The following is a 287676-nucleotide window of genomic DNA, read 5'->3' on the forward strand; positions in this document are numbered from 1 at the left end:
GCTAACAGCCACTTGTTCTTTTCACTCAGGAATACACTGTTTGTTGAATTTACAAGCAGGTCCATATCTTGTGTGGGAGGCCTAGCAGAAAACATAGCTTTACAAAATACACATTTGTTCTTAGCATGAACTGGGAGACAGCCAACTGGTATCTGTCTAATAAATATGATCTAAACTAGTCGAGTGCTGCCCCTTTAATCTCAATCACATGTTCCAGTCTCTGTAACAGTGAGGTCCAGCAGAACCTGCATAGAAATCAGTCCATTGTCTGAAGCTATAAGAAGATCAGTAGTACAAGTGCAGTTTCTGTGCTGCGGTGATCTCTAAAGCCGGACCGAAACATCTCAAACAGGCTGTTCCTCTGCAGGTGCTCCAGTAACTGAGTCAACACCACCAGCTGTGATGATTAAAGTTGACTATTTTGGATGAATATATGACGAGTCATAGTTAGAACATTATTATTACACACACAGGGCCATAATTGTTTAGCATTGAGTATTTTAATGCTTCAGAAGGACCTTGGCAAGTGGTCTTGTGCAACATTTTGTGTCCTCACACCTGGTTTAATGTACCTTTTCAGTAGTAGCACGATGAATGGAGAGCTAAAGCTAAAGGGGGAAAGTCTAGCAGTCACAGAAAGGTGAGTATGCAGTTAATCACAGAGGGATGGGACTCTACGGTAGAGCAATCGTCACTCTCCCGGATCATGTTGGAGATTCATCTACGCTATACAGTAATCATAAAACTGCATATGGATGTGGAGCCGCTTTAGAGATGAAAGGACTACATGACCAACATCATGTGTGAATAGACTTCATGACTTCATGAGGATTGCAAGAGATGGGAAACCCATTGATAAACATCTGCCCCTCATCTGTAACCAGAAGTGGTCTGGATTAACAACCCCTCCTTTTATGACCTCTTTGGTCTTTATGACCTTTAGGACCTCAGGGTCAAAAATCACTTCCACCACTTGCAGGGTCCTAAATCATTTTTGACAGAAGGTGTAGACTTATACTCGCTGCTGAACATGACCTCTATGATCTGTCTTCTGTAATCTCAACTGGTCTACACAGCTCTGACATTTAACAGTCACATAGTAACATCTACTGACCCGACAGAACAGAATCCAACCCTTTAATTAAACTTTTTATCTAGCTATAAGTGTAATTTGGGACTATTATTATTTTATTACTATTCTTATTGTCTATATAACTAAATTTCCCACTTTATTTCACAGGATGAACCCAGTTAGGCAAGATTCAGAGTTTCCTCTTTCTCAGTCTCCTGGTCCTTTATTGAGCTCCTGAGCTTTTGCTGGACCTTCTAGCTGGAGGCAGCATGGTTCTCTGACCCAGAGAGCTGCCTGTGCATGCACATCAGAGGTGTTTCACTCAGGCTCTTTGGGAGTCAAAACTATTCAATATTCATTTTATAAATCTTCACAAGGATATCTGAGAGTAGCTTCTTCATGTTAGTCCATGTGCTGCAGGATCTGAGCCAGGGCTTCTCCTGTCCAACGACGCCTTTTCTGTCTCAATGACATTGCTGAGGGTCATTTCCAGCCACAGAAGTTTGCAGACTTCAGTCTGTAGTGTAGTTCTTGACACTTATGGATTCAGAATAAACACACTGAATATGGAAAAATGTGCATTTTTGTAAGTTTATTAGACACATAAATGATGACATGTGAAATAAAAGTCGAGAGGGACGTGGAGGGAGTTACTCTGGGTTGAAGTTTAGCCTCCACTTTCAAAATGTCTTCTTATTCTTCTTGTTCTGCTGCTCAATGATGGTGGAAACAAAAAGAGTTTAGATATCACATCTGATCATGTGAAAGAACTCTTCACCGCAGAAGAAGCTAACCTAGCTGGATGTTCTCTTCCTTGAGACATTGCAGCTCCTGCTGTTCCTGGGTCTCCTGTTGCTTCCAGAAATGTTCTTTCTCCTGGAGCATCTCCTCCAGCTCTCTCTGCTTGTCAACACACTGTTGCTCTCTTTCCTCCAGGTGGTCAGAGAGCTCAGACAGCTCAATGTTTTACAAGCCCCGCATCTCCAGATTAGCCTCTGGTCTGCTTCAGCTCAATGCCGTCTGTTCTCCCACGCCCAGGTTTTCTCCTTCATCTTTCTTTCTGCTGCCGTTCCTTCCTGACTTCTCCACACTCATCACAATCTGGGTGTTATTCATGCCAGCTATTCCTTTAAAGGCAAGATGCAACTCAGAGGCTGATCATGTCGGTGCACGAATGCTACATCCACAAATGCTACATCAAAGACACTGCTGACACAAAGGCTGATAAAGCCTTCATGTCTGCAAATGCTACAAACAAAACTCAAGTTTGTGTATTCAAACTTATCCAGCAGAAAGAGGAAAAAGCAAGTCCAAAACAGCAGCAAAAATATGGGAGCATTTACAAACAAAGTTGATGTCCACCAGTCCAGAAAAGACGGCTGTAATTTACTAGGAAAGCAACGCCGTGTGGTCGAGTTTCTAGGGGAAGGAAGTTTTGGTCAAGTTTTAAAATGTAGCAACTTTGAAACAGGAACCATGGAGGCCGTGAAGGTAATGAAGAGCTGCACTGATGTCATTGAAATTGCAAAGCATGAGATCCAAATCCTGAAGCGGCTGCGGCGCCTGGATCCCAACACCAGTCACGTGGTCAGATTTAACAGCTTTTTCTTCAACATGGAAGACATCTGTCTAAGCTTTGAGTTCCTGGACGTGGACCTAGACACCTACATTTCTGAGATGAGTCCATGTAAAACGGGTCTCCCTCTACCAGAGGTCAGACACATTACAGAACAACTCGTTACGGCTCTTCACCATTTAAAAACCATCGGGCTTATACATATGGACATTAAACCAGAAAATGTCATGATTGTGGACCGCCATGAAAAACCACTGCAAGTAAAGTTAGTGGACTTTGGTGGGGCCCAGATGTCCGGTAATATTGACTTTGAGACCTTAATGTTCACCAAGATGTACAGCGGTACTCCTGGAGTCTGAAATGAATGAGGCTTTGGACATGTGGTCTTTGGGGGTTACTGCTTTCAAACTGGCTGTCGGAACTGATCTGTTTCCATACAGTAGGCGGTACAGTATAATAAATTCTGTGGTCCAAATTTTGGGACAGCCACCAGACCATGTACTGGACAAGGGCCAGCAAACTGAAGAATTCTTCAATAGAAGAACAAATGATCATTCAAGATGGACAATTAAGACAGCAGAAGAGTACGGGATCAGTGAAAAAGAGGAGGACTTCAACTGTTTTGATGATGTTGTGGGGATGCTATCAGTTCAGCAAGAACATGCAACTGGTCTGGATCTATTTATGGATCTCATCAAAAACATGCTGCAAGTCGACCCCAACCAGCGAATTACGCCCGTGGAGGCTCTACAGCATCCGTTCTTCAACGTAAAAGAGGAAGCTACTTCAAAGAAACCATGTCTGGAGAACATTAAGCTGACAAACTATGCAGTGGACCAGCTGGAAAAACCTGAACTTGTCCCACCAGAGACAGTTGTCTCTCAGGAGAACCCTGCAGAGGTCCAGCCAGCCAACTCTGCAGAAGACCAGCTGAATGATGGGTTCCAGACAGGGGACAACACCTTGAATTATACCTGCTTTGTCAATACCCTAAGGACGGTTGGAGATGCATTGGCCCTTCCTAAAAGGACAGAAAAGTTTGACTGGTTTGGCTGGTTTTAAAATCTGCCCTGAAAATTTCAATTGAGTTGGCACCACAAACCAGGATGGCCGCAAAAATAAAAGCCCTGATGCCTGTGGGTAGATCAACTTGATGCCTTTTTTTTACTAATATAAAAACATTCAATACTTTTATTTTTTGTCATCTGGTTATTTATTTATATCTGGTTAATTGATGACTATATTTCTTTTGTTTAAAAAAAGAGCTGGTTAGTGCAACAAAGGTTCTGCAAATTAACAGTAAAACATTAACAGTAAAACAAACACTTTATTACAAAGTGTAATAAAGTGTGAAGAAAGTGTTTTCCAAAGAATGAAATTTGGACATAGCATTTATTTGTTTTAAAGTTCATAACAACTTCTGGATAACATAACATGAATTTAAAAAAAAAAAAAAAGGTCAAGAGAAAAAAAAAGTACCGTATTTTCACGACTATAAGGCGTAACTAAAACACTGAGATTTTCTCAAAAATTGACGGTGCGCCTTATAATTTGGAGCGCCTTGTGTGTGGACTGACTTCCAAAATCTGCTGTGCGTCTTTGGTGGGTGCACTATGGTAAACGCTCCGCCAAATCGATTAGCGGCACACCTACACGTAAGGATCCCCTAAAATGGCGCCAGTCAAGCGAGACGCGTATGAATGAGGCTTACTTTAAACTGCAGGCCATCTAATATGCGGCTGAAAATGGCAATTGAACAATCTTAGTGTTTTCGCTTTATGAGGAGGCAGCATCTCTCCATACACGCAAGGACAACTGCCCGCGGATTACCAGGAGAGGGTGGCCATCTTCCGCACCTACTGCCGCGACAAGATAACCGCGCCCAGCCACATCACCAACATGGATGAGATCCCTCTGACTTTTGACATCCCTTTGACCCACAAAGTGGAGAAAAAGGGACCAGCACGATGGCGATATGCACAACGGGGCACGAGAAGTCGTCGTTCACCGAGGTTCTCAGCTGCCACGGAAACGGACAGAGCGCTGGATGACGGAAGGCGAACACTCCTTCACAAAGACTATGAGGCAGCGGTGGGCAAGTTATGCCACTATATGCGGGTGGATTGTAGACGTATGGGCTATGATACCGTCTTCATGTATTGTAAAAGCTTTCACAAAATCAACGGTGAACCGGAACCGGTTGGTGAGTCTGATTCAGATGATGAAGAAGAGGAATTCAGGATGTTGGAAATTGAAATAGTGCAGCTGTTTAATTCAGATACTGAGGATGAAAACTTTGATGGTTTTGTGGCGGAAGAATGAATATTTTGTTCAATAAATGTGTCGAAACTCACGATTTTACTTCCGTTGTCATTTTTTACTGTATGTTTCAGCATGCGCCTAATAATACGGTGCACCTTGTGTATGTTTTAAATACAGAAATAGCACCCATAACTGAGACTGCGCCTTTTAATACAGTGCGCCTCATGGTCGTGAAAATACGGTAATGGCACCCCAGATTAACAAAATTGCAATCCAAAAAGCAGTCTTGGAAAAATAAAGATAAGTAAATCACAGGACAATGTTTCATCCTGTTTTTGAAACAGCTCTTGCAGACATATAGTACATCAGGAGTCCGTCCACCTGACATGGAGAGGAAACCGGATAGACATCAACAATGTTCCACCTGTGTGAAGAATGAGTCAGTTTTATAACATGGTTTACTAAGTAGCCAGGATTCCATTAAAAAAAAAAAACTTTTGTAACATTCCCTATCACTTGACTACCTATATGAGTTCCGATGTATTTCCCAGAGATTTGATAAATCTACATATCAATGGGCGGCACGGTGGTGTGGTGGTTCGATCCCTGGTTGGGACTGAGGCTGGGGACTTTCTGTGTGGAGTTTGCATGTTCTCCCTGTGCCTGCGTGGGTTCTCTCCGGGTACTCCGGCTTCCTCCCACAGTCCAAAGATATGCATGATTGGGGATTAGGCTAATTGGAAACTCTAAATTGCCCGTAGGTGTGAGTGTGAGAGAGAATGGTTGTTTGTCTATATGTGTTAGCCCTGCGATTGACTGGCGTCCAGTCCAGGGTGTACCCTGCCTCCGCCCATTGTGCTGGGATAGGCTCCAGTCCCCCCGCGACTCTCAGTGGAGGAACAAGCGGTAGAAAGTGAGTGAGAGTGAGTGAGTAAATAAAATTGAAAACTCTGGAAATTCTAGTTACTCGATAACAACAAGGAGAAATAATTCATATTAAAATAAATAGAGGACTCCGCCGATTTGACCGATCACTAGCACTAGCATGGCCTCACCATCTGTTTCACCCTGTGTCTGTTCAGTGTGTGAAATGTTTAGTTACTCTTCTGCCTCCTTTAGTAAAGGGAATAGGTGCAGAAAGTGTAGTTTATTAATGGCTCTGGAGGTGAGACAGCGAGCTTGAGACATTTTTCCGCAGCTTGGAGTTGTCTGGAGTTGCATCAGGTAGCCAGGAGAAGGTAGCTGCCTAGGGTAACTACAGCTAGCTGTATCCCAGCAGCAGCCGAGCAGCCGGCTAGCCAGGGCGGCTGGATGACGGTTCGCAGGAAGCATAGCCCAAACCAGAGGCCCACAGTGCACCACCAACTGCTTCCCGTGGTTAACCATTTTTCCCCACTCAGCAAGACACCTGCTGAGAATCCAACTCTGGTAATTGACGACTCTGTTTTGCGCTATGTGAAGGCGGTTCTAGTGACCATAGTTAAGTGCATTCCTGGGGCCAGAGCAGGCGACATAGAAGCCAATCTAAAGCTTCTGGCTAGAAGAAAACATAAATTCGGTAAAGTTATTATTCACGTCGGAGCCAACAACACCCGGCTTTGTCAGTCCGAGGTCACCAATATTAACAGAGTCGTGCAATTATGCAAAAACGATGACGGACTCCGGAGCATTCTCTGGTCCCCTCCCCAATCTGTTTAGTCGCATGTCGTCGCTTCGTCGCTGGCTGTCACGGGGGTGCCCTGAAAACCAGGTGTCCTTTGTAAACAATTGGAACAGTTTTTGGGTAAAAGTTGGTCTGATTAGGAGAGACGGTGTCCATCCCACACGGGATGGTGCCTCTCTCATTTCTAGTAACTTGGCAAGGTACTGGAGAGGAGGGTCCGTCGGATAGTCGAACCTCGGATTCAGGAGGAGCAATGTGGTTTTCGTCCTGGGCGTGGAACAGTGGAGCAGCTCTACACCCTCAGCAGGGTCTTCGAGGGTGCATGGGAGTTTGCCCAACCAGTCCACATGTGTTTTGTGGACTTGGAGAAGGCATTCGACCGTGTCCCTCGGGGGGTCCTGTGGGGGGTTCTCCGAGAGTATGGGGTGTCGGGCCCGCTGATACGGGCCGTCCGCTCCCTGTACAATCGGTGCCAGAGTTTGGTCCGAATTGCTGGCAGTAAGTGGAACTCGTTTCCGGTGAGGGTTGGTCTCCGCCAGGGCTGCCCTTTGTCACCGATTCTGTTCATAATTTTTATGGACAGAATTTCTAGGTGCAGTCATGGTGTTGAGGGGATCCGGTTTGGTGACCTCAGGATCGGGTCTCTGCTTTTTGCGGATGATGTGGTCCTGTTGGCGTCATCAGGCCGTGACCGCCAACTAACACTGGATCGGTTCGCCGCCGCATGTGAAGCGGCTGGGATGAAAACCAGCACCTCCAAATCCGAGGCCATGGTTCTCAACCGGAAAAAGGTGGAATGCCTTCTCCGGGTCAAAGAGGAGATTGTGCCCCAAGTGGAGGAGTTCAAGTACCTCGGGGTCTTGTTCACGAGTGAGGGAAAAATGGAGCGGGAGATCGACAGGCGGATCAGTGCGGCGTCCGTAGTAATGCGGACTCTGCACGGGTCCGTAGTGGTGAAGAGAGAGCTGAGCCGAAAGGCGAAGCTCTTGATTTACCGGTCGATCTTCGTTCCTACCCTCACCTATGGTCATGAGCTTTTGGTAATGACCGAAAGAACAAGATCACGGGTACAAGCGGCTGAAATGAGCTTTCTCCGTAGGGTGGCTGGGCTCTCCCTTAGAGATAGGGTGAAAAGCTCTGCCATCCGGGAGGAGCTCGGAGTAGAGTCGCTGCTCCTCCGCATTGAGAGGAGCCAGATGAGGTGGCTTGGGCATCTAGTTAGGATGCCCCCTGGACGCCTCCCTGGTGAGGTGTTCAGGGCATGTCCCTCCGGTAGGAGACCCCCGGGAAGACCCAGGACACGTTGGAGAGACTATGTCTCTCGACTGGTCTGGGAACGCCTGTGGATCCCTCCAGATGAGCTAGAGCAAGTAGCTGAGGTGAGGGAAGTCTGGGCTTCTCTCCTTAGGCTGCTGCCCCCGCGACCCGACCCCCGATAAGCGGTAGAGAATGGATGGATGGATGGAGTTTTTTAATGCTTCAGAAGGACCTTGGCAAGTGTTCTTGTGCAAGATTTCATGTCCTCACACTTGGTTCAACGTACCTTTGCAGTAGCAGCAGTACGAATGGAGAGCTAAAGCTAAAGGAGGAAAGTCTGGCAGTCACAGAAAGGTGAGTATGCAGTTAATCACAGAGGGATGGGACTCTACGATGGAGCAATCGTCACTCTCCCGGATCATGTTGGAGATTCATCTACGCTATACAGTAATCATAAAACTGCATATGGTTGTGGAGCCGCTTTAGAAATGAAAGGACTACATGATAAACTTCAAAACTATTCAATATTCATTTTATAAATCTTCACAAGGAGATCTGAGAGTAGCTTCTTCATGTTAGTCCATGTGCTGCAGGATCTGAGCCAGGGCTTCTCCTGTCCAACGACGCCTTTTCTGTCTCCATCACATTGCTGAGGGTCATTTCCAGCCACAGAAGTTTGCAGACTTCAGTCTGTAGTGTAGTTCTTGACACTTATGGATTCAGAATAAACACACTAAATATGGAAAAATGTGGAATTTTGTAAGGTTATTAGACACACAAATGATGACATGTGAAATAAAAGTCTAGAGGGATGTGGAGGGAGTTACTCTGGGTTGAAGTTTAGCCTCCACTTTCAAAATGTCTTCTTATTCTTCTTGTTCTGCTGCTCAATGATGGTGGAAACAAAAAGAGTTTAGATATCACATCTGATCATGTGAAAGAACTCTTCACCGCAGAAGAAGCTAACCTAGCTGGATGTTCTCTTCCTTGAGACATTGCAGCTCCTGCTGTTCCTGGGTCTCCTGTTGCTTCCAGAAATGTTCTTTCTCCTGGAGCATCTCCTCCAGCTCTCTCTGCTTGTCAACACACTGTTGCTCTCTTTCCTCCAGGTGGTCAGAGAGCTCAGACAGCTCAATGTTTTACAAGCCCCCAATCTCCAGATTAGCCTCTGGTCTGCTTCAGCTCAATGCCGTCTGTTCTCCCACGCCCAGGTTTTCTCCTTCATCTTTCTTTCTGCTGCCGTTCCTTCCTGACTTCTCCACACTCATCACAATCTGGGTGTTATTCATGCCAGCTATTCCTTTAAAGGCATGATGCAACTCAGAGGCTGATCATGTCGGTGCACGAATGCTACATCCACAAATGCTACATCAAAGACACTGCTGATCAAAGGCTGATAAAGCCTTCATGTCTGCAAATGCTACAAACAAAACTCAAGTTTGTGTATTCAAACTTATCCAGCAGAAAGAGGAAAAAGCAAGCCCAAAACAGCAGCAAAAATATGGGAGCATTTACAAACAAAGTTGATGTCCACCAGTCCAGAAAAGACGGCTGTAATTTACTAGGAAAGCAACGCCGTGTGGTCGAGTTTCTAGGGGAAGGAAGTTTTGGTCAAGTTTTAAAATGTAGCAACTTTGAAACAGGAACCATGGAGGCCGTGAAGGTAATGAAGAGCTGCACTGATGTCATTGAAATTGCAAAGCATGAAATCCAAATCCTGAAGCGGCTGCGGCACCTGGATCCCAACACCAGTCACGTGGTCAGATTTAACAGCTTTTTCTTCAACATGGAAGACATCTGTCTAAGCTTTGAGTTCCTGGACGTGGACCTAGACACCTACATTTCTGAGATGAGTCCATGTAAAACGGGTCTCCCTCTACCAGAGGTCAGACACATTACAGAACAACTCGTTACGGCTCTTCACCATTTAAAAACCATCGGGCTTATACATATGGACATTAAACCAGAAAATGTCATGATTGTGGACCGCCATGAAAAACCACTGCAAGTAAAGTTAGTGGACTTTGGTGGGGCCCAGATGTCCGGTAATATTGACTTTGAGACCTTAATGTTCACCAAGATGTACAGCTCTCCAGAGGTACTCCTGGAGTCTGAAATGAATGAGGCTTTGGACATGTGGTCTTTGGGGGTTACTGCTTTCAAACTGGCTGTCGGAACTGATCTGTTTCCATACAGTAGGCGGTACAGTATAATAAATTCTGTGGTCAAAATTTTGGGACAGCCACCAGACCATGTACTGGACAAGGGCCAGCAAACTGAAGAATTCTTCAATAGAAGAACAAATGATCATTCAAGATGGACAATTAAGACAGCAGAAGAGTACGGGATCAGTGAAAAAGAGGAGGACTTCAACTGCTTTGATGATGTTGTGGGGATGCTATCAGTTCAGCAAGAACATGCAACTGGTCTGGATCTATTTATGGATCTCATCAAAAACATGCTGCAAGTCGACCCCAACCAGCGAATTACGCCCGTGGAGGCTCTACAGCATCCGTTCTTCAATGTGAAAGAGGAAGCTGCTTCAAAGAAACCATGTCTGGAGAACATTAAGCTGACAAACTATGCAGTGGACCAGCTGGAAAAACCTGAACTTGTCCCACCAGAGACAGTTGTCTCTCAGGAGAACCCTGCAGAGGTCCAGCCAGACAACTCTGGAGAAGACCAGCTGAATGATGGGTTCCAGACAGGGGACAACACCTTGAATTATACCTGCTTTGTCAATACCCTAAGGACGGTTGGAGATGCATTGGCCCTTCCTAAAAGGACAGAAAAGTTTGACTGGTTTGGCTGGTTTTAAAATCTGCCCTGAAAATTTCAATTGAGTTGGCACCACAAACCAGGATGGCCGCAAAAATAAAAGCCCTGACGCCTGTGGGTAGATCAACTTGATGCCTTTTTTTACTAATATAAAAACATTCAATACTTTTATTTTTTGTCATCTGGTTATTTATTCATATCTGGTTAATTGATGACTATATTTCTTTTGTTTAAAAAAAGAGCTGGTTAGTGCAACAAAGGTTCTGCAAATTAACAGTAAAACATTAACAGTAAAACAAACACTTTATTACAAAGTGTAATAAAGTGTGAAGAAAGTGTTTTCCAAAGAATGAAATTTGGACATAGCATTTATTTGTTTTAAAGTTTATAACAACTTCTGGATAACATAACATGAATTTAAAAAAAAAAAAAGGTCAAGAGAAAAAAAAAGTACCGTATTTTCACGACTATTAGGCGCAACTAAAACACTGAGATTTTCTCAAAAATCGACGGTGCGCCTTATAATATGGAGCGCCTTGTGTGTGGACTGACTTCCAAAATCTGCTGTGCGTCTTTGGTGGGTGCACTATGGTAAAGGCTCCGCCAAATCGATTAGCGGCACACCTACACGTAAGGATCACCTAAAAAGGCGCCGGTCAAGCGAGACGCGTATGAATGAGGCTTACTTTAAACTGCAGGCCATCTAATATGCGGCTGAAAATGGCAGTCGAGCAATCTTAGTGTTTTCGCTTTATGAGGAGGCAGCATCTCTCCATACACGCAAGGACAACTGTTGCGCAGCGGCTGCCCGCGGATTACCAGGAGAGGGTGGCCATCTTCCGCACCTACTGCCGCGACAAGATAACCGCGCCCAGCCACATCACCAACATGGATGAGATCCCTCTGACTTTTGACATCCCTTTGACCCACAAAGTGGAGAAAAAGGGACCAGCACGATGGCGATACGCACAACGGGGCACGAGAAGTCGTCGTTCACCGAGGTTCTCAGCTGCCACGGAAACGGACAGAGCGCTGGATGACGGAAGGCGAACACTCCTTCACAAAGACTATGAGGCAGCGGCGGGCAAGTTATGCCACCATATGCGGGTGGATTGTAGACGTATGGGCTATGATACCGTCTTCGTGTATTGTAAAAGCTTTCACAAAATCAACGGTGAACCGGAACCGGTCGGTGAGTCTGATTCAGATGATGAAGAAGAGGAATTCAGGATGTTGGAAATTGAAATAGTGCAGCGGTTTAATTCAGATACTGAGGATGAAAACTTTGATGGTTTTGTGGCGGAAGAATGAATATTTTGTTCAATAAATGTGTCGAAACTCACGGTTTTACTTCCGTTGTCATTTTTTACTGTATGTTTCAGCATGCGCCTAATAATACGGTGCGCCTTGTGTATGTTTTAAATACAGAAATAGCACCCATAACTGAGACTGCGCCTTTTAATACAGTGCGCTTTATGGTCGTGAAAATACGGTAATGGCACCCCAGATTAACAAAATTGCAATCCAAAAAGCAGTCTTGGAAAAATAAAGATAAGTAAATCACAGGACAATGTTTCATCCTGTTTTTGAAACAGCTCTTGCAGACATATAGTACATCAGGAGTCCGTGCACCTGACATGGAGAGGAAACCGGATAGACATCAACAATGTTCCACCTGTGTGAAGAATGAGTCAGTTTTATAACATGGTTTACTAAGTAGCCAGGATTCCATTAAAAAAAACAAACTTTTGTAACATTCCCTATCACTTGACTACCTATATGAGTTCCGATGTATTTCCCAGAGATTTGATAAATCTACATATCAATGGAAGCATAGCCCAAACCAGAGGCCCACAGTGCACCACCAACTGCTTCCCGTGGTTAACCATTTTTCCCCACTCAGCAAGACACCTGCTGAGAATCCAACTCTGGTAATTGACGACTCTGTTTTGCGCTATGTGACGGCGGTTCTAGTGACCATAGTTAAGTGCATTTCTGGGGCCAGAGCAGGCGACATAGAAGCCAATCTAAAGCTTCTGGCTAGAAAAAAACATAAATTTGCAAGAGTTATTATTCACGTCGGAGCAAACAACACCCGGCTTCGTCAGTCTGAGGTCACCAAAATTAACAGAGTCGTGCAATTATGCAAAAACGATGTCGGACTCCGTAGCATTCTCTGGTCCCCTCCCCAATCTGGCCAGTAATAACCCTCATCCACCAACAATAATATATTTAACACTATAGAGGTAGTCTCTGTCTCACGGTTAAAAGTCACCAAGCACAGAGCAGGGGAGCGGTCAATCACCATAATCTTATTAAAATTAATACCAAAGCACAAGTTGGAGAAACTAATATCACAATTAAATGTGGATTGTTGAATATTAGATCTCTTTTGTGTAAATCCCTGTTAGTGCACAATCTGAGAGCGGATCATCACATTGATTTATTTTGTCTAACTGAGACCTGGCTTCAGGAGGAGGAGTAAGTTAGCTTAAACGAATCTACTCCTCCTGCGCATCTTAATTATCATATTCCTCATGCTACTGGTCGAGGATTGGGAGTGGCAGCAATCTATCACTCCAAGTTAGTAATTAATTCTAGACCAAAACATGGCTCCAGTTCATTTGAAAGCCTGACTCTTGTCATCACCCATCTGAACTGGAAGACTCAACTCATAGCTTCAACCACACCCTAGATCTTTTCCTGACTTATGGTGTTGAGGTAGAACATGTGTCAGTGTTCCCTCAGAACCCACTACTGTCAGACCATTCTTTAATCACTTTTACATTTATGATTAAGGATTCTTCTATGCAAAGAACTCAGTCTTACTACAGTATAGCAGATGTCTTTCAGATAATGCTGTAGCTAAATTTAAGGAAGCAATCCCTGTGCTAATCCCAAGACCACCGTGTTCTTCTCCAGGGACCAATCATTATATTCTGATCCCTGTAGAGGTTGACTCTATTGATGAAGGTGCAGTAGCCTCACTGAGAATCACGCTTGATTCTGTTGCCCCACTGAAAAAGAAAATAGTAAATCAGAGGAGGTGTGCCCCCTGGTATAATTCACATATCAGGACCCTCAAGCAGAAAGTGCGAAGACTAGAAAAGAAGTGGTGTTCTTGTAAAATAGATAGCTATCGTGGAGCCTGGAAAGACTGTCTATTAGTTTACAAAAAGGCCCTCCGTAAGGCTAGAACAGCTTATTTTTATTCTTTAATTGAAGAAAACAAGAACAACTCCAGGTTCCTTTTCAGCACTGTGGCCAAATTAACTAAGAGTCACAGTGTTTTAGATCCACATATCCCCTCTTCCCTTAGTGGTTAAGATGAGCTTCTTCACTGATGAAGTTCTAGCTATCAGAGAAAAGGCTAACCAGGCCATCCCAACAACTGGACCATCACCAGATGTGCTGACTGTGGGAACATACAGGGTCTCCAACGAGCCCTTAAACTCCTTCAGCCCTATATATTTTTCTGAGGCGTCTTCGCTAATTCAGAAATCCAAGTCCACCACGTGTCTTTTAGATCCCATCCCAACACACATGTTGAAGGATGTTTTACCATTGATAGGCAGTTCTATCCTGGACCAGGTCAAAGTTTTTTTAGTGACGATGGGTTATGTACCCCGGTCCTACAAGGTGGCAGTGATTAAGCTATTGCTTAAAAAAAATCACTGGATCCGGACGTACTAGCAAATTAAAGGCCAATATCCAACCTTCCTAAAGTTACTAATAATCTTCTTATAGCTTCAGATCATGGACTGGTTTCTAAGCTGGTTCTGCTGGACCTCAGTGCTGCTTTTCATGCAGTTGATCACAGCACCCTGTTACAGAGACTGGAACATGTGATTGGGATTAAAGGGATAGCACTAGACTGGTTTAGATCATATTAATCTGATAGATAGCTGTTTGCTCAGGTTTATGGCTTTCCCTCTTTATACAGTTGGGTTATTCATGGAGTTCCACAAGGTTCTGTACTTGGACCAATCCTTTTCACCTTGTACATGCTTCCCTTAGGGAATATTATTCAGCAGCATGAGATAAATTTTCATTGTTATGCTGATGACACTCAGCTTTATTTATCCATGAAACCAGAGGAGATAGAGCAGTTAGTGAAGCTTCAGACCTGTCTTAAAGACATAAAGTCCTGGATGTCTTCAAATTTCCTCGTCCTTAAGTCAGAAAAAAACTGAGGTCATGGTGTTTGGTCCTGAACCTCTCAGGGATAGATTAGATCACATGATCACTCGCGATGGTATCTCATTAACATCTAGTCTCTCTGTGAGGAATCTTGGAGTAACTTTTGACCAAAATCTGTCCTTCAACCCACACATTAAAACAGTTTCTAGAAGTGCCTTTTTTCACCTGGGGAACATCACAAAGATCAGGAAACTACTGAAGCAGCCTGATGCTGAAAAGTTAGTCCATGCATTTGTTACTTCCAGGCTGGACTATTGTAATTCTTTATTATCAGGGTGTCCAAGCAACTCTTTAAGAAGCCTCCAGGTGATCCAAAATGCTGCAGCCAGAGTTCTGACAGGTATTGACAAAAGAGATCACATAACTACTGTACTGGCGTCTCTTCATTGGCTGCCCATTAAATTCAGAATAATTTTTAAAACCCTTCTTTTGACCTGAAAGGACCTCAGAGGCCTAGCTCCCTCCTACCTGGATGAGCTAGTGACACCTTACCAGCCCAATAGACCACTCTGCTCTCAGAATGCTGGTCTACTTGTGGATCCCAGAGTCTCTAGGAGTAGAATGGGCGGCCGAGCATTTAGCTACCAGGCCCCCCTGCTATGGAACCAGCTCCCTGTCCAGGTATGTGAGGCTGACTGATCTCTACTTTTAAAATTAGGCTTAAAACCTACATCTTTGAAAAAGCTTATTGTTACTAATTCTGTAGTTCCAGTTACTATCATAGACAGGCAAATTATCATACTTAGGGGGTCGTCTAATCATTAGGTTAACATCTTAGCTATGCTGTTATAGGCCGAGGCTGCCGGGGCCCAGAAACATGATCACCTGACAGGCCTCTGTCACCCCACTGGGTCATGGTTTCCTCTCCTCTCCTCTCCTCTCCTCTCCTCTCCTCTCCTCTCCTCTCCTCTCCTCTCCTCTCCTCTCCTCTCCTCCCTATTTTATCCTCTAACTACATGAGCCTGGTCCTGCTCAAGGTTTCTTCCTGTTAAAGGGGAGTTTTTCCTTGCCACTGTTGCTTGTCTGGGGTCAGGCTCTGGGATTCTGGAAAGCGCCTTGAAACAATTTTGATTGTTTAAGTGATTGTTTAATGAAGACTTTAAGAAGAAAAAGGGCAATTTCAAAATGTATTTAGCAAATATGATCAATGCAAGATACAAATATAATTCTAACAGAAAACAGAATATATTTATCAATAAAAAATTTAATAATACTTCTTGCATCTTTTCTAATTGTGCTGAATCTTTACCTGTAATCTTTCCTGTTTCCACTTCCTCAAAACCTTCTTCTGACTTTCTAACTATTGCATAGGCAGCTTTCAGCCCCTCCTGTGGGTGTCTGAAACAACAGCCATGTGTGAATAGTATTTCATCTGGATCCTAATGGCTCTGCCCCGAGATCATTCTGATTTTTCATCTTTCTTCACTTTCTCCCCACATCTATGTGGTTCTTTCAATAACTTCCTTTGCTGTTCTATTTTTCTCTTTCATAGCTGCTCTCAACTTCTGTCCCTAAAGGGGTCAAGTTCAGGTGTATCAAAAGTGTAATAAAAAGAAAAAGAAAAATTCAGTAATTTATAAACTACTAGGCTCCTTCAAAAAAATACAAAATGTATAATTCTTGCACATAATGATTAATTATCAACAGAGATTTAATTAATGTGTTATTATCATTGTTTTTACTGAACTATAACAATTATCATTATTAAGCAATCATTTGATAATGAACAATAGTCAGCCAAGTCAATAAACCTGTTTAATTTATACTCCAACATTTTCTCATCCTAAAATTCTGACTCAAATTAAACAATTCATCACTGTTCTAAGAAGGAGAGAGCAAAGGAGTGTTTTGTCTCTTCTTCTGATCTCTTCTTCTTAGAAAAGTGAGCTGGCATTGAATGAGGAGGGACTCTCTGCCTCACCCCTCGGGGAAGCCAACTAGCTCCACCTCCTGAAGTCGAGAACCACTTCCTGTTCACTTCTGATAGTCTGAACATCCGTTCTTACTACTCCGAGCTGGCCGCTGATTGCAGGCCCAATGTATAAATGTATAGTGTGAGCCGCACCCAAAGACCCAAAGGTCCAAAATTAGTCAACAACGGATGAAAATATTTTCCTCAAAATCGATTTAAATAAAGTTCTCCAAAGATATGACATAAATGTAAACCTGAAATGAGAAAATTTAATATTTCTAGGCCTTTCTTTGTTCACCACCACTCCAGCATACATACACGTGTGTGTGTGTGTGTGTTTGTGTTTGTGTGCGTGTGTATGCTTCAGCAGCGCGAAGCTCGAATTAAGTTTTTTACTCTGTTTGGGTTGCCATGTGTGGTACAGGGGACAAAGATCCTGTTCCCAATCTGCAATCTCGAAGCTCATTAGGCATTTCTTATTCCGTGAGCAGTGTTTTCCATCCTGTAGGAAGAGGCATGCTGGAGCACTGACAGCAGACTTTAACGTCTGTGTTGAAGAAGTACTGCAGTGTTACAAGAGCGAAGGGTCCAGCATTCATCTTCTTTGCTCTCTTGGGTGCATTCAACTGAACTGGTGTTTGGGCCACGATGTGAATGTTCCTTTAAAGGTGGAAAAAATTACGCTAGTTCCTCCTCTAAAAGATTAAATTTGCATAGTGCGGTTTCTCAGGCATGGGAAGCTTTCTGTTCCTCCCATGATGACATGAAGCAGCAGCAGGACCACAAATCAGTGTTGTGACAGTTTCATCCATGCGATTGTGTTTTTTTTAGAGTTTATCTGCCAGTTTTACAGGACAAACTAGGACAAATTATCAGTCATTCTACCTTCACAGTGCAGCGTCCACTGTGACAGTGTGGTTATCCCTAGAGATATTTAGTCAGATCTAAAATTATTATGGCAACAGGAAAAATATAACTTTTGCCAAAATAGCAAAGTAGAAAGGAATATAAAACAGACATTTGGAGCCACTCAAACATCATGAGGGGCTGTACCACTGAGAGGGGCTATTCTGTTAACATCATTAAACAAACTCTTGTCAGAAACCTATTCTAGAAATGGAACCCATGCTCAAAAATGTGACTAAACACCCCCCTCTTTTTGCCCGCAGAAGGGCCCCCACCTTCCGAGATAAGCTGGTTACCTCTGATGCCTTCAGGTATAGAACAAGTAATAGCCTCTAGAGGGCGCAATGTCCCCAGGTTCCCCTCTCAAAGTGAGCTGGAGATTGGACCATTTATGATGTCACCATCCTACTTTAACACTAAAGCATTAATGATGGATATTAATATGATGTTTAGATGCACATTGGCGGAAATCTCGACAGAGCTCTGCACAACTCACATCACGTGATTCTATTCATCTTTATGTGTGGTCTCTAACAGATAAAAAGAAATATTTTAAGATTAAAAAGAACCCCCCACCCCAATGAAACCGCATTAATACCAGCATGGATTAGAGTGACCTACAGCGCCACCTGCTGTTGTACTTGTTGGATTACTCTTGTTACTTTGGTCTTGTCATCTGTGTAAAAAATGGGGGTTTTTTGTACATTTTTGTACTTATTAGAGATGCTATATTTGTTTTTCAAGCATTTTTGATAGGACTGTTTTGATTGTGATGAACCAAACATGTTTTTCGATGGCGTGTGGTTATTCCTAAATCATGAGGCATTTGTCAAACACTGATTTTGCTTGTTAAGATTTAACACAAATTTAGCTCTGGGGAGTGAACAAAAATTGAATTTGCACATTGTCTGAAACCTGAAAGCAAAGACAGGTAAGCCTAACCACAGATCCACCCACTTCGCTGGTTCCTTCTGAGAACATGCGGCCTAACAACTCCAACAGGTTTAGCATAATCTGGTAAACATTAGCACACCATTTGGAAATGGTCTGAACACTGCTCTCTATATTCTACGGTAAATGATAGGACCACACATTTGCCATGTGTGTAACAAGAAATACTGCGGCAAAACAAAGCAAATGAAAAGGACTTCCCTTCCTACTCAGTAATTAATATAAATAGAATGAGGAAGTCAAGGATGGAACAACAAATGATTTTAGAGTTATTCTGCTGCTGTTGGGGAACAAAGCTACGCAAGAATGAGGAAGACTTTTGAGTAGGTACAAACATGAATCACTCTCTTACAGTCAGACAGGTACAGAGTTCAGACTCCTCCACTCAGATTGTGGAAAAGTAGCACGTCCTATGGTAAGATTTTTATCAAATTTGCAAACTGATTTCCTTGATCCTCTTAGAGAAAGACCTTATTTTCATGATCCCAACTTTCTGAAACCAAACATTTGTGAAAATCTTGACATTTTAATGTTACTTCTTTTGTTCTGAAAAACCTTGCTCTCTCCAGTCTGCCATGTTCACTCAAAGCAGGACTGAGAAGAACCTGAAGTTTATCTGCCAGTTTCACACTAGCAACTGGGACACATTATCAGTCATTCTGCCTTCACAGTGCAGCGTCCACCAACTGCGGCTATGCATCTCTATGCAGGTAGGTACCAAAAAAACATCTGCCCTATTACCTGTCAATGATTAATAAATAACTTCATGCCTCTTGTTCATTTGCAACCTTCTAATTATGGCCAGTTATTAGCAACTTTACAGAGATGTGAGCTATTCTGATTACAACAAAATAAACAGTTAAATAAAGAAACCCAAGGAGGGAACAACAGCACACTTTGTAAAAAATATTGCTGCACTTGGTCTTTGGTCTTTGTCCAAAGTTAATGTGCTTCCTCAGAGCATATAGCATGTGTAGATATACAGAGGAGCATTTCATTTTCACAGAAATAATAATGGTTATCCCTAGAGATATTTAGTCAGATCTCACATTATCATGGCAACAGGGAAAATATAACTTTTGATAAATAGTGAATTTTAAAAGGAAAATACAACAGAGATCACCGCCTCTGTTGTGTGTTATTTGTTCTATACTACAAAATGAAGGGAAGCTGGCAACCCCTAATTTGCTTCAATGGAGTGACAATATTTCATCTGTTACATCTGTTTTCTATAACTTCTGGCTAATTATGATTTCCATGGGTTCGAGAATAGTTACATCATGGAAAGTGATGGAGTTGTAGCTTTTAGCTAACCATACAGAAGAAACTGCTCATCACTACTGGAGTTTAATAGCCACTCAAACATCATGAGGGGCTGTTCCACTGAGAGGGGCTATTCTGTTAACATCATTAAACAAACTCTTGTCAGAAACCAACAAACCCCCAGAAACAACCATTTACAGAACCAAAAATGAGAAAACACCAAGATCATGCTTTATCACAGACTACATTTAAGATGTCATCATCCTACTTTAACACTACAGCATTAATGATGGATATTAATATGACGTTTAGATGCACATTGGCGGAAATCTCGACAGAGCTCTGCACAACTCACATCACGTGATCTTTTTCATCTTTATGTGTGGTCTCTAACGGATAAAAAAGAAATCTCTTGAGCAAAGAGAACCCCCCATCCCAATCAAACCGCATTAATACCAGCATGGATTAGAGTGACCTACAGCGCCACCTGCTGTTGTACTTGTGGAATTACTCTTGTTACTTTGGTCTTGTCATCTGTGTAAAAAATGTTTCTTTTTGTACATTTTTGTACTTATTAGAGATGGTATATTTGTTTTTCAAGCATTTTTGATAGGATTGTTTTGACTGTGATGAACCAAACATGTTTTTCGATGGCATGTGGTTATTCCTAAATCATGAGGCATTTGTCAAACACTGATTTTGCTTGTCAAGATTTAACACAAATTTAGCTCTGGTGAGTGAACAAAAATTGAATTTGCACATGCTCAAAAATGACTAAACACCCCCCTCTTTTTGCGCCCAAAAAGGCCCACACCTTCCGAGATTAACTGATTCCCTCTGATGCCTTCAGGTATAGAACAACTAATAGCCTTTAGAGGGCGCAATCTCCCCAGCTTCCCCTCCCAAAGGTAGCTGTAGATTCGACTGGCCAGCTGAACACAGGACTGGCCAGCTGAACACAGGACTAAATGATGTCTTTTCATTTAAACCTTTCTTATGATCTTTAGGGTATTTAGTCAACAGTTTGTTTTGTATTTTCCTTTCTACTATTATGGCAAAGGTTATTTTTCACTGTTGCTAAAATACTGTGACATTCGACTAAATTCCTCTAGGAATAACCTTCTTATGTCTGTGTATTTGAAATGTACCTCTTTATATCGACAAATGCATGTACTATCTAGATGTTTTGCATCTGCTAATTTGGGTACCTCCCCCCTCCACCAGTGGGGATGATGATGAATAGTTAACAAGATGCTTCGGAATCTTATTACTTATAAAAAGAGGTCTTCAAATAGTTGTGGTATATGCTATAAGGAAGGCCTTCTGGGTGAAAATTGGATTAAGATCTGAGCCTAAGACAACCTATTTTTTTTTTATAAAGTGTGCCGCTATTCCCTCCTTGGCACACTTTATCCTCACATGCAGCAAAGCACCTTTCAAGACCACAGAAATTGCCCCCACTGCTTGAAAACAGTTACTTTTTGGCATATAATTGAACAACTTCAGTGTTCTGAATATACATTCAGTTTACTGATATTTTGAACTTGAATAAACCTCATCATATAACAGAAATCACATATAAAGGACACTGGGTAAGAATAATTTATAAAATATTGGTGGACCATTTGATAAGAATGTTGTAATAAATAATAAATCTACTTCCTCAACATTTACTTTCTTTGTCTCTGTGACCTCAGGCTCAAGAACAAAACTGCCACCCAGACCCACTCTCAATATTGGACCCAGAGAAATACACTTTACTGTACACCAAAAGTGAAGACTGGTATGAAGTCTATGATGACCACCAGGTTATCAGGACATTGGACGTTCCGTGGACACGTGAGGACACGGGGATTCTGTCAGCACAAATTGTGGTAAAACCAGCGGCCGTAGAGTCGGCAGAAAGAAAGATGCAGGAACAGTGTCTGAACTACCTGATTGGATACAACCTTGACAATGAGGCCTCAGACAGACTTGATGAGCTCACGTTCACTCGTCGAAAATTAACCTCTCCCAGAAGACAAGAGCTAAAGAATCGGAACGACAAGTTATACACCACAGAGCCATGGATAACATCTTCCCCTGTTCCAAATGACTGCCAGGACCAGATAAAAAGAAACCACCCAATAACTCTACATTACATGGACAAAATAAGCTTCAGTATAGACGTCAACCTCAGTGCATGTCCAAAGGTCCTGCTTCAGTACTTTGCAAAGGTCATGGCAGACCAGGGTCTTGAATATGATACTGATAATGATCTGGTTTTGAAAGTCTTTGGGAGGGAGGAGTTTATTTCAGGAGACTATGCTCTGAGCAGTTTTCTCTGGCTTCGGCATTGCTTGAAAACCAATCAAGACATCCACCTTTCAGTGGTGTCTGTGTCACAGCTCGAGGAGGAGACTGTCAAATTTGTGGACTGGCCCCTCATCGAAGACTCCAGCAATCAGTTCAGCTCTCATCATAATCTTTGCCTTGAGAGAGATCATTTGGATATTGTCATGATATCCTTATGGGACTGCCACAGATATCTCCGGGTCAAACTGCTTGGCTTTGACATCCCTAAACTTCCAGACAAATGCCCTCAGACCATTTATGTAAAAGCCTCAGTCCTCTTTGGTAGTAAGGTTCTCTCATCAGTTTGTTCTTCTCCCAAGGCTTTTGCAGAAGAAGTTCTTTGGAATGAGTGGCTCGAATTTGATGTCCTGCTACAGGATCTTCAACGTGGCACTAAACTCGGCTTCACTATAAATGAAATCCCCCCAGTGGGTAAAGACATGGTGCCAGAGCAAAATAAAGGGAAAGAAAAATTGCTATATTTTGTCAACCTTAATATCATTGATCACAGGTGAGTTTTTATTATTAATATAAAGATGCCTTTACCAAGATTATCCTTGTGAATGTCAAATCAAGTGCAATTTTGGATCAATCAATCAATCAATCAATCAATCAATCAATCAATCAATCTTTATTTATATAGCGTCTGTTACAATCAGAATTGTTTCTAGGCGCTTTCCAGAATCCCAGAGCCTAACCCCAGACAAGCAACAGTGGCAAGGAAAAACTCCCCTTTAACAGGAAGAAACCTTGAGCAGGACCAGGCTCATGTAGGGGGACCCTCCTGCTGATGACTGGCTGGGTAGAGAGAGAGGAGAAGGGGGAGGACCGGTAGAGGAGAGAATAGGTAGAACATAGAAATACATTATATTAATTAAAATAAGCTGCCGGTAGAGTCGGGTTGGGTGGGTCAGTGGGGTCGGAGGTCAGTAGGTCAGTATACAGCTTATGAAGGCGGCGATACCTTGAATATGAATATAGAAGGGGGGGCAGAAAAACTACAAGAAATAACGTCACTGGTCTACTTGTTGAGGAGGAGAGGAGAGGAGAGGAGAGGAGAGGAGAGGAGAGGAGAGGAGAGGAGAGGAGAGGAGAGGAGAGGAGAGGAGACCATGACCCAGTGGGGTGACAGAGGCCTGTCAGGTGATCATGTTTCTGGCCTTTAGCAGCATAACTAAGATGTTAGCCTAATAATTAGACAACCCCCTAAGTATGATAATTTGTCTGTCTAGGATAGTAACTAGAACTACAGAATTTGTGAAATTAGGATCATCTTTATTAATTAAACAAATCATTAACATACAGTATGTGTAGATATACAGAGGGGCATTTAATTTTCACAGAAATAATAATGGTTATCCCTAGAGATATTTAGTCAGATCTAACAGGGAAAATATAACTTTTGCCAAAATAGCAAATTTGAAAGGAAAATACAACAGTGATTACTCTTTCTCTCTCTCTCTCTCTCACACACACACACACATAGTGTAGTACAGTATATTCTAGTATAGTATAGTTTTTAAAATTATATTCGATATATTTATCAGAGATCTATCTCTGTTGACAGGCAGGAACATAAAGGTCATGTAGTTATCTAGAGGGACGACACAAAACACCTATCACATCTCAGGCGAGCGCATCCACTCATTTACCAGGTCGATTGCAGGGCTGCCACAACCCTTTAACAGACTTTAAAATGACTCCAAACTGAATCACTGTTACTGGCTCCCACAGGTCTCTTCTCACCCAGGGCCCTAATACCCTGCACATGTGGTCATACCTTAATGTGGAAGAGGGAGCAATCACCTACCAGGCAGACAAGTTGTCAACAGCCACTAACCCGGACAAGGCAGAATCTGTGGCTATTACCTTCCTTCTAGATAGTTACAGCTTTCCTGTTGTACTCCCTGACAGCCTTCCCCTTTCAAACAACTCTGAACCCCCATCCTCAGCCACTGCGCAGAGCAAATCTAGAACCATCTCATTGTCACAGTCACAGTCTTCACCCACTATTGCCCCACCTGTCATCAGCTCTACCTTTTCTCATATGAATCCTGTTGAAGCTCCTCTTAGAAACTATGCTCCTCCTGGATTCCTGTCTCCAGAACTCAACCTCAACAGAGACTGCCTCAAAAGGTTTCGGGAAGAGAGTATCCTCTATTGCTCGGTTTTACCCCACTACCTTTCCACTCTTGATTGGATGAACCGCAAAATAGTTCAAGATGTACATTGGTTATTGGGAAACTGTAATCCTGAGGAATTAGATGTTATAGTTGCGCTGGAGCTGCTTGGCATTGACTTTCCTGACATGATGGTACGGAGACTAGCCGTCCAGAGGTTGGAGAGCCTATCAAATGATGATGTGCTGAAGTATTTGCTGCAGCTGGTACAGGTATGTACAATAATAACTAAGGAGTCTTGGAACACACTTTTACCACCTGCTGGTTTTCCAACAAACAGGGTTGGTGTGTAATGAGTCTCACTGGGGTCACTTTGCAAACAGTTACATATCCTTATACTAATAGCATGCTGCAGGCACCTTATTTTTGCGCTTACAAGAGCTGTAGAATGATTACCGTATAATTCCAGTGACTTGTGTGACTTGTGTCCAGCGACAAATGTGTTTAACTATCAGTCATCCCCCAGACAACCTGGCTCCACAACCCCACTGTTAGCCCACCTATAGTGATCATGAGGTAACTGAGGCAGCAATGTAGAGAACAAAATTTGGTTTGCAGTTCCAGTAATCTCTGTTAGGTTGTTTACTTACATTAAACCAATCCAGTTTAAACTGACTGTGGACCCGCATTGTAATCATGTGTCCAGATATGTTAGTGAAATAACCTCTTTTCTGTAAAAGTAAAAATTTACAGGAAAAAATAATGTCCTTTCCCCCAACCACTTGATTCATATAGACCCTAAAAGTGGAGCCCTACCATGACAGTTTCCTCGCTCGTTACCTCGTCCGAAGAGCTCTGAGGGTGAGTCTTGCAACATCTTAAGTGCACATAAGTCTGCTGCTTGGAATTATAGACATGTAATAAATAATAACAAATAATAAATTATATACAATTATATACATTTGGTGGTATTACATTTTTTCAAGCATTTGTTGTCTTGGTTTGAAAAAATGTCTTTTTTGCAAGCAGTTGGCTACAGTGTTACCTAATATGTTACTCGGAAAATACATCTGCACAACACCTCACAGATAAGTTCAAAATTGAATAAATAAACAAATAAGAAAAGGATTTATGGGTGGTGGTTGCTGTAGGGGAACTGGCCTGAGAAGTGAAAAGTTCTTTGTTCAAGCCCCCCTTGCAGACTAAACTTGGGAGGTGTCCCTGCAGCAGGGGGAGGTACCAGGATATTAAGAGCACTTCAGAGGTACCCTTGAGCAAGGTACCAAACCCCCAAATGCTCTCATAGGGGCCCTGCAATGAGTTGTTGGCTTATTCAGGGGTGTATCCTGCCTTCGCCCAAATGCAGCTGGGATAGTCTCCACCACACTTCCCAGGATCCAAGGGGATGAAGAAAAGACTGTCTGATATTAATGAGTCTTTGTACTGCACCGTTCTGTCCTATATGACTTCATTTCATTCTGACTCCAGAGCAAGAGAGTTGGACATTTTTTCTTCTGGTACACTCGCAGTGAGGTCACGGGATGTCCATACTTTCGACAGCGCATGGCAGTGATTCTGGAGGCCTACCTTCTGGGCTGTGGCCAGGCCATGCTTGACAGTTTCATCCAGCAGGTCAAAGCTGTTGAGGTTTTGCACAAGGTGGCTAAAACAACAAAAAGTCTTTTTCCAGACAAGACTGACCTTCCCATTTCAGGTGAAACACAATTTGTCAGATCTATTGTAATACTATTGCTACTAAAATTGGAACATGTGTCAAATATGTGATTATTTACTTGTGTACAGGACTGACAAATATCTATCATTTTTATTTGACCTCCAGAAGGATCTAGCAAGAAAATGGTTTCCATCTACACAAAATAGTAAAGCAAGGATTATTAGTTACAGTGTGGAACACTAATATGTATGACTATGAAACATGGATAGTGGATACTCCAAAGTAACTATATTTTAATATAAAACATTGACAAAATTTAAAAAAAGACAATTTCAAGTCTGCCCTGTTTAATAATAGGATTAATCAAACATTGACAAAACAAACAGTCCTTCTTGATGTAAATGGATAATGTGCAGCATCTTCACTCATTAAATCTCATTACAAAATTCAATCTACAATGATTTGAGCAAATGCAGACTTGTCTTTTGCCATTTGTATATTGACAAAACAATTGCCGCTGGGTTTGGGGATGGCTGACGCATGGGTGGACAAGGCTAAACAGGAACAAAGAGGAATGGTGAACTGCAGCACACAGAACAGGGGTGAGGCAGACAAAACCACAGAAAAATGACGAGCAACAGTGATGTTTCAAAAATCCCAAAATGAGCGAAATGTTACCATAGTGGGGTCTAGAATGAACTGCTGAATAATGGAAGAATGAGTCAATTTTTTAAATTGCACCAAAGGTGGAATGAATGAGCCAAGATGAAATGCAGGTGAGGAAGTAGGTTTGCCCTGCCCACCTAAGAAGAAAGGAAAAAACAAATAAATCTCATCTTACCAAATGCTTTTCAATCTGAACTCACAAAAGAGCCTTAAGCGTGCCGGTCTCACAGAGGTTTAAACTAAAGTAAAGATTTGATTTCCTTTTCTTTTCTCTTTTTTTAATTTCAATATTATTTTACTTCATAGCTCCTCTCAGACTGCAAGAACTTCTTAGAAACAGTCAACTTCCACATGAATTCCTGTTGCCGTTTGACCCTCGAGTCAAAGCTGGAAGAATCTTGGTAAGCTGTGTTTATGTCCAAAGTTGGTATTTAAAACAATGCTGTGCTACCATGTTAGTGTAAAGATAATTTAGGTCATTAGAAATACACCAAGGTAGTGAATTCTTAGTACATTCACAGAACAACTGTGCTCCTATCATCTTTCTTCCCCACAAAAGTATTTTAGAAAGAAGCATTAAAAAGTAGAATTACAATTATTTTCATGTAACTTTTTATTATCTCTTAGTTAACATGTTTTCCTGAAATATGTGAAACTGTACATTACTTCATGCCTGGAACACCTCAATAGGGTAGCAACAATGGGGCTTCCGGAACAGAGGCTAAAACCATCTCAGCTGACTCCTCTCAATGAGAAGGAGCAGCGGCTCCTCTCTGAGCTCCTACCATGAGACTAATGAAAATGAGGGTTTCATCCCAGTCAGGAAACAGTGGACCAGCTTTAGACCCTCCTTGAGGGTTCAAGGGTTTGTCCAACCAGTCAACTTGTGTTTTCTTGATCTGGAAAAGGCATTTATCTTTAAGCATTGCGGTATCCTTTGGGAGTGCTCCACGAGTATATGGGCTCTGTTAAGGGTTGTACAGCCCCTGTATGATCAGCGCAGGAGCTTGGTTCCCATTGCTGGCAGTAAGTCAGATCTGGTCGGTTGCATGTTGGACTCTGGCAGGGCTACCCTTCAGTTCCATTTGTAATTTTGTATACAGAATTTCTAGGTGTAGCCAGAAGGTGTCTGGGGTTAGAGGGTGTCTGGTTTGGGGGCCACATCTCTTGCACTGTGGGCTTGATCAAACCAGGACTGTCAGCATGTATTGGGGTGGTTTTCAGCTGAGTTTGAAGCGGGTAGGATGAGAATCAGCCACTCTCCAGTGGTTTGTCCTCTACAGGTTGGTGGAGAGGTCCTTCCTCAAGTGCAAGAGCTGAAGTATCTTGGGGTCTTGTTCACAAAGGATTTTGATTTCCATTCTTTTTAAACCAGTTGTGCTTAAAGTTTACATACTGTGAAGGCTATTTTAATAATCAATGATCCGGTGAACAGAGGTAGTTGACACTCTCGATATAGTGGAGTGTGTTTAAAATTAAACAAAATTAAACATGTAACTCTAAAATACCAGTCTTTAGAGGTAGATATAAAAACTGCATATTATCTGCAACACCCTGCTCAGAGGAGCAATTTAAATATTCTGGTCAGAACTCTGAGTGAGCATTGCACAATGTGTAATCCTATCTGTTTTTAAGCTGGACAAATGCAAAGTAATGGCTTCCAAGAAGAAACCATTGTGGCTGGAGTTCTGTCCTATGCCCTCACCCATCACTGCTGCCCCTGTTGGAATAATCTTCAAAGAAGGGGATGACCTCAGACAGGACATGCTTGTCATACAGGTTATTGCTAGCTCAGGCTCAGCTGCTTCAAAATCTTTAGACATATGTTCATCAGTATGTTCTGTCTTCACTTAAACATACAAATGACGATTACGTGTTCTTGTTTAGACACTGATGGTGATGGACTCGATTTGGCAAGAGAGATCTCTTGATCTTAATCTTGTCCCTTATGGCTGCATCTCCACTGGACACAATATAGGTGAGACCAAAAGCTGAATTTCCCTCACAAACCATTAGCAGCTTTCTTTGGAGAAAGCAGTCAAAAAGCTCCAGTTATCCAGTTATCTTACACACATGCAAAAATCCCAAATTCCACAATAACACCCTCAGAGAGCTTGCTTGTGAATGGACTTACAGTAGCATATAAATGCTGGCCTATGTGATCGCTGCATGTCTTACATTTTGCTTATTTGTATTTAGGCTCCATACTCAGAAAACATGGCCATTTTTTCCACTGTTATGCTGACAGTCAAACTTATTTCCCCACATAGAAAGAATGACAAGTCCTCCATCAAGATGTGACCTGGATGGCTATTAACCTTTTAAACTTTGATGACAAAACAACAGAAATGATAGTTTTTGGTGGCAACACTGGGAACTCCTCTGTAGATCTGGGTTTGTTGGTCCAGAATGCAAAAGTAACCACATCATAAACCTAGTGGTGAATATAGGTTCTGACCTACATCTTGACAGTCAAATTAGAGCTATTGTTAAGTCAAGCGTTTGTCCAGTTAAGGCAACTGGCTAAAATAAAGCCTTTATGATGTTTTTAAAATTGTATGTCATTTTTTAACATTTTCATTTTAACATTATTTGTGTTTTTATCTCTTTTTTTAAATATTTTTTCTGCGTGTTGTTTTCAATGTGCTATTTAAATAAACTTGGATTTAATTGGATTGGATTGTTCGAGCTAAAAGATAGCTTTTCATATCAAGTATACCCTTTTTCAGATATGTTTCTTTACTGCTCACTGGGGTGAAGTTTAATGAGATTCCTCGTCCTCCTCTTCAGGTATGATTGAAATAGTGAGGAATGCAGTAACCATTGCTGCAATCCAGAGGAGTGTTGGGGGAACGACAGGAGCCTTCAGAAATGATGCTTTGTACGAGTGGCTCAGGTCCAAAGGTCCGCCTGAAGAAATAGTGAGTTGAAACTGCAGGTGTGGCGTTTGTTCAAAGAACTGCTAAAGCTGATCTGTCATTTTTGTTAAAGGGGTGATAAGTAAAGGCTGCCCGAAGATTGACACGCATTTGATGTTTTATGCAGATGCTTCATTATAGATCAATTGTCTTCTGTATAAGAGCAGAAATTGAGGTGCCGTGGATTTACTAATGAAACTAGATGACTAAAATAGTACTCTTAACTGGTTGCAGCACCACACAACTGTGGAGAGATTTGTCAAGTCCTGTGCTGGTTACTGTGTGGCCACATATGTGCTGGGAATAGGAGATCGGCATAATGACAACATCATGGTCACAAATGATGGTAAACACAAATCTATGCTTTCTGTTTACACGTATTTACCATATCGCAAACCAAGATGGCTTGCTTGTACGTGCATTTGTACAAGCATTTGTGCACGTACAAGCAACACAGGCATTAATGAATGATGTAGATTATGTAAATCTCCAGAAGAAGAGTGAAATGCCTTTGTTTCCCGGACCTTGCAGGGAACCTGTTCCACATTGACTTTGGGCACATCCTGGGCAACACAAAGCACTTTTTGGGCATGAACAGAGAGCATGTACCGTTTGTCCTTACCCCTGACTTCCTGTATGTCATGGGCGGAGCCAAAGGACGCAGCAGCCTTTGGATCCAGGCATTCAGGGTGTGAAGACCCCATTGTTTAATTTGTGGAATTATTCTTTGTGTCCCTGATGTTTGCTTTATTTATCACCTCACCACAATATGATTTTCACAAATTAAGAATTACATATATATTTACCTTATCTTATTCTTTTCAGGATACTTGCACCAGAGCATACCTGTCCCTACGCTCACACTCTCAGCTGCTCATCACTCTTTTCTCCCTTATGCTCTTGACCGGAATCCCAGAGCTTAGCACCTCAGAAGATATGCGCTATCTGCGGAAAGCACTGCAGGAGGAACAGAGTGAAACAGAAGCTAAAGAACACTTCCTTCAACAAATTGCTGAATGTGAGAAGATGGGTTGGACTGTACAGGCCAACTGGTGGATCCACATGCTTGCAGGCATCAAGTAGATCCTTTTACAGGGTGGCATGAATTTACATTTATTCTGAATTTACATGACCTTTGCCAGTCATTCCATATATGAATTAGGTTGCATAAACTATTGATTAAAAAAAGACAATTTTAGCCTCTAGTTTTACATTGAGCCGTTGTTCACTATTTTGAGTAGATGTGGTGAATAAGTTGTTGGTTATTCAGAGCAATTGTGCACCCTGATAAGTTTGTATTTTTTATTTTTTTTTAAATTCTTGATACATATGTATAATTTGAAACAACAAATATGAAGTGACGTTTTTTTTATTATTTTCCCATTTAAAAACTGTGGCTTCAATAACATAAAAGGTGACATCTATTGCGCACATCATTGGAAATGATTAATTAAGTCCAAAATTGATCCATTCATCAAAATAAACAAACAATTAAATCATATCAGGTAGAAAGTGTGGAAAGGAGTTAAAAAGGAATCAAACGGACATGAAAACAAACCTGCTCAAATGAGAAGAGAGGGATAAGTATGGTTGGAGATTGTTCATTTATCCTTTTGGAATATGTGTTAATCAGGAAAATGAGTCTGCGCATCTCTTCCAGGTGTTTCCTTGTTGACAGGACAAATTACAACTTGTGTTCCAGACACTCTGTTGAGACAACAGACAGCTCAGCCAAATACAGCTTATCACTGCAGACAGCAACAATGCACAGATTTAACAGAGAAGTGAATGTGTGCTGACAAGTCCACACAAAAGATGTACCGCATATACACAAGTATGACAAGTATGAGATGGGGGGGGAGACAAGTACATGTTTGTTTGATTGGAATCTCAATGCGATGGCAGCTCAGTCTGTACAGTAGGTCTGGGAAGAGAAGCGGAGGGGTCTCAGTTAATGGACAAAACAATGGAAGGTGGTGTTCTGGACAAATTCAGAGCACTGCCAAGGTACTCCTGAAGCAAGGTACATACCCCTAATTGCGCCCATGGGGCCCTGCAAGAGCTGGTGACTTATTTAGGGTTTACTGTGCATTTTCACAAATCCAGAAACCTCCCTGTTACCCTGAAAGGGATCTAGTGGTCAAAAAGGAAAACAACCTAAATAATGTACTGTCTTTCCTTCCTTTACTGTCTGTGCTATTGATTTTAAATGTTATATATGCAGCTACAATAGGAATTAAGTTTATTTGAATTGTTTTGGGAATCCTGAACATTGCTTTTACAATGAAAAGATGCTATTGTTGTTTTGTTCTTCCACAGAATAATTGACCAATGTCCTCTGGTTGACTTTTATTTTAATATAATGTGCAGTGCGCCATTTACGTCTTGCTGTATATATCCATGTGTCTACAGGGAAATACTGCCTCACACAATGATCATAAAGTATCATTCTGTCATTCCTTCAAACTACACAAGATGTAGAAACTCCTTATATCATGATGCAGTGATACTTGTTTTTCTCATACTATTGCTAATGTTTCCATTTGATCAACATTCACATGTTAATTTAATGTTGGAATCTTCTTATTGTAGTTAATATCTATCTATCTATCTATCTATCTATCTATCTATCTATCTATCTATCTATCTATCTATCTATCTATCTATCTATCTATCTATCTATCTATCTACAGATACCTACAATAAAATATTTGGGAATTGTCATATATCTAGGAAGAGAAAAGGTATTCTTTTTCGCATCTTGTGTCTCTAATAAACAGGCCGTCTTCACCTCAACAACAGTGGGCATGCTCTTTACTTTGGGAGGGGCTTTCCGCGCTCCTGTTGGCCATTGAAGCTGGCTGGACACTGACTCCTCCCACCTGCCAGGCTGAATTCTCCACTGCACCACGACAGAGCGAGGGACAACCCTTTCCAGGTGAAAGTTTGCGCTTGTCTAAAAACTGAAAAAGCCACAGAAGAGTCCAGAGTAAGTTAACATCTTTTCTATGGTCTCTCCACCTTTCTCAATATATGAGACGCAATTTGCTATGAAAGGCTCTAGTGTGGGTTTACTGCGGTGGCTGGGAAGTTCATAACTAATACACTTTTGGATTTGTAAGCCCCCCCCCACACAAATATTTTACATTAGTGTTGTAGGTAGGCAAACTACATTCTGGTGGCCCATCAGACTTTTGCATAAATCAAGCAAAGTAGCATTTGGAAATGATCCGTGTCTTATAAAATCAAATGTATTTTAATGTATTTCTTTCATTTATTGTGTTGAAAACTTTAAATCTAGACCATTTTACACAAATAGTGCACATACATATACATTTTTTGGCATTTCTTAACTTTGTAAAGGTTTAAACAAGAAATTACATGTATATAGTGACAAATTGAAATTTGATTGTGAGTATTTTGTAGATTATTTATACAACAGTGATTTATTTTATGTTATGTTGTTAGAAAGACAAAATAGGCATTTGGGGTGGAATGGACTGATCAATAACTGATTAGCATTAAAAAAAATGAGATTAATCAAATTTTAGGGGAAATTTAACCACTTGTCCTATTGATTTTCTTGGGAAACAACACTAGCATTTAGTGGCATTACATTAAATTCGGAGCGATCTGGTTTTGGAATGAAAGTTGCCTTATATACACTAACCTGGTTTCTCAATCACACAAATTTGTTTACTTGGGATGACTAAAAAGTAGATTTGCGACACTGGTTCAGATGATCCTACCAGAATAAGAAGCGCGGCTCTCCTTTACAATCTGAAGTGGAGTGAAGGACATCGACTATATCTGCTGCAGATGAAGGACAATACCTTTCACTGACACGCAGCTTAAGAAGGAAATACTTTCTGGAGTGCAATCCACAAACAGCTTTGTCATTGTCCAGTTTTGTCAACAAGCAAAAGTTTAGGCTTGTTCATATCTTGTCAAGGACATTATATCTTTGTTGGGGACCTGTTCTCATGGTCCTTGTCCTTGGATCAATGACACGAACCCTTAAAATAAAGAGGAGCCGATCACAACTAATCACAACTTTGACAACTATCATCACCGTTAAACAGCAGTTTCTGCTCTCCAAACTTAGTGATGGGGTGACCTTTGGATTGTGATTACCTCTGAATGACAGCACACAGTATTCTTTTTAAATATATAAGTCAGCTGGCTAAAGAAGAACGCTGGGGAATCTGAGACTTTCAGGCCACACATCATAGATTTTATTTGTCTGTGTGAGCTCTACATTTCTACTGATCACATAGAACATTTCCTTTTGTTAAAATTGAATATTGTCTTCAATGATGGAAGCGTAAAGAGGGAGGCTAACAAGACTACATATAAGATTCCTTTTGAATCCATCAAAGGTGATTCCTTATCCACTCAAGATAAATAGTTTTTGTAATGTCAACTCTCACCTATGGTCCATCACTCCTAGACGTCTCTGCTCAACATTAATGAAGACAACAATTTTTAGTGTTACAAACTCCTCAGCATATAAGAAATATATTCCAGACAGCAACATTTACTGGAAATTTAAATTGAACTACACATATTAGATTCAACAAGTTACCCAATTAAAGTGTTTGTTGCCTTTTGTACAGAGTAATAAAGTATTTGAATACTACTTCACTAAAGTAGTAATTTTGTTTTATGTAATTTGGGTCGCTCAAGTGGTACTGTGGTTAAAAAATTGCTGGATGGATTCCAGATTTCTGCACATTTGATGTTGACACATTGTTGAGCAGGACACTGAAACCCAAAGTACCCACTGTTGTGTCTTCCATGTATGAACATGGAATTCTGTCAAAGATTTTGCCAGGAGCAAAATGTTGCAAAAGCAAACATTCTACTTCCTCCATTAACTAACCGGAATGATCTGAGTTGATTTACTAGCCCACCTAGCCCAACAACAGTTTCCCATGGGGTCTCAGATTGTAGTCTGTTGGTTGAAAACACTGTAAAACTTTCTTTGATGTGCACATAAAATTCGAAGTCTGGGTAATCGTGTTTTTCAGATCACAGATATGGGAACTGAAGAATGTTAGAGTGCTTGGCTTTATCTGAGCTAACACTGAAGTGGCATTGAACTCCCTCTTAGTTTACTGCTCAACATGTTTGGATAATGTCCTTCTATTGTTCTCTCTCTCTCTGATCATGTTGGTATGCATTAAAGAGAAAAGACAGAAACCTTCAATATATATGGACATATATAAAATGGCTAAAAGAAATACGCTGAGATATGCATGTTTTCTGTTTCTTGACTGCTATATCCGCTCTGGGTGCTGGAGGGTGCTGGAGCCTATCCCAGGCAGGGAACGTCCCTGAATGAGTCACTTTTGGAGGGGTTCATTTCAGGGTTTTGGATGAGCATTTGGAGATTCAATACCTTGCTCAAGGGTTCCTTGACAGTGCTCTTTAGGTGTCCTGACACCTCTGCCTTCTACTAGAACACCTTCCATGTTTTGACCGCACCAAGGCTTGAACTTTTGGTATGTTTAATTAAAAATTCAGGTGAATTTATTTAACACTATTATTTAATACTTTCCCTGTCCATTCCTGCAAACAATTTCCTTCAAGAACGTGTACCATACATAATTAACACAATACCACATAGGAATCCTTTGTCAGCACAATCTTCCATAATTTGCAGTGACCAATTGATCCTGTAAGGTATGCCTCTCCCTCGGTGTTGGAGTTCAAAGGTCCGAGAGCAGTGGTTATAAAGATTCCTTTGTTCTCTCCTACAGTTTATCTGTACCAGATTATATATTTGACAGAGGTTGGAGGGCTGCTGCTCAGGTGGTAGAGTGGTCCATCCAATGGAATCAGGGTTATTAGTTCTATTCTGGGCCCCTGCTGGTCTTCAGGGTATGAGACTGACAGGATGGTTTTTTGCTCTTTATAAGTAGGAGATACCAACATGTCAGTGGGGAAATGCAGATGAATGAGAAGGAGACACAGTACAATAGATCAAAGACATGCTTCTATTATGGACATAATAGATGATGTCATTATGTTTTTCATAGATAGGCAGTCAAAATTATGAAAGTCGACACTGTACACAACTCACAGTTTCCCTGCCCATTTTATAATTGATCAGTTATTCTAAATTATAATTGATCATTAATAATGTATTCAAAATGTTACTGATCATTTTAAAGCAGATCTGGGTTTGGCAACAAGCTATGCAACTGTAAAGTTCATGCCAGCATGCCCCATAACTTTCTGTTTCTGTTTCTCTCTCCCCCCTCCCTCTCCCCCTCTCTCTCCCTCCTTCTCTCTCCCCTTCTCTCCCCTTTTCTCTCCCCCTCTCTCTCCCCCTTCTCTCTTTCTCTGCCTCCCCCTCCCTCCCCCCTCTCCCTCCCCCTCTCTCTCCCCCCTCTCTCTCCCCTTCTCTCTTTCTCTGCCTCACTCACTCTCTCCCCCCTCTCTCCCCCTCCCCCTCCCTCGCTCCTTTCCCCTCTCCCTCTCTCCCTCCCGCTCTCTCACTCTGACCTCCTCTGCCTCTTAAATACTTTACTTTTCACCAGAAAAAAACATAGGGGTGGTGCATTCCAAAGCCCTGGAGACTATTTTCCTCTTTCAGGCAGTGGCAGTGACAGAGGAATTAGAATAAGAATAGCTTTCCATTCAGCCCAGTCACAAGCTGGGGAGAGTGAAATGGAGGGAATGATAGGGAGGCTAGAAACTAAGGGATGGGTGCCCCCACACAGTACACGATCCCATTGGCTGGCTGCATTTCCTCTTTTTTTCACATCGTTCCCATCAGTTTCAAGTTTGTTTTACACATTCTGGGGCATATAAGCCAGACAAGTGCATGCACGCGTAAATATACACTCTGCAGCCTGAACACTTGCACACTTGAATATAGTTATTGACTCGCACACATGTACAAGGAGTAACTTGTCTTCAGAATAAGAGGGACAGCTGTGAGAGAGAAGATTAAGGTGACCTGTGGTTGCGTAAGTAAAGAACTAGGTTTGCTTGTCACTAATGCTTAACTTCTGATGAGTAGAAGACTGTTTAGTTTGACATTTGATGATTAACAAAGCAGGAGAAGCTTGATCTACATATGGATTCTTTGGGAGTTACAGCTCACAATAAAATTAGACCTTGAGATTTTTTTGGGGTTTGTTTGGTCTCTCACAATCTAAAATTGACAATTGTTTAAAAGTTTTCCCAGTTTCTTTGTTGACACTGTATCATGATCCCAGGAATCATTCTGCTATATCAGCCTCTGGTGTGTGTGTGTGTGTGTGTGTGTGTGTGTGTATATACATATACAGCAAGAATGAGAGAAGAGAGAGAAGAGTGAGAGAAGCATTTTCACAGCCTATATAAGTGTTTTATTGATTAATTGTGTCTCTTTCAGCAGGACAGACCCGTATCCATGCAGCCTATTATGGCTGTTTATCTGAGCCTAATGCTGGGTGAGTAGAAACTGCAAATCAAATTATTTACAAATGCATATTTAATATTATAAGTCAACATCACGTTATGCCCGAGACATATATCATTACACTTTTTGGTTGTATCAAAATAACCTGTGAATCTTATGACATGCATTTAGCATGTGTCTATTAATAATGCATCTCCAAAAATTCAAATATCATCAAAAGATTGATTCATTTCAGTAGTTGCAAAAGTGGAACTCATTTATCCTACAGATTTATTACTCACTTTGGAGTCTGATGATTACGTTCTACAGCTAATGAAAACCCTAAAGTCAGCATTTGAGAAGACTGGAATAATATGTAAGAACAGCAGACTCAAAAGTATTGAATATGCCTCAATACTTGGTTCAGGCTCTGCATGAATGACAGCAGCAATGTAGTATGGAGGTGATCGGTCTGTGGCACTGCTGAGGTGTTGTGGAAGCCCAGGGAGCTCTGATTGGTGTCCCATATCCTATATTGGTGTCCCATATCCTCCTCTTCATAGTTGCACAGAGATTCTTTATGAGATTTAGGTTAGACGAGTTTGCACAGCAACTTCACGGTCCTCAAACCAGGTATTTATCATTTTGACTATGGGGACAGGTGTCACGTTCAGCTGGACAATGAAGTCAGTTTCTGCATGAAGCTGATCAGCAGAATGAGGTATGAAGTGCTCAATAACCTCCAGATAGATGGCTACACTGGCCTTGAACCTGATAAAGCATAGAGCTCCACTTTCAAATAGCATCGCTCCCAAACATCACTAACTTTACACTGGAGCTCCAGCGGCTGGGATTTTGAGCATCTCAATTCTGCCTCTAGACTCTGAGACCTTAAATGAAATGAAAATAGTTTCCCCTGAAAAGAGGACTTTAAATAATTGAGCAACAGTTCCGTCCTTTTCAGATTTAGTCAAGGTTAGATTTCAGTTGAAAAGAGGCTCAACACAAGAAGTGAGACACTTGTATTCCATGTTCTTGATGCATCTGTGCATGGTGGCTCTTGAAGCTCCGACACTGGCGGCAGTGTGTAAAGCCCCCACATGTTCTTGGACGGGCACAGAATGGACCAGCATGAGGGATATGTCATGGAGAGGCAGATTTTGGTGGGGATGGCTCGGTATGCTAATCCTAGCCTCAGCGACATTTTCTTAAAAACCTAAACAGAGTGTCTGTCAAATGTACACGATATTTCCATAACCTCTAAAGGAGTGTTTGAGATCATAACAACAGGTGATTATTAATATGGGCATTTTGACCATTATTCTTGCTTTCTCTGCCTCTAATTTTAGCTGCCGTTGTTCTTGGGCAAATGGAGCCATCAGGCCTTCACGGCTGTGCAGAAGGAGGTTGTTATCCTGCCACCGGAAACCTTTTGATTGGACGAGCTGCCAACCTATCTACCACTTCCACCTGTGGCCTACATGGGCCAGAACAGTACTGTATTGTCAGTCACCTCCAGGTAGGGACTCCAATGAGTAGGTAGATATATATGTTTTATGTTGACATGCCATCTATTTCTATCCCAACCACTTTGTCCTCTGCCTTGGCAGGAGTCAGACAAGTGTTTCGAGTGTAATTCTCAGCACGGCTATGACCCTTATAATCACCGAAACAGCCACCGCATAGACAACGTGATCTACCTCATGGACAGCAATGAAGATGAAACCTGGTGGCAATCTGTCAATGGTAGGTCTGTGAATCAACCAAATGATGAATATCACCTGTTTTTGGATTCTATTTCTTTATCTGTAGAAAATATCTTTTATCTGCTGTCATGTATGGCTGAGTGTGTTTTGTCACTCTTAAATTTGGATGGTATATGTGTTTCACCTTATTTCTACCACAGGACAAGAGAATGTCAGCATTAGACTAAACCTGGAGGCTGAATTCCACTTTACACATCTAATAATCAAGTTTAAGGTATTTACATGTGTGTGTGTGTGTGTGTGTGTGATTAGACCCAAATGATAATGACAAATTTCATTAGTCACTCAGTTGCGTTAACAGCAGGTGAGCTGGCAGCACACAGGCTGAGTAAACAGGAAGCTGGCAGATAGTGGCTGCGGCCCACCAAAGGCTCTGAGAATAGGGTGTGATGACAGGGGGGACAAAGCAGCCATGGACAGATGGGAATCAAGACTGCAACAGGCAAATTTGGCAGTCGTGGCAGCTGCTTTGTTCAACTGGAAAGAAACAAGGGGAGGATGTTAAAGCTGAGTCCAAACCACAAAAGCATGTCAGCAGGAAAGTCTGGCAAAGAGGGAATGAATCAAGGCTGCATTTATGCAGGCGGGGTCTTCACGAGAGGTGTAACAGGCTGAGAAGCAGGTGTGACTGGGGTTGAGTAAAACATTCTAGGCAGGTGCAGCATTATATTGATGTGCCCAAACATCACAGACAACTGCAGTGGACCGAGTCATGTGTTTAAACCCCTTTTTCTCCAGACTTTCCGGCCTGCAGCAATGATCATCGAGCGCTCAGCTGATTTTGGTCGCACATGGCGTCCCTACCGCTATTTTGCCTCAAACTGCACCAGAACTTTTCCTGGCATCCCTGCAAATTCTCTGCGCCACATCAGTGACATCATTTGTGAAGAGCGCTACTCTGATATTGAACCCTCCACCAACGGAGAGGTAAGAAATAAGATGCTGGGGAAAAATAGTGCAGCAATATACATTTTGCAATGCCATTAACAAGGCAACTAATAGATGGTGCTAAATTAGCACTATCCTTTTCTGTATGTTACGAAACAGGGTTAAACAGAACCCGAATGCAGGCCAGGACACAGTGGTAAAATGGTCAACAGGTTTTATTTACAGGAGGGGGGGGGGGGCACACAAAGAACACGAGGGCAGCCCTCCAGGACTGCATAGCACCAAGGGAACAGGGAACAGACGCGGCCCAATAGGAAACAGGGAGCAGGAGCGGCCCTCCAGGAAACAGGGAGCAGGAGCGGCCCTCCAGGAAACAGGGAACAGGAGCGGCCTTCCAGGAAACAGGGAACAGGAGCGGCCCTCCAGGAAACAGGGAACAGGAGCGGCCCTCCAGGAAACAGGGAGCAGGAGCGGCCCTCCAGGAAACAGGAAACAGGAGCGGCCTTCCAGGAAACAGGGAACAGGAGCGGCCCTCCAGGAAACAGGGAGCAGGAGCAGCCCTCCAGGAAACAGGGAACAGGGGCGGCCCTCCAGGAAACGCAGAACACCAACACATGACAAGGAAGATGAACAAACAACCTCACAAGACAAACAGACACCCTGGCACTGACAGGCAGGCACAACCTGCTTAAATAGGCAACAAGATGTAATTTGCCTACAGGTGCGCATGCCTGCAGTGCTAGCTGCACCCACTTGTGCTCCATTCCACCCCCTGCAGGACAAAGACAGACACAACCTAGAACCCCAACACTGTAGCTCCTGCTTTGAATGGTTTCTTTTACTTCAAAAATTGAAAAAGATTGTTCATTATACCCCTTTGTGTATTGTCATACGCAGTAAATAATAGTAGCTAATGTTGCTTGTGTACCATAAGCAGATCTTTTCATGTGACGTTTCATTTTTCCGTGTTACAATAGGAAACTTAAGGTTTTATGCTTTATTTTAAAGAATGTATTAAATTGGGCCAGAGATCTTTGGGGTTTTTTGTTTTGTTTTTCTCTGAAAGAAATGTGTCATTTTGTTGATAGTCACTGTTGGACAAAGACAATTTGGGGCATAGAGAACCCATGTTCCATGTGTTCTGGGATGTCCTTTGGTTAACCCATTCAAATCGAATCTTTCTGCCTTCTCTTTCTCCCATTTCATGTATTCTAAGGTCATTTATAAGGTGTTAGATCCAGCCATTCAGGTGAAAGACCCTTACAGCTTGGACATCCAAGGTTGGTACACTAGTTTCACTAGGTATGCATTTAAGAGACAGGGCTGGGAAGTCTCTTTGACTCACTGGCCACAGTACATGACAGTGCCCACTCTTATGTCCTGAGATGTTGCCAAAGCCTTATATTATGATTTTGACTTCAAATTGAGATCTGATGTGTTCCTTTAATTTTTCTTGGCAGTGCAGGTTTGTGATGAATGTCTAATTTTCCCCTTTGTGTGTGTGTGTGTGTGTGTGTGTGTGTGTGTGTTAACAGAACTGCTGCGTATCACCAACTTGCGTATTAACTTTACCAAGCTCAACACCCTTGGAGATGACCTCCTGGATCGACGCTCAGATGTCCTGCAGAAATATTACTATGCCATTTTTGAGCTGGTAGTCAGAGGAAGCTGCTTTTGCTATGGACATGCTTCAGAATGTGCTCCAGTTCCAGGAGTGGATGCCCGAGAGAGTGGCATGGTGAGCTGGCGCCAGCTACAATAATACTTTTGAGGTCTTATCATTAGACGATGTCTTATTAAATTGCCGAGTCAGCTTTTCTATGCTAACATCACCACCTGGTTCTAATTGGCTAGATCCATGGACGCTGTCAGTGTAAGCATAATACAGAAGGTCTGAATTGTGAACGCTGCAAAGATTTCCATAATGACCTGCCCTGGAGACCAGCTGAGTCAGAGAACCCACACACCTGCAAAGGTGGGGCTGTGACTTTGATTGATATGATTTTTTAAAACCTCTGTTTATTTCTGTATTAACAGTTTGCATTCATTATTCTGCTATGAGCCAAGATTTCTTTATGGTATCATGTACTGATGGACTCAGTTGTAAAAGTAGATTTAGATGAACTAAACAATCCACATGACCGATCAAGGTTACTTCATAAAGCCAAAAGTCACCTTGGAATCTCTGGCACCACAACACACATAATTACACTACAGTCGGTGATCCAAAGCTCTCCTGTCGGTGACCGTGCGGACTAAATGCAGCTTGATTTAGCACGATGTCAATAACATCAAGGATGACTGACCTATGGGTTAGTGAGGGCTCTGTGTGCTGTGTTTGTGCAGGCAATGCAGCAAGAATTATTCACATTTTTCGTGCTGCATACTTTAAAAATTCTAAAATTAGGGTAAATGTGAATACAGTGAAATGTTTCATTGATTATTTTTTGCCTTTTGTTCAGAATGCAACTGCAATGGCCACTCAAAGAAGTGTCGCTTTGACATGGCATTATACTTGGCGACAGCGAACAGCAGCGGAGGCGTGTGTGAAGACTGCTTGCACAACACTATGGGACGCAACTGTGAAATGTGTAAACCTTTCTATTACCAGGATCCTAACAGGGATGTCAGGGACCCACAAGTGTGTGTCGGTGAGTTGGGAATAATTGCACGTTGCATCTCCTTGTGCAGTTTAAGAAATGTTGCTTTAAAATTAAGCACTATTCTCCTTGACACCCTTGTCGTTGCACCTCAAGCTTGCGACTGTGACCCTGTGGGCTCGTTGGAGGGGGGTGTGTGTGACAGCCACACTGATCTGAGTTTAGGAATGATTGCTGGGCAGTGTCGCTGCAAAGTCAATGTCAGAGGCATGCGCTGCGATGACTGCAAGGAAGGTTATTATGGGCTGAGCCAAAACAACCCCCGTGGTTGTGAATGTATGTATGACTCAATTTCTTACTACTTTTCTTACAACTTTTGGACAATAATGAAAGAGGCTAACTTGTATCTCGCATTTGGAATATAAATGTACATCATCTGCATGTGTGTGTGTGTGAATCTAGCTTGCAATTGTGACCCTCATGGGATCATTGTGATGGGAACTCCATGCGATCAGATAAGTGGGGACTGTTCCTGCAAACGATACGTGACTGGCCGCTACTGCAACCAATGCCTGGTCAGCAACTCTTAAAAGACAAGTCTTTTTAAAAATTTCTTATTACATTTTTACAGACATAGCTATTAATTAGCGTGCACACACAGCCTGATCTACTAAAATCCCAAATAACAAGTGTTCACTGCATGAGTAAACTAAAAAGTAAATGAGACTTTGCGTGTGCTACCGCAGGTCACTATGGAGGCACACAAAAAAGATATGGCTGCTTTTTGGGACTCCAAATCTGTCTCCAGATTAGCTCTGAGGTCATCCAGCGGCTCAAGCTTTGCTGCATAGACAATATGGCTCTATTATCCGTTTTTGTGACATTCTAAATATGTTCACACACACACACACACACACACACACACAGATTATCTTGTCGTCTGTCATTGCACCTGTGCCTCCTTTGCCATAACAGCCATTTGTGCTTCACATGGTGCCAGTTAGCAGCTGCTTTAAATGGGCTAAACGTGCAGAAACAGCAACCACAGTCAGTTTCATGTCTGATGAATCACATCATGTTACTAAATGAAATTGCGCTGCTATTTTTACTCAGTTGACGGACGCGATCTTCAGTGTTAACAGATCAGCTCGCATGCGTTATCAAGTTTGCATGTTTTTCGATACATGCAGACCTATGGTAGATCGGGGTGTTTATTGTGGCAAAAACAAAAGTCAAGAAAAACTGTCGACATGAAATTAATGACATGGGTGATGCTACCATCAGGACTTTCAATATTTGTTAAAATTTATACAATCTGAGAAGTATGGTGCATTACTTAAAAAGACAATTTGTCTCTATTATATGTACTGAATTCTCAGTCATTCATCACTTTCTTATTTAAATATGATCTTTTATATTTTGTGAAATGTTAACAAATAGTTAGCTCCACTAGAATATCATACGAAAACGAAAGCCTCACTCGTGTGCTGTGCGTCCCTGCAGCCTGAATACTGGGGCCTCAGCACTGATTTGGCTGGCTGCAGACCGTGTGACTGTGATTTTGGTGGAGCCGTCAATAACAGGTATATCCATCCAATGACAGGACAATAGACAATAGCATAAGAAAAAATAAGATAATAAGAAGAAGAAATAATAACAATAAAACATGCTAATCTGATTTGAAGGTGCATGATGGAGAATGGCCAGTGTGACTGCAGGAAGCATCTGACTGGCCGACAGTGTTCAACGGTCCAGTCTGGTTTTTTCTGTGCCCCCTTGGATTACTATAAATACGAGGCTGAAGACGCTATTGGACATTCCCCTGGAGACCACACACTACCGGTGAGCGCAGTACTGTTGCTTGCACACTCAGCGTATCACATTTTTTTGTTACAATACTAATTCCAACTATTTTCTTCCTCTATGCACCCGTTTAATGGATGTGAAAAACCATGAAAAACTAACACATGTTCAAAACCCTTTAGAACAGACTCAACTCCACTTACATGGGGAGGTAGAGTCTGGGTGAGGCTGGGCTGCGCCACTCGGTGCTCTCCAAAACACTGGTGCCACATTAATAGTTTGGTTGAAGGATCAAGCTAACCTTTGGAAGGAAAGCTAGCAAGTGTGGTAGTCCCAAAGTCACATCTGAAACCTTTTCTGTTACTTTCCGGCATGAAACAAGCAGATTTTGATTCAGCAGCACCTTTTTAATTAACCATAATGACACCAGATTAGCTGCCACATTCACGTATTTTGTTGTGGGGTTTTTGTATGCTACTTTATTGGAGACGGGTTGTGCTTTACGCATACTGTTACCCACAATGGGCTGTGACGCACTTCCACTTTCTTGCCTATTGACCAAGTAACTAAAGAGCAGCTATGCCTGCAACCCACATTTCGGAATACTGCAGTTATCAGCTAATCGTTTTGTGGACATTAAATAGTAGAACGTATAAATTAAATGATATGTAATCCTGAATGAGAGATTGGTGATTTGCAAAACACAGCTGAGTGCATTAAATTGCAGCGTGGGTTCTTTTTTCCAGCCTGGTGACACTCCCAAAACACATTTGAAGTGACCAAAATGGCTAATTCTTGTTGTCATGAGCCTAAACTATGGTAGCCCACAAGTATTAAGAAAAATAAAACGCTCTGGGCAACGACTCATGCGGGTGCATGAGGTGGGCCGCAGGTGGGCCTGGGCTGCACAAACACCAAGCTTTGATATCAAGTAGGGGGCAACAAAATATTGTTCCAGGGACCGCAATTGGCCCCCGGGCCGCAAGTTTCAGACTCTTGCTGTAGAATTACCTGTACTTACGTTGCACAGTGCAGTTGGGAAGTTTCTAGACTCTGTTTCTTGGATATATTTTGGATTGGAAATGTTGCCTCTTCACGCTAATAGATACATTTTTCCTAGCATCTAATGTGTTAGCGCATCTGATGGATCTGATGATGGAAAATGATTACAGTAGCGTGTAGTAGTTTGGGCCTCAAAAGACCAACTCTTTGTAATGTAACTACAATGCAACATATTGTCTTTCTAAGAAGAACTTGATCCCTATAGTTTACATGACCTATAAAAATGGCGGACAATAGCAGGGAGAAAAAACTGTCACAACCAATTCATGATACACGGGGAGTGAGACAGGGCATATCGCTCTGGTAGTTTTCAGTATATTGTGATTTTTTTCTGCTCTGATTCACTTCACTTCACACTCAGAACCCTCATTTAGATGTTCTGTGTCAAGCATGAACCTTCCTCTCTTGTCCACACAGGGAAAAGTTCGTCCTCAAGCGGAGACAGACTGTGTTCAGCACCTTAGCAACCAGCTAAGGAGACACCGTTACCACAGACACATAACCAGCTTGCGGCAACAGCGAGTGGCACTGAGACGTATTCGCCAGCTTCAACAGACAGTACTATACATTAAATATTATCCTGTCTACACTATCATAATAACAGTATTAATAATGTCATTTATTGTTGTTCCTTCTAAAACTGCTGATTCCTAATAATAATAATAACAATAATTGTTTTTAATCCATTTACTACCCTTCTCCATTAGCCAGTTGCCGGAATGATTTTTATTGTTGTCATTATTTTTTGTTTGTTTGTTTTGTTGGATAACAAACATCCGCTTTTGTCCATGTAGCCCGATGTAACAACCGTTCACAGAGAACGCAGCTTAGGCCGCATGGTGTCCTGGACAGGACCTGGATTTGCCCGGGTCAAAGATGGCGCCGGCTTAGTTTTCACAATTGAAAACATTCCCTATGCAATGGAGTATGACATCATGATCCGCTATGAACCTGAGGTGGGTGATTTTCAGGTGTTTTTGATTTGCTATGATCTTTCAGAATAAACTTTCCATATTTGCGTGTGTGTGTGTGTAGTCTACAGAGGACTGGGAGGCTGTGGTAAGTGTTACGTCTGTATTGTTGCCCTCCAGTCTCCGGTGTGGAAACCTTCTCCCAACAGAACAGCTCTACACTGCGGCCCTGCCACACCATCAAAGGTACATAAAGCTAGTAGGGTGTACACACAGCTGTGTGGAATCCTATCTTAACATCCTCTAAAATGTTTGTTTAACGTTTCCAGTGTAGATATGACAAAAGATTACAGAGCACAAAAGCTGCCCCTGCCTGTCTGCTCAACAGGGCTCTCTTGTCGTCACACTCCCCGACCTCTTGTGGTATTTTATTTGTTTTTGAACCAATGATTTGGTGATAGGAGTTCTAACGTTCTGAAGAGTCACAGCAGATTTGAAGTCAGACCAAAAACCAAAATTGAAGCAACTATCACTATATGGTTTTCTTTTCTTTTTGGATACCATTTTTGTTTCATGCTAGAGCAGGAAAGCAGTAAGACGAAGGCTAGCTGCTAGCTTTCTGATGTGATGAGACTGACTGAAGTTTCAATAGCAATAGCATAGAAAGATTTGGACCACAAATATGTTTTAACTTAGCTTATAAGGAATTTCCAATTGTGTGTTATTGGGACTTTTTGACTATAATAGTCACAAATTATAATTTAATATAACCTCACAACCCCAGAACAGACAAAGCTCTGGCGCACCTGCTAGGATATCTGGCGCCCCCGTGAGGGGGGACTGCAGTTTGGGAACTGCTGAGTCAGATAATAGCCTTCCTTTCACCTGGAGATTTGGAAATTTACCTTACTTGTCTGGTGTCCTGAACCTAGGGAACCTTAATGAATGGGTAAATAATGTATACAATTATTATATAAAAATTCAGCAATCACATAAAATAATACTAAGAATTATATTGAATTACTCTCAAATACAAATTAGGTTGTCGATCTTTTTTTTACTAAAATTGATTTGAAAATGATTTGAGGTAGAACAGTGATGGTTGTACTTTAGAGCTACACTGCCCCTTAAATCCTGGTAGTTTTCATTCACCTTCATGTTTTCTGTGTTTTTCTGATATCGGCTTCTGTAGATTTGTGCAGATGCCCAGACCTTTCTGTTTCGAGCCCAGCAATCGCTATGTGGTTGTTATCAGGTTCCAGCGCCATGGCGTCTCATACAGACACCTCACTGCCTTTATTCTAATTGACTCGGTGAGATAATACTATTATTGCCTAAAATCCATCTTATTCGGGTTTATAATCGCTATCGAAAATGCAAGGCTCTAGAAAGCAAGGAAATCCAACAGGAAATTATGGCTGTTGGATTTGGTTGAGATTTTAAATCAAGTACTAAATTAGAATGTTGTTTGGGATGGAGGCGATCCATCTGCTGGGGAGTTGTGAAAGCCCAGGTTGCTCTCACATCTACCTCTTTGCATTAACATATTGATTATCTAATACCAATATATTATGCAGATTGGGTAGTACAATTAAACTTCTTCATGCTTTTTTCATTGACATAATGATGATTTTGAAAGATTAGTGACTACATTGATGCTACTGTTTGTCAGTAATAGAGCTTTCAGTGCTTCAGGATTTATGGTTTATACAGCATTAAAAGGTTTTATTTAAAACTTTGTTTCTTTGCCCCGATAGTTGGTTCTCATTCCCAAATACACGGAGCTTCCAGGTTTCCATGGTTATGAGCCTGAGGCAGAGCAGCGGCGTCAGGAAATGATTCATTACATGTGTATGGATTCCTTCCTGGTCACACCAATGCCTGCTCTGGCAGAGATGTGCTCCAAACTCATCTGCAGTATTTCCTCCATCATACATGGTGGTGCCCTGCGTAAGTGGACTGTGAATGCTGAAGCCATACAGAGTTTGACTTTTTGACCTTTCATATAATTGTATTGTGTTGTCCTGGCTCTGTTTGCAGCCTGCCATTGTAATCCTCAAGGCTCCCTCAGTAGTGAGTGCAGTAAAGTGGGAGGCCAGTGTCATTGTAAACCCTATGTAATCGGCCAGCACTGCGACCAATGTGCCCCAGGAAGTTATGGGTTTGGAGTGAATGGCTGCATTGGTGAGTTTGGAAAGTATTTTGGATATTTGTATATTTTGTACTGTAACTTATCTCAAGAAAAGATAAATCTACCATTTATATCTAAACAATCTAGTATACAATTGTGTTTCTCTGCAAACAGCAGCCTAAATTTACAAAAAAAAATTATTATTGTAGGGATTGACTGTATTTAGAAAAACAATATACTCCATTTTCTGGAATTCTTTCGAAAACATTTTTTTTAAGCATTACATTTTGTCCAAAGTAAAACATAAGGGTTGGAGCAAGCATAGCAGCAGATGATTCTATGTTTGATTGTGAGTTTTTATGCTGTCCTCAGGCTTACAGCACCTGGGTTTTCTCTGGGGACTTTGGTACTGTCCACAAATAGCCACATTAATAGTTTGGTTGAAGGATCAAGCTAACCTTTGGAAGGAAAGCTAGCTAGTGTGGTAGTCCCAAAGTCACATCTGAAACCTTTTCTGTTACTTTCCGGCATGAAACAAGCAGATTTTGATTCAGCAGCACCTTTTTAATTAACCATAATGACACCAGATTAGCTGCCACATTCACGTATTTTGTTGTGGGGTTTTTGTATGCTACTTTATTGGAGACGGGTTGTGCTTTACGCATACTGTTACCCACAATGGGCTGTGACGCACTTCCACTTTCTTGCCTATTGACCAAGTAACTAAAGAGCAGCTACGCCTGCAACCCACATTTCGGAATACTGCAGTTATCAGCTAATCGTTTTGTGGACATTAAATAGTAGAACGTATAAATTAAATGATATGTAATCCTGAATGAGAGATTGGTGATTTGCAAAACACAGCTGAGTGCATTAAATTGCTGCGTGGGTTCTTTTTTCCAGCCTGTGACTGCCACCCAGAGGGTTCTGTGAACCAACACTGTGACTCAGTTACGGGCAAGTGCCAGTGCAAACAGGGAGCCGTGGGTCGGCAGTGCTCAAACTGCCAGCCCGGCCAGTGGGGCTTCCCCAGCTGTAGCCCCTGTCAGTGTAATGGCCATGCAGATCTGTGTGACCCCCACACTGGAGAATGTAGAGACTGCAGGGACAACACTGCAGGACACCTGTGTGAACGGTAAGAAGGGCTCTCTTGTCGTCAACGCTTCTTTCACCATCTTGATTTATTCCCATTGTCTCATTGATTCTCAGTTGTGTGGAAGGATTCTTTGGAAATCCAGTGCTTGGGTCAGGTGACCATTGTCGGCCTTGTCCCTGCCCTGGTAACCCGAGCTCGGGTCACTTCAATGCACACTCTTGTCAAGCTGACCACACCTCTAACCAGATCATCTGTAACTGCAGAGAAGGCTACAGTGGTAAATCCTAATTTTAGAGCATTCCATGTTGCTGTGACCTTTTTACTCATGCATGAAATTTCAGGGCCCCGCTGTGACCAGTGTGCTCCTGGTTACTATGGCAACCCTGAACAAGCCAGTGGTCAATGCCTGGCTTGTCAGTGCAACGACAATATTGACAGCTCGGACCCAGAGTCATGTGACCACAGAACTGGCCAGTGTCTCAAGTGCCGCGACCACACCGATGGCCCGTCTTGTGCTCAGTGTCAACTGGGATACTACGGGAACGCTTTGGCACATGACTGCAGGCGTGAGTGAAAACAGCATACACACATCTGATTTAAAAACAAATTGGTTTTCACACTGCGTGTATGTGTGTATGTGTTAAGGCTGTGCATGTGTGATATCTGGGACTAACCAGTCAGAGTGCAGTGATGGACACTGCCACTGTGATGGGCAGACAGGAGCCTGTCCTTGTAGGGAGAATGTTGCAGGTCACAACTGTGATCAGTGTGCTCCGAACCACTGGAATTACGGTCAGGAGAGAGGGTGTGACCCCTGTGACTGTAACCCAGATCACTCCATGGGAAGCAACTGCAACATGGTAGCACTTGCATCATGATATTTGATGCCAAAATGAACCTATGGAGGATGTTTTTTGGTGGGTTTATGATTTTCTCTGCCTGTCCGCTGCAGTTCACCGGCCAGTGTCACTGTCATCAAGGCTTCGGGGGAAGGCAGTGCACTGAATGTGAGCAGCTTCACTGGGGGGACCCACGTGTGCAGTGTCAAGGTACCTCAGCTTGTGGAAAAGTTCAGGATACTCTTATCAGGTTTCCCTCCAACGACACTGAGAATGGGTTATCATAAATTGATGTGGGGATTTCAACTGTTAATGTTTTCAGATGCTCTTTATTGAAAACAAAGGAACATTTTTTTTAATTTCCAAAGACGTCGACTAACACTAATCTCTATCAGCAACATAGATCTGTTATAAAGGTCAAACAGGGGATAAATGATGGAAAGACTACAATAGGTGATAAATGACTAAACATACCTATATCTTAAAAAGCAAAGCAGAGATAAGTTGCCATATGTCACAGGCAAACCAAGTTTTGAAATGTAAAGCACTGCAAAATGAGCAGATGCTTTTTTCTTGTTACATCGTCCATTCCTTCATCCTGCTCCTCTTCTCTCCTCATACATTTAGAATGTAACTGCCATCCACTGGGCTCAGAGATGGCCCAGTGTGACAGAGTAACTGGGAAATGTGAATGCAAGGAAGGAATGGAGGGGAAGCAGTGTGACGAATGTGCTCAAGGTTTCATGGGCATTTTCCCCACATGTGTCCACTGTCACCCCTGCTTCCAGCTGTGGGATGACACAGTCTGCCAGCTCAGACGGGACCTGGACCACATAGAGGACATGGTGGGGAATATAATGAAGAGTTCAGTGGTGCCAGGAGTTGGGCACAAGCACATCAAAAAACTGGAGATGATGCTGGAACAAATTAGGAACCTGCTCCACTTAGGTGAGAGTCAGCAGATCAATCAACTAATTGGAGAGAGAATTAAGGACCTCAGGTAATTATTAGATATCCTTTAGAGGTTCTGTGTTGGTAGAAAAATAATAATTAGATATTTTTTATATCCTTTTTCATGTGTACCCAGGACTGAAATTGCCCTTACAAATGTGCATCTGATGGGTGTGGCCACAGAGCTCAACACCACAGGAGAAATGGACAGGACACTAAGGGAGACGTTGACCCTAATGGAGAGAGAACTGAGGGACATCAACGCCACTGTGGCTCACAAACAACAGCTGATTAATGAGTACCACCATTCCGGTTTAGCAGGTAGCATCTACACTCTCCTTATTTTAGGTTTATCACAATAGAAAATATTTAACGTTGCAATTAGGAAAGGAAACATCTTACTGTAACTTTAAATCAACATGATTTTATCTGAAATGTGGCAATGGTAATCTGATAGTATAAAAAATATGAAGGTTTAAATGGAGAAAAATTGGAAAACTATGTTAAAAAAAGAGTGGGATTGCAAAAAAGGTTAGTTTGTAAATATTCTCATTTTAAAAATCTAAAAAATGTAGAAAAATTGAGCTTCTTCATTGAAGAAATAGTTCAGGAGTGAAAAAAAAGATTTTAACTTTTAACAGAGGCCAAAGGCCACAACTGTTGCAGCGGGGTTCAGATCAAGAGGGTGAACCCAGTTTTAGTCAATATTTTTATCTTCGTAAAAAACTGCCACTTGTCTCATTTTCTAGTTATAGTATACATTATGATTTCATAGAAAACCATTTAAGTCATGATTTAATCCAAAATTCCAAAATGTGACTTCTTCATAAAAATATTTATTCACAACATAAACAACAACAACAATAATAATAATGTCCTCCAGAGATACAATGAGCAGATAGGAGAACATTACCGAGGGTGCATCAGTTTGGGCATTATAACCATGACACCATGTGAAAAATTGGGTCTGAAACCTCTCTGACTCCACTGTGTCAGTGAATATTGATTTTAACTATATGATCTGCCTTGTCAACTGATAGATCAGTTCCAGAAGGTTAAGAAATACCATGAAGAGTCTCTGAAGGCTGAGGAGAAATGCAACACCACTGTGTCAGGGGCACAAAGTCCTGTTGAAGAATCCAAAAAAACCAACACTCTCATTAAAGACCTGCTGGAGGCCAGCCAGGACAAATTTCTTCAGGATCTAGCAGCTCATAACAAATCAATACAAGATTTGCAGGTTAAGGCCCAGGACCTGGACCAAAAGGTTCATCAACTGGCCCATAAGGTCAGTTTAAGCTTTTCAAATCAATACATTGTTCCTTTGTTGAGTATTATGTTGCCCTAGTATTTAAAGTCATGCAGAGATATTGTGTTCTGGAGACAGACACACAAAAATAAAATCATCTGAAAGTCTAAAAATAGAAAATGTGTTTTCTCATGGAAGATTGTTAATTATCTATAATTAATATGCTCCCTAAAGGTATGTGGTGCTCCTGACAACAGCAGTGTTGGTATTTGCTTAGACAGCCAGTGTGGTGGTAAGGGATGCAATGGAACAGTGAGTTTGTCTACCGCAGCTCTGAAAAATGCCAAGAATGTCACTGATCATCTGACCAAGGTCGATGAGGATCTACAGGGTGTGGCCAGAAAGGTGCCTTCCAATTCTATGAAATCTAGTGATGGATTAGTTAGATACACCCTTCCGCCGGGCCGCTATTGATCTTGTTTTCTGTGCACAGTTCAAGAATATAGCCTCTCTGACACTGGATGTGAAAAACCAGGTGATGTATACGCTGGAGAAAGCACAGAAAAAGAAGACACACTTTGAGACCAGCAACAAGAAGCTCAAAGATTTCATCAAGAAGATCAGAGATTTCCTGATGGGTATATTAATGGCTCGTAATTCTTGATTTACTAACCCTTAGCTGACGAGATGGCAGATATTACTCTCCAGTTTTCTCTTTTGTCCCTTAAATGTTTTGTCCAGAGGAGGGAGCAGACCCAGGTAGCATTGAGAAGGTGGCTTTACATGTCTTGTCCATCAAATTGCCGGTGCCCAGGACCACTTTGGAGAAAATGCTCACGCAGATAAAGGACAGTCTTTCCAACCTCACAAACATTGAGGGGATTATGAACCACAGTTTACAACACATCAACAAGGCCAAGGAGCTGCTTGCCCAAGCTAAAGATGCAAAGTATGGGATAAATGTTACTTTGAAACTTCTCAACCTTCTCTCCATTATGCAGGATTTGACTGAGATTCCCCTGATCAATGTGGTCATCAAACATCAAGCACATACTAATCATAGGACTTCCCGTTTACAACAAAAGAAGTCCAACAGCTGTTGAAATATGTGTTGCTGGGTATTTTAATAGTGAAATGTATTCAGTGTGACGTCATTAAAAATGTTTTTTTAACCATAGTTTAATTGAAGACCTCACCATAAAGTAAATTAGACATATAAAAGTAACACGTAAATAAGTGTATTATGTGTTTCAAAATGTCTAAATTCTACTAGTATAATCTCACACAAGGAAGGATACATACCTGGATGAGTTAGCCAATTAATCCAACGCCCTAGGTGAGCATTTGTGGATTTGATGCCTTGCTCAATGGTACCTCAGCAATGCTCTGACGGTTCCCAAATATATGTCTGTAAAAGCAATAGAAAAAAGATAATATCCAAAAGGACAATTTTTCTTTTTAACTTTGCAGCATTGTATAGTAAAAGGTCTGTGGTTTCTCAAAGATCAGCAAATCAGCTCCAGGTTAAGTAGACCTTCTATTTAGCTTCTTTTACTGCTCCTTTTTTGAGTTCCTTTTACTGCTTATTAGCATTTTTGATATTTGAAATATTTGTTTATTTGTACTTTTTAGTTAGTTGAACAATTTTCTGCACTGTACAGCTGACATTCTCCTGTTTTGATGGCTGAATTCTGGCGGTGTTCTGTAGGGCCCGAGCAGAGGTAGTAAAGGACAGAGCCAATGACACCATGCAGACACTAGACATGTCTGAGGAGGCAGCGAAAAAAGCAAGAACAGCTCTTCATAATGTCTACATTAACCTCAACGCCACCAGGATTGCTGAGGTAATGCATGCTATCAAGGGTTGTGAATATTTGACGGCTATTGAGCTTTTCACAATTTCTTCCTGACCCATTTTTGGATCATTATAAAAATAACATTGTGGACTAAATATTTATTCTTTTTTTTTGTGATTTTTAGATGTATGAAAGTCTGACACAACTGGAAGATAAGCAGATGGATATTATGATACGTTTAAACAATCTCTCCATAGCGACAGGAGCTCTGAGGAACAAGACAGGGAGGAATAGAGAAATGGCAAAGGAGGCTAAAACCCAGGCTAACAATGCTACAGAGCAAGCATCCTCATTGGAAAAGGTAAGTATTTCAACTGTGTTTGGGCTTTTATAGAAAAAAAAGGATTTCTCTTTTAGAATAGAAAAAAATCCATTTTGGAACATGAGAAGATATTCTGTCTTCTCCCAGGGCCTCAATGACACTGAAAAAAGGTATCAGGAGCTGCAGAAGAAGGTTGGCTCTCTTGCAGGGGAGTCTGGGAACCTGACAAACATCAACAAGAAGGTCCTGGATATGAAAAATGAGGCTGAAGAGCTCCTCAACGAAGCCATCAAGAAAAGAGAGCAACTGAGGAGTGAGTTCACCAAGCCCAGGCAGACGTTAGCTAGACTTTAACTCAGACCAGTAGGTGGTACCAGTGCTGGAGGGAAAGATGATCACTCCAGTATGTTGCTCCTTCAGCTGGTGATCCTGGTGGGGGAGCCAAGCTGGGAAAAGTTGCAATCCCAGTTTAGAAAGGTGGTAAAGTTTCCTTTGAGGTGATTTGCTTGGTCCTGGTGAGATCAATGGCTCCTGTTGCTGAGAAGATTAACCTGCAAACCTTGTTTGGTGGCTGATTGAACTTGTCTTGCAGTATCTGGCTGAATCCTCTGCAGGCTCTTGTTCATCTGTGGAGGGGAAGGAGACCACAGTTGCTTTGGTTAGCAGGCTGCCTGAGACAGCTAGCTGCAGCTCCACAGCTGGAGAGAGGACTAGAGAATAGATGTAGAAGCTAAGAGAGATGAGAAAGGCTGAGCAGAGCCTTTATATGACTTCAGAGTCGCATGCACAGTCAACCAGTGGCTTCTGCTGGATAAGGTATTCGCACCTGGAGGATTGTGGGATTTTTGGGGCTCCAGTGCTTCCATTTGTCTTTAAAACAAATAAAGCTATGTGGTCAACTTGGTTACACATAATGAGCCTTCATTGCTCACCTACAGGCCCAGATCCCAAAAGGGGCAAGAAAGTTTCATTGGCTATATATAATAAATGCTGCATCACAACAGGATACGGACACTAGTAGTTATCTAGGAGAGATTCACATTACCCAGGAAGCTATTTGCAGGCCAGATGGGTCTCAGTGGCTTGTTGTTGGGTCAGTAAACCATTGGGGATTGAGGGGGAAGAGAGCCAAAGCAAGGTTGCATGGGCTCACAACTCAATCAATCTTTATTTATATAATGTCTGTTACAATCAAAATTGTTTCTAGGCACTTTACAGAATCCCAGGGCCTGACCCCAAATAAGCAACAGTGGCAAGGAAAAACTCCCCTTTAACAGGAAGAAACCTTGAGCAGGACCAGGCTCATGTAGGGGGACCCTCCTGCTGATGGCTGCTGGGTAGAGAGAGAGGAGAAGGGGGAGGACAGGTAGAGGATAGAATAGGTAGGAGAGGAGAGGAGAGGAGAGGAGAGGAGAGGAGAGGAGAGGAGAGGAGAGGAGAGGAGAGGAGAGGAGAGGAGAGGAGAGAGGAGAGGAGAGGAGAGGATAAGAGATATTAGATAGGGCATATAAAAACATACAGAAATACATAAAAAGTAAAGTAAGTAAAATAAGCTGCCGGTAGAATCGAGTTGTGTGGGTCAGTGGGGTCGGAGGTCAGTAGGTCAGCATGCTCTGAAGGCGGCAATACCTGTAGATGAATACAGAAGGGGGGGCAGAAAAACTCCACAAGAAATAACATTACTAGTCTACTTGGTGAGGAGGAGAGGAGAGGAGAGGAGAGGAGTGGAGGGGAGAGGAGAGGAGAGGAGAGGAGAGGAGAGGAGAGGAGAGGAGAGGAGAGGAGAGGAGAGGAGAGGAGAGGAGAGGAGAGGAGAGGAGGAAAGGGGAGGGGAGGGGAGACCATTTCCCAGTGGGGTGACAGAGGCCTGTCAGGTGATCATGTTTCTGGACCCCGGCAGCCTCGGCCTATAGCAGCATAGCTATATGCTCCCTCTAATCCCAATCACATGTTCCAGTCTCTGTAACAGGATGCTGTGATCAACTGTATCTAAAGCAGCACTGAGGTCCAGCAGAACCAGCATAGAGACCAGTCCACGATCTGAAGCTATAAGAAGATCATTACTAACTTTAATAAGTGCTGTTTCTGTGCTGTGATGAGCTCTTAATATGCTCCCTAAAGGTATGTGGTGCTCCTGACAACAGCAGTGTTGGCATTTGCTTAGACAGCCAGTGTGGTGGTAAGGGATGCAATGGAACAGTGAGTTTGTCTACTGCAGCTCTGAAAAATGCCAAGAATGTCACTGACCATCTGACCAAGGTCGATGAGGATCTACAGGGTGTGGCCAGGAAGGTGCCTTCCAATTCTATGAAATCTAGTGATGGATTAGTTAGATACACCCTTCCGCCTGACTGAAACATCTCAAACAACTGACTCTGATTTGGGGGCAGACAATGACCTGAAAATAAACACATACATACACACACACACACATAGATCAGGTGCCACTTATGGCCCCCACTTAATTCACACTTGGTAATTTTATTACTATGATAAAATAAAGCAAAATCTAGATTCGACTACATTTTTGACAAATTTTATAATTGTTATTTGAATTCTTACTGATTTTTTTGTTGTTTGTTTTGTAGGACTGGAAAAAAAGTTAAAAAATAATGAGCAGCAGATGCAGAAGCAGCGCCTGGAACTGGACGAGCTAAAGGAAAATGTTACTGTGGTGCGGGATGAGATTCGTGAGCAAGTACGGAAGTATAGCAACTGTCTGTGAGGGCATGTTTACTGCTGTAATGCTGGTCAATCTGGTGGGGAAATATGATGTACTGTCGCTCAATTTATGATCATTCTTATGACAAATTTGACAAATATTTCTCTATCCATGTACTGTCAATTTTCTATAATTAATTTCATCGTAATTTGCTATGTTCAACTTGGCACTCAAAAAAATATGGAGGGGCAAAGAGGCTTTAAATTCTCTCTCAATCTAATTCTTTCCATTTTTATATTCTAAACGAAACAGCATTCACTGACAGTTTTAATGACATGTTCAATAAACACAAAATTTGCATTAAATTCGTTGTCTCACAGACCAGCTCCATCTGTATTTTCTCATGCCACCAAGTACCTTGTTGAGGGACCATGCTGTTGGGTCTGGGTCATCATTTAATTCACAGATATCTAAATACAATCACATGGCTGCTTTCTCCTGAGACGCACCTGCCCCCCTATTCTGGTGGTCAGAACTTTCATGGTCAGGCATGTGGCAGTACATGGCAGGCGGAACAGCCACCAACCTGGTACCAGCCCGCTCCCCTAGCCTTGTCAGAGTGACGTCACCTCCAGCTGCGTTCACCAGCTGCACCTGCGTCTGAAGGAATATCGCCTGTGAAATGACGTTTGCTAGATCACTTTTCAGATTTCCTAAACAGGCCTTGTCTTCTTAAATAAGACCGTCTCCTCCCAAACCCAAAGCAGAAAATTGCGCAAAATATCTGCAATATTTCAAATTATCTTGTAGATCAATTTATAGAAAAGCTAAAATATAGTCATTCTACATTACAAGTAATTGAAGCAACTGAGAGCAAAAAGGCAAACTATTCATATCCCAAAAAGAGACTGCAAGTACTTATCAACACTGTTAAAAAAAGACTGTCGTTTTTACAGGAAAACGCTGGCAGCTGGGGTTACCAGAGAATTCCTGTAAAAAAACCAACAAGACAGTAGATAAATTTACAAAGAAAATATGTAAATGGTTTTACAGTGAATGCCAAGGCTGAACTGTTAATTCTACAAAAATAATCTATCAATTTTATGGATCATTGTTGTATATAAATAGATCATTTCCTGTATTTTTTACATGTAACTACTTATTGTGCGTCAATAAATTGTAAAATTAACGTGGAACTATCAGTCAAAAAACTATTTAAACTGGTAGAACAGTAAAACTTTGCATGTTAAATGGAGCTTTTCTGTATATTATACATACAAGCTACTCATTATATGCTGGAGTTGTATGTTTTAATCAGTTTAAAATGATTAGAACTACACCAAATGCAAAAATACATCATGATAAAAGACAATAGAATATCACTTTTAGGAAATTTATTGAACAGCCATTGTGATTAGTTGCAAACAATTAGATTCACTTTTTCAAAATATAGAGCATGTAAAGACGTTGGGGTCCAGGGTTGTGTTGCTGGTTTCTTCCTGCAGTGGCGTGGAGGAGCCACTCATCAGCCACGGCTGGTGCCACAGGCAGACGCACCTACGGGCTCTCTTCAATCTACTGTGCTATTTAAGGACAGAACTCCTGTGTTGTGGCTTTGATGCTTTGTTCTGCCTGTTTCCCTTGCGTCTTCCCTGCTTGTTCGAGGTCTCCGTGTCATCTGCTGGACCTGTGAACGTGCAGAATCGGACTCCTGAGATTCCTGCAATCCAGGAGGACTGCCTTTGTGTCCTTTGTGTCTCCCCGGCACGGTTGAGGACTCCATGCTGTCCGCTGGAACTTTAAAGCATTGGCTCTTTTTAACTGCTGAACAGACCAAGTTACAGGTCATACTTTATCTGTGTTTTTTTGCTAAAACATATTCTATTTGAGTAATTGAAGATAGACAAGATTTTTACAATACTGTGGAACATTGTTGGATAACAAGGACAACAAGCAGGTGGCAGACCCTCTTCACAGAAAGTTACAAAATGCACCTTTAAAACAAAACTTGCCCTCCAGGGCAACAGGAACACAGGAACAGGAGCCAACACCAAGGAACCCAACCAAGCTCCCACACTAGACCAACAAACACACTCCCTACACGAACAGACACCCCGGCACTGACAGGCAGGCACAACCTGCTTAAATAGGCAGCAAGATGTAAATTGCCTACAGGTGTGCCCACCTGCAGTGCCAGCTGCACCCAATTGTGCTCAACACCACACCCTGCAGGCCAAAGACAGACACAAACCAGAAATCCCAACATTACCTCCCCCTCAACGGGCACCTCCTGGCGCCCAACAAGGACCATCAAGGTGAGCACAGCAGAGGCGACAGGTTACTGTCAAGGGAGGGGAGGGGAAGGGAGGGGAGGGGAAGGGAGGGGTTGTGTCCTTAGCTCCACCATCCTGACCCACCAGGTCCACACTGGCCGGGGTGTTCTGTTACGATACATGGTGGTAGCGGACCCGAACGCAGGCCAGGACAGTGGTGGAGAGGTCAAAGGCTTTATTTACAGGGAAGGGGAGCACACATTAACAGAAACAGTCCTCCTGGACCGCAGGGGGATCGGGAGGCAGCGTCCGCCCGTCCCAGGTCCATTGGCGAGTCCCCAAACCACTCGGGAGTCCAGCGCAACGCGCTCGCCTCACGAACGTGTCCCGAGACACTGAGGGCAGAGGCAGTCCTCCTAGACTGCAAGGGGAGCAGGAGCGGTCCTCCAGGAGACACGGAACAGGAACAGGAGCGGCCCTCCAGGAAAACCGGGAGCACGGGAATAGGAGCAGCCCTCCAGGGCAACAGGAACACAGGAACAGGAGCCAACACCAAGGAACCCAAACAAACTCCCACACAAGACCAACAAACACACTCCCTACACGAACAGACACCCCAGCACTGACAGGCAGGCACAACCTGCTTAAATAGGCAGCAAGATGTAAATTGCCTACAGGTGCGTCCGCCTGCAGTGCCAGCTGCACCCAATTGTGCTCAACACCACACCCTGCAGGCCAAAGACAGACACAAACCAGAAATCCCAACTCTACTCACAAAAACTGCAATACAACAAGATAATCAAGAAAATAAATTAAAAGAAAGAAAGATAAAGACAATAATAATAACAACTAGAAAGCACTCGGAGAGCGCAGACCTCCGCCAAGCGCAACAATTCCTGGCATATTGTGATTTCCACCATAAATATTAGTCCCACATATACTTTGACTACATATTTAGATTCATTGACCATAAAAACATACCGTTAGCCATTGGAATCATAACAATATATGTCTTAGTTCAATAGTTATTCACAAAAAAAAATTCACGCTTTGAAACAATTTGTCCGGCGCGAGCGCCTCAGCGGCGGCTACGAGGCACTCCTTCACGAACTCTCCTTCGGCGTGAGGTTTCAGCTTTGTGGCTATTAATTCACTCACCACAAAACTTGCACGCGTAATATTCTCTCTGTCGGTACATGGTCGTGTGAAAGCTGCTTGTTGAGCCTCCAAACGCCGACGAAGAGCGTTAATTTTATCCAAACGCATCTGTCCTTTCAACTCGTCGAGTTTAGCGTGTTTCGCTATGCATTTTTCGTCCGTGTCAATCAGTCCAGCCCATTACGTACATCACATGCTGTGTTCACTGACCCTGACCTTGACTCGGACATAACATAACCGTCTGTTTTATCAAAGAAAAGGGGAAAATATTCCCTCTTGTTACAAAAGAAATTTCAGGATACGAAAGGCAAAAATACACTACCGCTGCGAACGGTCCCATTGTATAAGTGCACATATAAAATATAAAAATCTTATTGCGTTGCGGGCCGGTAGAAATGGTCTCGTAGGCCGTATACGGCCCGGAGGCCGGGGGTTCCCCACCCCTGGGGTAGACGAAGCTTCCACAGATGATGGTGAGCTTTTTCTCAGGAGTTAGGTCTTTAGGGCAAGTTTCCCTGTACATGTCAGCAATGCCATCATGGGAGCATTCTTTATGATTCCTACACATGTGAGAAGTAAATGTGGATTTTTTTTGTAAAAATGTGCTTACAACCATTTACTGGACATGACACAGACCTGCCTTCGCCAATGTGATCCTTTAAGTATGACACCAGCTCTTTCACTGTTTGAAAATGGCGGACACACAATGAAACCGCACATTTTAAATCCACAACAGGAACAGCTTGTGGCTCAAGTATATTGTGCACACGGTAAAAATGGCCCTTGAAAGCCGAGTAAGTAGTAAAGGTTTTACTACAGTTGGCGACAACACACAGCGTGGCTCATTCCTATGCACTCTGCAATGTTGCACATAGCATCGTAACGTAACCAATTTCTTTTTACAAAAGACACAGGTGATCATTTTTAAAATTTCAAGTGTTTGTCTGTCTCTTTCTGCTTAATAATTACGAACTGATATACTTTTTTAAATATGGAGAATTGCTAACTTATGCCATTTGCTATTAGCACACATTTTTTGCTAGGTCTCCCAAAGAAAGTAAGAAAACTTACCGTGCAAACTTTAGATTTTCCAATTGCGCAGTCACTCCAGACCCTGCAAAATCTTGCATGTAGTATGTCGATTTTTTGTAAAATCTTTTGAAATGAAAAAGTGATCCAACGATTTCTGCTCTGTTCCGACCCGTTCGCGAGTGGTGTCAGTTGTGTCCGTCAACGAGGAGCTCGCGCCTTTCCATGTCTTTCCATCATTATCCAATCAGCGACGAGCTTAACCCGCGCAATTTTAAACTCAAAAAAATAAGTATCGGAAGGAGGCGGCTTTATTGCACAGGTATCAGCCTCTGGAGAGAGGCGCTGTTAGGTTGAGCCAGTGATGACGATGAACTGCCCATTATGAGTATTATGAATATTGTACCAGTACTGGCTTTCTATTAGAATTATTCTATAAATAAATACAATAATAATAATTATTATATTATTATTAATAATAATAACATCAATAATAATAATAATGGGCTGTAATGCATTAAAATTTAAAGACAAAAAATATATAAAGCAAGGGTTAAGATTGAACAGTACAATAGGCTACTAAAAACAATGTCATTATAAGTTTATATTTGAAAAAATATAAATAGATAGGCAGTAAACGGATTCACGTTACAATGAACTTTTGTGTGAAATCACATTTGGTTGACCTCAATTAACATAATTTCATCAATGTTAAAAGGAATAATTTTGGTAAAAGGACAGACTTGTAAAGGAAATAACATATAGTTTGTGTATTTTTTTAAAAAACAGACTAAAACAATAGTTTTTGCAATATTTGCATGTCAATTTATCAAAGTTGCTTTGTTATGAGTATTACAGTATTTCCTGGTTTCTTTTGCCAATATTTGTAATTTTAACAAATAAATTCCATTTAAATCACATATTGTTGTAAATCTAACAAAAAATTCTGTTTAATAGTTTACAAAATTTCACAGCGATTTAAACAAAAAATATATGTATTTGGATTTTTTGTAGGGATTTTACCATGTTTTTATGTACATTTCACAGTAATTTTTTACTGTGAAGAGATTGCCACAGATGCGCACTGTCATACACAAGCAAGCATTTGGGTCAACACAGCTCAGCCCTAAGTTAATCAAAGTTCTGATAGAGGTTATGGATACTGTAACTTTAATTGGACCCGACCCATAAAAGCGCGACTCACACTTTGTGAGGAGATGGAAGCTGATTATATTCTTTTCACAGCGAATCACAGTGGCTCTCCAGGGAAAAGGTGTTGCCATGCATCTTTGAGCTGAGAGTATAGATTTAGGTCTTTTTGGAACAGGAGCACATGTATGAGGCTGCAGGAAAATTTGAGCAATTTCTCTTGAAGCTGGCCTATTTCAGGGATGTGTTTTGCAAGCTGAATGAATTAAATCTCCAGCATCAAAGCAAAGACATGCACATATACATGCACCTGGCAGACTAGATTACTGCATCCTCTGGAAATCTGGAGGCATGCACCATGCGCTTTGATCAACAAAACAGATTTTAGAGAACCTGAGTGAAGGTGCTGAAACCACTGCTTCTGGAGCCACCCCTGTGATCCCATTTATTCATCTTTTCCCTGAGAAAAAGTATTTCAATGATACTTCCCAAACCACAGTGTACCTTGGTTATGGATCCATTCACTGTAGCAGGTTGGTTTTCATTTTATTCATCATAATCATATATTGTACTGGACAGACCTTTCATTTAAATGTTATATTTATGAACTGTAAAATATTCTTGTTCAACATGTTCATTTGTACTTATTTGTATTTAGAGCACCCACTGGGTTTAGCTCTGCTGAAGAGGGCCAGTTTATTGAAATGACATCAGACTCCATCCCGAGGCTGAGGATTACAACCCTGACTCAGTAAATTCTGGGTTAGAGTGGAGAAGGAGTATCCACTCATTGGTCAGATGGCTATGCATTCTTTCACCTTTGACCAGGGTTGGGTTTCTCAGCTCTTGTTTCTTTGAAAACAAAACCCAGATCCAAGCTCCACATTGAGCAACATTTGAGAAGGGCAGTGTCAAGCTTGTTCTCTCGTTGTGAAAAAGTAAAAAACAGGCTCATTTGAGCCACTAATGCAGGAAAAAAATATCACTTGCACACTTGTTTTGTGCTATTTGGTGCAGAGATTGGAAATGAGTGAAATGTTATTTAATCATTTTACCTACTTTTGTCAACTGCAGTTTTCATTTTGGTTTTGTTATAAAGTGATGGCACAACTGCACTTCTACTGTCACTTTTTGAACCAGTGTTATTTGATGTTATTGATTTGCCATTGTTGTGGTTCTGTTTTTGGCTGTCACTGAGACTTCTCACCTCCCTCTCTACCTGCAAGAGTGGCATTTAGGGGCGGGCTGATCTCTAGGAGCGCTGAGCCTCTGGCACACCTGCAGCTTGTTCTGCCTAATTGGCTGCCTACTTAAGCTCTCCCCTATTGCTCTCCAGTGTCGGGTTGTTCCACTTGAGTTTTCTACCAAGTAAAGCCCACAACATACCTTTAGGCCCAATTCCCACAGCATTTTCAAAAATGTATAGATTCTTTGAGGAACAGTTGTTGTACATGGTGATTTGAGTATCTTTGTTACGAGCGGTTGTACCAGGACCCAAAAGCAGGCAGCACACAGTGGCGGATCGTCTTTCGAGAAGTTTTATTGAAAATCACAGGAGTGTATGCAAATCAAAGGGCGTGTAGACCACGACTAAGTTCTTAATCCAAACCAGAAACGAAAACTCGCAGCGGGGTCAAAAGTAGTCCGTGAAGAAAAATACAAACGATAATCCAGGAAACGGGCTCCAAACTAATCCACGAAGGAAAAGGTCACAATGAATATCCAGATGAGTGTAGTCGGGGTTTCGGTAGTGATGAGAATTGTCTTTATCTTGTTGTATGTGTTTTACCATATGTTCCTGTCTTCTCTTAGAAGTTAGGCATGGTAGACCCATTAGCAAATGTAACAAAGATTAGAGACATTCCTTTCACAGGATTGTTGTTTGTTGTTCCATTGTAATCTCAGGAGCCAGTCAGGCAGGGGGTGTTAAACACCCATTATAAACGGGACATCAAGGTGGGGTTGATGATCTTATTTGCATGAAGAATGGGAACTTTGATCTGGCCACCTGGGAAGATAATGGAAAAGAAGGACTGTATCAACACCAAAGGAGACTGGAAGAAGAGGATGAGGTCATCCCAGCAGAGGAACTGGATTGGATTGTATGAACATTGTGAATTTGCATGAGTGTTGCTATAAAAGACTGGTCCAAGGGATAGTTAGGTTGTCAGACTTCATGCCCTGGCAATGGACTCTGTTATTGTAGGGTTATGAACTGGCCCGGAGCTCTGTAATATTTGTATCTTGACTTGGTTCTATTGTTAAATACATTTTGAAATTGGCATTTTCCTTCTTTAAGTCTTCATTCAAAGAGCACGCGGATTAGCAGCTACATACGAGAGGTATTGCGATCCAACAGTAGCAGACAAAACATGCCAACGCTGGCAAACCGTGAGTACAGTCCATAAATAGGTGGCTTGATTACCGATAGTCTGCAGGTGCGCCAGTCCCCGACGCCAGCTGTGGCTGGGGCATGGCTCCACCACGCCCCCTGCAGGAAGAACCCCGCAATAGAGTTCCCCGAAACTGGGAATCTGACAATCTTTCCTTGATCTTACAAAACGGCAGCAGCAAAGTCTGGCAAGTTTTTTTTTGAGCAGTCCATATGAGTCAGTCTTTTGAGGCCTATTCTGTATTTCAACATGTTTTCAGGACATTCTTCTCCTTTATGTCCCATGTTGGCAGAAGATACCACTGGCCAAGTGATATCTAATATTACTCCACCATTAAAGCAGGCTGTGTGTCTCCGACTGAAAGAGTACAGGATACCTTCTGTATTTACATACAGCTTGTGTCTCTTCCTTACTCAGGCCTGGATGTCATTACACCTGTCTCTTCCTCCCAGTTGATATCACTGTCCTGAAATGACGCACTCTCTTTCCCTTTGACAATAAGTGGATCATCATCTTGTGCTTTGTGTACATTCTCAATGGGGATCTGCTACTGAAGTAATTAATGCTGGGTTCACACTGGACGCAGAAGCGCAAGAGGGCTCTCGTGTGTTGGTGTGCCACTCCATGTTGAGTGGTATCTGTGACAGCATCTCCCTTTTTTTCCCCAGCATGATATTCTGCCAATTCAGTGACCCATCTGTGTGTTGGGGCATTCAGCTTTAGTGTTGATCAAACACATGTCACAGAATTATTATCCATGTAGACCACAAAGGCAGAGGTGTTCAGATACTCTCAAACCCTTTCCCAGATTTCTCATTTAATAGCTAAAAACTTCCAGAGTGAAGATGGTTCGTTTCTGAAGCAGTTGGTGTTCTTGATCCATAGCTGATGACAGCCCACTTTTTTCGCACTGCTCCGAGCCCCACAATGTACTTCCTGATTTTAATCTGTCCGGGTGACTGACTGCCTGGAGGGTTTGATCATCCGCTGCCCTTTTCGCACCTAGTCATTGGACTCCACAATCTGGTGTTTCCAGTGGACAGCAGGCAGTAAAATGGTTTGGCTATGTTTGTAAAGTGTGGTCGGTAGTAGGAATCCCAACACTTTAGTCTGGGTGCCCACAGTTTTAGGCTTATGGTCTGTCAGTGCCTGTACTGGTGTCATTTCATTTGGGTCCATGCAGTAGCTATCTTTTGATAGAATCTTCCTTAAGAACCTCACCTCGCCTTTGAGTACCTCACAATGTTTAGATGACACTTAGTTTTTCTTCATGTACTTTGTACCCACACAACTTCTCTCTCAGGTCTCCAACATGGTCATCAAATGTCTTGCTCTGGACAAGATTATCATCCAAATATGGCTGATTTCTCTGAGGCATTCTTCCATGCTGTGCAAGGACTCTGCGGCAGCCAAGGACAAGCCAGAGGGGATCATGATCCACTCATATAAACCTCAGGGTGTAAGAAAGGTTGTGACCAGTCAGCTACTCTTATTCAGGAATTGATGGTGGTATGCCTTACTCTGATCCAGTACAGAGGACCATGTACAGCCCCTCAAGCTGTAAGGCATATCTTGGACTCAGGGTTATAGATGATTATCTGGATTTTTGTTTCATTCTGTTGTGCATTCATATTATTTGCAAAGTAGTATGTAATATTTATGGATTTAATTTGCACGCATCTAACAACTTGCCTTATTTAAGAATATTAAAGTAACTTATCCAATTATTACTTAAATCTTGACCTTATGTGCCAATTTCAATTACTGCCTCACTGTCACATGGCACTTTTTTTTATGCCTGGGGGAGGGGGATCACATGCTTTAATAGTGGGTTGATCTTAAATTCCACTTTCCTCCTGTCTTTAATTTGTTAAAGAGGTTAAACAAGTTTCTCATTTTCCTACCCAAGTTTTGACAAGTATGAGGATTTGGGAATTAAAGAACTCTCTTCTGGATGAAGCCTCATTAAAAAGGTCTGTAATGACAGACATTTTTCTTAATGGCCTTAAGACTAAGCTTATTGAGTATTTCAAGTTTAATGTCAGATCTGATGCCCTTAAACTATCCAAAGAGCTGAAAAAATGATTTTGAATTAATTGAAAAACTTGAGAAACTGTTGTCTGTAGTCTTCTTAACCTCTTTATGCCTTTCAGGGTCACGGGGAGGAGACACATATGGGTGAAGGCAGGTCCACCCCCGGATGTGTTGCGATATCATCGCAGGGCCCTATATGAGCACTTGTGGCTTTGGTACCTTGCTCAAGGGTACCTCAGCATTGCTCTGAAGGTCTTCTGGCACCCCCTAAAATTCCAGAAGAAGAGCATTGGCCAGCCATAAGATCACAGAAGTTTGACTGAACAGTTCTAATGGTGGCCCATTTGAAAGTATGGTCAAATCAACGGCGATCGTTCATGGTCAGTATGTAAGGAAGGTTTTCAGAACTTCTGGTGCCTGGGATCCCCTCAAGTGCTTGTGATCTGGAGTCCTTGTACACCTCTTCTCCTTGCCACTTTATCCTTCCACACACTCAGAGCACCACTTCATCGCCATGTTGTACATCCAGTTCTCCCTCAGGACAAGAGTCTTCCTGAAGAGCCTTTATCTCGGTTATCAGTTGACCACCACTCCTGTGCGCGGAGCTATTTCATGTGCTGACTTGAAGTTGTTGTTGGAGACATCTGGAATTTTCAGCTATGCTGCAGAATGGTTCTGCATTGATCTCCAGTTATTGGATGGTCCTGCAGGGCTACGTTCCTAAGGGAGCCCTATGCTTGAATGTGAAGAACAGTTTTTGAGTGGGCCTGGCCAGGAAACCATTGCCTTAAAGACTCGAACCCTTCAAGCCACGAGCTTTTCTGCCTTGCACATCATACCAAAATGTTCCTGAAGAATTTTGATCTTAAAATAGTTAAGTCCACCAATCTCCTTGGGAATATTGCACAATTCCAGACAATGATTTGAACAGTGACACAGACATTCAGGAAAAAGTGGTGCAGGCATGCTGCTCTTCCACCCAACATTAGTGATGCTCCAGCACACACAAATGCCACAAAACCCTCATCCAAGAAGTGGTTATTGAAGCCGTTTTAATGAACTGATAGCAGATTCTCCTGGTCAGACCCAACTCTAGTGGGTCAAAAAAACATTGTGTCTGGCTCTGTGTTGGCAATAACTAACCACAAACACACTACCCACACTTTCCACTGATTGCAGTGGAGTGACACACAATCAACACAATATTTTCTTCTGTTCCTGACATCAGTTGTCATCTGTTACTTTTTTTTCCTTCATCTGTATTGAAACATGAAAGATGACTCAGAATTCATGTTGACTCTGCTCATCTGCTGCTATCGCACATCAACCAGAATATCTAGAAATGGACATCCATACTGACCATATTTGTATGCTGTTCAGAACACGATGCATACTCAGTGTTGGGCATATCCTGAAAGTGTTTTTGTATTTCATTGTGTGATGACTTTTTCTATCTCTGATGCTTTTATGTATGGCTTAGAATTGCTGTATTCTTTAATCTTCTCATACAAAGAAATTGTTGTCTTCACAGCTTAAAATGCAGAGATGAAACATCCACTTATTTGACAACCTAAATCCCTGATGCATTTGGGTACCAAGTGAGTTACCTTTGCTACAAACCTTGCACCCAAACCTTTTGTCCCTACATTTAAGCCGTGCATTCTGTGGGCAAAAATACCTTATATGGACCTTTTGACCAACATTCTTGGGCTGTGTTGCTCAAAGTGCAGGCTGAAAGGATTAAAATTTTCACATAAAAAAAATGGCATGAATATTTTTATGCTATTTTACTTCATAGGAATTAATAGAGGCCCAAATTTAGGTCTTTAGGTTCCTTTCTTAATTCTGGGGTGCTATTTGACAGAGCAAGAGCTATTTCAGTAGTAGACAAAGGTGGGGCCATAATAAAATTGAGATAAAACGTCTTTATCAGCAGTGCAACCTCAACATTACACTAGAACAGCTGAACCATGAAGGACCCGGAGCTGTATATGGTGGAACGAGAAAGACGAGGAGTGAATCCACAGGAGATTGGGAATAGATTGAGTCAAATCAAATCAATCTTTATTTATCTAGTGTCTTTTGTCCAGGGCCTAACCCCAGACAAGCAACAGTGGCAAGGAAAAACTCCCCTTTAACAGGAAGAAACCTTGAGCTGGACCAGGCTCATGAAGGGGGACCCTCCTGCTGATGGCCGGCTGGGTAGAGAGAGAGGAGAGGGGGGAGGACAGGTAGAGGATAGAATGGAGAGCTAAGCTGTTAACCTAATAATTAGACGACCCCCTAAGTATGATAATTTGCCTGTCTATGATAGTAACTGGAACTACAGAATTAGTAACAATAAGCTTTTTCAAAGAGGTTGGTTTTAAGTCTGATCTTAAAAGTAGAGATGGAGTCAGCCTCCCGTACCTGGACAGGGAGCTGGTTCCATAGCAGGGGGGCCTGTTAGCTAAATGCTCAGCCCCCCATTCTACTCCTAGAGACTCTGGGGACCACAAATAGACCAGCATTCTGAGAGCGGAGCGGTCTATTGAGCTGGTAAGGTATCACTAGCTCCTCCAGGTAGGATGGAGCTAGGCCTCTGAGGACCTTGTAGGTGAAAAGAAGGGTTTTAAAAATTATTCTAAATTTAACGGGCAGCCAATGAAGAGACGCCAGTACAGGAGTTATGTGATCTCTTTTGTCAATACCTGTCAGAACTCTGGCTGCAGTATTTTGGATGAGCTGGAGGCTTCTTAAAGAGTTGTTTGGACACCCTGATAATAAAGAATTACAATAGTCCAGCCTAGAAGTAACAAAAGCATGAATTAACTTTTCAACATCATGCCGCGTCAGTAGCTTCCTGATCTTTGTGATGTTCCTCAGGTGAAAAAAGGCACTTCTAGAGACTAATTTAATGTGTGAGTTGAAGGAGAGATTTTGGTCAAAGGTTACTCCTAGATTCCTCACAGAGAGACTAGATGTTAATGAGATACCATCTAGAGTGATCATATGATCTAATCTATCCCTGAGAGGTTCAGGACCAAACACCATGACCTCAGTTTTTCCTGACTTAAGGACGAGGAAATTTGAAGACATCCAGGACTTTATGTCTTTAAGACAGGTCTGGAGCTTCACTAACTTCTCTGTCTCCTCTGGTTTCATGGATAAATAAAGCTGAGTTTCATCAGCATAACAATAAAAATGTATCCCATGCTGCTGAATAATGTTTCCTAAGGGAAGCATGTACAAGGTGAAGAGGATTGGTCCAAGTACAGAACCTTGAGGAACTCCATGGCTAACCCTACTGTATGAGGAGGGAACACCATGGACATGAGCAAACTGGTATCTATCAGATAAATATGATCTAAACCAGTCTAGTGCTGTCCCTTTAATCCCAATCACATGTTCCAGTCTATGTAACAGGATGCTGTGATCAACTGTATCAAAAGCAGCACTGAGATCCAGCAGAACCAGCATAGAGACCAGTCCATGATCTGAAGCTATAAGAAGATCATTAGTAACTTTAATAAGTGCTGTTTCTGTGCTGTGATGAGCTCTTAATATGCTCCCTATAGGTATGTGGTGCTCCTGACAACAGCAGTGTTGGCATTTGCTTAGACAGCCAATGTGGAGGTAAGGGATGCAATGGAACAGTGAGTTTGTCTACCGCAGCTCTGAAAAATGCCAAGAATTTCACTGACCACTGTTAGGTTCCAGTTTTAATCAAAGTTCAAAGGTCCTGCTGATTTAAACATTCTGACAGATATGAACTGGAGCTGCCTCATTGACTGAAGCCCAACAAAGACTGAGCCAGACAATGCAAAAATCTATGATTTCAGGTCAAGGAGAATTTATTTGCATCTGTTCTGATCAGAAGACCTGATAAGTAAACTGCATAAAACAATTACACAAGGCCAGACTGTCAAAGTGACACCCTTCTGAAAAAAATGTTCATACAAATTTTAGATATCAAATATATAAAGCACTACATGTGTCAATGATTTTACAAAAACACAATCATTGAAAAGTTCATATTAAACTATCCTGGTGTACACTTTAGTTAAGAGCCTGCACTCTGCATTTCCTGAAGGTGTGTTTAGACAAATTTATTTAAAAAAATGATGATTAAAAAAAACAAGCCAAAAACCCACTCGAACTTTTTAGTGAAAATAGTGTCAGTCAATCAGGACATCTAAGGACATATCACAAAGTAGAAACAGAAAGCCTGGTAAACACAATCATATTTTTCAATTTCACATCATTTTTTCACGTTAGATAAAGAAGAACCAATAACAGAATTGCTACAGTCAGCGATAAATAGCACTGTGCTTGTGGAAACTGGTAAAACACCTGTTGAACAAGCCTGCCGCCATCCCAATATTGAACCTGAATGAACTCCATCCACTGGGGCGCGTTTTCTAGATCCCGTCCACACGGACGAGGGCTGGTCGGAAAACAGGCGATCAGCTGAAGGAGCATCTTAAATAAAAACGCCTAAAACTCCAAAACGGAGCCCCTGGAACAGGTGGCGGACCCGTTTCTGTGTGATGTCATAATCCATTCCGGGGTTTCCGTCTCACCAACGCGAGACTTCCAAAACGCGGCTCAGCCTCGCATCTGTGCGGTGGTTCCAGAGGAGCACCAACACAGGAAGGCTACGAACCGACCCATACTGGACATTTAGACCTGAAACTAAGCGGTGAGCGCGTCTTTCCGTCAGAATAATTGAATCCATTAGTTAGATTATAGAATAGAAAAAAAAACCCAAAACATTCTTAGAACTTTTAAAAAATAATTTAGGAAGATATTTAGTCCTGCTGGAAAGGGGCAGCGCAAAGTTGGCGTTTTTTTGTGCATATTTTCAACATTCTGCATCTTTTGGTGTGTCCGATTTGTGCTGGTCTCAGTTTAATGGGATTTGCACCACAGGTTGTCCTCAGCTCGGCTGCTCGATGTGCGCCTAGAGATGCCAAACTCGCTGTTTCTGCTCCTGTGCGGTGAGTGAACTTCAGAGGCCAATCCGCGCTTTATGCACCCCAACAAACCCTCAGAAGTGATCCAGTCAACTGGTATCTAATGGCTGTCTACAGGTCACCAGGATCATTTCGATTAGCCCCTGAAGTATGGAGCTTATAACTTATTGTGAAGTTGAAGATTCCTCCATTTCTTTCTTGAGCTTTGAAAAAACTGATTCAAGAATAAAAATAGTAATACTTCCACATGAGCGTAGAAGCCATTTTTTATGTTAAATGTGTCACTTGTGCACGAGTGTGCCTCAAATGTAATGAAGTGGTTCTTTTTCAGACAACTTGCAGTGTATTTTGACTTGATAAGTCAGGGTGGCTCGCTGGGGTCTTCCCCAGTTGTCTATGAGTCCGCTGACCTCTGTCTCAGAGTGGTATCAGTGCTCAAAGTTGTCTTTAACTCTACAGCAGAGTCTGAAAATAGCGACGCCCACCTCACACTTCCCGAAGCTTTTCTGATTATATTAGTTTTGCTTTTATTTTATACTTTATTCATTTTCCTTCACTGGCAGGATGAAATGTGCAGACATGACCTGGAGTGGATTACTGTATTCCTTAAGATTTATCCAGAGGTTTTTACATGTGATAACAGCAAATAGCATTCCTTTTTCCATAGTTTGTGTGTACATGTGTGTTTGTTTTAAGCGAAATAACCATCATTATGTAACAGTTGGTCAGTTAACTCTCATTTTGTAAGGGCTGGCAGTGGAAGTAAAATACCACATTCCCCAAGGCCCCCGTAGGCAACAGTATCTGGAAATGTGCAGATACCAGAACAATGGTGCTGTGAAACTTCCAGCAACGAACAGCAAAAGGGGAAGCTGGAAGAGCTTGTGGGGAGGAGGGAAGAGAGGGAGGGAAAGCCTTTAGGTAGGAGGGGTGGGAGTTAGAACACATAGAACCAGCTTCAATTTCTATGACAAATGAGCTGGTCTTTGTAATTATATATGCAGCTTGGTTAGAAGCTTGGTGTAAAACAGTAAAATGAAGCAAACCATCAATTCTAGGGTGTTAAAATATGGATACACCTAAATATTTTTGAGCAGAAGGGATTGGAAACTGTAGTAGAGCTCCAACTGACTAGCTTCAACTCTGACTGGACATCTCTGAAGTTCAACATTTGTTCTCAGAATCAATAATAATAGTAAATCTTATTATTGTCAGATTTATGACAAATATAGGCTTTCATTTGATTTTAAGATTGATTCAGGATTATCAACTTTTTTGAATCTCAAAATCCAAATCCAAAACTCAAAATTTGTGTTGACTTGTACAGGAGACCAATATTTTAAAAGAACCACTTTGATTAGATACAACGGAATCGAGGATAACTTGTGCATTCAAAGAAATATTTTACCAAACAAAACCCCTAAAAACATAATTATATTGATATCCAGGCAAGATGCTACAAATAATAGGGAATATGGTTCTGGAGGGACTCAATTATGCAACCAAATACACAATGTTTCCAGAAAACCAGCAAGAGATTTAGTTTCCAATAACCTGGAGAGCCTTGGTATCAAAGGGCCAGTCATTGGAAACCATCTTGTTTTTGTTCATTACTTTCAAGAGCTTTCATGCTTCATAAAAACATAATTCCCTTTACAGTACTGATATTTAAGGAACATGTCATCGCCTGGTAAAAGGTAAAAGCTACCACATTCACCCCTTTAGTAAAGAATGTTTCCTGTAATAGATAAATTGGATTGTAAATGGATTCTTTATTTTATTTTTGGGACAGCCACTACATTGTTACATTTGTCTTACGTTCCATCCTGGGATAAAGCTATCTTTACATCAGGAAGAAGGAAGACAGATTTCTAAATGACATCTTTTTCCTCATTATTTAAAAGCAACCCTCTTCTGCATTCTGCATGATGCACTCAGGCTTTGCTTTAAAAGAAATACAGATGGATGGTGTCAGAAAACAAGATTTTGTAAATTTTGGCATAGACCTGATGATGACAGTAGGCCAGAAACACAAGCCAGACTCATGGCTCAACTGCTGCAACCTCCCACATGTTCCCTTGATTCCTCTGAAGGTTGCCTGGAAGTGTAGCCACATTTCTTGTCTGCTACGCTCTGATTAGCAACTACAGGTCACACCGCTCACATAGGTCACTGGTAAAACAAAATGGCACTGTTCTCATTTAATTTATAATAACATTATGGGGATCCAGGAGCCAGGGAAAGATCAGATCTGAGGGAGGCTGAGCCTCACGGGAGGCTGTCTGTCAGTGTTATCTGGAGCTGCTACTGTGCAAGACAACACTGGTTGCTGTGGAAATTCTGCCTCACCACTGAGGAGACCTGCTTCCTCTATGTAGCTTCATAGCTTTCCCTTTTCCACATGTTCCCTCAATCATGTAAGGATTCAGATGTCTTCATAAAGGCGCTGGAATGTGACCGTCACCTCCAGTAGGAGCAACTGACTGTAACATGATGATCTAAAAGATAAAAATACTATTGTCAGTGTCTGGTCTTTCAGAGACTGGAAGGCCGTTAATTATAAACCCCCAGCTGGACAAAAGAATTGTTATAATAAGTGTTGCCTGGAGGAAGGGGCTAGCTAGGACTCTGCTTGATTTGATAGATTTGGAAATTACTAGCTTTGTTTACCACTCTCTTGGTCCTCATCTAAGCAGCCACAACAGAGTAAAATACACAGCTACAGCAGTAGCATCTGAAAATGTTACTGATGTGTTTACAGCAGTCTGGAGAGTCTCAGTTATTAAGGTAACCTTGCTCAAAGTTCCGTGTAGGCAATCAGCTAATATAAACAAGGCCCTACACATTCATTAGGGGACGGAAGGGAGGGTAAGTGGTGTGAGGGAGGTGAAAGTCAGGGCAGGGGGGTGGGGTGGAGAACAATTATGATACAATACACATTTAAAGGGAAGCTAAGCTAACGGCAGACGCTGAGTAATCAGGTTCTGAGGAAGAGAACGATCGGTGGTGTGAGCTGATCATCCATAAACCGACAAACATTCAAAATAAATAAGGGATGAAGAAGGAGGAGGAGATTCTAAACCTCCAGAAGGGACAATTAAGCTTAGTAACTGTTTTATTTAAGTATCTGGTAGAAGACATTGCAAAGCTGATAAAACAACCAGAGAGCCTATAATAGTTTTCACAGTATTTCAGTTACACTCTCATCTCGCTGGTAAAGATCCAACCTTTAAATGTGATAGATAGCATCTTTATTGAACACAAAGAGCTCTGTTTGAGACAGCCTGATAGTCACTGTTGTTGCATTTCCAGCTTTGATTCCAAATCATGAACTATCCATTCTTACACAGCAATCGGGACATCTGTGTTGTGGTTTTGCCTTTTCAGGTTCACCCTTTCCTTTGCTTTATTGTCTTCATAGTTTTGGTTTAAATCTGTCTTATTAGCAAATTCCCAGTGTTATTTTTCAGTTTGGTGTTATAGGGCACCTGCATTTTCTCAGTCCTGTCATCCTCACCTGAGGAGAGGGGGCGGTGCTCGCTTCTATCGTAAGAATGAAACTCAGAGTTTACTAGTATTCTGTTTTTGACAGTGGTGATGCATCTCAGGAAAAGCCTGTTGGTTTCATTAACCATAAGGATAATGTTGGTGGAGACACACACACACACACACACACGCATGTGTGCGTGCCCCCTCTGTTCGTACAGCTGTCATTCTGCATTCCTTTGGACCTTTCCATTTATGGCTGCAGAAGAAAGCCAGAAAAGGGATAATGTTTCACTCTATTATGGTGGTGCTCAACACTGCTACATTACATTTTAAAGGTAGGGTTTGAGTTGTGCATGTCAGGCTTAATATGTCTTCTCCGTTGGATAACATTTGTTTTCAAAGAGAGGACATGCTCTCCAAGAATTATCTGTTCAATTCCAAACTTTTTATAATTCTGGAGATAATTCAGTTTCAAGTTGCACTTTCCCTCACAGGCTGCATCTTACCAGCAGGGATGTTTTATTGATTTAAATCTGAATTATTAAATGTGTTAAGTGTCATGAAATATGCATGGATTAACCCCCACAGGTTCACCATGTTATTGTCATGACGGAAATGAACATATCGTAGATTTTTTTTAAAAGGTGCCAGGATCCAGAATTGAATCTGTTTATTTTTCCGGATTTACTTTTGCCTTTCTTGTGGTTTGTGTGTCACCTGTGTGGTTGCATCTCTTCCCTGTATATCTGCCTCCTCACCTGGCCCCACCTAGGCCTGGTATCTGGTGTCTCCCCGTACCTCGTGTAGATAAACTCTTTGTTCAACTGTCAGATTTCACCTGCCTATTATCCTGCTGTTTCCTTTATGTTTAAACTGTATCAGTTCTAAATCTTTATTTTGTTGGGGATATTTGATCTTAAATCTAATTTTGGCAGATTTGATTTGTTAGTGCTACAACCAGCATTGTTCCCCACCTTAAACAAAGCCTGTGCACTCACACCAGGGCCCTCAGTGGCTCAGCGCTCCCTTGCTAGCAGTCAAATCTAGCAACATTACTATGAAAATGATTGTATTGTTAATATGTAATTCTATTGAACTTACCACGTTCCTGCAGAAGTGTGATGTCAGCTCGAAAGACAGTATTTTCCTGCCTCATCAGAGTTAATGATGGCAATTATATCAGACAACATAATAAATGTGATATAACAGTTTGTAACGCCACAGGAAACAAATCTCAAAGCTGTTTTGTGCTGCCATTCAACTTCGACACTGCTTTTGAATTAACCATCATTGTCCTCAGTAGTCCCATCATTGTCTATTTTTGGGTCTTTGTGTCCATGGTGATTTTGTAATATTCCCAGCATGACCTCTGTCTAATCCTGGCCCCAGCAGTGAAGTTCAATCTGTAGTATTCCTCCATCTGTCTATTTATATGAGTGAACATTCAATTGACTAGACTTGTCCAACAACCTCTTTTAAAAAGAAAAAAAAAAAACATAGAATCAACAACTCTGTGGCTGCAATGTGGTCCGTATGTTTGCTGTGTAGTGAGATGAAAAATTGACCGCAGAATCCATTTTCTCTTTACTCCTTGCTCCAGTTTCCCAGGAACCACCAAGTCTCAGTGGTATGTAGGCGGAAAAAAGCACAGCAAGCTTTTGAGTAGAATGTTGACTTCTGCTGCTCATCCTGAACGTTTAGAGGGCTAATTTGAACTCCCACGCAGCATTCTACAACATTGATGCCACAGATACTGATTAATAGTCAGAAAAGAGACTAAAAACAGATAAGTGCGATCTAACTCATCATTTTGGTGCGCATTGAATTTCCAGTCTGAGAGCCCAATTCGCGGTGCACTAATATTATTTGGTCATTTGGATTGTTAGGATGATCATTTTTATTGTTCGACTCCAAGAATCATAGACTTTATTGTGGATTTGTCCTTCCAGGGAACTACTGTATTTAAATTTACAACCCATTTTGGACACTCAGCTGGAAGGCAGTGGTTTTCCCACAGCTCTCAAAATATACTAATCTAGTCTGTAAGACAGGCAGACAGACAGACAGACATGTGCACGCCCATGTTCTGATAATGATTTCCAGTTTGGCTTTGGCAGTTGTGGCTGCTGCTCTTGGCCAGGAGCCTGACCCCAGTCACGTTTGCGCCCATGGCAGCTGCTACCCAGCAACAGGAGATCTGCTTGTTGGTCGAGAGAAAAACCTGAAGGCCTCATCCACCTGTGGGCTGAGGAGGAAAGAGCGCTACTGCATCGTCAGTCATCTGCAGGTCGGGCTTTGTGAACGCGTGTTTACGTTTCAAATTTAGGTTTTAAACCAGTTTTCCACTGTTTCTCATCCTACTGCAGGATGAAAAGAAATGTTTTGATTGCGATTCGCGACGGCCATATGATCCGGTGTATAACACCATCAATCATCGGATAGAGAATGTCATCACCACCTTTAAACCTCACCGTAAAAACTCCTGGTGGCAGTCTGAAAATGGTAGGGATGCAATGACTAAACAGAGTCTACACCAACACACACACACACACACACACACACACACACACACAAAATAATCCCCCATCTATTGTCTATGTGTCTCACCGTCGGTCTCCGGTTGCCTTACCAGAGAAAATGGGGGATCCCATCCAGTATCTTATTTGCTTGGCTTTCTCTTGTTTCTTGTTCTCCTTGATGTTTCTATTGCTCAGGATTTCCATGTCTGTCCCTCCAGCCCTCTTCTGCACTTTGTGTACCCTCAGAATGTCCAGGTAGAATGTCCTCCCATGGATATCCCATGGATAGCGAAACAGTTCTAGTCCAAGGTGTACACTTTACTCAGGAAAACCAGGAATCAGCCATGTTTTGAAAAGAGCTTCCTTGTCTCTATATAATTTCTCTTTCTACTCCTTTGGCTAGTTTATTAATACCACTGGGATATGTGATGACGGACAGGGCTAAGCAACATGAAGCTAGTCTACCTGTATAAACCACCTTGTGGTTGCAGTGTTAATAAAGACTCAAAAAAGTAGTTAAGAATCGGTTTCGTCCATTCTTTTGTCCATTAATAAGTAATTTAACTGTATGTAAAAGTCAGTGTGATTTTAAAAACAATCAGAATGTAAAGCAGTCAGATAAAAAAGCTTTTATGCACAAAAAGTACAGAAAAATGGCTTTTATATCCAAACAAGAAAAAGTCCTAATTTATTTTATGATGTAGAGAAGTCCTTGGCGCGAAGTGTCATTTTGCCATAATTAAGGAGATGTTGTGTTTTCATACATGACAATCTGTGCTTATCTTTGCTAAGGCTGACTCCCTTTTCCGTGGAGGTATCAAATTCCAAGCCCAGCGGGATCGCTTGCCACATCACACGCAGCTGTTTTTAAAAATCACGATTGTGTCAGCGTTCATTTTCTCAAACATATCAGATATCTGCCTCATTTCTGCGGAACAGACAGCAGCATAACTTTCTTTCTGTGTTGTTGATTTCTCCCCCAGGAAAGTCGGAGGTTTTTATCCAGCTGAATCTGGATGCTGAGTTTCATTTTACTCACTTGATAATGACTTTCAAGGTGGGTGGATGATGTAGACCTACCAACTAACCAACACAAGTGATATACGACTGTTATATTTAAGTTTTTGCACCATTTGAACTAAAATCTTCCCTTGCAGACTTTCCGTCCAGCAGCTATGCTGATTGAACGTTCAGCAGATTTCGGCCGAACTTGGCAAATCTACCGTTACTTTTCCCATGACTGTTCCAGTAACTTTCCTGGAGTGTCCCAAGGTCCTTTGCGCAAAATAAATGATATCATCTGTGAGTCGCGCTACTCTGATATCGAACCATCAACAGAGGGAGAGGTGAGATATTGATTCAAGGTCATCCAGGTCAATATTCCAGTGTGCTCACTTTTATTCTGGACAGACTTATAATCATATGCACCAGTTATATTGGTATATTGGTGAAATAATTTCTAATTACAGTCCTGAGAATAATTAAAATTCCATTGCCAAAAATGATGTTGACCTAATTTTGGCTTTTTGCCACATGGCTTCACAATAAATCCTGTTATTTTATTATCGTAATGTATTTACTTTTGAAATTGTCTCCATATATAGTTAATTTACAAAGTCTTGGATCCGTCCATCACGATTAAAGATCCTTACAGCCCGACCATCCAAAGTAAGTTACAGTTAAAATCCAAAAAATAATAATTGTGACTCTGTATGTAGCAATTGGTTTTTACATAGATAGTTAGCTAAATGATATCTAATTAATGACCATGTATGGATACATTTCCATTCATACATTTTCTGTGCAACCTGACTCATGACACTAATATCTCGCCTACAGACCTGCTAAAGATCACCAACTTGAGGGTGAACTTCACAAGGCTTCACACACTGGGAGACAATTTACTTGACCCCAGACCAGAAATTAAAGAAAAGTATTATTATGCTATCTATGAGCTGGTTGTGCGTGGCAACTGCTTCTGCTATGGCCACGCCTCTGAGTGTGCTCCCATCAATGGCATCAGAGATGATATAGATGGAATGGTGAGTGGCAAGTCCAGCATCTCCACTGCCACTCTTTGATTTGTTTGAATCTTTGCCTTTCTTATTTTGGTTTTATCTATGCGAAGGTCCATGGCAGGTGTGTGTGCAACCATAACACCAAGGGTTTAAACTGTGAACAATGTGATGACTTCTACAATGACCTGCCCTGGATGCCAGCTGAAGGACACAATACTAATGCCTGCAGGAGTGAGTCCAGAGGAGGAAGTCCACAAGATTTTCCATGCCCTTCCACTTGTAGTTATTGAAGCAAAAATCAAACATCACAGTAATCTTTTGATTGTGTGATATGAGATCCATGCTTCCATTTTCAGATATTTTTATACAATTTATAAAACTTCAGATTTTTAAAGCACAATTAATCTTCTCCTTGATTGCAAATACCCCTAAATTGAGCAGTTTGAGTAATATGTATGCAGTGATTGGTGAGTTTATGTCGTGTTGGGGGTGAGTCTAATAGAAATCTGTGCTTTATACCAGAGTGTAACTGTAATGGCCACTCCAACATTTGCCACTTTGATATGGCTGTGTATTTGGCCTCTGGAAATATCAGTGGAGGAGTGTGTGACGACTGCCAGCACAACACCATGGGCTACCAGTGTGACATGTGCAAACCGTTCTACTATAAAGACCCTGCGAAGGATATCAGAGACCCTCACGTGTGCGTAGGTGAGCCTGCGCTTAGTTTTCCATTGATTTATTGTTTTTTCTGATGCATTTTTTTTATTTCTCTGCACTTCTGTTATTTAATGTTAAAGTTCATTTTAAACTTTTTAAACATTTTCAAAGACTGCGTAGTAATTGATAGCTGTTTGGACTGTAGAAGCACGACTCACAGCTACAATATGACACCCAGCTCTTAAATGATGGTCCTGAACAAGCTGCTTTAGGTCGTTATTTCTGCTAGCATGACCATTCAGGCAAAGCACATCTCGTTCCTGAAGACCTCCAGCTTTGCTCTTCTGGTGCCTCCATCACCCTCTGAAAAGGTGGTCTTAGCCTTGATGCCCACGGTGCCTTATCTGTGATCAGATGCCATTTGGTGCCCTGGTGTACTAGAGGATTCACAGCCTGGCACCGAAGCGGAAATACTCTGTGCTCAGGTCTTGAGCCAAACCGTTAAGCTAACAGCTGACCTTAGGGGACCTAACAGGACATGTGCTTTCTGTGTTTACATGTGGATTTTGGATATTTTATTTGTTGGTCTTCTGCTGTGTTTCCTATGTTGCTGGCTCTGTCCTGTCGCTGTTTGTCACCACCTGTGATTGGATTTAGGTCCAAACTCTCTTCCGATCCATAACATTGGCCTTAATCCTAAAATCAAAAATGAACACATTTTTGAAAGGACAAACATTCATGTCTTACCATAGCACACATCATAATGGGAGGTCATTGTTTTCAGGAACTCAACTCTTCTATACATTCGTGTCTTATAGCCTGTGACTGTGACCCCGATGGTTCCCAGAACGGAGGTATGTGCGACAGCCATACCGACACATCTCTGGGCTTGGTGGGTGGCCAATGCCGCTGCAAAGTTAATGTTGATGGACCACGCTGTGACAAGTGTAAGACGGGCTTTTTTGGTCTAAGTGCAGACAACCCCCAGGGCTGCCAACGTGAGTACCCAGGTTTACACCAAAGATAGGCTTGGTAGTTTCGACAAATTAATGCAATTAATGCCGATGACTCATAATGCCACATTTTCTGCACTGTTTTAATGTTGTATACCTAAGATCAAATCACTGAAAATGTAGCGGAGCTGTTTCTGTGTCTTTCCCGTGTCATGGTTCATCTAGATGTAGGCAAATTTTACAGGTTACATAAATATAGAAATGGAAGGGAAAAATGTGCCTTTGTGCTTTAATGAGTGAAAGTGACTTGAAATTTTGATCAAGCAGTCTTAGTATAGAGACAAACATAAGGGGAACAGTTAGAATTATCATAGTCTGCTCCGCTGTAACCTGTCATTCTCCCATAAGCCCAATTTCAGCCCCCTCCCCGATATTTAAGCCTCAGAGTGCATTTATTACTGATTGTTTCAGCCTCATGCCTAACTTTTCAGCATGATTTCTTAGATTAATTCCTCCAGCCCCGGCCTGTCTCACCCAAACCCTGTAAATTACTCTCTGCCTTCTCCTTGCCTGGTTCTTGTTTGCCTGATTCCCCTTTCTCAGGACTGTTTTTCCCTTTGGCTTAACAAGTAAGGATTACTCATCATTTAATCCCGATTGTGGATTTTGTTTATTTGGAATTTACTTCAACTCTCTGCTGCAAACCTACATGCAGTGCATTTTGGAACATTGTTCGATCAATTTTTCTATCAACAATGCAATTTGGCCCAACAATGCAATTGGGTCCAATTGGCGCATGCTGTGTACACAACTGGAAACCATCCATCTGGAAACCATCTATCTATTGGGTCCAGGTCTGTGTCATTCTGCCATCCACACCGCCTTTAGGTGTCCCAGTTGGACGCGAGTCCTAGGCACGTCACCACCAAAAGGCTGTACTCCCCATTTGCCCTAGAGAGAATGTCTGTGAAAACATACGTACTGTATATTAATGAGTCTTTGGCTACAGGGATCATTCATCATTTGCTAAGTCAGCAAATGGCATTGAGGTCAAAAGTGCTAAAACAGGCCCTTTCTTCGAAATTGACTTGATACCAATGGGTTCAATTAACTCGATGTGTCCTCTTCCAATGCTATTGTTGGCCCACTCTGGAGAAAGGCACCTGGGAGTTTGTCATGACCCCTTCTGTCTGTTGCCCACACAAACCATCCTATCAGGCTCCGTCAGCTCCTTTCTGTCCCTGTTCACCCATGATCCCATATCTCCCGGGACTGTGTTACTGGCTTTCCTCTTTCCAGTTACAAAACCTTCATCTTGGGTGTGGTGGACCATTTCACTAAGATGGCCCACTTCGTGTCCTTGCCTAAGCTCCCTACCACCAAAGTGACCGGACAGCTGGTCTTCTTTTGAGTGTTTCCCTCAATGGACTTTTGGTACATGTGGTCTCTGTCTGGGGACTTCAGTTCGCATCATTATTTTGGAAGGAGTGGCCAGTGGCTAGCAGTGGCCTGATCCGGTTTCCCCCCACAGTCCAACAGTATCCTTCTTCCTGGTCACAACAGCTGCTGTGGTAGAATGCTCAAACCATCATAACCAGTTTTGCCACAGACCTTTCGCCTTTCCAGTGTAAAATCCCGGGTCCTGGCTGCTCCGCCGCCTCGCCTGGTTCAGCTTACACCAGCAGGGAAGGGCATTCCAGTATCTGCTGGACTGAGACAGCTATGAGTGGGAGGAAAGGTCCTGGGTACCAGCTCGTCACATCTTTGACCCAGCTCTCAATGCCAAGTTTGAGCAGGGACATCCTGATCAGTCTGTAGAGGTCAAATCTGCGAGATTGGATATGCCTCGTGCCCAATCGTCCAGCACTATTTTTCAGATTGATCCTTTCTTCTTGCCCCTGCCTGCTACTCTTCCTGCCAGTCTTGCCCCAGCCCTGATATATTACTTTATTACTTCTGTTCCAACTAGTTTTGCCTGCATCTTGCCTGGTTCATGCCTGCTTAATGACCTTTCACCAGGACTGTTTTTCCCTTTGGATTTAGAAGTAGGGATTACTGTACCACCGCTTGCTCCCACTGTGGATTTTATGCTTTTGAGCATCTTCACTGTCTCCTGCGGACCTGCTGACTGTACAATAGTTTTCTGTCAAGTACCTGTGTTGTTTGCATGTTGCAATTGGCTCCGGTTTCGACTTGTTATAGTAATAACAATGTATTAAATAATTTGAAAATTGGGCTAAATGTGGCTTTAAACATATTGTGCACATCTTTGTTTGCAACTGGTCCTTTGCTTAGTTAGATTTCTATTAATAACTGTAAAAATCAAATATAAATCTTAGTTTACAATTACCTATATGTATTTATGAACCCTGAATTCTGCCTTGTGTTGCCAGCTTGTCAGTGTGACCGAATGGGAACTGTGCTGGGTAATTCCCAGTGTGACCCAGTCAGCGGAGACTGCTTCTGCAAGCGCCTTGTCACTGGACGCAGTTGCGACAAGTGTTTGGTAAGGTCAGGTGGAAATGCTCATCTTTGGTCAAAGAATTCCTGGTGTTTTCCCGTTCACTCAAATTATCTGCAATGATTGACATGCCTGCTTCTATCATATTATTGCCTGTCACTATTATTCCATTTAACCTTTACATTTAACCTTTTGCTTTGTAATTTCATCCAAGTTTATTCATTCCTGTTTTGGTTTTTTGCTCAGCTGTTTCCAACTCGAAAGGAATGAGCTTGTGGTAAAACTTAGTCTGCTACAAATAGTAGGAATGTGAACTCCTGCCTGGGCCCTGGGCCTAAATTTAACTCAGCAATTTAAGACTTATCCAGTTGGTGTGGATTACACCACACCTAAAATGGTCAGGGCCTGGACTTTGTCCAAAGTGGATCCATGAGGTCCCATAGAGCCTTATTTTAGTAATTATAATGTGATTTCATTCTTAAATGGATTTAAGCTAACTAGCGTACTCATACAGACTGCTGCATGAGCTTTGTCTTGAGTCTTGAGCATAGATTAGTTCTTTTGTGTTTATTATTCTTCCTTTCCTGTTCACTTCTGCATTTCTAGCCAGAACACTGGGCGCTGAGTCATGATCTGAATGGCTGCAGAGCCTGTGACTGTGACGTCGGAGGAGCATTGGACAACCTGTAAGTGCAACCTAAAATTACAAAATGATTTTTAATAAATGACACTCAGACTTGTCGCTAATACATCAACCCCCCATTTGAAGCTTTGGCATTTGAGCTTTGACCAAGAAGATGCAGTGAGCAAGTCTAGAGAGATGAATAGTTAACATAGACATGTTTAGAAAAGGGGTATTACTTAAGATTCCCAACCTGCAACATGAAAAAGAAAATAAACAGGATCAAGCGCAACTAAAGGTAGAGTTAAAAGAAATAAAAGGACCGTTTATTCTCAATGATATATGAACATGTATATCAAATGCAGTAAGATCACACACTAAAACAGCTGCAAAAAAGAACAAATAAACCATATTTATAATAATAAGGTCACATCTCCAGAGTCCACAGTTTGGACATCCATGAGATGCCCTAAAACTTCCTATCAGATAGTTTGTAATGAGTAAGACATCAAATTAGGTTTATAATCCAGAAACCAAGTACAGTATTTACAAATACGTTTGACATGGCACCTTATCAAACTACAGTGAATTAGCCTTATATAGGCTTTGATAGGTTTAGTTTGTGCCTTTAATGTTCACCTGTTCATCTTCTAAGATAACCACTCCTGTTAAAGACTTGCTTTATCTATGTTCATTGTGCGAATATTGATATCTATTATTGCGTAAGCTGTTATTGTTTAGCTTGGTAAATGAGACAGATCGGTGATTCCGTTCTTTCCCTTTATTGCCGTCAAATGAACAATTTTAAAACTTGCTCTTCTCTTTTTATTAAAAAATGGAAACCTATTCAAGAATAAAAGTGAAATGATATGATAGAGAGGGTAACATTGGGTTAATAAAACTGTTTTGTCTTGTAGTTGCTCAAAGGAGACTGGGCAGTGTCGCTGCCGCAGTCACATGACTGGACGTCAGTGTTCACAGGTAGATTCAGGATATTTCTTCATGGCCCTGGATTACTTTCTTTACGAGGCTGAGCTGGCCAAAATGGGCCAGGTAAGTTTGAATTCTTATTGGTACTTTATCAATACTTTATTCGAGTAATACATCCAATAACTTAAAAATAGTAATAAACATTTTTTCTGTTCTTTTCAGAGCTGTACAGTGGAGACGAGGGAGCACCAGGCAGGTCGTCTTGCCACGTGGACAGGTGTCGGGTTTGCTCGGGTGCCCGAAGGCGGAACCCTGGACTTTCACATCTCTAACATTCCCTACTCCATGGAATATGACCTACTGATCCGCTATGAGTCACAGGTCTGTATAGTGGATGCGTATGTTCATGTTCTCATCAAGCAGTTAAATAAACCATTGACATTTTTAGAAATGAAGTCGTCTGTGTAGCAGCAGCAGCAGCGTTCATGACTTGACTTGACAGTGTTCTTGTCCTTTGATGAAACTGTTACAATGAACAAGGTCTAAAAGTTCAGTTTGAAAAGTTTGAGTTGATTCTTCACAGATGCCGCGAGACTGGGAAGAAGTGAGGATCACAGTGATCCGGCCAGGGCCGATTCCTACCAGCAGCCCCTGTGGAAACACCATCCCAGATGATGACAGACTCACTGTCCTTTTGCCTTCTGGAACCAGGTTAGTAGCTCAAGCAAGTCCTGACGATATGCTCGTTGAATGATAAATGGTATTGAATGTTGCTGTTGGTGTACTCGGTCCAGGTTTATGGTCCCCTCTCACCCAGTATGTCTTGAGAGGGGTGTGACTTACACCCTTCGCTTTGAGTTCACACGCTATCAGGATGTGAACAGCGTTCTCAACGGAGCAGCCAATGCTATCCTATTTGTGGACTCTGTAAGATCAATTCATTCTGTCAGGAAATGCCCACCTCCGTTCTCACAGAGATCATCCTCTGCAATAAATTTCTCTCTTTTTTTCTCCTAATTTCTCCCACATTGATCTGTTCAGATTTCCTTGATACCACGACACTCCAGCATGGAGATGTTCAATGCAGGGGATCCAACAGCTAACAGCAGAAAGCAGAACTATGAGCGCTATCGCTGCCATGACAGTGCAAAGACTGTGAGCCGCAACCTGATGAGCAACACCTGCAGCAAGCTGATCAGCAGCATGTCCGCTATCATCCATGATGGGGCACTGCGTGAGTGTCTTTGACTGGCATTTAGTTGAACTAATTGCAGGGTTACGTGACCTTGCATTCTTCATTAGTATGAATCAGCAAGAACTGTCATTAAATGGTACCAGTGGGGGATGCAATTCAATCTTTATTAAGGCCGTCTCACAACATCTTCCGTATTAACCCATTACCTGCTGAGCAATTCTAGCTGGAACACATATTTGACTGTAGATATTCACCACTGGCTACACAAAATGTACATTGAAAGATATGTGCTTATTTCAGAGGCCTCGTGTGTGCTTTTTATTGCAGCTTGTAACTGCGACCCACAAGGATCGAGCAGCTCTGTGTGCGATGTTCGTGGGGGCCAGTGTCACTGCAGACCCAACGTGATTGGCCGACGCTGTGACCAGTGCGCCTGGGGAACTTATGGCTTTGGACCGTCAGGCTGTACAGGTGAACAACCTAGTCTTTATATCTTACCTAAAATCCACCCTGATGAATGAAATTATAATTTTTGCTGAGCTGATCTATACTAAAGGATAGAGGACACAACTGTCCTCACAGGTATTTAATGGTTAGTTATTTAAATGGAAAATTGACATAACTTTAGTTAGCATGTTTCCATTGTCTATGCTGCTATGCCACCCAGACCAAATCCAGTATAAACCCTTGTTAACTCACTTTATTACATCCTTGTGCACTATAGTTCTGTATATTATTTTAATATGTTCTTGCCTTTTTTCCTTTATCTGGCGTCCAGCCTGTGGCTGCAGCTTGGAAGGATCCGTGACTCGACTTTGTGACAGGTACACAGGCCAGTGCCAGTGTCATCCAGGAGCATTTGGCAGGTATTGTGATGCATGCAAGGCAGGTCACTGGGGTTTCCCTACCTGCCGTCCATGCCAATGTAATGGACACACTGATGAGTGTGACCAGAGGACCGGAGCCTGTATCAGGTGCAGGGACAACACTGGAGGGGACAAGTGTGAAAGGTGATATTTGAAGCTTAGGACAAATAATTCAGATTCAAGCATTTTTTTAAAGTCCCAGAGATGTTGCCTGTATTAGAAAATAAACAAGAAAAATCTAAACTATGATCAATCTTTCTTTAGGTGTGCTGATGGCTACTATGGAAATCCAGCTTCTGGACTTTGCCATCCATGTCCTTGTCCCGATGGGCCCAACAGTGGACGTCACTTTGCTGCAACTTGTTACCAGGACATCCAAAGCAGACAAATCATCTGCAACTGCAATCAGGGTTACATAGGTGCACTTTTATGTTTGTCCTTATTTTTGGGGAATTTTGAAATCCCTTATTCATAATAATGAGACTAATGAAATTGCATTTAGGTTTGTTTTTAAAGAGAATTCTACAGTGATTTTGAGAACACATCTAAGAGCTACATTTTAAAGCACAAATACAAGAACAAAACTGGAAGATCTGCTAATTTGATAATATTTTTGGACGTTCATTCACTACGCAGACCATGACATGGTTTATGGTTTATAACCCATGTCGTGGTTTATAAAGGCATGTGTTGCCGAGACATACTGAAGGAAGGCAAAGCAGGAGGAGAAGGTGGGAAGTGTTCAGGACGAGTGATGAGAACATACATGTTAAGGCTGAGTGAACAAAAACAAATGATGAAATGAAACAAAAACAGATTCATAATCACAAGCCAGGAATCCATAAAAGGTTTTATTCAAGGCTTTTTAAAGATACAGAACATTGGAATCATTATGAAACCACAGGTGGAACACCAAACTGGCCAAGCATGGGACAGTAAACCGAAGTTTAATACCGCAGGAGCTTAAAGAGATGCAGGAGTGGGAGTGGAGCTGGTAGCCTGCCCAGCCCGCACAGACAGGGAAGCTAGACAATAAACGAAAGGGCAGGGAAATGCAAGCAAAAACAAAAGGGTTAAAGACAAACATTGAGGAAGACTAAAAAAGCTCCCTGGACATTCTCAATTTGAAATGGCGCTGAGTGGGTATTAACGTTGTACTTAAACAAAAAGCAGTACTTAGTAGCGATAATGGGCCTTGAGACATAATCAAAAAACATCGCTGGTTAAAAGCAATCTTTCCCGGATTTATTTGAAATAAAACCCTTACCGTAAGATGTGGCAATCATAAATTTGTGTATTTCTACCTGCTTTAGGGGCTCGATGTGGGGGATGTGCTCCAGGTTACCATGGTAACCCATCTCAGCCTTCTGGGCGCTGCCAACCATGCCAGTGCAATAATAACATCGACATGACCGACATGGCTGCTTGTGACAGACGCACTGGCGAGTGCAGGAAGTGCCTGTACAACAGCGAAGGCCCCACATGCGGCATCTGCAAGAGCGGCTATTTTGGAGATGCTTCCCAACGCAATTGCAGGAGTAAGAAACGTGCTCAAACACGCAAACGAAATACAAAACCTAATATAAATATATATATTTTTTGGTTCATTTTATCCCCTTCAGAGTGCGTTTGTAATTTTTTGGGTACCGACCGCAGCCAATGTATGGACAACGAGGACTGTGTGTGCCAACGTGCCACAGGGCAATGCCAGTGTCTACAAAATGTCATAGGTCTGACATGTGACCACTGTGCCCCTAACCACTGGAACCTGGCCGGTGGCAGGGGCTGTGAGCCCTGTGGCTGTGATCCAAACAACTCAGTCTCGTCCTCATGTAATGAGGTAAGCATCGTTTACTGTGGCCCCGGAGCTTTAAACACACCTTCCTTCACATAGACATGAAAAGAAATACCGGTAAAGTGTATTTTGCCTCAGTTTGGTGTCTCCTATGGTGCAGTTCACTGGGCAGTGTCAATGTCGTAGTGGCTTTGGAGGAAAGACCTGCACTGACTGTGAGGAAAACTACTGGGGAGACCCAAGGACACAGTGTAGAGGTAAAACAAAACCAAAAGTCACTATCTGAGAAGAAGAGGGGATAGTTGTCAGGATCACCTTACTGCTTTCACAAATGCATATACATTTTTATATGGCATGTGAATCTTGTTTTAAAAAGGCGTTATATCAAAAAGGCCTCAAATGTGTTGTTGAGCTGTTGTCAATCATCTGACCATATTCCTACCGTTCGTACCTCTTCTCCTTGCAGCCTGTGACTGTGACCCGCGGGGCATCGACACCACACAGTGCAACCGCGTGACCGGCCACTGTGTTTGCCTGCAAGGGGTGTCAGGTGTCCGTTGTGACCAGTGTGCCAGAGGGTTCTCTGGCCATTTTCCCAACTGTCAACCCTGTCACCAATGTTTCGGGGACTGGGATCGCATTGTACAGGTGTACTTTTGTTTGAGTTACAAAGTCCTCCAAATTTAGATCAAGTGTTAGCCACTAAATATCATCATGTTGTGTCATCACCAGGACTTAGCAGGGCGTACCAAGGCTCTAGCACAGCGTGCTCATGAGATTCAGAACACTGGACTCACTGGGGCCTATGAGAAGTTTTTCAGAAATCTAGAAGACAAATTAGCACAGGCTCAGGGCATTGTGAATGTGCGCAATGCCACTGCTTCAGCTGTTGCTATTCTAATGGAACTTATTGAAGATCTTAGGTACAAATGCATTTACTAATGGAATCTCTAAATTTATACTTAATGCTTCATTTTATTTTTTCATCTGCTTTCTCTTGCACAAGTTATCTGTATAGAAATGCTCATATTCTTATTAAAAAAAAACAGCTTGGACATTTAGGACTGCAAACCACACGATCAAGTAGATATAAAGTCAAATTGGATTGAATGCAATTGACATTTCATCAAAATTATGATTTATATTGTCTGAAATCTCCTCTTTTTTACACTCTAGAGCACAAATTAGTGAGGCAACTGACACCCTGAACCATCTGGAAGGAGACCTGACTATGGTCCAAGACAGTAACTCTGAGGCAAGCAAAGAGCTGAGCGCTCTGGAGAGAGAGGCCAGAGAACTCAATCTAACATCTGAACAGCTACATTCCCAACTGGATATCCTCAAAAATTCTAACTTCCTTGGTGAGGATGGATCAAATTTTTGCCATTTCGAATAGCGTCCTTTGTTTCAGAACATGTTTTTAACGGGTTTTATGTAGGCTGTGTAATACATGAAAGTATTCTTTCTACAGGTGCGTTTGACAGCATACTTAGCTCCTATAACCGGTCGCGTGATGCGGAGAGGTGCGCTAATGAATCAGTAATCACTAAGTCCAGCATAGTGGTCCAGTCCGCAAACACTCGGTATCGCACCCAGCGGCTTATGACCCTGAAGAAGGATGACTTCAATCAAAAGAATGCCGCAAACAAGCGCACACTGGGAGACTTCAGAAACAGACTGCAGGGCCTGGACATGAAGAAAGTCAATGAAAAAGTTGGTCCCTCTTTAAACTCTGTAACCCATTAGTTTGAATACAGTTCAAAAAACATTGTCCACATGTTAAAAGAATAGCCTGAAAATAGCTAATTTACCCATGTGGTTTAGTTAAGTTTAATTACTCTATGGAGAAAGAGTGGTTGTGTTCAAAATTACCCAAATCACCTGACCTGTAATGAATTTTACTACTAAATGACTAAAATAAATCTAGTTGAATAAACTTGAAGGCAGGTGTATGTCCAAATGAACATATTTCTATTAATATCTATTATATATGTATATAATATATATGTGTATATGAAATTTTCCTGTTATTTTGACAACACATTCAACAATCATCCATTTCATGACAAAACCCACGTGATCTATATTTACAATTTAACTGAGCTAGTGACACATATACGACTACAGAGACTGTTTTTGTCTGATATATATATATATATATATCATGTGTGTGCGTATATATATGTGTATGTATGTGTATATACTGTATGTGTGTGTATATATGTGTATGTACGCATATATGTATATATATGCGTGTGTGTGTGTGTGTGTGTGTATGTAGAATTTATGGAAATGATACTGTAATTGTCCCACAGATTTGTGGCACTCCAAATGATGCTCCCTGTGGGGAGAGTCCGTGTGGAGGTGCCGGTTGCCGTGATGATGATGGAAACCCTCATTGTGGAGGCCTAAATTGTAATGGCGCCGTAGCAGCGGCAGACAATGCCTTGGAGAGAGGAAAACATGCCGAGAAGGAACTTAACAAAGCCATGCGAGAGGTTGAAGGACTCTATATCAAGGTATGGATGAATATTATTACATTTTAGAATTTTGAGGAGAGATCCTTCTTTGACTTAACATAGAGCTAGTTTAGTTGTTCGATCTGGGTGATCAGGCATTCGATGACCTGTTCTGAAGACATGGTCAACATGTAAAGAAACAGAATGAGAAATTTCTGGAATATCTGTCTGTGTGCCTTATTATATGATCTATCTATGATGCAGAAGATTATCCTTCTTTCAGTTATTTTGCTTCTGATTCTTAATTTGTATGAATTTTCTCAGGTGGTGGAAGTCAAGAGCAAGGCAGAGGAAGCCAAGGGCAAAGCTCAAGCAGCGCTGGACAAAGCCACTGCAACCAAGAAAAACATCGAGCGCTCCAACAAAGACCTGAGAGATTTGATCAAACAAATCAGGGATTTTCTCACCCGTGAGTCGTAAAATTTTAAATATATAATCTGTAACACTTGCTTTGTGTGTTTGAGTTTACAGGTTACATCCACAGGTCACATCCTGGGTGTTGAGGACCTGCTGGAGGTTATAGCAGATGAGTCACCTCAGCAAATCTAATCTGAGCCCCGAAGGGAGAGCTCAGAAATTTTGCAGGGAATCTATTTGTTTCAGTCACTTGTATCCAAGCTATTTTTAGTCACTGCCCGCAGGCCAGGACCAAAGGTTAGGATGGGGATGTAGATCGGCTGGTAAATTCAGAGCTTTGCCTTCCGGCTCTTCTTTACCATGAGAGACTGGTGCCGCCTCCTGCCCTGTCCGAGACATGCGCCTATAAGATTAATGACACGATCACAACGTTGATCATCAAACTGCCAGCTAGCTTGCCCTGATGCCAGGTGCACAGTACCTTTAGGCAATGGTAACATAGGCAGGAATATTCATTCATGATCTTAATAAATTGAATATTTTGCTGTTGATTTTTCTATTCTGCAGAAGAGGAGGCAGATCCAGACAGTATTGAAGTAGTAGCAAACCGTGTGTTGGAGCTCTCCATACCTGCCTCCTCCCTTCAGATCAAACATCTTGCAGATGAAATCAAGGGAAAAGTCCAGAGCCTTTCCAACGTGGATGCTATCTTACAGAAGACAAAGGATGACGTCCGCAAGGCAGAACAACTCTTACTGAATGCCAAGACTGTAAGGTAGATACCACAGACAAGTGACACTGTATATGAAGCTATTTCTTATACAAATATGTATGTACTTTTTTCACGCATATATACCAGATGCCCAAACAGCCTCACCTGATAAGCTCTATTTTAAATTCCTCTCAGATGTCTGAATTCCTTGGCCTATCTCAAAGGCTGAGGAAACCTACTCTGGCGGCCTCTATCTGCGGTCTTGATCATTTGGTCATTACCCAAAGCTAATAAGCATATATGAGAGTAGCTTAATTGAACACACAGCCTCACTTTACACCACAGTTGTCTCCTCACCAGAACAGACCAGGCCACCATCAGCAGAAGTAAATACTGCCCTCGCTCGTGAACAAGTTCCTGACCCCTAAAATACAGCGGATGTGGTTGTGGTGCATCTCCCTGCTGAAGCAACGGTGGAGCTGATTCGTTTCCATTCAAATCAATACATGTGTGTGTACACCAGCTATCTTCCAATCCAACTCCAGCCCACCTCCTCTGCTCTGAAGCCCTCCAAAACACATTTTGCCAGGTAGCGGAGCATATCGCAGGAAACTGGCGTAGAGCCGGACGTGCGGGACAGGAAGTCGGGATTGAAGACAGCCTAAAACATCTGGAAATTTTTCAAAATAAAAAACCCGCATTTAGAGTGGATATTTTCAACGGTGCTAAAATGATCCACACTCATGATATTAACACTCATTAGATATAAACGTCATTCGGACCAGTAACTCCTCTCCAACAGAGTGGACAGCCTTTCAAACTGTCTTTTAAAGTTCTTTGCTGCTATTAATTCTAATTTGCTGTCTAGGCATCACGCTGAGAAAGTGAAGGCCACAACAGAGGCGGTGAAAGAGGCCTTGTTGAATTGTAAGACTGCCCAAGCATCAGCAGAAAAGGCCATTCTAACAGCAAAAGTTGACATTATGGACACTGAAACCCGACTAGCACAAGTAAGCTTTTGCTAGAAAAAGAAATATATTTTAGAATAAAATTGAAGGTCATCCTTCAGTCAAAAATACAATTTAATGTTGTACTTTGATCATGAGAAAATGAGTTTTTCTTGTGTTTTTGTGTCTGCCTTCTTTTGAAATTAACCCATATGGTAGATTTTCAGTTATGTAAGAGGAGTTATAAGTTAAGAGCAGTTTCTTTTCTACTAAATTTTAAGGTTTTCAATGTTAATTTCCTTGAACAAAAACTAGCTATATTAAAGTTATCACTAATTAATGACAACAAAACGAATTATTACTTAAAAATAAAGGTAAAGAGTTCATTTGTTTCTGAGGATATGCAACAACAGAGCAATTAACATGAACATGAACAGCTGTGATTAAAGTCAAATACTAATGAAATAAAATGGTTAAATCATTAAAAATAAGTGAAAGTACAGCAACAGCTGTTGATAGCTATCGGATCTCCAGATTTAGTTCAAATATTTTGGAAGTTGTGCTTTTCCAATCATGCCTTCAGGTCATGTTCAGTGTAAGGCCATGTGGTCGCAGCCTCGAGACCTGATTGACTATTACAACCGACCATGTCAGTTCACTTACAGTACACATTTACAAATGCATAAAAAGAAAAATTAGTTTTCTGAGTATGTTTAGGCCAGCAGAGACGGCCTAGCTGGTCCTGATGGACCACTGCTGGTGTATTGTTTCTGTAGCTGTAGATCTTAAACAGGTTGTGCAGGTTATGACAAGGTGGATTATAATTTAGTGCTCAGATTACTGAATCAGATTTAGACATCAATTTCCCTTCACTGAATAAAAGAAGTCGGTTTGCAAGTCCAATTTTAAGACTCTGGCACCTGTCATATTGAATACCTTTAATTTAGCAAAGTTAAACCTTTTCCATAATAATCCCAAATTCTTTGCCCGATTCGTTTATTTTTCAGATTGAGTCAGCGACCTCAAACAGTGAGAACGATCTAAATGTTGCCATTCGCCATCTGGAAACACTGGGGAGAGACATTAATGCCCTGAAGACCAAATGTGCCAACAACAGCATGGCAGCAGCGCGAGCTGAGGAAACGGCCACAATGGCACGAGACAAGGCTAACGAAGCCAAGCAGGTACATACCTGAACTGCAGATGCATATACAGATATTTCTGAGGTAAATAGATACAGAACTATTTGGTAAGGCATATCCTGTGTTTTGATGATTAGATTCTAGATGGGCAGCTGACAGATAAGTACCATGAGGTACAGCAGCGAGTTGGTACAAAGGTGAAAGCGCTAATGGATGCTAAGAAGAGGGCAGAGAGTCTCAGAAATGAGGCTACAAACCTGCTCAAAGACGCCCAGCATAAGCTCCAGATGCTGACAGGTTTGTATAGTACTATTTAATGTATTTGGTTTTATTGTGTGTCCACTGTCGTGGAATTTTAGCCGTTTGGAGACGTAAACGATGAATCTAAGTTACTGCGTAGGAGATGGTTTATTCAGTCAGTCGGTCAGGATACATGCGCGGATGCATGCAGAGAGATCTCTCCTAAGCGTACACAGTTCTGATCTTATATAGCTGTGTATATAGCTATACCTGTACCCATATACCCTAACCCTAACCCTATACCTAAATTTCCATTCCAACCCTTCCTTTTGCACTCAATTTATATTTCACAATCAAATTCCATTTCACCACCATAGGAACTTTTTTCATGAACAGATGACTCCAAATTTTTGATTAAAAAAGCACCTAATGGGAGGACTGTTGATATTCCCTGGACTTTTTGAGGGCCAGGGCTGTTTGTGAAGACCGCAGATTGGTATTTTGAAACTTTGCTTTCAAAATAAAAGTATTTATGACAAGAAGACAAATGATGAGGTCCAGACTGTTGTGTCTTAGTGGAAGAAGAAAATAATTATGGAAGAATAGCTCAATAAAGTGGAGGAGCTCTAAGAAATTTGTGAAAAGCTGAAGAATCTTCCAAATATAAACTTGATTTGAATAATCTACTATTCTAAAATACTAATGGATCAATTTCTGCTTACATCCCCCCATCCCCCCCCCCCACAACCCCCCCACCCCCCCTATATAATGCACTAATTAGGAATTTTGCAAAGGTCAAGTGAGGATCACTATCCTGTGTTTTGTGCCCGCAATGAACCAAGCAAATATATCATCATCCTTTTGCGGCTGCACATAGGAATCTAGACATAATATTACTTAATCATGAATCATGAAATTAATTATTATGGGCATAACATCGCTGAATCAGCACCAAATTTAATTAATTATTCATCAATATAATGCCATTTAAAACATGTTGTCTTTGTACCTGGAGGCACCTTTGAAGAGTCCAGACCGCACTCCCAATACAGTTAGTGGGGATTAGTTAGCGGCAGCTCCAGACTTGTACAAATGATCTGCATAGCACTTTGGTTGGAAACAATTCCTGCTCCAGATAATGCACCTGGATTTCACCCTGGGGGACCCTGGGTGAAAGCATTGTCTACCTGTAAGATAGGAAACCTCAGCAGCTCTGGACACCTCTGCATGAGGTCACTTAGCATTGTGAAACTATTTTGAACTATTTTGAAATATTTGGCCCATACAGAACTGGAGAAGAGCTATGAGGAAAACCAGAGGAAGATGGAGGGGAAAGCTCATCAGCTGGATGGCTTGGAGGACAAGATGAAGTCCATCCTCAATGACATCAACAAACAAATCCAGATCTACAATACATGCCAGTAACTCGTCACTTTTTGTCAAAAGAATGTAGGCTAACCATTGTTTTGATAAGCAAAGTAACTCTTATGTAACTTATTAAACTGGAAATTACTCTTTAAAAGGTAAAATTTCTATTTGGAACATCTGTCATAAACATATTTTGATAAATCATTGGATGGCCTTTTAATAAACGTAAGGACTTTCAATTATTATTACTATTACTGGATTATTGTTATCAGCTCTGAGTGTTAAGGTAAACCCAAAAGTTCTGTTATCACTATAGTCAAAATATGTAAGAAGGTGATCTTCAGCCATGTGTGCTGTGCAGTTTTACTGTTTGTATTCAATATGATGATGTCATTTACAAATTCAAACTCAGCATGGGAACTTTTCTGGGAAAAATAAACAACTTTACACTTTGATTTTATTTTCTGTGGTTTTGATACTAAATTAATACTATTTAGGGAAAGGGGGGGGAGTATTTTGAAGCTGATGGATGTATGAATGTTGGATGGATGGATGATGGATGGATGGATCATTGTTTGATCATGTTCACAGGGTGAGTCAGGGCCCATCTCAGGAGTTATGGGCTGTAGCTGGATCCTGCCTTATTCCAAATCCTTTGCTTATCACTACAGTTTAGAAAGGTATGAATCTTTTGCATTGCAGGAACATTATATTCACTCAGGTGTGGGGATTTACAGAAAATCCCAGATCCACTTGATCATCTACATCAAAATATAGCCTTCTGATATTCACTGACTTTACTAGCAATGAAAGCCAAAACTGGTAATATAAAGATTATATCACTAAGCTCACGTTAACCAGAGCACCTTAGGTGTTCTCATATGGATGCGCTGTTAGTGGCGCTGCCAGTTCTGGTGAGAGACCTCTGATTGAAGTATGTAGATCATGCGCAGTCATCAACCAATGAACCGTGTCAAACATTGGATCCAGCCCTCCCTCACACTGAGGTGTGTCTGAGAAGGAAAAATGAGATCGAGAAAGAAGACAGCCTCACATTTGGCAAAATGAAGGAAATAAGTATTTTATTATTTTCCACATTTTAAACATCCCAGGTCATATTTATGCTTTGCCATCTTGGGTCTTCCTGACACAAAGTGAGTGTCAAATGGCCAGCGCCTCAGAGGCTGCACACGTCTAATCCTCACCTTTAAAGTAAGTTCATCCATCCATCCATTCTCTACCGCTTATCCGGGTCGGGTCGCGGGGGCAGCAGCCTAAGGAGAGAAGCCCAGACTTCCCTCTCCCCAGCCACCTCCTCCAGCTCATCCGGAGGGATCCCCAGGCGTTCCCAGGCCAGCCGAGAGACATAGTCTCTCCAACGTGTCCTGGGTCTTCCCGGGGGTCTCCTACCGGAGGGACATGCCCTGAACACCTCACCAGGGAGGCGTCCAGGGGAGTAAGTTATTTTTCATAAAATAAGACATGTCCATCATCAAATGCACATTAAATATTATTTACTTTTTTTGACCAGCTATTTATGACCCATTCAGAACGGGTCCACAAACCACTTTTGTGTCACGACCGACCAGTTGAGAACCACTGTCCTTGGGGATAAAGGGGATATCATACAGTATTAACCTATACTTCTTGACTGTAACACAACAGCTACTGTTCAAAGCAGGATTGTTGTACACACATCCATAGAGTTTAGAGGGGATGTCAGTTAAATTTTGCAATGAATTCTCCATGTTTTCACTGTAGGGGAAGCAGAGATGTATGGCAGGTGAGGGGTTTTGTTCCTTTTCAGTGTCATCATTAACAGCTACATGAAGATGTTCCTGTTTTGTCAATGATAATAAAAATGGTCCTGATCAAGTTTTGATTGACACTGGCACAGACATCATTTCAGTCCCTGAGGGCCCTTTTAGATATGTGTCTGAGTCAGTATGATTACAGGGACAGTTTTATTGGTAGGGGTTTCATTTCATTCGGCACAATCAGCTGACCTGAGATTGTTACACACTTTGAACCATGTGGGAGCTGAACTGAAGAACAGTTGGAAAGTCAATAAAAATATTATTGTAAATGTTATATATATCTTGTTTTATTCAGTAGAAATTTCAATCCATCCATCCGTCCATCCATCCATCCATCCATCCATCCATCCATCCATCCATCCATCCATCCATCCATCCATCCATCCATCCATCCATCCATCCATCCTCTACCGCTTATCCGGGGTCAGGTCGCAAGGGCAGCAGCCTAAGAAGAGAAGCCCAGACTTCCCTCTCCTCAGCTACTTCTTCCAGCTCATCCGGGAGGGATCCCCAGGCGTTCCCAGACCAGTCAAGAGACGATGTCTCTCCAACGTGTCCTGGATCTTCCCGGGGGCCTCCTACCGAAGGGACATGCCCTGAACACTTCACCAGGGAGGCGTCCAGGGGGCATCCTAACTAGATGCCCAAGCCACCTCATCTGGCTCCTCTCAACGCGGAGGAGCAGCGGCTCTACTCCGAGCTCCTCCCGGATGGCAGAGCTTCTCACCCTATCTCTAAGGGAGAGCCCAGCCACCCTACGGAGGAAGCTCTTTCGGCCGCTTGTACCAGTGATCTTGTTCTTTTGGTCATTACCCAACGCTCATGACCATAGGTGAGGGTAGGAACGAAGATCGATCGGTAAATCGAGAGCTTTGCCTTTCGGCTCAGCTCTCTCTTCACCAAAACGGACCGGTGCAGAGTCCGAATGACTGCGGACGCCGCACCGATCCACCTGTTAATCTCCTGCTCCAATCTTCCCTCACTCGTGAACAAAACCTCAAGGTATTTGAACTCCTCCACTTGGGGCAGGATCTCCTCCTTGACCCGGAGAAGGCACGCCAGCTTTTTCCAGTTGAGAACCATGACCTCAGATTTGGAGGTGCTGATTTTCATCCCAGCTGCTTCACATGCGGCGGCGAACCGATCCAGTGATCGTTGGAGGTCACGGGCTGATGACGCCAACAGGACCACATCATCTGCAAAGAGCAGAGACCCGATCCTGAGGTCACCAAACCGGACCCCCTCAACACCATGACTGCACCTAGAAATTCTGTCCATAAAAGTTGAATCGGTGACAAAGGGCAGCCCTGGCGGAGACCAACCCTCACTGGAAACGAGTTCGACTTACTGCCAGCAATGCGGACCAAACTCTGACACTGATCGTACAGGGAGCGGACGGCCCGTATCAGCGGGCCCAACACCCCATACTCTCGGAGGACCCCCCCACAGGATCCCCTGAGGGACACGGTCGAATGCCTTCTCCAAGTCCACAAAAGACATGTGGACTGTTTGGGCAAACTCCCATGAACCCTCGAGGACCCTGCTGAGGGTGTAGAGCTGGTCCACCGTTCTACGCCCAGGACGAAAACCACATTGCTCCTCCTGAAGCCGAGGTTCGACTATCCGGATAGTCAGTAGAAATTTACATTCAAATTACTAAGACATTTTTTTCCAAAATAAATACATTTTGCAACCAGACCTGTGACCCTAACTTGTGATGTAAATTATAATGCTAATGCTAACCCTAACCCTAACCCTAAGTATATGTAATTGTCACATTATGTTGACAAGTACACTGAATGCAGGAGCAAGAAGACCCAGAGCAGGATGTACTTCCTGAGGAGACTCAGATCCTTCAACATCTGCAGGAAACTCCTCTGGATGTTCTACCAGTCTGTGGTCGCCAGCGTCCTGTCCTACGCTGTGGTGTGCTGGGGGGGGAGTGTGACAAAAGCGGACCTCTCCAGGCTGGGGAAGCTGATCAGGCGGGCCAGCTCGGTGGTGGGGATGAAGCTGAAACCTCTGGCGACAGTGGCAGAGAGGAGAACTATTGACAAACTGCGGAGCATCGTGGACAATGTCCGCCACCCTCTGCACACTGTCATCCACAGCCAGAGAAGCCTGATCAGCCAGAGGCTGCGCCTCCCCAAGTTCAGGACAAACAGACTGGGGAACTCATTCATCCCCCGAGCCATCAGACTGTTCAACTCCTCACTGGGGGGAGAAGGGCCAACAGAAGGACTGGAACAACACTGGAATAACATAATACTGTGACATCCATTCATTCAGTTCATTCATCCATCTATTCATTTATTTACATTTTTATAGTTTTATATTTTATATTTATATTCTATTTTTAATTTATTCTATTTTATTTCTTATTTTATTCTATTTAATTGGTTTAATGGTGTGTAATGGTGGAGGGGTAATTTTGTACAGTGCTGTACGTTTTTTTGGAGATGCTAATTTCCCTGATGAACACCCCCTAAAGGGATCAATCAATCAATCAAATTCATTTTTCAGTCGTGTTCCTTGCCAGGATGGCCTGTGTATTCCTTGTGGCTCTGGCCCTGTATAAAAGTGAGCTTATTCTAGATACATCTACAAACAAGAATATAGAAATTCTCATAAAACTCATCAGCTTTGTGATAAGAAAGTGTGCTGGTGAGCCACTGCAGCATCAATTCTGGCAGATGTAAGTGTATCTTTACAAGAAATCAATACGTGGGATTTTGACCACTAAACAGCCAGTTCATCGCCGTTCCGTCTATAATATAGACTCTCTATATATGGACTCTACAGTATATATTGATCACGTCAAATTCAGTAGGCGGTGCTCAACTGCTCGTGTTGACCACGCCCCAACCACCGAGCCCCGCCCATATGTATGATGACGTACAGACCACAGCCAGCAGGTTGACTCCCAACAGCTCTAGATGTGAGAGGATGGCGATTCTGAAGAAGTCTATTCTGAATCACCCACAACAGCTCTTTACTAAAGGAACTCCAGCGGCGCTTCTCCTGTTTTTGCTGTTTCACTGTCTCTGCTTGCTGCAAGACCTTCTGTACATCTCCATTGCGCCGGAGAAATTCGGGGGAAAGATGGAGAAAGACCAACAATATATGGTTATTAAACGCATTTTTACGAGTTGGTTTTTGAAGGGGATGGTTTTCTTTGTTCGTGGTGTTACATTAGGTGCACTAAAAGGTAAAACAACTAATTCGGCATCACTTTTTTTCATAATAAAGTAGTATTCGAGCGAGAGGAGAGAAAGCGTGCACGCGCGAGCTCGGATGTTGTTTATGCCTGTGCTGCTCACTTCCGGTTTGTCCGGCAGCGGCGAAAACAGTTCCAAACTAAGTGACGTAGCGGCTCAAGCCACAGAGGTCGAAGATCGAAGTAACGTTTGCTTGAGCGGCTTTACATAGTTTTTTTGAATCTTGAATTTCAAAATCTTTTCGGTTTCAATCGCACCAGAAATGGGTCCTGGATAAATTGCAGCATACTAAAGACAAGCTGGTTTGGAGGGCAGGGAAGAGTGGTGCGGCCCAGTCCCACAGTCGTGAAGGAGTGTAGCAGCTTCTGTGTCAGGAACGCTAACGAGTCTCGTCGAAACCTCGTAAGTGCTCTATTATAGTTTAAATAATAACTTGAAAAGTTGACAACCGACACCAGCATTGTGACATGATATATAAGATGTTGCACCGTGCGTAATGCTAGCGTTGTGTACAATTTCATATAAACAAGCATTAGCTTAATGTGGCTAATGCCGTTAGCTTTATAATAACTGCTGTCAAGCGCACCGTGGCCTTTAAACGTCTTCCTTGGGTTGTATGGTCCACAATAAAGCCATTTCCTTTGATCATTTTATTACTGACCTATCAGGCATAAGTGACAATGCAGTGTTTTAGACTTTAGTTGTCACTGTGATATGTTATTAGCAACTACTGCTCTGCCATTTCGAATGAATTGACAAGGATTAATATGTAAAGCGTCACCTAAACCTGAGAAAGTTATGTATCACATCACAGTTTTGAAGTCTTTATTACTTAGTATATAACCTCTGCATTTAGGTTAACAAAGCGCTGGAAACGATAATCTAACTTGCTACTTATCGAACTAGCTTGTGAGCTAGCACAACATTAAAGAGCGCGACCCTTATTTAAGTAAATAGCACGCATGGTCTTTTTTTATGCTGTTTTTTCATTTATTATATCCAAGTTTGCAACCGGTGCTGTTGATCCAGCGTCCAATCTAGGTTTATAGCGTTATTATTCTTTTTTAAAGTTATTTTTATTTTCCAAGTTGAATTTACCAAAGCTAATTAGAATAAGGCCACCTGAATCATACCATACTATCCTCTACGGAGTCGGGTCGTGGGGGCAGCAGCCTAAGCAGAGAGGCCCAGACTTCCCTCTCCCCTGCTACTTCTTCCAGCTGGTCCGGGGGATGTAGTTGAATCATATAGTTTAAAAATCCTTTGTTTCTGATTACGTCAGACCTTTACGCACCACTTTGATAGCAAAGTTACCATGTTTTCTTCTAACTTCAGCATTTAATCATTCGGTGACATTTCAGGTACCCATTCTCTTGTGGCTTTCCTGATTCTGTCCTGGGAGCATTCAGATCAGCATCATCGCCAAAATAGCTGGGCCAGGCAGAAAGAGACATAACTCTGATCCAGACCCCAGCAGTGGTAGTGATTCTGGTGACGGGCAGCCCGTTAGTGCCAAGTGCCTGAAGATGTCCAGCAATGGTGGTAATGGTGCTATGGGCCGCCATGGTGGGTCACACCAGAGACGAGGCAATGGCAGGGAGGCGGGCTCCGATCTGTCCTCCTGTACCAGTAAAAAGAAGCAGAAAGACCGGGCTAATCAGGAGAGCAGAGAGGCCAAGCGGACGGTTGCCGTGGTGGATGGAGTAACTGCAGAGATCAAAAAAGGTAATATAACCTGACTTTTTCACACGTGCGTGTGTCAGTCTGTCTGGCTTGTGCACGCTGAAAAATGACACGTGCTTTTTGTTTTTTTTTTACATGTACAGATATTTCTTGCTATACTTTCTCCAATTCATCTGTCTAAAGGCCTGTTCATAGCTGGAGGTTATTCTGAGAAGTAACTTGATCTTGAAACTATTTTGTGGCCATATTTATAGATTAGATGGGAAGTATATCCATGATCCACTCTGAAGGCTGGCTATTGTCATGAACTTTGTTCAATTCATTTTTTTGTCTGGGACTGGATGATTTCTAAGTTCATCAAGAGGGGGAAAATCACTTTTGTGCATAAACCATGCAATTTATTGCAGTTTGTTAGTGGAAAAGGATAATAGCGTGGCGAAATGTATACCTGTTCATTATATACAGTGGGACCTCTACTTACGAATTATAATTTGTTCCAGAAGTTGTGTCGTAACCTGAAAATTACATAATTAGAGATGTGTTTTCCATGTAAATGCCCTAATCTGTTCCAAGCCCCCAAAAATTCGGGCATAATTTTTTTTATAAATCATAAAAATGCATCAAAACATGTAACAAATACATGTTACAATTAGATAACCGCACAATAAATGTAGGAATTCAGTGCAAGGCTTCTCCAGGAACTAAATGAACTTTGTTACAGGCTAATCTTACATTAGCCGTCATTACTAGCAACACTGGGATATACACAAACATGTACAGACTGACGTCCCTCCTAGCCAATGGGATGACAGGAAAATGCTAGCCGATAGCCAATGGCAGAGCAACTATAACCAAGTTTGTGTTTGCTAAACTCTGTGAGCTGCGAGTAGCAAACCTAGTAGTAGTAACCTAAGAATTTCGCATGTAGAGACGTTCGTAAGTAGGGGTCCCACTGTATGTATTTTTAATTTTTATGCACAGTGAAATTCTCCATCTAAAACCATTGTTTTGTTTTCATTTTTTCAACTGCATTCTGAACTGAGGACACGGTTACCTGAAAACACTTGCTATCTTGTTGCAGCCTTTTGCTTTGTGAAGGTCAATAACGTTCATGTTCAAAGTGCTTGGAATTTCTCTTTTTTGCTCAGAGTCAAATATGTTAACTTTGAATTTTTTACCTGCATCTACCTACTGCTCCTAAAGATTGATAATTGCCTCGTCTTCTTCACTGCTTTTTCCCTTTCGGGATCAAGGGGAGGGTCCACAATGGGTGAAGGCAGGTCCACTCTGGATGGGTCGCAGTTCATCACACAGCCCTTTATGAGTATTTATGGGTTTGGTACCTTGCTCAAGAGTACCTTGGCAAGGCTCTGAAGGTGTTCTGGCACCTTCCCTTACACCGTTCATGCTTTGTCTGCTCTGGGGCTCGATCCCTTCGCTTCTCAGCCTAGTTCCCAACAGACTGAGCTATCACCGTCCCAAATCATATTATCATATTCATATCTAAATAAATTATTTTTTGTGCTGTAACAAAGAACCTATTTCTTATGTAACACATTCAGCCATTGATGATAGCTCCATATTGGTCTGATCTTTGGCCAGCAGGGGTCCAAAGTAAGCCTGCTCGGTGGTGGTATCAAGGCCCTTCCATACGGGGATTGTCCTCCCATACCAGGTGTTATATTTAGGGACAGGTTTCGTGATCTCTAGTGAGAAATAAATCAAAACAGTCAGCTCATCTCTGGCACAGGTGGATCCACTTGCCCAGTGGACTGCTCCATTTTTTACCTCAATGTATCATAACAGCTATGAAAGACATTTGTCTTTTATAGGTGTAGGTGTTTTATTGTGAAAAATGTTGGAGATGCTTGTTCATTTATAACTGTAAATTTTCCCCTCCTTTTCTTTTTGAATTCCCCTGTCTCATACATTTACTCAGGCTGTCTTTTGTCTCAAAAAACAGTTCTCCAGCATTTGCTTAAGTGGTTCACGTTTGACTTTTTCCCCTCGGTACATCAGTGCCATAACAAGAAACATGTGATTTCTTCATGCGGCTCTATTTTTTTCCAGTTTAAATTGTATTTTCTTTCAGAAAATTTGAATAGGACAATATCTATATGTACTTTCTGTAGGCAGTCGTGTGACACAACATTTAAGTTCTTTCCTGATTTAATTTTTATCACTATTTAATTGTGTTTTTCAGACGTCTTTGTGGATTGGAAGCAGAATGTCAATGAAGTCACTGTCAGGTTGCGCTGTGGGGATGGAATCCAGAGAAAAGAGGATGTTGACACAAGTTTCACTGATAAAAGCTGCCATGTGTCTTTCCCAGGTAAGAATAGTGCGTAGAGTTTGAGAAGCCTAAACAGTTTAATATTAGAAAAATGCTCCAGATGGCAAATTAGGTATCTCAGCCTTGTTTCTGTTTGTATTTCGTTAATAGTTTTAATCTGTTCATGTTTTAGATGGACGCCACTGGAGTTGCCTGCTGCAGGAGGAAATAGAGGCCTCCTGTAGTAGAGTTCTGTACAAAGAGAAGGGAGGTTTCCTTCATGTCATCATGCAGAAGAAGATTCCTTTTCACATTTGGCCCTCACTTAAGGTGAATCACCTAATGCTGTCCACAAACACGTCAACGAATATTGAACCAGGCCATCAGGAAATGTTCTTGCTATGGGCTGAACTGGACTTCTGAATCACGTTCTAAATTTGTTTTGAAAGGTGTATGAATAAATGTGTAGCTCTTAATAAATGTAATTGGGATGTAAAACCCACTCTCCTTTTCTAAAATGTCTTGTCTTCTATGTTCTGTTTAGTCAAACAAGAAGAAGGAGGCTGTAAGCACAGAGAACAAAAGCAACAAAGAAGTAGAGAAATCGGTCTCTGCGGAATTGATGGAGAAAGCCAGCATATCCTCCTCACAGCCTCAACCTCCATCCTCTCACAAACATAGTGAGTCTAGACAGAGCTTTGCTAAAGATGGCACAGTTAGCAAGTGCAGCTTGAACAAAGCCTCTACAAAGTCTGTACACAAAACAGAAGATGGATCAGACACCGTGAAGACAGTTATTGTCCGAAAAGATGAGCAGAAGCCTCATGAGCCCAGCACCACATGTACGGTCGTACAGCCAGCCAAAAACAAGCAGACTGTGAATGATGAAGAAACACCCCTTGGTGGTAAAGGTGACCACACCCACCTGATTTCTGGTAAAGGCCCAGAGGTGCAGCAAAAAAATGAAGATGTGATCTTGGGCAGTGGCCAGAAGCAGATCCCTGGAGTCACCTTTGATGTTGCAAGTCACAAACCTGAGGTGAGAAATGGTTTCCTACTTGAATCACTTCAACACTCCAATAGTCTTGATTTTATTTAGACTTTTGGAAATTGTTTGAGATAAGCTTTTAATCGTGCTGTCAGCACCACCGTTAATGGGTGTTTACACACCGGGTGGTAATGCTAGACGCCATCATCGAACAGGCCTGATATCTGTCTGACCCACAGGGTCACTGTGAGGTTGAGTGTCAAAATTGACCTTATGATGATCAGGTTGACAGACAAAATTAACGTATTAATTAATGCTTTAATTAATGGGGTTCTCAACTGGTCTCACTCTGGGATCCACATTTTCCCTTGGTCATTAAGTGTTGACCCACTTTGGGGTGTCTGTCCCTTATTGTCCTCATTGAACCAAAATCCACATTTGAAATACCCCGGGTCATATTTACGCTTCGCCATCTTAGCGCCTAGCAACACAAACTTGATTTGAGCATCAATCACATTGTAGTTAATCTGGTTATCACTGAAGTGGCTGCACGTGTCTAATGCATGTCTTTCAAAATACGTTATTTTTAAAAATCAAAGGCATGTCCAGCTTTAGATGCCTATTGAATACTATTTACTTTTTTGACCAGCTGTCCCACTGACCCACCTTTGAGTCATGACCCACCAGTTCAGAACCAGTACTTTAAATCACACATTCACTCAAACAAATGATGGTAAAAAGGGTGAAGCAGCTTGATTTCCAAAATCTAGAAAGAACTGAGTGGTGAGTCTTCAGAAACATCCATAAATAAGCGTGAGTCACGGAGAGAGGGAGAGGGCTTGTACCAAAGCAAATCAGTGAACGCATATTTAAAATTTCTGGTTCAACTGATGTTCTTATGACTCCAGTTAAACTGAATAAATTCAATAGTGCAATACCGGATACCTGCATAAACTGTGAAACAATTTTCCAATGGTTGTGACAGAGTTGTTAAATAAAAAATCCAGGAAGAAATAAATGGTGTATTGATTAACCAAAACGTTCTTTGTTGCCTAGCTACCCAGCTAACTAGCAAAGGGAAGGACCGTGGATTGTTGTTAGATATAGGCCTGCTGCTGATCACATATACAAACAGGAGTAAGCAACCAATTTTTGATCTGGGGCCCCTTTTAGAAATTTTCTTGCACATCAGTAAGGGAAGCCCTATTTTTAGGATGCAGTGGGACATCCTTGTGATGTAGAGGGGTTGAGTGTCAACAGTAAACGTCATTGAGGGAGGGAAAGATGCATCGGTGACATCCTCACTCGCTCTACTCTCAATGGTGCCTTTGATAAAAGTGCATATATTAAGGGCATATATTAAGCTTTAACTCTTCTAAACTTGCGGAGAAGGCAGAGGCACTGGTTGCAAATGCTGTTGCAGAAGATGGAAATCTCCCCAAAGTTGATAAAGATTGCATTATTCTTCTCACAACCTTGAGGAATAAATTTCTTTTGTGTTTGTCCTCTTCAGAGAAAAGAGACACAAAACCAATCTTCGAGTGGATCTCAAGAAAACCAGTCTTCAAAAGAATCTCGAGCAGCACCTCATCAGAGCGACGGCCACTCTGCTGCTGCCAAAAGCACCGATAGTGTCTCCAAACATGCCTGCCTCAGCAACGAGATGTCTTCAACTTCAACAGACATGCTGGGAAATGGGACTGGCGTTACCCCGGACAGTCATAATGACCACAAAACAGGACTGTGTGTTAGGAATTGTCTCACACCTTCTGTTGTCGGAAAACCTACTGGAAGTGGTCATGTAGCTAATTTGACCCTGAATCTGGGCCATTATAATAACGAGGAGAAACAGGACCAGTCAAAGGATGAGCCTCTACCGGAATTAAGGCAAGAAGAAGGTTGTGAATGTAAGTGCAAACTTGTTCTTTGATGGCCACTCACATGCCATTTTTTTAGACATCAGCTGTAGCAACAGTATTTGAATGAGTGGATGTGTTATTTTTCTCAGCTCTGGAGCCAATGGTGGACTTGCAGTATGTAAAGAATGATTCCTATGAGAAAGGCACAGACCTGATGGTGGTAAATGTTTACATGAAGGGCATCTCCAGGGACACTGCAAGGGTCATTTTCAGGGAACAGGATTTTACGCTCTTTTTCCAGACGAGGTATTGAAGCATAACGATGAATGTACCATCAGTCTTTTCATGCCGCTTGAACCTTTCAGTGACAGCTATTGTGTGATCTTTCTTGTTGTCCCGTCCAGTGATGGTAATTTCTTGCGGCTTCATTCAGACTGTGGGCCAAATACACACTTTAAGTGGCAGGTAAAACTCAGGTAATGCTTCTTCTTTCTAAAAGCAAAGGTCTCTAAATCGACAGGTGCAGAAAGCAGCGATAGTAGCTCAGTGGTGTGAGCTGCAGTATTTCTAGTTTAAGTCGCAGTTATGGATCAGAAAATTGGAAAAAAATTTGATTACGGTCATTTTCCTAACCATAGTTTATGACTGAACATCAATAATCTGAATCATTTTGACAGGCACATAAATTGGATCACAGTAATGACTTATATTTAGAAAAAAGAAACCTAAATGGTAGCATCAGTGAGTGGCATGATTAAATAACAAGTCTAATCCTATTTATTTGAGTTTGGTTTAGATTTTTTCAATGCATTTAATCTAATCAATTTCAAAAGAAGAAAAAAAAAAATACTTGTGACTTTCTGTTGCCTGAAATTGTTTAATCCTTAGCATAAACAAATGTTCCAATTTGGCTTGGGCGTATGGCCACTTGCGGTTTTGTCTCCGTTGCCCCAGGAACCTGATACAGCCTGACCAGTGCACCTACTCTTTCACTCCGTCACGGCTCGACATAACGCTGAAGAAGAGACACAGTCAGCGCTGGGGTGGTCTGGAAGCCCCTGCCTCACAAGGTCTACATTTAAACAGTATACATCATATTCTTTACTGGAACATAACATCACTTAAAAACCTAAATGTATAATGCAATTTTTAATGTGTGAACATAACATGCCTTTCTGATGGTTTTACGCATAGAAAATTCCGATTCTTTAACTGGTCTGAATGTTACAATTCAAAAATGTGGATAAAGTCAAAAAGTTTAAATATCTGCATTGTTAGTTTGCCTATATGAAGATGTTACTGTAACATTTTGAAATGCTTGTCCTTTTTGGACCCTTCATTTTCTAACCACACTGCCATTCTGGTTTATTTAAGGTGCAGTGGGTGGTGCCAAAGTGGCCGTGCCTTCCACCCCTACCTGCATGGAGAAAGCCCAGCCAGACAGCAGCAAACACAGTCTACCTGCTAAGCAGGAGCCTCCGAGAGTCAAGGAAGATAAACCAAAAGTCTCTAAGACGTCCCCCAGAGTCGAGGATGGCAGCCTTGATCCTACTCCTTGTACTGTTTCTGAACATGTTGCCATTACAAAGACCGAGACAACCTTTACTATGGTTAGTGAAATGAAGTGATTAATGAATGTTACCTGCACCAAATAATTAAGCAAGATTTACAGTAAATTAAAGGGCACTCTTTTTCTTAGATTTGTGAAAAAGTAAAGCATGGAAATGGATGCATAGTTTAATATTTTATTAAAAAATCAAAACATATTAGTTTAAACAAAATTTCTTTACCGAATGATTCATAACAATAAAAAAATTATTTGGAGGACATTTCTCCACATACCCATAGTATAGTATCTGGCCAAAAATAAGGTGCTACCTGGAATGAACTAAGCATATAGGTCAGAGCCTACAATTGCATGAGTCCTGCATGATGGATTTTCTTTCAGCTAAAAGATTTTAACAAAAAGATCCCCAATAATAATTTTCTAATCATGAAAAACTGCATTTAGGAGGGTTAAAGTTGCGCTGGTTTCAGGCTGTCAATCTCTCACTCTTTCTTGGTTCAGCCTAAACCCACCTGCATGGTGCAGCCTATGACCCACGCCCTTCCTACAAGCAAGGATCACCATGAAGAAGAGGAGGAGAAGAAAGTGTGTCTGCCTGGCTTCACTGGATTGGTCAACCTCGGCAACACCTGTTTCATGAACAGCGTCATCCAGTCCCTGTCTAACACCAGAGAACTCAGGGATTACTTCCTTGGTAATTGTTCATGCCATTTGAGTTCCTGCCGCTAACACATACACGTGTTATCATTCATGAATTTCTGCAGTGTTGTGTTAAGGTCTGGGCTCTGCCTTGGCTAATCCAAGAGGTAGACTTTGTTTTCCCGGACTTGCTCCAGTTTATTTGGATTATTATCTTCCCCTCAATGATTGGGAGCAGACGAGGCCATGATGCAGCCAAGACGGACCAAATCATGATTCCTCCCATCGTACTTTTTGGTTGGGATGATGCTTCCATGATGATGCAGTGCCCTTTTCAAGCCAGATGTCAAATAGATTCAGTCTTAGTTTTATCAGGCAGCAAAACAACTGGCCAATCCCTCCATAGTGTGTGTGTTTCACAAAAATCAGACATGCAGCAATGTTGTTTTTGAGCAAGCTGCTGCTTTCTTTTTGTTGTCCTGTTATAGATATCTTGCTTGTTCAGTGTTTTCTGTGCTGTATACATGAACAGAGACATCAGTTGGTTTCAAAGATGCCTTTAAATCTTTGCTCGTCACTTAGGGTTGCTTCTTTATGCCATTGATGTGTTTCTCTTATTAGTGTATCAACGGCCCCATTGGCTCTGTTTGCTCATTTTAAAACAAGAGATTTCATGGCGGTTAAAAGGCTTTTGGACTGACCTGAATGTGTGTATTTCTCAATCTCTTCCACTGTAGACCGGGGATTTGAAGCAGAAATTAACTGCAGTAATCCACTAGGAACAGGTGGAAGATTAGCCATTGGCTTTGCTGTGCTACTCAGGGCCCTTTGGAAAGGAACGCATCATGCCTTCCAACCCTCAAAACTAAAGGTATCTGAGGGATTGCAAGAATTCAGCTCACTCTCTGTGTTTCTAATATTCCTCACAATTCTTCCTTTCCCTTTGTAGGCTATTGTGGCAAGTAAAGCCAGTCAGTTTACAGGTTATGCCCAGCATGATGCCCAGGAGTTCATGGCTTTCTTACTAGATGGCCTCCATGAGGACTTGAACCGCATCCAGAATAAACCTTATACAGAAACGGTTGACTCTGATGGAAGACTAGATGAGGTCAGTGCTACGGGACGTGCTTCTTTGATTAAGAAAGCATTTTAGGGTAATTTCTTTGGTAATTTTTGGACCGCATGTTGATGCAGGTGGTTGCAGACGAGGCCTGGCAGAGGCACAAGATGAGAAATGACTCATTTATAGTGGATCTCTTCCAAGGCCAGTTTAAATCCAAGCTTGTGTGCCCCATGTGCTCCAAGGTAATTCCAACATGGATATTTTTTCCAAAGGCATAAAAGTAAAATGATGATTATACACAATATTTGCTGCGGTTATTTATTGTCCTAATTGCTTTTTCCTTTATTCTCCTTTTCCCCCTCAGGTTTCAATCACCTTTGACCCTTTCCTCTACCTACCTGTACCCTTGCCCCAGAAACAAAAGGTGCTGTCTGTTTATTATTTTGCTAAAGAACCTCACAAAAAGCCCATCAAGGCAAGTCTTGGTCTAATCACTTGCATTCCCTTTCAGAATCTGTAGCAGGGCATGTTTATAGAAAGGTATGAATGCTTTCTTTGTCTCCTAATTTTCAAATGCGTCTTTCAGTTCTCGGTGAGCGTGAGCAAAGAGAATTCGCGCACCGCTGAAGTCCTTGAATCTATCTCCAGGAATGTCCGAGTCAAACCAGAGAACCTGAGATTGGCAGAGGTTAGGTTACTATGGTGGTACAGATTTTATGTGAAATGTTGAAAACTTGACACCCCTGCTGAATAAATACGATTTTTGTTCTCAGGTGGGAAAGAACCGATTCCAGCGCATGTTTCTGCCATCCCATTCCCTGGACACAGTGACTTCTACCGATATGTTATTCTGCTTTGAGCTGCTCTCCAAAGAAATGGCCAAAGAGAGAGTGGTGTTTCTCAGAGTGCAGCAGGTGAGCGACCCATTGAATTTTACACTTCTTTAACATAGCGTGTGCATTTTCATGTATGTGGTATTATTAAAACGGTTTCTGTGAATTTGCTTCCCTCACAGAAGCTGCAGGTTCCCAACATCCCCATCTCAAAGTGTGCTGCCTGCCAGAAGCCTCCAGTGTCTGAGGAAGACAAGCTGAAGCGCTGCACTCGCTGCTACCGTGTGGGCTATTGCAATCAGTTAGTTTGACTACAAACGTCTTCATTCGGATTGAATTGGGATTGATGTTTCCAGCGTAAACACTGAAACGTTTCTGTAAACGTCACCAGAGTTTGTCAGCGGACCCATTGGCCAAATCACAAGAGTTTGTGTCGACCCAACACCGAGAACGTAGGCCTGCCGTTTCTAGTCAGCGTGCCAGAGTCCCGACTTTCCTATGCCCGTCTGACACAGCTGCTAGAAGGTTACTCCAGGTATGCAGTTCAAAGCGAATTATCAACGTTTTTATTACTATTTTTCAAATTTGCTAAAGATTATGAAATGTGATTAGTATTTCTCTACCTCATTTGTTAAATGACTAAGCCTTGTTGTATTCTTCTCCACATCGCGACAGATTTTCTGTCGACGTGTTCCAGCCCCCTTTTCATTCAGGAAGGACATCCCCTGAAACGTCTCGTGCAGGTGACCTCGCCCCACTGCCTGTAAGTTGTCACGAGACTCGAGGATCCAGCGATGAGGCCTTATGCAGCAGCGCTGCTGGATCTGGTGACCTGGAGTTGGATAGCCCGTCCCTACAGCCTGCAGACCAGGAGGAATGTGCTCAGGCTTCTGCACCTGTAGTAGGGGTGGTTGATTCCCTCTCCTCTTTGCAGACCTCAACCACGCACACATCAGATTTAGGATTCTTTGAGCACTTCTCTTCAGTTTCCTGTTGCTCTTTCGATCCCAATGCTGAGAAAGAAACGTCCTGTGAGAAGACGGCACGACCAGAAGGTAGTGATACTTTATTGGACAGGTGCCGACAGGCTCTGCTGCCCAGCCTTCTTATTGTTGGCTCTTTTATTGCAGCTGCAGTAACAGGTTATCAGCATCCAAGTGAGCTGACATCTGCTCATGCCAGTCAGTTCTTCATATCTCTGCTGGACTCTAACAATAAGGAACAGAGACTGGATGAGAAAGGTTTGCCATTTTATTTGAACTTTAGAACCCTACTTATCCATTTTTTTCTCATTTTATTTTTGCACAGTACAAACTCGTCATCATTTAACCCTTTTTTACAGAGGATGCTTTGGCCAACCTTCCTGAGGATGCAACATTGGAGCTAGTGTGGAAGAACAATGAGCGTTTGAAGGAATACGTTCTTGTGAGCTCAAAAGATCTTGATTATGAAGAGGACCCCAGCTCCTTGAGTGAGACAGCCAGAGCGGGACATTTCAGCCTGGAACAGTGTCTTAACCTTTTCACCAAGCCAGAGGTGTTGGCACCAGAGGAGGCATGGTAGGCTTCTATGCACAGGCTGTAAAATCCAGCTCTTAAAACAGTTAGGATTCTCACTATATTGTCAATAAAACCAGAATGCAATCTAGAGTCATCCAGTCATAGCATGATTTTTTTTAATTCTAGTTCTGCTCTTGCTCTGATGTAAAGAATTATCTGTATACACTGTTTTTGTCTGATTTTAAGGTACTGTCCAAAATGTCAGCAACACCGAGAAGCTTCCAAGCAGCTGCTGCTTTGGCGTTTGCCAAACGTGCTTATTATCCAGCTCAAGCGCTTTTCCTTCAGGAGTTTTATTTGGAGGGACAAGATCAATGACATGGTTGACTTTCCCATCCGGTAAAAGCGCTTAAAATAATGGTCTTGTTCAAAGCCATTTTCTTCTTTTGTATTTGCTTTTTAAGCTGATTTTATCTTAGGAACCTGGACCTGAGCAAGTTCTGTATCGGCATGAAGGATGAGATGCAGCAGCCTCCTGTATATGACTTGTATGCAGTCATCAATCACTACGGAGGGATGATTGGGGGCCACTACACGGCCTACGCTCGGCTGCCAAGCGACAAGAATAGTCAGCGCAGCGATGTTGGTCCGTTTGCACAGTCAGCTCTGTTTTCATTTCCTGGTTTGATCTCAAATCAGCATCTGCTCACCTTGTCCTCCCTTCTTTTGGTTCCCCTGGTAGGCTGGCGCCTGTTTGATGACAGCACCGTCACGATGGTGGACGAGAGTCAGGTGGTGACCCGCTACGCGTATGTCCTTTTCTACAGACGCCGAAACTCCCCCGTAGAGAGGCAGGCTCACTTCCACAGGCCCGGAGCAGCAGAGTCTCCCACAGCTGCAGGAGCTGCTGCCAGTCAGGTGAGAGTCACATCAGTTCCTACAGGCACCTCCTGAGTGGTGGAAGGTAAACCCTGATTATTCTGGTGTGATTGAATTTTGGACTTGAATCTAGACAATTCCTTTTACATTATCCTAAGTCTGCATTTTTGTTAGAAAATGCATTTTCTTTTTCTTTTTTTTGTTTTCTTACAAATTTATTTTAAAACCTTTTATGGTAGACTGTTTTATTCCACTTTTTTATGGATCAGAATCCCACCCCAACACTATTTTTAAAGTACCTTGTGTACTTGTATCCCTTTATAAATTGTTTTATTGAATGCTATCTTCGCTCTGGCATGGAGGGTCAAATCATATGAAACTTGTTTTCCACCTTCTAGTCCAATGCTTAAAGGAGGCAATGAGATTCTAAAATGCTGAAGAGTGAACTCTGATGTTACCCTTGACATTGTGAATTTTAATGTCTTAATGGCTATACCGTACATAGTTCTCAATAAGTATTTCATAGGACTCGTGAATTTGTTTGAGAAACATCAAGGGGTTTTAATTTCACCTTTCTTATAGCCTTAGCATTTTGTGCTATTCATCAAATCATTTTAAATAGAAATGAATGTAATTATGTTTTTCATGTAGGTCAATAGCAATTGTGGGATCTCTTTGATAATGATACAAACATTGAGGCAGCCCTGATCAAAATGTCTGTTAATGTCAACAGTCAGGTAAAATAGGAAGTGAACCAAAAGCTAATGTTTGCAGGCAATATCAATGTTTTAAATAAAGCCGAACTGTTGGCAGGAACAGAAATGTTGACAGGAAATGCCCAGACGTATGTGTGCCACTGTAGGCAGGAATTCACACTCCTTTAAGGCCATGCAAATATGAATATACACCTCCATGGAAAAGCTTAGACCCTAGTCTGTATTATCACATCTCGCTCATCCGTTTATGAAAGCAATTCCTCCATACTGTTTATTGGGCTTTGAGCTCAAGAACTAGATTTATTAAGGATATGGAACACACCTCTGTATGTTATATTTTAATGTGGTTAGGATTCAATCGCTGTGCTGTAATTAGTAGTTTAGTGTCCCCTTCACCAACCCTGAGAACCCTGCGTTTGGTTTTCCAGGGCATCTCCTTGACATTCCTTCTGATGATATTCCATTTAGGTTGATGATCTTTTGGCATTTCAAGCCTCCAGGAACCCAGTTAAGCTGCACTTCTGCCCTTCACAACTGAAATCTGTTTCGCAGTTAAACAAATTTGCTTTAGGTCGTGAGAGCTTGTTTACTTTAATTACCGTAGTAGGTTTAATTTGCAGTCAGTGTTTTTAGACGCACCTTTTCCCAGAAGTTGATACCGGTTTCCGCAAATCGCAGGCCTCTCTAATATGGCGGGAACTAGAGGAGGAAGAGGAGGGACTTAATGAAGGTTCTTCCAGGCTGTTCCATTCTGCTCTGTGGAGGAGGCAGGTGCAGCAAAACAAGGACCGGGACGATAAAGACATAGCTGAAGTGTCATTGCAGCAGCCACACAGGAGGAGGATCTCGGACTACCCCAATGATGACTGTGGCCATTTTTTTGTTCTTGGAACCTTGGCAGCTCTATTTGCTCTCTTTATCAATTTGGTCTACCCTCTTCTCTGGAAATTAGACTTGAGAGGTGGCTAATTTTAGATTTCTCTATGTGAGGGCACTTACAAACCATGGTGGATCAAATAAGAATAGCATTGTTCTATCAACATAGTCTATAATCTTTCAATGTTTAATGAACCTTTCAACATGTGTCCACATACTCAGGAGAACTCTCTGTGCATACAGTAATGGCTACCAAAGTAGCCTCATTTTTTTTTTACATGTAGAATCTTTGCAGTTTATTGCCATTTTAAGTAATCTTTTCTTTTTCTCTTTACACTATTAATTGGAACTCAACAGCTGTAAAATGGGTAAAGCGGGCCTACTGTGGCTCATGATGGTAAAATTGATATACCTCTTAATGATGTGATTGGAGCCATTCTTTATACATGAAACACGAACCATTGTCTGTATCTGTGTCCTTGAGCTACAGGTGAACAAGGACGGCATCCGTAGGCTTGAACCACTTTATACTGTGTGCTCGTGATCTTGGATTTTTGCTTTTATCCCAGTTTTGATGTTCTTATTTGCCGTATCTGTGCTGTATCTCGTGTCCCGGCTCTGCAGGCTGACTAAACGAACAGTTTCAGATTTTAGCCTACTGTATTCTGGTGCAGCATATACTGCATGCTAATGATTGCCTGGGATTATGCGGTTAATTTGTCTGTAGCTTTGCTTCAGAAGTGGAAGCTCTGTTTTGTTTTTTTTCCCATCATCATGGCAACCACTTGTTATCCTGTGTTTGTCTTGGTTCCTATTCTAGCATTTTAGACCCTATTTATTTAGATCCTAACTTATAACAGGTGCTCAATTACCGTCAGTGACTTGTCTTCCTAATTTGGAGGCATTCTGGTGTGGACAACTTCTGCACTGCATAACTTTGTGTATTTAACACTGATCTAATCTTAAAATAGCTGTCACGTCTGCCAGTTATCACTAGCTATGAAGCCTAGCAATGAGTTTTAACCCTGAAGTTATGTTTTTTAACAGATGCAAATCCTAATCTGTCCTTACTCTGCTGTCTATACATTTGTAATGAAATTGTTTCTGTAAGGAACTCAAAATTGTGAATGAAGTTAATCCAATTTTGAAAGGACTATTTCGAGTCATAGTCTTGGAATATTCGAGGTAATTACTGTATGTTCCTGTAATGCTGCTTCCTAAAGGTATTGTGATGGAAATAAAAAGCTTTATCTTTCAGCATGATTGTTGCTCAGGTCAGCTGTTCCCTCTCTTCAACAGCTAAGCCTTTCAAAAATGGCAAACTAGCGAGATTTATTGTTGACCCTGGTTTATTTTACAGGCCTCTACCCAGTCTCTGTTTGGGACAGACCCGAATGCTGTCGGACCACCTACTTTAACCCCTGAAGTTTCATCTGACGTCTTTGCCCATTCTGAGGAGTGTGCAGCCCAGTCTTACAGCAACATGGAGGAGGTGGACTAGTTGTGGTGAGGACTGATGGACATGGTACATACAGCTAAAGTGGCATCGTTGCTCTTAACCACAGGCTTCTGAATGTGAACTGGAGTACAACTGCATTGCTACACCACAGGGATGTGCTGTTTGAGTACACAGTTACACTAGACTCAAAGATGGACATGTGTATGTATAGAGGATACGAACTGTAGATTGATATTTACGTTGATATAATTACTCATGGATAAACCCTCAACATCTAAGCCGGTGCGTTTATGCATATACAGAGAAGGTAACATTTCTAACACCTTTCAAACGCTGTTGATGTGATGCTTCTGCAGGTGTCAAGAGTGGAGTTTGGAGACTCCTCGTACCGATGCCCCTTAGGTTTACTTTCTATCTGAAGACATTATTGCTAATGCTGATCGAGCATATCCATCTCTAGCTAACAGTCAAATCAGGGTTTTTAAAAAAAAAGGAGAACTTTACAGATCGCTTTCAATTTGTTAGCCAGAAAATGGGTGGTGTATGGGATATGCTACCTTTTTTAAATAGGAGAAATGTTCTTTTCTCTGTGTTGTGTAATTTTTGGAAAGTTAGTTTTGGCCTATGTTGCAATATTGCTTTCTAATAGCTTTTTATATTTCTTTAGATATTCAATCCTGTGGATGCAACTGTAAGAGACTTCAATATAAACTAAAATGTGCACGAGTGCATGTTCTTACACTATGTGAACCCATCCTCCAATGCACACACCCTCCCTTTGCCATCCTATTAAAACTTGGTTACACTTGATTAATTTTGTAAATGTTGTTGAGCTTTTTCCTTTCTTTTCAATGGTTGTAAAAAAGATACATATAAATGGTTAATATAAATGAAAATATTCATGAGTTGTGCCGTTCTTTCATCATCTTTTTCATGTGTGCTATATGTTTATATTGGAAATTTAAATTAATTCATCTTTACCAAAAAGGAAAATTCAAGTATATTGTGGGCTTTACCTCAAGTTTGGCTGATGTTTAAAACACAACGTCACAGTGAGGGAAAATAACGCTCGACGGGAACTCCTGTAGTGTGCACAACAGGCCGCTAGTCGGCGGTATAGCTGGAGGTATTAGTCCTTTCCTGCCCCCCTGGGACAAGCAGACAGCTACAGCCAGGTCCGAATTATGCTCAGATTCCAACTTTGGTCATTCGGACACTCGTCTTCCATCCCTGGTTGCTATAAAAGAGCAGAGCTGACTGGAGTAGTTTAACTTAAAAACAATTTTGGTGTTTCCCATTAACTGTTTTGATAAATTAAACCAGGAATGGCTGAGAGGTAATGTTGCAGTCTCTTATTTGGGGAATCGGGGTCTATTCAGGGGTACTGGAGAGGAGGGTCCGTTGGATAGTCGAACCTCGGATTCAGGAGGAGCAATGTGGTTTTCGTCCTGGGCGTGGAACGGTGGACCAGCTCTACACCCTCAGCAGGGTCTTCGAGGGTGCATGGGAGTTTGCCCAACCAGTCCGCATGTGTTTTGTGGACTTGGAGAAGGCATTCGACCGGGGTCCTGTGGGGGGTTCTCCGAGAGTATGGGGTGTCGGGCCCGCTGATACGGGCCGTCCACTCCCTGTACGATCGGTGTCAGAGTTTGGTCCGAATTGCTGGCAGTAAGTTGAACTCGTTTCCGGTGAGGGTTGGCCTCCGCCAGGGCTGCCCTTTGTCACCGATTCTGTTCATAATTTTTACGGACAGAATTTCTAGGTGCAGTCATGGTGTTGAGGGGGTCCGGTTTGGTGACCTCAGGACCGGGTCTCTGCTTTTTGCAGATGATGTGGTCCTGTTGGTGTCATCGGGCCGTGACCTACAACGATCACTGGATCGGTTCGCCGCTGCATGTGAAGCGGCTGAGATGAAAATCAGCACGTCCAAATCCGAGGCCATGGTTCTCAACCGGAAAAAGGTGGAATGCCTTCTCTGGGTCGAGGAGATCCTGCCCCAAGTGGAGGAGTTCAAGTACCTCGGGGTCTTGTTCACGAGTGAGGGAAGAATGGAGCAGGAGATCGACAGGCGGATCGGTGCGGCGTCCGCAGTAATACGGACTCTGCACAGGTCCGTAGTGGTGAAGAGAGACCTGAGCCGAAAGGCAAAGCTCTTGATTTACCGATCGATCTTCGTTCCTACCCTCACCTATGGTCATGAGCTTTGGGTCATGACCGAAAGAACAAGATCACGGGTACAAGCGGCCGAAATGAGCTTCCTCCGTAGGGTGGCTGGGCTCTCCCTTAGAGATAGGGTGAGAAGCTCTGCCATCCGGGAGGAGCTCGGAGTAGAGCCGCTGCTCCTCCGCGTTGAGAGGAGCCAGATGAGGTGGCTTGGGCATCTAGTTAGGATGCCCCCTGGACGCCTCCCTGGTGAGGTGTTCAGGGCATGTCCCTCCGGTAGGAGACCCCCGGGAAGACCCAGGACACGTTGGAGAGACTATGTCTCTTGACTGGCCTGGGAACGCCTGGGGATCCCTCCGGATGAGCTGGAGGAGGTAGCTGAGGAGAGGGAAGTCTGGGCTTCTCTTCTTAGGCTGCAGCCCCCGTGACCCAACCCCGGGTAAGCGGTAGAGGATGGATGGATGGAGTTGTTCAATGTGCAATTTTGATTAAAACCATTAAAACACTTTTTTTACAACATTTAGAAGCACAGTGAGACTGTCACACTCACTGTACACATGAAATATATGTGGGTACAGATCATCCCTCTCACTGTCCACCACCGTGTTTGACAGTTCACTGCCATCGGACATGTACTCATAGTCAATGTTCCCTCTAATTTTTCATGTGTCTGAGCAGACACACAAGCTCCCTGAGCACACTGAGGCCCACTGTGAGCAACATCAGATGGGTACGCTGTGGCCACACACCAGTATCAGGCTTGTTCAAAACCTTGGATCATAGCAAGTTACATGGCTTATTAAAAGAATCAAATGACAGCAGCACATAAAATGAAAAAGACAAAAATCTTGTTCATCAGATGTGTACTATGTTATATGAGAGAGTCCTGCTTTAACCATAGGAAGAGTCATTCAGTTTCACCGCTTGTTCTTCTATTTGCACATACTCCAACAGCCATTCCATCTTAAAAGAACCGCATTTCTTTTTTACTTTGGCTTGATGAGTGGATGTGTCTCTGCCCGTTCGTTTAGCCATGATAAGGGATTAGCATTTATGTCTCTTGACTCCGCTGCACTGTTGTTAGCTAGCTAACGTGCACGGAGAGTAAAGGCAGGGCACATTTGCAAACACTGTCAATGCTGATTGGCTGCGTAGCGTAAGTGAACTGTATCGGATTATTGGCTGGACACCTGTCGCTCATTGAGTTACGTTGCGAAATGATACAGAAAACAATATTACTGGTCTAATTAACTAGATTATATCAGATCTAAAATGAGATATTAATTAATCCGTTTCTGTTGAATTTTATTTTGTGCGCTGCATAAATTTCTTGTGCGCTGAGTATGTGCAAGCAATGCGCGATTGCACAAGCGCGCAGCTTAAAGGGAACATTGCTCATAGTCACTAGTATCTGTGCCAGCGGCTGCATCCTCCAGCTTTTTTGTCTCCACTGTCCTTCATGACATTTCTGCTTTCTTCGGCGCTTTGCGGGAGCAGGCCGCCATTTAGACACCCCCCCGCTGGCCCTCACTTGTACACGCACCTCCCTCACCCAGCTCACCTGTGCTCACACCCAGCTCACCTGTGCTCATTCCTCCCTCACCCAGCTCACCTGTGCTCACACCCAGCTCACCTGTGCTCATTCCTCCCTCACCCAGCTCACCTGTGCTCATTCCTCCCTCACCCAGCTCACCTATGCTCATTCCTCCCTCACCCAGCTCGCCAGCCACTATCCCTGGCACCCCGCGCTCACCTGTCACCTGCCCCACTTCACCTAACGCTACACACTGTTCACCTGCTTGACCCATGTCTCCTGTCTCTCCTGCCTCACCCAGTTCACTTATTTCACCTATTCCATCACCAGTCTTCCCCAGTTCACCCAGCCCACACAACACATCAGCCGCCACCCCAGTTAAATCCATTTCCCACGGTGATCCCCGTCTCTACCAACCTGTTTGCCTGCTCCACCTTCTCCAGGAACAGAACCACCGCCCTGTTCATGTGGGCGGCAGATTTCACCGAGCTGTGGCCGGTTTCCTGGCCCACAGCCAGAGCCACCTCCTCCACACTGAGCATTGAGCCCGCTCCCACTTTCACTCTGTGTCTCCTGCTCAACCCTGTTAAGCCGGCGTTGACCGCCATGACGGCCGCACGCGGTCGGCCGCCCCACAAACTCACACGCACTCGCTAAACTACAAATAAATAAATAAATACGAAACACACAATAAATCAAAGTATATTCATGAACATTCACACCCACACAAAAAAGGACAGAACAGGAAAAACGCGTTTTGCACAATCTCTTGTTCGCTCTCTCTCCTGCTCACACTCCTTCCACCACCAGCAGAAAGAAAGAAAGATTTTTACACATACTTTATTTACACAATTCCACACCCTGTTGAAAAACCAGTACTGACAATAAAATAAATAGGAAACAAAAACAGTTACTCCACAAAGAGTTGTTCAATGTGTAAGTGATATGAAAGCGCCTTTTACAACATTTAAAAAGAAAAGTACAGTGAGTCTTTCACATTCACTGTACATACAAAAGAAATTGTCTCTCGCCTGGAACAGAAACGGGCACTGGTCCGACATAGCAGGATCGATTTTCCTAGAGAGGGAAACGGTGGTGGCTCGTTGCGCAGGCTCCAGCGGGGGGGCTCCATCCCTTCCCAGCCGGTCAGCCTACAAACTAGTGCTCCTGTTTTGACAGTCATCTGAGCTGTTTCCTCGTTTTGCCCATGTCCTTCTTTAAATGAAAGATCTCAGGGTCGGTGATGTCCGACGCCGCTCTGTGCTTAATCCAATGTCTGGCTGACTGGATGAACAGGAGCTTGTTGGGGAAGTATATCCCCAAATCAGGGCCCCTCATGCCTTTGGTCTGTGTGAGAAAGTTCTTGCTTGAGGGGGGTACAAGTCATCCCTCTGACTGTCTGCCACCGTGTTTGACAGTTCACTGCCATCAGATGTGTACTCCTGGTCACTGTCTGTGACAGCCATCCAGCTTTTCTGTCACCGCTGTCCTTCATGACGTTTTTTTGTTTTCTGCCCGCTTTGCGGGAGCAGGCCGCCATTCAGACACCCCCCCCCCCCCCCGCTGCCCTCACTTGTACACCTCCCTCACCCAGCTCACCTGTGCTCACACCCACCTCACAGTGCTCACCTGTGCTCATTCCTCCCTCACCCAGCTTGCCAGCCACTATCTGTGGCACCCCACACTCCCCTGTCACCTGCCCCACTTCACCTACCGCTACACCCTGTTCACCTATTTGACCCAAGTCTCCCGTCTCTCCTGCCTCACCCAGTTCACATATTTCACTCGTTCCCTCACCAGTCTTCCCCAATCCACCCAACCTGCTTCAATTTCCACCCCAGTTAAATCCCTTACCTCCCCCCCTCACCACTCTCACCAGTCACTTCCACCACCATCTCCACATTCTCCCTCTCTCCACTCACCTCAGTCACACGCACACACTCACTCCCTTTTCCCTCCGCCTTCTACTCCATTTTTGCCACCTCCGGTACAGCGGGGGAACCCTCCGCACCGCACCAACGACGCCTCCCCGCCGGAACGGGCCGCAGGGCCGGGGGTGCTGCAGGGTCGGGCTCGGGCGCGGCGGTCTCTGCCTCCGGCGCGTCCAGGACCAGGCGGCTCGGACAAGCCCTGGCCAAATGCCCCTCCTCGTCGCAGTTGAAACATTTAAGGGCAGAGGAGGCCACACTACATGTCTCAACAATGGCGACCGACAACCGACCCTGACAACAACTTCCTAATGGGGGACACCAGTTTCCCATGTCGGGACAGTTCTTTCGCCAGGAACTCATCGCTGATGAATGGCGGCACATTGGACAAAGTAATCCGTGCCGCCGGCTGCGTCAGCGAAGTCACCTGGATGAACTTTTCCCCCACGGTGATCCCCGTCTCCACTAACTTGTTCGCCTGTTCCGCCGTTTCTAGAAACAACACCACCGCCCTGTTCATGCGGGCGGCGGACTTCACGGAGCTGTGGCCAATTTCCTGGCCCACAGCCAGAGCCACCTCCTCCACACTGAGCATGGAGCCCGCTCCCACCTTCACTCCGTGTCTCCTGCTCAACACGGTCAGGTTGGCGTTCGCCGCCATGACGGCCGCACGCGGTCGGCCGCCCCACAAACTCACACACACACACACTCGCTAAAACAAATAAATGAATACAAAACACACAAAAAATAAAACTATATTCACTAACATTCACACTCACACAAAAAGGACAGAATAGGAAATGTGTTTTAACACAATCTCTCGTTCGTTCTCTCTCTCTCCCGCTCTCACTCCTTCCACCACTGAAAGAAAGAAAGAAAGAAAGAAAGAAAGAAAGAAAGAAAGAAAGAAAGAAAGAAAGAAAGAAAGAAAGAAAGAAAGAAAGAAAGAAAGAAAGAAAAGAAAGAAAGAAAGAAAGAAATCTTTTTCTCCTGGGAGGTGGCTCCATCAGACTTGAGTCATCTACCAGAGGCCTGGGACTCTGAGACTTCTGCGCAGGATCTTAGCTGTTCCTAGGACATATCTCCAATATTTTACCCTAAAAACTTTGAGCTTTGCCACTGTAAAATAGCACGCATATACAGTAGCAGTGTCATGTTGCCTGTCCTCATATCCTTATAAACTTCCTGAACCACAGAATCAATAGGAAGCAATTTTGTTAAAAACGGCTCAGTTTTGAATAATTAGATTCATTAAATATGACGGCATTTACTGGCAAATCTTCAACATGGCATCTAAACATAAAGTGTCATTAAACCCCAGAGCAGCTGACGTAAACAATAAAGGTTCTGTGTATATCTTGAACAAAAACTGTTGTCTTCTGGATCCAAATTTGAAAAGTTGTCACTCTTTGACCTGTTACGGAAACACGATCTGGCCTGTGCACATCGCTTCCCCTCCGCAATTATTTTGCGACATGATTTGAAAGATTACAAGATTATATTACTGTATTTGATTAACGATAAAGGCCTCCTTTGATTTTTATGTAAGGATTCGGTCGTTCGGTGCAACGTTTACTAAATAATTAGTTGCATAACTAAAGTATCCGGGTTATGTTTTTTTTAAAGTGTGAGTTAATTTGAATACATAATCCTCAATCAATTGGCTTATGTGGAATCTTAGATGTCTATTTTGGATGCATTTGCATTACCAAAATTGAAGCATTTTCCAGATATCGCAGTTTTTTCCTACATACTGTATCTCTGTACAACTAAAAAGAGAAAAATTTAGGGAAGGATTATCCTAAAGAAAATATCGTCGGGATTAGTTTTAATTGCAGTTGTACCAGAATATTTTGGGGGAAAGGATGCCCAAGCAGGCCTACAGAAGCATTAAATATTGCAAATCATAATGTAAATCAAAACAGGAAATAATTTATAATACCTTATTTATTATTACAAATTAATTTTGTCCACAGGTGCAGATTTCTCAGTATATATAATTTAACACTGACATGTTAAAATCGAAGAACCCTCTTTTTTTCTGACTAGTTTTTTTTATGTTTGATGTATATGCTGTTCTTTACATATGTGATGAAACTATCAGTCGAAAAATTGGCATTTCTATTTCGGATATGTAAATTAATTCCCAGACTTTGCTGAATAAATTTGTAACGAAATTTAAACCCTAACTGCGCGTAAATGCCGAGCAGAAACAGACGCGGGTTTGCACATGCGCAGTACGAATCGCGCTTTCGTGCCGGATCACGTGCTATAGGTACCGAACAAGACGAGTCCTGAAACTGCCGCGACCTCTACCGTTTCGGCGGGGAGTTGCAAACGAATCCCGTTTCTGTGACCGATATGCTACGCAAAATCGGAGCGAGGCCAATAGGTGGCGCTCAAACCGCTTAAAAAAATTGCGGAAGTGCCTGTCAACGAGTAAGATCCGTATGTGTTTATGTCAAACTGAAGCCGGCATTCAGGTCTCTTCCAGTAATGGCTGAAATGACTATGGACGGAGGCCACAATGCTCGGGACCACGACGGCACAGACACAGGCGACGCTCCGCAGACTCTTTGCCGGGAACCCCCGGTCTCTCGGTGGCTGTGGTCCTCAAATCACGAACGGAAGAAAAAGCTAATCCTGCATATCGACCTGAATAACACCATTCTTATCTCGGACACTGTGACGACTCAGGGGACCGTCGCGGCTCTGGAATACTTCCTGACCACCGTCACCTGGGGAAGGATGAGCAGAGAAGGTAGAGTGTCGAAAGCGTCTGTAAACGACTCCAAATGTCCTGTTCCTATTTACGAATCCCTGGTGGAAAATGGCCATACTGTCGGGAGCCGGGTCTGGGTTGTCCTCGGGGTCGTTTTCGGGGGGATTTGATGCAATTTGAATGTTTACATTGAGAAGCACTTTTTGTTGCATTGTTAATGGATGAAAGGTGCTTGATTTATAAAAGGTACAATAAAGTTCCAACATTCTTGGTTTTGTCACAATAACATACTTATAATAAAGTTATATATCCTATTGGGTTTTTGTATTAACAACACTATGACCTGGTGAACCATACCGACATGTTGAAGATTCCAACGAGCAACAGGTGCAGAGAAATAAAGTGAAGCTGGTCAAAACCTGTTCATCTGTGGTGTTCTACACTATGATCCACAGGTGTTGGTTGGTTTCCATGCAAGAAAACAGTGTCTCCGAGACACAAAAAAATGCGTAACTTGTGTGACATGAAAACCAAGAAATAACAATATTGACAAAAAGTAGGTGATGTATTGGTAACAAAATGATGCCACATAATTTGATAGAAATGAAAATGATCACCCTATAGAGGGGGGAAATCAAAGACACCCCAAAAATGAAAGTGAAAAAATGATGCAGCAGACTGGTCCATTTTGCCAAAATGTCATTGTAGCAACTCAAAATGATTCTCAGTAGGTTGTGTGGCCCCCACGTGCTTGTACGCATGCCTGACATCGTCGGGGCTCCTGATGAGATGACGAATGGTGTCCTGGGGGATCTCCCAGGGCATCACTGAGCTCCTGGACACTCTGCGGATCAACCTGGTGGCACCGGATGGACCCAAACATAATGTTCCAGAGGTGTTCTATTGGGTTTAAGTCAGGTGACCGTGGGGGGCAGTCAATGGTATCAATTCCTTCATCCTCCAGGAACTGCCTGCAGACTCTAGCCACATGAGGTCAGGCATTGTCGTGGACCAGGAGGAACCCAGGTCCCACTGCAGCACCGTAGGTTCTGACAACGGGTCCAAGGATTTCATCCTAATACCTAACAGCAGTCAGGGTGCCATTATCAAACCTGTAGAGGTCTGTGTGTCCTTCCAGGGATATGCCTCCCCAGACCATCACTGACCCACCACCAAACCGGTCATGCTGAATGATGTTGCAGGCAGCATAACGTTCTCCACAGCATCTCTAGACCCTTTCACATCTGCCGCGTGTGCTCAGGTTGAACCTGCTCTCATCGGTAAAGAGCACAGGGCGCCAGTGGCGTAGTTGCCAATTCTAGTGGTCTGTGGCAAATGCCAATCGAGCTCTACGGTGCCAGGCAGTGAGCACAGGGCCCACTACAGGACGTTGGGCCCTCAGGCCACCCTCATGGAGCCTGTTTCTGATTGTTTGGTCAGAAACATTCACACCAGTGGCCTGCTGGAGGTCATTTTGTAGGGCTCTGGCAGTGCTCATCCTGTTCCTCCTTGCACAAAGGAGCAGATACCGATCCTGCTGAGGGTTTAAGGACCTTCTATGGCCCTGTCCAGCTCTCCTGGAGTAACTACCCATTAACTGTAGATTACCCACCCAGTCCTCTAATCTTTTTGAGCAGTGTGTAATCTGTGTATCTTATCTACGTGCAAGTGGGAGTCTGTGAAAGACCAGAGGGTATCCCATATTTCCTCATCTATTGTCATGGACACCCTCCCCCCATCAGTAACAGAACCATTAAATACATTGTTAAATAAGCTGTTCAAATATTTATGCTTATCATTTAAGTAAAGGTGACAGAGAGACTTAATATTTTATTAATTTAGTCCCTTAGTGTGCAGTTAGTCTGAAGATCCATCCAGATTCATGTTTTGCCCTTAACCCAGTCACCCAGACCCATTTGGTCCATCCACTTTTTGACTTTATTAGCAGTTGTTATATAACGGCTGGTGGCATTTTGAGGATTCAAATATCTTCAAAACACAAGATCCGGAGTTGGTCACACAACAATAAGCCCTTAGCGTCCCGGGGCCGTATTGCTATGGGCGACACAAATGCTGCCAAAAAACAAACCAACAACAACCACAAACAGTCTCCTTAATTTGAATCTCTTTAATTTTTTGCACTTTCATCTTAAGCACATTGAAATTCAGGCATTTGAATAATGCCACATAAGTAACGATTGTTGTTATTGTGATTAGTACTAGAAAAGGACCAAACGCTCACAAGATCCCTGCACTCGCAATTTGTGTTCAGGAAACTGGGAATGGCTCAGTGACTCGCCTTCCTTGCAGCCACCATGTGATGGCGCTGTGAGTTACTATTCTCAGTTTGGGCGTGTGATGGGCTTCACCTCAGCTGCAGGGCGTTGCTTCCGCAGAATACTGGACCAGCACCTAGACCTCCTCCTCTGGCCCAATGGTATCAAGGCAAGCGTCACATAGAAGGCCAGGTCATTTTACACAGTAGTTTATGGAATTAAATACAAATAGAAAGTCCACATTCAACTGAGATATATGTGTGTAGAGGTGTGTAAACACCCGTGCAGTTTGGATGTAAATCACCATCCTAGCTTGTGATTGTGTCACCCCGCAGGGCGACAGAGAGCTAGCGGTGAAAGGAGAGGATGGACGGCTGTACCACTGGATCCTGCCCTCCTTCTTCCAGCTGCTTAAAGACCTGGTGCAGGAAGGAAGGGAATTTGCCGTGGTTTTCCGCACATTTGGGGGCGACCTACCTCGTGTGCTGAGGGCTGTATTCAGAGCTCTGAATGAAGGGGCACATCCCTTGTTCCCTGAACTTTCAGACCTCAGCGTGAGTCGCCTTGGTTTCCACACTTTCAAAAAATTTCATACAGGCTAAAACTGCTGAACCATATGAAGCAGATATTTGCAACAAAGCCAGCTCAGGCCTTTTGAAGAAAGATTGATTTACTCACATTTTTTACATTCAGGTATTTGCCCAATCTATATTATTGTTGAGGTGCAGATTTTCAGTCATTGTTCATAGAATTCTCCATTAGGGCGGAATATAGTTCTCCCTGATGGGAGAAAAGAACGTGCCTAGGGTGGCAAGGCTGAATTAGAATCTTCTTGACCTTTAACTTACTACGTTTGGAGTAGATGTCCTGCAGGTTGGGGAGGGTGGTTCTGTTGAGCGTACCACTGTTTTTAGGACCAGGAAGTCCTTTTTACTACAGTTTCCTATCTATGCTCTTGCATAAGATGCTCTCAAAGGTGCAGGTGGAAAAGTTCATGAGCACCTTGTGTAGGAGCTTAAAGTCTGAGCCACCTGAGGAGGTTGAGTCACTGTCTGACCTTCAAGTAGATTAAGAAATCCTGTCCGTTTGGTCAACGCTGGTGGCGGTTTCCACATGGGACTTGTTTGTTAATTCTTGTCTCTGTTGTTTCAGTTGAAAGTGAACATGGCCCTGGGGAAGATCCGCTGTAATAAGAGGGGAATCGTGCTGACACGAGATGAGGACCGTGTGTCCACTCGTAATGGCGAACGAGGCCTGTACCAGTACCTGAGCTCTGTCCAGGGCCTGGGAGGATTTCAGGATCACTTTGAGTGGTATGCACCTGTTGCTCATGTCGACTGTCTCTGGGGTTTTCTCTTTCCCAGCTCTTTCTGTGGTTTTCTCTAGGTGGGCGAGTAATACCTTCTCCATTCGTGGGGGGAAGCCATTTTGGGTTGACCCCTTTGATCAAAGCGTGCAGCACATCTTCATAGATGATAACATACGGCAGAATGATGAAGACACCATTGTTCATCCCAAGGTATCATTTATTTTACACAATAACTACAAAAAAAACAAGAAAAAAGTCTTATGGTGCACTTGGACATGTAATTGTTGAGGCAAATGTTTAAATCTTACATGTTTTGGGATCCATTTTGCTGTTTGTCAGCTCAGATTTGTATTTATTCACCACCTCATTTTTAGCATGACTTGCTAATGTTCCTTTCATAAAAAACCATCAATTTACCCCATTTGCTTTGGTTTCTCCCTCCTCTTTTTGGATATTTCAGGTGTTTTTGGATCCAGATGGGACTGAGACCCGCATGGCGTGCACTTCTGAGCTCTACGACATCACGCTGGTCCAGACTGATCTCCTCCAGGCCATTTCAGACCTCAGCTATTTCACCCAGCGTGTGCATATCTGCCTGGAGAACTACGAGAGAAATCTGCAGCAGGGCGAAGTGTAGCAGACAGTGGAGGCCATGTTGGTCTCAGTGATGACCACGAGCCTTGGATAAATTTAATCTACCCATAAGACCCTGCAGCGCAGAAGCAGATTATAAAAATGGACAGATGTAGTTGGAGGACTGGAGGGTTACATTTTGGGGAAGGATATGTGGAAAATATGCATAGCAGAATAAAAAATGACAGCAATGTATAATAGATTATCCCCTTTTAAAGTTGGCACCATTTACAAAACCCACAGATAATCACAAATACGATTATAATATGGTGAAACTTTGTATATAAACAGTCTAAGTTCTAAAAATCAAAGGCTTTTGAAAGTGACTGTGTTGCTCCTCAAAGTCAATTTTTTATTATTGGTGATTTTTCCTGATGAGCTTCTAGCAACCTTTGATTTAATTATTATTTTTTTTTGAAGAGCTTTGATGGCTCAGTGTGGTGATGAGAGGAAGGTCGTGGGGAAGAAGCTGTTCCAAACTCACTGGGACACCAGTTGGAAGTCTTTAGGGTGTTTGCACTTTGTATTTACTGCTGTTTTTTAAATTATTATTATTATTATTATTATTATTATTATTGGCAGTTATATTGAAATCAAGAATTTTCATTTGAGGATTTTATTAAATATTTATGAACTTTTAGAGTGTGGTTTTAAATGGCTCTTTTGTACCAAAGCTTCTATAATGCTGACAGTGGATGGTGGCTTCTTTACATTATATTCTTCAAATGCATAAATAGGAAATGCTAGTTAGAACACTGAAAAAGATGTGCTAGGAGCACAACATTAATCAAAGTTTCTCATTTCATTAATGAATTTCAATTAATTTAATATAGGCTATGGATATACAGTTTAACAAGGCAAGAGCTGTGTTGCCTTTGAAAATCTTTACAATTACTTTTTTCAAATATTAGCAAGGCAAGTATGATATGGATGTGATGCTAAAAGCACTAACAGGGCTGAGCAAATCTAAGCTCAAAATGAGTCTTATATAACCTTTCACCCCTGTATCAAATTAGGAGTTTAAATTTAAAAACAACAACAATCCCTTCTAGTCAAGACCTGTTAAATCGTCTAAAGTAGCTAATGTCTACATGCCTGTTCAAATTAAACCATTTCTACCAACCACACAACTGATCTGACGCACTATTGTGACTTTTAAATGACTGAAAATGCCTCTCAGAGATGATCGGTGGGAGGTTGCGCGTAAACGCGGGCGGAACCACGCGTGGGATGTGCACGCTTTCCAAAGACCTCTTTCATCTCACCACGGAAACTCATCATGACTAGGACAGGGAGATGTCCTCTGCACCCACTTCAGCTGTGGCTCTGGAGTTGGTTGGGAACCGCATGGGGGCAGCAGCGCAGCGGCGGACGCCTTGGCTCCGTTCAGGTGTGTATTGCGGTCGCAGGTTGTGGGGGCGATTCCGTCCGAGTCTGAGCGCAGAGGCGGCCGTGACGCGCAGCCGCGGGGTCGCAGCGATGCCGCAAGGGTGAAGAGTCAGGCGACGCCCGAGAAGGTGGACCATCAGCCGCCAACGGAGATGACGGCGCTTCCAAACTGCGCAAATGCCTTCTGATGGGCGTGAGGAGGAGGAGGATCGAGGAGACGCTTTGAGTGAGTGGATGAGAGCGACGGCGGCTGCGGCTGTGTGCGCTGAATTGCGCCTCTAAGCTGGTCCACAGCGGCGTAGACGGACGCTCTGTGCTCATTTACGCGGAGGCGCTTCTATCAATTCTTTGGCGTGATCGCATCCGTTCTGGAAGGTGAGGGCCTCGCTGCCTCCAAACTTTCCTCCTCTCTCTTTAGGCTTCGTTCCGTTCAAATCCGCATCCAGCTTTTTGTGGACGTCGCCAGCCCTGCCGCGAATACGCGTTCGCCCGGATTCTGTTAGTCGAGGTGATGCGCGTGTTGTTTCCATGGCACCAGGAGACCTCCGACGACCACGGAGCCTACGTGGTATCTGCAGACACTCGGTATAAGTTTGGTGATTCGGACGTTGCCAGATTTGTCCGCCTATTTAAAATGGTCACATCTCCACTGGTGCTGCAGCGCTGATGGCGTCACCTGTTGTTCAATTGCAGGTTCAACTTTAGATAACGTGTGTTGGAGTCTACATTCTGTCACATTTGCCTTTTTAAAGCCTTTATTAGTTCTTGTTGTAGTTTGGGGACTAGGGGGGTCTGAGTTGGTCAGTGGTCCCGCACTTTGACACCGTCTTCCAGCTGTCGGCTCTGGCTGGTCGGGGACACTTTTCTCTGCAACCTGCTGTTTTTGGCTCCAAACTGGCTGCGGGTTGATTTGCGTAACAACGATCCGAGCGGACTTGCAGCATCTGACCTTGTCAAGCTGGATCTAGCAGAGACCCGTGAATCTGTGGCAGCTCTTATTCTGCTGCTGATTCTAGCTCCTCCCTCCTCCAGGGCTGGACGGGAATGAAATTGCAGTCGGATATTAGGAACACACAACCAAGGACAGCACAAGACATGTGTCCTTAGTGATGCTCTTGTTCAGATATCTTGCTGAATCACCCCTAACAGAATAACTTTTATCAGAAGTTCCCAACAAGAATAAAGGGATTAATCGGGGTCAAGTTTAAACCCTTTCAAATGACAAGGATTAAAACTCTTCATCATGAGTAGATCAGGATTTGATTCTGTGGTTGTAGCTGGATTATAACTGCACTCGTTTATTCAGGATGACTGGGATGATGTGGCAACACAGTCTGCACAACATAGCGCAACATGTATTCTACATATATAAGCAGTATTAGTATATAACTACATGGGCTTGCTTTACCTTTGTTGATGACACCTTAAGAAACTTCAGCAACATTACTGAAATGTTTAGCTTGTGTTTTTTTTTTAACCTATGGAACTTCAGAAAATAGCTTTAAACCTAAACAAAAAAAGTGAAAACCTGTAACAGTGTCCAAAAAATGCGAATGTGTAGAAATTAGGTTTCCTCTCCAGGGCTATGCTGCTTTGATGCTACCAGTTTGCTGTGAATAGCATGATATGATTCGAATTTTGGATTTTTATTTGCAGCCTCTTTTTTCTGCAGTGGTCTATGCACCATCCCTGATCCTCCCATTTTGGTTAGCCACCATCCCTGTGATGGTTCTGCCAGAATCGTTGTTTTGTTACTCACAATTGTCTTTGTTCTCCTGTTAACCAACCTCTACTGCTGTTTGTAGCCGTGGTTGTTATATCTTTGGTGACTTGATCTGCAAGATCTTCTGGCATATCAGCAATACCCAATCATTCTGAATCACTATGTGTATCACATTCTGGATCATCTATCATTCAGTTTTGTGCCACTTTTATTATCAGTCTTTGCTAGTGCCATATACGAGTATCTGCTCATTTTCATTCCTGCCAAATTTCTGAATGAGTGAGTCGTTACTACAAACACCGTGATACTGAGTGGGATGGGGTGCAGTTAGCTAATGAGCCGCTGCATGTTGTGCCAGTGTGGAAGCATCAGTTCCACACCCTGATCTGCACTGGTTTATTCCGCTGTTGTTTATTCCTGTATCCATACAGAAGATGTCCAGTTTGTCCCCTGATCTCTAATATCAAGTCTGAAAAGGAAAGCGGATCCTCACACGGGGAGTCCTGCTATCTTGTCTGACTGCTGTTGTGTTTGTAGGTCCCAGTAGGCGTGTGGCCTGGTGGACTCTTTGGGGACACCTGAGCCTGGTGTTCCCAATCTGCTAAATCCAGTAAGGTCAAGAACTGGGAGAATCTGATGATAGATGCCACCACTTCCCACTTATGTGTGTTTTATCTTTGTGCCCGTATCTCATGTTGTGTTTTTGTTGATTTAAATTAAAATGACTTGCCTTTTTTCTTCTGTTGTGGTGTCTTCCCATTTTTGTCATGGTCCTGAGCCGACCGTGACACTGGGAAGAGTGATTGAAAAAGAAGTTGCCTCCTGGTCACATTATAGGTGGAGAATGCTTTCCTGGAGTAAAGGTAGATTTATGGCTGTGGAAAGGCTCATTTTCAGGGCTGCATTTCTACTTGCCCACTGGTGTCTTCTGACCCCTTCTTCTCTGCTACTGGTGATTAGCGATCAATATTTGTAAGAACGTATTTCTGTGCTCACAAAGGAAGAATTCAGTTGTTCTTCATTATGTGCCTTTAGATTCAGATTCAGGTCCTTTATTGTCCCACACGGGGAACTTTACAGCACAACAACAGCAAGAGCACACAGAGACAATTAAGATAAAAATAAAATAGAATAGAATTCGGAATATACAAAGAGGGTGTGTATATTTACAGTAATCCAGATAAATATACCTCTCCTTCACACAGCGAGGGTGGAGCAGCCGCTCCACATTATAGGTGGAGAATGCTTTCCTGGAGTAAAGGTAGATTTATGGCTGTGGAAAGGCTCATTTTCAGGGCTGCATTTCTACTTGCCCACTGGTGTCTTCTGACCCCTTCTTCTCTGCAACTGGTGATTAGCAATCAATATTTGTAAGAACGTATTTCCTCTCCCCTCGGACTATCTGGTTGAGATGGTTTGCTTGCTGGTTGCAGTGGGAGGTCTATAGTGAGGTGTCCTTAAGGGAGGATTCGTTCCCAGTGTGAGGTTGTTTCCATCCTTATTTATTATTTGACATTTAGATTCAGCAATGAACAATTCAAATACACTTTTCGCAAAATATTCTGGCCTGTCCGCTCCATAACTCAGACATCCCCCAGCTCTGCAGTCTTGTTCAGCTCTGCTTTTTTTGTCCTTTTTGCATCATAGTTCTGCAGCATTGGCGCAAAATCCGACTGTGGTGATGGAGAAGGAACTATCAAAACGACCTGAATGAATATAGTGGAGTCAAGCATCAACACGCACTCACAATAGTTGTGCTGCTGAAAAATACAAGAAAAATCTACAGCTAAGCCATTCCTATTGATAATATTAGTCTAAACTTTAAAGTGTGTAAGTAGCATGAACAGTTTGGGCACAATGCCTGGTTTGAGGTGTTCCTGCCTATAAGTGTCATTAAACACACATGCACGTACCCAGCCACACCCTGCTGGGCTCAGAGTGCTAAATGAGACGGACACAATGGACAATCATGGCCTTCCATGAAATTTATAGGCAAAGAGGTTTTGTGCGACCCTGAAAAAGACATTGCTATTAACCTCGAGACTTCAGAAGAGGAGAAAATATCTTTAAACAATACATAGAATTACATAGAAAAACACCCAAGATGTATAAATGTGATTTAAAAAAAGGTTGTTCAGTGATGTAGAGATCATCTACTGATGAATTACTGATTTTTTCTTTTGTGGTCTGAAACTGTATCTGTGGTTAAGATATTAAAAAGTCTCTTCATTCTTAGGGGAAACATTCCCACGCGGATTCCTCCATCACCTTGTCTTTGAAATAAAAGCAGTACAATTGAAATTAATGTATAGAAAACATAGAAAATGACTTTGGTCAAAGTCCAGATTAGCATCAGCAACACACGATTTGCTGGTTGTAATGTTTCTGTGTGTAGGAGGGTCAATGAAAAGAAGAAAATGATCATTTCCACGTTGTACTGAAGGAGCTTGCGGGTTAATTATGCTCAGTGTAGCTCAAGTGATGATCACCTGACAGCGATCTAGCTGCTAACTCCTTCACAAAATTGTCCATTACAGAAAATGTCACAGCTTTGTTAAACTTTGTGGGAATAGCTGAGATTCTCCAACTTTTGTTAACACATTAGCCAATTTAAAGGAGGCTTTAGAGTTCATTGAACATTGAATGTGAATTCTGCTCACAGCTAGAGGCTGATCTATGATGCTTGGCCAGATATCTGTGTGACTATGGTTCTGGTTCTATATCAACATTGCTGTCATCCAATTCAAGATCCATGTCAGGTTCACTATGATGCAAGGGATGTACCACTCGGATCTTAATGAAGGATGGAAGTTCCAGGTGATGCTGGAGCCATTTCCTCCCACTGTGTCTGAGTGGTCCACGCTGTGGCATTCTGGCTTGATGCTGTTGCATGTTATTGGTCATCAGGACTCCCTTCCACTTTAGCTTGGTCTACACTGTCTCTTTAACACACCGGGCTGTCCATGCACATAGTGTCAGGGCAGACGAGGTATTTTGGTCCTCACGGGTCTGAGAAATAGCAGCAGCAGAAGATTCACACTGTGAAGTGTGAATCTGTGCTCACAAAGGAAGAATTCAGTTGTTCTTCATTATGTGCCTTTAGATTCAGATTCAGAGCCAGAACTGTTCCCTGCGGGACACCAGTGCTGCAGAGAAGCCGATCTGACTCGGAGCCCTTCACCCTCACAAACTGTGGTCTTTGTGTGAGGTAGTCCAGAATCAATGTTGTGAGGTGGTGATCCACCCCAGCTACCTGCAGCTTGTCCCCCAGCAGCCTGGGCTGGATGGTGTTGAATGTGCTGGAGAAATCAAAAAACATGATCCTCACAGTGCTTCCAGCCTTCTCCAGGTGAGTGAGGGAGGTGTGGAGGAGGTAGATGACAGCATCATCCACCCCGATGCTCGGCTGGTAGCCGAACTGCAGCGGGTCCATGACGGAGCTCACCAGTGGGCGCAGGTGGGCGAGGATGAGCCTCTCCAGCGTCTTCATCAGATGAGACGTCAGAGCTACCGGCCTGTAGCTGTTGAGCTCCTTGGGGTGCGGTGTCACTGAAACAATACAGGACGTCTTCCACAGCTGTGGACTCTCCCCAGCCTCAGGCTCAGGTTGAACATGTGACTGAAGATCCCACACAGCTGGTCTGCGCAGGACTTCAGGAGCCTGGAGCTGGTGCCATCCGGACCTGTCGCTTTCCTGGCCCTGTTCTTCTTCAGGGCCTTCCTCACCTGGTGTGGTGTGAGGGACAGGCTGGAGCAGGGAGGTGTTGGTGGGGGGATGGGTATAGGTTAGAGTGTGAAGTGTCAGGTATGTGCGAGGGGGAGGGGGGACAGGAGGAACAGTCTATTGGGGGCACAGACAGTGGTGGGGGTAGCAGCAGAGGAGACTGGGCTGGGGGAGGGGTGGGTACCTGATCAAATCTATTGAAAAACAAGTTCAGGTCATTAGCCCACCCCCGGTCACCCACAGGTTGGGACTTCTGCTCCTTGAAGCCCGAGATGGTCTTCAGTCCCTTCCATACCCCACAGATGTTGTTCTGTTGCAGCTGGTTTTCCATCTTCCTCCTGTAGTTGTCCTTCTCCTGTCTGATCTTCCTCCTCAGTTCCCTCTGAAGAGTCTTCAGCTCTTCCTTGTCTCCAGACACAAAAGCCCTCTTCTTCTCCTTCAGGAGGGCCTTTATGTCTGGGGTGATCCAGGGCTTGCTGTTGGAGAAGCTCCGTACAGTCCTGGTGGGTACGGTGTTCTCCACGCAAAAGTTAATATAGTCCGTGATGCAGTGGGTGAGATTGTCAATGTCCTCCCCATGGGCGTCGCTGAATACATCCCACAGGGTCGTGTTGAAACAGTCTTTCAGGGCCTCCTCGGCTTCTTCGGACCATTTCTTCACTGTGCGGGTGACAGCAGGCTGCCTCTGCACAAGAGGTTTGTACACGGGCTGGAGGTGTACAAGGTTGTGGTCAGCACGGCCCAGGGGAGGGAGTGGGAGAGAGTGGTATGCCTCCTTGGTGTTGGCATAGAAGAGGTCCAGTGTTTTATTGTCCCTGGTGTAGCAAGTGACATACTGGGTGAATTTGGGCAGAGAAGATGATGGAGAGGCATGATTGAAGTCTCCAGAGATGAGGAGGAGGGCGTCAGGGTGCTGTGTCTGCAGCCTGCTCACTGCTGAGAGCAGGACTTTATTGGAGCTATGTGAGCACAGATCTTTCAAGTGTGACATTGGCTTTCTGTGATAAGATCCCATGTAGGTTGCACACCTCAGGGAACTCAGTCATCTTGAATGGTTCTGCTCTGGTGAATTGTCTTGTTTCCAATATTGGGAAACCAAACTTTCTCTCTGAGGAGAATTTGGTCTTGGCAATACCTTGAGGGGCTTGGTGAGCAAGCTCTAGTACTGCAGACAGCAGGATTACATTTTCAGTGCCCCTGAGTTTGAGGTCCTCACTGCTAACATGTTGCTAGATCTTGGCTGCTGATGAGGTGCCTGATGAGGTGAGTAGTGAAGGCAGTGATGTAATGGATGTGAGGATGCAGCTCTAGCTGACGGTAACCTTTGTTGATGTCCAACTTAGAGGAAACAAAAGCGCCATTTAGCTCATGGATCAGCATCCATAGGCAGAGTGAGATGACCTTCGATTTGTACTGCTTTGTTGGTCTGTTGTGTGTCATCACAGGGTCCTTTGGGGTTTCATTTTCCTCTAGCTTTTCCAGTTCAGCATATACTCTTTTGCAAGTGTGTTCAACATTCTTCTGTGTGGCTGGCGTTTTGGCCTAAAGCCTGGAAACTCTTTGAGGTTTCCAATGCCAGTGAACAGCTCTGTGTGGATGTCGATCAGTTCTCAGCAACACTTCTAGCAGTGGGGTTGAATACGTAACTCATCTGTATTAATCCCTTTTTGTTTGCCTTTTCATAGCTCAGAAGTGAGTTTCCACCGCCTTACGGTAAATAGAACGTTGCCTCTTGCATGCTCAATGATGCAGTTACTTGATTCCCTTTTCTTGGTTGCGCTTTTCTGTTTTCTGAACGTTCAGTTTCCTGTGTCCTCAAATTTGTTTCTGGGGTTCTCTTAGAGCCATCCTGTGCAGCTTTAATCAAGCGCATCTATGAATTAGCTGTGCTTTGATTTTGCCGTCAGCATCAACAAATATGATGTGTCCCCACACTTCCTGAATGTGCACACAAGCTACTTTGTGTTTCTATAAATAGAATTTTGTCTACTGAGTTGTTTTTGAGAACTAACTGTGGAATATATCTGCCTAACTTAGTTGCTTCTGCAGCAAGTGTGTCATAGCTGTCATCCACTCATTCTCCAGCTAAGTGCAGAAGCAGCTATTAAATAGTTTCCAAATCACTGAATCCAGTCACTCCCTCTCAATCCAGCTGTACTTGGTTCTATCGCTGTGCCAAATGGCAGAATAGCTGCAGGCTGAGTTCAGTATGTCTGTAGCATTGTTTACACCTGCGTCCACTGCTGCTGCTATCTGTTAGCACAGTGCAGTTAGCACATCAGAGACACGTCAGGCTAGCCGATTGTATCTAATCTTAATCCTTTTGGTAACTAATGTTTCTGGTTGTGGGAGAGTCATCAAGAGAGGATAATGAGTGTTTCAAAGCTTTACTAAAGGATCTTAATTTCTTTCAGTGCAGCTGGTGTCCGCTGTAGTTGTCATAATGATCACCTGACATCACTACTACAGTAGATGTAGACGCTAGCTGGTTTCTTTTAGAGGTTTGTTGTTACGGTTACACATGGGGAATGTGGGTCACCCAGTGGTGCATCAGCCAGGTGGTAAAATTAGCTCTTCACCTGGGGAACAAAACAGAATTGAGAGGATGGGGATGATGTAATGTTGAGTACATATACACTGCAGGAACCTTTGCAGCTTGAGTTTCTTTTTTAATCAATAAATATGTGCTAACCCATAACCAGGAGATGTTTTTATTGAATAGCCAGTGGAAAGTAAGGTCTTTCCCTGTTTAGCCTCTCATGGACTAAATTGTTGGTTTGAAGGCCGCTTAATGAAATATATGCTTGTTGATACTAAGAATAAATCTATGGACCTGAAATTGAAATGGAGGTGTAGGGAGAAATGAACATTCTGGGAAACATGAGGCATTTACTTAGTTTTGCCTGGTTGTAATTTATTAGGAGCAAAGCTTGTCCAGGGGTGAAGAAAATATTTTGTTTAAGAGGGGCTGTATGTACTAAATGTATTTAAAATAATCATTAAATAGCCTTGATATGTCAGCAGAATCATGGTAATTTAAAATTATTATGTCACTGTCAAATGTAGTCCTGCCAAAATATTTAAATATTTCAATACTTCTCATTTCAAATGTGGAGGAGCCCACAAGTAATGATGACTGCGTGATGATTACATTTTAAATCCCAATCACGAAATCAGTAACGTTCCTGCATTCAGGTTCTTCAGTTACCAGCGAGCTAAGCTGCAGCTCAGTTGGATCACAAATGTATGATGTAGCTGAGCCTGAAAGGCCTCGTTATCGTTCCTAATTATGATGTGCCGACATCAGAAAGAAAACAAGGATCCGTACAGGCACAAACTTACATATAGCTCCTGTAATTACACATGTCTGCTGGCTTAAGTTTATAGTTAATATGCAACTGTGTCAGGACCAACAGGAGAAGTGAAATTTGTGTATCACGTGTACAAGTTATAATGTACAGAACACCAATATTTTTTATAAAGCCTGTAAAAATATTGATTTACAATTTTGAACTATAAACAACAAAACAGTCTTTCACCATTTCAAAATGTGAAGCCTCAGGTGAACAAACCCAAATAATTAGGCTGAAAATCACTCAATAAAAATCACGATTTAACTGGCATCATGTAAAAACTTAATGGCACTCAATGTTCCAATTGAATATTTGCATCGATTCTTAGATGTGGATTGTGGTTGCTATGGGATGGATGTTACCGGTGATTGGACAGTTGCAGGTGGGAAATCATCAGAAAGCATCAGGTCATGAAACCTGATTGCCTTTCATTATCACGGCAACTTATTGGATGAATAAATACAAATTTCTACTAGATGTTGTTTGGCATTATCTGTAAAGTGCAGCTCTGTTTCATCATGCGTGAATGTTCCCCAGCAGTGCTTTTGCTTTCTTCTTCATTTTAGTATTTCTTTTTTTTAATAAAATTGAAATGAAACAAACACTATGATGTATATTAAGTTACCCTGCAATGTAAAGGTGTCTAATTAGCATTTGCCTCATAGCCATTCTCTCTGCAGCAAAATCCTGCTTTCATTAGTTTCTTCAGCTCTGAGACTTTCCCCTATAGACTTTGCAGTACCTTCACTTTTGCTCATAAGTATTCATGTCCAGATTGTTCTTGGCATTTCATTACTTTTGCTGTCATGCTTTCCTGACTGATTTATTAGCAAATTTGAGCTAATGGAGCCAAAAAAGGCTCTTGGGGGCCTCCTGGGTATGGTTAGAGCTGAAAGAAGGTTCAGATCAAAGATTGCACTGTCAGGCTTTTTCAAACACTGTGCACTTTGAGTTCCGTGTTAATTGATTGCTTCGCTGTTTCTGCAACCTCAGTAGTTCCTCAAACATTCCCATGCTCAGCTGCATCTGCGTGTATGAACTGGAATTGCTAATTGAGATTTTGTAAACATGTTGTTTGTGTCTACTGCAGTGTTTAGACTGACTTTCATGGCTTTTTGCCTTCAAATGCATGTGGTATGTGACCTTTGCGTGGTTTATTCACTGCCACACTCGTCCGGAGTTGCCAGGTTTTGTGTTAGCCGCCTTTTATTTGATGTCAGTGAATGACATGTGCATGAAATGGACAGTTGTCTCACCTCTCAGTGGGCAACAGCAAAGACCGTTACCATTGCACTTTTACTTTCTTGCCTGATGAGCCTGCTCTGTCAGACTGCTCCTCCGGCTTCACTGTGCAGCTTTACACTGGTCTGCTTTTGACTGAGCGCCGCAGTAACAGTGCGGTTTGGGAGCGCATGCTGGTATATATCTCTTCGAACTCTGCAGTCTTCTCTTCTGCTCTCAGCTTGTTTGAACACTATACACTTTAGAAGCCACAAACATATTTGCTGTTGCTGTGTCTTTGTCATGTTATCATTCCCTTTTTGTTCCCATCATTAAATCGAATTGAAATCAATTCAAATTTATGTAGAGCTTGAAATCACAAATGTTGTTTACCGCAGAAGGCTACACAATCTGCACAGTTGTGATACCCTTTGACTCTCAAACAGGACAGGAAAAATGTAAAATATCCTTTTAGCTGGAAAAGAACAAACCTGCAGTTGAGCAGCTCTTCCTCTTGAGCTACAAATACCTGGGGGCTCAGGCAAATGGTAACCATAAGGAGGCAACTAGGAGGTCAACCACAGCAAAACTAACCTACAGTGGTTCAGGCGGGTCGTGAAAAGTGCAGCGTCCTGAGGTTGTACATGGAGCGAACAAAAGGACTAGTAAGTGTCTGAACTACTGTCCAGGAGGACAATAAGCCTCCGAGTACATCAAGAAGATGGCCCCCACTGACCGGCTGTTGATATATATATATAAAATCTCTTCCTCGCCCTCCTGGGCGGTGCCTCCTTCCTTCAGACTCGGGTCCTCTACCAGAGGCCTGGGAGTCTGAGGGTTCTGCACAGGATCTTAGCTGTTCCTAGGACTGCGCTCTTCTGGACAGAGATCTCTGATGTGGTTCCTGGTATCTGTTGGAGCCTTCTACTCAGGTTGGGTGTTACTGCCCCTAGTGTCCCCATCACCATTGGGACCACTGTTGCCTTCATGCCCCACATTCTCTCCATCTCCTCCTTCAGCCCTTGGTACTTCTCCAGCTTCTCGTGTTCCTTCTTCCTTATGTTGCTATCACTTGGGATTGCTACATCTATCACCACCACTGTCTTCTGGTGTTTATCCACCACCACTATGTCAGGCTGGTTGGCCACCACCATCTTGTCAGTCTGGATCTGGAAGTGCCACAGGATCTTGGCCTGCTCTGTTCTACTGAACCCACAAATGTGGGGGTGGGGGGTAAATGAATGGTCAATTACGGTCATCCAGCATCGAAGAAACAAATGCAGAGACTCAACTTATTGCATCACTTTGACCCAGAGTATTGTGTATGAGATAAAAGGCTGACCTTGAAATATGCTACAAGTCAGCTGAATTCATAATATTGCCTATTTTTCCAACACATTAATATTTAAGTAATTGAGTATGTTTATGGCAGAGCTTTTTTCATAAGCAATTAATTCCTCTGTGTACTGTGCTTGGTTGTTCACTGAACTTGCTGTCAAATTTGACCTCTCTTTCTCAGTCTTGCATATTAATCATAATAAGAAAATGTAATTTATTACAATTTTATTTTTTAAATCACAGTGACCTAAAAGACTCAGGCCACAAGGTTCTCAGGCTGGTCTCTCACACTGAACATTATGTTCCGTTCTCAGCTCCCAGTATCAGAGGTCATCAGACAATGCAGCTCCTGTATTCTGGTCATTTTTACATGCATCATTTTTACCTGATTACAGTGCAGCTAGGTTTAATACCCATCCACTGGGCTGTGCTCTCTTATTTTTAATTCTCATTCACTTTGTCCTTCCATCTTTTCTCTCCCACGTCCACTTCGTCCTCCCTTCAGCTCAAATCTGTCTATTTATGGAAGAAAGCAGCATGTAAACTGTCGGCGAGTGTGGAAAGATTTGACTGAATAGGCCAGCAAGTCCCCAGATACCCTGTGGGAAGTCACCCTACTGAGGCAGTGTGAGGGTGATAGAGACAGGGTTTGAAAGGAGGCGACAGACAGAGAAGAAGATTAGCAAATAAAAGAGGAGTTGTAGTAAAAGACAGAATATTAGACAGAGACAAACATATTTTCATTATTTCCCATCATATTTCATGTTCCTTTCAATTCTGATCTTTAACTCATTCAGATCTACCATGAACAATCGGATTTACCTTAAAGATGCTTTCCTGGCGGCATCTGAATATTCATTAGCAGAGTTAGTGGCTGGGTGTTTCCTGCTTCACTATCTGTGTCACAATTTGTCACCCGTAAAGTTAAAACATTTAGTAGATACATGCCTGGTTTAATTATTATCTTTTTGGGATGTGCTTTGAATTGAAAAGACACATATGATGTATTCTGAACAAAATTTTCCAATTGCATTTAATGGTCTTATTGTATGTGTTCAGTGTCAGACTAAAGTGAAGGCTCAGGATTTATAGTACACTATATGAACACGCTTTACACTGCCTAAAGTCAAGTTTAAATTAATACAGAAAAGCTTTAGCCTTACCTCCAGTGCCCTCTCTCTTTGTCTTTCTCTCTCTCTCTGTGTACCATTACAGATGTTGCTGTAGCTCGCAGTATATTTATTTATGTCACATGTTATAATGTGTATTTACAGGCCAGCCTGATTTGGAGTAGAGTTGTTATTTACGTTGCATCAGTTCACGTTTTATTGTCATCGCATGTTGTACAAAATCGATTTATTGCACAGATGCATCAAAAACATTTTAAAAAGTAAAACCACATTGTAGCTATCACTTTGCTGTGGTATTTGATAGCTTGTCTTGTTTCCCTAAACTTCACTGTCCCATGTAGGCTGCCGAAGGCACCCTCAACAGCGACAGATTTTCTGGTTGCAACTGTATGTATTCAGTTCGAGTGATACTTGTGGCCCTACTGGTGTTGTTGCCATAAATAGCAAAAATAGTTATTTTACACTTAATAACTTCTAATGGTAAATTGGAAAGGATATAACAAATATGAAGTGGGTATAAACTCCAGTGGGAACGAAGGTATAAAACCCATCACAGATTGCTCTTTGATTTGATTTTGCATTCCAACATCTGTGAAATAACAAACTGTACTGTTCCAGAACTCACTTTAAGTACAAGACAGTGTTGAGATCTTGGAAACTTGGCATGTCTCTTTCGCCCTGCTCTGACTATGGATCAGCTGTATCAGTAATAGGTCACTGAGTCCCGACTTGACTGAAGAGGACACTTTCTTCCCCAGTTCTGCTTGAGGACTCACATTGTCTTTAGGTGTTTACAATGCAGATGTCAACTGCTGTTAAACTAAGATCCAAATAACTATTGCTAGAAACCAGAAATCTGGACTAGAACATTCTAATCCAGAGTTTTCTACACTAACCAACAATCAGAAGACATTTTATACATATTCCTCCTCTTAAGAAGTCAGTGGAAGAATGATGATAAAATCGAATAGTTAATGGGAATGCTAAAGTTGAATCATGTTTTTACAAATACCAAACATTTTACTGTATGTATGAAAAGAACTGGTGGTTGCCAACTGCTGCACCAGATCATTAATACTGACCTCTGTTAGAGCCAACACGAGGATTCTCTGGAGGGATGAAGCAAAACGTGATTTCAGCACCTGATACCAAAGCTCATGAAAAACAAATTCACCTTTAATTATTTTACTCAATCTGGCTTCTTTGCAGTTTTAATAATGTATTACATGCTTCTTATAGCTTCTGTTGGGGAGCTACCGTATTTTCACGACCATGAGGTGCACTGTATCAAAAGGCGCAGTCTCAGTTATGGGTGCTATATCTGTATTTAAAACATACATAAGGCGGACCATAATATTAGGCGCATGCTAAAACATACAGTAAAAAATGACAACAGAAGTAAAACCGTGAGTTTCGACACATTTATTGAAAAAAATATTCATTCTTCCGCCACAAAACCATCAAAGTTTTCATCTTCTGTATCTGAATTAAACAGCTGCACTATTTCAATGTCCAACATCCTGAATTCCTCTTCTTCATCATCTGAATCAGACTCACCGACCGGTTCATCCATGTTGGTGATGTGGCTGGGCGCGGTTATCTTGTCGCGGCAGTAGGTGCAGAAGATGGCCGCCCTCTCCTGGTAATCTGCGGGCATCACGGCGCAACAGTTCCTTGCGCGTATGGAGAGATGCCGCCTCCTCATAAAGCGAAAACACCAAGACGGACCTCCTTGGAAGTGCTCAATGTCCATTTCTTCAGCAATCGCTTTGGCCTTTTGCCAAATGTTGACAGTAGAGACGCCCCTTCCAGTTGGTTGCTGTTCCACAACCAACTGTTCCAGTCGGTCTTCAAGCTCGGGCCACCTTGCTTTGTTCTCGCGGAAACTCAGCTTTGTCTCTCTCACTTTCGTATGCTTGCTTGTTTTCTCCACTTTCTGACCATGGACTCATTTGCATTAAAATGTCTTGCAGCTGCTCGATTGCCATTTTCAGCTGCATATTCGATGGCCTGTAGTTTAAAGTAAGCCTCATATGCCTGTCGCTTGACTGGCGCCATTTTAGGGGATCCTTACGTGTAGGTGTGCCGCTAATCGATGGGCGGAGCGTTTACCACAGTGCACCTACCAAAGGCACCCAGCAGATTTTGGAATTCAGTCCACACACAAGGCGCTCCATATTATAAGGCGCACCGTCGATTTTTGAGAAAAATATCAGTGTTTTAGGTGCGCCTTATAGTCATGAAAATGCAGTAAATGGTTCAGAATTCACTTTCTGACATCCGTGTAATTCACCTCTCATTCAAACACTGGAGTTGCTCAGGTTACTCCATTACATTTAAAAACATCAGAATTATATAAGTTAGATTTTCCAAATATGTGTTTTTACTGAATAGAACTATTGAGTGCATCCGAATGGGAGCTGAATTATTTAGCCCAGCCGGATCCACCAGCTGCTAACGACTTTAGATTACTGCTCTCATCATAACACACATCACATATGCCCCAGTATCTATGGTAACTTTGTTACTGTAAGGGCGGGCGCAGGGGGGTGGGGGCCTATCCCAGCTACATTCAGGCCAGAGGGGGGTGATGAATGAGTCACCAGCTCATCGCAGTGCAAACATATAGACAGACAACCACTTCCACTGACATGCACTCCTATGGTCAGCTGAGAGTAGCAAGTTCACCTGTCCCCAATATTTAATATCGACATTTTTAAAATGTGACAGTGCATCTGTCTGTGTTGAATTAAATTTAATTTAACGAGATTTCTGGATTTTTACAATGTCACCACAACCTACTGAACTACCAGACATAAAACAAAGGCACAAATGTTGGAAAATGTTGAAAGTGTTCATATTTATTTACTTGAATACATGTCTCATGAACAAAATGTAAATTCCCATTTAATGGTTTTGCAATTAACAATTGTCGGGTTTTCGTTTGGTGGGGTTCAAAGGTGCACTGTGATCTTGCACAATTTTTCAGTGTGATTTCATTTTTGTCCCAAAATCGTTGGCATCTTGCCTTGATGTGCTCACTGTCTGACCCTCGAATACCCTGTGAAAGAGCCCAGTCTCTGGAGGCAACACAGGGGTTGTAGACATCAACAGAAACAGTACAAGGACAGGCGGTGCCCCGAAACACAACACACTGTGACTGCCAACGACCATCGAGATGGTTGGGGGTTTCAGATATGGATAGAAATATAAATTTACCAACCAAACAGGTGGAGTTAGTTTGGCCATCTTAGCAACAAGTTCTCCATCCGAACCTAACTCTTTGTTGCTGTCTGATTTTTCTTATGTCTAACTTGTAAATATACAGTTATTTTTGATTCTTTGTTCTTTAACATCATATTGTCCTTTCTCTTTTAGGCAGAGATCTTCTGGGAGAATAATCTTTTCCAAGGATACCAGTAATCTGCAAAGCACCACCTTCAGAAGGGGTCCCAGCATTTTTCTGTTTAATTAAAGAAAGACAGTTCTTCCCTAAAATGCAAGGAGGCATTCAAGTCATTATGTTCCCATTCATATTGAATGACCTTTCAAGAGAGTGACGACAAACCTGAAGGGTTGCCAGACTATCGCTATCTTAAATTGGACCTTTTTTTGATGATGAACCTTTGAGGACTTTGTTCTTATACATTTGATCCTGTGTGTTTTCTATTTTTGCTGTTGTGACTATGTGACCTTAAACACTAAAATATACACAAATTCTCCAGATAAGGAAATTGACAAAAGAATACGAAGGACTGAAGCAGAGGTGGCTGCTTGAAACCCCCAAACGTGGATGAAGGAAACACTTTTTTCATAGCTTTGGACAGTTTGACATTCTGGACTTTTTGACATTCTCCTTGTTTTTACACCTACTGGGTGCACTCTCTCACATCCCTCACATATCTGCAGAAAAAGGCTTGAGCCTCTGCTTGTTTCCTGTATTTCTTTCCCCCTCTCGCCCCACTCGCTGTCCTTACACCCTCACAGCAGTGTTGTGTGTGACATTGTTTCTTGATCGCTGAGACATGCCTGTACTGGAAATGGCTGTGAGTCCAGTGAAGTCACTGTATTGGGAGAAGTTCCCGTCCATGTCTCAGTGCCGTGTGTACTGCGCTCCTGTCTACCATGAGGGAATGGTTTATGTTCTGGGGGGCTGCAGTGAGACCGGCATGCCTCTGGACAGCGTTGAGGTCCTGGATGTGGAGAGCCAAACGTGGAGCCAGATTCCACCACTGCCCACTGCAAGGGCAGGGGCCTCAGCTGTGGTGCTGGGGGGTCAGGTAATGGTGCTTGGGGGTATGAATCAGCAACAGACCCCTCTGGCCTCTGTGGAGATGTACCACCCCGATGAAGGCAAATGGGAGTCAAAGGCGAGTCTGAGCCAGCCGTCCATGGGAGTCACCACGTTAAAAAAAGGTAGGAACGGGAAGGCATGTTGATGACACGTGGAATTATAAAACTTGGTTGTGTTTTCATTTAGGTATCATGAGCATGGTAGTAAATATCTTCATCGATATTTTGGATTTCTAACCTTTTCTTTTTTGTGTAGCACATTGTCAAATTATAAATTATACAGGCTGTGATAATAGCGTGATTACTAATGCGGACATTATCTTGTCACTGTGCTATAATCTGTCCCTGTGTCACAAGAGTGTTTAAAATTTCAGTCTGTTAGTGAGATGACTACAACTGTAGAGAGTGTAGACGCAGGTTCCCTCTAATGGAGTAATGGGTCATCTGTCAGTCTTGCGTGTCAGAAAAGGCCCGCTCACACAAGAAAAGCAGACTGTAATACACATTTTAAAGGATTCTTAAATCACATTTCTACAGGATCAGCACAGTGAAGTTCAGCCATCCACCACAAAATCTCACTCATGTCTCTTCGTGAAGGGGTGGCCATAAATGTTGGTGCCACATGGGCCTTTCTGCTTTGTTTAGATCATAGGTGTCAAACTCTGGCCTGTGGGCCAAATTTGGCCCACGATGTAATTATATTTGGCCTGCGAAGCAATACCAATTGACTCTTAGAGCTGGCCCACCAGTATTATAGCTTAAAGTGCATGTACTAATACTACAAATATCAGAATTCTCTGCTGGTGTTTTGGTGTGAAAATCCACACTCCGCATCAGTTGTTGGTGGTAATGCACCAATTTGTGGCTTGCCAACCACCAAGAGAGAGGAAGTAGTCGTAGCGACCTTATATGCTAATGCACCGCACTACCCCTCTGAAGAATGATTAAAGGAAAGGCAGAAAATAGGACCTTTCTGAACAAGTAGGAGGCAGAATATCTGTTTAGATATGTAAAAGACGGACCTGTCTGTCTTTTATGTGGAGCCAATGTGCATTACAAGGAGAACAAGAACAGATGACACTATAAAACGCAACACCAAGCCAAGCACAAGCACCTGGAAATGACTCAAAGGAACCAGAAAGTATAAGAGATGAAAAGGCATTACATTTACATTACATTAACTTACAATGGCAAAAGATTGCAGTTGAAATTTAATTCAGAAGGCTGCAAATAAAAAGAGAAGAAATGAATGCCAGTGATGTGTTTTTTTAATTTGAATTTCAACTTTGCATGTGTGCAATAATAAATTATATATTGTACTGTGTTAAGCTTTGCTTGTTCCATGTTCAGTTGTTGAGGAAAACTAGTTTAGGTCCATATCAAAAGGTTCCGTGTTATAGCTGGAGTAAGATTTTTTTCAATAAATATCAGTGTTGGCCTGTGACTTTGTCCCAGTTTTGAATTTTGGCCCACTAGCTATTTGAGTTTGACATCTCTGGTTTAGATAGATGCCACTTTAAATAAAGCCCCTCTTGCTTCATTTGGTTGGTGAACAGACTTGTCGCCTTCAGTTTGATCTCCTTTCAGTTTGAAAACAACGGGAAAGTGAAAAGTTGCTCCACACTCTCCATCTTTTACCATCAGACAGCAGCTTTTACAATCAGTTGGGCACTTCTCATTTACACATTTGAAATGAAAATACCAAAATTATGGCATGAGGTGAGCAGAACAGCAGAAGTGTGACAATTACAATACTAAAGAACTCTTTATGTGACAAGGTTAGAAAGCAGTGGAAGGTATTAGCATGGGATTTGTGGAAAACCAGGATTTTAATTTATGACTGCACCACTGTCAGTGGGAGAGAAGGGAGGATTAGGGTTGAAAGGATGAGGCAAAGAAAATGAGAACCAGCCCATCAGGAGCACCCTCAAAACATATGGCTGCTGTGCCTGCTGTGCTCTTATTAAAAATGCAAAAAGGAAGACAACAGTACAGGGAAGAATGCACAGACCTGTTTTCTGAGTGCACGGTGGATGGCTTAATGCAGGAGAGCCAACCTGCACCTTATTCAAGGATGGCTGCATCAAAGTGGTGGCCAGAGAAAAGATGAACAAAATCTAGGAAATACATTGTCAAAGTTTCGTCTACTGGTTCGCAAAGGGGATCCCCGGCAGAATCTAATGCTGTCTGCTAGGACTTGGCATGCAAAACCTTGGGGGGCCCCTGGCTTAGAGCTAGTTAGATATTACAATTTCCCGCCACTAAAGGACACACTACATCTCAAGTGACTCAGATTCCTGCTCCTAGCGATGCATCTTCTTTTCTGTTTGAGTCACTATATCACTGCTGGTGTGTTAAATGCTAGTGTGCGTTTAATTTAAAATGTAATTGAAGATGGAAAGGAAAAAGGAAACCTTTGACAGTTCAGTCATGCTGCAACATTATTGCTGGTTTTTAGTGGTGTACTGGTACCAGTCTTGTGCTGGAGACTGCATTCCCCCCACCCCCACCCCCACCTTAAAACAGTGCAGGGAAATTGATATCTCGTGCTATAACTATTTTTGAAGGGAATAGAATAGAAAAACATTCTTCTAAAGTGTAAATAACCAATAATATTCTAACCACAAAATCCTTGTAATTTGTATGTGAATAAAGGTGCCAAGCAAAGCAGCAGAGCTCCAGTGGTGCTGGTAGGCTGAGAGGAGTTCTTTATATCTGCGCCCAATCATTTTTCCTCACCTACCTAGATGTCTGTCTTACTAAACTGAGATTGAATTCTGAGAAATGAATCTGAACATTCCAAAACAAAGAAAATACTGTATAGAAATTAAACTTACCAGAAACACCCAATTAAACCAAGTTAATTTACTGATGATGTGTTAAGGAGCCTCCAAAATGATACATTTAAAAATGTTCAAATTATACGAATTCCTGTTTTTGAAATGATGTGATTTAAATTCAGTTTCTTAATGCAATTACTCAAGTTCAGCAATGACAATTCTTTAATAGTTTTGAAAAAATGTGTTTATTAATGTGTTTACAGTTTTGGGGACCAAAAGTACATAAACGACATAATCAAAAACAGCATTTCACAATGATGCTAACCGCATCCTTTTACCTCCATGATCCAAACATATAAATGCTTGTATGAAGGAAACCATCTTAAGGCCCTATACGTTTTAGTCTACAATAAGTCCTTAACAGGTTCCACCCCTTCCTAAACAGCACCATTGACCTAAAGTAGGGGGTGATAGCTAACGCCAAGGTCTAGCTATCATCTTTTCTGCCATGGTCACAAGAATTTTGAATAAATACTTTTTTTCCTCACATAAAAAGTTGCAAGGAAGCACTTCAACAGCATAGATCATCATGTCCCATCCTGTAATAGAGCATCATTCCTGACTGATGAAAGCGAGTTTAAACTGAACAGCATATTTATTCAGCCCTCTTGGGGGCAGATGGCTGCACATGATTTAATCTAGGGGTAAAAGAGCAAAAGTAAGGGTGAATGCATTTTTACCACCTCATTTTCCTTCCAAATCAGAATTATGTGCCACTTTGTCTTGATCTATGACAGGGTTCGGCAACCCAAAATGTTGGAAGAACCATATTGGACAAAAAAACAAGAAACAAATCTGTCTGGAGCTGCAAAAAATGAAAAGCCTTATATAGGGCTTATAATGAAGGCAACACATGCTGTAAGTGTCTATATTAGCTGCATTATAGCTGTATTATAATGACAAATACATAACGGGCATTGATGATTAAATGTTTAGTTTCCCTGCAGCTTATCCTGGGGAGAATGATGCACCACGTGGCTACACGATGGTGCTTTAAGTTTAACTTCCATTATAATGAGATGTTGAAATTAAATATTTATTATACACATTTATACAGCATTGGAAAACTTTAAGAATGTTTGTCACGTTTTTTCCTCCTACAGAAATTATATTAAAACAATTTCCATTTTCATATTTTTGAAAAAGCTCCAGGGAGCCACTAGGGCGGCGCTAAAGAGCCGCATGCGGCTCCAGAGCCACAGGTTGCCAACCCCTGGTCTATGGGATGTAACATGAACAGAATTTGGTCAGTGGAAACAACCTCCTGTAGAGGAAGTGGGATTCCATCATATAGATTTGGGGGGAGGTGTCAGGGAACAGGTCCTGACTCTTCATAACGCACCAAACAGTGGTTGAAATAGCTCAGATGTTGTGGATAACTGCGGGCTGGTGGCTGGTCAACCTACCTGTCAGGTCCCTCTATCAGTGCGTGCCTAGCCTAGTGTGTCTGATTATGTGTGTGGGTGTAAAGTGCAGATGAAGATATTTATAGTCCAACAGAGGCTTTATGAAAGTCTGACTGTAATGTGCGTCTGTACCGCCTGCTTCCTGTTGTCACTTTAGCTTAATGTCAGCTGGCATCTGGTTGACAAACAGGGAGAAGCTGACAACTCCACAGCTGTGTTGTCTTCCTATTTGATCATTCAGCTCCATGTTCTGTGTATTATAGAATGCAAACCCACAACCAAGTATATCCCATTACATGATGGGTATTTTATTAAAAATCCATTTTATTTATACAACATAACTACTATTCAACGCTATGTGATAGTTGTGATTAAAATGCCCTCATGGAAGGCAGAAAAGACTAAGCAGGTTCTTGTTTCCATTGCCTGACTCAGGGTTCTGGCCCCATTAATGCCAGTTCAGAGGCAATGTTTATTATTATGAGCGAAAGCCTTCAAAAGGGTTTACCCTCTTTAGTAACAGAACTTTATAGATTCAGTTACACATGTAGTTTAAAACAACCAAATGATCAATCAATCGAGCAAGCAACTTCCCCAGATGTGCGTCTTAAAAACAAGGTAAAGAAAGAAAATGGACAGGAATAAATCAAGCTTTCAAATCTTAATTAAAAGTATGAAACTAAATTTAACCAGATGTTAAAGTGTCATTAATACCCAGTCTAACAAGAGGAGTCGTGAGGTCAGCTATAAAAAAGTGTGCGATCCTCCATGTCACACAGCTCAGGGGGTTGGGTGTTCCATAATTGAGGAGTAGCTGAAGGAAAAGCATAATCACCCCCTTTTTGTACCCTGATCTCAGCACTTGTAAGAGAATTTGACCCAAAGAGTGCCGATACCTGCTCTGCTACCAAAATTAAGATGCTGGAACACTTTTAAAACACCCGTTCAAATTTCAAAGTAAAACATAACACATCACATTGCACTAGGAGCGAGTGCACATCATGTCATTGGGAGGCAGCTAAAGGCAGGACAGAGAAGATGGTTTCACAATCCACAAAGGAGCATTGTAATCATCAAGGTCGGCGCTTATGAAGGCATGATCTGTCTTCTCCAGGTGGCTCCGGCTAAAGAAAGGCTTCACCTTTGCAGAATGAATCAAATCTGAGGCAGCTATCAAAGGTTTCCCCCAGATTCAGTCATAGAAAACCTTCCCCCAGCAAAATATCACAATTCCACCCTCATTTTGCTGTTTAGCTGCATAATCTGTTTCACTTTATTTTCGTTTTATTTTCTTTACCACTCTATCACTTTGGAGATCACACCGAGGGTGCTAGATATGGGTGAATATGTGATACACACCCCCAGCTCAAAGCACCAGGGCTTGAACCCAGACCCGTCCGCTTCTGGAGCATTAGCAGCTCTACTAATAATATCGTTAAAGATCAAAAACATTGATGGAGAATTTATTAAAATGTCAATATTGAATGCAAAGTAATTTGCTGAGTTTGGAAGTGAAACAGTCCTGGGATTCATTTGTCGGACTTATGACGTTCTCAATGTTGTAAGTGCTCAAACATGCTCCTGTTGCCTCTTGTGAAGACATGGCTGCAGCAGAAGGATGTGCTGCCAGAAAAAAAACAACATAAAATGCAGCAATTCTTGATATTTAATCTGATGTGAAGAAAACAAGGCATATATCATGTGGCAGAGAAATGGAACCATGAAGTGGCCTTTGTCTGCCCTGACTGCTTTAATTCCGTTCCACAGAATGAGGGGTTTTGGTGCGCATGCCACACTTTTCTTGTTAGTATACGTTGGTAATAGAAAAACTCTGTCATTGTGCGATTTCTGCTCTGTGTGAGACGATATAAAAGCATAGATAAGGTTATCTCCCATGTTCTGTTCCTCAACTAATGCCTTCGGCTCACCAATCTGGGCTATTTTTGGATGGATGCCTGGCCTTCAGTGTCCACCCACACGCTCCCTTGTAACACTGGCACCCCAGCTTTCAGTTTTCAGCGCATTTTCTCTTCACGTCTAAGGGAGGGTGGACACACACGCATAGATAGATATATAGATAGATAGATAGATAGATAGATAGATAGATAGATAGATAGATAGATAGATAGATAGATAGATAGATAGATAGATAGATAGATAGATAGATAGATAGATAGATAGATAGATAGATAGATAGATAGATAGATAGATAGATAGATAGATAGAGAAAAATGGGCCAATCAACTTCAACCTTGGTCTTGTGACACCAATTAGCTGGCCAGTTGCTCAGCCACAACAGCTAACAGTAAATCCAGTCGAGGCGCTCTCAGTGACTAAGGTTCACAAATGTGTAGGCAGCAGCTTTGTGTGCACAAAAAACATGTAAATCATTTTATAATGAGTGCTTAACTATCCTTTACTGTTGAGTCCCCCACATTGCGGTTGTGGTGGTGTCACATGACCACTGGCGCATAACTTGATTGGCTGTATGTTAAATGAACTAATGATTATTCAAATACACTATTGGATTTCAATGCAAAAAAATCAGTCACAGAAATTCAAAATGCACTTCCAATGCTCCCTTTATTTATTGAGTGTGCAAGATGAGGTGGCACGTCTGTGTTGTGCCATTCTTCTGTGGAGAGGTTGTTTGGTTTCACCAATGTACTGTTCCTTGCACTGGAAATAGGTGGTGTTCAAAACACAGGTCCAGCATGGTGCAAATCTGGGCCGGTGTTAAGGCTGTTCTTTCTGGAAGATCCTTGTCCAATAGAAGGTGCTTGTGGATGGTGTCTATCACGCTGGGGACAGGGACGCACGTGAAATGTGACGACATCGTAGGATCCTACCATGTCACGTCACCTATTTCCAGTACAGAGAAGGCTTCTACAGGCAGAAACATGGCTGTGCCATGGGCTCACCAGTATCCCCCATAGTTGCCACTCTATACATGGAGAAGGTGGAATCCCAGGCCCTGACATCCTTCACAGGAACTGCACCAAGCCACTGGTTCAGATATGTGGATGACACCTGGGTCAAAATTCGAACACAAGAATTAAAGGCTTTCTCAAATGACTTCAACAAAACAGACGAGCATGTAAAATTCACCCGGGAAGATGTAATAGAAAACAGTCTGGCCTTTCTGGACTGTGCAGTCAAACCTACACATACCGACCAGTAACTCCAGTTTGACTCTCACCACCCACTGGAACACAAGTTGGGAGTGATCAAAACCCTCCAACACTGGGCCAAAGAAATACCCACCACATCCCAAGGTAGGAAGAAGGAACAGGACCACATTAAGACAGCTCTCAAAACATGTGGTTACCCAGACTGGACCTTCACCAAGACCTCAAGAAAACGAGACCCCAGCAAAGAAGAGGAGGAGAGAAACAAACGCCACATCGTTTTGATCCCCTACCTGTCTGGGGTCACTGAGAAGTGTAAGATGATCCTCCAAAAACATGATATACCAGTTCAGTTTAAACCCAGCAACACTCGCAGACAGAGGTTAGTACACCCAAAGGACAAGACACCAAGACCCAAACAATGTAATGTTGTTTATGCTGTACAGTGCCTGGAGGAATGCAAGGAACTGTACATTGGGGAAACCAAACAACCTCTCCACAGAAGAATGGCACAACACAGACGCGCCACCTCTTCAGGTCAGGATTCAGCAGTCCACATACACTTAAAGGAGAGCAGGCGCTACTTTGAGGACAGCCAAGTACGGGTACTGGCCAGAGAAGACCGCTGGTTTGAGAGGGGTGTCAAGGAAGCTATCCATGTCAAATTGGAAAAACCATCCTTAAACAGAGGTGGTGGCCTGAGGCACTTCCTATCACCCACATACAATGCAGTCCTCCACTCCTTCCAACAACAAACCAAACGTTCACACCATTCCAGGAGACCCAGTGACTCATCACCATGTGATGCAGCAGACAAAGGGGAGACACCTCAACTGAAACTAGGTGAACGACCCTACCGACGACCCTCAGGTGACCAACCAGATCATTAGCATGCCAATGGTCCACAAGGGCTAGATTTTCAAGCTTGGTCCCCAGTGAGTTCAGAACTGAAGAAGCCTTCTGGATATAAGGCAAAACGTCTTCAAGAGAAGAAACCCAGTCCAGTTGACAGAGAAAACTACCTTGGATATTGAGTGTGCATTTTTACCCTGTGTGGTGTCCTTAAGTGCTCAGCAAAGTGCCTTGAAATAAAATGCCTTATTATTAGATATTGTTATTAGACATATTCATGTATGTGTGCGTTTTTATTAGAATTTAAATGTATTCTTTGATCAGTCCCTACTGCAACAGAGAGATGTGTGGACAGAAAGTGGAACAAAGGTCGGATAGATAAAGGGATAAAATGGTAATCAGTATTAATAAAGACACATAAAGTGGTCATGAATAAAAAGGGCACCAGGAAAAGGTTGAAGCACTCTGACTGACAAACACATTAAGCACATACACAAACACACTGTATCAAAAAGAGGCTCTAAAGAAAGAGTCCACAACATCTGTAGTGTTGTGCAGCTCTTTGCAGCACAATTGTTGACGAGGGTTTCATCAGTTATTGAGATTTTGTGACTCGCAGTATTTTTTTAAATTTCATTTTTAACAGTGAGTTCAAATTTTCACACCCCTATAATAACAGCATGGCAGTTGTCATGGAGTCTCCTGGAGCAACAGGCAGAGAGCCTAGACATCTTTGCTTAAATAGGATTTCTTCTGCCTGATTGGAAGAAAAAAACATGCACACACTCATGCAGTCAATCGAACAACACTTGTGACAGATGATAGCTCACTATTCCTTAATAACTGGAGACACAATTGATTTAAACCACTGTTCTATGCCCAACATATCTGTTCTTCGCTAATCTTCTGTTCTCTTCTTTTTATACCCAAAGTTTGAAGCATAAAACTCAAACAAAATTCTCAAGACCAACGTACATCATAATTTAGCATTTTATTGCTGCTAGGTGTTTCCTTCATCTTTTAAATTGATCTTAATAACAAGTTTGGTATTTTCAGTATACAGTATGTACTGTGAAAATGAATTATTTGATTTTTTTCCACTTCTTCTGTCTGTATCTGCAGAAGGAAAGGTGTATGCCATGGGAGGGATGGGATGTGACACTGCACCGCAGGCGCTAGTAAGAGTTTACGAAGCAGCAAAGGACCGATGGCAACCACTGACCGCCATGCCAACACCTCGGTATGGAGCAACACCTTTTATAAGAGGAAACAAAATCTTCTTGATGGGTACGAACTAGATCTTTCCACATTAAGTCTTTAATTTAAATGTGTCATTGCTAAGGGATGGGTGGGTTCTGTTAGCAGGAAAGTCATGGTGCTGAAGGCAGATGAGGCAGGCAGGCAGGTCGCCACATCCGTTGCACCACTTCTGCTCTTATGGGCATTAAAACAGAAGTGGGTGGGGTGAGAGTCAAAGCTTTTTAGGCATTTCATTATGAATGTAAGGAACTCTGACCATGGACTCACTGATGCTTGTGCTGTCCGTTGTTTATTCTGATGTCTTCTGGCACACATGAAGGTTTAATGATGATATTGAATGTGATGACTTATGAGAGGGACTAGAAAAACTCCATGCCCCTCTCAGCGGGAGGTCAGACACACTACTGCTGGCAATGTGAAATTACTCAAATGCTGAGCAAAGGTGGGAGGATGTGCTAATTTCAGTAGTAAGAAAGAAACTCAAAGTTCAGAACTCCTCCATAGGTTTTCTACAGTTGCTGGTAATGACTCCAACTGTGTCTTTGTAGAGTGTCTGGCCATGAGGTCAATAGATTGACTGAGGGATGCATGTTGAGGAGAGATGGAATTAGGTCAATAAAATCAGTAATCTTAGATCCTAAAGTCCACTCTGACTTTGGCTGGGTTCCAGAAATCTTCTATGCAGGGAGAATGTTCTAAAAAATTCAAGCCTTTTTTCTGCACTCCACCAATCTCAGCTGTGCAAAAGCATCATAGCAGGAAAGTTTACTGTCAGTGTCACTACTTAAGCTCAGCACGTTTACAGTTTCAGTCAGATTAAACTGTTAAATAGTCTATATTGACAAAGAAACCTTAAAAAATGTTGCTTCCCTGCTCTGTAGGTGGTCGTCAGGGGAAGATGCCTGTGACGGCGCTGGAGGCTTTTGACCTTGAGACGAAGAGCTGGACACGTTACCCCTGTATCCCAACCCGCAGAGCTTTTTCATGCTGTGCCGCCAATGAGCAAAGTCTTTTCAGCATCGGTGGCCTGCAGCAGCCAGGACCCCATAACTTCTACTCGAGGCCCCACTTTGTCAGCACCATGGAAGAGTATGACCTGGATCAAGGTATTTCACATTTAACTATACGATTTATCTGGAGTTTGTTTAGACGAGAATGTCAGTCATGGCTATGCTAATAGCCAGCCAGTACCAGAGCTTGCAAGAGCATGCATTCATAGCAACAGAGATAGAAAATATAAACACACCTTTAAGACATTATATTTGTTTATTGAAGCTTTTATGCCATACCTAATTGGATTCAAGCGAGGTGCTAAATATTCATCTAAAAGCTTTTGTATATGCCAGGGAATGGATAACTTAAATAAGGGAGAGGGCCATAATTTTTGTCAGCGCAACAAGGGGGCCACATAGGACCGTGGACTTCCTATCCAGATAGAGGTCAAAATCCCATTTAAAATAAGACCTAAATAGGCAATATGCATATGTCTGCATATTTATTGAACGGACATACGTGCATCACAGTATCTTAATACATCTCGTGCTCAAATGAAATAACCACATAGTGACCACCGCTCTCCTGCAGGACAACGGTCAAGTCTGGCCGAGGAGATCCTACCATCACCGTCAAACCGGCGTTGGCCGCCATGACGGCAGCAAGCGGTCGGCCGCCCCACACACTCGCCCAAGCAAAACCCGAACAACACCACAATAAATGAAACTATATTGTTCAGCATTCACTCACACACAAGAAAGGATAGAAAAAAAGCGCTTTCGCAGTTTTTGCTCGCTCCTCTGCTCACACATGTCTCACACGAGGAGAGGAGAGGAGAGGAGAGGAGAGGAGAGGAGAGGAGAGGAGAGGAGAGGAGAGGAGAGGAGAGGAGAGGAGAGGAGAGGAGAGGAGAGGAGAGGAGAGTTTCTGGACCCTGGCAGCTCCGGCCTATGACAGCAGAAGTACAATGTTAACCTAATAATTAGACGACCCTCTAAATATGATAATTATGTCTAGGATAATAACTGGAACTACAGAATTACTGACTATAAGCTTTTCAAAGAGGAAAGTCTTGAATCTAACTTTTAAAAGGAGAGATGGAGTCAACCTCCCGTGCCCCAATTCTACCTTTAGAGACTCTGAGGACCACAAGTAAACCAGCAATCTGAGAACAGAGCACTCTATTGGGATTATAAGGAGTCACAAGCTTCTCCAGGTAGGATGGAGCTAGGCCTCAGAGGACCTTGTAGGTATGAAGAAGAATTTTAAAAATTATTCTGAATTTAACGGGCAGCCAATGAAAAGATGCCAGTAAAGGAGTTAAGTGCTCTCTTTTGTCAATACCTGTCAGAACTCTGGCTGCAGCATTTTGGATCAGCTGGAGGTTGTTCCACTGCAGCTGCTCCAGTAACTGAGTCGCCATCACCTTTTCAAGAACTTTAGAGATCGAAGGAAGGTTGGATACAGGCCTATAATTTGCTCACCCATCAGGATCCAGTGATGGTTCTTTAGGCAATGGTTTAATCACTGCCACCTTGTAGGACTGGGGTACATAATCAATTGATCTGGTCCAGAATAGAGCTGCCTATCAATGGTAAAACATCCTTCAACAAGTGTGTTGGGATGGGATCTAAAGGACATGTGGTGGACTTGGATTTCTGAATTAACGAAGACATTTCAGAAAATTATATAGGGGGAGTTTAAGAGCTTGTTCGAGACCCCATATCTTCTCATAGACAGCACATCTGGTGATGGTCCAGCAGCTGTTGGGATGGCCTGGTTAGCTTTTTCTCAAATAGTCAGAACTTTACCAGTCATCAGCTGGTGGTACCAATGGACAGAGTGGAGTGAAGATGTTCTAGTATTTTCCCTCACATGCTCTGTTAAAACAGCATTTATGAAAGTAAATGAATGTTCTGCTTGGTTCGGTTCCAGGTTCCATGTTCTGTCTCACAGCTAAGCCTTTCGGTTGACTTTACCACTTAGCAACAGCAAAATCAAGAGTGATGCCAAGTGTTTGACCTTTGCTTTGGAAATGTTCTGTTTTCCCGCACTCTCACCTGTGACAGGTATCTGGATCAAACCCAGTCGTACATCCAGGATGAAGGAAAAAAGAGCTGACTTTGTTGCAGGCTGGCTGGGAGGAAGAATAATTGCAGCTGGTGGTCTCGGTCAGCACATTACTCTGTGTTCCTTCTATTTTAAAAGATAGCTGGGTTGATATTTGGAGAAAGGAAAAGGGCAGAAAGGAAAAGGAGAATAAAATCACTATAATTGTTGCAACTAGTTTCATCTTTTCACTGCTGACTTAAGATATATCATATAATATATGCTTTTTACAAAAAATTATACAACAACAACAACAACAATAATAATAATAATAATAATAAAGAAACAGTTCTAAACACATCCGATCTGCTTGCTCTAACATGTTGCTTTCATTACGCAGGAAATGAGCCAGCTCCTCTGGGTTCAGTTGAGAGCTACAACGCAGTGAAGCAACGCTGGGAGTGTGTTGCTCCCATGCCCACCGCCCGCTGCTCTTCTGCCCTCCTACAGACTTCCAGTATGCTTCTTGTCATTGGAGGAGTTGCTCAGGGACCCAGCAATGCTGTGGAAGCCTTGTGTCTGTCAGACACTGTGTGATCGATACACAGAAGAACCAAGTGAAGAGCAGCACTTCTGTGTGAAACAAACCACAATGTGAATTTGATTGAGAGACATTTAAAGCCTTTTTTTTTAACTTCAAACCAACATGATGTGTTCCTCCATTACCAAATGGAGGATGCACAGATGAAGAAAGGTTCAACTCTAAAGCGTAACACTGTAAATCAGTTGCTACCACAAGGAAAAACATTCAAGTGTTGAGCATTTTGCAAAAACAGCAGGGTACTTCTCTGGATATCAAAGGAACACAGGGCCATACTTGTATCTTTCTGCGGCAAGAGCAAACAATGAGACTTATCAATCACCTTATCAATCAAGTTGTGATTGAACTGATGCTGCTTGAAAGCTTCTTCTGGAAAGAGTCTCCTCACAGTGTCTCAGCAGCATTTACAAAACTTTGGAAGGTTTAAAAAGGAGGAGAGAATTTTAATATAATAGTCATTGTTACATTTCAGAAGTCTAGTTTTGTTGAATAGTCATCCTGGTCTGAAATGTCTGTTTGATTTTTGACTCCAGTGATGGAAGTTCCGCGTGTTTGCAATAGCTGGTATATTCTGGACCCAACCGAACATGGGTATACTAGTGTTTTAAAGGATACTTTGGTTTTCACTAGTCTTTGCTCGATTACTTGATCTCATTTACAGGTAGATCATAGAATTTAACCAGATGGAAATAGAATAAAGGGAAAATAAACATTTAGAATGCAATCACACTCATTGACATTAAAATAAAATAAATGAAAGGGAAGGTTTCATTCGTGATTTCTTAAGATGATTAATCAGCTAAACTTGGTCTTCTTTGAACCACTTATTCTCAAGTCTCAGGTTTCTAAATTCAAATCCTGTGTCCTTTTGTTTTCAACCTGTGCTTTGTATAAATTCCTGCAATTATTTTGATCTGTGTGTCGTGAAGAGAATGCAGAAAAACAACATATGTCCTTACATGGATATTGAGGAAACAACTATAAGCATTTGGGTGGCAACAAAGGGAACCTTGGTAGAAGGAGCAGGTCCTGCATCTGTCCCGACAGCTCTTCTGGTTGATTGCAGGACATCAGCTCTGATACGTTGATAGATTTCTTATCTCATGCTTTAACCATTCTTTTGTAAAACTGCTATTTTTAGGCTTCTTGCCCATGAGATAATCTTGGTTCAATTTTTTTCAAGCCAATGATGGCAGACTAAAACTAGAAAATAATAAAACATAGCAAATTAAAATGAATGAAAAATGTGTGTGTGTTTGTGTGCGCGTGTGTGTGCGTGTGTGTGTGTGTGAACCCCTTTTCTTACCCAAAGGCAGCTGGGAGTATTTATTTGAAGATTGCCATGATTGAACGTGTATGATGTTTACTGTCACACTAGAACCCACAAAATATTCTTTTATTTTTCTCTTCACTGTTTCGGTAGATCTATTGTGTGTTTTTATTTGCTCTAAAGAGTAAAATTTGTTCCTGGTCCTGCCTTTTCTGGATTGTGGGTGACTGCAGTGGATATTACACATGAAGAATTTATCTGTATGCTCCAGGACATTTGCTGGAATCCGATATTTAGTGTGGAGCCACCTCCACCAACTACAGAATCAATATCATTACAATTTTTAAGCCAATGTCCATGGGATCTGTGGTATAATTCAATCCCAGAAGCAATAATTCTGCACAAATGATCCCATTTTGAATAGATTAAGAGCAATTTTGAGTCGTGTCAGACACTCAAGGAAAGTATTGCGGGCAGGGGTTTATCTTCTGGAATCAAATGTTAAAGCTTTTATGATGGAAGAAAGTTGCCCTTTCTATTAATATATCTAATTTCTAAATGTGCTCTCCTGTCAAAAGACCCAGCCACACTGTGCATGGCTGGGTTTGTGCCTTGATATCTATTTTTTAAGAGGCCCACTGACTCAGGTTCTGAAATTAAATAAATAACGCAGGGCTGTGAGGAGTACAGTGCAAGGAAGGAAGAAAACACGCTGAAATAATTGATTTCAGTTTTCATAAAGCTTATACATCACTGTGTCTTAATTTTAAAACCATCTGGTGCATAAAATTGAACATTGTTACCTTGGCAACAAGAAACAGTGTCAGCACCAAGTAGCAGAAATAAAGGTGTTAGTTTCCAGTCAGTAATTACACGTGTTTTTTTCTTTACTCTCTTTGGGTTTGTTGGGTGTTGTTTTTCAACAGAACTTTACATTACATACCTTATTTATTGTGGTGTTATGAGGTTAAAAAAAGAAAAAGATTATGAATTTGTTGAGTGTGATGTGTTATTGTATATTTTGGTCAGTTTTGTTGTTTTTCCTCAAAAAGTGAGTAGCAGTAACCAAAGTTTAACCTTCAATTATTGGTGGAAGACTAAGTGAAATGGTAAATATGTTCTAATGTATTTACAGTTCTATGCTGTGTCCTCATCCATGCATTTAAAAGTTCAAGACTAAATACCAACTATACGCCATTTAATTTCTTAACAAAGCCAACTGTTGACATGTCCGTAATACCATATCTTTCCAGATTTTAAAACCAGATAATGATCTAAAATCTTGCCTTGTTACACTGGTGTTACCGTCACCGGGGCTTTTGCAACAATAGCTTTAGAGAAAGATGCTCATTCGGTCTCTTTTTGTGATGGATTAGAATTATTGTAATACTTCTAATTTTATTTTTTCATTTAAGAAACTAATAACTTCTACTTTTATACCAAGTCATATGTTTGACTGCAAACCAGAAATCAAACCCAGAAGGGTTTATGTTTGTTTGTTTGTTTGTTTTTGAATTACGTTCTAATATCTCTGACTGTGCTGTGCTGTTTTTAATGAGTAAAGTAAAAAACATGATAAACTGCTTTGTGGTCTCAGTGGATCGGTACCAACATGTGGTCTTAATCGGTCTTAATATGTGATTTAGACAGTTTACTGAACTTGATATAAAGTAATTAATGGAAATTAAGGTCTTGAATTTGTCACTTGGTGTGTGTGGGAAATTCAGTATGTCAGTATGATCTTTATTGCCTTCATCTGTTCTGTTTTCCCCTAATGATGGCTATCCCAACATTGAGTCATAAACATATACTGTATACAGCAGCATAATCAGCATTGGAGTTTCTGCCATTTCATGCTATGCTAATGTCCATGTAGGTTCTCATTTATCAAGGTTGTATTAGACCCCTGTGGATTCTTGCTATTTGCTAGCCTTTGTTCCTGATCTACCCTCATCTGATGCTGAATTTAATGTTGGCTAGGCCTATATTCTGTATAATTAATCAGTCTGATTGATTACTAAATCCAACACAGATGTATAATTAAGCTTAGGTTGGAGGCCAGAATGCATCCTAGTGCAATTAATTTTCTGAAATGTCACATTTAAATCTCTAAAAACAGCTAAATTTGTGGATGGCAAAGATGACAAGTTGTTTATTCTGATGTGCAATGCCGCAGATAGGGATTGCTGGAGGCTCTGATGTCACTGTAACTGGTTTGAGAAACAATATTTCAGCTAGAATGAAATTGGGGGATCTTGGGATTTATCAGCCATTTTGTGAATATTTTGTGGAAGAAATTAATTATGATATGGTACATATCCATGTTTGACTTTAAGATAGTGGGGAAGCATCACAAATAGGAGAAACAACATACACAGACATTTAAACCATAGAGATCCAGGCTGTTTACAACTGCCATATCTAAGAGAGAATAAGAGAGAAATGAATGGATATTTTGCCCTTTTTTCAACACCCTAAGTACAGTGATGTGCATTTAAAACTTGAAAAAAAATCTGAATATGTAAGCACAAGTACAATATGCAAACAATTCTGTAAAAGTTTCCAAGTTAATGATTTTGCTCTATAGGGTGTTCTATTTATAGCACTTTTGTGCAACATCTGTACTGGTTGCCTAACAACCCCACTGTCAATGAGGTGATGCTGGTACTTTACAGAACTCTGGTGAGATTTGAAAATAAACAATCAATCATAGAATCGAATCATACTTACCTTTTAATTGAAAAACAAGATTAGGAGGAATGTTAACTGGAAATTCTAATGATGCAGTCATGAGGCATGATTATCATTATGTTTACTATAACACATTGTTGGCAGTGCCATTGCAATTGCAATCATTTAATTTTGAAGACAATATTGTACAAGGATGTTTTACAGCATTCAAGGCAAAATGGTGCTTTGTACACAAAAAGGCTGTGTCCCACAATCAAAGCCCGCCAGGCACCCATCTTACCACGATAGGATCAATAGGTTTTTGGGGTAAAGTTTTATCAAAAGCAGATTTCATTATCAGTTACATCTGATAATCTTATTTAAGATTTAGAATTAGGACTATGGTTTTCTACATTTATTGGATACTTGGTACAGGTAGGTCAAGCTCCGATTATGTATTTGTGCATTTGGTAACATTTTGGAGTTAGCACCTGATTGATGGTGATAACATAGAGCTGTTAACAACAGCACAATTGCTGGCAGGCTTTGATTCATTGACCAAGTCAGGACTGTGGTGTCACTGCAGTGGTTTAGTGCCTAAACTTTGTAGGGTAGTGCCTCAACTATGTTGTTCTACAATAAACTATTTTGGCTGTCTCGTTGAATGTGTCCTGTCTCCCTTAGCATACTGTTCTTCCTCGATATGTAGTCGGTAGTACTGTAGTCAGAAAGGTGGTACATGTGTAAAAAATTAGAACCCATTTTATACACATTTCACATACATATTATATAACAATCTGTACCTGTAAAATTCAACTTGACTCCCCACATAAAATTAAACAAGGATAAAAAAGATCTTCCTCCTCCCGATTAAAGGCTGCATAATTCTTCACTTGCTGGACAGATTTCCTCCCACACTGTTAACAGCTCCGCTCATGGGATTACAGTGGAAAAACTAATGTCTACAGTCCATGTGGAATCTGAGAAACATTCACAAACTATTGTGACATATCTGGGGCCCGTTTCAGAAAGCAGACCTGCTGCCTGGAAGCATCAGTTTCCTTTGCTTCCCAGTAAAAGCCTGCAGATTGAAGGCAGTGGTAGACATCATGGTGACATCTGTTTCTTGATGATATAATACGTATTGCCGATGCGGAGCATCAGAAGTGTGTCACTTTCACTGAAACAAATACTGCAAAGAGACCTGGGTCTATGCATGACTGTCAATTGTTTTGTGAGTCTACACTGAGTGACTGGCCAAAGGTGGTTATATACATTATTGCTTGTACAGCAGGAGGAAGATGCTGACATTGCTTGACACTTGAGTCTCAAGCCAAAGCTGCTATACCAGCCATAATACAGAACTAATTTTATCTAATCTCTGTGATCTATTAACAATCTATTGGTAAATTGACTGGATTAACTACTGGCTTGGTAGATGGATTTTACCCACTCCAGCAATCATTCCTGCAATCATTTCATGGAGTTGTTCACAACCAAAATTGATATAATTTGCTCCTCAATCTATGTTCCTTCTTCCTCATCTGAACCAACTGCCAACCCAACTGATGGGTGTCATAAGTCCTCTGCTGTTTTTTTTTTCTTCAGAAATGACTCATCTTGAGCCCCTCCTGGGCTTCCACCTTATCATGGTGGAGGGGTTTGCGTGTCCCAATGATCCTAGGAGCTCCATTATCTGGGGCTTTATGCCCCTGGTAGGGCCACCCATGGCAAACAGGTCCTAGGTGAGGGACCAGACAAAGCGTAGCCCAGGACCCCTAATGAAGAGAAACAATATTGGTCTCAAGTTTCCCTTGCCCGGATGTGCGTCACCGGGGCCCCCTCCTGGAGCCAGGCCTGGGAGCGTGACAAGTTGGTGAGCACCTGGTGGCCGGACCTCTGCCCATGGATTCCGGCTGGGCACAGCCCGAAGAGGCAACATGGGACCCCCTTCCTGTGGGCTCACCACCTGCAGGAAGGGCCAAGGGGGTCGGGTGCATTGTGTGTTGGGTAGCGGCCGAAGGCAGGGACCTTGGCGGTCTGATCCCCGGCTGCAGAAACTGGTTCTAGGGACATGGAATGTCACCTCTCTGATGGGAAAGGAGACTGAGCTGGTGTGTGAGGTTGAGAAGTTCCGACTAGGTATAGTCAGTCTCACCTCGGCGCATAGCAAGGGCTCTGGAACCAGTCTTCGCAAGAGAAGTTGGACTCTCTACCACTCTGGAGTTGCCGATGGTGAGAGGCGATGGGCAGGGGTGGCAATTCTTGTTACTCCCTAGCTCAGTGCCTGTATATTGGAGTTTACCCCGATGGATGAGAGGGTAACCCTTCACCTTTGGATGGGGGGACAGATCCTAACTGTTGTTTGCGCCTATGGTCCAAACAGCAGTTCACCTTTTTTGGAGTCCTCGGAGGGAGTGCAGGAGAGTGCTCCTTCTGGGGGCTCCCTCGTCCTCCTGGGTGACTTCAATGCTCACGTTGGCAGCGACAGTGTGACCTGGAGAGGTGTGATTGGGAAGAACGGCCCCCATAATCTGAACCAGAGTGGTGTTTTGTTATTGGACTTCTGTGCTCATCTCAGATTCTCCATAACAAACACCTTGCTTAGGCATAAAGGCGTCCACATGTGCACTTGGCACCAGGACGCCTTAGGCCGCAGATCGATGATTGACTTTGTGGTCGTGTCATCGGATTTGAGGCCGCATGTTCTGGACAAGTGGTTGAAGAGAGGGGTAGAGCTGTCAACTGATCACCACCTGGTGGTAAGTTGGCTCCAATGGTGGGGAAGGATGCCGGACCCAAATGTATTGTGAGGGTCTGCTGGGAACACCTAGCAGAGTCAGGAGCTTCAATTCACACCCCCGAGAGAGCTTTGACCATGTCCTGGAGGAGGCGGGGGACATTGAGTTCGGTTGGACCGTGTTCCATGCCTCCATTGTTGCCCGAACCCGCTGGTGGTCACCAGCGGTGAGGGATGCCGTCATGCTGAAGAAGAGTCGTATTGGGCCTTACTGGCCTGTGGGACTCCTGAGGTAGCAGATAGGTACTGGCAGGCCAAGTGGAGTGCAGCTATGGCGGTTGCAGAGGCAAAGACCTGGGCATGGGAAGAGTTCGGTGAGGCCATGGAGAACGACTTCCGGACGGCTTTGAAAAGGTTCTGGACCACCATCCGGCGCCTGAGGAAGGGGAAGCAGTGCACTGTCAACACTGTGTATAGTGGCGATGGTGTGCTGCTGACCTCAACTCGGGATGTTGTGGATTGGTGGAAGGAATACTTCGAGGGCCTCCTTAATCCCACCAATGCCCTGTTGGCGTCATCGGCCCGTGACCTCAGCACCTCCAAATCCGAGGCCATGGTTCTCATTCGGAAAAAGGTGGAGTGCCTTCTCCGGGTCAAGGAGGAGATCCTGCCCCAAGTGGAGGAGTTCAAATACCTTGGGGTCTTGTTCACGAGTGAGCGAAGAATGGCACAGGAGATCGACAGGCGGATCACAAGCAGAAGGGGGGAGGCACAGTATGTGGTGGGATTACAAGAACTGTTGGAAGATTGTGAGTTTGGTGCATATATGAATGATGCACTGCGGGACACATTTGCATGGGTTAAAGCAGGGATGGGGAACCTTTTTCATATCGAGGGCCATTTCAATTTTTATAAAGTTGGGCCATACTATTATGAACACATACCTAGGGATGCAACAAAAAGACAAAAAAGTCTATAACCACTGTGTTACTAAGTCTCATGATTGCTGCATTTGAGTTTGAATTATTTATTTAGCACACATGCATATAAAATCACCAAAAAAATATAGAATAAAATGACAAACAAGTAAAATATGTTTTTGTGGTCATACAAAACAATAAAAAAAAAAAAGAGGTGCAGAGTTGAGGCAAGAGACCCGTAAGGGCCTGTTCGAGGCCTCTACTCACAAAAACTGCAATACAACAAGATAATCAAGAAAATAAATGAAAAGAAAGAAAGATAAAGACAATAATAACTAGAAAGCACTCGGAGAGCGCAGACCTCCGCCAAGCGCAACAATTCCTGCCATATTGTGATTTCCACCATAAATATTAGTCCCACATATACTTTGACTACATATTTAGATTCATTGACCATAAAAACATACCATTAGCCACTGGAATCATAACAATATATGTCTTAGTCCAATATCGTCCCAGTTCCGAAGCATTCCAGACCAACCTGCCTCAATGACTACCGCCCGGTAGCACTCACCCCCATCATTATGAAGTGCTTCGAGCGACTGGTCCTGGCTCACCTGAAGGACTGCCTCCCAACCACACTCGATCCACACCAGTTTGCCTACCGCAGCAACAGGAGCATAGATGATGCAGTCTCCATAGCACTGCACTCTGTGCTCACACACCTGGACAACACGAACACTTATGCACGATTGCTGTTTGCTGACTTCAGCTCAGCTTTCAACACCGTCGTCCCCTCCAAGCTGATCACCAAACTTGGAGACCTGGGCATCAACCCCTCCCTCTGCAACTGGACTCTGGACTTCCTGACCGACAGACCACAGCGTGTTAGGTCAGGTCACAGCTGCTCCACCACCATCACACTCAGCACCGGTGTGCCACAAGGCTGTGTGCTGAGCCCGTTCCTCTACTCTCTATTCACCCACGACTGCAGACCTGTACATGGATCCAACTCCATCATCAAGTTTGCAGACGACACAACGGTGATCGGTCTCATCAGCAACAACGACGAGACAGCCTACAGAGAGGAGGTAGAGCGCCTGACCACATGGTGCGCTAACAATAACTTGGTCCTCAACACCAGCAAGACCAAGGAGCTCATCGTGGACTTCAGGAAAGCAAGAGGAGGCACACAGGACCCCATCCACATCAACGGGATGGCCGTCGAGCGTGTCTCCAGCTTCAAGTTCCTGGGGACCCACATCTCAGAGGACCTGTCCTGGACCACAAACACCTCCAGCATCATCAAGAAGGCTCACCAGCGCCTCTTCTTCCTGAGGACACTGAGGAAGAACCAGCTATCCTCGGCTGTCCTGGTGAACTTCTATCGCTGTGCGATAGAAAGCATCCTGACCAACTGCGTGTCAGTCTGGTATGGAAGCTGCACTATCGCTGAGCACAAGGCCTTGCAGAGGGTGGTGAAAACGGCCCAACGCATCACAAGGACTACACTCCCTGCCATCGGAGATGTCCAGAGGAAGCGCTGCCTGCATCGAGCACGCAGCATACTCAAGGACTCCTCCCACCCTGCCCACAGACTATTTTCCCTCCTGCCCTCTGGGAGGCGCTACAGAACCCTCAGGACTCGGACCAGTAGACTGAGGAACAGCTTCTTCCCCAGAGCGGTGTCCCTGTTGAACTCCTGCTGACCCTTACACACTCCACACCTCACTACACTACAGCAGTTTACACAACAACTCACTACCTTAGTAACCAATGTAGCTACTGTTTAAACCTGTCCTGCGCACTCATGCACTTTATCATCTGTATCTGTATACACGTAATTTATAATTTGCACATCTCCTCTATCTTATGTAAATAGCTAAATAGCTCCTGCACTTATAGTCCTAAGGCATTTAATGTAAACACCATCTGTAAAATATGTTTATAGCACAATCCGGTAAACAATTGTAAAATAACCGCCATACTGTATTTATTAAGTTATTATCCTCACTTGCTGCTTCTTTTGCACTTCTGGTTAGATGCTAAACTGCATTTTGTTGCTCTGTACCTGTACATGTGCAATAACAATAAAGTTGAATCTAATCTAATCTAATCTAATCTAGTTATTCACGAAAAAAAATTCACGCTTTGAAACAATTTTACTTTGTCCGCCTCAGCGGCGGCTACGAGGCACTCCTTCACGAACTCTCCTTCGGCGTGACTTTTCAGCTTCGTGGCTATCATTTCACTTTCCACAAAACTTCCACGCGTAATATTCTGTCGGTACATGGTCGTGTGAAAGCTGCTTGTTGAGCCTCCAAACTCCGGCGAAGAGCGTTAATTTTATCCAAACGCATCTGTCCTTTCAACTCGTCGAGTTTAGCGTGTTTCGCTATGCATTTTTCGTCCGTGTCAATCAGTCCAGCCCACTACGTACATCACATGCTGTGTTCACTGACCCTGACCTTGACTCGGACATAACCGTCTGTTTTATCTCAGAAAACGGGAAAGAAATTTCAGGATACGAAAGGCAAAAATACGCTACTGCTGCTACTCGCAGCTTGCAGAGTTTAGCGAACGGTCCCACTGTACAAGTGCACATATAAAATATAAAAATCTTATTGCGTTGCGGGCCGGTAGAAATGGTCTCGTAGGCCGTATACGGCCCGGAGGCCGGGGGTTCCCCACCCCTGGGTTAAAGCATGAAACTGCAGAGGTGTCTTTGACTGTGAAATAACTTACGTTTTTAGAAAGCAGTGGATGTATGTGATGTACATTAGTTGAACAGCTCTCTCAAAGTGCACACAGTATTATTACAAAGAGGTGACAGATGCTGCCACTGCGGGAGGACAAATCACACCGATTGTTGTGTACTGAACTGTTACACCAGTTGCTGAGGTGTATAACAGCAGACAAGATGGGGCGTCAGGACACGGGTAAGAAGAGATGTAGATCTTGTACAACGCTCCAGCTCTATTTATTCCCACTGATATTCACAGCATTACAGCAGGCTAGAATGACCGATAAAAGAAAGTTATTTGGGCTTTTTCACTGTAAAGTAATACAAAGAGCACTTAAAGTAATCGACTGGACAGTGAGATTTTTATTCATATGCACAAAACATAAATCAAAGCTTTGCACCAAAACTGCAGATGCAGTAGTGTGGTTAGATAAACTGATCTCGAATACAAATGGAATAATGGCGTCACCTACTGGGCTATATAAACACAACCGAATACTGGCGTAAATAAGCCACTGCATTGATCGTGTAGCTTACTGATCTCAATTAGATGAGTAGCCCATAACATATTAGATCAACACAGGAAAACAACATGAGTAAACTACGGATAACTGCATTGTGCAGCAGAAAACATGAGCCAACATGGTGGCCAGGGGAGATATGGTCGTAAACGTAATGTGACAGAGTTAGGACAACAAAAACATGTTTCATTAGCAACTTGATACTGATAATTAAAAGCTGGTGGGAGAGGGGGGGCTGAGCCTGTATTACACCGATGATGACTGCTCGTACCACCATTGTGGGAGGAATCAAATCAATCTTTATTTATATAGCGTCTTTTACAATCAAAATTGTTTCAAGGCGCTTTCCAGAATCCCAGAGCCTAACCCCGGACAAGCAACAGTGGCAAGGAAAAACTCCCCTTTAACAGGAAGGAACCTTGAGCAGGACCAGGCTCATGTGGGGGGACCCTCCTGCTGATGGATGGGTAGAGAGAGAGGAGAAGGGGGGGGACAGGTAGAGGAGACAATAGGTAGGAAAGGAGAGGAGAGGAGGAGAGGCACAAAGCACAGAGCACAGAAACACATACAAGAATACACTATATTGAGCAAGCCGACCGAGTAGGTCAGTGGGGCCGGAGGTCATCATGCAGCTCCGAAGGCGATACCTGTAAATGAATACAGAAGGAGGGGGGAAGAAAAACTACACAAGAAACCGCATCACGAGTCTACTTGATGAGGAGAGGAGAGGAGACCATGACCCAGTGGGGTGACAGATCATGTTTCTGAACCCCAGCAGCTTTGGCCTATAGCAGCATAACTAAGATGTTAACCTAATGATTAGACGACCCCCTAAGTATGATAATTTGCCTGTCTAGGATAGTAACGAACTACAGAATTAGTAACAATAAGCTTTTTCAAAGGTTTTAAGCCTAATTTTAAAAGTAGAGATGGAGTCAGCCTCCCATACAGCTCCCTGAGCTGGTTCCATAGCAAGGGGGCCTGGTAGCTAAATGCTCGGCCCCCCATTCTACTCCTAGAAACTCTGGGAACCACAAGTAGACCAGCATTCTGAAAACGGAGCAATCTATTGGGCTGGTAAGGTGTCACTAGCTCCTCCAGGTAGGATGGAGCTAGGCCTGTGAGGACCTTGTAGCTCAAAAGGGTTTTAAAAATTATTCTAAATTTAACGGGCAGCCAATGAAGAGACGCCAGTACAGGAGTTAGGTGATCTCTTTTGTCAATACCTGTCAGAACTCTGGCTGCAGCATTTTAGATCAACTGGAGGCTTCTTAAAGAGTTGTTTGGACACCCTGATAATAAAGAATTACAATAGTTCAGCTTGGAAGTAACAAATGCATGGACTAACTTTTCAGCATCAGTAGCTTTCTGATCTTTGTGATGTTCCTCAGGTGAAAAAAGGCACTTCTAGAGACTGTTTTAATGTGTGAGTTGAAGGACAGATTTTGGTCAAAAGTTACTCCTAGATTCCTCACAGAGAGACTAGATGTTAATGAGATACCATTTAGAGTGATCATATGATCTAATCTATCCCTGAGAGGTTCAGGACCAAACACCATGATCTCAGTTTTTCCTGAGTTAAGGAGGAGGAAATTTGAAGACATCCAGGACTTTATGTCTTTAAGACAGGTCTGGAGCTTCACTAACTTATCTGTCTCCTCTGGTTTCATGTCTGGGGTCAGGCCCTGGGATTCTGGAAAGCGCCAGTCATGGCCAAAAGTTTTGAGAATTTATACAAAGTCTGCAGTTTCAATTTTTATAATGGAAATTTGTATATACTCCAGAATGTTATGAGGAGTGATCCACTCAACTGCAATTATTTGCATAGTCCCTATTTGCCTTGAAAATGAACTTTATCACTAAAACCACATTTCCACTGCATTTCAGCCCTGCCACAAAAGGACCAGCTAACATAATTTCAATGAAACACAGGTGTCACACACAATAACACAGGTGTGGGTGTTCATGACGACAAGGCTGGAGATCAATCTCTCAGGATTGAGTGACTTGACACTTGTTCCTCATCTGTTAGTCATGGTTACCAGCAAGGAAACACGTGCAGCCATCATTGCATTGCACAAAAAGGGCCTAACAGGGAAGTTTATTGCAGCGAGTAAGATTGCACCTCAGTCAACCGTCTATAGGATTATCAAGAACTTCAAGGAGAGAGGTTCAATTGATACCAAACAGGCTCCAGGGTGCCCAAGAAAGTCCAGCAAGCGGCAGGACCGTCTCCTGAAGTTGTTTCAGCTACGGGATCGGGCCACCACCAGTACAGAGCTTGCTAAGAAATGGCAGCAGGCAGGTGTGAGTGCATCTGCACGCACAGTAAGGCGAAGACTTTTGGAGGAAGGCCTGGTGTCAAGGAGGGCAGCAAAGAAGCCACTTCTCTCCAGCAAAAACATCAGTCTGTGTGGTTCCCAGAGTTTCCAGGAGTAGAATGGGGGGCCGAGCATTTAGCTACCAGGCCCCACTGCTATGGAACCAGCTCCCTGTCCAGGTACGGGAGGCTGACTCCATCGCTACTTTTAAGGTCAGACTCAAAACCTACCTCTTTGAAAAAGCTTATTGTTACTAATTCAGTAGTTCCAGTTACTATCATAGACAGACAAATTATCATACTTAGGGGGTCGTCTAATCGTTAGGTCACATCTTAGTTATGCTGTTATAGGCCAAGGCTGCCGGGGTCCGGAAACATGATCACCTGACAGGCCTCTGTCACTCCACTGGGTCATGGTTTCCTCTCCTCTACTCTCCTTTCCTCTCCTCATCAAGCAGACTAGTTATGCTGATTCTTGTGTAGTTTTTCTGCTTCTCCCCCCCCCCCCCCCCCCTCTATTTATTTACAGGTATCGCCGCCCTCGGAGCTGCATAATGACCTCCGGCCCCGCTGAAGTGATTGTGCATCATATTTTTTGTGTGTGTTTCTGTGCTCTGTGCCTCTCCTCTCCCTCTCCTCTCCTCTCCCCCTCCTTCTCCTTTTCCTCTCCCTCTCCTCTTCTTTCCTCTCCTCCTTCTCCTCTCCTCTACCTCCCCTTCACTCTACTTCTCCTCTCCTTTACCCCTCTCCTCTCCTCTCCTCTCCTACCTATCCTATCCTCTACCTGTCCTCCCCCTTCTCCTCTCTCTCTACCCAGCCGGCCATCAGCAGGAGGGTCCCCCTACATGAGCCTGGTCCTGCTCAAGGTTTCTTCCTGTTAAAGGGGAGTTTTTCCTTGCCACTGTTGCTTGTCTGGGGTCAGGCCCTGGGATTCTGGAAAGCGCCTTGAAACAATTTTGATTGTATAAGACACTATATAAATAAAGATTGATTGATTGATTGAGGGACAGACTGATATTCTGCAGAAGTTACAAGGACTGGACTGCTGAGGACTGGGGTAAAGTCATTTTCTCTGATGAATCCCCTTTCTGATTGTTTGGGGCATCTGGAAAAAGGCTTGTTCGGAGAAGACGAGGTGAGCGCTACCATCGGTCTTGTCTCATGCCAACAGTGAAGCATCCTGAGACCATTCATGTGTGGGGTTGCTTTTCGGTCAAGGGAGTGGGCTCTCTCACAATCTTGCCTAAAAACACAGCGATGAACAAAGAATGGTACCAGAACGTCCTCCGAGAGCAACTTCTCCCAGCCATCCAGGGGCAATTTGGTGATGAATAATGCCTTTTCCAGCATGATGGAGCACCTTGCCATAAAGCAAAGGTCATAACAAAATGGCTTAGGGAACAAAACATTAAGATTTTGGGCCCTTGGCCAGGAAACTCTCCAGATCTTAATCCCATTGAGAACTTGTGGTCAATCCTCAAGGAGGCGGGTGGACAATCAAAAACCCACAAATTCTGACAAACTCCAAGCATTGATTATGCAAGAATGGACGGCCATCAGTCAGGATTTGGTTCAGAAGTTGATCGACAGCATGCCAGGGAGAATTGCAGAGGTCTTGAAAAAGAAGGGTCAACACTGCAAATATTGACCTATTGCATGTAATTCTCAATAAAAGCTTTTGATACTTCTAATTGCTTCTAATTGTATGTCATTATACCATAGAAACATCTGGCAAACACCTAAAAACCCTGAAGGAACAGACTTTGTGAAAATGTAATATTTGTCATTCTCAAAACTTTTGGCCATGACTGTAAATATAGCTGAGTGTCATCAGCATAACAATGAAAATTTATCCCATGCTGCCGAATAATGTTCCCTAAGGGAAGCATGTACAAGGTGAAAAGGATTGGTCCAAGTACAGAACCTTGTGGAATGCCAAGGCTAACCCTACTGTATGAAGAGGGAACACCATGGACATGAGCAAACTGGTATCTATCTAATAGATATGATCTAAACCAGTCTAGTGCTGTCCCTTTAATCCCAATCACATGTTCCAGTCTCTGTAACAGGATGCTGTGATCAACTGTATGAAAAGCAGCACTGAGGTCCAGCAGAACCAGCATAGGAACCAGTCCATGATCTGAAGCTATAAGGAGATCATTAGTAATTTTAATAAGTGCTGTTTCTGTACTGTGATGAGCTCTAAAGCCTCACTGAAACATCTCAAACAGGCTGTTTCTCTGCAGGTGCTCCAGTAACTGAGTCACCACCACCTTCTCAAGAATTTTAGAGATAAAAGGAAAGTTGGATATAGGTCTATAGTTTGCTAACACATAAGGATCCAGTGATGGTTTTCTAAGCAACGGCTTAATCACTGCCACCTTGTAGGACCGGGGTACATAACCTCCTGGTTCCATAGCAGGGGGGCCTGGTAGCTAAATTCTCGGCCCCCCATTCTACTCCTAGAAACTCTGGGAACCACAAGTAGACCAGCATTCTGAAAACGGAGCGGTCTATTGGGCTGATAAGGTATCACTAGCTCCTCCAGGTAGGATGGAACTAGGCCTCTGAGGACCTTGTAGTTCAAAAGAAGGGTTTTAAAAATTATTCTAAATTTAACGGGCAGCCAATGAAGCGATGCCATTACAGGAGTTATGTGATCTCTTTTGTCAATACCTGTCAGAACTCTGGCTGCAGCATTTTGGATCAACTGGAGGCTTCTTAAAGAGTTGTTTGGACACCCTAAGTTTGTCAGGTCACTTTGGGTCTAATAAAATTAGCCAAGTTACTAGAAATGAGAGAGGCACCATCCCGAGTGGGATGGACACCGTCTCTCCTAATCAGACCAGGTTTTCCCCAAAAACTGCTCCAATTGTTTACAAAGGCCACCTGGTTTTTGGGGCACCGTCGTGACAGCCAGCGACGAAGCAACGACATGCGACTAACATCTCATCGATGGCCAGATTGGGGAGGGGACCAGAGAATGCTACGGAGTCCGACATCGTTTTAGCGTACTTGCACACCGACTCTATGATAATTTTGGTGACCTCCGACTGATGAAGCCGGGTGTTGTTTACTCCGACGTGAATAATAACTTTACCAAATTTATGTTTACTTTTCGCCAGCAGCTTTAGATTGGCTTCTATTTCACACGCTCTGGCCCCCGGAATGCACTTAACTATGGTCACTGGAGTCGGCTTTACGTAGCGCAAAACAGAGTCGCCAATTACCAGAGTCGGTTTCTCAGCAGGTGTGTCCGAGTGGGGAAAAACAATTAGCCACGGGAAGCGGTTGGTGGTGCACCGTGGGCCTTTGGTTTGGGCTACGCTTCCTGCGAACCGTCACCCAGCCGCCCTGGCTCGCCGGCTGCTCGGCTGCTGCCGGGGGACTGCTAGCTGTAGCTATGCTAGGCAGCTCTGCAGCAGCTACCTTCTCCTGGATACCTGACGCAACTCCAGCTAACTCCAAGCTGCGGAATCGCATCTCAAGCTCACTAAGTCTCGCCTCCAGAGCGATTAATGAACTACACTTTCTGCACCTATTCCCTTCACTAAAGGAGGTAGAGGAGTAACATCAGGTGCATGTGTAAAGCCAAAAGCAGCCAAGACAGTGAAAGAAATCCAAAACAGGACAGGAAGGTAATGCAATTAAGTTTAGAACTGCAAAAGATAAAGATGTTAATTTATAATGTGGAGGCAAAGGAGAGTGAAAGTGAGGGATTTAAATCTTATACAGACTGAAATGGGGCTGTATTCCTTGCAAATATAAATATTGGGAAATAGGAAACATATTCACCAATTTCTGAGCTTCCAAAAGAAAATGAGAAGAAAATGGAGAAACATATTCTCTTTTAGTCATTTCCCATTTGAAATAGCATAATTCTCTCTTTCTTGACAGCTCTATCCCTTTCAGAATCATGGCATCTGTCCTTGGTATACTTGGGGCAGGGTACACCCCTAAATAATTTGCCAGCTCATCGCAGCCTTCAAGTCGACTCTACCGGCAGCATATTTTACTTAATATAATGTATTTCTATGCTTTACCTATTCCTACCTATTCCATTCCTCTCCTCTACCTGTCCTCCCTCCTTCTCCTCTCTCTCTACCCAGCTGGCCATCAGCAGGAGGGTCCCCCCTCATGAGCCTGGTCCTGTTCAAAGTTTCTTCCTATTAAAGGGGAGTTTTTCCTTACCACTGTTGCTTGTTTGGAGTTAGGCCCTGGGATTCTGGAAAGCGCCTAGAAACAACTTTGATTGTATCAGACACTATATAAATAAAGATAAATTGATTGATTGACATTGGTGGCCCCTGAGGCTGGCATGCACCCTCTATCATTTTACCCACCTCTAGTATCAATGTATCTGGGAAAACACACAACAAACAAAGAAGAAGAGTTAAAAAGAGTTCAATTTAAAGCTATAGGATAGATAAAGTTAGGTTTTGTAAGAATGAAAAGAGTAAGTGGATAAGAGCATATTGTAACCTCTGACTGTCTTCTTCAATTCACCTCTAAACGTCCTCTGTGAAGATGGTGTACTTTCTTTGTGGTTTACACCCACACCCACCCAAATGCTGACAAACTGTAGGTCCAACATTGAAGCCATAAAGTACATAATGTTTGTTCTCACATATTTATGGTCCTCATCAGACTCAGCAATGCCCCAGGACACAGGAGCCTATATAACAGCTAAGTTTTTCAAATGAATGGCATATGTACATTCATCCTTTTACTAGTGTCATCTCACGAATTACCATCTATTCATCATAGACACAATTTGGCACATGGATTTTTAATGTAGCAGTTGGCTACAGTTCTCTGAAATGGCCTGCTGCTGTGCTCAGATAGCACTCTATGTTACTCAAAATCTGAAAATGGTGATGGGATCTGCACAGTATTTTTTTAAAAAATGTAGATTAGGTGAAGCTAATTTTCTACCAGTTAATGATGGTGTAACCTGTCTCTTGTCGCCTCCTGCTATAACAGACCTCCATGTTGTTGTTAGTACACTTAACATACCACAGTGTTAATAATGGGTAGAATACAACACAAAAAAATAAGCTTCATTACAGGAGGATGCTGATACTTTGGTTTCAGTCAATGACAGTGTTGTGCTACGAAATACTGAATCTGTCTGACACAAAAAAGGCATCCAGATGGAAATGTTGCTTCTCACTGCTGGAAAGGACAAAGAGGAAAAAGAAAAAAATAAATTCAACGTTATTTGTGTTCCTGTAGGTCTCTGTGAAACAACTGTACACGGTATACTTGCAAATACAAAAGCTGCAGATTGAAAAATCACAAATGGAAATTCAACCGTTTGATCATCAGTTGAAAGTGAGAGTTGTGCCCCGAGCTGGAGGAGTCTTAATTGACTCAGTAACAAAAGTTCAACTGTGTAACATTTTCCTTGGAGAAAATAAGGAAAACGTCATAAAATCCATTTCATATGGTCTTTCATTTACACTTGGGGAGGTGATGGATCATTGAGAAATGTTGCACATGCAACTAAGAAGTCACAAGCCCTTTCTGGGGTGACCCCGAGCTTACAAAGGCACTGGAATCGGGCCTTGAGCATCCCGATCTCCACCTTGGCGAGAGCCCTGCAGTGTAGTTGTAGTGTTGCAGTGGGCCACTCTCATCAAACTCTTAGGAGCGTACAAGAGAGAGATGAATGTTTTAGTTGCCATATGGGGAAACAACATATTGATAGGATATAGCTATACTGTGCATGACCTCATGATGGGCAAATCTATCTTCACTTTGCTACATTGTTAATAATGTAAACTGGAGAACAGCAATTAGCTGCAGTAGCTTTACTGTCAATTTATTTAATTTGGAATGGAAAAATCTACTACCGGTATTTGGACATTAAAGGACCCATTTTTTCCTGAATTTTAAGGCTTTATTTTACTATCAAGTAATGTACTGTATTACATTTCTATACTCTCTCAGCTGAGATATTTTGTCCGAAATCCACTCGACACATTGCTATAAATATTTAGTAATGCAAAAGACACCTGAACGCAGCATGTGATGTCAGTTATGCTCTAGTTTCCAACGCTTTGTATTCGGTTTTGTCCTTTAACTCATTACAATGGTGTGTGGTGTGTCTGCTTTGAAATCATTTGGCTCTTTGAGATACACCATGTCGGGGGCAACCGCTATGATCGGGAATTTTTAAAGTCATAACTTTGGTGGCGGCTGTGATGATGCTCCACTGCCACAGTGCAAGGGGCTACTGAATGACAGTTTAAAACCATGCAAATTTAGGCCTTTTGGCAGCAGCCAAATTTAGCAGCCTAGTCTGATAAACCCCACAGTAACAGTGAAACATTACTCCTTCCTGCTCCCAAGATTGAAAAAATGAGTGTAAAAAATGCACTGTTATAGCTTTTTCATTGTTATTTTTTTAAGTTTATAGAAGTGGTACTATTCTCAAAAACCTCCAGAAAACATGTCAAAAAGATGGAGAAATGCATTTTACAAGACTAAGATGTGTTAAAATAGTCAAAAGTTATGATTGCAACACATGTGTGTATGTGTGAACATGTGGGTGCTTGTGATCGAGTGTGTAAGTTAGATTTTAGATAATAATATGACCAAATTTTTGTGAAAGAAACAATTCTGCACACGCATTAGCACACAATTAGACAAATGCATTTAGTAATAACTCATTGTGATATTCTGTTTTGATAGGGCATCTTAAATTAAAACAAACCAACAAACTAACACACAAAAACATGGCAGCTCACATTCTAAAGGTTTCTCAGAATTCATTTGTGTCACATCAGGATTTCCTGCTTAGATTGAAAGTATGATTTCACAAACACAACCTATAGGGTTGTGGCTTTATTTCTCATAATCTACCCCCCCCTCACAAACCAATCGCTGTCGCTTCCAAAACATTCTATGATAAATGTTGCTGATAAATATAAAACACGTGATTAAAACACAGTGCACGTTGTGAAACCATGTGGTAACAAGTGCATTAGCTGCTGGACAAACTGTGTGTTTGAGTGGTAGTTTGTCTAATATATTAAACAATTCATTTCATTTCTAGGTAAATATTTGGTAAATATGTTTTTAAATATATAAAAATGTTTTGCCAGTACCATTGACACTCAGTATGTGCTCAATATCATATCTAACAGATGGTGTCACCAATGATTTTTAAGTTATACCTTAAATGACAGTTGCAAATATGTACATGCAAATATAGATTTACGGTAAAGTGCTTATTCAGTTTCATGCTGTTTTAAATCAGAATGGTTGGAGTTCTTTGGGGATTGTACTTTTTTAACTAAAGTGATTGATGTATAAACAAATTAATGCACTGTGGGAATTGTAGTAGAGGATGTTGTTGATTTGCTGAAACATTTATATAATTTCCCAAATGTTGAATATATAGAACATTATATAGAACACAGAGCAGGATGATCCCCAGGGAAATTACATTTTTACTGTTGTCCCAACAGATATGCTACATCTCTAATACTACTACTGTACAGCAATGCAACAGTAAAATGTATAATATCTTCTATCAAAAACATAATAATTTTTTTTTTTACCTGTGTGTAAAAGAAAAAAGCTTCTGTTTGCATGAATTCAAATCAAGCATGAGTATACTTATAATGGTTTTAATCCTAAAATTAAAGCTACTTTACATTAAAGAGAAAGCAATCTAAACAGAATATACCGGTAATCGCTCTCAACACCCCATATGCATCAACGTGCGCCTAAAACACATGTGTTGAAATCCATCCATCCATCCATCCGTCCATTCTCTACCGCTTATCCGGGGTCGGGTCGGGGGGGCAGCAGCCCTGTTATATGTTACTATAAATATTGACTTTATTCTAGAATCGATGTTTTTATTGCTTTTAGATCAAGCAATATATGTATTAGCAAATTTTGATCAAGTAAATCTTGCTGATAGGGCTTGAGGTAAGGTAGGTTAATGTCACAAGGTAGAAATTTGTCTATATAGATTTAACAATATTAAAAACTGCCTAAAGCTCTAAACATAAGGTTTATGCATTGGCATTTTTAGCTACGTCTTTTTTAAATTTTATATATGTTATTAGTATTACGGATTTTGTTGTTATTATAATGTGATATTGTTACTGTATTGATTATTATTATTATTTTTGTTGTTGTTGTATGATTTCCAGTAGCAACATTTGACTTACAGTTAATTGTGTTGAAATTATTAATGATTTTTCCTTTGATCATTAAAGTCTTTGTCATCATCAGTTACAATTATCTTACTAAAGAGGAAGAATAATGACTATTTTGTTTTAAACATTTATAAAATACAATATAAACTTATACAAGCATGCATGTACATGTTTGTATAGCTATATTTCTAAAAATAATAGAAAAATGCATTTACAAATTGGAATATCCTCTTTCTTCTTTTTCTTAGAATGCATTTGAAGCAGAAATATGAGCCCAGGATTTCCTGTTTAGATAATAAATGTGTTTTTACAACAAAATCCGCAGGTTTGTGACTCAAAAATTGGAATCTGGCTCCACTGCCAAAAGCGATTGTAATAATTTTCATAATTATGATTTTGCTCTTTAACATTTCATGAATGATTCCATGAAATTTCCTTTTGATCTTTTTGGGTTTGAAGTCCCGGAGAGGATTAAAATTCGATCTAAATTCTAAATACATGTTTGAATGGACACACACAACATGTTTACATGCATATGTATGTGTAGGGTAGAGGTGTGTGTGTGTGCTATAATTATTATTTTTTAAATGTTTCTATCTTATTTTTATATTAAACAAATTTTATTCTTACTAAGAAAGACTGATTGCGATTAATAGCGGGCACTATAAAAGGTTAGGATTGGGCCCAAATGCAGGAGAGAATCATCAGAGAGGTTAATAAGGATCTTCTTAATCATCTTAATAATGGTCTTTATCTCTGGGACTTTGAGCAGTTAACTTCAGACCAGTTTGAAGTCAGTTTGTTCAGTACAGAAAAAGCAGGCAAAACCAATAAATCAATCAACAAAACATGTGGGGAAAGTCTGGCATTCATACCAAGACAATCTAGCAACATAGGAGTAAATCCAGCCTGCTGATATATTGACTTGATAGATTAGTTGTCACACACAGACACACGTACCCAGGCCGAGATTCTCAGAAGTAACGGAGTTGCTAGGGGGCCAGTCAGGGGCCTCCGCTCAGTGCTAGGGGACATTTCTTTCCTCCCCTTCAATCTTTCCAATCAACCAAGAATTGAGACCCTGTGATGGCAGCAGGTGAGAGCGTTCCATTGACAGGAAGTATTGGCAAATTTTATGGTGGGAAATTCCAGGCAGGCGCTCAATGGTCAAGTCTTAGTGCTGAGGAAGACCTGGTGAAGGGACTTAAGTTGGGAGATTGGGGTGATAGGCAAGCTTTCTTCAATCAGATCTAGGATAGTTCCAGTACACCACTTGTGCGGGTTATGTTGGCGGGGCTAAGGATAACCTAGGATGAGTGGTAAATCTGGTGAGTTCAGAGGATGGAATTGTATTATTAATAATGAAAGTTGCCAGACAGCTTCAAATCTATCTTGATATCTGGTGTACAATGATACCCAGGTTAAAATGCTTAAGTGGAAATCAGTGGCACAGGAACCCATCCAAGCCCCAATTGTCCCGTAGGCCCCTTATCAAGCATACAAATGTTGACCAAGTGTGTGAGGGCCACCTGGGAGGAGTGGCTGGGTTAAAGGCTTGGTCTCAGAGTGCTGAGACCAAGCCTTTAACCCAGGGGACGTTGCAAGAGACTTTGGCTCACCAGGACCTCACTAGCTTATTTTGCTAAGCAACAGTAGCTGTTTTTGGTTAGTTGTACGGAATCAGAGTTGTGGAACCAGTTGTCGAATTCAGAAGGTCTGACATTGATCCCAAATTGGCAAGAATTTATGCTACTACTACTAGTACGAGTTTATAAAAGAAGAATATTCCATTAATCCCATAGAGGGGAAATTATATTTGACCATAGTTTGGAGTTGATGAAGAGGTGGGACCACCTGTTCAACTGGATGCTCAGAAGATGTGACTGGAAGGTGAACGGAAAATTTTACAGCAGACAGGGCGGTCTGAGACATCCACAGCAGTGATATAAAGCGGAGTTCAGTATCTTTTTGTCTCACTGCCATGTGCTGTGGTGAAAATGTGGTTCATCCTTCTCTGCACAGCTCTTCCTCAACTGCTGTTTGCACAAGGCAAGTTAAAGTGGTTTATTTTTATTAATCTATATTTTACTACTTTATTTTTTACTGCATTTAGCAATGATGGATAGCGGCTAGCGGGCTTTCCTATAAAATATGGTATCCATATCATTTGATTTTTGACGATCAGCACACATTGGTGTATCTCCTGTCTTTCAATGGAAAATTTCTTAAGGTATATTTCTTAGGTATATATATATAATTTTAGTATTGTAATGACCGGATATTGTTCAAATGGCAATTTTTCAATTATGAATGCGACTCCTCTGGAATTCTCAGCCTTGAATTCCTTCTCCCTCAAGCGCTGCTGGCATTGATTGGAGCGCCACTTTGTTAATCCAATCCATATTGATCTGCTCAGACTTTGGTTCGAACCCCCAGCCAGGAGTTCCGACATTTGCTTGCCAGAGGTCTATGCCCACCAAGTGTTTTTTTTGTTTGCTTTTGTTTTTACCTTCTCAAAGGAGGTGCTGTGACCGCAGGGGTCTGGCTGCAAAGAAAGTAGCTCAAAAACAGATTCTGTTCAAATTTTCAGGAAATGATTAATGTGTAAAGGAACTCAGATCCAGGAGGGACTGACTTTGATTTTTTAGAGATAAATGGCTGCTGTGAACACAATGCAATATATGATACGTAACCTTGTAATATTACTTGTAATATTCCTGTCTATATAATGTATTTAACTGTACTATACTATGGGTGTGAGTCACAACATGTGGGGGAATGAGCTCCTAGGCAGAAATCTGTGCTGAGTTTAAATTGTGCTTTAGATGAAGTTGCATTAATTTGAGCCGTTGAATATTATCTCCAAGTGTAACCAAAATAGCCTACATTCATTTTCCATTCATTCTTGTCTATGCATAAAAAAAATCTGTTTCAAATGCATATATTGTCATCCTCTGGTTAAACACTGGCGAAACTTTCAAAAATTGATACATTTAATAGATGATTAAAGAAAAAAAAAAGACCTTGACGGGATTAAAAATAAACAAATACGACATATTGCGACATATGTAAAGTTTGACTCTGAAAGATAGAAATCACTTTGATCACTTCCATGTTCTGCTCTGAGGTTGTCAGTGAATTCGGTGTGCTCTGTGCTGGCCGTGATGACCCTGATTAATATCACACATGTTACTAGGTGATATAAACAAGCTGATTCTAAGGGATGGAAAGAGCCCATGTGAAGGTCACCTTCAAGTCTACCACAAAGGCGAATGGAGATATGTTGGAGATAAAAACTGGAAGAGGAGCACTGAAGAGGTGGTCTGCAGGAGCACTAACTGTGGAACACCTGTCTCATCAAAGGAAAGCTTTCGACCCAGTGACAGCAAAGTGTGGCTCAATGACTTAAATTGCAACGGAAATGAAAGTCACCTCTGGGACTGTGAAAATCCAGGTTGGGGCACAAGCAACTTTCAGAAGGATACGGCGAGAAAGGTTCAATGTTCAAGTAAGTCTTGACGTTCAGTTTATGAGAATAACTAAATGCAATAACTAAAGGTGTCCTTGTAAGGTCACGAAAATCCTCCACAAAATGAACGACTTTAAATATGATTAAATATTAACGTACTTACTCCCCCCCCCCCCCCCCCTCCTTTTTTTAGATAATATCAAAATCAGACTGGATGGATTTAAATGTGCCGGAGCTGTTGAATACTCCACTGACGGGGAAAACTATTCAGGTTACATTTGTGCTGACAACTGGGGTAAGAATTCATTCAAAATGCTACATTTTTTCTCCTAATTCTGAGAAAAGCTGCGATTTATTATTAGTAGTATTATTATAGTTGTTGTCATTATTATGAATAACGTTAATAATAATAATGTAGTTATTATTATTGTTATTGCGGTGGCTTTTCTATTTTTAGTGAATGCACTACATACCGGTAATTATATATAAATAATTGTAGATAACTGTATTAGAACAGAGTAACACAGTGAAGCAGGACTGAAGATGGAGGCTGGCTTATATATTTACTCCTCTATTCAAACAAAATAAATACCTCAAATAAATAGATTGGATTATTTACTTTAGATTTTTTTTCTTTTAACATAAAAAAGGAAAAAATCAAGTTTCATGACCATAATTATTGCAACTGCTCTGTGCGAGTGTATGTGTGTGCATGTGTGTGTGTGTTTGTGTGTGTGTGTGTGTGTGTGTATGTCCTCTCTCATAAAGGAGACGATGAAGCCAACATGTTGTGTCAAACTCTTGGATGTGGGACCAGGAAGGAGATTCCATTGCCAGAATTAATGAAGACAAACGCATTTGAGAGTTCCGAAAAAACAATAATCAAATGTTCCGACATCAAAAATGTAGAAAATCTGTGGCAGTGTGCAACGACGGCAGAAATCCCAATATGTTCACATCCTGCAAGTGTAATATGCACAGGTAGGAAACTATTCCATTAGTTTTGACTTAGTGTTGCAGTATTTTTAAGAATTAAAAAAAAGCATTAACATTAACAGATCACAAGAGAGTGCGCCTCAGGGGAAACTCTAAGAATGTCTGTCAGGGCCTGCTGGAAATAGAAGATCAAAGTGAAAGCTGGATTCCTGTAACAAATGCCAACAGAGTCAGCCCTGAGCTGTCTTGCAGCCAGATGTTCTGTGGTACCAACGCAAGCCAGACAACTGATGATGCAGGCATGAAGCTAAATTGTACAGGTAATACAAGCTAATAATGTGGAGAATAAAACCTTCCCAAAAAATCTTGAAAAAAAAAAACAGCTCCTGTTTTCTTTTTCCACAGACAAAGTTTCAGTTGTCCTAATGGACAAAGACAGGGGCACTGACTGTCACGGTGTAGTTTACATTAAAGTCAACAACACAGTCCATCCTGTGTGTGCTTCCACCTGGACCATGACCGAAGCTGAAGTGGTCTGCAGGGAGCGAGGCTGTGGGACGGTAGGGTTTCATTCACTTTATACCACTACGACAACTACTGCGACTACTACTATGGCTACTGCGACTGCTGCTACTACTGCTGCTACTGATGCTACTACTACTACTACTACTACTACTACTGCTGCTACTACTGCTGCTACTATTGCTATTGCTTCTGCGACTACTGCTACTACTACTGCTACCGCTACTACTGCTGCTACTACAACTACTACTACTGCTACTACTGCTACTACTGCTGCTACTACTGCTGCTACTACTGCTGCTACTATTGCTATTGCTTCTGCGACTACTGCTACTACTGCTGCTGCTGCTACTACTACTACTACTGCTACTACTACTATTACTACTACTACTGCTGCTGCTAATATTACTACTGTGACTGCTGCTGCTACTGCTACTACTGCTACTATTTCTGCTAGTGCTACTACTGCGACTGCTGCTACTACTACTACTGCTACTACTGCTGCTACTATTGCTATTGCTTCTGCGACTATTACTACTGCTGCTACTACTACTACTACTGCTGCTGCTGCTAATATTACTACTGCAACTGCTGCTGCTGCTACTACTGCTACTACTGCTACTACTGCTGCTACTAGTACTACTACTAGTAGTAGTACTAGTATTACTGCTACTACTGCTACAGCTACTGCGACTACTGCTACTAATACAAATACTACTACTGCGACTACTGCTGCTGCTACTATTACTATTGCTGCTATTGTTACTACTGCTGCTACTACTACTGCGACTACTGCTGATGCTACTACTGCTGCTACTACCATACTACTACTACTGCTACTGCTGCTACTACTTCTGCTGCTACTACTTCTTCTACTACTACTGCTACTACTACTACTACTACTACTAATATTACTGCTAGTGCTACTAATGCTACTACTGCTACTGCTACTACTACTATTGATACTACTACTGCTACTGCTACTACTACTATTGATACTACTACTGCTACTACTACTACTACTATTGATACTACTACTGCTACTACTACTACTACTGCTACTGCTACTACCACTACTACTACTGCTACTGCTACCGCTACTACTACTGCTACTACTACCGCTACTACTACTACTGCTACTGCTACTACCACTACTGCTACTGCTACCGCTACTACTACTGCTACTACTACCGCTACGGCTACTGCTACTACTGCTACAGCTACTGCGACTACTGCTACCACTGCTACTAATACAAATACTACTACTGCTGCTGCTACTAGTACTACCATTATTATTGCTGCTACTGTTACTACTACTGCTACTACTACTGCGACTACTGCTGATTCTACTACTCTTACTACTGCTGCTATTACTACTATTTCTGCTACTGCTGCTACTACTTCTGCTACTACTACTAATATTACTGCTAGTGCTACTAATGGTACTACTACTACTGCTACTACTACTACTACTGCTACTGCTACCGCTACTACTACTGCTACTACTACTACTACTGCTACTGCTACCACTACTACTACTACTACTGCTACTACTACTACTACTGCTACTACCACAACTGCTACTGCTACTACTACTACTACTGCTACTACTACCGCTACTACTACTGCTACTACTACTACTGCTACTACTACTACTACTGCTACTGCTACTGCTACTACTGCTACTACTGCTACTGCTACTACTACTACTACTGCTACTACTACTACTACTGCTACTACTAATGCTACTACTACTACTACTGCTACCGCTACTACTACTGCTACTACTACTACTATTGCTACTCCCACTACTACTACTGCTACTACTACTACTGCTACTACTACTACTACTACTACTGCTACCGCTACTACTACTGCTACTACTACTACTACTGCTACTGCTACCGCTACTACTACTGGTACTACTACTACTGCTACTACTACTACTACTGCTACTACTACTACTGCTGCTACTGCTACCTGCTACTACTACTGCTACTACTACTACTACTGCTACTGCTACCGCTACTACTACTGCTACTACTACTGCTACTACTACTACTACTGCTACTACTACTACTGCTGCTACTGCTACCGCTACTACTACTACTACTACTGCTACTGCTACCGCTACTACTACTGCTACTACTGCTACTACTACTACTACTACTACTACTACTACTACTACTACTACTGCTCCTGATATGATGATAATGATATTGATAATAAAGGCTGTCTTCTAGGTGACTGACACACGTATAATTAGTCCAAGAAGACGGAATGGGATAATGGACTACGTGAAATGCTCAGGAACAGAGTCATCACTGTGGCATTGTCCAGCAAAACACAGGGAGCAAAGCAAATCCATCCCATGTTCTACTCTTGCCTATGTAGTCTGTGCAGGTAAACGCCTCTTACTAGTAAACCAGGGACTGTATGCTGTGTGCTATAAATCAAATAAGGATTGCTGTAATTTGGGGATGAATATGAATATATTTAAAATATATGAATATATTATATTAAAATCTCATTTTGTCATTCTGAATGCATACCTCATGCGTTCTATTTTTTAGGCACTGTTAGTTGTTTTTGAACTAAGCTTCATCTGTGATGTTGTATTTTGACAATGACCTTCCTTTCACGATCCAGCCAGTCTTGATGTAAGACTGGTGGATGGCAGAGGAAGATGTGTCGGAACAGTGGAGATCAATTATGAGGGCACATGGCAAAAGGTGTTTGCAGAACGCTGGACCGACACCAACTCAAACACTGTCTGCAGTTATCTGAAGTGTGGGAAAGGGAGATCATTTGGCCCGAGCCCATTTATTACTCAGCAGGGGAGAACGGTAACCTGTCCGCCAAACGCTGTACACATATCTGACTGCAAAATAAGTGGCTTTTCACCTGTGGGAGAACAAGGCGTGATGCTAATCTGTGAAGGTGAGTGTATTCTAAATGTATCCACTTAACCCTTTAAAGTTCTCTCATTTTGCACTCTTGATCTTCAGCCTGTCGGTCTTCAGTCTGTTGGCTAAGGCTACGTTCACACTGCAGGCCTTAATGCTTAGTTCAGATATATTGCTCAAATCCAATTTTTTTGTTTGGCTATTCAAAAGATGTTTAAATGTGGCCTGTCTGTGGACTGAGATGTGAATAGCTCATGCTCCTGACGTGACCCGCAGTGTGTGAACATGGCGAAGTGAACATAGCGGCAGCCATTAAAGCCAGTCCAGTTTAAAAAGTGCGTGCGGTTTTTGTTGAAAGGATTATGAGAGATTACTAGAAGACCTTTGAAGTTTGGATTGCACCAAAGTGTCACCCCAAACACTAATTAAATCTGAGACTTGGTTATCTCTCCGCTGGGTTACTCCTTTATCCCTCCCTTCCATGTTCACACAACGCGTGCACCATACGTTCCCAGGCTAAGCAGCCGTCGACCTCCAGGCTGCTCAGCCTGGGATGCTGTCCAGGGGCCACCCTCAACAACAATCAAATGACTTCTTGCTATGTTATGAATATTTCAGCTGTTTGATTACTTCAACTAATGCAAAACATAACTTGATTTTGAAAATGAAAATACATACACAATATGAAATCATTCTTAGCCTTATAACTAGCCTGCAAGGCACTAGTCTCCACAATCAACCTTGAAGGCCGGTGCCTTTTTGTATCAACAGTCTAGCTAGGCTAAAGCTAGCAGTGCCGTGCAGTTGTTTTTAGACAGCTTAACTAAAGCGTATATAAATTTTATTTTTTCTAAGGAGTAAATGAGGAGTTGTGCTCGAGGTTACATTATAGAACAGTGTTTAGTCTTGGTTAGCTATGTTGTAAAATCCAGCTTGTTTGCATTAGTTTTAATCAAATAAGATGTAATATTCACCATATACCAATGATGTCCAATCTTTAGCTAACTGAGCAGGCTTGTATTTTGAATGATTGTTTGAGCTGTAGCTCGGAAATTGATTGGTCGTTGTTCAGGGTGGCGGGTCAGCAGCTTGGACGTCTATGGCTGAAGGCGAGTTCACCCTTGAGCCAGCGGCGAGAATTATGTTAAATGTTGCTCTAGTTAGACATTATTATCACATTTAAATTCAGCTTGGCTGTTCAGACCGTGGCCACATTGAAAGAATCCGATACCTATCAGATCCGGTAACCACGTTTGGTATTGACCAAAATTAAAAATGTTGCATTCAGTGTTACTTGTAATGTTCATGGCGTCACTTCAGGTCACGTTTGAACGAAAAGACATTTTCCCCTAACTTAAAAGGCAACGTTGATGCTGTCATTATATTTGTCTTGTTCACGGGAAAGAAGAAATTCCAAATCCAGATGTTCTCTAAATTAAAAATGCACTTCAGTACAATTTCTATAAACCATTGCAATAAGAATGACAAAGTTATTAGTCAATAGTTAAATATTTTAGGACTTCAGTCATTACCCACCACAGATAAAAAGCAATGAGAGGTGATCTATTTTCAATACTGTCAATCTTTACTCATTATGTCATTGATCCTAATATTATTTATAATACTATTTCCATTTCCTTTAGATCATTACGATGTCTTTCTGAGTGGAAATGATTCATGCACTGGTACTGTGATGATAGATCATGGCACTAAAATACACAGGCTTTCTGGCTCTCGTAATACGTGGAACGAAGAGGCTGCAAATGATGTGTGTCAGCGGGTGAACTGTGGAAGAGCCATAAACTTCAGCTCCTCACCTATAGATAGTGTGAACAATGATGTTTCCATTGTATCATATAACTGCTTGAACAGCACATCTCTGCTTAAATGTAAGAATACAACTCTGCCATCTAATGACACAAGGACTGTTGCCACAGTAACGTGCTCAGGTAAGCTGACGCAACACCTTGAACCCCGGCGGATTAATTTATCACGGATGTTTTGATTTTTGGTGGATGAAATGAAGTTCCATCCTTTGTTTTGTGGTTACTGCGACAGAGCGCATCACAGCAAATCTGACCAGCGAGTGCTGGGGCCATGTCAACATTTGCGTGGGAACTAAATGTGGTGGTGTATCTAAGGTTTCCTGGACACAAAATATGTCTGTCATGCTGTGTGACAATCTGGGCTGTGGGAAACCAGTTCAGCCAACCAGGAACCAAGAATATTTCCAGGAGGTGATCATTGCCAGCTTATACCCCACAGCGCATACGAGGAATGTAAGCCAGAGTGTCATAGTCATGAAAAATGACAGAGATTCGATCGAAAACCCGGCCTATGTTGTTTGCTCAGGTAACGTAAAACAACTTAACAATTCCATTGATGCAGCCATTTAATGATAATTATAGTGAATGTTTATGTGGTTAAAATGTGCTTTCATTTAATCAAAAAAGGCTGATTATTGGGACCTTAAAGAGTAGAATCACAAGTGATAGACAAATTTTGATTTTGCTGCAGGTAGCATCAAGACCAATATTAAGCCTTCCAGGTACAAATGTTCTGGAAATGTGGAAATTTTCCGTGAAGGTCAGTGGGTTCCAGTATGCAAGGATTCCCTTAAAAGTACTGTAACCCAAAACACCATCTGCAGGGAGTTGAAATGTGGTCAGGCCTTCAAAATGATTGACTACTTTGGGCCAAAAACAGCAGATTCTGTCATCTCCAGCATACAGTGTCCACATAATGACAGCGACACAGTGAAGGACTGTAATATTGATCTAAGCTTTGTAAATGGCCTCTGCACTCACGGTGGCCTCCAATGTTCAGGTACGTTCTACGGCTCTCTGCATCTCTACAACCAACCATCCAACCAAACGACCAACCAACCAACCGACCAACCAACCGACCAACCAAACGACCAACCAACCAAACGACCAACCAAACGACCAACCAACCAACCAACCAACCAAACGACCAACCAAACAACCAACCAACCAACCAAACGACCAACCAACCAACCAACCAACCAACCAACCAACTAACCAAACGACCAACCAAACGACCAACCAACCAAACGACCAACCAAACGACCAACCAAACAACCAACCAAACGACCAACCAAACGACCAACCAACCAACCAACCAAACGACCAACCAACCAACCAACCAACCAAACAACCAACCAAACAACCAAACAACCAACCAAACGACCAACCAACCAAACGACCAACCAAACAACCAACCAACCGACCAACCAAATGACCAACCAAACGACCAACCAACCAACCAACCAACCAACCAACCAACCAACCAACCAAACGACCAACCGACCGACTGACTGACCCACTCACTCACTCACTCACTCACCCACTCACTCACTCACTCACTCACTCACTCACTCACTCACTCACTCACTCACTCACTCACTCACTGAATAACTAACCTCGCATACTCTCTCCATGCTACTTACCCTAGACTGGAGACAGATGGAGTTGAAATTCAACCAAACGTGTAGTGGAGCCGTGTTTGTGTACTCAAAGGGGAAACGAAGCGCTGTGTCTGCACAAAACTGGACAGAAACTGAGGGCAGGAGACTTTGTCAGGACCTCAAATGTGGCAACTTTAAGTCAAAGGAAGAAATTGACTCAGTAGAATCGTTCTGGAACGCAAGCTTCAGTTGCAAAGGTATGAAGGATCCAGAAAGCATCTGGGACTGTGAAATGCCACGGGTGCCCTCACGGGGCCGCCAAAAACAACTCTTTATTGAATGTCAAGGTAAACATTGCTTTTTGCTTTATTTATTTATTCATTTATAATGTTACCTTTTTGAAAGCAAACTCTCCTAACAACACATTGTAGAGGCAGCAGTGTTTATCCTAAACCGGGATAAAAACACTGGCCGTCGTTAGTCACTGTGTGTGTGTTCACTCGCTGTGTAACCTTAATTGATTATTTTGAACGATTTGCTGTATCTTTATTTGAGTTTCCCAACTTTCTTTCCCAGATGAACCAGTTGTCACCCTTTCGGGAAAATGTCGTGGTGAAGTAAAGATCAACAACAGAAGTGTGTGCAGCCATAACTGGAATTTTGACTATTCCCATTTGGCTTGCCAGGAGCAACAGGACTGTAGAGATGCTGTGTTCAGCGACAGTACAGCGACCATTACAAAGAGACGTTTACAACATGTAGCCTGTGAGAGCTATCATGACAAATTGGGTCAGTGCCACAGTTTTGAAGACCTGTGTCCTGGGGGCCCAGTGTCTGTTTACTGCATCGGTACGTGGATACACCCATTTAGATTCAAGTGTAGATACTTACTCAAGTAGTTTGTTTGAATGGACCAATATTTGTCTGAAACTGAATTATATTATTTTACAGGAGGTGTCAGGTTCAAAACCACAGGAAGATGTGGTGGACAGATCAAAGTCAATTATCGAAACCAGTGGGAAAATGTTTGCCTGCTGGGACTTCCTTCTAAACTTAAGGACAAGTTGTGTCAAGAGCTTGGTTGTCAAGGCTACAACTCTAGCATCGAAAAACCTATAAAGAAAAGCACGGTAATTCCTAATAATTACCACTGGGTGTTTTATCAGAAACCAGATCTTTGTTGTATCTAATCGGGAACAAATTGCCTTCAATTCTCATTTACTTTCCAAGACCAAGGTGAGAATGGAAATAGCCCTGGACTGCACTTCGGAGCACAACGACATTAGGTATTGTGTTGTTCAGAAACCATGTGGGACAGTCCAACCAGCAGAAATCTACTGCAAAGGTGCGAAATACAGATCCAGATTTTATGTTTGTTTTTGCATAAAAATCTGAAATATTGAAACACGTGTTTCCTGTAAGTGAGTAAATATGCCTGTTTGAGTTCAGGTTATGTGTTGGAGACAACAAACAATGCTCCCAGGTGGATTTCCTCAGTGCTGCCCATCATTCTGGGAGGAATCTTTCTGCTCCTGCTGATATTTGCTGCTGTCTGCATTGGCAAGAAGCACCGGAAAAAAGTTTTGAGTTAGTATTGGATTTTATCCTGAAGCAACGTATGCAAGTATAACATAAAGCATGAGACAAGCTGATGAAAAGGCAAAAATTAAACCAAATTGCTCCTCTCCTCTCCTCTCCTCTCCTCTCCTCTCCTCTCCTCTCCTCTCCTCTCCTCTCCTCTCCTCTCCTCTCCTCTCCTCTCCTCTCCTCTCCTCTCCTCTCCCCTCCCCTCCTGTCCTCTCCTCTCCTCTCCTCTCCTCTCATGTTCTCTTTATGCAGCAAGAATTTGGTCAAAAAAAGAAACTGAGTTTAAAAATCATAACAGCGAGGACATAAAAAGCAAAACAGATGAAATGGACTTCAGTCGTCATGGTGAGCATTCATTTGAGTTTTGCCTTTATTGTTTACTTTTTTTTTTCTCCTGATGTGTGTGTGTGTGTGTGTGTGTGTGTGTGTGTGTGTGTGTGTGTGTGTGTGTGTTTCTGTGTATATATACACGTACTTTAACTTTGCTACCGTGATTCTTGCAGATTTTAGATTAGAGAGTAAAGTCAACATGGCGGGAACTATCCAAAGAAAGTCCTTTTTGAGTAATGATGACATTGAACTGGTGGAGACACAGCACCTGACCTCTGAGACCACTACTGTTGGTGTCCCAGGACAAAATCACCTACAGAACAGTTCCTCTGATCATTACACAGGAATGTTTACATCTTCTTTATATACACTTCACAACAACAATACTTATATTATACAGGGGAACCTTTGGGTTATGCTGATTAAACTAAAACGATATGCTGATTCCAAAATTGCAGCGAGTTTTTTTCTAGCACAGCTGTCAGACCTAACTCAACAAAAATTGTTACCCCAGTTTTATCATATTACCTCTGAACACCTGAATTTAATATCCTTGTTTTGTGACTTACAGATGGTGAGAGCTATGAGGTGGATGATCCCAGGGAGAATTATGATGACATAGAAGCATGCAGTGAAATAACTAAAGTTGAAGTCCATGACAGCCATGAACACACATCTGAAATTTTCACTCGATACCCTGGTCAGGATGAAGACTACCTGGTGCCAGGAATAGATGGGTGAGACAAAATTGGATTTTATGTATTGAAGTAAAATCCAGTGTGTGATTACTCAAACTCCTCCCTACCAATAGGCCTTGTTTTTCCTAAGCTGAAACCTTCAGACATTTTCCTAAACCAGTATTGTAGCTTCAATTACGCTGTTTGTTTACACGGGTTTTTAAAAAATCTAAATAATATTGTAAGTCATAAAAACATAAATTGTATATGCTTTGTTTTTAATAGAATGTAGAATCGTGAAGGGTTGTGCTAGTGTTTTATTATAGTTCTGCATTATATTAACATGACCTTTTCTTTTTATTTTTTTACAAATTTTGGATGTTTCACACACATGCAGATAGGCTAGTGACACTTAAAAGCTTGACAACTGTCACTGTACATACAATAACTGGATAACTGTTATTTTGAAAATGTCATCGCAGGTCCTTATTAAGCCGCTCCTTAGTAGATATCAGTCTTATGTTAGTAGTGTGTGTGTACCTGGCCTGCATGTAAACGTGTGTGTGTTTCAAAAATTAAACATTAAATGATATCAAGGCAAATTTGTGACTTTTCAGTTGGGATAAAACTAAAATATTTTAATTACTTAAGCTGCAGTGAAAACTCATGATTCTCTCTTTGGGTTAGTCACAATAACTCCAAAATTACTGTCTTTGAATTTCTTATGTCACGGAATCAAACAAAAGTGCTCAGAAATTAACAGACAGTTGCCACATAAATAATGGTCAGACCGTTCATGTACATTATCACAGCATACAGCAGGAGCACCATAAAGAATGGTAAAATGCAGTAAAGCTACCAAATTAACCATTTAATGAAAACTTAAGTTGATTTTGGCAGCTTTTGGGCAGATCTTAGCTTAGCATAGATAGCGGAGCTGTATCAGACGACTTGCAGCATTTGACCAACAAAGATAATTGCTTCGTTGAGGAAACTGTAAAGTAAATATTTCTGTCAAATGTGTGCTTCTTTTTACGTTACTTATATATTTGAAGCCCGAGACTTGGAAGAATGGCTTAGATGTTGAGTATCAAACTGTATGTAATATAGGTTATATAGTTTGATACACAGCACATCAAGCCATTTTATTCACAAGACACCATTTTTAGAAGCCTAATATTAACCCCTCAGTGTTAAAATGATCTTTATGAATGTCATTTATCATATGTTTTCAAGTGTTTTGGGGTTTGTGTATTGAATGTGTAGATTTTAAATGAAGGGATGTTTTCATTCTGGTTTTCTGATGGTTGTCACATAGCATTGAGATGCATATCAAGACAGTTCTAAATGTTCCAGCTCCTCTCCAAACATTTCAAATACACATTCATAGTGACGTAATTAAGAATTTGCCGTTAACACTCCTTCCATCACCAGCCAAGTGAATTAGAACAGCTGTTAAAAAGTGTGTAAGGATAACCTTAAGTGACTGATACTCCTACAATTATACTGATGCTGTTTTTAAGTTACTGACAGATAAGCTTAAGCTTTGCAAGTTCAGTCAGGTGGCCATAGAGGTCAGAATCAGAACTTAAATCCAAAGGGACTCATATGCATGCAGCCGCCCTTTGATATCCTGCCATTGCAGTCAGCTCTGCCATCCCTGTGGTGGGTATCGGTTATTCCTGGTAAAATGAAAAAAGAAGTATGCCCTCATTAAATGCAGATCCGTGTAAAACCTGTCACCAGTTTTTCTAAATTGGAAATGCTAAATGTTAGGATATTTGCGTGTATTGCACACTGGAGTAAGTATAAATTGCCGATCCATAATAGATACTTGCCTGCCAGTGTGTGCCAGAACTAGGTGTGCATCTATCTATCTATCTATCTATCTATCTATCTATCTATCTATCTATCTATCTATCTATCTATCTATCTATCTATCTATCTATCTATCTATCTATCTATCTATCTATCTATCTATCTATCTATCTATCTATCTATCTATCTCTTAGTCCACATACAACTTGTTATGTTTCATAAAAGATATCTATGTTTTAGTGTTAATGAGATTAATGCGGATACAGGTCATACAGAATATATGTACAGTATTCTTATATAAGTATAGTAAAAGTATATGAGAAGTATATAACAATTATAAGTCACAACTTTGGCATACTTCTAAGAAATTTGAGAGGAAAGGTCTTGTTGTTCTCGGCCCGTTTCCTCCTTCAGCCAGTCTTTCTCCACATACAACCTTACTTCCCCCACCGTACACCTCCTCTCTGCATCCAAAGCCAGGATCCTACTAAACATCTCCATGGCTTCTGGAGTGAATCTTTTCCATAATGAAGGAGCATCCTTCTCATTAGTAGCTTTTTCCTCCAGTACGCACCATTCTACAAACTCTTGGTAAAAATCATCTGAAGCTGTGCAACATTCCCAGGGAAAGTAGCCTGTAAGGATGCAGAACATAAGAACCCCAAAGGCCCAGGTGTCTAGGCTTGGCTCCACATGAAGAGGTGGTGCAGTAGCTTCCTCCTGACCTTCAAGCAGCACCAGTGTACAAAGTTCTGGGGCCATATAGGGCAAAGTACCTCTGATATAGTGAATCATAGTGCCCCTCTTCTGGGCGAGGCCAAAGTCTGCCAGTTTCACATGACAGCAGTTTTTGTCCAGCAGCAGAATGTTTTCAGGTTTAACATCACGGTGAACCAGACCGTGACTGTGGATAAACTCCAAAGCACTGGCAATTTGAAGGACACAACGTTTGACTGAAGGTTCTGGAATGCCCACCTACAAAAAAGTGACAGATTTGCAATGTCATTTTTTGAGACGATTTCAAGTCTTATCAAACATCATCATTCAGCTTGCATAAAATATAACTTCGGGACTATTCTAAGTTTGGTCTTTGAGTTTGTCAAATTGGATTACAGAAGGATGTTTTGGAAATATCATGTCTGGAGAATGGGTTCATTCATGGTCAGGGTGGAAACCAATCTCTGGAGCTACTTTAGGGTGGAGACGGCATAATTTATGATGCCACTGAATGTATGCTACAAGCCAAGAGTGAAAGGGAACAGTTAGCCATTGTGGACACCTTTACTGGACTTGACTTGAGTATCAGATCACACTTTATGACAAATCAATGCAGAGAACCATAAGATTCCTAAAGTTTTGCTCATCTTTTGCTACAGAGACTGACTCCAAAAATATGCTGACATTAATTTATTTTCTTCATTCTTCAGAAGGGTCTGAACCATGTTAAACTCACCCTTGGCTTAATGACAGCGAACAGGTCTTTCCCAGACACAAGCTCCTGGGCAAAGCAATAGTGATCTTTAGAATGAAAGGCAATGCCGAAGAGGCCCACAATGCAAGGATGAGAGGACAGATATAAGGAGATGCAGTACTCTCGCAGAAAGCCCCGCAACTGTGTTGAGGCTTTAGGTAGCACTTTCAAGGCCATGGGGGTCCCTATTGAATAGTGATACTTCATTCAGGATAATCAGAAATAAAGTGTAATGTTAAGTTAAGATAAAACATTTATTTAGTAGTGATGCTTTTCTGTGTTTTTTTCTGCTAATTCTGGCTTTAAATATTGTAAACAACATTATTTTGTACAAGAATTTAAGTATGTAATTACCTTTGAAGCAATGCGTAACCAGCAGCACTTTACCATACTTTCCACGTCCGAGCTCCTTGACGATATTAAAATGTTCCTGGATCTCTAATTGAGCAAGACTCTGAGCTGTTATCTCTATTAGCTCATCAATGAAGCTGCCATCAGTAAGACCCAACTCAATCATCTGCAGAAACACAGGGACACAACATTCCTAAAACCTTATCACACACTCGCACATTTGCACAGGGCACATTCTTAAGTTAATTCTTGCATGTAATGTAAACACTATTGAAAAATAAACATTTCCATTGTTGAGGCCACCCTCCAGAGTACAGCCAAGCCATTAACTTAAAACAATTCTAGGATTTTCATTCACTTGAAAGTCAAAGGAAAGCTGAACTACCTACCTTTCACCTCAGTTTCCAATACTGAGGGGAACCTAAAAGCATCAATCCAAACAGACAAAAATCTGACTGCGAAACAGTAATGCGATTATGCTCTACTAAAATAGCAATAGTAACCTAATAATAACCTTCAGGCCTGTGCTTTCTGGTTCTGCTTCACTACCTTTACATGCCGAGTGGACCTGAGTGGCTGGCAATCGCTGCAATAGGGACTGAACCCACTCTGACAGCTGATCACACACACACATGCGTACAGGCTCACACACATACATGCACGCACGCACACACTCACACACATACACACACACAAACATACATCATTGCCCTTCTATGTTTGTGAAGACCGATTCTAACTAAATGTTAATTTTCTTCTGAAAGTCTTGATACAAAACAATAAAAGTAGCACTTTTAAAAAAATCCAACAATTTAATATGTTCTAAAGCTGTAGTTTAAGTAATATTTTACATTGGTAAACTAAACCAAATTAAACACATGGGCAAATATTTTTTGTGTAGTACATTTCATATGAAAATCTCCCATGATGTTTGCTTGAAAATAAATGGAAATGTGTCATGTCTTAGCTTTTATTTGTTTGTTTGTTTTAGTCAGCACAATACAATTGTCACAATGCAGGTTGTGATGTGTTCCATTTTTTATACTGTCTCCCCAATATCTCCCACCCATCAGCCATAGGCCAATAGATAGAGATAAGTAATCATACAAATAAGTAATAATAGCTAAAATACCAGCAGCAATAAAGCTCATAGCATATATACTCTATATAATATAATTTTTAACACAACAGAGTTGTACATTGAATAGCATTTAGTCAGATACAATGTGTAGTCAATCATTTTACATAAATGTGCTCCCCATATTTCAACACCTTAAAAATATTCTGGTCATATGATGCTGTATTGGACATTAGCCTGATCCATTAGCTCCATCCAGAAATTTGATGGGGTGACTGATTTCTGTTGCCTTACAGTTATTCTAGATTCTTTTAACATTGCCATTCTGAACCAGTTTTTTTTTTTAAAAACACACATCTAACATTCCTAAGGGACAATAGCCAGTAAACATAGCACAAATCTTGGTCAGAGAAACATGAAATCATCTATGAAAAATACTACTTTTTCCCATACGTCTTTCAACATGTAACAGTCATAACATACGCAACATTGTACCGACCTCCTTATTACACTGCCTACATATATTGTCATCTCTAACGTGAATTTCCCCGATGTAGGATCAATAAAGTTTATAAAGTTCATCCTAAGTTTATGTCTAGCTCTTTCACGTGGGGACCAGTGACTTCTTGCAACTGAATAGTTGAATATGAAGCTCTCTAACAGAGGTGTGCCAGTTTGATGAAATTTGATTCCACTGTTGTTGCTGAACCAGTTTTTCCAAGGCCAGTTCAAAACCATAGAGTAGGAGCATGAGCATTTCTGATTAAGTTATAGAAGTTAGCGGCACAAATTACTCAATCTAGGACATAATTTGTAATTTGTCTTAAACACAATATCATAATCTTGCATATTCAGCACTATAGTCTCACACACACTGACTATTATACTGCCTGCACATGTACGTAGGAGATTGTATAGTAGTTTATGTGAGGAAGATACAGAAACTATTATATTCTCTGGCATACATGTGTATACATACATGTAATGGAGTATATTCATGAGGTGTGTGAGTATAGTTGTGGTATGCATGATTATGATAGTGGGTGTAGGTACCTCATACCCTTGCATTCATAATGGTGTCTGCTATTTTCCTCTGATTGCATCACACATTTTTAGCTCCAAACATTTGTGTTATTCGGTTTAATATAATTCAACATTTGCATCTTTTGAATACATATTAAACATATTTAACTTTGTAAAACTGCAATGACTTTGAAATTGTGATCTTTGCAAAGCCATACACATGGGTGCATGTATTTAATAGGGCTTGTGTGTTAGTGCTTTGGCCTCATCGAACATCAATCATCAGGCAACTTGGTGGACTTTCCACAACAAGGGAAAACAAAGTTTGCTCTAGCCCAGCGGGAGTCTTAATTTCATAGCTGTGGACTATGAAAGCTGCAGAATGTACACAGGCACCTTCCCTGTGGTGTCATCTACAGATTAGGTTGGCATTCATGGGGTGGGGGTGGGACAGGGGGTGTTGTTTGCACCTGTGTCTGAGTGTTTTCTGTCCTGTTACAATTACTGTCAACTCACTCAGCAACCAGTGACCCCTCAGTTGTTCTCAGGTTACAACCCATCCACAAGCAGGAGAGAAACAGAGAATGATTTGCTGTTGACCTTTTCAAAGGTATGACGGGTTAATGAGGTGCCAGGTGCTGTGGTTCAGGAAGGGGTCAACGTTTGTTTGAGTTTTGTTGTTATGAAGGAATGGAGTTTTAATTTATAAAGACTTCACTACAAGACTGCAGTTATAGTTAGTAATACATTGAATGGAAACATTATTGTCTGTTGGAGTCAGCTGATGTAGCTGATGTATGAGACTGCCACTGATTTTGTCATTTTGGAGAAACTCTTCTCATCATGTTTCATTGCCAACTCACTGACAGAGTTATTTGAGGTGTTTAGGTACAATAAAGGTCTCTTTTACACAGCTTTTCTAAATGACATCTAGTAAAACACCTATTAAAATATTTAAACATGTCACATTTCCAAAGGTGTCTTGTGCTAAACAGCTGTTCTGAAAATGAAACATGCCAAATCCCAGTCCGCAACAGCAATCCCAGTGTGTCGGATCATGTGGCAGGCTCACGGACAACTGGTTTGGTATGTGTGTAAAGTATGATTACATGAATTCAGCAAGAGTGATGGGTATCACGCTGCTGCATATTCATATATAGACACATTATAAGTAGTTTTTAATGACCTAAATGATTGCGGGTATTAAGTTCCAGGGCAAAGGACGATGCATCATTGGCATTCAGGTCCCGATGACAGACTAACCTGGACACAAGGCAGGCAAACACCTTTGCTACTATTTGTAGAAATGTGTGAATTAATCAGCTCCTCATTTGCTTTTGAAGTTTATGTGTGTGTGTAAGTTTAAGTTTTTATACATGTATCATATGAAAAAAATAAGCATTTATGGCAATAGATGTTATTTTTCAAATATAGAAAATTACTCAAAAGTCTTTATTTCTATTTTAGTCCCAAATTAGTCACAAGGAATAGCAATTACATAGCTGTAGGAAACATATCTTAGTATCTATTCTATTCTAATGTAAAATAGAATACCTTTCAATGAAATGTATATGTATGGCGCATTTATGGAAAGGGTCACTGGAGGGTCACTGGATCTTAATATAGAAAGGCTCTAAGTGGGTTGAAGTTATGAGGTTTACAAGAGAGCAAGTGCTGATTGATATGTGAAGCATGTAAAGACACACAGCCAACATGTCGTTTCGGATTAATTTGCCACCTCTGTCGAGCCACAAAGCTACACCAATACCCCCCACACACACACACGCGCGCGCACACACACACACACATACACACACACACGCGCGCACACACACACACACACCCCATCTCATTTGTCAAGCACGGTGTTACATTTTGAAAATTGTTCTTTTTATGAGAATTGACCGGATTCTCCTGTTGTGCTGTGACTTCCGTCGCATGTTCGCGGCTCACGCACCGAGTACACCAGACACCAAAGCGACAGCTGCAGGGTGCGAGGGAGCAATGGAGGTATGTTACTGGGTCCCTGTTGTTAGGACTTCATGAAGGTCTTTGAACTTTTATTTTTTGATCCGCCCACTTTAAACTGTTACGGAACAGTCAAGGAGGCCAGGACTCTGATGCAGAGTAAAAAGTAAAAGGTTCTTTATAGATAACAACAACGCAAGGGGAAGCAGTTCACGTAACGAAGGATCAATCGAAGTAGCAACAAAAACTCTAGAAAAGTAGCAACAAAAACAACAAACTAAAAATCACCAAAAAATGGGAAAAAAAACATCGGGAAAAAGTTCAAATGAAAAACAGTGACAAGGCACTGGAAAAACTCACAACACTGGAAGTAGGCACGGGATAGCGCGAGGCGAAAAACTGGAGATCTCTGAGGGTTGGAGCTAGGTGCTGCAGCAACAACAACAATCCGGCCCCGGAGGCAAAGAGTAAGTAGACGCCGAGTTAAGGTAACGAGCTGCAGGTGCGCCAGAGGCTCAGCACTCTTCAGAGATCGGCCCACCCCTGGCTGCCGTTCCTGCAGGTGGAGGAGGAGGTGAGAAATCCGAGTTGTGACCAGAAACCGAACCACAACAGTCACTCTCCAAACCACTACACACAGCTTTGCCTTGGGAATCAAGTCTTAAAAATAATGAACCAGCTAACAGGCCGTGATGGAGATGATGATTCTGAATTGGTAACATGTTTTCCAGGATAGTAACCCTTTCATTGCCGATGTGAACTTCCCAGTAAACTTACCTTTAGAACATTGATGACAGAACATTTATAGTATTAAATTAAATGAGATCTATATTTAAAATATATATATACATAAAAAAATATATTTTAATACTCTTTTTTGTTAATCCAGAATTTTGAGGCCTTCTCTGAAGGTTTGCATGGCCCGGAAGTTCCTCCTCTGCTAACCACGTTACTAACTGGAGACTTTAGGATAAAAAGACTGTGCTTCATAAATGCACATACAGGTTTCCTTCATTCAATCAAATCAATCTTTATTTATAAAGCGTCTGTTACAATCCAAATTGTTTCAAGGCGCTTTACAGAATCCCAGGGCCCCCAACAAGCAACAATGGCAAGGAAAAACTCCCCTGTAACAGGAAGAAACCTTGAGCAGGGCCAGGCTCATGTAGGGGGACCCTCCTGCTGATGGCTGGCTGGGAAGAGAGAGAGGAGAGGGGGGAGGACAGGTACAAAAGAGAATAGGCAGAGATCATTGAAATACATTAATTATAATAAACTGATGGTAGAGTTGAGTGGGTCAGAGGGGTTGGGTCAGTAGGTCAGCATACAACTATTAAGGTGGCGATACCTGTAGATGAATACGGAGGGAGCAGAAAAACTACACAAGAAATAACATGACTGATCTACTTACCATGACAGAGTGGGGTGACAGAGGCCTGTCAGGTGATCATGTTTCTGGACAGGCAGCCTCGGCCTATGGAAGCATAACTAATATAACTTCTGACTATTATAATTAAAAATGCCCATCTAGCCACTAAAATGACTAAACTAAAATGAATAATGGATTTAATGAGCTATTTCAGATTGCTGAGGTGATGACCCTCCATAGTAAAATGTATGTGACCCTGAACTTGTACAGTATACTCTTGCACTTAAGAGAGCAATTTGAGCGGATCAGGCGCTGGTCCTAGTTAGTAGGACCATGTAAAAATAACTGGCATGTAACAAATCTGCGCTGCAGTAAACATTATTATTATTATTATTATTATTATTATTATTATTATTATTATTATTATTGCACTGTCAACGCTGTGTATAGTGGTGATGGTGTGCTGCTGACCTCAACTCGGGATGTTGTGGATCAGTGGAAGGAATACTTCGAGGATCTCCTCAACCCCACCAACACGCCTTCCAGTGAGGAAGTAGGGCCTGGGGACCTGGGGATAGGCTCTCATATCTCCAGGGCTGTAGTTGCCGAGGTAGTTAAAAAACTCCTTGGTGGCAAGGCCCCGGGGGTGGATGAGATCCGCCCAGAGTTCCTTAAGGCTCTGGATGTTGTAGGGCTGTCGTGGTTGACTCGACTCTACAACATCGCGTGGACATCGGGGGCGGTGCCGCTGGATTGGCAGACCGGGGTGGTAGTCCCTCTTTTTAAGAAGGGGGACCAAAGGGTGTTTTCCAACTATAGGGGTTCACACTCCTCAGCCTCCCTGGTAAGGTCTATTCAGGGGTACTGGAGAGGAGGGTCCGCCGCATAGTCGAACTTCAGATTCAGGAGGAGCAATGGAACAGTGGACCAGCTCTACACCCTCAGCAGGGTCTTCGAGGGTGCATGGGAGTTTGCCCAACCAGTCCACATGTGTTTTGTAGGTATTCGACTGTGTCCCTCGGGGGGGTCCTCTGACAGTACGGGGTGTCGGGCCCGCTGATACGGGCCGTCCGCTCCCTGTACGATCGGTGCCAGAGTTTAGTCCACATTGCTGGCAGTAAGTCAAACTCGTTTCCGGAGAGGGTTGGTCTCCGCCAGGGCTGCCCTTTGTCACCGATTCTGTTCATAATTTTTATGGACAGAATTTCTAGGTGCAGTCATGGTGTTGAGGGGGTCCGGTTTGGTGACCTCAGGATCGGGTCTCTGCTTTTTGCAGATGATTTGGTCCTGTTGGCCTGTGACCTCCAACTATCACTGGATCGGTTCGCTACCGCATGTGAAGCGGCTGGGATGAAAATCAGCACCTCCAAATCCGAGGCCATGGTTCTCAACCGGAAAAAGGTGGCATGCCTTCTCCGGGTCAAGGAGGAGATCCTGCCCCAAGTGGAGGAGTTCAAATACCTTGGGGTTTTGTTCACGAGTGAGGGAAGATTGGAGCAGGAGATCAACAGGTGGATCGGTGCGGCGTCCGCAGTCATGTAGACTTTGCACCGGTCCGTTTTGGTGAAGAGAGTGTTACGATACATGGTGGTAGCGGACCCGAACGCAGGCCAGGACACAGTGGTGGGGAGGTCAAAGGCTTTATTTACAGGGAAGGGGAGCACACATTAACAGAAACAGGGGGATCGGGAGGCAGCGTCCACCGTCCCAGGTCCATCGGCGAGTCCCCAAACCAGACGCAGTCCCCCTGGACTGCCGGGAACTCGGAACACCGGTGAGTCCTCAACACGCTGCAGTCCTCCTGGACCGGCGAGGACTCGGGACTCCGGCGCAACACGCTCGCCTCACGAATGTGCCCCGAGACACTGAGGGCAGAGGCAGTCCTCCTAGACTGCAAGGGGAGCAGGAGCGGTCCTCCAGGAGACACGGAACAGGAACAGGAACGGCCCTCCAGGAAAACCGGGAGCACAGGAATAGGAGCGGCCCTCCAGGGCAACAGGAACACAGGAACAGGAGCCAACACCAAGGAACCCAAACAAGCTCCCACACAAGACCAACAAACACACTCCCTAAACGAACAGACACCCCGGCACTGACAGGCAGGCACAACCTGCTTAAATAGGCAGCAAGATGTAAATTGCCTACAGGTGCGCCCGCCTGCAGTGCCAGCTGCACCCAATTGTGCTCAACACCACACCCTGCAGGCCAAAGACAGACACAAACCAGAAATCCCAACAGAGAGACCTGAGCCAAAAGGCAAAGCTCTCGATTTACCGGTCGATCTTCGTTCCTACCCTCACCTATGGTCATGAGCTTTGGGTAATGACCGAAAGAACAAGATCACGGGTACGAGCGGCCGAAATGAGCTTCCTCCGTAGGGTGGCTGGGCTCTCCCTTAGAGATAGGGTGGGAAGCTCTGCCATCCGGGAGGAGCTCGGAGTAGAGCCGCTGCTCCTCCACGTTGAGAGGAGCCAGATGAGGTGGCTTGGGCATCTAGTCAGGATGCCCCCTGGAACTCTCGTTCTCTCTCTTTTCTCCTTTACGAACTACATGAAAACACATACATTGGTCCATATCCACACATATATCTTGTGAATGTTGTTATGAATGTGAATGTTTTTGATATACTGATGATAGACTCATGGTAGTTTGTCCAAACGGTAGTTTTGTCATTGACCCCTGCTCCCAACATTAGGAATTAAAAGGTCCAAAATTAGGAATTAAACCTTAATAAATTTATGCTTGATTGATTGATTTAATTAATCTTAATAATTGTTCTATCAATTACCAATTTTTTTTCTACTTCATTTTAAAATTTAAATGATTTGAATGAACACCACTCAACAAACCTGTAGATGTTCACATTGTCACATTTATCCAGTATACTCAATTTCCTGAGTTATCAGGCAAGAACAAAGATTAAGAAGCAGTAGTTATCCAACATTTTTCCAGCTTAAAATCAAGAAGTATGTGGAAATTATCATTCATTCATTCATTCATTCATTCATTCATTCATTCATTCATTCATTCATTCATTATTTGCAGGCTTGGGTTTGATAAAAGTTCAATGAAACTAGTTAGTAGCATGCTTTTGTAGCTTCCCTTGTCAATGGGTGGACTGACATCACAGAAAAGATTTAAAGTCGGAAAGAACGTTTGAAGTCTTGTTTTTTTCATCTCCTCACAGAGGTGCCACAGAAGCTCCTTGCTCTACACAATATGCCATGGCCTATTGAACTTCATGGAGTGCCCTCAAAATCATTTTGACCTCAGTTTCTCCATGCCCTTCCAGTTCTCTTAAGGGGCCCAGCTTCATTATTAATGGGATGTGACGGATGTTCAAGGGCACTAATGTGTGACAACAGAAGTGGGTGTGGCCCAGAGTCTGACAAATTAATGGGAAGAAAACACGCACCAGCAAGCCTCCCTCCATAGCCAAGGATGTGAACTAGAAATTTTTCACATGAAACGCAGTCATTGTACCGTCCGAATACTGCATTATTATAGAGAACATTTATAACACTGATTCTTCCGTGGACATTATCAGTTATGCAGAGACATGCTGCATTTGAATTGTGTTGTTTTCAGCAATTCAGAATAAAGCAGGCAGATGCACAGGACATAGAAAAAGTTTTATCTTTTTATCTTGAGTTTGAGTTTGCTGGTTAACTTTCATGTTTAAAATGATCCCCTGATCAACTGCTGATTCCTAAATACATGTGAAAAGTATAACAAAAAGCACTGACTTGAATCCAGGGTTCATAAGGTTGCAATGGTCTGAATATACCACAGAACAATCACACCTGCTCAACCTTATATAACTGAAAGAGAAATGTATGAATGGTACACTTGGTGACCTTTTGGCTACTATCAACCCCCCCCCCGTTCCTCCTGGGAACTGTTACAGAAAATAGGTTTAACAAACTGAGTTCTGAAAATGAAAAGTGGAGTTTGAGATTGAACAGTCAGTTCAATAAAGTCTGAATCAAAGAATACGGGATGCAGTTTTGAAAAAGTGGGTGATTTTTATTACAATGAGCTTCTCATTGACCAATGAGACACCCTGATATTGTCATTGTTGCAAATAGAATACAGATCTCTCAACTAAGAGAAAGTGCTGTTAGTGTTGCTAAGATACATGTGCTATCCATGTGCGGTTGCAAAAACCAAAAAGCAATCACAGAAATGTAGAAAACAATGGGAAAATAACCAATGGCACACCTGCCAATGAAATGGCTCCATTAGTTAGGAGGAATCATTGAAGTTAAATAGCCTGTATCAGGAGACAACCACAGAGGAATGAGAGGATTCAGGAAATTGGGAAGCCTGTCACCATTTGTTGTCCACCAGGTAACTCCAGAAGCTGATATAACATTTATTACTAATCATATTGACTTAATTTAATACAAATCTGGTTGGAAAAATAGGCTAGCCGTGACAGGGAATGTCATCTGGAAGTATTGTAATGTTTAATCTAATGTAGTTCAATGCTATCCACTCATAAACTGGGATTGTCTGTAGCCTACTACAAAAGTTAAAGCTCATTTTATTCAAGGTTTAAAATACCAGCAGTGTAGTAAATAAAACAAGATCAAAGCCTTAACAGTTTTATTAAGAGCTATAATAAAATACTAATTATACTTTTATAATCATTTACTCCTGTTCCTTATTCTAATTTCAGAATTTTGCTAACCTTAGGTACTTATCAGGGAATAATAGAACAACCAATTGGGGTCTAATATTCCTCTTCCAGTGGAGTATTTGAACTTCACTGTCAGCTGGCATCTGACTGCCTTCAGCTGTAGAGCAGGGTAAACTCAGCAAAGGTGGAGCAAACCTGCCAGTAAGCAGGTCGATTTCATGCTGTATCTGGCCTGAGTAATTGACGAAGAGTTATGCTGAAATGGCGTTCTGAAATAGAAAATTCTGATTTAAGAGTTAACTAATTTTCACTAAACTGGCACTCTGAAATGGGACCTCTGGTCTACATAGGGTCCCCCATATGAGCCAAGTACTACTTAAGGTTTCTTTAGGATCCTGAGGGAGCGGAACACTCACATGTTGAAATGCCAAACTTTTGTGTTGTAAAAAGTTGACGCTAAAGGAAGCTATGTCATCATGTTTTGATTCTGCTTATTTTGTATGTTTTTCCTGCCTATTTTTTCTGTTCTTTCCCTGTTCTCAGGAGGGCAGAGCTGACTTACTTTCCGCTGAGGTCCCACCTTAACGGCCTGCTACTAATTTGGACTAATTAGATCTGCAGCTTTAAAAGAGAGGCTCATTACTTCTCTGAAAGACAGATTTTTGTTCCTTCCTCTGTGGTAATGCTTGGCTCTCCTTTCCAGAAAGCTCTTGAATATTGAACTTTGACCTGGTTGTTTTTGTACGTGTTGACCTGCCTCACCTTTTTCTTTTTTGCAGTTTCCATATTACTGCCATTAGGATCAGCCTGAATTTCCCATGCGTTGCCTGTCGTCAGCGGCTTCACTTTTTTGTAACCGTGTTTGAAAACAAAACCTTTGAAAAGTTTGTGCATGTCTGCATTTTCAGTCCTGTTTCTGGCTTCAGCCTGCCTCATGTTACCATCAATGTGACTTTGCCCTCTTCATTTACAAATATTGACTCATTATATTATTAGAACCTTTTAGAATTCTGTCCACCTTGACAAATATCCAATATGGGTAGAGCAATGGCAAGGACGACTGCTCTGTTTCATTATAGTAAATTGCCCAACATGTATTTTCATATTTTCAACATGAATACATATTTTAGTGATGATTCCATATTTTCAGACTGGGATGGCAACTCTGTGAACATCTGTCATCAGCATCCATGCTGCTTTACTGCTGTCTCATCTTTGGTTAATTTTTTGGTATTCTAGATGTTATTATGATGGTAAATGTACACATTTTCATTGCCTCCAATACATTCCGTTTAATTTTGTATTTGTTTTTCTTTTTGTTTGTTTTTTAGATTCAGATTTTAAATTGACATTTCAAATTTAGATAAGGCTTAACATTTAGATTTGACCTTTAGATTGAGCATTATCATTTACATTAAGCTTTTAGCTTCAGGATTTAGATATAAAACTTAGCATTTAGAGATAGCTTTAAAATGTACATTTGAGATTTAGCATTTATAGTTAGGCTAAACATTTCAACTCATCATTTAGAATTGATATTTAGTGTTTAGATTTAAGATTTATATTTAGTATCTCGATTTGAGATTCAGATTAAACATTTACACTTGAGTTTTAGCATTTATAGTTACACTAATTATTTAGACTCATCATTTAGATTTAATATTTAAATTCAGCATCTACATTTGGAATTAAGATTTAACATTTAGACTTATTTAGATGTGAGATTCACTATTTAAATTTAACATTTAGATTGAGCATCTAGATTTGAGATTTACATTAAACATTTAGAATAATTATTTAGAGCTACCTTTAAAATGTATAATTGAGATTTAGGTTTAGCATTTAGACTTATTATTTAGATTTGAGATTTAGTTCTTAGATATAACATTTATAGTTAGCATCTACGTTTGAGATTTAGATTCATTTAGATTTAGCATTTTAGTTTGATTTAAAGTTTAAGATTTAGATTCAAGTTTTATATATACCACTTCATGTTAGCTGTAATATTTATGTTTAGCACTTAGATTTGAGATGTATATTAAACATTTAGACTTATTTAGAGTTGATATTTAGTGTTTTTTAGATTTTGCATCTTTATTTGAGATTTAGATTCAACATTTTAGTATTTAGAACTAGCTTCAGAATATTTGAGATTGAGATTTAATATTTATACTAATAATTTAGATATGAGATTTAGTTTTTTTTGTTTTATTTATAGTTAGCATCTACATTTAAGATTTAGATTCACTTAGACTTTGCATCTATATTTGAGATTTAGATGAAAGATTTAGGTTTAGCATGCTTATCATTTAGATTTGATTTAACATTTGTAGTTAGTGCTTGCATTTGAGATTTAGATTCTTTAGATTTAGCGTTTGAGTTTGATTTAAAGTTTGAGATTTAGGTTCAATATTTATATTCAGCACTTCATGTTAGCTGTAATATTTCAATTTAGCACTTAGATTTGCAATGTATATTCATTAAAAGCTAATGTTAAAATTGCTGTTTTTAAAATGAGTGTACTGGAAGTTGAGAAACTGGCCTCAATGGTCGAGGGCACAGGAGATCCTCCTCTGCTGCCTTTGGGGGGTTCAGCAGTACTCACTTTTGAGCAGCAGAGGGAGCTATTGATGTTGCGTATGAAGATGGTGGAAGAAAAGGAGCTGGCAGTAGAAAAGTCGCTTCAAGGTCTTGAACTAGAGAAGGTTCTGGCTATTGAAAAAATGCAGTATGAGTTGGAACAGGCCAAGAGTTGGAGTTGGAGAGACAGAAGTTGGATTTAATGAAAGATGGTCAACTTGGTGGAGTTTCAGGAGCACAGAGTGATGTAGGTGATTTAAAGCTAGTTCCCAAATTTAATGAAAAAGATCAGGAGTTTTTTCTCTTTGTTTGAACGTTTGGCTGATGCTAGAGGGTGGCTTGAGCCCACTCGCTGTTTGATGCTACAGTGCATCCTAACTGGTAAAGCGCAAGATGTCTATTTGTCTTTGAGTACTATGGATTGTTTAAAGTATTCTATGGTGAAGTCTGCTGTCCTGAAGGCATATGAGTTAGTTCCTGAGGCTTACAGGCAACGCTTTCAAAGATGGAGGCAGGGAGACAAGTCACACCTTAAGTTTGCCTGTGATTTATCTAGTCATTTTGATCATTGGTGCACAGTGGCTGAAGTGGCTGAAGTGGATTCCAATTTGATAATTTTAGAGCAGTTCTGTGCCAGATCTGATTTCAGATTACATTAGTGAACAGAAAGTTAAAACTGCTGGAGAGGCGGCTGCATTGGCTGATGATTATGTTTTAAGCCATGGAGGGGACCACAGGCAGTTGGCTGCAGTCTGGAGTAGGAGTGTTACATTTTGCTGAGGGTTCTGTGAAGCCTACCTTTGTGGAGCAGAGAATCCGTGATTCAGGGAAAATCTGTCATTATTGCCATAAACGTGGTCATGTGAAAAATGACTGTTATACAGTAAAGGCTAAGACCAAGCAGAATGGAACAGGGAATTTGAAGTCAGTGATGTGTTCAGTACCAGTCCACGACAGTCTGGCTGACAGCACAGTTGAACCTAGGGTGGCGCAGTCGGATTTAAAATCTTATCTGCCATTTACTATGGAAGGTGTTGTGTCATTGGTTGGGCAGGATGATCAAGTGTGCATCAGGATTTTGCGTGATACAGGCACTTTTGGTTCTTTTATCCTGTCGTCAATCATACCATTTTCAAGCAATACATTAACTGGTTTGGTTAGACCAGTGGTTGGCATGGGATTAAAGGTGGTGAATGTTCCCCTACACAAAATAATATTAAATTGTGGTCTTTTCCAAGGGGAAGTCATAGTTGGTGTCTGTCCAGCCCTGGCTGTGGATGGGGTAGTAATGATCCTGGGTAATTCCCTGGCAGGTAGTAAAGTGTGGGCTTATATTCCTCCACCGACCAGAGTCAATCATGTTCCTCAGGTCAGCACCAAGCCTGATGAGAGCAAGACAGCATTTCCAGATGTATTTCGGGCATGTGTGGTGACTCGGGCTAGGACCTGTGCAGATGGATGAAAAATGTGAGGAGACACTGCCTTGGGATTGGTCAATGAGTGACCTCCCATGGTCAATTTGCAGTGGAGATCTGGTGAAAGAGCAACAACTGGACCCTTCTGACAAGGGCCTGCTGAACATGGTTTGTGACTCTGATGAGGTTTGCAGTCTTTTCCACTGTTACCTTCTGCAAAAATAGGTGTTGTTAAGGAAACGGGTGCACCAAGGAGAATGTTGTTTGGGTGATCTCATTAATCAGGTGGTAGTTCCACAAAAATTTCGCAAGACTGTTTTGCAAATTGCTCACGACAGGTCCGGACACCTGGGAGTGAGAAAGACCTATGATTGTGTTCTGAGGCATTTTTTCTGGCCACGTTTGAAAAAAGACATTTCAGATTATATTAGGTCATATAATACATGCTAACGGACTGGTAAACCGAATCAGAAGCTGGAGCCAGCTGGAGCCTTTTAGACCCATTCCTGCCATTAGCTAACCACCACCACCCACTTCCCGTGGCTAACCATTTTTCCCCACTCGGCGACACACCCGCTGAGAAACTGACTCTGGTAATTGACGACTCTGTTTTGCGCTACATGAAGCCGACTCCAGTGACCATAGTTAAGTGCATTCCGGGGGCCAGAGCGGGCGACATAGAAGCCAATCTAAAGCTGCTGGCGAAAAGTAAATGTAAATTCAATAAAGTTATTATTCACGTCAGAGCAAACGACATCAGCTTCAAAGGTCACCAAAATTAACATAGTCGGTGTGCATCACACAAAAACGAATTTAGACTCCGTAGCATCCTCTGGTCCCCTCCCCAATCTGGCCAGCGATGAGATGTTTAGCCGCATGTCATCGCTTCGTCGCTGGCTGTCACGGTGGTGCCCCGAAAACCAGGTGTCCTTTGTAGACAATTGGAGCAGTTTTTGGGGAAAATCTGGTCTGATTAGGAGAGATGGTGTCCATCCCACACGGGATGGTACCTCTCTCATTTCTAGTAACTTGGCCAATTTTATTAGGCTCAAAGTGACCTGACAATCCAGGATGCAGAGTTGTAGTCTTACACACCTCTCTGCTGTTTCCGTAGAATCCTCATCCACCAACAATAACATAACCGCGCCGCTCTCAGAATGCTGGTTTACTTGTGGTTCCCAGAGTCTCTAGGAGTAGAATGGGGGGCGAGCATTTAGCCACCAGGCCCCCCTGCTATGGAACCAGCTCCCTGTCCAGGCTGACTCCATCTCTACTTTTAAGATCAGACTTAAAACCTTCCTCTTTGAAAAAGCTTATTGTTACTAATTCTGTAGTTCCAGTTACTATCATAGACAGACAAATTATCATACTTAGGGGGTCGTCTAATTCTTAGGTTAACATCTTAGTTATGCTGCTATAGGCCGAGGCTGCCGGGGTCCAGAAACATGATCACTTTACAGGCCTCTGTTTCCCCACTGGGTCATGGTCTCCTCTCCTCTCCTCTCCTCTCCTCTCCTCTCCTCTCCTCTCCTCTCCTCTCCTCTCCTCTCCTCTCCTCCTCACCAAGTAGACCAGTGATGTTATTTCTTGTGTAGTTGTTCTGCCCCCCCCAATACCTGTAGTCATCTACAGACATCGCCACCTTCATACTGACCGTATACTGTGGCTTCACGTTACATGACTACATTACTCAGGTCAGGAGTCTTGTAGTTGATTGTGCGTTCCCGCTACGTGACAGGTCAGTGAGCGGAGTGTTCACCCTATACCACTCACCATCAGTAGACATGGCTAATGCTCTATTTTATCTCCAAACAACTTTTTTTTTTCATCAAAAACTCACATATAGCTGACATACCCAAGGGAGGAACTGCATTTCAGCCATTTTGCAGAAAAGAAGTGGGACACATCACCACATCTTTCAGTCCCTTTCTCAGCTATAAACTTCCCATTTACTGTAGTTTCTTTAATGTGTGTTAGATGTTGTGAGATGATGTTTCAACTGTTTGTTTAGCTAATTTTTACAAACTCTCAAATTTTCACTGCTCTCTTAGCTCAACTTCAGTCCTCATCTTTATTTGGAATAATAAGGATATTCTACATGCAAGGAATCCCCTGTTTGATCACTCATGGTATAACAGTGGAATTTTGCTTGCATGCAAATATTAGATAAGAATGGTGTGTTAATGTTCTTAATCTTCTTCTTTAAAGAACTGTAACTTTGAACTGTAACTGTAATTTTTTCAGAAACCTAATTATTTAGATTTAGGCAGATTTTTATTGGAGATATCAATATTTAGGATGAAACATGCCATAATAAACACATAAGAAATGCAATGAACTATCCTGCAGTCCCTGCAGCAAGATTCTTTTGGCCATCTGTTTATTCAGTCTGATCTTAATTAGGCCACGTTATTGTTTGGGGTGGTGCACCTCATCCCACTTCTCATGCCCACTTCACCTCACACTATATTCATGTCCACATGTTCGTTAGCAGTAGCTTTTAGGTGTGTGCTTTGGTTCATAAAAGCACTCTTGTAACTGTGCCAAACAGTATGTGCACCTCATGGCAGCCTGTTTGGTTGGCCTTCCCCAGCAGGGTTTATTATATTAACTGTATTAGGGTCGGTGGCACTCAGAAACCACACAGCTTATCTGGTCCTGCCAGTAATTGTTTGGTTTTTTTTGGCTGAGTCTGTTCTGCTAGGCCTGGCTGGCTGGTTGACACTTCATTTGACCACTGTTTCGCTGCACGTTCAGGCCCTGAACAGCAGCTGATTTAACTCTTGATAACAGAGTTTACGCTGGCGTTGAATGGACTGTGTGGTTACACTTCAGACATTTGGTTGGTTTTCTTTCATAACATGGTTAGAGTTATTCAGTTGTTCCATTTAATTCATTTACCTTTTATCTGGTTTTGATAGCTGTTTCTTTTTGACTAGTGAATGGTTTGTGTTTTTCTTTTATATCATTTGAGTCACTGTTTTCCCAACTCCAAATGGGCAAAGGCAGGGTATACTGGTTTATAGCATATACATAACTATATAAATGTAATTAATTATAATGAATGGAAGGAATGCCACATTGATTTCTTTATCTGAAAGACCACGGAGAGCACCAGAACCCCAACCCTATATGTCCCCCAATCCTTCAGGTGTGATATTCGATCTGGCAGTCACCACTGGTTGACTGTGGCATGCGACTCTAAGGTCATAAGGTCATGTAAAGGCTCTGCTTAGCTTTTGTTCCCTCTTATCTCTCAGCTCTTCCCTCCTGCACTTTTATCACCATCATTACTAAGGACCTGGAGCTGTGGAGCTGCAGCTGATTGTCTCAGGCAGCCTGCTAACAGAAGCAGCTGCACTGTCCTCCTTCTCTATAGCGGCGCAAGAGCCTGCGGAGGAATTACCAAGATACTGCAAGACAAGTTCCATCAGCCACCAAAGACAAGGTTAATCTTCACAGCATCAGGAGCCACCCAGCTAGCTGGCACTGAGCTGCTAACAAGCCACTTCCAAAAAGCAACCAGTTTTCCTCCATCGTGTACCACCAAAGCTCTTTCGCCTTGATCTTGCAAGATTCAGGGTCAAAATATCTCTGGAATAGAGAACATTATCACAAGAATTTGCTCATAATTTTCAAGTTATTTTGCTTAAAGTAAGACATATAAACACTGGCCATCACACACCCTTTACAATTTATTATGACATTTTTCATAAAGCACAGAAGAAAAGATTTATTAAGGTAGAAAGATTGAGTGGAGACCGATTTCAGAAAATAGTTTGTTTTTCATTTTCATTTGGTTTGTTCAATTTTCATTAGCAGATGTTTAGCTTTGCTTGTTCAAACAAAAATTTAGTTTACAGGCCTCCAGCCTCACTACATTAATCTGAAAACGAAGCATAGATCTGCTCATGTAAATGCATCATGTTACTTTAATAAAGAACTTTTCTGTCTGTTCTTGACCATCAAAATAATGGACAATAAAAAAAAGCCTAATACAATACTTTGGGCTTTCATATTCACTTGTTATTCACTAGAAACAGGTCAAGATGTGACATTTTGCATGACAGTGTGATAGAATAAATTATTGAAGGATTAAAAGCATGAGTTAAATAATTTTTCTTTGTTTAGGCATTAAAATATACCTCTTTTTAATTAATATAAACATCACTGAGGGCTAATATGCAGCATGCTCATTAATCTAATCAATACAGAGACAAGAAAATGTGCCTCCCTCACCACAGACTTCCAAGAAGAGTAAACTGTATGCCACTAAAGCTAACACAGCTATTCTCGATATAAGCAGATAAGCGTACAATTATCAGCATAGACACACATACAGCATGAACGCAATGGAGCAAGTACACATGCAGACACAGGAACGCGCATGCATGCATCCCTGTTGGGGATCTGGGTTTCTTGGTTTTTATGTTGGTTTCTGTGGAAGGGTGAGATAAGACTGGGCTGGGACTTCCACAGAACAAGGAGGAGGAGGCCTCGTGACTCCCTGTCTCAGTGCATAACTGATCATATTTCCATCCTGGGTTCAGAATATGTTGGCCCCAAAACTCACACTTGGTTCTTCTTTACATTGTTGCTTGTGGTGTGAAATAGTTGCTACAATTTTTACACTTTCTCTCAGATTCTTGGGCTCGCACAAAAGCCTTGACAAGCTTCTGAAAGGGGAAGAAATAATAACTAAACCCTGTGGTGCATTTGATAAATTCTTTGACATCTACAAGATGGCTAATATTTTTGTTTCATTCTTGATGATCAGCATGAATTAGATTACATCCTCACCATGTTTGGCATATACAGAACTTTTATTCTCTTAATATATTGAATGGGAACAATGCACAATAATCAACAATGGTGCATTAATAATCATTGTAAATGTGCTGGACATGGCACATGGGCTAAATTTCAGCTGTAGTTTTATGTAGGTACACAACACAGACACTGAAGACTTTAAAACCTTACAATTAAAGACAGACAACACCAAAACAAACAATATTACAAGAAAACATTATGATCGATAATTAAAAATTAAATGACTAAAAGTCCATGATCCTCGAAAGCAGGCATCGTATTAAGAGCAGTATTTAAATTAGTTCATGTCTCATTTATTTTGAACCAATATTTAAGATTTTTTAATGTAAGTAGTTGTCACAGTTACTAATTTGTGGTGGTGATGCATTGCTCTTACAGATATTACCTTTTAGTCCTACGTGAGAAGTTAGACCCACACCTAGGTAAATTACAATTTCTTCTAGTTAGTTTGTAACTGTCTTCCTAAAGAGAAACTTGTTATGAACTTGAATGTAGATTCTTTTGTGTGTCCAGGTTGTATAACAATTTATGTGCAAAGATATCATGGCACAGGTATAAACTTTAGCTGTCTTGGAGGTAAAAAATGGTCATATATGAAAGAAATTTGACAAGTTGAATTTGATATATTTTTTTACATGTACTTTAAATATGTTTGTGCCCAAAATCACTCTAAGATAATGATAATACTGTGGCAGCTTCTTTTGTTTTTGCATGGATGTATCGTACTGTATCACCATGTGATTCTAAAATAAAATTTGGACAAAAAATTAGAGAGGTCCTTTACAGATAGACTAAATAGAAAGTGTCTAAGAAGTGACCTTTGGAGTACCCCAGCTGAGCAGCTGCAGTAAGGTGAGTTTCCAGTCTGCATGGTTTGTTTGCTATTTGACAGATATGACCTCATCCAGCACAGAGCGCCGTCAAAACAAATGAAGATGAGTTTTGAAAGAGGTGTTTACGTACGTATGTTTACGTATCAGCGGGCCGTCCGCTCCCCATCTCTCACTAAAAATCTGATTGAGCTTTACAGATTTGTTTTGATACTTTCTAAGCGATGTAAAAATCTGTTGTCTACAAATAAACCCAGCTTTTGGAAAAAAATTTAGTGCATTTTGTCTTTCTTTCATCATCCTAAATATATAGTTAAAACCTGTTTTTGTGAATTTGCCAAATAGAAGCCAATGAACCTTTTCTCGAGTGTAACTTTTTTGGGGGTTAAAGACCTTCAAAACTTTAATATGTAAATGATGTCAAATCTGAAAATATTACTTACAACTAGTTAGATATGATCATGTTGACTGACATGTGGTCTATTTTAGGACCACACTGGGTTTAATGGATGGATGGATGGATGGATGGATGGATGGATGGATGGATGGACGGATGGATGGATGGATGGATGGATGGATGGATGGATGGATGGATGGATGGATGGATGGATTTACATGTAACATTTATATTTACATTTCACTCTTTTTTAGGCTGTTAAATTGAGCAAAAAGTGGGGAAAATTAGTTGTGACATTTTACATTCAGCACCCCATACAAATCCCCCCCTACACACACACACACACGCACACACTTTTTCTTCTTCCGTTTCACACATTGTGGTCAATCTATTATGATTAGCGGTTTACTTCAACTCTGAGCCTTATGACTCATAAATAGAAAGCTAACGCTCTCTCTGTTTTTCTCTCTCTGTGCAATGTGCGTGTGTGTGTTTTGTGTGTGTGTGTTACCATATCCAACAACATACTAACTGAAAATCCAAGTCTTGTATAAACAATCATACTATGTGTACGCAGGTGCTTCTGTGAGATTATGTGCAATTAAAAATGTAAAAGCATTAAAAGTCTCCACTGAAGTAAAAAAATCTTTATTTGTCCATCAAGTTTGGTCTGTTTTTTTATACTGCATATATCAGAACCCCTGATAGCTGTAAAAATGTTGACCCTTTTATGCATTTATTAAAAACTCTTTCTTACTACTATGTGTCCTCTATGAAGTTAAAACAAAATACAATTATATCAAAATCTAAATTTAAGTTTGCTCTGACCTTGTAAGGGCTGTAGGACACGGCATCAGCCGCGCTTGAGGGATCAGCATGCAATCATTGTGTTTCTAACTGTCTGTGACCCTTCATTGTTACCAAATGTCTTCCATAACAATAGGTCACATTCCAGCCCTGCTGGACTTCTAACCACAGACAGTTACTCTGTCCCCACAGGCAGAAACGCTGGGTGCACGTATATGTGCATATCACATTTGAGCAGAAGCAGAAATGTTCTGTGTGCTTCACTTGGGTCAGTTGTCTGTGTGTGGCCCAACTCTGCACTTGAATTGTCAGAGTGAATTGATCCTGATAATTGCCCCATGCTGTTATTTTTCATTTTGATGCTCTATTCTTTTGGCCTCCATCGACCAACCACCCCCTAATGAAGCTAGAAAGATTTATATAAAAAAAAACCTTTGCATGATATATACAAAGATGTCCGTGGAAAGGCAGCATGTGAGATGCTGTTGTAATGTGATGCCTTTTTAATGAGATTAAACCTTTATCATCAACCTTCGTCATAGACTGAAGGAGATTATGCAGCCGTTACCGCCAACGAGGTTCAGCCTCCAAACCCTCAGTAAAATGTATGGAATTTACCTGGGTTATTGCTCAGTGACAGGTGGTGAATGTGGGTGTTGCCACTGACGACAGAGCGTGCATTCTTCCATGGCTCACTGCTGAGTTTCTGAGCATGCACGTGCATATGTTCTGCAGATGAGGCCCTTGTGGTGGGAAGAGGTGCTGCTCCTCTCAGGGAGGGATCTTTTGGATCACATAAAAAACTATTTCTTTACTATACTGAGTGTTAACACTACACTGTTGTGCATGAAGTTGGAATAAAATAATCTCGTTTTTAACCCTTTTCTGTGAGACAATGTGGTTTATTTTAATAGATAACAGATAAATCGATTTATGACTGATTTAAACTTTATGGATCAATCTGGCCAAACAGGAATCCTCCTCTCCTCTCCTCTCCTCTCCTCTCCTCTCCTCTCCTCTCCTCTCCTCTCCTCTCCTCTCCTCTCCTCTCCTCCCTATTCTCCTCCCCATTCTCCTCCCTCTCTACCCAGCCAGCCATTAGCAGGAGGGAGCCAGGTCCTGCTCATGGTTTTTTCCTGTTAAAGGGTAGTTTTCTTGCCATTGTTGCTTGTTGGGCCTAGATACAATTTTGATTGCAACAGATGCTTTATAAATTAAGATTAATTGATTTTAGTATAGCATATACTGTATATGGGCAGTAGTAACACACGGTTAGGTAATATAGTAGGCTTTGATCTTTGGAAGGCAAAGTACCTCCAGAACCCAAGATGTCTCCAAAATTGAAACTTCTTGGCCTGTTATCACAAGAGCTTTTTTGCTGGTGTTTTACCAAATGTGCCTGTCCTGTTCGTGTATGATATACTAGTGTCATAAAGTTCTTCCCACAGATAAGTAAACAGGATTCTTCTGTATGCTGAATGTTTATCCACTGAGCCTCTGGGATCCACGCTGACGTCAGGGCTGCAGAATGTCAACAGAAGAGGCCATGTCTCTCCCAGGTAGCCTTCACTATTAGATTCACATTCCTTCTACACTTGGTTCTGCGGCATGTGAGGACTACAGGAAAGTCTGTTCCAGACGTTAGCGAGCCAGGCCACAGTGTCTGCCAGTTTGAGCTGTTATCTGCCCTGAAACACTCGAGGCAAAGTAAACAGCTGCTTTCATTTCAAATGTATATACTATAGTTGCAGAGGATCATGAGAGTGACAGATAAGTAGAATACTGCTAAGAAAATTCAATAGTAGTATTCAATATTAGACTATAACCAACTGAGAGAAGAGATTTTTTGATTTTTACAAAAATACTTTAATCACAAATTTACACAGGGCCACAAAACGCCCTGTTTAGAAAAACCACAGAACAACAATAATAGTAATAGTAATAATAATAATAGTTATAATAACAACATAATAATAATAACCTCAACAATAAATAAATAAATATTAAGAAAACAACAAATACAATACAATTTATCCCACCAGGGGGGGTGCAAAGTGCAAATGATCCTCTGTAACAGTGCATAAAACATTTCTGCGACACCATATATCGCGGAATTGGCCGAGGTCGTTTATCATTTTATAAAAACCAAACTCCAACCTCAGCCTACACCGGACATTGCAGCGCCACACAGAGGCGGCCTCACTATCTCCAGTTTTTGAAATTTTGTTTTTCCTTGAGATGTAAATTGCCATTTTTGCCTCACCACAGATAAAATTCAGGAGCTGCCACTTGTTGCAAGCAGCTTTGTTGTACCCTGCACCAAAAATAAAAGTTCTAATAGAAAAGGTTTCATTAAAACCATTAAAAACACCTTTTATGGCATTAAAAAGGACAGTGAGCCTCTCACACTCACTGTACGCGTGGAACACAGTCTCTTGCCCGGAACAAAACGGGCACTGGTCCGACACAGCAGTGTTCATTCTGGAGAGGAGAGCGTTCAGGGCAACGGCCCCATGTAGGATACTCCACTGGAGGTGACCCTCCAGCAGGGGCGGGCTCCATCCCCTCCCAGTCGATCAGCCCACATGCTGGTGCTCCTGTTCGACAGTCCTCCCCTGTTTAGTACCCTTACGCAGTTGTTGTATAAGGTCTTCTTATCGACCGTGACTCGGGAGAAGGTCTTTGCTGGTCTAAGGAGAGTACCGTCTAGATTCCCGAGATGGGCGGCCAGCCTGATCTCCGGGAAGGGGTCCTCGCTTTCGGGTTCGGTCCCCTGACTGTAGTCCTCAAGGAGATGCCTCTCTCTCCTGCTGAGTCTGTTCCTCCATAGCCGAAGCACCCCCTCGGCTGCCTGGGTAGAGTGGATGCCCAACAGGGAACCCACTGCCTCTGCGCCCGTTAGGTCTGGCCCTGGCACGGCCACCACGTGCTGGAAGAAAAAGGTCCGGGTCCGCCACAGTGCAGCCGTCGGTCTCGGCGTGTCGGCCGAGACGTCCAGCCTGGCACCGTGCACCGTGGGTTCCCTTAGCAGCCAATGCAGACAGTCAGAGCTGGTTCTTTTTTCAACTTTAAAAAGGGCCCATGCCTTAACAACACTTTGATAAAATGGAGGTAGCCCATTAAATTTTGCAAATTTAAAGTCAGTCAAAAACAGAGCATCATCCAGCCCCAAGTTACTCACCCGTCTGAAGACACATCTGGCCACATCTCTCCACATTAGGTTTGCCGGCCCTGTTAAAAACCTCTGTACAAACTGTATTCTAAAAGTGGCGGTCCTGCTGGCCAGGTGGATGAGGCCCTGTCCTCCCTCCTCTCTAGGCAAGTACAAGACCCCCTGCTGGACCAATGCATGCTGTCCCAGAAGAAAGCCAGAACCCTTGTCTGAAGTTGTGCTAGTAACCCTGGGAGTGGCTCCATGCAACTGAGCCGGTGCCAGAGCACAGAGGCCACCAGGTTATTGAGGACAAGGGTTCGGCCTCTGTACGACATACGGGGGAGGAGCCATTTCCATTTTTTTATTTTTTCTTCTACCTTTTCCAATGTGTCTACCCAATTTCTTTTTTCAGTTTATTTGTCTCCAATAAAAACACCTAGGTATTTTATGCCGTCCCTCCGCCAGGCAAGATCCTGGGGAAGGACCGGCAGACCATTTGTCCCCCTGCCAGCGGCCAGGGCTTCACTCTTGTGCCAGTTGACCCTGGCCGCGGACAGGCAGTTGAATAAAACCAATAAATTAAATAGGGTGTCCACGCCACTCTGCCTACGCACCACTATTATTATATCGTCTGCGTAGGCAAATAAAACTATTTTTTTTGTAAAAGGATGGCAAAACCAGGCCATCCATGTTGGTACAGTTCCTAGAGAGGAGGGGTTTGAGGGAGAGAGCATAGAGCATTTCAGAGAGGGCGTAGCCCTGCCGGACGCCTCTACACACCCTGAAGGGGACACACAGACTGCCATTGAACTTCATCATACTCGCAATGTCACAGTACAGGACGCGGATCATCGCTATGAAGCCAGGGCTGAACCCAAACCTCTCCATCACTTTCCAGAGGAACTCGTGTTCAACCCGGTCAAAAGCCTTTGCCTGGTCTAACAAAATGAGACCAGTATCAACGTCTAATGACCTTGAGACTTCCAAAATATCCCAAATTAGGTGGACGTTATCTACTATGGACCTGCCGGGCACACAGTAAGTCTGGTCCCGGTGGATGACCTGCTCCATAGCTTCTCTGAGCCTGGAGGCCAAGGTCTTGGACAGAATCCTATAATCCATACACAGTAGAGACACAGGACGCCAGTTCTTAATCTCCTGCAGGTTGCCCTTTTTTGGCAGGGTGACCACCGCTCTCCTACAGGACAACGGCAGGGGAACCCAAAGCCAAGCTTTCGTTGAATACCTCCAGCATGTCGTGGGCCACAATATCCCAGAAGGCTTTAAAGAACTCCACCGTGAGCCCATGGACACCTAGAGCTTTCCTTCCTTTCATGCTGAGGAGGGCGGCGTGGAGCTCGTCGAGTTGCAATGGCCTGTCCAGCCGCGAGTTTGTCTCCTCAGAGACCCGAGGACGGTCCCCGCAGAACTCGTTGAACAGGCCGTCATCCCTGCAGTACTCGCTCTCATATAGGGGGGAAAAGAACTCCACTGCCCGCTGCCTTATCTGGCCCGGCTCCACAAGTTCTTGCCCTGCGCTTGAAAACAGTGAATGGATTATTAGGTTCTGTCCGCGCTTCTTCTCCAGCCCAGAAAAGAAGCTAGAGGGAGCATTCATCTCAGTGATGTCGTGAATCAGGGACCTGACTAGTGCGCCCTGTACCTGACTGTCCAGCAGGCTGGCCAAGGCCATTTTTTTGGATTGGAGGATTTCGATACCCCCTCGATCTCCGGTGGAGCTGTCAATCGCCTCTTGCTCCACTATCTCCGTCTCTAGGTCTTTTATCGACCTGCGTGGCATTGAGAGTATACTGCTGGCACAGGAGCTGTATCTCTAATTTACCGCGGTCCCACCACTGTCCTAAGCATTTAAAATCGGATTTTTTCTTTCAAACTCTGACCAGAAATGACATAAAACGTCTCTATTGTCCTGGGCTAGTATGCACTAAATGCCAGTATGCACTCCTGGGCATAATGTTCTTTATAGTGACTTCACCTAAAACCAACGAGTGATTGGTAAAACCAACTGGCATGACGTTACACTGCCTAAAAACACTGAAGTGATGCCTAAAACAATAAAAACTGTCAAGTCTGGCTGAGGAGAGCCTACCGTCACTTAGGGGGGACCAAGTGTATTGCCTGCTTTCTGCGTGCATCCTCCTCCACACATCCACCAGGCCATGAGAATAGGCCAGCTGTCTCAGACAATGTTGCGAGGCTGGATGAGGCTCTGCATGGTTGTGGTCTAAAAAAGACTGTGCAGTTAAAATCCCCACCCAGGAATAAAAACTCTTCATGTCTACAACCATTTAAAGCAGTGCTGACTTTTTTTCTAAAAAGCTCTTCCTCTCTGTACCATTGGTGGGAGCATAAATATGAATAAAAACCAAGGAGTGGTTCTTGAGGCGCGTCTTCACCAGCAAACACCCTCACCACATGCTCCACCTCCAGGAATGATGGAGTGAAGCCTCTCGAAAAAAGGAGGCCCACTCCACCACTGAGGGTGGTGTTGTGGCTCAGCAAAGCCTGCCCTTCCCACTCCTTCTCCCAGTCCGCTTCGATGCCTCTGTCGCTATGGGTCTCTTGGAGGAACATGACATCAACTCATTTTCTTCTTGCTGTGTCGAACACAAGTGCCCGTTTTTTTGCATCCCTGGCTTCGTTGACATTCAACGTTCCAATTTTGAATGTATTCATGGCGAGGGGAAAAAAATAAGACAGTAAAAATAAATGCAAGGAAACATCATAAACGTCTTTTTCAATTGAGCTGTTTTTTTGCTTTGCCCATGTGCTTCCTCACTCTAAAAATTTCTGGGTTGGTGAGATCCGACGTTGCCTTATTCCTAATTAAAAAGCTCGCTGACCAGATCAAACGGAGCCTGTCAGGGAAATATGTTCCCAGATCAAGGCCTTTCATGCCCTTAGTCTGCGTAAGGAACTTTTTAAACAGGCTTGGAGGGTACAAGTCAAAATCCTGCCTGTCTGGCATTGTGCCGGATAGTTCGCTGCAGTCCGACATGGACTCGCAGTCGCTGGTGCCTGTGCCTGTGGCTGCATCCTCCAGCCTTCCGGTTTTACCCCCCTTGTCCTTCATAGCGCTTTTCCGCTTGTTCCGCCACTTTGCGGGAACAAGCCACCACTCAGACGCACCACTAGTGCCTTCACCTGCGCCCACTGCTTCCCCACCTGTTCCCACTGCCCCCTCACCTCACTCCCCTGTGCTCACTGCCCCCTCACCTCGCTCCCCTGTGCTCACTCTTCCCTCACCCAGCTCACCAGACGTTATCCCTGGCACCCCAAGTTCACCTATCACCTGACTCACTCTGCCCAGCTCACCTGTTTGGATCATGTCCCCAGTCTCTCCTGCCTCACCCAGTTCAACTGTTTCGCCCATTACCTCACCATTTTTCCCCCAGTTCATTCGAATCACACACCACATCAATCATCACAACACTCAAATCACACGCCACCCCAGTTAAATCCACCTTCCCCCCTGCTTCATCATTCTCGCCATTCATTTCCACCACCATCTCTACATTCTCACTCCCTCCACTCACCTCAGTCTCACTCACGCACTCGCCCCGTTTCTCTTCCGCTTACGACTCCTAACCGAGCTCTGGCCAAAGAGAAGAGAAGAGATTCTTTTTTCATTCCACACTTACCTCAGGGACTTTACAGAAAGATGACTTCTCATAATTCTTTTTCCACACACATGTGCATACACAAAATCACAAACACACTCACACACATCCTAGACTATCATAGTGAGGTCTTTAATAGGCATAACCCTGACCCTAAACCTCCTATCTATCCAAATCTCACCTTAAAACCATGTCTTAACCATTAAACAGTCCGTTGAAGTCGTGAGGACCAGCCAAAATGTCCTCACTTTCCAAAAGTGTCCTCACCCTGCTAGTAGAATGTGGATTTTGGTACTCAGCTACAAGAACACACACCCCAATGGTTACACTCAAACATCATGAATACAAATTAATGCACAAATTGACAATCATTTCCTAATTTCAGACCAAAATCAGGCCAACTGAATTCTTTTTGAGTAGGTTTACACTAGCCACCTCTATAGGCAGAGTATGGGAACTGGATCAGAAATGTCAGGGTTGTTTTTAAGCTTTAACATGAGGAAGAACAACAAAAGGAAAGCTGTTTGGACCTGCTTCGGGGTTTCCCAGGGAAGCAGCTTTGAGTGGTTTCTGGGCCATGACATCAGCAGCAGTAACACAGACGTGTTTTGATTTAGCTGGAACAGAAGGAAGAGCTTGTGGGAAAAGCCCTGCGCTGCAGCCACAACAACAATAACAGTCTATTCCACTGCCTGGCCCACAATGCTAATCAGCTGTAAACAGTCAAGGGGGAAGAGAGTTGGAGGGACTGGTACTGGCAAGGCAGAAACAAAAATAGAGCAGATAAGGAACTACAAATCGAATAAAAATAGTTTTTATGACAATGGAAACTTTTTGAAAAACCCTTTTGGCTGTAATGGCAAAAAACTATTTATATGACTGTTTCTTACGGTTTCTTACTGTTTCTGTCTTTTCCACATGAATATTTCTAATCATTCAAACTGATTCCACCCCAGTGAAACAGAAAACATAACACCTGATTATCAAATGTGAATACAAACCCTAAGGTGGACTAATGTATGCCTCTGAGAATTTTAACATTCTCCCACCTCATTTTACACCAGCGGGTGGAAATCGTGTCACTGTGCTGTTTGTGTGACAACAGTTTATGGTGTCAGTTCTGCTGGTTTCCGCACTGAACAACAACCCAGAACTGAACCTCAGCCCCACTCCCACTTACCCATAACATTCGTGGGAAGAAGGAAGCAACACCCTCTTTCTAGGTTCAGCACATTTTTTCCATCTCAAATCCATGATGCAAAATATGTCACACCCACTTCACACCCCCTCCAACCTCCCCCACTCACTGTTAGCAATGCAGAAGTCAGTTATGATTAAAATGTCAGTATGTCACAAAAACCTGTGAACTGATAATACAATGAACAAATAAATATCATATCTTTGTGTACACAATGCAAGTATTTCTGAGAGAGGGTCTTGATCCAACTTTTGCCTTCTGTCCACAAGCAAGATTTTAATTGTTTTAATGTCATCCTTTCGTCGATCTATTTTCTGCCCATCACTATAATCATGATATGAGTGTGCAAGATCTCATCCCAGGAGTCACCAGTATGAAACAGGAATAGATCCCAGACAGATGGCTAATCCATCACTGGGCACACAAACTATTGACTTACACATTCATACCAAAGGGGCTATTTTGGTCCCCAAACATCCTAATGTGTATGTGGAGAAAGAAATCCTACATATGCATACTCCAGACATAGCAATCATCTAAGGATAAGGTAACTGCGTTAATTGCTCTTTCTGCTCCTTAAGTAATTTATCAATAATTTCATTTGTGGTTGACATTGTATCGATCTGTCTCCCTTTCTCCTCCTTCTGTCCCTGTCCTCACCAGAGCAGATGGGTTGCTCATCCATGTTTTTCCTCACCACTGTCACCTAGTGCTTTTGGGTTTCTGGCTCTGTGTTGGCTAAATAAACCTAATTTAATGTGTAATTGAACTATGTGATACCTGTAATGGGCTGGTATGATGCGTTCCAGAACCCCCATGATAAGATACCATGAAAAAATGGTGGTTAAACAAAAATGGACAAATTGGTTTAATCATTTCTCTCAATGGGAATCAGTTGTTACACATTACTATTGACATAGTAACTGGTCATTTGAAAAGAATCCAGCATTTTTATCCACCCCATTGAGTGGCTTAACTCTTAATTGGAGATGACTTTCTGGAAGCACAATCTGATCGGCACAAGATAGGGATCCCCGTATCCCCCTCACCCTGAATCACACATGGAAGTTGACATGGAAGTTGACCCATGATGACCTTGTGGGATGTCTGTGGTTGCTTCCGAGAAGAATTTCCTTTGATGTCTCCTCCAGCTTGTTTTTCTAGGGCCTGACCAGTGAAGACCACTGAGTCAACCCGAAGGTAATACCGGGGGAGTGGTCAGGCCGCATTAGAGTGTTGTTTCTTAAGACATTTTCTAAAAGAATTCACTGTCCTAACCATGTCAAGCCCAGGCATTCGGAACACATACAAATTTGAAAAGACTGAAACAACCATTGCAGCTAATTTGGACCCAACAATGTTTCAATAATTTGGACAAAATAATGTTTCAGTGTTTCTGGTCATTGCTATGTTGGAGGTTCTCACATTCTTAGAGCTAGCAGCTGCCAGCTATGACTTACATGTTTGTACAGGCAAATCTGCACAGCGATGTGTGAATGAAAGTGACTTTTGTAACAACTTTATTAGAGTTCCTTTGCTTTGTTCTTGTGGTTGCCATTAGGCTGAGAAAATCAGCACATGATACAACAGTTGCTGATATGTGCCTGTTCATATCTTTATTTTTATATGGCTTAAGGGTCTTATTTATGAATTGCCTGCCTGGGTGTAATTGCTATTTCAACAATATAAAAACAAATTCTAACAGCACATAGCCTAATTTCTACATCGTCACTAAAAATGATGGATGACTTTATAACAGCAAAATGCTCGTCATAGATTGTGCACACAGCCATGCTGATATTTGTTTAAACAGTTGTTATATTGGGTGTAACGCTATTCATGTGCTATTCAAATATATAAAACAGGAGCAATTAATTTGCATTTGCATCATAGTTGTTTAATTTTTCTCTAGGACTCACACAACAATAATATAAACCAGCAATATTCACGCACAAAACAGAAATATTAAAGTAAATAAAGTTAGTTAGATCAGGCAATAAGTTAAATGTAACAGGTGCAATCACTATAAAGTCAGGTAAAAAAAAAAAAAAGCCAAGTGTCAACAGCTGGTGGAACATTTTGCCATATAGAATATAGGGAGACAAGAAATAAAATCAAATCCTTGGCAAGTGAAATGTGAATCTTCTCCCTGCTCAGTTAATATGTAACACAGGAAGTGTCATAACTGATGAAGGGTGCAGGCGGTGTCAGACCGGGGGAGTGACGAAAGTTCAGGCAGAAAGCAGAGTTTATGGGAAACCTCCTTTACAACATCTTCTAAAGTACTATGTTGCATAAAAAGGAAACGATTGACCAGTTTCAAGACCAGATGGGACACATTGTAAAAAGAGAAGGACTTGCCCTAATTTATTAAATACCCCACATGGTAGTTTTCACTGTTATAAAAGTTGCCTTTATTTGGAAATATGTATTTAAAAAAATATACCAAAAATATCTTTGACTTTTTGAAGGATTTTGCTTCTCCTTGCAAGTTAAAGGCTTTATCTTTATGGTGAATAATTTAGTGTTATGAAACTTATCTGTGGGCAGAATTTCTGTTTATCTAGAAAGAGGAACCAATTCATTAAGGAATTATGCAAGCAGAATCCTTTCTGTGGTTTTCTACCACTTTATTCACTACTCTTTTTAACATTAACACCACTGACATATACGTGTGTGCATATAACTTTCTGTCTATACACTTTTATATATTGATAACACCAAGTGTCATTAAAGCCCATAGAAGTAAAAGTTTATTTAATGTGCTATCCCATTTTAATGATGTTTCCTGCAGTTTGACAGATTATTGTAGATTTTTCTACAATGTGAAATTTAATATATTAGTCTGGTTTGATTGATTACAATTTAGAGCATGAAATCTGGAATGAAGCCAAATGTGGGCTTGCTGAGAGGGAACTACCAAAGCACGCCATGCACACAAATGCTTGCGCGGGAAAAATGAGGGCGTACAGGGAGGAGCAGAGAGAGAGGGGGAGTTGTGGGTAAATGGATGTCTTTTTATCTCGAGTTTCCCACATCCTGTGAGCTGCAAAGACGGCCACCCAATTTGAAAGAATGCCTGGAATGCGCCCATTCTCCCAGTTGCTCTTTGATGGGGCAGCCAACGGAGAAGCATTGTCAGGCAAATCAAATACCTACAAAAGTCCACATCATGGATTTATCTACAGCCCATGAACTTTAGCGTATAGTGTGAAAATAATCAGCTAAATGACACTAGAAAGAATGACTGTAATCACGTTTAGGAACTTGAAAGTTTGGTTTTCTCTCTTTGTTAATGCCACATGTTTCATTTCCTCACTGCACAAAATCCAACTTTAACGTTACTCGTAACTGTTGATTTCGCGAACTCGTCCCAAGACCTGCGTATAAAAAAAACTTTGTTTCTCTACGAGTTTCGGTTTCTTGTAAATAGAGAAGACGGGGAAAGGTGTTGGCTTTGAAACAGCAACTCCCTCCAACTCCCTTAAATTCGTATTTGTGCTTTCGCTTCCCCGCGCATTTTTATTCCCGCCATATGGACGTCAGCCGCAGCCGGTGACTGGGTTGGCTTTATTTTCATTTGGTGAGTGATGTGTCGAGGTGGAATCTCATTGGTGCAGACGGCCAAAGTGGGTGGGAGCAGGGAGACGTTCACAAGCGGTAACACCCCGATGGTGGCTGTTTTATAAGCGTCCCTCCCCCCTCTGCGGTCGTTTCCCAGCGCCGGTGTCTGACGTGCAGCTGTCCGAATATTGTCGATTCTGTTTATGTTGAGACTTACTCCGCTGTCCACAAACACACCGGCGACTTCGTACAATCTTCATCGAGGACACGGGGCGAAATTGTGGAGTTTACTTCCCCCCAGGAATTCAATCTCTTTACCCAGGATTCGTATCACGCTTTTACGGCAACGTGGACTTAAACCTTTATCAACAGACGAGACCCTTTAATAATATCGTTTCTGTATAAACGGATAACAAAGAATATCCCCGCGCACAAGGACTGTGGTGGATTCGACTTAAGGAATGCTGATTTCTAAGCTCAATTCTCTGGCCCATATCTCCTCCGATATGCCAGCGAAAATCCAGCTCCAAGTTCATCAAGGTTAGACGCCCTCCTTGCACTCTTATCATGGAGGACGGAGCTGCCTAATTGTCGGCAGTCTGTCTTCTTCTACTGCTTTATCTGCGCCTGAATGGTATTGTGAAATGTTTAGGATGTTGGTTCGAATCCACAATTGTTTGATTTGCAGCATTACGCGATTTGCATTATTTAAAATGCATTTAAACGGGCTCTGCGTTGGTCTTTCTGGAAGGCACCAGTGTGCTCACCGGTGGTCTTATTGTGCGTTGCAGTGAAGGAGAAGGAGCCTTTTGAGAAGCTTTATCAGGTCGGGTCGGTGCTCGGGAGCGGTGGCTTTGGCACGGTCTACGCCGGCACCAGAACAGCTGACGGCGCACCGGTTAGTACACTTTGATCACCAGACGTTAATTCGGTTCCAGCTCTTTAAATAAACCGATTCTTTGTACGCAATATGTGACGCGTTTTTAAATGTTTTTCTTTTTACCAGGTTGCTGTCAAACACGTGGCCAAAGATCGAGTTTCCGAGTGGGGAGAGCTGGTGAGACCTCTGATAATGACTATTTTTGTGCGTTCTAATGCCTCAGCGTCGTATGAAAACGCTTAATCCTTATTCGCAGCCGAACGGCTCCAGGGTCCCCATGGAGATCGTGTTGATGAAGAAGGTCGGCAACGGCTTCCGCGGCGTCATCAAAATTCTCGACTGGTTCGAGCGAGCGGACAGCTTCATTATCGTGATGGAAAGGCCCGAGAACGTCAAGGACCTGTTTGACTTCATCACGGAGAACGGCGCCTTGCCGGAAGAACTGGCGCAGAGCTTCTTCCTGCAGGTGTTGGAGGCGGTGCGCCACTGCCACAGCTGCGGGGTGGTACACCGAGACATCAAGGATGAAAACATCCTCCTCGACCTCTGCACCGGGGAGATGAAGCTCATCGACTTTGGGTCGGGAGCCTTACTCAAGGACACCATATACACAGACTTTGACGGTGAGGCATCTCTAAAAAATGAAGTCTTAAACTAACAACCAACAATGAAAGCATCTGCGTATGCCCTCAGGTAGCAACCTAAAAATACTCGCATAGCAGCATGGGCGTTTTTCGATTTTGGCGCCACCTTTCGGGGAATGTGTGAAGTTTGTAAACAAAGTCACATGACTGCTTCTCTGATTCCCCTGAAATGCTTTCATTTTGTCATGTGTGTTGTATTTCTGTGTGAAGTTTTTTTTGTTTTGTTTTGTTTTTTTAACGGAATCTGTTGTTTTCCCCCGACAGGGACACGAGTATACAGCCCCCCAGAGTGGATCAAACACCATAGGTACCACGGGCGCTCTGCCACGGTGTGGTCCCTGGGCATTTTGTTGTATGACATGGTATGTGGGGACATTCCCTTTGAACACGACGAGGAGATCACAAGAGGTCAGGTCCTTTTCCGAAGGAGAATCTCCACAGGTAACTTTGGAAGTTTTTTGTCATAAATGAAATGATACACCCGGTTCGAGGGTCTGTGCTTACTGGGTGCTCCTCTGCTCTTCCAGAGTGCCAGCACCTTATCAAGTGGTGCCTGTCTCTGCGGCCGGCTGACCGGCCCTCCCTCGAGGACATCGGCAACCATCCGTGGCTGCAGAAGGCATCTTCGTCTGTTCAGCCCACAGAGAAGACCACCTTGGACATTAGGCTACAGAGCATCAGCCGCGAACCCCCAGCCTTTATGTCGCCCCCCAGTAGCTGTATCTCAATGATGAAGGTCCACATTGCACCAAATGGAAGTGCACTACTGTAACACAGTCCATACAGAAGGGATGGTCAGGGAATGAAGGCCACACGGCAAGTGGTCCCTAGCATAAAACCACAACTGTGTGGGTTCCTCCTGGCAGGACACCCCACCCCTGGACACCTCAGCACTCCAGCTGCCTGGTGCTCTCACACATGCGCATCAGTTCTGTGCTTTCCCTCTTTGCTCTATTGTCGGTAGAACGGGAAAAGCTCAGGTTGTGACTGTAACAGAGTGCCTTCTGCAAATGTGTGAAGAGTCTGACCGTACTTGAAGCTGTAGCAGCCGAAATCTTCAGTTGTTGCTTGTCACTATATAAGGCTCTATCTACCACCCTCAACACCCCATCCCCTTCCAAGGCCCCAGTGCTGTCAGGTACAACCACTGTCACTAACTCTCCAGTCTCCCTTGCAACCAGAAAACCTCAGATTTGACAGCATCCTGGTCAAACAGGTCCTCAGACATGGACTTGCGAAATTTCCTCCAGCACCTGCCTCTACACACCTTCCTCTTGGTTTCATCTGCCGCCACACGTCCATGCCCACCCGAGCGCACGTGCAAGCCCGCTCGTCAACAGTGCCTCACACAGGTCTTAAAATTGACACACTGGAGATAATATTTATTGTGGCTGTATTGCTCTTTGTTTTTACACTCAATGAGCGCAGAATTAATTTATTTTTATTTATGAGAGTTACAGCTGTGTGTGAATTTCATTCCAACGGAAGGGCCCACGACATATTTAAATGGCAAAAGCAGATTTTTTTTTAGTTTGTTTTTTATCCATATTTATGGCTTGAATTTTTTTTAAAGAGCCGGTTTTTGGAATTGTATGTACTATAAATAATGTTGTAAATATGTCCAAAAAGCACTTCCATCCCAACTAATGTCTACTGATGGTAATGTTGTCCCGCTGTTGCCTGCTGTGGAGCAAGTGAACCATGAAGTGTGCGAGTGTGAGTGAGAGAGAGAGAGAGAAAATTAGAAAATGTCAATGTTTCTGCTTGTATCGTTTGGATTTTTCCATTCAACTAAGCACATAGAATTCTGTCAGGAACTATTTTTATACGATTTAATAAATAGCGTTTTTGTAAATTCTGAGTGTTGCGTTGCATCTATTTACACCTCCATTTATGCCTCAGTGTGGGCTCATAGATTCCTGGCGGTTATTTTTGATAAATGCAAACTTCAGTAGTCAAGTTCATCAGATCAACCGGTTCGAACCTTCATCCCGACAAGATCCTCAAGGAACCAAAGGCACCAGAAAAAGTTTGAGAGGCAGCGGGCTCCCATTAGCTTTGGCACGGCCTTAACGTTCGTTAAAGTATCAACATCCAAAGATTCATAAGTACGGCACAGACAGTGCAGGCGTGCTACGTCTGTGCGTCTCATACATGTATTTGGATGATGTCCTTACAAAAGCAGGCCAGAAGGTGATGTTTGATCTGAGCTGGCAGCCTTCAGAGTGTCCATGTAGCTGCTGCTTGCTTTTTTTCCCTGCAGGTGCCAACAGACTGTTTCTCAGAAGAGACAACTGTTTCAGAGACCACAGGTAGTTTCCACGAATGACTCCGCTGCTATTTACATCCTTTTCATTCTCAGAAACATGTCAGCTCCTGTCAACACGCTTCCTCAAACGCAGAAGAAGCACTTCTGCTTTTTTTGAAAGAGCTTATGGTTGTAGGGAAGATTAGACTTTTTCCCCTAAAGGTCATGTTCTGTTTATTTACATCTGAATTCTTTTGATGGTATAAAAAAGGGAGGGTTCTATTCACCTCAGAGCTGCACCCTCTGTGGCCGGAAAAAGTTTTAGGTGATGTTTTCTGTTTCTACTACTGTGGTTTCACACAACTGGTGGATGGATTAATGGAGTACTTACAAACTCGGATATTTGCATAGACACACATGTGATGGTTTCTGATCAACGCTGAGTCACAAGGGAGGAGAGTGGAACTGAACTGAACAACCAACACACACAGTTTTCTTGTGTGTCCTCTCTGTTGTAATATCTCATTTTCCAGTAACATTTGTTTCTCCTCACAGCAGCAATTTTCCATTTTCAGATGCCCTGGGGGTGTGGGAAGGGGTTCTGTGTGGAGTTTGAATGTTCCCTCCTCTGTGTGGGTTTAGCAGAAGGTTATCTCTGACTGGGCTTAAAATTTGCAAACTGGAATTTTACTATGGCGAAAAATGTGGCAGAAAACCTGTAGAGATTATATCTACAGGGCGCAAGTAATTATTTTTCTTAGTTCTTTTTCAATCCGCGCATGAAAGAGCAGCCTGATTTTAGGGGATTTAAGGAGCACCAGTGCAGAGTTTGGGTGATGCTGTTGCTTTTTTTTTTTTTTTTTGTTATGAAATTTAGCTTCAGTTATATTTTTTCCTGTTACCTGACTGAAAAAGCCCCAAACTTTCCACAGAAGTCAGTTTCCATCTGATACGGGGGGGAAAAAGTCTCGAAGTGCTAAAGGGCTGATGATCCTGATAAGGAAACCACAACCACCTGATCCATTTTGAGTTTTTCCTTTTTTCATGTATTCAATCAAATGGTAGCCTGTTGACACCCAACAAGCAACAGTGGTAAGGAAAAACTCCCCTTTAACAGGGAGAAATCTTGAGCAGGACCAGGCTCATGTAGGTGGACCCTCCTAGTGGTGGCTGGCTGGGTAGAGAGGGAGGACAAGGGGGACGGATGGACAGACAGGGAAGAGAATAGACCTAATGCCTGATGTTGGTCACCAGCCTGGATGTACACTGATGTGTGATAGTATCCTGCTTTCAAACCAGCATGTGTCACATATCAGTCAACGTTGATTGTTGGTCAAGAAGAGCTGCAGTCAGAACCATTCCGTCCTGTCCAAGCTGATATTCTAGAGCTGGTCCCTGAGAAACCCTTATCGGAGGAGAATAGAGTTGGGCTCTGCACCTGGCGGTACCAGAAAACAATACTAAGTACTTTAGACAGAAATGTTAGAAACATTAGCATGCATGCTAGCTCCATAACCAGAGGTCAGAGGTTGAGTTCTGAGTTAAGAGCCCACAGGTTCTGGACAGGGACCTACAGGAATCTTCTTCGGGGGGGTAGGAAGCAGTGGTCCAGTCACACTGATACCCACGAGTGCTCCAGTGGCAGATTAGTGAATGTGTTGATGGTGTCTATCTGAGTCCTTTTGGCTTCTAATGTTGTGGACATTCATGAAGGTAGAAACATTTAGCTGTGGGAGTGTTTTTCTTCTCTGTTCTGCATCATGAGAAGACAGTTGGTAGTTATTGTCTTTCCCAACATGAGTCACATTAAGGCGGTGCACGTTTGACATTTTTACGAATGACTCAGACTCTAAGGAGAGGAGCTGCACCGCCTGGCTGGAGCATCCCAGGGAGCCGCTGGAGTCATTGAAGTTCTGGAGTTATATCTCAGCAAGCCTTAATATGAGAGCAGGGAAGCAGCCTGGGAAACAGCCTGGTTCGACCTTCTAAGAAGCATTTCTGCAATCGTCTTTTATGAAAGGAAATAGAAAGCAAATAAACAGAAATGGAACACTTTTATTTTTTGCCTGAAAGGGGAACAACGGGGAATATTTAGACTGAGTTTCTTTCTCTCACTGTATCCAGTGGCTCTGTGCTTGTCTGCTGGATGCCTTTTGGGTCTCTGCGGTAGGAGGGGGAACTGTCTGACTCAGGGATAACCCAGGCTCTATCTCTGACCCGTCTCCAGACCAGCTGATGAGACAGTTTCACACTGGCTTCACACTGAAGCCTTATGTCGCAGCAGCACTGCAGAATGTTTTTTTGGAAACCGATAAAAAGCCCCGCGGTCAGCCAACAATCAACATTGTGTTTATAACGAGTCCAAACTGACAAAAACATCCCAGAGAACCCCACCTAAACCAACCTTAGCAGTTTAATTACTTTTAAAGTTATTAAAAGTACGTAAGGGAAGCAGGAGGCTCCACAAACCCCTCATACTGTTTAACTCATTATAATTTGAGCAACAAAGAGCAAGAAGTAATAGTAGCGTTCTGTGTGTGTGTGTGTGTGTTAGCAAATGATGTGTGCAGCAGCTGTTTGGGTGTAACCTCCCTCCTCCTTCCACAGAACTCTACATCCAAACTGTCTGTGTCTGTGGAAACCTGCATTTTCCACAAGATGCCGGAGGAGCGCCGCATTCCTGCTGGCTGACTCATTGGATTACACATTGTTCCGACTGCCACCACATCCTTAAAGGGAAAAGGTCAACTTTCCCTTTTTTTCCTCCTTGAGAAAGTATATGCAACTCCACATATGGGCCCAAAAATAAGGTGTCGTTGTGGGGGGAGTGGGTGGGGGGTGAAGGGATCCCAGCACTCTGAGGTACATGTGCACCTTTTTATGAACCAGAACACAGTGAAAGAACAGAGAGTATCATTGCCCCAAGCTGCATTTACTCCCCCTTAAAATTGACCAAATGCAGCTCAGCCATGACCATTTTTACTCAACAACTGGTGATCCAAGACTTTCAACTTACCGACCCACCAGGCTCGTTTGTACCTTTGCACTTTGCCTTTCTACTTATGTCGCTCTTCCTGTTGGTGTTAGCAAATATTTGTCATAACCACGACACCCACACACATTCCGATTAGCCCCTCCTTCTTCTAGCTGCTTTCCCGTAAAGCTTTACATGTTTCCTCATTCTTGAAAAAAAAACAAAGAGCACTAAAGTTTGATGTTTCTGCTTGCGAACGCTGGCAGGAAATGACTCGGTTCTCAGTTGTGCTTATTTGAACCCTTTCATAACTGTGTCGCAGCAACTATGTAGCTGATGATGTGATCACATCTGACAGGTATTGGAAAAAAATCCTGATGGTTCTTACAGGTTTGGGTCAAACACAGTTTATTGTTTCAGATATTGACACCAGAACTTGAAAAAATGAAATTAAAAAAAATACAGCATGTTCTGATGGAATGCTTCTGATGACAGTGGGAAATAACCCCAGTGACCCCTGAGAATACACCATTCCCCTAATGTCCCCTGGAAAAGTACAACAAAGCTGAACATATTCAAATTCTTTCACGTGGTCTATATAAATTTGAAATCTGTTCGTGTTTTATTAAATTATGCTACAGTAGCCTCAGAAGTGTCGGTAACAGTGGAGCGCTGGTAACGTGCACATCTGTGGCTGCCTCGTCGGACAAAACAGAGCATAAGCAGAACTTTAGTCCGCCTGCTGGCACAGAAAATTCTGGTTCTTACACAATGACAGGAAGCGCCTGAAGTTAAAACCACTTACTGATGAAAATGTAATGAGTGTGAGGAGCGTTGACTCCGGTGCAGATGAGCCCTCCGTGAAAAGTGCTTGCTCAACAACAAATTGAAAGTTAGTTTGCTGGACTTTGAGCGCAGTAAAAATCACCGGCAACACTTTTCCATGGCTGAACTGTAGCACATTTCATGCATTTACTGGTGCACTTGGCAGATTGTAAGTGTTTTTGAGGAAACTAGATAACTTTTGCACAGAAAAATGCAAAAAAAAACTTCACACTTCATGCGTGGCCCACAAGCCTGCATCCATACGCCGCACCAAATGTAGACTCTCCCGTCTTGTGACCCTTTTTTGGATGCGATCTAAACTCAGAAATGTGCTCGACTGGTAGGTTTTCCTCCGCTGACAGAGTTTGCATCCAAGGCTTGAACCAGACTCTCCACGAGTTTCCTGTTGGCTTTTGTAATCAGGTATTAATAACAGAGGAAACTGGGAATTATGCGGTTTGCATTTTATAGTAATGAAGAACTGGAAAAGTCACAAAAACAGGAAGTGACCTTGGCTCTTCCTGTTGTATTCCTCTGCTTCCTCTGGGCCAGTTTCGGCCGACAAATATTTGCCATTGTGGATTTGCATTCCTTTGTCTGCTGTGACACGTGTCTTTACACAAGTCACTTAATTTTAACTGGTTACATTCAGAAATCAAAGAGGATATTAAACATGCCACTGTTGGGAATGGTAATGCTGCGTATGAAGATGGAGCAGCACCTCTACTGTAGCCCCAAACTCACGGATGTCACACTGGCAAGTCGATTTGACCCGTCATACATTCTTCAGCTGCCATCTGTCAAGAATACATCCACAGACTTTAACATTTGATAAACAGACAAACACTGCATCTTGGCAGTGGTCAATGTTTATTTCGCATGTCGTGTGCTGGAGTGACTTGCCCTGACCCACATTATGACCACATTGGCCTGTAAAGTGCACGTGACCCTACTGCTGTATTTTGACATTTTAAATGGAACTCGCTGGCTCAGTGGGCTGATGCCTGTGTAACTGAATAATTATAACACATTTATACTGTCAGCTTTGGTCCTGGATGGTGAGCTAAGGGTGGGATTCTATGAGAATCTGTATTGGCTTGGCTCTGGATCGGTGCCCCTGGCCCCCCATGCTGAGCCTGGCAAGGAAAAAGTGCTTTACAGAAAAACCTGTTTACAAAGTGTTTTACATCAGGAGTAATGTGAAAATATTTAAGTTGAATACATTACTTACAGAATATATAAAGACATTCTGTTTCCCCATCCTGGGCTATCACCTTATCGTGGTGGAGGGGTTTGCGTGTCCCAATGATCCTAGGAGCTCCGTTGTCTGGGGCTTTATGTTCCTGGTAGGGCCACCCATGGCAAACAGGTCCTAGGTGAGGGATCAGATAAAGTGTAGCCCAGGACCCCCTAATGATGAGCAACATTATTGGTTCCAAGTTTCCCTTGCCCGGACACAGGTCAACGGGGCCCACTCCCGGAGCCAGGCCTGGGGGCGGGGCAAGTTGGCGAGCGCCTGGTGGCCGGATCTCTGCCCATGGAGTCTGGCCGGGCACAGCCCGAAGAGGCAACATGGGCCCCCCTCCCGTGGGTTCACCACCTGCAGGAGGGGCCAAGGCAGGCAGGGACCTCGGCTGTCTGATCCCCGGCTGCAGAAACTGACTCTAGGGACATGGAATGTCACCACTCTGATGGGAAAGGAGCCTGAGCTGGTGTGCGAGGTTGAGAAGTTCCGACTAGATATAGTCAGTCTCACCTCGACGCACAGCAAGGGCTCTGGAACCAGTCTTCTCGAGAGGGGTTGGACTCTCTACCACTCTGGAGTTACCAATGGTGAGAGACGACGGGCAGGGGTGGCAATCCTTGTTACTCCCTGGCTCAGTTTAGAGAGTTTACCCCAGTGAATGAGGGTGCAGCCTCCCTTCACCTTTGGGTGGGGGGACGGATCCTGACTGTTGTTTGTGCCTATGGCCCAAACAGCAGTTAAGTGTAACCACCCTTTTTGGAGTCCTTAGAGGGAGTGCTAGAGAGTGCTCCTTCTGGGGGCTCCCTCGTCCTCCTGGGTGACTTCAATGCTCACGTTGGCAGTGACAGTGTGACCTGGAGAGGTGTGATTGGGAAGAATGTCCTCCCTGATCTGAGCCCGAGTTTTGTTCTGTTGTTGGACTTCTGTGCTCATCTCAGATTGTCCATAACAACACCTTGTTCATGCATAAAGGTGTCCACATGTGCATTTGGCACCAGGACGCCTTAGGCCGCAGATCAGTAATCGACTTTGTGGTCGTGACATCGGATCTGCGGCCGCATGTTCTGGACACCCGGGTGAAGAGAGGGGCAGAGCTGTGCTCCTGTCAGAAGGAGCTTAAACTCACACCTCCGGGAGAGTTTTGACCATGTCCCAGGGGAGGCGGGGGACATTGAGTCCGAGTGGACCATGTTTCATGCCTCCATTGTTGAGGCGGCTGACGGGTGCTGTGGCCACAAGGTGGTTGGTGCATGTCGTGGCGGCAATGCCTGTACCCGCTGGTGGACACCAGCAGTGAGGGATGCCGTCAGGCTGAAGAAGGAGTCGTATTGGGCATTACTGGCCTGTGGGACTTCTGAGGCAGCAGATAGGTGCCGGCAGGCCAAGCGGAGTGCAACTACGGCAGTTGCCGAGGCAAAGACCCGGGCATGGGAAGAGTTTGGTAAAGCTATGGAGAATGACTTTCGGACGGCTTCGAAAAGGCTCTGGACTACCATCCGGCATGTGAGGAAGGGGAAGTCGTGCAATGTCAACACTGTGTATAGTGGCAATGGTGTGCTGCTGACCTCAACTCGGGATGTTGTGGATCGGTGGAAGGAATACTTCGAAGACCTCTTTAATCCCACCAACGTGCTTTCCAGTGAGGAAGCAGGGCCTGGGGACCTGGGGACAGGCTCTCGTATCTCCGGGGTTGAAATTGCCTTTAAGGCTCTGGATGTTGTAGGGCTGTCATGGTTGATACGACTCTGCAACATCGCGTGGACATGTGGGGCGGTGCCGCTGGATTGGCAGACCGGGGTGGTAGTCCCCTTTTTTAAGAAGGGGGACCGGAGGGTGTGTTCCAACTATAGGGGGATCTCACTCCTCAGCCTCCCTGGTAAGGTCTATTCAGGGGTACTGGAGAGGAGGATCCGCCGGATAGTCAAACCTCGGATTCAGGAGGAGCAATGTGGTTTTCGTCCTGGGCGTGGAACAGTGGACTAGCTCTACACCCTCAGCAGGGTCTTCGAGGGTGCATGGGAGTTTGCCCAACCAGTCCACATGTGTTTTGTGGACTTGGAGAAGGCATTCGACCATGTCCCTCGGGGGGTCCTGTGGGGGGTGTGAGGGTGATGTTTTGGTCACCCGCGCTGTTCGGTCACCAGACCCAGATCAACCACGCAAACAACAGGAGTTCCTTGCAAGGGAGAGCTGAGCAGCAGTTCAAGCTTCCTCTCTCAACTCCGTCCGTCTGCTGCTTGCTCACCTCTTTTATTTGGTGCACACAAGATTTATGTCAATCTGACCTCATGATTCCTTCTCTTCCTATCTCTACGACTTCCTCGTGTCCTTGAACATGGTACCTCTCAGTGCTGGGTACCTAACAGCTTCAATACTTGGTTCAAACACTCATACATTCCTTTTAATTAAACATTCTAAATCTACTTACTATACTTACTATAGCATTGAAACGATAATAGTAATAACAACAATAATTCTTCTCACAGGGGTTCTCCGAGAGTATGGGGTGTCGGGCCCGCTGATACGGGCTGTCCGCTCCCTGTACGATCGGTGCCAGAGTTTGGTCCGAATTGCTGGCAGTAAGTTGAACTCGTTTCCGGTGAGGGTTGGTCTCCGCCAGGGCTGCCCTTTGTCACCGATTCTGTTCATAATTTTTATGGACAGAATTTCTAGGTGCAGTCATGGTGTTGAGGGGATCCGGTTTGGTGACCTCAGGACCGGGTCTCTGCTTTTTGCGGATGATGTGGTCCTGTTGGCGTCATCGGCCCGTGACCTACAACGATCACTGGATCGGTTCGCCGCCGCATGTGAAGCAGCTGGGATGAAAATCAGCACCTCCAAATCCGAGGCCATGGTTCTCAACCGGAAAAAGGTGGAATGCCTTCTCTGGGTCAAAGAGGAGATCCTGCCCCAAGTGGAGGAGTTCAAGTACCTCGGGGTCTTGTTCACGAGTGAGGGAAAAATGGAGCGGGAGACCGACAGGCGGATCAGTCCGGCGTCCGTAGTAATGCAGACTCTGCACGGGTCCGTAGTGGTGAAGAGAGACCTGAGCCGAAAAGGCAAAGCTCTCGATTTACCGATCGATCTTCGTTCCTACCCTCACCTATGGTCATGAGCTTTTGGTAATGACCAAAAGAACACGATCACGGGTACAAGCGGCTGAAATGAGCTTCCTCCGTAGGGTGGCTGGGCTCTCCCTTAAGAGATAGGGTGAGAAGCTCTGCCATCCGGGAGGAGCTCGGAGTAGAGTCGCTGCTCCTCCGCGTTGAGAGGAGCCAGATGAGGTGGCTTGGGCATCTAGTCAGGATGCCCCCTGGACGCCTCCCTGGTGAGGTGTTCAGGGCACGTCCCTCTGGTAGGAGACCCCCGGGAAGACCCAGGACACGCTGGAGAGACTATGTCTCTCGACTGGTCTGGGAACGCCTGGGGATCCTCCCGGATGAGCTGGAAGAAGTAGCTGAGGAGAGGGAAGTCTGGGCTTCTTTTCTTAGGCTGCTGCCCCCGCGACCCGACCCCGGATAAGCGGGGGAAGATGGATGGATGGACATTCTGGTTCTTTCTCACACACAGTGGGAAATTCTTGTCACCCTTCCCCCATGGAGGGTGACCCTCGTGTTATCTGGACGCCACTACCACCTAGTGGTCAAACCTGTAATTGGCAGTTACCTGACTGAGATGTGGGTTGCTGATTAATGTGGAAATGGAAGCTATAAACCAGTAGAAAAGATGGGTCATGAGATGAAAAGTCTTTAGATTTCAAAATTTGTGTGTCAAATTCTAAACTAGGAATGAAGCACTTGGAGAGCACAGACCCCTGCCGAGCAGGCACTTGGAGAGAGAAAAACTGGAGATGTTGCTTTAATGGAGGTTCAATTTAAAAATAACTCCAAGTTAACACCATCATTAGTCCACTGTAGTATATACAGTATATAGGCAGAGGTAATGCGGAAAGTATTTCTGAAGATATTTGAATAACAAAGGATAAAGACATTTTAAATAAATGGGGATTTGCTTCAAATGTCTGCATTACACTTTTAATTTCATTCTACACTTTTTAGAATAGGGTCTGTAATTAAAAGGTAATCAGAAACAATGACAACAGTGTCACCAAAACGAAAACAGTGGAAAAAATGAGAACATTTACAGGTCAGTGTCATTTAAAATTGGGTGTCCAACCAGAAGGCAGGTTTGGCAACATGCACACCAGTAAGTTCCCAGGGTTCTGCGGGAATGTTAACTGGATGACAGTTGGCTGTGAGGACTGTGGGTCTTTCGCAGTCAACGGAAGGTGGGACGTTCCTTCTGTGGGTTCTGCTGTCATAGGTAAAATCTGGCTCTGCGGGAGGGAAAAACCAGGTCCAGCTGCTGCAAGGCAACGAAAACCCATCAGTCCAATTTATCCACACCCTGCTCCAACTCTGGACAGGCTTTTAAATGGACTCAATCACAAGAACAAAAGTGCATCTGTGTGAATCGGATTCGTTACTATTCTATGTGGATGTGGGGAACCAGGTTGATTCATACCCTTGAGGCAGGTGACATCGCACGCAGGATTCTGGGGGATTGTTAGCTGCACCACTGTTGGCTGCAGGTGCTCTGACTTCATAAGAGGCTGAGGGGCCTCTGATGCTCTGAGCTGGGATGTTACTTGTGCATTCTGAGGTGTTGGGACTTCACGCCCAGGCACTGCAAAGGAGCCATAAAAGACACTGGCACTAGTCTAGTTAATGCCCCAGGCGGTCGGGGCTGTCACGGCAGCAAACCGGAGGACTGACACATTAGGCAGATGCTCATAATGTTTTGGCTGCTCGGTGTATGTCTATATATTTATCTAGCCTACTAAAGATACGCTGGATAAGACGCCCCTGTTGGAATCCAAGTTCCATCCAGGTTAGCAACGGTCGCTACTTTTTTTTAACTGTTTTTCTAGTATTTCTAAATTATTGCCTCTGTATAAGAATGTGCCTATAACGATCCCGAAGTCGTAGTGAGTTAATATCTAGTGAAATATCGAGTCACCTTCAGTAACTTCAGTCCACGTGTTGGAGATTAGCTTTCTTTGTTTCCGAGTTTTCCTTTTTGTTCCCTACGAAACAGGAGCAAAGTGAGACTGTAGCTAACGAAGCCTTGTTGGGGACATTTCCGCTGGAGGACGGCGCACTTACGTAATTCTGCCTGTTGGACCACTCGGGGTACAGCTGTTTGTGGAGCTGTCTTTGTCGATCAGCCTCTTCATAATAGATGGCCTGTTGCTCTTTAGTCATCGTCTTCCACTGTCACAGGAATATTTCATTCATATTAAACCCTGGCATTGCACAAAGCTATTAAAAATATATGATATAAAACTGGCACACCTTCTGTGCTAAGTACATGTTAACAACTCCATTTCCTTTGGATTTGAGTTCTAGGTCGATATAAGGACGCTGCTCTTTCATGAACACCATAAATGCGTTGAGTGGCTTCTTTACATAAGGCTGACCGCCCTCCACCTCCTCCTGCACTTTGCTTCTCTTCCTGCTGGACACAAAAGAAACATCCAAGTTAGAACAGATAAAAAAGTCTCTGCTGGGCTTTTTCTTGGTTAGGTGAGTTCTGGAGTTGGACGGATTTGGAGAATGTTCTTTAAATAGAGCAAAAGCTCAATTAATGCAACATTTTACAAAGGGATGAATTTATTACTCTAAACTTATTTTGTCAATAGATAAAATAGATAGGTGTGTGTGTGTTTTGTACGTGACAGCTAACATGCGCTGGCCCATGCAGGAGCTGAAAACACCCAACCAGGGCCACCTCACCTCGGCTGGTTAGTGTTAACGTGAAGAACGTCAAAAGTGCACACGCTAGTTCCCGAAGAGCGTTCGTACATTTTTCGCTTCTTCCTGCGCACAGATAAGACAAATGTTATCTGGAATTATCTATCAAAACAGTAAATTAGGACATTTTCACAAAGTTTATTTAGTTTAGTATTTCAATTCAAACGATATATAATAAAGGAGATTTAATTTTCAGTTTAAATACTTGGAATAAATGAATGTTGTATGATGATTTAAACCAGGGGTGTCAAACTCATTTTAGCTCAGGGGCCACATAGAGGAAAATCTATTCCCAAGCGGGCCGGACCGGCAAAATCATGGTATATTACTTAAAAACAACAACTTCAGATGGTTTTCTTTGTTTAATACTGTCCAAAATAGGACAAACACAACAGCACTATTAATCATATAATACTTCAAGTTATTTGAAAATTCTGAGGACAGAGAACACACAATGTCTCAGTGATTCACAGAACCAAAACAGTATCCCAAACCACAGAACTATATCAGGGTGACATTTCTCATGCAGAAATGTACCGTATTTTCACGACCATAAGGCGCACTGTATTAAAAGGCGCAGTCTCAGTTATGGGTGCTATTTCTGTATTTAAAACATACACAAGGCGCACCGTATTATTAGGCGCATGCTGAAACATACAGTAAAAAATGACAACGGAAGTAAAACAGTGAGTTTCGACACATTTATTGAACAAAATATTCATTCTTCCGCCAGAAAACCATCAAAGTTTTCACCTTCTGTATCTAAATTAAACAGCTGCACTATTTCAATGTCCAACATCCTGAATTCCTCTTCTTCATCATCTGAATCAGACTCACCGACCGGTTCTGGTTCAGCGTTGATTTTGTGAAAGCTTTTACAATACATGAAGACGGTATCATAGCCCATACGTCTACAATCCACCCGCATATAGTGGCATAACTTGCCCGCCGCTGCCTCATAGATGTGGCTGGGCGCGGTTATCTTGTCGCGGCAGTAGGTGTGGAAGATGGCCACCCTCTCCTGGTAATTCGCGGGCAGCCGCTGCGCAACAGTTCCTTGCGCGTATGGAGAGATGCCGCCTCCTCATAAAGCGACAATACCAAGACGGACCTCCTTGGAAGTGCTCAATGTCCATTTCTTCAGCAATCGCTTTGGCCTTTGGTGACAGTAGAGACGCCCCTTCCAGTTGTTCGCTGTTCCACAACCAACTGTTCCACAACCAACTGTTCCACTCGGTCTTCCAGCTCGGGCCACCTTGCTTTGTTCCCGCGGAAACTCAGTTTCGTCTTCCTCCTCTTGTTTTCTCCACTTTCTGACCATGGACTCATTTACATTTAAATGTCTTGCAGCTGCTCGATTGCCATTTTCAGCCGCATATTCGATGGCCAGCAGTTTAAAGTAAGTCTTATACGCGTGTCGCGTCTCGACCTTACGCGTAGGTATGCCGCTAATCGATGGGCGGAGCCTTTACCGTAGAGCACCTACCAAAGGCACACAGCAGATTTTGGAACTCTCTCACACACACACACACACACACAAGGCGCTCCATATTATAAGGCGCACTGTCGATTTTTGAGAAAATATCAGTGTTTTAGGTCGTGAAAATAGTCGTAAAAATACGGTAGATAAAAATGATAAAACTCTATTGCCCAAAAAACTGCAAGAACCACAGTCACAAATCAAGAATAGGTTAAATATACAAATAAAATAAATTAAAAACAATAGCACATTAACACATAAGCAAAAAGCTGTAGCCTGAACTCAGTGTATCCAAAATAGTGCAAGCATAACATCACTATGAATCATAAATCATTTCAATTTATTTGAAAATTCTGATGTCCATGCTTTCATCACTTGCAACTGAAAAAGCAAAAAAAAGCCTTTACTTTGTTTTTTAACTGGCTGTCCAAATCCACTGAAAGATCAGAAATCCTGTCTGCGATGGTGTTTCTTGTCAGGCTGATATTTGCAAAAGCCTGTCGCTTTTCAGGGCACACGACCTCCGCTGCCTTCACCAGGCAGGTTTTTATGAATTCACCCTCACTAAATGGTTTTAAGCCACCGCTATTTCTTTAGCAATGAGGTAACTAGCTTTGACCGCAGCGTCACTGATATCTCGGCTGTGAGTAAAACCAGAGTAGACATCCACCTTCTCTTTTCTCCGCTGTCCTTGAAAGTTATCATATTTGTGGGCATGAAAACTCACATAGTGGCGACGAAGGTTATATTCTTTCAGCACTGCGACATGTGAACACAACAAACATACTGCTTTCCCGTTCACTTCCACGAAAAAATAGGAGGATGAAAATCTTTCTTGAAACACTCTGCACTCGGTGTCTGCTTTTCTCTTTTTTGACAGTGACATTTTGGGGCAGTGAGGGTGAAAAGCATAAAATGCTAGAAACCGTAATTAATCGCGCGGGCAAAACACAAATCCAATTGGCTCTTGTTTGACCTACTTGCTCTGCCCCGGTATAAACAGGCTGCTTGCTTAACATAATTGCTATTGCGCCATCCAATGGACGCATTTAGAACAGCAGTTGATTGGAAAATTGCAGTTCATTTTTATACTTTACATAATCATCTCTCGGGCCGGATTAAACCCTTTTGCGGGCCTGATCCGGCCCGCGGGCCGGACATTTGACATCTCTGATTTAAACAAATAAGACACAATAGTAAATTCACCATTTATGTGCAACCTTTATGTACTCACAGCATTTCCAAAAGAAGTCCTTGGTCTTCATGCATCTTGGCCCCTGGTGGACTGGAATTCTAGGGTAGATGAAACACAAACAAGAGTCAACATCAGGAACCTGCAACAGTCACCAGCAGAATGCCTTTTTCAGTGCTCATAGGTGTGGTTAAGACATAAAATATCTTTTAAAATAAGGCAATAATTGCTGTAAATGTTAATACACACCCTCTTTTTAACAACTACGTAGTTCTACTTAAAGTTTGGTTGTAACAGCTACGCTTTTATAACAGTTTAGAACTCATCATAACTGGTTTTAAGCTTTAAATAAAAGTTACTGTGCAATTATAATGACCGACTGCTGTGACCTCAAAAAACAGAATTATAAAGGAATTATAAGTAATTTTCTGGACTATATGTCACGCCAGAGTTTAAGTCACACTAGCCAAAAAATGCATAATAAAGAAGAAAAATAGATATATAAGTCGCACTGGACTATAAGTCGCATTTTGGGGGGAAATTTATTTGATAAAATCTGAGACCAAGAACATACATTTTATCTTGAAAGGCAATTAGCAATCCATTAGCATGGATTAGCAATAGGGTTACGGTATGCTAACGTAACAAATTCAGCTACATGACCCACAACGAACTGAGTACGTGTCTGCTTTGTTAACGTAACATATTAACAGTTATTCAGATAACTATAGCATAAAGAACATTTTACCAAACAATCTAGTCTAAGTCCATAGACGGAGCACCGCTTCTTCTTCTGCGTCACTAAAGGAACTCGTTCCTCAGGTACACACGCCTCTTGTGGTTGTCGGTGTGAAAATAACATGTGAAATTCTGTAATAATGTATTTATTTAACACATAAGTTTCTCAGGAGTACAAGTCGCACCCCCTGACAAACTATGAAAAAAGTGCGACTTATAGTCCGGAATATACGGTAGATTCCTTTCTGATCTCCTACCTGTTCCCGGGAAAGTGAGGTTGAATGAGCTTGCACAGGGCAACTCGGCGAGTCCTCTTTTGTTTTCATTTCCGTCACGTGCACTGTTAGAAGGCAGAAGAAATCACTTCAACAATCATAACTCCAAAAAAAAAAAATCTGAATTGATGGATCAGGATGTCGCGTCGATGAATTGTGTTTTACCTTCAGCAACTTCGGCCTTTAAGTCTTTGAGTCTTGCTTCCTTTCCCTAAAAAATAAAAGCATGACCCTTTAAAGGTCGACCCCTCAGCTTCTTCAGAATGTCTGGCCAGTCGCATAAGCGGTATAACTATGTTATAAAGAACTCTATGATCCAGATGGCAGCACTAAATCTCTATAAGACACTGAACACTTGCCTTCTGTGTCAAATGCATTTTGCCAATCGTGCTGCACTGGACTGCAGTGTTGGCAGAGGGCCTCTGCTCCTCCAGAGAGACTCCAAATGTTCCCTTTGCTTTCTCAGTGTTGGGCCATTTCTCCTCCACCTGCTCCCGTACTTTATTTTTCTTTCTACGGGAGAAAATCCAAGCAAGGCAAAAGCTTTGTGTTATAAAACATGCACTTCAACTTAGCGTAGGGGGCTTTATTGCATCTCCAAAGTCGGAGCCGCTGACGCTCACTTCAGGTTTGTGCTGCTAGAGGTACGATGGCAACGCCTAAATATGAGCCGGGTATTTAAAATCTGGATTTTTTTGTTCATTGAGGATAATAAGAGACAGAAAGCCCACAAGTGAGTCACGACTTAATGACCGTGGGAAAATGTGGGTCCCAGGTGTGAGACCAGTTGAGCCCCTGGACTAATATCATAAAAAAGTAATATCTAGGTTAATCCAGTGCAACAATCTTGGGTTTACTTATTTTAAACAGGAAGATATAAAACAAAAGGATGTGATTTTAAGTAAACAAACAAATCTGTCAAAAGCCAATTTTTGTTTCGCTTAAATAACCATTAATAACATGAATGAATGTGATCTCATGATCCAGGGATGTTTTCATTGTCAAAGAGAACAGAAATGATAACGTGCAAATATAATATTGCCCATGCTGGAGAACTCAGCTCTACATTTCAATTTAACATGTTGCCCTTTTTAATGTTTGAGCTAACACAAATAAATTATTAAATATTTGGGTCAAAAATGTATTATTCAAAAAGTACATTAAAATTTTGCCCATGATTCTGATTCAGCTTTGGATCAGATCTAGACCCACATGTGATTAATTCAGTGGGCAAACCTATTTTTTTAAGACTATTTCCAATTTCCTCAAAATAGGAGGATGGATTCAGTATATTGGGGACTAGTTTGTGGTCTGAACATCAGGTAATGAGCTCCTCACAGCCTGTAAATCAGGACCATGAGCAGAGAGGAATTTTAAGAAATGGCACCTTGGTTGACTGGTGTTAAAACGATCAAAATCAAAGGAAGAAGAACTATTTCCTGTTGACAACTTGTAGACTTTCTCTCCATTCCTGCACACAAATAAAGAGACAGGTGCACACATTTGCATTAGCAGACAGAAAAGGTGAACACCACCAAACAAAACCTTTTCCCGCACCCATGTACTCACAGCAGCCCAACAAAATTCAATATATGTTCCTGGTTTGCTGAGAGCTTCACCACTGATGTGTCATTGTTCTGGGGGAGAAAACAAAATCAGCACATAGCAACAGGAGCTGGAGTTCATCTGCCTGTTTGCTAGGAACTGTAAAAGAGAAGCATCCTTTACTTATTCTAGGAGAGGAAAGGAAGATGTTTCCTCTCTGTTTAGGAAACATCAATATGCTCAATGCTGTCCGTCAGTCAGTCGGTCAGTCAGTGATAGAGACAGATCCCTTCCCCTGACGAGGCCCACTTACATGAGCAGCACGGGTCCATTGTGGTTCTGAACTCCTGTCCATTCCTGTCACACAAGAGACACTTTTCAAAAACTCTATTTCACATCATCTCATATAAACCCAGAAAATAGAGAGTTCAGTTTCACTTTTTAATAGAGGGAAGAGTTGGAGGGAAGCGCGAGTACGGCTTTATTCTGACACAGATGAACGTGTTTAAATGTCCACAATTGTTTGTTAAATGTATAGTTTTACTTCTATAACTTCATAAAGAAGTTGTCTTCTCTTTCCTATAGAACAAACAGTGGGTTCAAATATTTACTGCACTCCCAGAATATTTTTTGGTACTGCATATAACTTAAACTCAAGCTGTGCAAGGCGCTCACTGCAGTCGTGAAGATACCACAAACCCAAAATAGCCATGCCATCAAAGGGGCGAGCGAAGTAGCAGGTTTGAGGCGAGACTCTCTGAAATGTTTTGTATTTTTCCAGAGTTCGATGGGAGACGAGAAACTATTTCAACTCCTTAACCGTCAGCTTGGCTGTCAGAAGCAGGGATTTGGCTCAGCATAAATTCTTTTCCAAGCAAGTCAATAAGTGAGCAAATAAAATGATCAAAATGCTGAAATTCACTTGAGATTGTGATCAATCTTCCAGAAAACTGAACTGGTCTTTCTATTGCGATTTCAGAAGCTGAACTTTGGATTCCCAGCTACTTCACCTTACCTCGAGTACCTTTGGACTTTGTGGAAACTCTTCTTTTTTCTTCTTGATACAGCTTTCTCCCCTAAAAGTCCAAGCACACAGATGCATTCTCAGTGTGATTAGTCTCCCCATGTCCTCTTGGTCGAGCAGTGTGCACCCACGTAATTGTCCCCATTGGACCACTCAGGGAACAGCTGTTTGTGGAGCTGCCTTTGTCTCTCAGCCTCCTGGTAATAGATGGCCTGTTGTTCTTTAGTCATCATCTTCCACTGTGGCAAAGCAAGCAGAGTCGGTTATAACAGTGGTTTTAGGATGTTTTGTTCATTTATTTATGAGGATTCTGTAGGAAAATGTATAAACATTTGACCCTAAAAGAAACACACTAGAGTAAGTCTGAAAGTCTCAAACGTTCAACAGATGTGCCTACCTTCTGTGCCAGGTGCATGTTTACAACCCCATTCCCTTTGCGTTTGACTTCCTCATCAATATGGGGCCTCTGCTCCCTCATAAAAACCATAAATGCATTAAGCGGCTTCTTGATGTACGGCCGGTTCTTCTCCAGTTGCTCCTGCACTTTGTTTCTTTTTCTATTGGGTCACAAACAAATTACAAACCCAGTTTTGCATCAACACAATCAGACAACGTAAAACTTTCCACCTTCCTTTATTTTATTCCCACTCCCAAAGTGGAGCCAGGGCAAAGGTAACATTTAGCCTTATGTGGCTATTATGAGGGTTTGAAAATTTAAATGATACAGAAAATCAAAGATGGATTTCATTAAATATGATTTGAAGACTGGGAGGGTTCATCATAAATAAGTTAAAGTCCATCAAGGTCACTTGGAAAAGCCCTGGGATTCTGTAAATTACCTAGAGACAATTTAGATTGTAAGAGATGCTGTATAAATAAAGATTGATTGATGTTTGAAAGAAAGCAAAAAATTCTTGAGACTGGCTTGGTGGGACTTGAGATTATTTGTGCTCCAGCTGGCTCAACCTGGCTGTCATTATGGAATTTCTTTCATGACTCACTGTCGTTAAAGGTCACCAGCTAGTCTTGATGGGGTGATGGTCAGGTGGGTCTTTAGGGTCACATGCCCCATCTTTACACTTAGGTGTTACTGGGCATTCAGTCCCTTGGCTTTGATCTTTGGAAGATGATCAAAAATGGAATCAGCTTTTCATTGCCCCATTGTCAACATTTCCTGAAAGGGGCATTAAAATCCTTTCAGAACTTTTGCCATTATTTTGCTAACACTCAAACAGAAGCCGCTGTCCCATAATCTCCTTGGTGGAGGTGATAATGGATTTATTACATTCTGACAGCGAAGAAAAAGATCAAGACCCAAGACATCGAACACTCATGAATTTTATTACATGTTTTCTAACGTTTAAACCAGGTAATTGTCACATTTTGAGGCAGATTCAACAACGGCCATTGTCACGGTCACAGATAGATAAAATTCTGACAATGGCAGGAATTCAGGACCCACCTCACAGTTTGACAGCACCTATAACCTGCATCCCCTCAACCACCAATAGAAATGCAGCAGGAAGCAGCAGCAGAACTAAACGCTGAATGCTAGTGGATGCAAATGTCAACCCAACTTCATTCTGTGCACATAAATGCCAATAAAATAAGAGTTTTAACCCAATTTCTCCTTTCTGTGGTATAAATTGAGTGCTGATAATGTTGCATATCGCCATACATCGTAATCGTCAATTCAGTGCACGCTTATCATACAGTACGCAGTTTAGGAGATCCAGGTCGAACACGCAATGAGAAAATAGACAGTGTCTAGAAAAGACAGGTGGATTCGTATGCACACATGCTTTTTTTTGGATCACATCTTGCAGAAATAACAAATAAATGCTACAGACAGCCACGATCACAAATGATTTTTCACTTTATTTAAAATTGAACAAAATAAAATTCTAAGCCGTCATGTGAGGTTTGATAAAACTAATGAAAAGTCTGAAACTCTACAGGCATTTTAATGCACAGGACAGAGGAGTGCTGCTCACTGATGTGCTTGCTGCATCTCAACCCGCGTTAGACTGAGACCAAAGTGTCGACATTTTTTGGCAACTTTGGCCGCAGTAACGATAAATGTAGCTCTAAAGTGGGACCGATGGAAAGAAAACACTTTGCCTTTGTCTTTTAAAAAGTCTTCCAGTTCACACTTGCTTGTCATCCGTGGACAGAGGGAGGTCCAGTTCTTTCAGTGCTGTGAGGTCTTGAAAGAGTTTGCGTGCCAGGATTTGCCGTGAATGCTGTTCGACTTTTAGTGTCGCTATATGCTTTTTCTTTTTATCCATTTTCAGTTGTGAAACTAAGTGCAGAGCGCTTCTCGAAGTCGCTACGCACTTTAGCATGTGTTCTGTTGTGCTTATCTGTAATAGCATATGAAAAACTCCTCCACCTGGGCAAAGTAGGCCCTGACTCCTGAGTCTTAATTAAGCAATCAGTGTGACTAATGCATTTGTCAAGGCTGCCCCTCTGTTCTCTGTCTTTTGGTTTTTAATAATCCAGTTAAATGATCCAAATGTTGTCTAACTCTGTGACATGTTGAGTGATGAAGCAGAACAGAACATTATTATATTATGTTATTATTCCATTATGCTCCTACACAGGTGGATAGTGTCTGTAACCACCTTTTCATGTAATGTTAGCTACATTAAAAACGACTTTTTAGACATGTCTTTACTATTGACGAGGAGTTGGTGAGAGTAACCCAAAGTGGACAACATATGTTGAGTAGGAGGTCTCTGCATTAAAACAAGTTAAATATTTGAAAAACTGAATTATTAGGCTCAGCCCTGGTGGACCTCTTTATTGTCTCTACATGCCCAACAGCTCCTGAGCCAGTTGGACAGCCAGTAAACGGGAGACAATTTTGGCGGAAACTTACCTTGGTTGGTTGTTTTTAAGATGAGGGACATCATAAGTGCAAGTGCTGTTGCTTGTTGGCAACTTGTAGACTTTCTCTCCATTCCTGCACACAGGTAAAAAGTGAGGCGTAAAAATTAGCAGGCGTAAAAGTCTTACCTGGCCAGCCAAACAGGAAGTCAAGTGACGTGTACTTACAGCAGTCCAACAAATTCTACCATATGTCCCTGGTTTCCTGGGAGCATCTCCAGTGATGCTTCATTGTTCTAAGCAGCCCAAAAACACAAAGACAGAGAATATATCGTCTAATCTAATGGTCAGGGGGTGTTAGATTGCATCTGCCTAATTGCAGCAGACAAACAGGGTTGTTGCTGTTCTAAAAGAGGAAAATGCATATTTTCAAGTGTGATTAACCTCCAATTTTATTTAATGTTTTCCACAAAAGTTCCATCAAGATAACAAATTAGCACCAATATTGATCCAGAAAGAATTTTTTGGTTGCATTCCCCAACCCAAATTAACACAAGAATTGCTATTTTTAACCATTTTACCTGTTTCTGATGAGAAGTGCCAGTATGGCTGTTCACAAGACCAGGACTTTGAGGTTCTTGTTTAATCTCAATTACTGGGGCAAACAGGAAGATTGATAGAAAAACAAACAAAAAATAAAAATAAAAATCAAACCACACATCATAAATTATCTGATGCTAATGAATGGATACAAGTATTTTAGCTCACTTTTGAGGATTATCATGCAATGTTTCCCTCTCTCAAGAAGATTCTTCAAAAAAATGTTTTACCTTCGATAATGTCAGTGTTTATGTCAAAGTCTGCTTCTTCTTCCTAAAAGTACAATCATATTACATTTTAGCAGGACATCACTAATGACAACTCTTTGTAATAAACACACTATCCTGGGACACATTGGTGGTATAGTGGAACACCTTGAGGAAGTTCCTCTAGATTTGACACCCATTTACTTTAGCGCTGTTTAAAATATCCTCCTCTAAGCTGTTGGACAAGAAATTATTTCCTTGTGTCTGGGACTTGCATTGACTTTAAAGTCTGCTAATTGATTGTATCAGTTGCTACAGACATAAGATGTGATTTCAGCATGACTGTTGTCTGCTTCCAGGAGTTGCTGGTGGAGCCCCTACTCCCTTTGCCCACAAGATATCAACCACAAACCACAGCCTTGAAGATTCCCATCTTTATTCACACCTCGGGCACCTAAACAGGCTTAATTCAGGCTAATTCTGAAAATTTGACCCATCTCCAACATTCCATTTCTCAGTAAAGTCCTGATAAAAGTTGCTTCTTAAGTCCACCAATACATGTAAAATCATGAGCTATACGTACAAAGCTCTTCAATCTGGTTTCAAAGCGCTCAACCACACAGGGGCCGCGCTCATTAGAACCACAAACTGCTCCTGACCCTGGCCTCATCAGATTACTCATTCTCTTTGACCCTTTCCAGCTTTCATTCCATCTTTTACACCTTTCTGCTCCATTGCTTTTAATGGTTTCAACTATAGCTCCATAAGAAGAAACACTATTGCCAACTGCTCTGGCATCTTCAATTAAATCCCATGACCCAAAACACCTGAACTCAAGAGCGTGTCCAGACTCCAACACCTCTCAGTGTTCGGCTGTGTAGGACACATCCAAAAGAGTGCCAGAGTAAAACAGACTAAAATAGAACAATTCATCACAGTTTACAAGGAAAATACTGCCGATGCATTAATGATGCTACACAGTACTGATTAATAAACACCTTTATTTAATGCAGTGTGTTGATATTTATAATGGTGTTTAAATAAGACCCAATCTTGTGTTTATGTATCGTTTTAATTTGATGAAATATTTGCCCGATGTCTTTATTTGTGTTTGGACTTACAATAACTGAGAAAGCTTTATAATAATTGAGAAAACTTTATAATAACCAAGAAAGCTTTACAATAACTGAGAACGCTTTACAATAACTAAGAAAGCTTTACAATAACCGAGAAAGCTTTATAATAACCGAGAAAGCTTTATAATAACTGAGAAAGCTTTACAATAACCAAGAAAGCTTTACAATAACTAAGAAAGCTTTACAATAACTGAGAACGCTTTACAATAACTGAGAAAACTTTATAATAACCAAGAAAGCTTTATAATAACTGAGAAAACTTTATAATAACCAAGAAAGCTTTACAATAACTAAGAAAGCTTTACAATAACCGAGAAAGCTTTACAATAACTGAGAAAACTTTATAATAACCGAGAAAGCTTTACAATATCTAAGAAAGCTTTACAATAACTGAGAAAGCTTTACAATAACTGAGAAAACTTTATAATAACCGAGAAAGCTTTACAATATCTAAGAAAGCTTTACAATAACCGAGAAAGCTTTACAATAACCGAGAAAGCTTTACAATAACTAAGAAAGCTTTACAATAACTGAGAAAGCTTTACAATAACTAAGAAAGCTTTACAATAACTAAGAAAGCTTTACAATAACTGAGAAAGCTTTACAATAACCAAGAAAGCTTTACAATAACTAGGAAAGCTTTATAATAACTAGGAAAGCTAGAAAGCTTTACAGGTTAAGGTTCAACAGCGCTGCATAAACAAGCCCAAACACGCCTGGCCTTGCACAGAAATAAGATCAAACAGCAACTTGACACTCAAAGAACCCGAGGGACTTTGACCCTTGATCTTCCAAGGATCAAGGCCAAGTGGCTTTGATCATAAAGCAACCTATTATATAACTCTGTATTACTACTGTACTCTTCTGCATTGCCAGTATCAATTAACCTCAACCTTGTTGTAAATACCTTTAAAGCCATTGTTTGGTCAATGTGTTCGGACCAATAACCCCTCTGGATCCTGCTATTGAGATGAGCTCAGACCTCTCCAATCACCCTGATTCACTGACGGGAATCGTAGTCCATAATCTGCTTCCTCAACCAGCAATCCTTCCACAATAAACAATAACCATATGAAAAAGGCTATAACGCCTGCATGGGCCTGCATATAAACAATGCTCAGAAGCGGTGTGAGCTTATACTATTCAAGTGAACACAATAATGAAGTTTTAAAACAGACACATTCATATTATTACATTCAATGCCAGGAGTATGGTTGCTGTCGTGATTCCAAACAGACCACACGGGTCGATGCTGGATGTAGCTAGTTGGATTCTGCTACATGTATACACTGCGTATGGAGCTAAAGCTAATGCTAATGCAACATTTGGTGTAATCTTGTCAGAAATAAAGGGCGGGGTTCAGAGATAAATCAACAGAAGACATTTATCATTAACTGACTTAAATTAATTATGAATAGCTATTTACTCTTTTTTGGGATATATCTGGATGTTCTCAAGACCCCAGGGCAAATATAGCCATGTATTGCACACAGACGATCGAAAGAGGGTTTGAATGATTATCTTACCTGTTCTTCGTGCGAGGTGCTCTCAGACATGCACATGGGACTTGGGCACCGCGGTTGGTGTCTCATCTCCATCTCTGTAATACACACTGTTAGCAAAGCAATTTTAAGGAAATTGATTGAAAAAACATCATTATGTACAATTATTAAACTACAACTAAATTGTTCTTTAGTGCCTAATGACATTAATACTGATATTTGAGATCAAAATTCAGAAGTTAAAGTTGCCTCATTATAATTGAAAGTGTATTCTTTGTTATGTTTTAAAGACATAGGTCTCAAACATTCTCCCATCAGTGTATGTTTGTTTTAGAACAAGTTTTATTTCCGTAGACAAAGCCGTACCCAGCATGTATCCTGATTTTGCTGAACAGCCAGTGTAGGGGCAGGAAACATTCACCAATAATGCCCAATATCATGGTGAAATAGGGATTAGGTTGCTTCTGAAAGATGAGCTACAGCAGGGCTCATGGGGTCACCAGTCAGAACTATAGCCTGTAAATGTCCATCCTATTTGTACCTCTTTTCCCTGAAGAGTGGGGGGCTGGAACCTGGGCAATGTGTAGATACAATTTGCATAGTTTTATCTACACATTGCCCAATGGTCAGCTGGCAACGTGCTCACAGTGGACCCTTGTCCAGGGTGGAGAGCCATCAGTTGTCAGTTTCATAGAATTAACAAAGTTCTGCTGTGAAACTTTCTGTAGCAGTTGTTTCAGACATAAAATATTTGCTGGATAGCCAGAAGCTATCCTGCTAGGCTAATGTAAACGGCCAAAGTATAAATGTTTGTCTTGTTAAAAGTAAATGACCATGTTGCTGCCCAGAGCCAGTAGACTAATGAAAGAAAGCATCAGCAGACTCTAAAGGAGGCTGAGATAGAATAAATACTCTGTACGCCTCAATAAAGCATAAGAAGGAACTAAAATAAAATGATACATAATAGAGTCACTTTAACCTCAGACTGTCATCTCAGAGTCTGTATTTATTTCAGTTGTCAACCAAAAAATTCACCTTCGGTATCTTCGGTCTTTATGGCCACTGTACCTTTTGTTTCTTCCTAGGATTACAAACACAATACATTGTCAGTGGGTAGCTTTCTCGCAGCGTAAACCCTTGAACTTTTTACTTTGTTATCTCCCAAGTGACATGCGAGCAGTGTGTACTCACTTGGCTTGAGCCCTCTGGATGCTTCCACTGTGTAAGACAATGGCACATAGTTACAACACATATTTAATCAATGCATAATAAATAACCTTTCACCCTGAGCTTTTGTATAGACTGGACAACAACCTCTGCACATTCATTGGGTGGAGATTTACTCATATTTTTCACACGTTTTAGGCCATCGGGGGGCAGCAGCTGCTTCTGCCTTACAACAAATGAAACTCGAACCAATTTTTTGCTCAAAATATGTTAATATTGATTATGAATATACACATAATTTACTTCCCTCCAGTACTATAATCTTTCATTATGTGATGTGCACCTATTTATACCTAATATTCATACCTATACATGGTAAAATGCTAGATGAAAGATGGTGCCTAAATTTTTAATAAATTGGATTTATTACATCATGTAAATAGAAATAAATTATGTATGTTGCACATTCCACAAGGTTACAAGTTATATGATCACCGTGCTTAATATACATATTACAAAGACCGCTTGATTAAGAATATTCCAGGAGCCATACAATCATGGTTAGCATGTCAGTGTATTTGCTGCCAAATCTTGATATTTACTGTCTAAACCACATTGTGCTGGTTCTAGGCAGCACTACACTCCTCCTCAGCATGTACATTAATGCATTCATTTGCATTTCCACTGTTGAACATTTAAAAGGGTACCAAAACCCTTTTGGTTATTTGAAAGTATAAAACTGCTTGTTGGTAGGTGAATGAATGCATAATATTAAAGCTGTAAGCTGTGTTGAACGACCCTTGTGATCCTTCAACTCCACCTTCCCTTGTGACCCCTGACTCTTGTGTCCCTGTGCTGCTGGAGGTGTTTGTTCTTTCTTTCTTTATTCTGTCTTTGTACTTTGTCTCTTTGTTCTTTCTTGCCTTTTTCTTTGTTCTTTTTCCTTTGGGCAAAAATGCATGTGGACATTTTCTATAAGCCCACCAAATGTATTCCACCTACTCAAAAACAAAATATGGTGAAGGTTTTCATGAAGTTTAAAGGGGGTGCTACAGAGGCAAACTGCCCCACCCATATAAAAGACCTATCGGAATTAAGTTGAGCACAAGTAGATGGTAATGAAAGCTCTTCAAAGTGGCCGTTAAAACTGGCTTGGTGGCGCCACTGCCACCACTCCAAGGCTATTGATGCACTGCCCTTTTTAAATATTCAAAATTGTATTATTTTTTGTCAGACCTCTAATTTTAATAATTGCAGATTGTGTACAGCCACCCCATGTGTCTGAGTTGCCATCAGTAGCCTCCAGCACAATGGACTGTAAAATTGACGGACCAAAAGGCCCCCAAAAACACGAAGGAATAAAGTCTGCAAGAGGTAGCCCTCAAGGCATTAAGCCCATAGTTCTGGCACAGAAGAGGCAGGAAATAAAACATGGGGAAGGAGTGAAACAGGTGAAAAATTAGGTAATCGGGATCACGTTATTATAGGCCACTCTGGGGGCTGCTGCGCTTTATCTAGGTGGCGCTACAACAGAAAGCAATTATTGGCTTTTCAGGTTTTAGGAATCCTGGTCAAACGTGCAGTCTGGCAGATTGCACGTACACATAGGTTGCTTTTTGATCAAAGCACCTTGCCTTTGATTTGTAGAAGATCAAAAAAGTCTCTCCAGAATCTGGAACATCACCTGAATTTAATGGAGTCTTCCTTGCTCCAACATCAACATTTCCAGAAAAAAATCATTAACATAGCTTCTTTGATCTTTGGAAGATCAAATATCAAAGTCGTTCCAGATCCTGGAATGATCACCCAAATTTTCCTTGGCCCATTATCAACATTTCATGAAAAAAGCCCTCTGGCTTTGATCTTTGGATTCAACATGTCCAAGTGACAGCCACTTCGTGTGTCATGGAGAGAGAGCAAAGGTTGCCTCACCATCACAGCCACACCCTCTGATGAAGTTGTTTTTGTAATTTATTATTGCCTATGTCTAGATTGTACTGCTCAAAAATGAAAATGTTACTAATATATGTTCCTAACTCCTAAAAAGTTATTTTGCTAACAGATTAACGCCAACTGCCACATAACCTCCTTGGCAGAGGTTATAAAACAAAATCAAAAGGCTTGCTCAAAGACCTTGTTCTTGCTCAGGCCCTGATAATATAGAACAGAAAATGTCAATCTGAGCATCTTCTCTCTCATTAGGACTCAGCACAATGATGTGATTTTGCTAAATAATTTGACTTCCATAAAGACAAATTACAGGGCTGCTGCAGCTATGGATGTGTCCTCCACACCACAGAGGAAATGCCACACATAACGGTGTATGATTTCAACTGTAGTTTCATTAATCAGACTGCTAAGTAAAAATAATCTTTTATCAAATCCCTCAGCTAAGCAGGCACTATGGCAGTATGGAAAAATGAAATACACGTTACAGGAACGCTACTTTTAAGCAATAAAGCAGCACAGAAGCAGCAACGTTGGTAAGAGGCAAATTTCAGAATGAAGAACATGCTTGTTCTTCCGCTCATTTTCAGCCACAACTAGAACTGGGGCTGTGCCAAAGCCCGAGAACCAATTTCCAAGCAGCACTTTGATCTTTACTAGGCAGCCAGATGATCAAAGAACACTTTGAACTTCTCCAGACACACAGAAGATCTAAACAGCACTTTGATCAAAGCACTACTTTGATCTTTTGACTGAAGATTGCAACACAGTGGCACAAAGGCAGAGGCAGCAGAAGGCAAATTTAAATATTTTTTCCAGTCTAAAAATTTGTAGTTAGCATGATGGTTTTACTACACATATAGTACAATAACTTTATCTTAACCCCACCGATTAGTCAGAGGTCTGAAATAGCCTTGTCCTGACTTAATTTTTCATTTTTGGAACCCCAACACTATTTGGATTGTAATAGTATTTTATTACAAATATAGTGTATTTCAGATCATTCTTATGTTTTAACCTGTTCTTTCTGAGTTCAGATTCAAGACAGATAGATCTGTTTATTGTCTCCAGTTGTTGGAAGCTGTTCGCTATCTAACCTCATGTGGAATTAAAGTTTTGGTTCGAGTCAAGAACGGTCTTTTGGGATTATTTCTGCTGTTTCTTGTGTTATTTATTGAATCCAACCCTTGCACTACTTTTCGACGATATGTGAAAATATGAGGTCATCAACACGCGCTTTAAAGTCCACTATCATTTCTTTGATTACTTTGTTTTCTTTTGTGACAAGGCTCGGCTCGTCGGTCAACGAGCCACCGCTGAATTAGAATTCCCGGTTTTTCATTTTGTAGCCACACTAACGGGAGCGAATTTCAAAGATGTTGCACACAATAAAGTGATTAATGTCCTTGCGTGGCGAAAAAGCGGATCGACTTTTGGATTTAAGGTGGCTAGCTGGACTAACCTTAATTTTAGTGACTGGGGGGTGCCCGGGCTCTTGTAATGTATCCATTTGTGGTGCTTCCAGGGGGTTTGTGGTCTCCGTGTCGGGTCGACAGCGCCGCGTTGAGAGCCCTTCGCCTCTGCCCGAGAGTCGTCCCCGAACCGAGATGTTTTTCCTCCAGCTCCCCCCTCGTCGAAACTGCGACAGAGCGCGCGGAGACAAAGGCTCGTGTCCGAGATGCCGTGCACGTGCTCCTCCCACGTACTAAGGACACCGGCAAGGCTCAAACTTAATTGCGACGACAAAAAGGTCTATCTGGCAATCAAAACATTTCGCCTGGCTTAGAGAAAACTTAATATGTTTCAGGTTTCTCTTGACTCTTCATCATTACTGTATGTTAACTTGTTTTTCTTGCCTATGAATAATGACACGACCATGAATGGAATCTATCCGTTTAATATTTGGCCACTGGAGAGCAGATGTGTAATTGTTCACAATGTGTTCAGCTTCGCAAGGACAGAATACAAAATAACACTGGTGCAACTGGTCAGATATTTACCTTTAAAAGCGAAATGTGTACATCTTTCAGAATAATACAACTATATGGAGCGCCCGTGTGTACGCACGCGATATTTTTCTCTTCTACTTGTGTCATTTAATGGCGTTGACGTATCACTAATTGTATTACTGCCACCTTTCGAAAGGAGTTTGGAACAACAAGGTAATTTCACCCAGCCTACTGCAAGGGGGAAAAAGATGATCTGACTTAACTCAATGCAGGATTCAGGGTATTTCAGACATTATTATTTGTAAAAAAAATATTTAGAAATGCTAATGCCACAAAAGATAAGTCCACAAAAGAGAATACTGTTCCTATATCACTTCAATAGGGTGAATGGTTGCGTTTAAGTACAACTTGATTTTTGTCCAAAAAAAAATCTAGACCTGAAAATAAACTCAAAACTGCTACTGATTTTAATGATTTTTATATGAAACTCGTAAATTTCCCCACGGGGATGAATAAAGTTCATCTTAATCTTAATCTTAAAAACATTGACTCACATCCTCACTTCTCTCTGTGTTGTGATCAACACCAAAGCATGAATTATAGGAATGTTTTCTACATCCGCAACTTTCCAAATTCTGCGAAACTACTCAATAATAGATGAGGAAAAAATACATAAACAAATTATATCTGATATAATTTCAGATTGACCACATCAATAACTAGCATTATGCAGTGCATTTCTTTAATTCTTTTTTTTTCTCTTGTAAAAGTACCAAATACTAAAACAAAAAAAATAAACAGAATAAACAGCAAACAAAACTGCACCAATCAAAACAAAAAGAAAAAGCAAAATCAATCCATTATGAAGGACAGAAAGAAGCAATGTTCATGTCCCAGTTTTTGAAGTCTCATTCAATGCTTGTATGAACAATCACAACTAAAAGACAAAGAAAACAAAGAAAAAATAAATTCTTTGTCCTTGTTCCACTAATATGTCTTGTACAGGCCCATAAAAAGCTGTTTAAAAATGATGTTAGCGCTCAATTCTAATTCCATAACAAGTAGAGATTTCTGGTCCAGAAAATGTTCTAGTATGTGGATTCCAGCAGTCTTTCTTCCATCAGGACACCCAATAACACGATCTCCAAAACAAAATGTCATTGATGTATAGTATAAATAGAATGGGACCCAAAATAGACCCTTGAGGGACGCCACAGGTAGCAGCTTGATAGATATCTGCCTAACTAAACAAATTTCAGTTTTTTACTAATGGAAAAGTCAAGGGCTGCTGCTTTAATATCGCAGTTGTCCTTTTTTTTTATCTTGTCAATTTCTTAGCTTCTATACATGTTAATACTAATCCCATCAGTGCCATAGATGTATGGATCGTCCTGATCATTGTCTAGACTGAAAAATAAAGCCTGGTGTGTAAGGACTGGAACATACTGACTAGTCAGATTAGCAGGATTCAGGTGGGGCTGTTGGTCAGGACGCAGCAATAAGAAGTCTTTAAACTGGTAACTGTGGCAGCCCCATTCACAGTGCTGTCATCTTAAATAATAGTCTTGGATTTATTTATATCTCTTTCTATAGCTGCTGACTGTGGTTGAAGTTAATGGGTACCAGGAAAGCTCTTTTGACCTTTGATCCTTTAAAGATGAATTGTCAAAGCCCCTTTGATCTGCTGATCTTTAGATGTGTTTGATCTTATTTTCAAGTGAGGCGAGGCTTGGGGGATGGGGATTAACCAACATGGCTTTCACAATAATTCACGCTTGCAGTTAGAGATATAACTGCTCTGTGTCATATGATAAACAACCAGCGCAAATAATGCATAGATGGATGAATCATCTACTCTCTACATGTAGGATTAGGAATGTTTTAAGAGAGATAGGGAAGGTATAGTTTGAGGGTTTCATTTAAACATTATTTCAGACATTTTTTTATCCATGTGTAGTGAAATAATAGAACGAACTGTACAGAGTTAAAACATAACCCAGTTTAACCAGCAGTACAAAACACAATTTTAGAAGGGATGAAGAGCAATGGTTGTAAATGGTTAATTTTTGTTTATTTACATGTAGTCTTTAATGTCATGGTGCCCCCCCCCCCCTTCGATAGATACAGTAGCAAACGTAGTCAAGCACATCAGACACAAAACAGCTTCTTCCCACAGGCCACCACTGATCACCACCTAAATCTGCCATACACTGTCCTACATTTTGTACTGTAAAAAATAATAGTACTTTATTTATGCCATTTGCACTACAGTACTATCAGTTATTTATCTGCCGTTACCAACTTCCACTTATCACTTGATTTAAATAAATTAAAACATAAAAAAAAACATTAAAGTCTCTGAAGCAATGGCATCCAGAACCATGATAAATGTTAAGTTCCATATTACAGTAGGAACTCCTGCTAAGTCTATAGCTGAATTCATTTCAAGGCATGAGACATCTAAAAAAGAATCTGATTCCTGGTTTAGAAGAATATTTATCTTAGAAACTGAGTAGAATATGTCCATATGTAGCCACCTTCTAATAACCTCCCAATATTATTTAGGCATGCATGACATGAGGTTTGTCCTCAGCTATGTGATCAGTTCTGTCTTTTACAAAGACTTCTCTTCCTAGTGGTTTGTTCAATTTGTTTACCGTAGATTTTAATTGGATCACCTGAGTCAAATTAAAGTTAATAGTAGATTATTGGGTTGTTGGGGTTTTTTTGTCCAAAAGGAAATGGATCCCAAACAGATTATTTCCATTTAGGACAGGAATTTTGTGTGACAAAACAAATTACACATTTTATATACAAACACAGACCTCCATTAATTAGACTTCAAACCATTAACCCTTTATTCTGGAGATGAGGTTCCATTCTTGCTCCAGGTGTCAGGAATCAGTGATTCAAACCAAACATGATTGAACCAAACACAAGAATGAAGACACTTAATTGAGCAGCACTTTCACACAGGTTCTAATGTCAGGAATACAAGTCAATGCCAAAATGAATGAATGAATGAATAAAGGCATCCTACTATAGCAGCATACATTTTAGGCTACAACGATAAAAAGCATTGTGCATATTTAAGTAATGGACCTGTGGTAACACATCTAGTTCCTTGTATTGTTTAGAGCCTCTTCACAGCCTGTGGTTGGCGGATTTTTGCCAGACAACTCAAATTCCAGTCTCATCATTGTTGCCTAAACAAGTCATATAATCACATAGATGGGACAAGTGACTAAAGAGGTTGTTGCCACTTTTCACTCCTTTAAAGGTGCTGGAGAGTTAGAAGTTAGGGACTGTAAATTCCTTTGATAGCACACCGAGTCCAGGTAAGTTTCAAAGTATTAGCAAACAGCTACTTCAGTGGCTTTTGGATTAAACGCACAGAACAGCTTTCATGAGCACTTGTGCGAGTTGTGTAACCACAAGATAATCAACACAATCACGGCCACCTATCTGTGATCCAGCCTTTCTAGAGCCTACGCTCTAGAACTCTACGCTCTTTTGAACCTGCACCTTTTGTAAATAAGCTTTTACTGATACTGCTGACAATTATGCATAGACTTCACACAAACGGTAGTTTTATCTCTGATGTCTGTTTCCAGGATATGTTGAGAGAAAAAAGGGATGAAAGAAGAACATTTTATTCATAAGAAAGACACCCAGGTTTCTGCAGACAAATCCAAACTGATACCCATGAACATCTCTGTTACAATATTTACACCTGGACCAAATTTTCATCCACATTTGGATGCTGCAGGTCAATTTGGAGGTCTGTGCTCCCGTTCCAGACACTGGGCATCAGTGCTGCCCTCTCCAGCTTCACTTGACACCTACACACCTACAGTGGGTGAGTGGTTTTTAGTCTGTGGTGCATCTCATATCTGAATCAGGTAAAACAAGTTGTTCAGCAGTCTGATGGAGTGAAAAATGTTAGATCTTTTCATAAAATCAAACCAATAAATTGGTTATTACAAATATAAGTTCCTTCATGATTACACAGGAATTGTCAACTGCACATGATAAATGGTTATAGTTGTTAACTTTCAGTTTGCAATGTCTGATATCATTTTATATTTCTTGATAATTTTTACCATTACAGCCAAATCTGGTAAATAAGTGCAAACTTTAGGAGTAAATAATCATCCAGCAAATTTGATCTATAACAATCCTGTTAAAAATTGATTATTTATCGTGATGCTCAAATGGTGAAAGACAGGAAATGAAAGCAAAATTTAAATTTGACTCCACTACTTGAAAAGACTCAAAGTTTTCAATAATTTGTTACTTAGAGACTTTGGGGAGCAGAGTTCTTCTCACTAAGGCAGAAGGCATGTCTCATCTTACCGACTATATGTCTGTCTGTCTCTCTCTGTTCAAATGTCTGTAGTCAGTGCAGATAATGAAAAACAGATTGCACCTTACTTTATCTATACAGGGGTCATTTTTTTCCAACAAAAAAAATCAATTGCCCACACAAAACAAAAGTGTCCCCTGTTTTAGACCTGTATATATTTGCATAATAAAAGTTTTACAGTAGAATGCTGCAAAAGACAATTGTGAAAAGCGTCTCAACAAGATTATATCATTTGGTAACTCTAAAAAATAAAATGAATGAAAATGAAAGGACAGATAGCCAACAGCAACATGCAGTCTTCAAGGGACACTTGATTTTTCTTTTTCCTTCATAAAGGAAACCTTTTAGAGGTTGTGCTGAGTCTACCTCAGGTTAATCCTGTCGTCCAATCATGGCTGAATGTAAAAAAAATGAAAATTCAAGACAGGAAAATTATAATTGTTTGGCAAACTACAGCTCAACGGTGTGCAGTTTTATGTTATGACACTATTTTTCACTGTAGTACATTTGTACTTTGACATACAGCTGTAAGCATATTGGAATATCATTTAAAGGAGCAGCGGATTATCCAGCACGGCTACTCCTGCTGCAACCCCTCCGTCTGCATGCTCGGAACTCTTGGTCCTCAACAAATGCCCCGCGCACTTGTTCAGCACCATTTCTCTCCCTTTTCTGTTAAAAAGAAGAAAACATAGCGGACAACTTGTAAAATATCATTAAATTTAATTAAATCTTAAGTGTGGGGAAAAAACATGCAGTGTTTTTTTTTTTAATAGAAAAAGGACTTCAGTTTAGGTTACCATCTTTTCACGACCATAAGGCAGACTTTAAAGTCTTACATTTTCTGCAAAATGGACGGGGCACCTTATAATGGGGTGCCCTTTATGTGTGCACTGAGTTCCAAAATCTGTAAATGCTTTTCGGCTTGCCAGCTTTCGCAAAAGCCGGCATCATTTATCAGGAGCTGCACGGCAATGAGACTGACTCTGACAATGACCAGAGGGAACCCGGCATGTTCGATGGAGAACTGATCAAAAAAATAACGTGAGTACATTGCTAAATACACGCCAGCATGCATGTTTTAAGCTAGCCCTATAATCCGGTGTGCCTTATGTATGTGTTAAATACAGAAATAGAACCCGTAGCTGAGACTGTGCCTTTTAATAAGGTGCGCTTTATGGTGAAAAATGGTAAATGGTAGTTATTTAAGTACATTGAAAAACAACCATAGTTGGCCAATTGCTTGAAAACAATGCAACAGGCAAGAAACAGCAGGAAACAGTAAAAACATAAAATACCGTAATTTCTGGACTATAGAGCGCTCCTGATTAAAAGCCGCATAATCTAATTTTAGAAAGAAAATCAATCAATCAAGAAAATCAATTTTGTACTTATACAAGCCACACCGGATTTTAAGCCGCAGGTATCCCACGTAGTAATATGAAAAATTAGATCGAAAACATTCAGTACTGGTATATGTTTTTATTACCGTAAGAGACGAGTCACTGACGAGTGACAGACAGGTAAGAAACAACAGCCACACTTTGCACTTGTATGTTTAAAGACCTTAAATCCAGTTTTTATCATGTCAGGATTTTTTTTAACTTTTCTTTTAATTTAATCCGCTTAGCAACATAAATATATTGTACCGGTAAATGCTTCTTTTTTTTCTAACAGTGTCTGTAATGCAGCTACCTTGAAATATATATTTGTATCAGCTACACACAAATTACGTTGTTTATGCTTTTTTCTCAAACAATGAACAATCTGACAGACTGATCGCTTTTAACTTAAAAGTTGCATCATATGCTTTTCTTCTAGTATTTCCACGTTGATGAGGGTTAGTAAAAATGACTGATTCACAATAGTTGTACTAGTGCGCCACGGAAAAAAACATAAATAAGCCGTAGAATAAGCCGCAGTGTTTAAAGTAGCTGCTTATAGTCCGGAAATTACAGTAGTCACAGGAAATACATGGATACAAAAATAAAGAAAAAGATCATTTTAATTAAAAATCTCTTTGTGTACTTACACTTGAACCATACAGGAGATAAGGTTCCTTACCTGACATATGTCCCAAAGACTCCCAGCTCACAAAGACAGGTGCTGATTTTGAGAGGAGCGTCTCGCTTCAGAAGGATGTTTTGGACAGGAGTGGGATGAATTTTATCCATCAAAATGTAGGCCATCCTCTCCTCGCTCCCCTTGACTTCCTGTAAAACCTGCTGGAGCTCAGCTCCGTAGAGGTTGTTGCCTAAAGCAATATGAAAAAAAGAATGAAGCAACTTCATATTCAGGCTCCTGACAAATAAAAAAAATCAAACCTAAAATCTAGATTCAAAACTAATTTAAGGTGAATGAGGGTATGGGGGTGATAGACGGGCAATTTGGATTGTACCAGATGTGCTCGTGATTCTAACAGATGTGTTTGCCTTCCATTGTCTGCCTATATTACAGAAATACATCGTTTCAATGCTTTTCAAGGCGTTATTCCAAGACAGTAATAAAATAATGATTGAAACAATAGTTGAACTAAATAAGGAACTTTTTAAGATTAATCGGTGCGCAAATACATGTTGCGCCCCTGGGTCTGCCTCATCCTGTGCCCGTGACACTGCTTACCTCCTCCCTCTCGCTGAGGCTTCAGGACAAAGAGGCCTGGTGTCCGCAATGCCATTTCTATGGTTTTGTCCCCCTCTGGTCCCTAACAAACACAGCAGAAAGTGCTTAATCTTTACCAATTTTATGTTCACGTCACAGCTGGGAGTTCTTTTCCTTCAACATCATCAGTGGTAACAATGTCACATGTTTTGGGGATTTTTACCATGTCAAGTGTGTACAGGCCAGCAAATGTTGATCTGATCTGCTCTACTACTTGTGGTTGCTCAGGAAAGAATTTCTCAAGAACTCCAGGCTGAGAAAGAACCTGTTGGACCTTCTTTGTTCCAGCCAGGTGAGTTCCAATATCAGGACATTTCACAGCCAGAGAGCGCTCCATCAGCAGACGAGCTTGCCAGTCCTACAAGGGAAAATATCCGGACATTAACCAGTTTTTAATGTCCAATTTAAAATTTTCCACATTAAAGATATTTGCATTCTCTTCCCCCCCATCATCAGAGGCTAAAAGTACAAGAAAAGGGACAAACGCATGACAAATGTATGACAAACATACCTGCTCACTCTGGTAGTTCTGTGGCATGTAGCCGTTCCTGAAGTACACCACTGCAACCTCCTGGCCATCCCTCAAATGAGATGCACACAGTAAATGCAAAGCAATCTCATGATATTACCTCTAACTGTCTCGGCAAAAGGCAACACATGCTTACACAAAAAGCTTCCTGTCTGGATCCAGAGACCCCGTCTTGGAAACATCACGGAAACGCTTCCTTTTCGTGGAAATGTTTCTATAACATATTGAAAACACAAAAGTAACCTGTGGGTCAGTTCACACTTTTAAATTATTTCCAGTATCATCCAATTCAATACATGTCAAATGATGCCGAGTAACACAAGCAGGAAGTGGTGGTTTCCAACCTAAAGCAACATTTCTGTTCTTACCTCTTCCAGAGTTCGTTCTCAATGCATCGCTGATCAAAGATGTTGATTTGATTCTCCTCCACCAAGAACATGACGATTGCCCTGCAACAAAAGGAAAGATCCTCGGTGAATCTTTCACTATGACCTGAAAACACGGGTCCATAGCCAACACCGTGAACCAGAATGTCCGGGTGATGGTTGGATTTGATCAAAAATAATAAAAGTCTTCCCTATATTTTCTTAAAATAATTAACAATGGGTATATTTGCCATTGGTCATTGGTTTGCTCATTGATTGACAGACATAACAGGTCACTTTCATCAGCTGAGAGTCTGAAGGATGCAGAGTGGAACCACATCAGATGGGAGTCCAGTATATGTTGGCCCTTAGGAGTTAAATCTTTACATACTGCGTCGCCTTGATCCATTAAACCTCACCTAATGCATGAAAACCTAAAAATAAACCATGTGTTTTCAGCCTGTAAGCATTTGTACAGTAACAACTGAAGTCTAACAGGCAACATGGTGGCCCACTGGAGCAACATGATTGCTCACTGAACAGAGCAGTTTCAAAAAGAAAAATCTTTCCATTAGTTAGCAACATGTTTCATTTGTACCTCTTTGATCCGTAGAGCTCCCAGGCTTTGGCAATAGCTTCGGCCAGACCAGCAGCACTGTTGTTATCTAGGATACGCTGACTTTCCTCCACGCAGCCAGCCACCTTCAGGATGTGTCTGTTGAATACAGACTGCATTTTATAGCATGTATCAAAGACAATATTCCAGAACTCTCTAAATGTACTGAATTTAACCCAGTATCAATTATGTGTTTATTAAACACAAACATTAAAAAAAGGACAGACAACAGTACATTACTTTGAATAAATTACACAACGGTAAATGCATATTTTTAATAAGATCCCACTTCAGTTTTGTCTCAGTTACTAAAAACTGGGCCGACAGCCATGGAGCTTTGGTCCACGACACCGTCTGCACCATTTTTGCCGGTCAAAAGTGTTTGAGATCGTGACCCGTGCTGTACGCCCCTTCTCTTTCATTCTTTGCCTGCATGTTTTCAGGTCATGTATGAGCACGGGGCACTGGTGTCCTAACCCAGACTGCACTGCCGGAGCTCAGCTGATGGCTGCATGGAGGTATTAAGGGCGTGACCTACCGGTGGACATGTGGCGTGTGTGAGGTCAGCCCAGCAAAACTGGCAGCAAAAGTGTTGATTTCTATTTGCTTCAGAGTTGGGCACCCCTCGTTTTTCTGGTCCAGCATGTAATCGGACCGGTTGAGGCCCAACACAATGGACTGGTAAAAAGAATGAGACAACTTTTGACTTGTTTGGCCCGTGACCAGACTAAAGAACTAAAGGCTGCACCAGAGCTTTAGAAACTCCACCTGCACTTGAATGTCTATATTAGTTGGATAGATAATGTGTAATGTCAAATTTTACAGTGTACTGTATGGTGAAAACAGTGTGGTCACATTGGGGCCACAGATACTTAGAGTGTAAAAATCAAACCTGGAGTGGCAAATAGTAGCAAAACCTTGAATATTTGGTCCCTTATTTATGTTGTGAACAGGGTCTATGCAAATAACACTAAAACTAAGGCAATGACTACATGTAAGTATAAAAATCATATTAATAAGTATAGTGTACACGGTATGTGTGCATGTTTGAGCATGTAGAATCACACACACATGGATACTGTCCATCTCTATACATGAGCCATTTTATTGAATGCGTTATGATTACGTTCTTGGAATCACTGCTTATTAACTAATGTTGGTAACAAATTTGTCCTTTGTCTTTCTATTCCCATTAAAAAGAATAAATTAATAACATTGAATTTGACATATTTTTAATTGTGAGTAATCAAGATAGATCCACTGATGATCTACACTGCTGTTGTGATGCGGCTGTATTTTGGTGCATGCACAAAGGGGTAAAATCATGTAACACATTAAATGAATCTCATTGGTCATTTAGATTGTAAGCTTAAAACCAATTATCATACCTGAGCCTTTCCTTCTTCTAGGACTTGTTGATGAATCTTGAACAACCTTGCGGTGAAATTATCCACTGTAATGGTGCTACAAGCATAATGTCAGCCATTAAAATACTGGAAAACAAATATAACTCAGGGTATTTAAAGTGCAGATTTTTGTTCATTGAGGACAATAAGGGACAGAAACCCCAAAAGTGGGCCATGACTTAATAACCACTGGAAAATGTGGGAACCAGAGTGAGATCAGTTGAGAACCCCAGGTCTATAGTGTCAGTTTTGCCTGGTACACGCAGCAGAAACACTTAGCTAGTGATAAACCACTGCTCCTTAAGTACCTAGCTAGAGCCTTTTGCAGAAAGTCTGCATCCTGGCTGATTTTATCCACCAGAGTGTTGTAGTGGACCTGCACTGCCAGGGCCTGGTAGAATGCACTCTTTGGTACTGGCGAGGGAAAGAGCGTTATTGGAGCATATGTGACCACCTGAAAAACAGCACAAGACCAAAGAAAAGATGTGGCGACTGCTCTGAAATCCAAAACAATCAACATTTCCCACGAGCTTCTTTATTTTTTAAAAAAGGTGCTCTTTTTTTACAGCCCTAATGACAAGTGAAACCAGTGAGTCCTTGTAGTTAACAAACAAGCAAACAAAGCATGAATAATTCATTAATAAATGGAATGTGAGGTGTAAAAACAAGTATTTAATACAAATCCCTGCAGATGCCCAAATGAGCTTACTGATGATCCGACCTAAATCCCATCACCTAAAGAGACCAAATTCCTAACGTGACTGAACAAGCCTGTGCTTTTGTTTTTGCTCCTTTAGCAAAGAGTAAACAGTCCTTTGGGCATCAAAACACCGGCTCTCTAGTTGGTTTAGTCAGATTTCATCAGTGGGGTCAATAAAATGCTGGTCTGTGAGGAAAATAAGTTCCCACATCTTTAAAATAACAAGAAACGTCTTCAAAGGGTCACAAAATATGCAAAACCAATACAGTAATATAAAACTTTCTATTGAAAGTTAATTCCTAAATGTTTAATTTGAATACAACGCTGTCTGTACAGGGTAGTGCAGCTTTTATTTGGTAATTGGTACTTGTAATGTCTATGCAACACTACAATAGCAGTTTGAATAAATAATACCCATTTAAGAACTCGCTAATCTACTCTACATACACAACTACTTGAATCCTTTTGAGACAACATTATGAATCCCATACGATCAATTAATAATTATTTCTAAACATGTAGGGGCAATGATAAGGAAAATGGTTTGGTATTTGTTTTTGGAACAATAACATTGATGGAAGTGAATACCGGTTTCAATGTCTTTGACAAGCCTACATAGGTCAAAGTTTAGTGGTGTACCCAAGCCCTCGCCTGAAGGCAGGGATAGACTCCAGACCCCCCCCCCTCCAGCCTAGCACTAGCCTAGTATTGCTGCTCTTACCCTCCGTGCACTCAAACATAAAGAAGTGTTTGGTTTTTACCTCTGATGAGTTGGGGCTTTCATGCACCCTTATTTGGACACCGTGAAGAAGTGCTGTATCTTTTGCTACTTCTGCTAGGTCTTTCACCAGCATAGCATTAGCCATCGTATCCTTCAGTATTCCTTGTGCCATGGCAAATTACCCGAGACGAGGCTCAGGGAAAACCTGTTGTGAAAGATGTGTAAACATTCTTTAATTGACTTAATAAAAAAATCTAGTTAAATATGTCATTATAGATTACACAAACAAATGTTATTATATCCAACATAATCCCAGCACTTTCAGCTAGCTAATGTTTTCTACATGTTGAAAATAGGGCAAGCGTAGCATCGAGTTACTGTATTCCTTTAATAACATCATATATGCAAGATCAATGGTGTGGTTGGGCCACTGCACTGGAGAGTGAAATATGAGCAAAAACCAGTGGACGGTGGACTTTATCTTTCAATGGGATGAGTGTGAATAAACTGGGACATGGATCAGCGCCTCTAATCACAACTGTCAGCTTGTGTCCACAGCAGTCTTCTGCTATGACCATGTGAACGTTGAAAAATTGATAAAGAAAGTTATAGAGAAAAAAGAGCAATAGAGAATAAAATAGCAAGTGCACTGTGTACATAAGATGAGAAAAATGGGATTCAGAAAGCCGGAGATGATTTGAATTTGCAGAGAAGTCTCCAACAGTTAATTACAATAATCCTGTGATGAAGATGTGAAGATCTCGCTCCAGGTCTTGTGTAGACAAATATGGATTCAACTGGGTACATGCAACTCTGACAGCTGATTTGTATCTCAAATGAATCAGCTAGCGTTTAACTACAAACCTTAACGACAAAAATAACAGGCCTGCACAATCTTCTATTCCCAGATAAAAAGAATCTCACAACATTTTAGACACAGATGCCCAGTTTATTGTGACCGAAGACAGCCGTGCGACCTAAATAAAGAGGTGAAATAAGGTAAGTGCCTGTAAAAATTTGCCAGGTTGTTTTTAATCAACAGTATTCCCGATTAAACCAACTTTAAGTCATTAAGACTGGTGGGAACAGAGGATCTATGGGTGGGAGCAAAGCACCCACACAAACATAACAAGACCTGGTGGCTGGGTCAAGGCAATGGGACCACCTGGAATTCTGAAGGTGGCTGCTCAAGTCTTTTAATAATTTAACAGCTCTATTTTACACAGACAGAGGGATCAATAGACAAAAAGCCAAGAATGTCCTCTATTCTCACAAATATCCATCCTTCAGTCATTGGCCCATGGAGGAACCCTGGAGAACCCACAGGAGGGGCCCCTGTCACAAATCCGCCCCAAAACTACAGAAAATGAGTAGCCAAATCTAAAAGTCTACAAACTGAGCTGAGTCATTCAACCTGTTGTCAACAGAGTAGATAAGATAATAACTGAACCATGAAAAATGTTGTGACCGCGTTATAAAGTATGATATTAAAGAACCGGGTTAAAGTTCCATACGGTTCTGTTAGTGGTTGTGTTATAAATCCGGTTCGAAATCGACCTTACCTTTAAGCACGCGGTTCTTTACAGTCTGTGGCGATTTGTCGTCGCTAAGCAACCTTTACACACTGTCAAACTCCGACCACTTTAGTTAGTTATACTTTTAAAAGATCACGTATAAAGTGCAAGTTTATACACGTGGCTTTACTCGGTTCTACGGTACCGACGGAGCAGCGAATGGTGCCGGAAGAATCTCGGCGACGTAGCTCAACGATGATTGGCCAGAACAAGACGTTGATGGCCACGTGGTCTGATAAACCAATCAAATCCCGCCCCTCCTTTCGGAATCAATAGATTTATTATCAACAGAATTAATTAAAGTTTGTTCAATGCAAATAATTCATGTGGTTTAACGCCCGGGGAAAGACTGATTGCGCAATTATTCCACCTTAGTTTACTTTATAAAAAAAATCACCTATTGTTCAAACTGAAGCAAACACAGTCTCAGGTGTTCAGAAACTTAACAAACAGTAAGCTAAAATGTCACAAATGTGATTGACCGTATTAAACAAAGGATGCATAAGCATAAGCACTCTCCACTCCAGCAGTTTGGTTTCTAGTCAGCCTGTCAGACTGATTGTGTTTGTGATGAGAAGAACTCCTAGTCACAGCGAAAAAGGTCATGGAGTCGTTAGCACACACAAAGCCTGGACGCCAGCTGCGTGGAGTTTTCCAGCACATGTTCAACCTGACCCTGGGGCTGTGCAAAAGCCCCATGCCTCATCCCAGAGCCAAAGATCTCAACCCTAAGAACCTCAATAGCTACAGGCTGCTAAGGACTCATTTGATGAGGGCCCTGTAGAAACTGGTCCTCGTCCACCTGCGGCCCCTGGTGAGCTCTTCGCTGCAGTTTGCCGATGGACCTAGAACTGGACCAGAGGGTGCCACCTGAAACCTCTGGACTGACCAATTGACCATCCTCGGCTGCTTCCTGGTCTCAGTGGAGTAGCTAGGAGTTAGGAGGAGGGTAGCTAAGATGACCTCCTCCTGTTGAAGACTCTGTCCCCCACAATCCTGGACACTCTGGCAGCACTGGGCGAAGGGGATATATGACCACTCCTACTGCTGTCAGACATGACAACAAGCACATCCGATAGACTGGACATGTGAGCTGGACTCATACGAAATTACAGACATCACTCACTGCTCACTCGGTTTTCTGCATCAGTAGATTCAGATTCAGATTTATTTATTGCCATTGTTCATGTAGTACACAGTATTACACAAGCTAGGAATTTGTCTCAGTGTGACGCTGCAACATTCAACATAGAGAAGACAATAAACACTAGAATAAAATAAGTAAAATAAGACATATATATATATATATATATAAATAGTAAGGAATAGGTAATGTAATAAGGAATAGGTAATGTAGACAACCAGCCTATAAGATACTATTGTATATAGTCCTCTGTATTATATAATGCTGCATGTACTTATGCTGTGGATTTATTTGGAATGCATCTCTACCTCTTGCTCTTCTTTGTGTGAATTTGTATTTGAATGTTAGTTATTGTATGCTTTAGCCACTGTAAAACTGCAAATTCACATTGTGGGATGAATGAAGGACTAACTTATCTTACTTAATTACTACTTCAGTAATGGGGGAAAATAGATGAAAACATTCTTATAGAGCAATTGCTGCCCAATCATCTGCAAAGCGTGAATATTCCAGTTCTAATCCTTTTTTTATTGATTGATTTAAATATTTTTCACACAAGACATTATTCAGAAAGACTATTTAAATTAGTGTAGATCATAAATAGCATTAAAAAATCAACAGGGTGCAATGTTAACTAAATATACTTGAGGGATGAGGTGAATGAGTGAGGTTGAACTATAACTATACTCTAACAACTATAAAGGTGCAATTCATTACATGACATGATGGCTCCAATTCAAATAATAATAATACTTATAATATATTATTATTATTATAAGGTAAAACACCAAAAAGAATCATCCTGTGTTTAAGTATAGTATCAACATTGCAAGAGGCTAATAAACATACTGAATCACATTAGCCTATGGCTATGTTTTATTGCATGCACAATAAAGGTAACATTGGCAACATTGGTAACAGCCGGCAAAGTGCAGACCTTTATCTTCAGACTGTTTGTAGTCTTTTTCCTTTTCCTAAACTGGGCACCTGGTGGCTCAACTCCTGAATCAACAAATTACTCTTGATAATTTCTTTAGGGTTGTGTTAATGACCTCTCATAACATGAAAAATGGCATGTGACATTCTAGCCATATACAACTGTCCAAGTTATATATTGATTTATAATTCATTTGGAAGTAGAGAGACTACTAATACTAATACTACTACTACTACTACTACTACTACTACTACTACTATGGATTATAAAACATAATGGCGTTTTCTGACTGTCAGTTGTTATTTTTGACATATCCGCATTAGCTTCATCATTCACTAATCAATAGTAGCACAACCTGTTTATTTGGGTACTGCTCCTGTGCTCCAGAGATTCTGCTGACCAGAGAGCTTTACCACCTTCTGGCCAGCAGAGGGCGCGCTAGACCCAATTCTTTAATCAGCCGGCTCGACCTCGTAATATCTGCAAACAGCAGAGCAGGAAAAACGTTTTTAATGATTTTTCTATCACCCGAGGCTCTTGAATAGTAGGAGTAAATCTTTAATCCTCCGGTGCTTCACTTTATGTGATGCGATGACCGGACCAAGATGGCGGCCGTATTTCTCTCGTCTCAGCGGCGGTTTCCACTGAGCAACTTTCACAGGAATGAGTGATTGAACCCTTCGGCCCAACACGGTACCCAGTTCTTTTCAAAGATCCATAGTAAGGACTACTGATGGGATGCATTGACACATTACCCAAACTATATTGACACTGAGTTGGTCGCTGAATAGTGACCTCTACAGTAGTTCGAAAATCATTTCAGGTAAACAAAATTAAAATATAATGGAAAGCGTGCATGCTGCACACCTGCAAAAGATCGGCCTGTGAAATAATATTTCATCTTTATTAATTGATAGTCTTTTAATTTAAATGCGATCTCATCATCGTATAATTTCATTTTCTCATTAAAAATTGAGCTCTAAGTTGTTTATGAGAAAAGTTTGAAATTTGCTTAAAACCTTGTTTGTGTAAATGATAAAATGAATTGGTATGTAAAATTATTGCAAAATTGTCTATAATAAAATTCAGAGTTGTTTCAAATGTTTAACTAATTTGTGGATTTGTAATAACTCATGTGTTTAATCATGCGTAATAACAGAGAAAATTGTATTAATTCATACATGTTTATTTAGGGCAAGCAGAAATCCTACACACAGCAACCGCAAACACAGTTTCATCTCCATTCAATAGATCCACAACGAGACGTCAACACAGTTTGTTTCCTTAAGAACGCGGCACAGCTAAACCACATTTTTACAATTTCAGACAATTATACATTTCAGAAACACTTTTACAAACGCCGAGACCAAATTACAAGTGACGAAACACTTTTTCAAGCGGCCGAAACAAATGTACAAGTAACTTTTTCCACTGGAAAGGGAACTGTCGAAAAGAACTGGAAGTGATAAAAATGTTTTGCGCCTCTCGGCCACCGTAGTTAAAGGAAAAAGGGAACGCATCACCAATGTGACTGCGACCGTTTTGCGGCGTGTCGACGTACCAAATTAACCGTTTTCTAAGCTCGAGCTTAAGGTTAGTTGCACACATTGTAGTTTGACAACTTCTTTTTGCGTATTACGGTCTAACACCACCCACTACGACTAGGCAGATTATTATCTTTTTGCAGTTGTCAAACCAGAATATGTGCTTGTGATTTTCTTGACAAACCGAAGCTGTCGCCTCCCGTCTGATGGCTCATTGCACTTAATGTAAAGGTTATTTTGCACCCTCCCGTGCAGCAATGACGAGTATACGTAGTTCCTCAATTTGGAGCGCCAAGCTGCAGGAAGTCCACAAGTCGTCACCCAACCAGCAGAGGGCGCTGCATCGTTCTGTTACATAGAGCACAAACACCTTCCCTCAAAGCTTCCAGCTCTTGGAGAGGCGCCCATAGGCACCATATTAACCTGGATCTCAAGCGTATCCATGAAAACATTCAGGGTCTGCTCACACTAGCATGTGAGGGAAGATAATGGCAGCAAGAATCATGAGCACAGAGTGACAAACTCTGGACTGAGGCCTTATTCTGTGCTGTTTTTTTTTAAATTTCTTTGGTTTTTGTGTGTTTTGTTGTAGATGGACAGTGGACAGCTGTCAAGGGCCGAAGCATTGGCACTCTCTGGTCACAGGCACGCGTGTCATGTGATGCTGTACTCAACCACCAACACTCAGCTGTTTGGGAAAATTCCCATCAGATACATAATCCTCGTGAGGAATTTAACTACGCTTATATTAATTTGTGAATCATGCAAGACGTGAAACTGTTTTGAAGGTGCCTGCATGCACGTAGTGTGGATTTTAGCTGGATCAGAGGGGATCTAACACTGTCTCTCCCCACAGATGCAGATGCGCTTTGACGGTCTTCTGGGTTTCCCGGGTGGGTGAGTCTTTCCTCGCCTTAGCTTGGTTTCATCTGTTCAAACACGTGGCCGTAGCCTCAAGTTACCACCCATCAGACCTGTGATTGGGTAAAATCACAATGGTGCAGAAGAACGAGCGAAAGAGCAAAATGGAAAAATGAAATTGCTCCTAAAACTCCTGAATTTATTATCAAAAGGTGAACTTTGTTTTAGGAACAGTGGTAAAAAATTGAGAAATTTAAAAGCTGCAAAGTTGGAGAATAATGTTGATGCACGACTCCTCACTCCTTTTCTTTTTACAAGCAGTGGCAAAGAATCCGAATGTCACGTTGTACTAATGTGTTTATTTCAGTACAATCAAAAAAGAACAAAAAAATGCTAGAGCACAGTGAGCTAGATGTGAAACTCTTCTCCAACTCCAGAACTGCTAGCTACAGGCTGCTCGGGGAGGATGGTGACCATCACGTTGTTTTATAACCCACACTCTGAAAACAACTCATCTGTTATTTACCACTAATTTACCACTTTAGACCAAAGAAAATCTATTGCAAAATGTAGCATCTATTTATTTGCAGTAGTTCTGCACTATTTTTTTAATCTCCTTTTACATCTGCTCTTGAACTTTGACCCCACCACATTAGGCTCGTTGACCCATCGAGGGAGACGCTGGAGGATGGGCTGAGCAGAGAGTTACTGGAGGAGCTGGGTGTAAGGCTGCCGGTCTCAATAGAAGATCATGTCAGTTCCTGCTATGGTCCTCCTCTCCGCCCCATCTCCTCCTCTTCCTCCTCCTCCTCCTCTTCCTTCTACTCCCCCCCTCCTCTTATCACACACTTCTATGTGAAGAAGATCGAGGAGGAGCAGGTCAAAGAGGTGGAGCGAGCAGCAGCCTCTACTGCCGCAGACCACGGATTGGAGGTAACACCAGTCGGTCCATTCCACTGCCAATGAGTGCCTCTATCAGTCTGGTTGCCCCTACCTGTCTTCTCCAGGTTCTCGGGATGGTCAGAGTCCCGCTCTACACCTTAAAACGAGGTGGAGGCCTCCCGTTATTCCTGTCACACACATTTATCGGCAACGCTCGCTCCCAGCTGGTCAGCACCATACTCCGCCTTCAAATGATGGCCCGCGAGGAGTTGCACAAAGCCCTCACACTCTCGGTGCAAACACACCGGCAGACAGCTGAAGGCCTCCAAGCAGCCCTAACCCTCACTACGCTTTGACACGCGCGTGCCCGTATCAACCAGTACGTCATCTCCCTCCAGCAGCAACAGTTCACGCCGACATTCTGGTGAAATAGATTCCAAAGTCTCGATTAATAATTGCCAGTGTTGCATCGAGTCATTTGTCAAAACCGCTTTCCTTCATTTTTTGACTGTTCTTGTTCTTTTCTTGACATTCACATAATAAAGAAGTCGTGTAAGGAACAGCTGATGGTTGTCTCATTGCAATATTGCAGCATATTAATAAAGATGGAGCATTTTGTTTTCTTCCAAGCATGCATGTGTTCACCATCACCGTGATCCAGGGTATAGCTGTGGCCAGAAACAGATTTGAGCTGTAAGGTGGAAGCTAAAACTGTCTGAATTAAATGATGGCAGGTATCTACGGACTGCAATTAAACATAATCTTTAATTTTATTATTTTTTTAAGCTTTAGTCCTTTTGCAGTCATAGGGAGGGTGCTGGAGCCTGTCCCAGGCAGGCAGATTGGTGCCTTGCTCAACAGTGTTCTGGCACATCGCCTACTGCCTTCCACGATTCCCCAGGGTTTGAACCAAGAACCTTCTCAGCCCCGCCCCCTTCAGACTCACAAGCTTGGGATTGGTTCATTCAAAGCAATGAACCAATTATAAGAAACTGTCAACATTTATATAGACTTCACTTTGATGATTTGATGATTTTAGTCGGTTACATTATAGGTGACATGAAGGTGAGAAAAGTTCCAACAGGATTTCTCTTGGTCTTATTTTTTTTTTACCTCACAAACCCCCAAATATTTAAGGGTGTAGCTTTTAAATCTGCTTTGTAAATGTGTTGTGGTGCATCATTCCAGGTAGATTTGATCACTTATTCCTTGATAGTGATGCTGCATTTCAGAGATAAATGATGTTGCTAAAACATGAAGCCGACAGGCGCTCGATTAATGCTGGTATAAGCGTACCCTCGGTGCATGTCACGTGCACGCAGCAGATATTCAGAACTTTAATCCCGCACAATATGGCAGGAAACACAACGCCGCCTGCTGATGGTGAATATTGTTTGTCTTAATGGTTGAATAAACATGATATGTTGAGTTTATGTTGAACTTGGTGATCATAACCCACATTTGCATAAATTAGTGTCACAAGTCCAAATCAGCTCATTTGCAATGAATCGGGCTCTTTTCTAGTCCACTATCTCTTGCATTTCACAGGCTGTTAGCAGCCACAGCAGTGATGTGAGGACCATTCAACCAAGACTGTTAAAATTATGGCAGGTTTCTCAATCTGAGTTTTGTTTTTAGCTCAAACCACATCCGCCACTACTGACAGGAAGCCTAGCAGACTATTCTCTGAAGCAGAAGCATCTCCCACAATGTGCCAGTGTGTTTAAACCTAGCATTGTTTTGTCGTTTGCGCTTCCAACTGCAGGAAGAATGCATGTGTGAATACGTGCGACGATGATGTTGTCAGGCAGCGATGCCGTGAGGACAAATGACAAGGTCGTCAAGGGGAAAAGGCATTTGAAAGGGGGGGGATGACCGAAGCATGTGAGACAAAGAGATGGAGGGTTTTTGGTGCAGTGAGGGATGCTGAGGGAAGAACACGGTGTATTCATAGCAGCAGTGGTATTTATAGCTGCCCAGAGGAGAGGGGAGAGTGGGGGCGTGGCTTGAGCTGTGGCTTTCACACTGCAAGGCAGAGAGGGAGGAAATGGGAGGCGAGAGGCAGATCTGATGTGAGGCAGAGAGAGGAGAGGCTTTTTTTGGCAGCAAGGGGAGAAAGAAAGGGAGAGAGGGTTGTTTTTGAATGTTTGTGTGTGTCTGAGATATTAGAGAGGCGAGAGGACTGAGGGAGGAGGATACTGAGCTGAGAGCAATCTGTCACATTTAAACACACTTTCTCTCTCCCTCTCTCTCTTTGCCCCTCACTCTCGTGAGTGAGTGAGTGAGTGAGTGTGTGTGCGTGCGTGTGTGCGTGCGTGCGTGTGTGTGTGTGCGTGTGTGTGTGGCAGAGAGGCAGAAAAGAGGAGTAGAGCTGATGAACAAACAGAAGGGACAGACCACAGAGTGAGGTATGTAAGGCTGTCATAATACTCATCCTTGCTTGGACATCCTTTACTCGTCCGGGTGTTCTGACGTCCGCATGCTGCTTCATGTCTGCAAAGTGTGTTTAGATGTAATTAAATGTTTTAAAAGGGCACCATTCACTCAGGGTTCCCTAAGTATACAAATGAATGTAAGCTTCTGTCAGGGACATCAATTATGTAATATGCACACACCATTTTCGCTCTCTGTGTGTTTGTGTGTGTGTGCATGCGTATGTTTGTGATTGTAGTGAGGTTTATGTGGCCATTATCTGAAGCCGTGAGCAAACGGGGTGATTTACAGCCATTGTGGATTAGCATATTAGTAATTATAAGGAGACACACACACACATTTGTTTATTTATTTATTTACTTATAAGGCAGTAGTGTGAGGAATAGACATCTCAAGGCAATTTATGTGACATATATATTTATTGACAGATAAGTGTGTCAAGACCTGCCTAATGCCAAATTATCTATTTGCTATTGGACCTTGTTTAATCTGAAACCCCCTTCAGATAAATCTTATTTTTGCAACCTTTTAATAATTTAGTCGGTAAAAAGGTATAGTTCTTCAGTCACTGGTGCCTTAAATCGTGGGTCTGCTGTGTGCAGTTTACCAGTGCCAGATTTAAACCAGTGAACCCAGTGTGTCTTTGGTGGTGAGAAAAGCAAGTTGAAAGTTGGAGCTGAAAGTTTGGCTTTGGGTTTTTCAGGTTGGGGACAATTAGAGCCTTTATTATCCTTCCTGCTCCAAACTTCACCTCATCTTTCAGCCATCGTTTCTCCACGCTGCTGATTATTTTCATGGCCTCCCTCTGTTACTACAGTTCACAGCACAAAACAGAGACATATGAGCACGAGGGCACCTGACCATGAACAAACCGGAGTAGTCAGAACAATGGCAGCACCTCTCCTGTAGGTGAAGGGCTTCAGCTGAGGCCTTTTCAGCGTAAATATACTGAAACTGATCCCATTAGTCTTTCTGGGTTTCTATGGTTCTAGCCAGCTTCCCTCACATCTCTACTCATTCTTTTAAAATGTAAAGTCACTGTACGAACTGCTGTTTTTGAGTACTTGTATTTTAGTGGCAAAAAAGACCATCATTCATTTTCGGTACTTTATCAATCAAGCTGCACTGATCCAAAGCCACAAATCAAGAAACAGTTCCTCTCATAACAATGTAGCTGTTTAGTGCACTTTTGTCTCCATATTACAACCGTAAGTTTGCGCCGTGCATTAGGCAAAGATGTTCGTCGTTAGCATGATTTCAATCGATTATAGAAATCCTTTTCCAGATTTCACATAACAACTCATTTTCACAGTAGTTTTTTCAGCTT

The 287676-nt window shown here is 42.1% G+C and overlaps 13 protein-coding genes across 38 annotated transcripts in view; 10 read left to right on the forward strand and 3 right to left on the reverse strand.

Moving 5' to 3' along the window:
* Positions 1-18606: 18606 nt before the first annotated feature.
* On the forward strand, positions 18607-30758 carry LOC101075343 (phosphatidylinositol 4,5-bisphosphate 3-kinase catalytic subunit gamma isoform). Of its 3 annotated transcripts, XM_029833710.1 has the most exons (13): positions 18608-18992; positions 19147-19287; positions 21538-22685; positions 23909-24566; positions 25090-25155; positions 25783-26008; positions 26942-27036; positions 28271-28414; positions 28523-28613; positions 29426-29556; positions 29788-29899; positions 30085-30242; positions 30379-30758. In XM_029833710.1, the coding sequence occupies exons 1-13, from the start codon at positions 18990-18992 to the stop codon at positions 30634-30636; spliced, it is 3231 nt and encodes a 1076-aa protein (XP_029689570.1). In that variant the 5' UTR covers positions 18608-18989; the 3' UTR covers positions 30637-30758. The 3 variants fall into 3 exon arrangements, with proteins under 3 accessions (XP_029689571.1, XP_029689572.1, XP_029689570.1); XM_029833711.1 differs by lacking the exons at positions 29788-29899; positions 30085-30242 and having other exon boundaries at positions 18607-18992; XM_029833712.1 differs by lacking the exons at positions 30085-30242; positions 30379-30758 and having other exon boundaries at positions 18607-18992; positions 29426-29573; positions 29788-29865.
* Positions 30759-30895: 137 nt separating this feature from the next.
* On the forward strand, positions 30896-57387 carry lamb2l (laminin, beta 2-like). Of its 4 annotated transcripts, none has more exons than XM_011619471.2 (35): positions 30896-32542; positions 36941-36998; positions 38296-38465; positions 38557-38692; positions 38853-38926; positions 39451-39639; positions 40817-40880; positions 41136-41338; positions 41455-41575; positions 42063-42251; positions 42357-42536; positions 42663-42775; positions 43704-43783; positions 43886-44042; positions 45483-45623; positions 45860-46021; positions 46101-46222; positions 47169-47289; positions 47734-47926; positions 48017-48160; positions 49011-49242; positions 49317-49480; positions 49545-49769; positions 49849-50063; positions 50156-50252; positions 50670-51042; positions 51130-51314; positions 52034-52281; positions 52477-52647; positions 52736-52880; positions 52984-53191; positions 53951-54086; positions 54223-54399; positions 54508-54673; positions 56949-57387. In XM_011619471.2, exons 2-35 carry the CDS (start codon positions 36959-36961, stop codon positions 57083-57085), a joined length of 5478 nt encoding a protein of 1825 aa, XP_011617773.2. In that variant the 5' UTR covers positions 30896-32542; positions 36941-36958; the 3' UTR covers positions 57086-57387. The 4 variants fall into 4 exon arrangements, with proteins under 4 accessions (XP_011617773.2, XP_029689567.1, XP_029689569.1 ...); XM_029833707.1 differs by having other exon boundaries at positions 36944-36998; XM_029833709.1 differs by lacking the exon at positions 30896-32542 and adding an exon at positions 36347-36530.
* Positions 57388-71641: 14254 nt separating this feature from the next.
* lamb2 (laminin, beta 2 (laminin S)) lies at positions 71642-97265 on the forward strand. The gene is made up of 35 exons (XM_003962890.3): positions 71642-71739; positions 71970-72037; positions 77620-77789; positions 77869-78004; positions 79005-79078; positions 79179-79367; positions 79626-79689; positions 79861-80063; positions 80150-80270; positions 80562-80750; positions 81518-81697; positions 84046-84158; positions 84720-84799; positions 85653-85788; positions 85888-86046; positions 86249-86376; positions 86460-86592; positions 86707-86899; positions 87188-87331; positions 87639-87870; positions 87991-88145; positions 89040-89264; positions 89349-89566; positions 89682-89778; positions 89988-90169; positions 90254-90444; positions 90698-90882; positions 90993-91234; positions 91837-92040; positions 92305-92449; positions 92965-93172; positions 93978-94119; positions 95064-95240; positions 95336-95495; positions 96727-97265. The coding sequence occupies exons 2-35, from the start codon at positions 72007-72009 to the stop codon at positions 96861-96863; spliced, it is 5343 nt and encodes a 1780-aa protein (XP_003962939.3). The 5' UTR covers positions 71642-71739; positions 71970-72006; the 3' UTR covers positions 96864-97265.
* Positions 97266-101549: 4284 nt separating this feature from the next.
* usp19 (ubiquitin specific peptidase 19) lies at positions 101550-119079 on the forward strand. 6 transcript variants are annotated; one of them, XM_029833638.1, is made up of 27 exons: positions 101550-102243; positions 103203-103566; positions 105728-105856; positions 105990-106126; positions 106341-106835; positions 108298-108691; positions 108793-108949; positions 109048-109119; positions 109598-109728; positions 110018-110253; positions 110712-110904; positions 111587-111720; positions 111799-111957; positions 112044-112154; positions 112277-112387; positions 112499-112600; positions 112686-112826; positions 112928-113046; positions 113137-113280; positions 113421-113508; positions 113680-113800; positions 113876-113986; positions 114088-114304; positions 114491-114643; positions 114724-114890; positions 114987-115162; positions 116518-117978. In XM_029833638.1, the coding sequence occupies exons 2-27, from the start codon at positions 103368-103370 to the stop codon at positions 116806-116808; spliced, it is 4488 nt and encodes a 1495-aa protein (XP_029689498.1). In that variant the 5' UTR covers positions 101550-102243; positions 103203-103367; the 3' UTR covers positions 116809-117978. The 6 variants fall into 6 exon arrangements, with proteins under 6 accessions (XP_029689498.1, XP_029689495.1, XP_011618917.2 ...); XM_029833636.1 differs by lacking the exon at positions 116518-117978 and adding exons at positions 118076-118221; positions 118842-119079 and having other exon boundaries at positions 101552-102243; positions 113421-113800; XM_029833635.1 differs by having other exon boundaries at positions 101551-102243; positions 113421-113800.
* Positions 119080-126223: 7144 nt separating this feature from the next.
* LOC105419218 (uncharacterized) lies at positions 126224-131376 on the forward strand. The gene is made up of 6 exons (XM_011620641.2): positions 126224-126560; positions 128794-128966; positions 129133-129351; positions 129950-130110; positions 130184-130316; positions 130567-131376. The coding sequence occupies exons 1-6, from the start codon at positions 126296-126298 to the stop codon at positions 130741-130743; spliced, it is 1128 nt and encodes a 375-aa protein (XP_011618943.2). The 5' UTR covers positions 126224-126295; the 3' UTR covers positions 130744-131376.
* Positions 131377-131511: 135 nt separating this feature from the next.
* On the forward strand, positions 131512-166641 carry klhdc8b (kelch domain containing 8B). Its single transcript, XM_003962892.3, has 6 exons — positions 131512-132503; positions 147996-149033; positions 158259-158423; positions 159278-159502; positions 161459-161560; positions 161839-166641. Exons 2-6 carry the CDS (start codon positions 148643-148645, stop codon positions 162033-162035), a joined length of 1080 nt encoding a protein of 359 aa, XP_003962941.3. The 5' UTR covers positions 131512-132503; positions 147996-148642; the 3' UTR covers positions 162036-166641.
* An 18333-nt stretch (positions 166642-184974) lies between these two features.
* Positions 184975-202132, forward strand: LOC105419222 (scavenger receptor cysteine-rich type 1 protein M160). The gene is made up of 19 exons (XM_011620655.2): positions 184975-185449; positions 186597-186908; positions 187063-187164; positions 187638-187850; positions 187928-188125; positions 188211-188365; positions 190571-190730; positions 190977-191267; positions 192877-193182; positions 193292-193585; positions 193751-194059; positions 194708-195007; positions 195237-195509; positions 195612-195790; positions 195891-196005; positions 196110-196247; positions 196500-196592; positions 196751-196921; positions 197149-202132. The coding sequence occupies exons 1-19, from the start codon at positions 185398-185400 to the stop codon at positions 197316-197318; spliced, it is 3831 nt and encodes a 1276-aa protein (XP_011618957.1). The 5' UTR covers positions 184975-185397; the 3' UTR covers positions 197319-202132.
* Positions 199432-201412, reverse strand: LOC115249233 (serine/threonine-protein kinase SBK1). The gene is made up of 4 exons (XM_029834221.1): positions 201284-201412; positions 200898-201060; positions 200526-200728; positions 199432-200047 (listed from the first exon to the last, which is right to left on the reverse strand). The coding sequence occupies exons 2-4, from the start codon at positions 201058-201060 to the stop codon at positions 199433-199435; spliced, it is 981 nt and encodes a 326-aa protein (XP_029690081.1). The 5' UTR covers positions 201284-201412; the 3' UTR covers position 199432.
* A 31381-nt stretch (positions 202133-233513) lies between the features above and the next one.
* Positions 233514-236769, forward strand: pim1 (Pim-1 proto-oncogene, serine/threonine kinase). The gene is made up of 6 exons (XM_003962894.3): positions 233514-233930; positions 234182-234288; positions 234397-234447; positions 234527-234893; positions 235179-235355; positions 235442-236769. Exons 1-6 carry the CDS (start codon positions 233852-233854, stop codon positions 235684-235686), a joined length of 1026 nt encoding a protein of 341 aa, XP_003962943.1. The 5' UTR covers positions 233514-233851; the 3' UTR covers positions 235687-236769.
* A 9267-nt stretch (positions 236770-246036) lies between these two features.
* Positions 246037-265772, reverse strand: LOC105419230 (uncharacterized). 11 transcript variants are annotated; one of them, XM_011620688.2, is made up of 25 exons: positions 265662-265772; positions 265124-265366; positions 261739-261765; positions 261616-261628; positions 260572-260645; positions 257934-257976; positions 257685-257758; positions 257332-257399; positions 257156-257239; positions 254672-254831; positions 254406-254513; positions 254266-254326; positions 253564-253607; positions 253275-253342; positions 253093-253176; positions 252065-252218; positions 251871-251916; positions 251688-251770; positions 250735-250793; positions 248003-248086; positions 247562-247724; positions 247373-247480; positions 247227-247293; positions 246732-246893; positions 246037-246572 (listed from the first exon to the last, which is right to left on the reverse strand). In XM_011620688.2, exons 1-25 carry the CDS (start codon positions 265755-265757, stop codon positions 246361-246363), a joined length of 2385 nt encoding a protein of 794 aa, XP_011618990.2. In that variant the 5' UTR covers positions 265758-265772; the 3' UTR covers positions 246037-246360. The 11 variants fall into 11 exon arrangements, with proteins under 11 accessions (XP_011618990.2, XP_029689630.1, XP_011618985.2 ...); XM_029833770.1 differs by having other exon boundaries at positions 260572-260657; XM_011620683.2 differs by having other exon boundaries at positions 261583-261628.
* Positions 265773-268444: 2672 nt separating this feature from the next.
* Positions 268445-278743, reverse strand: gss (glutathione synthetase). Its single transcript, XM_003962880.3, has 13 exons — positions 278537-278743; positions 277015-277179; positions 275862-276007; positions 275536-275611; positions 274686-274825; positions 274130-274246; positions 273535-273615; positions 273303-273380; positions 273149-273218; positions 272801-272995; positions 272599-272680; positions 272041-272230; positions 268445-270648 (listed from the first exon to the last, which is right to left on the reverse strand). The coding sequence occupies exons 2-13, from the start codon at positions 277144-277146 to the stop codon at positions 270525-270527; spliced, it is 1431 nt and encodes a 476-aa protein (XP_003962929.2). The 5' UTR covers positions 277147-277179; positions 278537-278743; the 3' UTR covers positions 268445-270524.
* A 2560-nt stretch (positions 278744-281303) lies between these two features.
* Positions 281304-284479, forward strand: LOC101075218 (U8 snoRNA-decapping enzyme). 4 transcript variants are annotated; one of them, XM_029834255.1, is made up of 5 exons: positions 281304-281322; positions 282766-282897; positions 283030-283070; positions 283691-283967; positions 284042-284479. In XM_029834255.1, exons 2-5 carry the CDS (start codon positions 282766-282768, stop codon positions 284270-284272), a joined length of 681 nt encoding a protein of 226 aa, XP_029690115.1. In that variant the 5' UTR covers positions 281304-281322; the 3' UTR covers positions 284273-284479. The 4 variants fall into 4 exon arrangements, with proteins under 4 accessions (XP_029690115.1, XP_003962944.1, XP_029690114.1 ...); XM_003962895.3 differs by lacking the exon at positions 281304-281322 and adding an exon at positions 282090-282222; XM_029834254.1 differs by lacking the exon at positions 281304-281322 and adding an exon at positions 282291-282648.
* Positions 284480-285981: 1502 nt separating this feature from the next.
* Positions 285982-287676, forward strand: part of arhgap4b (Rho GTPase activating protein 4b) — an 18667-nt gene continuing 16972 nt past the window's right edge. For all 3 annotated transcript variants that reach the window (XM_029833661.1, XM_003962896.3, XM_029833662.1), the window contains exon 1: positions 285982-286324. The gene's annotated coding sequence lies outside the window, so the exon portion shown is untranslated. The remainder of the gene's footprint in view (positions 286325-287676) is intronic.

The sequence above is a fragment of the Takifugu rubripes genome, chromosome 3 (assembly GCF_901000725.2).
Source record: "Takifugu rubripes chromosome 3, fTakRub1.2, whole genome shotgun sequence".
In the NCBI taxonomy this organism is placed as follows: domain Eukaryota; kingdom Metazoa; phylum Chordata; class Actinopteri; order Tetraodontiformes; family Tetraodontidae; genus Takifugu; species Takifugu rubripes.

Excerpts from the sequence above, each read along its gene's own strand:
- LOC101075343 (XM_029833710.1), top strand. Across the intron at positions 19,288-21,537 it reads GGCTATGCATCTCTATGCAG|GCTCAAGAACAAAACTGCCA; the intron begins GTAGGTACCAAA and ends CTGTGACCTCAG. Across the intron at positions 28,415-28,522 it reads AGGACATGCTTGTCATACAG|ACACTGATGGTGATGGACTC; the intron begins GTTATTGCTAGC and ends GTTCTTGTTTAG.
- lamb2l (XM_011619471.2), top strand. The coding sequence starts at position 36,959 with ATGCAGCCTATTATGGCTGTTTATCTGAGCCTAATGCTGG. Across the intron at positions 36,999-38,295 it reads TTATCTGAGCCTAATGCTGG|CTGCCGTTGTTCTTGGGCAA; the intron begins GTGAGTAGAAAC and ends CTCTAATTTTAG. Across the intron at positions 51,315-52,033 it reads CCACCATTCCGGTTTAGCAG|ATCAGTTCCAGAAGGTTAAG; the intron begins GTAGCATCTACA and ends GTCAACTGATAG.
- lamb2 (XM_003962890.3), top strand. The coding sequence starts at position 72,007 with ATGCCAAACTCGCTGTTTCTGCTCCTGTGCG. Across the intron at positions 80,064-80,149 it reads GAGATGATATAGATGGAATG|GTCCATGGCAGGTGTGTGTG; the intron begins GTGAGTGGCAAG and ends ATCTATGCGAAG. Across the intron at positions 86,047-86,248 it reads TGATCCGCTATGAGTCACAG|ATGCCGCGAGACTGGGAAGA; the intron begins GTCTGTATAGTG and ends GATTCTTCACAG.
- usp19 (XM_029833635.1), top strand. The coding sequence starts at position 103,368 with ATGTCCAGCAATGGTGGTAATGGTGCTATGGGCCGCCATGGTGGGTCA. Across the intron at positions 109,120-109,597 it reads AAGTGGCAGGTAAAACTCAG|GAACCTGATACAGCCTGACC; the intron begins GTAATGCTTCTT and ends CCGTTGCCCCAG. Across the intron at positions 109,729-110,017 it reads ACAAGGTCTACATTTAAACA|GTGCAGTGGGTGGTGCCAAA; the intron begins GTATACATCATA and ends GGTTTATTTAAG.
- LOC105419218 (XM_011620641.2), top strand. The coding sequence starts at position 126,296 with ATGGCTGAAATGACTATGGACGGAGGCCACAATGCTCGGGACCACGAC. Across the intron at positions 126,561-128,793 it reads GGGAAGGATGAGCAGAGAAG|GAAACTGGGAATGGCTCAGT; the intron begins GTAGAGTGTCGA and ends ATTTGTGTTCAG. Across the intron at positions 128,967-129,132 it reads TCTGGCCCAATGGTATCAAG|GGCGACAGAGAGCTAGCGGT; the intron begins GCAAGCGTCACA and ends GTCACCCCGCAG.
- klhdc8b (XM_003962892.3), top strand. The coding sequence starts at position 148,643 with ATGCCTGTACTGGAAATGGCTGTGAGTCCAGTGAAGTCACTGTATTGG. Across the intron at positions 159,503-161,458 it reads AGAGTATGACCTGGATCAAG|GTATCTGGATCAAACCCAGT; the intron begins GTATTTCACATT and ends CACCTGTGACAG. Across the intron at positions 161,561-161,838 it reads AATTGCAGCTGGTGGTCTCG|GAAATGAGCCAGCTCCTCTG; the intron begins GTCAGCACATTA and ends TTCATTACGCAG.
- LOC105419222 (XM_011620655.2), top strand. The coding sequence starts at position 185,398 with ATGTGGTTCATCCTTCTCTGCACAGCTCTTCCTCAACTGCTGTTTGCA. Across the intron at positions 186,909-187,062 it reads GAGAAAGGTTCAATGTTCAA|ATAATATCAAAATCAGACTG; the intron begins GTAAGTCTTGAC and ends TCCTTTTTTTAG. Across the intron at positions 195,791-195,890 it reads AACCTATAAAGAAAAGCACG|ACCAAGGTGAGAATGGAAAT; the intron begins GTAATTCCTAAT and ends TTACTTTCCAAG.
- LOC115249233 (XM_029834221.1), bottom strand. The coding sequence starts at position 201,060 with ATGATTGAGTTGGGTCTTACTGATGGCAGCTTCATTGATGAGCTAATA. Across the intron at positions 200,729-200,897 it reads GGTTACGCATTGCTTCAAAG|GGACCCCCATGGCCTTGAAA; the intron begins GTAATTACATAC and ends ACTATTCAATAG. Across the intron at positions 200,048-200,525 it reads TCGCTGTCATTAAGCCAAGG|GTGGGCATTCCAGAACCTTC; the intron begins GTGAGTTTAACA and ends ACTTTTTTGTAG.
- pim1 (XM_003962894.3), top strand. The coding sequence starts at position 233,852 with ATGCTGATTTCTAAGCTCAATTCTCTGGCCCATATCTCCTCCGATATG. Across the intron at positions 234,289-234,396 it reads GAACAGCTGACGGCGCACCG|GTTGCTGTCAAACACGTGGC; the intron begins GTTAGTACACTT and ends TCTTTTTACCAG. Across the intron at positions 234,448-234,526 it reads TTTCCGAGTGGGGAGAGCTG|CCGAACGGCTCCAGGGTCCC; the intron begins GTGAGACCTCTG and ends CCTTATTCGCAG.
- LOC105419230 (XM_011620669.2), bottom strand. The coding sequence starts at position 265,757 with ATGACACAAGTAGAAGAGAAAAATATCGCGTGCGTACACACGGGCGCT. Across the intron at positions 261,766-265,123 it reads CCCCAGTCACTAAAATTAAG|TGGAAGCATCCAGAGGGCTC; the intron begins GTTAGTCCAGCT and ends TGTCTTACACAG. Across the intron at positions 257,240-257,331 it reads GTAGAATTTGTTGGACTGCT|GAATGGAGAGAAAGTCTACA; the intron begins GTAAGTACACGT and ends ACCTGTGTGCAG.
- gss (XM_003962880.3), bottom strand. The coding sequence starts at position 277,146 with ATGGCACAAGGAATACTGAAGGATACGATGGCTAATGCTATGCTGGTG. Across the intron at positions 275,612-275,861 it reads CTGCAAAAGGCTCTAGCTAG|CACCATTACAGTGGATAATT; the intron begins GTACTTAAGGAG and ends TTATGCTTGTAG. Across the intron at positions 272,681-272,800 it reads GCCTGTACACACTTGACATG|GGACCAGAGGGGGACAAAAC; the intron begins GTAAAAATCCCC and ends TGTGTTTGTTAG.
- LOC101075218 (XM_029834255.1), top strand. The coding sequence starts at position 282,766 with ATGGACAGTGGACAGCTGTCAAGGGCCGAAGCATTGGCACTCTCTGGT. Across the intron at positions 282,898-283,029 it reads CCATCAGATACATAATCCTC|ATGCAGATGCGCTTTGACGG; the intron begins GTGAGGAATTTA and ends CTCTCCCCACAG. Across the intron at positions 283,968-284,041 it reads CCGCAGACCACGGATTGGAG|GTTCTCGGGATGGTCAGAGT; the intron begins GTAACACCAGTC and ends TGTCTTCTCCAG.